Genomic DNA, 288,358 nt, shown 5'->3' on the forward strand with positions numbered 1-288,358 from the left:
CGTAAATTTTTCAAATACATAGTTAAAAAGAATGTGCTAAAATAAACAAACAAAGATCACATTTTATTTTATTTTATTTCATTTAATAAATTATATATTTTTTATCTTGTATACAACCATTTTATAACGCATAAAACATTCATATTATGTATATGTTTATGTACATGCGTCAGTGTGTTTTTTCTGGCAATATTTTATTTTTACAACTTTAAATCTTTCTGAGCGTAAATTAAAAAAATATGACTTTACAGGAAATTCTATCATCTTTGGAATACATACCCTATGAATTTCAGACAAATTTTCCATAAACTTTAGTATGTTCGGCTATGGTAACCTTAAAAAGAAGATGGAGATAGCGTAACAGGCGGAAAGTTGTATCAAAGGTCCCGAAAAAATATCTGGGAATCTGATGCTTTCTCTGTGTGTTTTAGTGTTGTTAAACGGCTCGATTTGAAACGATTTTTAAAAACGGCTAACTCAATATTATATCTAGAATAATATTACGCCACTGACGATTTTGCTCATAGATGGCACAAAGGTCACATCAATTAGCGAACTCTCGGGGCTTAGACAATATTTTTCTGGCTGAAATACTGAGTTACGTTGAACAACACTAGTGGGTTTCAGAGAATGATTGTATAAAAGCCTTTTACAAGTAACTGATTAAATCATACAATTACATTATAATAATATGTATAAGTTTGCAAGACAAGAAAAATGGTGGAAAAACAAAAAAAAACGATATAGGAAAAGGGAAATTAAGATAAGAGATTTGACTTTTTTTTATAAGTTTAAAACAGTTATATAAAAATAAAAAATTTATTTTTATGTTATCGTACTCCAATAGCAGTGGTGCCCTCATTTCCCTGGTCCTTAGACACTTCACAACATAAATTCTTAGAAAATTTGCTGTTAACCTTATATTTATGGGTGTGTTTCCTCCATGCAATTAACTTCGGTTGATCTTCTTTTGACCTAAAAATAAATTTATTATTTTTACATAACTGTTTTAAAATTGAAACTACATATGAAATTGTTTCTGGGTTATAGAATTGTGATACGTCAAGTTTATCCAATAAAAAATTCCAACAATGTCAAATCTATAATCTTAATTTTCCTTCTCCTATATCTATTTTTTTGTTTTTCTATTTTTCTTGTTTTGTAAACTTACACATAATATTCTTATAATGTAATTGTGTAATTTAATCAGTTACTTGTATAAGGCTTCTGACAATCTTCCTCTGAAACACACCCAAAAAGCATCAGTTCCCCAATATTCAACTTTCCCCCTGTTCCGCTATCTCCATCTTCTTTTTAAGGTTTGGCTTACCATGGCCGAACATATTATAGATGGCTTCCATTACTTCTTGAACTATTTTAAATATTTTTAAAATTATTTTTTGAATCCAAAATAAATAATTTTACTCCACTTTGGCCTAGAATTCCCTCTCCTTTCTCCAATAATGGTCTTTTTTTTGCGTTGATCTTTAGTGCCACATAACATTTTCGCCTTATATCCTTTTCCCTTCAAAGTAAGATTCCTCTCTCGATTCATCGATTTTCGTAGCTTCGTACTCCGTAAAATGAATTTTAAACTTGAAAAGAAAATGGAGTCCTCTTTTTTTAATTTAACCTATCCTTTATCTCTCATTTTCTTTTTCTTTTCCCCATTTGTTACTTGAGACCTGCAAGTATTTAGCTCGCCGCCCACGTTCGCCCATTCTGCAGGCTAGCTAAGGACAGGCTGAATAGTTTTGACATTAAAGGGGGTTAGTGGGCATACAAATATTTTTAAAAAATCGGGTGTCAATGTGTAGATTAATATGAAATATTTCTTTAGCATGAGCAGAATAGACTTCTATTTTTTAAAAATTATATTTTTATTCCATAATATTGTATTATATGAGTTTAAAATTTAAACTCTAAATTGAAAAATATACTAAAAAAGAATTGATAAAGAACCAAACAAACATATAATAATTTTAAAACATTGTTCGTAAGGGCGGGTCAATAATATTTGCAATAAATGGGCAGGCGGACATGTAAATTTTAAAAATAAACCAATGGCGGGCAAACTATTGGGTTATCTTTTTGAAATAATGAATTTACAGGTTTACGGGTTAGAACTCACTCATTGCAGACTCCACTTATTATTATAGATTAAATTATAATATCTATGTGTTTAATCCGTTACCTGCACAATGCTTTGCGGTATTACAGAACATATTAATTTTGAAAATATTTTTTGATGATAATGCAATGTTGTTCAAGATCATACACATTAAAGAATTATGTCATTAATTTTAATAAAAAATCTCTTTATATATTATGTTTGTTTGCCAAAATGTATGGTATCAGCTAGTATTCTTTACCATTAAGAATAACACGGCGCGGAGAATATTTGTTTTTATATGGCTAGCTTTTTTCCACCCTGTATAATTATAACTGATTTAAGTTTTGTTTGACTCCTTGTATTAAAAAATACTAGTATAATTATACATAGGATGGGTTTCTGTATGATTTATGTTTATTCATTATTGGGCAGATTCTAGAGCAACATGCTAAGATCAGATAAGATTAATATATAATAATTTTCTATAAATTACATATGAAATTATAAATTGTCAGATAAACAAAATATAGATATTAATTTAGTTTCTAGTCAAAATGTCTGAATTGTTAGAAATAGAGGAATCGGAATAAATCTACTAACCGGAAACCGAATCTATAATACCATTGTTTATACTTTATAGAAAACCAGAACGAGAATGAATCGATTCCAAAACCGTTATTAACATGTATAAGATTATTGCTTAATATCCTTGTAACACCGTATTAAATTTCTAAGAACGGGAACCTAGAAGCCTCTTTTTAATTTTTAGGCACTTAAACAAATTATTTTTTGAATATATAAAATCTTACCTTATAATTAGCTTTTCAAACTCTAGTAATATCTTTAAATAATTTAGTATATTAACACTTAGGTAAATAGCAATTAAGAAGAAATAATGAGTAAAATACCGGAAAGGAAATTATAGGTGAATAGAATATTTTACATGTGCCAATATTATTTGCCTGAATACTACTTATATGATCGTCGCTCAAGACATGGAGATGACAGTATGGAAATTTTATTATCTTTGAGATGAGATAAAAGATAAATAAATGATATATATATGAAGTGTTTTATTAAATAAGTAAAATAGGTAAAGTAAGTAAAAGTATATTTAATACAAAATATCACGTATATATATATCATGAATTCAATCCTTCAGGTTATATAATTTACAAACGAAAAGTTAATATTATATTCAATTTAAATTCAATTTATATTACAGTTCTCCCCACTATAAATTGAATTCATCGTGATAACGTAATGGGAGTTTCGAAACTCTTTTTTCAAGAGTTGTATTCTCATGTTCTGCCTTTTCCACTTTTTCGGTCAACGTAACGGGTATTTCCTTCTCTTGTGTATGTGCATCCCTCAATTGATCTGCATGCTTGTTTTTAACGATCCCCTCTGATTCCACATCGTACAATATTGCGCTTTTTCGTTGTAACACTTTCCTTCATGCCACCCTGCTGTCCTTTCGTTTGCTATCCAAACTTTTTGCTGCTCTACAAACTCCCGAGGTTCAACACTTCTATCTTTGTAGTACTTTTGTTTCCATAGAGCGTTTTCCGTCCTTTCTCTCGTTGATAATTTCCACTGATCTAATGTCGTCCTAAGCGACCTTCCAAACATCATCTCGGCAGGAAATTTACCAGTAGTTGCATTGGGAGTATTACAGTGAGTAATTAAAACATTTGCTAAATTTAACTGGTCCGGAGTCCCACATCTCCTTCCAGCATAGAAACGCGTCTTTATCGTCCGTATATATTGTTCAGCCAAACCATTCGATTTGGGGCTATAAGGGGCCGATCTATAATGTTTTATATTGTTTTTAAAAAGAAACGTTTTGAATTCAGATCCAGTAAACTGAGTACCGTTATCTGAGACAATGTAGCGAGGTAACCCAAATCTAGCGAAATAATTACGCAGATTATTATTACACTCGCCGAATTAATATGTGTTAAAATTGCAACTTCAACCCATTTGGTAAAAGCGTCTACGCAAATTAACCAATATTTTCCAGATACGGGGCCTGTCAAATCAATGTGTAATTGTTCCCAAGGTCGGGTAGGAATGTTCCAATTGTATAATGGCACTTCTTTAGCTCCCGGCCTTCCTTCTTGACAACTCTTACAACATTTAACAAAGTCTTCAACATCAGTATCGAGATTTGTCCAAAACACGTAATATCTACACAATGATTTCATCCCCACTATCCCAGGATGTCCTCGATGAATCACATATAAAACCTCCTTTTTTAAAATATCTGAAGTAAAAGTATATTTAATACAAAATATCACGTATATATATATCATGAATTCAATCCTTCAGGTTATATAATTTACAAACGAAAAGTTAATATTATATTCAATTTAAATTCAATTTATATTACAATATATTTGAAATTTAGTCATATTTTTATTTGTGCTAGAGATACGTAAAAATTTTAAAAATTCTAAAGTCGCGTAAAAGTAGCTAATAGAGCCTACTTCTTTGAAAAAATAGCGGTAGCGATAGCGCGCTAATTAATTTATAAAGTAACGGTCTATAAATTGCTACTTTTAAAATATCTTTTAACAATACTGGTAAGGTGAGTGGAAAATTTTTTTTAGCTTAAAATGATATCTTGGACAGGCATATTTGTAATGGGGGGGGGGGGAGTAATTTTTCTTTCTTCAGGAATCTTGATTTTGCCCCTGAATTAAGAATTGAAGTTAAATATATGATTTTTAATCTTATACCCAATGATATAAATTAAGTTTATCGTTTATTATAATTTACAATTTTTTCCTATTAAATTCACTTCATTTTTATAACGTTTCTATAAAAAGTACAATACTTATTTTATACCCAATAATTGACTATCATCAAAGTTAATTTTTATAAATATCAATGATTCTTTTGAATAATTCTCTTCTGTTATTCCTTGTGTGTAATTAAGTAATTTTCTCACCTGTACAATATTTGAATTTATAAGTAAATATGAGTAAAATTGTAAAATTAGAAAAAAACTTGGGGTTGATGAACGGTATTAGCATAATCGTAAATGGTATTATTGGATCTGGTATATTTATTTCTCCTGCTGAAGTCGCTAGAAAAACAAATAGTGTTGGAATATCTTTATTAATATGGGTTATATCTGGATTATTTTCGTTGATAGGTGCTCATTGTTTTACAGAACTCGGAACAATGATATCCAAATCAGGAGCTGATTATGCATATATTCTTATTGCATTTGGACCTATATTAGCATTTTTGAGATTATGGGTAGATGCTATAATAGTTAGACCTGCATCTCAAGCAATAGTAGCTTTAGTTTTTGCAGAAAATTTATTAAAACCATTATATAATACTTGTGAGCCTGATAAATTACAAACAAAAGCATTAGCTCTTGTTCTTATATGTAAGATAAATCAATATTAAATTAATAAAATTTTATTCTTTAGTGCTCCTTACATTTATAAATTGTTGGAGTGTCAAAGCATCTGCCAAATTACAAGAAATCCTTACCTATGCAAAACTTTTATCTTTTGCAATTATTATAATATCTGGAATGGTAGCTCTAGGCCAAGGTTCATTAATATTATAAAAAATTTTGAAATTTATTTATTGATGTAAATAATTTTGTATTGTTTAATTATTTTTAACTATAATTTTATAATATTATATATATATATAATATAATTTATTATTCCAACCTTATAAGTTTACATCTTATGCAATTTTTAACAGCAGCATAACAGATTTCTTCTTTCCCTGCAACAAATAACCAGTGGAGGGGAGGAAGATAACATAAAATTTTTAGAGACAGAAATTGGGGTCGGATCATATGATAATTTTTTAAGGGCCAAAATTCTTGAGACCTACAGAGGTCAAAATTTTAGGCCTAGCTTAGATTTGAAAAAAAATTTCTTTTCAGCTCTGGCCAGGTCCCTAACCAGAAATCACTCATTGGGGGAATCAATGTTTATTTGGGAGGACCAATATTATTTTTGAAATAAAATGAAGTCAGAAACTTTTCCTATTTTATAGAAAATCTATAAATATAAATACAAAATAAATATAAATATACAAAATAATATAATATAACTATGACGATTTGTTTATTAAATTTTAACATAAATGAAATAAAAGATAAATTTTGGGTTATTATTTTTTCTTATGCCATTAAAACATTTTGTTTTTGACTATCTTTCGTGTCAAAAAGGGAAATATTGAATAAATTACTTTATACTCAAATATTATGGCAATAGATAATTATAATATGATGTATCAGCCTGAGTACCTTCCGATGCCTGAGAGTGGTTCATTACTAGAAAAAGAATATTTGTCCTCTTCATAGTAAAATATTCGTTCTCTTTATAAAAAATTTTCGTTCTTTAGAAATTATTTATGTATCATTTTGATATTTACCTCATACGGCATGGAAGTATACAAAATACGCTATATTTATTGTGTGTTTTTATATACTTCGCGGCGAATTCGCGCTAACTATGAATGCAAGGTTAGCCTTTTTTTTAACCAGCTAAAATGGGCACAGAGTCTGTAATAGGTAGTTGGCAAAAGGCTATCTTTTAATTTGCTCGTAGTTTTAGAGAAAATATAATTTTAAAAATGTTGCATTACCCGATGTTTGATTGGTTGGTTTTTTAAACTTATTTTTATTTTCTTATTATAGGCTGTGTCCAAAATATTTCCAAATTATTAAATTTACAAACCTTGGAAACTTTTATCAAAATATTTTAAACATAAAGAAGTCCAAAACATTATTCAAGAAAATTTTATAAATTCATAAATTTAACATATGATTTCAGTTAGGAATTTTAAAATTTGTGAAATATTTAAAATTTTTCGAATTTTTTTTGAAAAAGATTTTGAACATAGCCTTAATTTACTTTTATTAACTTGTTAAACTTATAAAATATCCAATATTTTGAAATTTTAAGACGACTTATTAAAAAATAAAGAGTTCATTTTATTTGAGACTACTATAATTTGAATTAAATTTATTTAGGACACACCGAAAACTTCAAAAATGCGTTCGCGGGAGGTACAACGAGTCCGTTTGTGATAGCTTCGTCTTTCTATTTCTCCCTGTTCTCTTACAATGGATGGTAAATTATATCAATTAGCTCTTAATTTTTTTTTAAGTGTTACCTGATGGTTCCAGTTCTTAAAACGTTCCTCACAAAAAAATATCACATTTTTATTTCTATCGTTTTATTCCATTATTTTATTTTATAATTTTAAAATTTAAAAGCAGAGTTTTAAATAAAATTTCTTTTTATATATAATTTGATTAATCTCTCTTTATGAAAAATCCTCAAAGATTTTTGCTCAAAAATTTTTTGACACTATTTTTTCAAACTTTGTTTCATAAAATATTATCTCATATCTCGTTTTGATAAACCTTTTTTTCTTTGTATCTCGTGATAAATCGCACATTTTTTGGTTTTTTGGAGGCCTGTTTATTACAATTGGCTTATTTTTAACAGAGACCTTCAGGTAATTTGCACTACCAGGCCCGAATTTTTTTTAAAAAAAGTTTGACAGGCCCGGCCCGGGTATATTTAAAAAAAAATTAAAATCCGGCTCGTGTACCCGGGTTTAGGGCCGGGACTGCAGGTCTCTGATTTTTAAAATTATTCAATTTTACTTATTTACCATGGAAAATTTAGATTTAAATATTAGCCAATTCCTCCCCCATAAATAAATTAATTGAAATATGAAGTTGATGGAAGGGGAAGTTTAGACTGTTTTCTTAGATACATTTCTTTTGTCTCCAGTCTAACAGACGTTTAAATAATAGTGAATTGTTATGCCTGCAGTGCACTAACCTGTAAAGGACTTCTCATATAAAATTTCTGATAAATTCTTTTATATCCACTTTGATGGAAACGAAAAATACCAAGTTTTGTCGGTAGAGGGCGATACGCCTTTTAACTCGTATCTCGTAAAACCGATTGCTTTAATATGGTGTATTTTATCGATTCAAAAATACTTGGCACGATAAAATAACTCCTTTCTTTTAAGTTTTACGATAAAATATTTTAAAGATATTTTTTAAAAATTTTTTTATAAAGACCGCATAGTAATTTTTGTTTTTAAAATGGGAATTTGGAGAATAAATCCTTTAAAATTTTTTTACCCTTTTTAATTTTTTTTTTTTGGAATATGTTTCATCGTAGATGTAGCGAACGAGAATATATTATGTTTAACTCTTTTTTTTTTACATCTTACATTTTTCCAAATTTTGTTCAAACTGGAATCTAGAAAAAAAGTGGGGAAAAGAGGTAAAGAAAAAGAACTTTAAGAAGAAAAAAATAGACTATTTTTACTTTTTGATTGATCATCCACCATTTAGGGATTTAATTAATAATTCAATAAAATATCATGGATGACTTAAATCTATGCTCCAATATTCAAATTTAATTTTGCTTGAAAAATTCCTTACATTTTTACAAATATCCATTACCATTTATTTTTACAAATTAATTGAAATTGCAATGAGAATGATTTGCTAAATTTTCTTAGATATGTTTTAAGGCGCTAATGTTTATTAATGTGCAAAAAAAAATTTATATATATAAACTCAATTTTATATTTTATCAAAAATGATAGAATTTAGATTATGTTGCATCATATAATTTTTTTTTTCTGTAATGACATTGGATTTTTTTTTCAAAAAAAAAAGATTTTTTCGCGTCAAATTTTTTTTTAGTTCATTTTACCGCTGGTAGGGGTTAAACGTAAGATGATCATTGAAATTAGAGAGGATAGTGACTTGTGAAGACACTCGTCATTTGAATAAAAATGGAGGAGGTTAGGGAGGTGGTGGTTGATATCATCAATGGAGATGTACATGTCCATGAATATATTTATAAAAATGGTCATTGATGGGACTTCGACTTAGTATTGTTAAACGGCTAGAACCGATTTTTTTGAAAAGGGCTAACTTAATATTTTTACCAGAAAAATATTATACAAACCTGGAGATTTTTGCTCATAGATCGGCACAAAAATTTGGACTATTTATTAGCGAAATCTCGAGGCTTAAGGCAAATATTTTTTGGCTAAAATATTGAGTTAGCTGGTTTGAAAAAAATCGGTTGAAATCGAACCGTTTAACAACACTAGTAGGACTTAAGTGGCTTAAAATTTATATAATTTTAAATTAGTGGACATTATATCTTTTCTAAAAAGAATCAAAAAAATCAGAATCGTTATATCCTATCGGGACTATTTAACTAATAACCCTATCTTTGGGGTAGCGAGATTGATACATTTGAATTTATATTTCACCTGTCCACCAATTTGAATTTTCTTTTGGACAAATAAGGGGAAAGTTGTCAAAGTAAAATGCTTAAAAATTGTGTTTAATCGAAATTTTAGGGTTGTATCGATATTAATTTAAATGAGATTATTAAATTTTGGGAGAATAAAAAAAATATAACTTAATCATTTATTCACGAAAAGGCACCAAATATCGCCTTGGCCATATGCCAAAAATTTCAAGGTTATTTTTCTTAATATTAAAAGTTTTTATGAAATTTTCGTTCAAAGATAGATGATAAATAAACATTAATTTATATATCAGATCGACATCGGTTATGGGATCGGTTTTTGTGAATATCGGATCGAATCGATAAAGATTTTGTCGATCGGATTTAGCGTAAAATATTGATTGTTAGGCTTCTTTTATCATCGTATAGTTAGTTGCTATTTCATTATCGTCAACTGAATATTATAGTGTTCTATATTCACATTTTTGTAAAATCCATTTTTTTTTCGCATTTTATTCTTCCATATCAACAATAAAAAAAAGTATTAAAATATAATTTCGGATAATCTTTATAATTTTCATTATTATAATGTGATCTACTGTAAATCTCCTGAAATAATTTTAAAATTGAAATCTAAAAATTTTAATATTTTATTAGGACATATCTCAATATGGTAGTTGAAGAATTAAAGGATCCCTACAAGTACTATCCTTACATAAAATTAAAATCTACCTATAAAAATGCTTACTTTTAAGAAAAGATTTTATAATTTGTTTTTAAAATTTAAAAATAAATAAATAATTTACATATTTTTATGCTCTTAAATTTTTGGATGAATTCTAATTTTCTTCTAACTTTTTGGTTATAGTATTTTACCCGATTTTGCGGTTTTGGCTCTTCTAAGTTCCGATCTTTGGACATAAGCCTACTTATTAGCCGATAAAAACGGCAATAAGGTTTACCCCGCATTTACAGTTAGAACGAATTCGGAGCGAAGTATATAAAGATAGAACATATTTTGTATAACTCGCCGCGAATTCGCGCTATCTGTGGATTCAAGGTAATAAACTCTATAAATATATAAATAGCGATATTTGCTGAGTAATTTTTCAATATATAGGTACCGCGTAGCCCTTTTTTTTCGATTCCGATAATCAATTCTCGCTCTCGATATAATAATCGCATTTATTATTTTTATTATTTTTAGAACGTTACCTCGATCAGTTTGGATATCGTTAACCTTAGTCACTTTAATATATGTATTGATAAACGTCTCCTATTTCACCGTTATAAGTCCGGGCGACTTAAGTTCAACCAATGCCATCGCTGTGGTATTTTTTTCTTTCTAAAAATGTTTATTTCCAAAGCAACTTTCCTTGTGTGGGATAAATACCTCTTTATTTTTATTTAAAGATATCCAATAATAATAAATAATAGTTGTAATTGAAAAGTACACAGTTTTCTCGAAGATAATATCGATAATAAAAAAAAATAAGCATATAATAATTTGAATTTTTTTTGTATATATTAGTTATTCGCGCAAAGATTGTACGGGAAATTTTATTGGGTGGCTCCGATATTTATAGCCCTATCATGCTTCGGGACTGTGAATAGTATATTATTCACTTCTTCTCGGTTGGTTTAATTATGTTTTTTTTAAAAAACGAATAATTTATATAAACTTCTAAATAAAAACTTTATTTGATCAGATTGTATTATGTTGGTGCGCGGGAAAACCAGATGCCAAAATGCCTGACCATGATTCAAGTCAATCGATTGACTCCGATCCCTGCCGTTTTATTTACCGTAAAACGCTCAAATATAATGATATTAATAAGAAAGAGAGATTGAAAGAAATATTCTTAAATTTAATAAATCGATCACTACAACATTTTATTTTTTTAATGGAGATGAGGTATATATATGTTAGCGTCAATGTGTTTTTTCCAGCAATGTGTTATTTTTTCAACTTTAAATTCATTTTTTGAGCGCGTTTTTTAAATTTAAAAATCTGATTTTATCGGAAATACATTCTATCTTGTTTGGAATACCTACCCTATAAATTTCAGGCAATTTTGCCATGAATTTTAGAACTTAATTAAATTTATATTAGATTTTCCATCAATTTTTTATATAACAGCAAAATTGTCTATAATTCATAAGATAGATATTCCAAACATGATGGAATCTATTTCCGGTAAAATCAGATTTTTAAATTTAAGATTTAAAGTTGAAAAAATAACACATTGACGCTAACATATATAATACCTTTCCTCAAAAAGTGACAAACCACCAGGGGCGTCACTAGCCTTTTTAGGTGTGGCGAGGGGAGAGCTTATCGTAATAAAAAAGGAAATCCATATCCAATAAATAATTTTCACTATCAAAATGGTATCTCTTATAATTATCTCAGCGACATTGTATACTACTTAAACTGAAGAATGATTCATTTATTTAAGTGTTTCGAATTTCAATAAAAGGTGGTGACACGCATTTTTATTTCTACCATATTTATAATTTATATTCAAGTTTTATTTTTAAAAAAAATTATTATATAGGAAACCAAAATGATCTGTCACCAGCTGATTTGCATTCAACAACACTTCAAGATGCATTTTAATGAATGAATCATCAGGCAGATGACCTATTATATGTCATTGATTTATTTCTTTTTATAAAAACTAACCCTATATTCCATATCAGACCTATAAAAAAATTATCGTTCTATTCTCATCATGCCATACTAAAAAAAGTTCTTCTAATTAATAATTATTGATCCACTCCTCACCCCGCTTTTTAAAAAAAATAATTGGATCACCTACCTTGTATTTAATTTAGTGTTGTTAACGGCTAACTCAATATTTTATTCAGAAAAACGTTACACAAGCCTGAAAATTTTGCTCATATATAGCACAATATGGACATTTATTAGCAAAATCTCTTCTATATTTTTTTAGGCTAAAATATTGAGTTAGTCATTTTTAAAAATCGGTTGAAATCGAGCCGTTTATAACGACACTACTTGTATTTATTATGATAATAGAGTTTAAATCGTTTCAATAATAAATTTCAGGCCCTCCTTTCGATTATTTATCTATTGTGGGAAAGCGTCGCGGATTTAATATCATACGTTTCGTTCGCGAATTGGTTAGCCATCGGTGGGGCTGTAGTAGCTTTATTGTATCTCAGGAAAAAATATCCTCATGCACCTAGGCCTATCAAAGTGAGATCCCTTTATATACTAACTATATATATTATATTTATATCAGAAACCGGCATAAACCGGCCTAAGAAAGATATGAGTTTAGAAAACCTGATCTGGCTTAAAATACAAAATATAAAATTAGGCCAGGTTTTAAATTTTTTTAAAAAAATGTCGGGCCTGGCTAGGCTCATTTTTCAATTTTTTTAAAAAATTTTAGTAGGGAAAATGTTGGAAAATCTTATATTCAATTTTATAGTGCTCATATTTTCAATTTAAAAAAAAATTTTCAAAATAGAGCCAAAATGTAATTCAAAATAATAAGATGGCTAATCCAAAAAATCATGGGCAGTGTTAGAAATAAATAAAATTTCCTTCCAAATCTGGGCAAGGTCTAAAATTTTAACCTCTGCAGGTCTTACATATATATTATTATGTAATATATAATTAAACGGTTGCCTATAGCATTGTTAAACAGTCCGATTTAAAAACTGCTAAGTCAAAATTTTGGCCAAATTATATTACGCAAGCCCGGATATGTTGCTCATTGATAGCAGAAAAATTTTGACAATCTATTAGCCAAATTTTGAGACTTAAATTATAATATTTTGGCTAAAATCTTAATTTAAAATTGGCAAAATCGAGCCATTTAACAACACTAGTTTAACCTATATTGTTACATTATATCAGAATTGTATTATTAAATATGAGATTTGAAGGAAAAAATATTTATTTTTAGCCTCTTCGGCCCGCATAAGAATTTATTAATTAAAAACATGAATAATTGATTTAAACAGCAAGTTTTACGCGAGAAATTTAGGGCTAGCTTTACCTTTATAACCCCGAGATTGATTGACAAGGCCAATGATATTTTCGCACTCGGCCTGACCCTCAAAAGTTTAGGGTAAGTTGGGCCTGGTTCATGATCCTTAAGAAAAGGTTGATTAGCAGTTGTCTATTATCCTAAAAAATTTTATTATAAAATACGCCATTTTTAAATAAAAATAGGATTACACAAATATTTGAACTTTAGATTAGATTTAGAATTTCAAAAATAAATATATTTTATATTACGATTTTTTTAAAAGATGATTAATTATATCATGATAAAAATAACAAATAGGTTAGTCTAATATGGCCAATTCTGTATATAATCCTCACGATATTCCTCATAATCATGCCAATTTACGACGATTTCAAAAACACAGGCATAAAATCTTTATATTTACGAAAGTATGATTTTGAAATTACGCACAAATTGAGGGTTTCAAATGCTACTTTTTTTTAACGCTGCTTTTTATACGCAAATAATCCATCACAAACGGTATATCATGCAAATTGGTTAAATTACCATTTGACGCTGGAAACCATTTTAATTTTCAATACTTTTTATTTTATGATTTAAAGGTAATATTTTTTGTTTTGTTATTCCTCCAAATTAACATATTCCATTTTTTTTAAATTATAAGATTAAAAATCCCGCCTCTATTTAAACAAGGATTACGTTACGTTTTTTTTATTATTAAAAACGTTCGGAAAAAAGCAAACGCTCAATTTTCGCGCCATCATATTTTTTTTTGTTATTTAACAAAATTTATTTTCCATTTTAATATTATTCCTATATTTAAATTTTAAGCTTTCGGAGCTCTCATTATATTAGCCGGTCTACCAGTTTATTTCCTTTGCTGTTATTGGAAAAATAAGCCCGCTTGTTTTACCAAATCTATAGGTATTATAGTTTATTATTCTTATGAATGAAAAGCCTATCATTTTTGTAAAGTTCAAATACTTTATTCCTCTAGTGTTTTTTTTTAAACATTTTACCCCACCCCTTAAATTTGTAAACCACACTAACCCTACATACACAGATAGGGAGAATAGTATTGTTGATTTTTCTATATAATTATTTTACATATGTTACTTACTATGGGGAAAAAGAATTTTTTTTTGAGAATATTTCGGTAAATTTTAGTTATGTTGCCTTTATCAAAACAGTTTACATTTGTAAACCATTTTATTTGACGGAAATTCATAGTATAAAAACCATACGTAAAATGGTTATGAGATACTACTTATTACCATAATATATATATATTTTTCGAACTAGATAAATTGAACATTTTGGTGCAAAAATTGATTTTGTGCATACCCGAAGAAATAACACCGGAATCTATGACAGACGAACTGCAAGGGATCGAAAATGAAAATGCCAAAATCGTTCAAGAATTTAAATTTGAATAATAGCCGTGTCTAATTAATACTAAAAAATTTTTATACTCATATATCAAATTGGTTCTATTATGATCAAATACTTAACAATAATATTTTTTTATGCAATTTATATAAAGCAATCATAAAAAATTATATATATTTTTAAATAGGAGTAGAAATAAATAAATTTTTTTATATTGTTCATTTTTATCTTTCAATTTTACTTATATATTAAAATCAAATAAATTTGTAGCTTTCATATTTTAAAAATATATTAAATAAATTATGTTATTGGTTTTTTTAACTGTTATTTGTTATTTTAATAATTATCAATACTAAAAAAAAAATTATTTCAAAATCTTTAAATTAACCAAAGGCGGTAGGCGTCTTATGTTGAAGCTACTAAAAGGGCTAAGAGAAGTAGCAAAAGCATAAGATGAAATATATTAGATTACCATCACATATAAGTGTTTGTGCTCGATGCCCCCCCCCCCGAAAAGATGAAACAGGATAAATGAATGGAAATAAAAATAACGATATTGTGCAGGAGTGTCTTTGTGGTAATTACCGATACATTAAATTAATTTAATGAACCATGATAGGTAAGGTGTTATAGAAACATGGTTTTATATGTATCAGAGTTGGCTATATTAATCTCCGATAGAATATAAATGGGGAGATGGAGGCGAGGGTATTAAAATGGATATCAGAGGTGTTAGTAGAAAACACCATAAGGCGATCTTATAAAAAATCTAAACGTGGTTTCATTCAACACAAAATAGGTTGCAAATAGAGTAAAGGTCGTTTGGCCGTACCAAAAGAATAGAGTCGAATAATATAAACAGAAATAGTCAAAAATTGTAAAGAATATTTGGAAAGGGGTAGAATATTCTAACTTAAAGGGTACAAGTTTTTCTTTAAAATTTGACAAGAAGTGGTTTCCTCTTCTGAATATTTTCAAAAGGTTTGCTCCGGTTTTTAAAAATTATAAAAAAGATTCTCGTTGAAAACTCATTCAATAAGCAATTTAAAAGCCTGTCGAAATATTTATATACTAAATAAATCCTATAAGATGCATAACTAATTTTTTTGAACAATATATTCAAAATTAATTCAATACATATTAGGACCATTGTTGGTTTCTTGAAAACTTTTAGAAAAGTTCCAGTGTCGGAATATTTTGCCCACGCAAACGAGGTAGCGGGTGGAGCAGCGGTCCTGGGCCGTCAAAATTAGGCTATTTTATGGGCAACCGAATTTTGCTTTTCTTATTCCTTTTAAAGTGAGTTGTAATTTAAAAAAATATAAATACTATCGAAGTTATGCTATAAATACTGTTAACGCTACTTTAAATAAAATAGCGCGCGATAGCTATTATATCTTAAATGTAGGGTAGCATTTTTATAGGTATTTTAAAAAACATGTCTACATTTTTTTTCCCTTTAAATAAAGGTGGGCAAATAAATAAAATATTACAGCCCCAATTATATATATTTTTTATAATTAATATATTTTATTTGCTTTTAAGAGAAGATGTCTCAACGTTTTCATCTAGCAAATATAACAACTTTTTTTCCACCAAAAACATTCTTAGTTAGACTAAATCCTCCCTCAACTGGAATACTGGATGAGATAGGGATATTAAATTTTATGAATAGTGTTTTTTAAGAGGGAACTATTTAAATATTGCGCTGATGTGAGGTGATCAAAAAATTTGTTATATATATAATCAATTTATTTTATCATCCTTATCATGAAATAGTTCGAAAACCAATTTTCTTTAGAAAAATAAAGGGTAAAATGCATATAAATTAAATCAAATTTAACTATTTCCGAAACTTATTCAATATAAATCTCAAGCTACCCATCCTTGTTTTGCCTTTTCCTAAATAAAATATCTAATTTAAATATATATATATCAGAGACATCTTAAGAGGTACCATTTACACGGCCTGGCCCGAATTTAAAAAATATTTAGACTCTCCCGGTTCGAATTATTTTCGGTATAATATATTTTTTTAATAAAGTATAATGGCGATTCGTAATATTCGGCCCGGGTCCGGTAGTTAAATTTTTTTTTTATTTTATGTCAAGTCTGTACGTCTCTGATATATATATTTAAAATTATGAATAAGATGTCATCTTCCAAAAGTTGAAAGGATTTGAAAAATTTTATTTTTCGCAAAAAATTTACTACCGGTAACTAATTACTTCAACAATACTAATATTTACTATACTATATTGCATAAATATTACCTACTTTTTATTGGGACATTTTTTAATGGGACCGCCAAATAATTTTCGGTCCGGGACTCCAAAAGTATAGCACAACCTTACTTAGATTTGAACTGGCTCCACTTCAAACTCCGTATCTTCCTTCAAGTATACAATAAAATCTGTATAATTTGGGCACAGCGTTAGGAATAGTGTTGTTAAATGGCTCGATTTTTTAAAATGGCGAATTCAATTATTTAGTCAGAAAATTATTGCCTAAGCCTCAAGTTGCTAATAGGTATTCAAACCTTTGTATCATCCACGAGAAAGATCTTCAGGTTCGCTTATAATTTTCTGGATTAAATATCAAGTTTGCCGTTTTTAAAAAATTGGCACAAATCGAGCCGATTATCAACACTAATTAGTAGTGTCGTTAAACGGCTCGTTTTGAGCCGATTTTAAAAAACGGCTAACTCAATATTCCATCCAGAAAAATATTACGCAAGCCTGAAGATTTTGCTCATAGAAGGAACAAAGGTCTAAACATATATTAACGAAATCTCGAGGCTTAAGCGTAATTTTTCTGGCTAAAACATTGAGTTAGCCGTTTTAGAAAATCGGCTCAAAATAAGCCTTTTAACAACACTACTAATTAGGACCAAGATTTTTAACTTAGACCGTAAATTACCAATACTACTGGTAGTTAATAGGGATTGTGGGACTAAATCTTTATCAAGAGTTGGCCGAATTATAAAGAGCTCAAATTCGACAAGTTTTACTATATAAAAAAAAAATTTAAATCTTCATTATTTCAATTTTATGGTATTATGCCTAATTCTTCTTAATAATTAGATTTTGAAAAATAAAATCCATCCATAAGATTTTTATTTAACTAGAAAAAATATTTCATATATTGCGGCGTCCAAAATCTTTTTTGGAGAATTCGAAAAGTTTTTAAACTTTCAGAAGTTTGAAAAAATTTTAATGTAATCGTATGTTAAATTTTTAAAATTTTCTAGAATTATATTTTGGTCATTTTTGATTTTTATATTTAAAAAAAAAAAGAAGATAATTTCTTATTTTCCGATAAAGTTTCATTACGATCTAATTTTTTGATATTTTGGACATAGCCTAAGAAGGTGAAATATCATCTTTACTCTTTTAATATTTCCGCCTATGTAAGATTAAACCAGAACTAAAATAAAAATTTTTGCATTTTGATCAGAAATTTTATATTTCACTCTATAGCAAAATGTAATTAATTGTTAAATGACTAAATCAAATATTATTAATAATAATTTATGCAATGTTTGTTATACACGTAATTTATGTATTATTAAGAATATTTTAATGATTTTTTTTATTTATAATTCACTTATAAATCCATGAAAAATGACAATACTGTCTTATAACCAAAATTGTAGAAGTCAAAAATCTCATAAATCTTTTCAACATAATCATACATTGTACTGACCTTTAAAATCACCTTTAAGTATATATTATCCAAAAAATTTAGTCAAAAAACAACTATTAAATTTTTTTTATGTCATTTATACGCGATTCACTTTGACAATAAAATTTGACAACTTAATTTATAATATATTTATTTATACCTTCTTTTTTTAAAATATAAAATATAACGAAATATGCCCTTTTTATTTAAGTTAAATTTAATTTACAAAATTGGGATTTTCAAAATTTTTTCTTATACGTTATAAATATATGTTTTAATAGCATTCATTTTTTAGAAAATATTAATCAGAGACCTGCATACCCGGCCTGGCTTATACGGGCCGAGCCGTATATTTTAAATAAAATTTTTAAATCTCCATTGCTATCTATAAAAATAAATAAAATAATATAAAACCGAGCCGGGCCGAAAAATTATTTTAAAATAAATCCAGGCCGGGCCATGCAAATGGTACCTCTGCATGTGTCAGTTATTAATAATAAAAACCTGAAGAAAAAAAAATAAAGATTCATACAAATATATTATGATCTTCACAATTATTATTGTGAACTGTGCCAATAAATTAGTAAAACAAATTCAAAAATAAATAATAAATATCGTGAATCGAGATATAAGAGTAAATTCATTGGTCTGCATAGAAAGATTTTACAAACAAAAACAGTCCATCCATAAAATAAAAACCTCAATATTTGGTCGAAAATAGACACATGTCTAGGTCTAACACGAGACTCGTAAATACCTAAGTCTAGCCCAATACAAAAGAATCTGTATTAAGTACCCGACCATCTACAGATATTCATTCTTAGTTTAAAGTTGTGATTCTATTTGCAACTTATATTTTATTTCTATAATATTTTTACCATGGGAGAATATGGAAATCCTTTACCGTCTACAGAATAAAATTTGTGTAGATTTATTGTGTTAATACTTTGAATTAATTGTTTTTTTATATATTTAATAAATTGAATTTCATAAATTGACACAAAAATCTTCTAAGCAATCATTTAAGCTTATTGGAAATATAGATGAAGGTGTGGAAGCACATTCGAATGACCTGAACCTTAGAAATCTTTCCTATATTAGACAATTGAGATATTCGAGGCTTATGTTATAACTATAACTTACCAAATGGCATAGTGGCTATAAACGAATGGATCGTCATATCCATGCTTGATGAGTAAACGCGTTTCTTTTTTTATGACGAACGCGTTCGTTTTTTACGTTCGTTAAATTTTAGAAAATATTTTTATTCATTTTAAAATAAAAAATATTAATTCAAATTTTTTTAAGAAAATCAGTTGTTTTTATCACAATGTGCAAAATTATTTTTTCACTCAATAGTCGAGTTATAACTTCTTTTTTTTTTGTGCTGACCATGACTAGGATAAAAAGATTATTATTTTATAGACCGAAATATTTATTATTTCATTTACCTCTTACAGAAGAAGGTCGATATTTATATTTGGGGTAAAATATTTACATAAAGAAAAATTACAAATTAAGATTTTCCCACCCATTTAGACTAGCATTATCGGGATCTTTATGACCAATAATGAAAAAGTTAGGGGTTGGGGCCCAGCTAAAATGAGAGATTTTTAGAGAATCACGTTCACTTTATTATGGTGAATACAACGACCAAAGATTTTTAAGCAAGCGAGAACGACCAAGGATATCGATCCGACGTACTGCAACTGTTACAATTATGATATAAAACCAAGCCTGTAAACAGGCGAAAAATGGGGTATAATGTCAAAATCTACTATAACAACAACGCCCTGTTGATGGGGAGAAATGGTGGCAAAGGCAACGAGTTTAATACTCTCAATGACCATCTTCAAGGCTTAGTCTTTCTAAATAAAAAACAAACAATGATAATCCCAATTCTACCATCTTGTTTATATAAAGGCGACTAGGCGAATACCAAAAAGGTTTTAGCTAAAATTTTAATGAAAAAAAGGGTAGTTTAATTAGAGGGTTCGAACAGTAAGAATAAGAGCAAATTACAGATTTAGTCATGAAATGAAAATGTTGATGTTTTTTAATATGGAATAAGGAAATAATTTAAAATTGAGTAGACTTTCATGAGATAGGGAGAACATAAAATTGTCCAATTGAAATATAACGAATCAAAATTTTGACCCCAGATTGATATTTCACTTATGATAAAATTTTTATTAAGTTTTTGAAGGGTTTCACTAAATATGATTAAGCTATTGAATAACAATAACTAAAATAAAAGCTTTAAATTAATTTGATTCGGAGATATATAACATATTTAATTGGGGGTCCCTACAAATCCTACCTTTTTCTCTCGTGTTATATTTTCCCATCTTTGGATATGGTAACTTAATTTGAGACCTTATTTGAATCTTTATCACATTATTTCTATCGCGAACTCCAAAAAATACATATGAATTAATATATGTATTATGAAATATAGCATAAAATTAACATAATGGATAATGTTAAGAATGGGCAGTATTTTTCTTTATTTTTAATCTTCCATACATCATTCCGTTCCTTCCTATCTTTTTATTTCTGCCTTCCTTTCTCCCTCCTTTATTCAGCTTACTGTTGCTTTTTCACTTCTTTTCCCAATCTCCTTTTTTTTTAACATGGCTCTTAAATTTTTATAATTTACAACCTTATTTTTAAAATTTCAAAAACTTTTTAAAAAAAATATCTATTTTCAAATACAAAAAAAATAAATAAAATAATTTAACTCATCTATTAAATAATGTCACATAATTTTAAGCACAAAGATGAATAAATCAGACATCGCTTTAAAATTTATCCTTTTTCATCTTATCCCTTTCTTTGTATAGTATTTTTACCATACCTATAAAAGATGAACTTTTTAAAAAAATTTATAAAATAAAATTGTAATAGCTATTTATTTTTAAAAAAAAATGACAAAAGTATTTTATAAATATTTGTCAAGAAACGCAAAAACATTTAAGAAATATAATGATGGTAATAACTAATAACACATTTTTTTTTACAAGCCGAAGTAAAGTTTATGATTATAGTATAGAAAAAAAAAATATATATCTTAAATTAAGTTATAAAATAAATTGCTATAATTATTATAAAGTAATAATTACGAATTTGTCTAATATACTGTAAAAAAAAATTATTTATTTTTTATACCTCGAGGTCGGTTTATTTCGCCATTTTTTTTTTTACTTTACCGACGAAAAGATCAAAAAATAAGGACAATAATACTAATATGTAATAAAAAAAATATATAAAATATTTTATAGATGAATGCGCCAGAATTTATTCTCAAAATATTTAGGGGTAAAAAAGGGGGTACATTAAATATTTATTTATTAAATATGCTCATCATCATTCACTGGTAGCAAATTTATTTTATCCACACTGCAACATTGTTCAATGTCGTGCCATCTGCTGAATCAGGTAAAGAAAAAAAAAACTATTCTTAAAGATAGCGGGCCGATGCATGAATGGAATATTCAAAACAAATTGTTTTTAATATAGTAAAAAAAAAATGTTATGATACTCTTTTTTTATGAGATATGACAATTAAATTTAATTAATAGCGTTCGAAGGAAATAATGATGACCATAGCCATCAAACAGGCCCTTGCAAGCTAGGCAGGGTCTCTGGGTCGCAAACATTAGACTAATTTATTAAAAATTAAAATGTATAAAATAAACATAATATTATCTAATTCGGTCATTTATTTAAACTATAAAATAATACTCCATTCATATTCTAACCGGCTCATTCGCGAATGGAACCTTGGTCGTTAATTTTGCCAAATTCATCTGCCATCGCGAAAAGTCTTAGAACGGCTCTGCATTGCTGTTTTCACCAATGAAAGAAGAGGAAAAATGTAGGAGAATTTTTTATAGAATTGTTTTGGTTCTCTAATAAACTTAACCTTTAAGAGCTAGGAATTGGGGGTAATTAATAATATACCTTTCATAATTTCATATAAACGATATATTTTTTGAAACTCTAAAAGATTTTCATTTACAATTTTTAATTGAAATGTCAAAAATCACATATTCTTAAGAATTCTTACATCAACAGCAACACCCTCATAATAAATAACATCTTATTTAATTTATTCTATACAATGCCTCAGATTATTAAAGAAAAAATGAGCATTATCATCCGAGCCAAATGGCTATCAGAGATGAATTTCTCTTTCTCTTATTATTTTTTTTTAGTGATACAAAACAAATTGATCAATTGAAATATAAGATTGCATTATTAATATTATATAAAAAAAATGATTCATTAAACATATGAAAAAAATTGAATTTTAATGATGTTACATTTAAATTTTGGAAAGTCTTCCTCGTTGTGTATTGATTATTGTTCTTTAATTGAATGAACTTAGATAACTTATACTTTTATTTATTTTTTTTAACAAATTCGATAAAATTATAAGGTTAATATTTTATTCTCATGTAAGTGTAAAATATTATATAATGATAATATATTATAAATATACGATAGGGGAAGACAAATGATAAAATATTAAAAATATTCACCTTATAATCTCTTTTTTATACACTTAAACTTAATGTTAGTAATAATGTATTTTTTTTAAAAAAAAAAATAAATACTATATTTTATAAATAATTGACAAAAGGAATATTTAGCTTATGAAGAAAAAAAACCCATTTAATACAAAAATATATTAATTTTTTTTTAATAGTTATAATTAAAATTTAAAATTTTTTGGCATAAATTTTCTTTCGTTTCCATTTTATTTATGGTACTCTATAAACTTAAAAATTTTATACTATTTATAAGTGAATCATTTCAAAAAAATGTGAAATTTAAGAATGTACATCAATAATATAAGCAAAATTAAATAATCGTTAAAACATTATCAGAACTTTTAAGCGTCATCTAAGGAATTTTTTCTTATATGTTAATGGTATGATAATTTTGAAATCGTCCGTAATCTTAAAATTTTTGCTAATTCTTTCGGCTACCGTATTATTTTGGTGCAATCTGATATCCTCTAATCTTAAATGGAGACCTTATCTATATAAATGTCAAAATACAAGCTGGATTTACACATCTAGATTCATACCACTAAATTTACTTTCAACCCTAAAGTGCAGTTACGGAAAAGATAAATTAGGTTTAGGTTGGACCATTTTTGCAAAATATGAGCGTTGCTATAATCCCAGCAAAAGCAATTCTTCTATTGGATTTAAATCGTCTGGTGGGAACAACAGCAATCAGTTGAAATCAAATGCTAATTCCGCCATTGGCGATAATCCATTAATAGGACAGGAAAAGTCTACGTCTTCCAATAGGATTGATCCGCTCTACTATAATAGATACGAGGAAAATGATTATTCAAATTTTTCTAGCACTGTCTCATCACTCGAAGATACATATTTTACGGACGAATTATTCGTGCCATCCTCAAAATATTATCACCCGTCCGATAACCTAAATGACTCCACGAATAGTATTACCAATTTTATACAAAATGTAAGCGAAAGGAAGAACATTTCCATTAGAGATTCATTATCTTCACCCAACCAATCAGAATTGATTAACAACTATACATTTATCATTAATTCTGCTTTTTCCGATCCAATGATAACCTTCGCCCAACGAGGTAAGTACCGAATAATGATGGACTTATTTCCAGCCATCAAAAACTCTTTTCCTCGCAATGATTATAAAGAAGAGAAATTATTTAACGCCGTAACTATAGCTACCCATAGTACTCCCATGTATTTATCTCATCTAGTCCCCATGTCTTCTAGTTGGCAGGGCCCCATTTCTGTCGCAATTTATTGTCCTTGTGACGAAGATTTTTTTATTTGCGTCAACACAATAATTTCATTGAGAGTGTGTCACAAACCAGTCTACGATTACGTCTCGTTTCACATATTTTATCACGCCAATCACGAACCTTTTTACGATTTGCAGCAGTTACAACTACTGAGGAACAAATATTTGAATAATATATATGGTTTAGAAGAAAAAATATTGTGCCCGGACATAATGGATCATATAAAACAATTTGACAAAGATACCTATAAATATGGTAAAAAATTGACAAATATTTGGAATTTTCGGCAAAACTTTATGAAATCAGAGATGAAGGATGATCATATAAAAGTTGAAACAAACGACGAATTAAATCTATCGGATTTTAAATTGTACCCAATTAACATGGCGCGCAATATAGCCCGTTTAGCTTCGAAAACTCATTACATTTTTACTTTAGACATCGAATTTTTGCCGAGTAATAATTTGATGTCGCTATTTTTGGATTTTATTAGAAATAGCGTTCACGATTACAAAATGGATAAAACTAAGAAAAATAGAATTCAATCCGTTTTCCCGAAGTTATCAGGCCAAAAAAATTCTAAAATGTCTAAAAACTATATTTCCAAACTTCCTAAAGTGTTCGTAATCCCTGCCTTCGAAGTAAAAATGAATTATGAAAGGCCACAAAATAAAACGGAGCTTTTGAGATTATTGAAAACCGGGATAGCCATCCCTTTTCATCGCAAACGCTGTGCCGCATGCCACATAATTCCTAACTTCAATAAGTTCTTACGAAATACTGGCAATGGTAGCTTTTTGGAAGTTCTTTCAATTACAAAATGGATACCACCTTACTGGGAGCCCATTTTTATCAGCTCTAATCAGGACCCGCTTTACGATGAACGTTTCAAGGGATACGGTCGAAACAAAATACAGATGGTAATTTAGAATTTAATCCCAATCTAACACCATAATCCTCCATTGTCTATTGCTATTCTTTTCATTTATTTATTTTAGCGTATTAGTCAAAATACCTCAATCTTTCAAGAAAATTTTGTTCAAATTTTTAATTGTGTGATTTATTCAGAGTTTGAAATGAACGCTTTCTTAAAAATAGAAAATGAAGATTTTTTTAATGCTTTCTTTTGATCAAATTTTACTATTAAAATTCCAAACTTTTATAAGTATATCTTTTGTGATTTTGATATAAAAAAAAGAAATCATTTATGATGAATTCATAAATTAAAATATTAATTTTTTTTGATTTACTTAAATAAAAATCTTCAAATTTTATGATTTTTTTTTCATTTTAAATTCTGAATTTATTTGATATGATATTTATGATTAATTTTAAAAAAAGGAACATAATTGGGTTTATAGTTGTTAACGCTCTTTATATAAGGGAGCTCTCCCGCTTCTATCATTGGAAAAGGAGGTATGGATCCGGAAGGAGCTAGCTCCCCTAACTAATTAACCGCTCCTTTTATTTTTCTTTATTTAAAAAAAATAATATAAAGTTACACAAAACAAAATCATAATCAAAAAAATTTATAACCTTTTTCAAATTAATTTTTTAGTTATTTTTAAAAGTTAGCAAATTTTCTAAATTTGAATCTAATAAACAATTACGCCTCTCAACATACTTGTTGCAATATTGAACAAGCGCACAAGAGGGACCAGACATCAAAGTGTGCTTACCTTCAACACGTTTTAAGTCTAAGATTCGTTGCAATGATTTTGAGTTGATCCAATTGAGCTGTTACACTCATGAAAATTGTTACATTAAGATCCACCTCTTGTAGAAGAGAAATAAATTTACTGTAGGATGGAATTGATTCGATTCAGTATCTTCTGCATCTGATAACAACACTATATCGTCTTCCAAGTGTTTGTGATTTTAAAAAAGGGAATAAAAAAATATAAATAACCACTCGGATCAACATTTAATATATAAATAATTTCATAAAATTAACAGAGGAGTGGCATTCCTCTACTCCATCCCAGAAAAAGAGATAGCTCCATTTCCGACTCTCGACTTTTGAAATATAGCCGCTTTTTAACAACTCTGATTGAGTTATAAAGAGTAAAAAAAAAGATTGAAAAATAATTAATATTTATCTAGGTTTGATGGTAATCAATTAAACTTTATTAAGGTTAGGACAAGGGTATTCGCTGGAAATTAAATTCTTGTTTGTTGAATTCATATTCAGAAATTAATTTTTATTATATCTATAAATAATAAAATGCTGCCTCTGCACAGTTTTAAAAATAATCTTTCAATATTTTGTATTTTTGGATAAATTTTTATTGAGCACCCCCCCCCCTCCCCTCCTTAATAAGATTGAATTGATCATATCTCTATCATTAAAATACTTAGTTATAAATATCAAATAATTTTTTTTATATAAAATTCTAGCAAAGTTTTACTTGAAATATTTATGTACATATATAAGGTAAGAATGGCTTAGAAGAACCATTTTACTCCTGGAAGTATATTTACAGATTTTCTTTTTTTTATACATAAAATTAGTGTTACGAATTATGCCGAGCTGACTATCTATTTTATGTTCTGGACGGAGGTTTCGTATCCCATCAAGGAATATCGGTCATAACCAAAGAAGAAATCAAGGCTAAAATGAAAATAACGCGCAAAAACAATTTCTTATTTAGGAAATTTAGGCACGAAATCAAGGACAAATATGGGCCTTTGTCACAATCCACCTGCGAATACAAAGGCTACAATCGCTTGTCGCGTAAAGCTTCTTTGATATCTGGCAGGGCTAAGGGCACATTTGTGATTAATAAGGGCGTGTTGATAAAACATGGAAGTGACACGAATGCTTCCACTATGATTTTTCACCCGAACAAAGATTCAAAGCCAAAAGAGTTACTCAGAAACGGCAAGATACAAAATAATATTACCACCTACATTTCTAAGGGAAAATTAATTAAAGCCTAATATTATTATGGGGGGTTTATCGTAACGCGGACGAATGATAATCGATGAAAACCTTGTGATTCTCGTAAATGCAAATCCTGCTTATATTTGAGTCTTTACTTTATTTTTGAGTAATTTTAATAATTGATTATGAGAAATAGATAAAGAAAACTGGACAAGAAAAATTATAAATAAAAAAAATGACTCCCCGATGATTATTATTCTTTTTCACTCGTCTTTATTTTTTAAACAATATCGTATGCAAATTGCTGGGTTCCATGTCACAAATAATTTATATTAGGGGGTTTTTATAAGTTAATTTATTGAATATATACTCTTTAATATCGTGTAAATTTAATAGGGCCTATGTGTAAATAAACTGTTATTTAATTTGGGGGGGGGGGGGGGTTAACTATAACTCGTTGTATTTTGAAGATCAAACAAACATTTCTATTTGTGGATCGATGCCTAGAAAATTTTTTTAAACCATATTAATGTAAATATATTACTTTTTCTAAATATATCTTTGATTTATTTATCATATAATCATCAATTTTTAAAATCTCTAATAAAAAATGTAATTATCAAAAAAAAAAATTCATAACAATTTGTAATTTCTTTGATGGGAATTTTTTTTCCTTGCCGCTTTATTAGGAGTTTTTTCCGGGGGCTATTTAGGGGGGAGGTGAGTGAATTCGTATTTATTATTTTCCATTTTATAATAATATAAAATTGAACATCAGATAAGATTTTTGTTAAGAAAGATTTTTTGGCAAGACACGTAATATTTTTTGCCCGACCTAGCCTATAAAATATTTTTCACAAATTGTCAGGCCTTGCTAGTAATAAGTTTTATGAAGAAAAATGTCATAAATTTGTCATATTACAAGCTTAAAAAGGGCAAAGGACTGGTTCAAAATTGATGCAAGTTCTTTGGGTTCGGTCTCAAATCGAGATCTTATAAGATTCATAAAAAAAAATTTGACGAATAAAAAAATCCTATTCTAGATTCAAGAATTAATATAATTATAGAACCTAGGATAGATTGAGCCCAATTATATTTCTTTAAATTATAATAAGAAATAGGCTGTAATATTAATCAAAATGGGAAGTATTTTAAATTAAATGGGAAAAATACAAATAATTTGGTAGGAATTATAAATTATAAAATTTACAAAACCTTAAAAAAAATTTTAATAGAAGATTTTGGCATGTTGCATAATTTTATAAATATTCAAAGAATTCCTTGAAGAATGGAATAACTTTCGATGGTCTAGATTTACCTTTTTTATATGTCAGAATATCAAGTTTGCAAATTAAAGATCATTATGAATATGCAAGAAATTGTGATAGAAATCGCTCGAAAATGAGAGAAATACTCTTTGAAAAACCGTCCGAATAGAATTTGTCCAAATTTGGGTACCATTTTTGGAAATATAAATAAATCTTCTTGTTAAAAAAATTGGTAAAGATGTTACGACGAGGGATTTGAATCATTATTTTTATTACACATTGAACGTTTTTAAAGAATAAATTTATAAAATAATAAAAGTAAGTCAACGTATAAAAGAATTAAAAATAAATGTCAAGCTTGTTGCTTGTTTCTAACGTTCTCTCGTAATTAGCTTTATCTCTGTAAACGATTGACGATAATTGGTAAACGATTAACGATTGCTTTTAAACGATTCATCATTGCTAGTAATAGTTATCTATAAATTCTAGTCTCTCTTTTTCAACTTTTGTTTCTTCTAGTATCAGCATGAAAATTTTGACCATTTATCCTAATTGTTGCTCGTTTCTAATTTTCACTTGCAATTGATTTGCTCTTTTATCTCTGTAAAAGATTAATGATTGATTGCAAACCATTCACGAATTCTTGTAATGATAACTACTGATCGCCGACCTCCGTGTCTTCTAAGACAGTTTGCTTTTGCCGAGATATTATTGTTCATTTATCCTAACTCTACCTAAAATATACTATTAAATCGCCTTACTTCTTTCATAATTCTGAAATATTTTATCAAAAATTCTCATGATTACTTTACACCTAAAAATCACTTAATTCTAAAATTTAACCAAAATATCTTTTTCCCTTTTTGTGTCATTGTGCATTTATTTTATCATACTTTATGAATTTTTACACGCTTAAATTTTTCCAAAAGCAAACCAAATTTATTGTCATTTTTACAATTCATTTTTTCGTTTTTTTTAATAAAAACCAAATTTATTGTCTTTTTTACTTGTTTTAATAAAAACCCAAATTTATTGTCTTTTTACAAAATACTCTTTCGTTTTTCAATAAAACCCCATATTTATCGTCTTTTCTACAATCAAATCTTCATTTTTCAATAAAAAGCCAAATTTATTGTCTTTTATACAAACTAATATTTTGTTTTTCAAGAAAAACCTCAATTCATTGTCTTACAATCTAATTTTTGTTTTTAATAACAACCCTTTATTGACCTTTTACAATCTCTTTTTTTGTTTTTCAATAAAAAGTTTGTTTTTTAGAATCGAATCTTTCGTTTCACCCAAAAAATAAATCAAATTTACTGGCGTTTTTGCAATCTAATCTTTCCTTTTAAAAAATACCCCAAAATTTATTGTCTTTTTACAATAACTGTTTTCATTTTTCAACCGAAAAATATATTGTCTTTTTACCATCTCTGTTTTCATATTTCTATAATACCAAAATTTTTATTAACAATTCTTTATCAAATTTTCAAACATCAAATTTTTTATTTTCGCAACCTTTTCAATTCTTGTAATTTTTTAAACCAATCTTATAACTCTTATCGATCATCTTATCCTTTAAAAAACTAAAAATTTTGCATGGTCTATAATTTTAAATTCTGTAACAATAAAACATCCCATATAATCTCATAATAACTTATGAAAATTATATTTCAGTCAAATTATTTTAATACATAAAAAAAAACATACGATAACCACATATGCAATTTATATTTCAACAAATTATTTTAATGAGCTCTTAACAAGAATAATAAATATCTAATTCAATATATTTACCATTTTGATAAATTGAATAGTAGTTTATTAAACGACTCGATTTGAGCCGATTTTTAAAAACGGCTAACTCAATATTTTAACTAGAATAATATTACGCAGGCCTGAAGATTTTACTCATAGATGGCACAAAGGTTTAGACATCTATTAGCGAAATCCAGAGGCTTAGGCAATATTTTTTGGCTAAAATATTGGGATTCTTCTGGCTAAAATATTGAATTCGCCGGCTCAAAACGTTAACAACACTATTGAATATGATAGTCTAATTTAAGGATATCTGGCGATATTCAGGAGAAAAAAAAATTTCTATACCTCTTTATAAATATATTCCAGAACTACTCTATCCAAATTATACATGCGGGACTAAAATTCACTAACATCCCTCTAAATAGGCTGAAATAATGATGTATTCTATCGCGGTTGTTCAACTTCATTATAAATAATATTATAAAAATGATATTGTTCAGATCGGAGTTGATAATTTGAAGTTCTCGCTTTTGCTGACGCACATCTGATGCCCAATACATCTGATTCCCAATACACTTAAAACAAAACTGAGGAGTGCATTTTATACTTTACCATATTGGAACCTATTATTTGATAATGTAGAAATTAAGAAAGTCATGAGCCTAAAATATCTAGGGGTGACTCTTGTTACGAAAGGAAGGGCGGATGAAGATATTAATATTAAACTGGCCATGACCAGATTTAAGTATTACTCATTTATTAAGATTTAATTCACCTGCCAACTATCTATCCCATTGAAGATAAGACATTTCACTTTTGTACTCTCTGCTCTTTAATATGATATTGAAACTTGGAACCCAGCTAAGAACCATAATAATAAAGCACAATCGTTTATCAAAAAGTGCCTCCGTTACATTACCAAAACCTTTTATATATATATACACAATACTTTTCTAACTTAGTCTAAGAAATGTAACAATACCCCTATACACCTTATGGCAAAACTTATGCAATAAAGCATTCACCAAACAATCTAATATAACAAGCTCATGACAGAGTACTTCCGGTCGAATCTTACTGGAAGCATTTTATTTTTTATAAAAACAGCTGATTTGGATTGATCGCTAAATCCTTAGATAAATCCTCTATGCTGAAGACAGGTGTGAATTAAAAAAATGCTAGCCACAATATATGACTAACTTACCAACGACTGCCAACAAAAAACGAACTTAGGTATACTAACTCATGTCTGGATGGTAAAATGACAATTCTAACTCTTAATACTAGTTTATCAGAATCTCTTTTAACTAGGATTACTTATTATCACTACTAAGGAAGTTAACTTCATATATACTTTGGATTCCTTTTAAATTTTAATGATTTGGGCAAATAAGTCCGAGTGTAAACTAACTCTAGTTACTAATTTTATTTTGAGCCTAAATTTTGTAGTTCTTGTATTGGACTTTGTTTAGATTAACTGATATAGTTAGAGTAAATGTATACTATCCTTTACCTTAATATCTACTAAATTTTTTGATTAACCAATCTAATAAACTAAAGCTAAGCTTAACATTCTATATAATAGGATGTAATTAAGGGGACCAATTCCGCTCCTTCCTTCTTGTAGTTATATTCTCCCTTTTAAAATTAAATCAAAGAGGCAGTTACGAGTTCCATCCCTATTAAATTTACCTGTGTAACAAGGTTTTTTGGCACTCTTAGAAAAATATACGGGCATAATTATGCAGAGATGGTCCTTTGTATAATTTACGCGGCTCAATTTTGGCAGGTCCTAGACCAGCGTGCTATTATATTAATAATAATAATAATAAGATTAATAAAAAAAATTATTTTTTTTAATTTTCAGATTTTTTTGATGGTTTAAAGTTAAACATACATTGACGTCAATTGGACACTTTCACTCTCCAAAGTAAATATCATTCCCTACCACCTAATATCTTCTAGTCCAAATCAAAATACGATAACTTGGATGCAAAATATTTTTATTGATAATATAATTAATTCCCCTTTATATATATGTAGCCATTTGTATTATGATTATTGATTAATGAATACAATCGCTAAGATTAAACAGTATTAAATATATGTAATCAAAAGTGTTTCCCAATAATTGGTTATTGATAATTAAATTCCCATTTAAAATTATGTAATTACAATATAATGTATGATTAATAAATTATACAAACCCAAAGATTAAACAATGTATAAAAAAACGTTTCTAATAATTAATTATGATTGCATCTTTGAAAGTTTCTTCTGTCATTTCCCTTAATCGAATAAAAAGTTAATTATATAAACATAATATCATATTCGGGAGAGAAAACCCATGAGGAGATTGGAATATCTCAATTTTAAATCATGCACTGAGGGCCATTTTTAAATTTGAAAATCTTATTTAACCAGAAGTATATTCATGCATTCTCTTCCTTCTTTCTTTCTTTCTTTCTTTCTTTCTTTCTTTCTTTCTTTCTTTCTTTCTTTCTTTATTGATGATCAGCCCAATGCAAAGACAATTGCCCTTGATCTAAATTTATCCATTAGTTCAGTTCATTGTTTCAAGCGGGAAATTTCCCCTGAATATTTCGACGACCTCATATTTTTTTTAAATTAATCAAAATGTATTTTATAATTACGGAAAGTTAAATAGTCATATAAGAATATTTTTTCACATTATGGAAATATGCAACAAATCATATTATTACTGTATTTCTATTTCTATTTCATATCCTCATTTTGAAATTTTTATACGAAAGCGATTCAAAAAAGTGATCATCTTATTTTTAGGGAAAAGATTGTAAAAATGTTTATAAAATAATAACTAATTTTTATTCAAATTTCGAGAATAAATGAATATTGATTTAAATCTTTATTCAAAATAATTATTGACTTTAAGATTTAAATCAGATTTATTAAATCATGAATACCTAATATATTAGATTCATATTTATATTAATATATAATTTTTCTTTGTAATATCTATACTTCGGTTTCGTGAAATGATATATTAAGATCTGAGTTATTATTCTCATTTGAATGCCTCTCTATTCTGAATCATAATTGATTTTACATATAATGTTATGACCATTTAATAAAGTTTTAAAATAACAAAAGGTTAGATAATCGTTCTGCATATCCCTATCATTAAAAAATCTAAATTACTATTAAAACTGCCAAATACAGCACAGTCATACAATAACTGGATCAAGGATTAAACAAAAATTTAAAGGATTTTAAAAAAAATAATTTGTTAAATATTTTTACCTTAATCTTTAAATTTAAATTTCTTATACTCATGATTAAAAAAATGTTTATAATAATATTTGAGTTCTGATAACGATTCTATATTCCTAAAATAAATCAAACATCAGCCACTTTTATAAGGAAGATATTTTAATGAATTTGTAAAATTTCGCTCAGAATAAAACTTGAAACGCTAGAACATTTTCCCCTAATTGCTCAGATTTAAAATTATTGAGAGCTAAGAAATTTTACTAATTTTCTCTAATATTTCTTATTCTTTAAACGATTTTGATATAAAAAATTATTTCGATTTTTTCAATTTTTTTTATTGAATTTCTTAAAATATGTATAAATCGGTCAGGAAATTTTGTTCTTATAAATGCTTTTTATCTTTAAGTACATTTAGTACATGTTTATTTTTTTTTATTTACGTTACATTATTTTTTATTTATCATCACTCTAAGTTTGTTAAAAAGCCCGATTCGAGTCCATTTAAAAAAAAATGCCTATTAAGATTATAACCAAAATAACTTTATGTAATCCTAAAGATTTTACACATAGCTGGCAAAAATGCTTGGACATCTATTTGCCAAATCTCCATACCTACATAACATTATTTATCCTTAGCGGGCCATTTTGAAAAATCGACCCAAATCGGGCTTTTAACAAACTCCAGGTCCTTGGGTATAGATCATTAGGGGAGGAGGAGTAAAAAGACCAAGATATCAAACTAAATCTAGTAAAAATATTTTTTGAATGCTAATACTTTATTTAAAAAAATGAAAAATGATATATAAATGATAAATATTTTTATTACTAATAGATCACACCCTTTTTGATTTGCTAATAATTTAAAATATTTTTATAAATTATTAACACAATGGTATCATGGGTCTCCCAACTTTCAATTTTTTATTATTACGTTAATTAAGTCTTATAATATATTTTTTCTTGATACATCAAAATTAACAAAGTTTTTAAAAAATCATAGTATAATGAGCTATAATTCTAATGTAATATCAGTAAAATTGATTAACCTTCATAAGTTTTAATGTAACAGAATTATAAGATATAATACGGATTTTTTAATCCAAATTTTTTATAATTCCAATAAGAGAGATTCTAGAAATATTTAACTAACATCAAAAAGTATTTGTATAGCCGTGTTCAATAAAATAATATACTTATTTGTGAGTTTATATAAATAAATTAGCCTAATTTTGCAAAGATTAGGATTAAATTATGCAAAAATACATCGATTTTTATCAGAGTAATGTTATTAGCAGCGTTGTTCCTCCTATTTTTTGAGGGAGGGGGGGGGGAGGGGAGGTTTAAAAGAAACTAATGTGATTAATTAAAATTTTTAAAATTATAGCAATATAAAAAGCTTATAATCGCTTAATTATTGCATTGAGAAGAATTTAAAACTGAAAGTATTCTACTATTAGCGTTAAAACATTGTTTTATAAGGATTTCCCATTATTTTTTTTTGTTTATTTCTGATGTAAAAAAAATTTTTTATTTGATGATAATAAACTAGTATAATATTTTTTTTTCTCATATTTTGGTTATGTGGTTTATATAATTTAATTCGAAAATTTTTTTCATCATAATTACATTTCTAGTAATCTTTAATATTCATCAAGGTTATTATAAATTTTGACTTTTATCATGGATGCAAGAACCCCCCCCCCCGCCACCTAGCCGAAAATCGTTTTCTAATCCCCAATTTTCCTGTCATTGGTAACCTTTATGACCTCAAATCTCTTACCCGTTGATATAATAAACCAAATAGCTTTGTTAGACTACTTGAATCTCCAGAAAGCCAGAACAGAGAATTTGATTTACTTATTAATTTTTAAATCAATTTCGACTTTCTCAAAAGAGTAACCAAATGGTAAACCAAATAAAAACATTTATATCAGCACTTAAACGAGAAGTGACAAACTTCTGGTAGCATTAGTAAAGGGTTTCAACCCGTTTAGAGGGTATCTTAAACATAGGATTTTCAATCGCGATTCAAGAATTCAATTAGGTTAAATTAAAATTCACTCCCTTTGGTAAAGATTTTCAATAAAAGTTATTGGAAAAATTGGAAAATTTTAAAAATTGGTCTCAAGATTCAAGATAGCAAAAAATATTGAAGCAATAAAGCAATTATAATAAAAAAATTAAATAAAAAATCTACTATCATCTTTATAAAAAATTAAGTTTTTTTAGAGTATGAGAATCGATCTCTCAGATGTAGCTCTGACTTTAATAGGTCCAATACACTTATGGCATCTTTGGAAAATGTGATACCAAAATTAAATGGATGGGTGATAAAACTCGAAACGATTACAATAGATAATTTTTTTTTACCCTCAAGCGTTAAGATTAACCCTGGTTTATTAATAATAATGCTAAATATGATTTGACACTGGAACTTGAAATTATTTTTCAATTTTTAAATGTGCTTATAGTTTTGTTTATTCATAGATTTTTGTATTTTTTATGCATTTTTTATTAAAGTAACAAAAAAATTCTTAGTAAACGCAGTTGTAAATACAAATATTTTTTTTATGATTCATATTGAAACAAATCTTAATTTTAAAAAAAAATCACCGTCAACACCTGGTATCGAATTCTTATTTTTTTTTAAATCTCAGGATCCTAACCCTATAGTTTTAACTAGGAAAAGACTGGGGGAGGAATTTTTTTTTAAAAAAAGTTAGATAATTGTTATAAAATTTTTATTATATTTCCAATTATATTATCTCCCTTTTTTGGAATTACATTATTTATCAAATTATATTAATGGTTTTTTACTTTGTGTTACTTTTTTTAAATGAAATTTACAGCTTATATAAATAATTTAACAATTTTTATGATTAAATTGTAAAATAAAATAGTAAAATATAAAATATGAGATTACGTAAATGGAAGTATACAATTCGAAGTGAATGATAAGTTAAGTTATGGTCATCCTTATAATTTGAATATTCAGCAATTTAATTTTACGATATTATTGTTGTAATACACAATATAATAACCTTGAATTCAAAGCGCGATTGCTATCGCAATTTAGTCGCGATATAGCAGAGACTTATCAGCTGGATCGATAGCCACGATTTTCATTCATAATTCAAAGCGATTTTGTTAATTCATAAAATGGTATCAATTATTATTTTTATACAAAATGATGATGAAGAAGAGCAGATTAAACAATCTAAATGTTAATTAAAAAAGGGGGGGGGGGGTGAATTTTAAATTCTCATTACTAAACTCTTAAAAAATCAGGATAAATTTTAAAATTATATGAGAATGACAAAAGTATTTATTTATTCTATTTTATCTTTAACTATTTTATATAGGAATACAAATTTAAACATATATAATTAGTTTACACAAAAGCCTAATTTTATTAAATATCCTATAACCATAAAAGAAAAACGCATGGTTTGTTTTAGGTTATAATAAAGTACCTTATTAATTAAATAAATTTCTTTTATAAGTATTTAGCTGACTGCAACTATCCTAACTTGGTTTATTCCTTCAAATGGGGATAGAACAATGTTATTATATGCAAAATTACTTACTGGATTATGAAGATTATTTATGCACATACAATAAATAGATAAATATTTTTGTTGATGAAAACGCAAGATAATAGTAGAGATTTATTCTAGTTTAACAAATTTTTAGTTATGCACTATTTTATTTTTTATTTTTTTGATATTTCTTATAATTTTTTTCTTTTTATTTGTTTAATATCTTTTTATAATTTATTTTATATATTTTTTATTTTTATGCCTTAGTATTTTTTGTAATTAGATCATGTAATAAAGTAATAGTAAAATTGTTTATGCATTTTTATATATATATATATATATATATATGTTGATTATTATTTTTAGCAACCTTTTTATTTACAGGCTACAGGGTCTTTCAAGTCCTAACTTATTAAAGTCTTTTCCTACTTGCCAACGTTTTTATATTATTTTCTATTTTAATCTATTCTCCAATCATTACTTTAATCATGCTTTTTACAGTTACCACAATCAAAAGTGGTGCCAAAAAGAGGATGCATTTATGGGCCACTTTAGGAAAATTTTAGTTTAATGCCAGGCAAAAGTTCTTGGGGACAAAGAATGAAGTTAAACTGCATTCTAATGCAAAAATTCCAAAAATAAAGTATATTTAGAGAAATGTAAGAAAAATATTTCGAGAAATGTAAGAAATGTAATTAAAATTTATAAGACGTATCATAAAAAAAAAGAAGAAAATTTATCGTTTAAAATATATTATGGATAAGAAAGATATTTAGTGTTATTTAAATCAAATTTTATAGATGTTTGTTGAAAAATAAAGTAATATTTTCTCATTTATATATGGGATAGTTTTTGTAAATATTGATAGGAATATGATTATCTAAAATGAAAAAAGGAGAATTATAAAGGTATCATTCATAGGAAATTTGAGTATAGTTATTTAAAGGTGATAATTTATGAATATTCAAGTTAACAGAGAAGTTACTGGTAAACTTAGAAAAAACCAAATCTAACAGAATCTAATTAAGACTATAAGATATTTTAGATTTTAGATTAGAAGTTATTAAATAATTGATCACTGATTAGGATAAAGAAAAAGGAACATAAATTGGGGAGATTAAATAAATTTATTTGTGAAAATATAATATTATAAAATATGCGAAGATTAAGATTAAAGACTGAAACGAATACAAATAGCTTGGTTAAAAGATTCTATAATTTAAAAGATTCGGAGAATAAGATTAGAGACTAAGACGAATATACAATTATTGTTAGAAAATATGTAATTAAATTCTTATTTACGTTTAACCTTTATTTTAAGGGTTGCAAGAGATAAAACAGCCTCAATTGATATGTGAATAAGATATGCATAAGTTGATAATATTTAGTTAAATATAAAATATGTTTAACCAAAATCTTCATAGAGAATAACGGCTTTTATCATTAGAAAATTCATGCCGCAATTGAGCTTAATTAGAGATCGGAATTTTATTTTTGATCATTAATAAGATCTGAGTTCATTTATGCAAAGTAAATAATAATAGCAAAAAGAAAAACATGTTAGTAATATATATGTCAGTTGCTTTTCAACGTGTGTCGAAAACTATAATAATTAGATTTCATGGGTTTGTCAATAACATGTGGGATTTCAGTGGTTGTTCATCAACATGGGTGCGAAAATTATAATGATTGGATTTCATTAATTTTTCAACAACGTATGTGCAAAAAGAGATATATATTTCAGTAGTTTTTTTTTAACAACGTATGATCTATGTAGAAGAGGAGAAAATAAATAGATATTATATTTTTCTTTAAAGACTTGAGGGTGCAAAAGTGAATAAAGTATGAGGATATAAAGATGCAATGATTTCTTTCTTTTAAAAAAAAATATTTTGGTATATAAATTTTGAATTAAGAGATTTTATTGAAGATTATCAAGAGAATTTAAGATTTAAATTCAGAGGTAGACATGACAAAAGATGATGATTAATAAAAGAACTATAGGCGTTGTATTATATCATGATTTTACATAAAACACATTTTTGTATTAAGGATAAAAGGCGATAATTTTTTGGGGAAACTATTCACACACCTATATTCCCCGTAGTTAAGATAAAGTGAGAATAAGAACTATTTTATAAATAAGAATAAAATTTCAATTTTATTTTTAAACGTCAAAATTAATTTTGCACTTGAATATATTATATTTTTGATTAAAAATAATTTATAATCCTTTTCGACGAAGAAAAAATACATAAATATTTAACTCCTATTTTTATTAAATTTATTTTCCAATTTAACAATTTCAGTATGTCTCTCCAAAGAATTTCCAAATTTTGAGTTGTTTATATCTATTTAAAAAATTTTGTTAGATTTTCTGGTATGGTATCTTAATTTTAATACAATATATTTATAAATGTTTCTATATTATCATCTAATATAGTAATAAGGATTTAAAAATTATTCAAAAATTTTGAATACTTCTAATATTAATTAGTATGTATTCAATTGATAAAACGGGTAAATAAAAAAAGTTTGATTCCATATTATATATATGTATATTTATTAGTAAAATTACTGGTCTCCAGACTATTATTAAATATTTAATTAAAAACAAATTATTAATAAACATTTCATCTCTCACTCTATTTGTCGAGTACAAAAAATATCCCAATTAGTATTTTAAAGAAATAATTATTATCGAAGTCTCTAGCTTACGCATATAGATGGTAGAATAGTTTGATCAAGGTTCGAAGCTTAGGTAATATTTTTCCACAAAAATCCTGATGTTACTAAAGCGAAATTTTCCTCAACAAAGCAACTTTCTATATAAATATACTGGGACTTAAATCTGTATAAAATTATTTTGTATATTTAGAAATGGGGGGGGGGGGGGGAGAGTTTATCATAAAAACTATGTTTTTAAAAATTATAGTTATCAGGTCTTAACAATTCTGGGGTTTTATTTAAATTTTAAAACATTTTGAAAAAACAACTCAAAACTCTATAAATTGGAAAACGATTGCGGTAAAAAACAGAACTTTCAAAATGAGAAGCATGATAGATTAATTTAAGTTTAAAAAGTTTTCCAAAGAACTTGATTTAATGAGACAAAACTCTGAAAATATGTAATGTTAGTATAAATTTACTTAATTCGGCACCTTGTCCAATTATTTATATAGTGTTTTTTTTAAAAAATAATAAAGATTATTTAGCAATTTACATGTCGCGTAAGGGGTTCAGCAAATTCAGGGAGTATACTGTATTTATCAAGGATTTTAGCAAAACTTAATCATTTATAGTTAAAAGAATTTTTTTTTTAATTTTGAAAAACCAATTTTTTAACGGAATTCTATAGAGTAGACCTTTACTTTGTAAATTTACACTATTTTTGTTTTATATGAAAAATATATAACTAAAATTTACAGAGTAGGTAGTCTCATCTATACAAAATAGTGTACGACTCCGTCAAAATCTTTAAAATTAATAAAAGACTCATCATAAATAATTTCAGTTTTAAAGATTTTCTAAACTTTTACGACATAATATACTATAGAAATTTATTCAATTCAAATACTTCAGTTCTGCGGTAAGGTCACGAGAATAGTTCTGGCGTGAAATGGCTACCAATTATATTGTGTAAACCGTCAGTACAAATATATGTAGATGATGTAATTAATGGAATTTAGTGTTGAAACTATTTCAACGTTGAAAATATGTAATGATTGTATAAATTTACTTAATTCATCAGTTTGTATAACTATTTATATATTGTTTTTTTTTAATACGAAAGATTATTTAGTAATTTAAATGTTGCGTGGGGGCTTAGCAAATTTAGTGAGCTTAATTTACTTAGAGTATTCTTGCGATTTTCAAAACTTAAATCATATATAACTAAACGCATTTTTTTTTAAATTTTGAAAAGCTCAATTTTTAACGGAATTGCATACCACCATCGATAGAGTAGACTTTTACCTTGTAAATTTCAGCAATTTTTCCATAATTTCCTCTATATTTTTTCATTTTATATAAAAAATTTATAACTAAAATTTACAGAGTAGGTGTTCTAATCTATATTAAGTGTACGACTTCAGTAAAATCTTGTCTTTCAAAATTAAAAAAAGGCTCGTCATAAATAATTTCAGTTTTAGAAATTTGCTATAACTTTATGACATAATATACTGTAGAAATTTATTCAATTCAAATACTTCTGATTTTAAAAAAGAGGGTTCACATGAATAGTTCTAGCGTTTATTAACTTTTAAGTAACTATCAATTATTTTGTATAAGCCGTCATTATGAATATATATAAATGATGTAACTAATGCAATTTAGTGTTGAAACTATTTCAGCTTCCTATGATATATATGGAAGCATTTGGAAAAATATAAATTTACCTATGTTGTCAGCATGTATACCTTTTATATGATAGAGAGAGCAATAAATAATTTTAGAGAACTCTTTTAGTATATTATAAGCGAATAATCAATAAAAAAGAAATATCACTTAAGTGATCATATGAAGTTTAGATTTATTTTGTGAGGATCAATAAAATTAAGTTAAATTTTAATAAGCTAATTAGCTAATGAATAGAATGTACTAATTTTTAAAAGAAATAATTAATAATTTAAATTTTTTCATTGTTTATTGGCCCCCTAGAACCAAATAAAAAGGTGTTCTTTAATTGTTACAATTTAAAATCGATAATAATTTTGTGATATTTGCCACTTTGCGAGTCGCAGATATTGACATTATTTCTTTGTTCTATGGTTTCTATGTTTCTATGTTTCTAATATGTATTTTTTTAACCTGAGAAAAATTAGGATTGAACCAAAAAAGGAGAGGAGAGGAGAGGAGAGGAGAGGAGAGGAGAGGAGAGGAGAGGAGAGGAGAGGAGAGGAGAGGAGAGGAGAGGAGAGGAGAGGAGAGGAGAGGAGAGGAGAGGAGAGGAGAGGAGAGGAGGAAAGAAAAATTAAAATAGAGTTCTAAGAGGAGAAATTTGAAGGGATCAGAAAGTTTGTGTTTAATATTTAAAAGTCAGGATTGAGATTGATAAAAAAAAAATAAAGTGTTTCTGAGTGTAAATTTAAAGAATTTGAAGTTTATTGTAATTTTGTAAATAAATTTAATGTGAAAGCAAAGTAAAAAGAAAAGTAATTAAGGAAAGGATTTTGAATTGTGAAATATATTAAGGGGAAAATTTCGTTTCAAAAGGAAGTGAGTTCCAGAGAGTGATTTTGTTTGAAAAAAGAGTTTATAAAAGGTATTTTAAAATAAAAAGACAAGATAGACATTAACGCATGGATTTTAAAGATAAAATTAATTTTTAGAATTAGTGGGAATGTAAATGGAGGGACCATTAAATATTGTCGGGTTTTTGAGATTTATGTTGGACTCATTAAATATCAGGATATAAAAGCTGCTCAGTATGTGATTATAATTATCATGGATAAGTTTTTCTTGAGTATAGTATTGAAGGAAAAGAGAAGGGCCAATAATATTATACCAGGCCAAATTTTGAGGGAATAAATTACCGATGATGCTATGATGAACCAACGATATGGGGGAGACGTCAATTATGCAATTACAAAAAAATGACCAATCAAGCTATGACCTGCCAATGATTAGACTGACCATCAAAAACACTACGACGACTACTATATATGGTTAAATTTAAAAAATGGATAGGGACTTCCTTGAACAAAAAAAATTTAAATAAAATAAATAATTATAGATCATTTATATGAATTATGTAGACATTTATATGTTTTATGCATAAATTGTATTTATTACAATTTAGTTTAAAGAAAGAGAGGCATGTGGTATCTGCCATTTTGCGAGTGATAGATATTGACATTATTTTTCTTTGTTCTATATTTTTAATATATATATTTTTTAGTTAAACCTTGTATTAATTTCAATATGTTTTTATATTTAACCTTGCATTTATGATTTTTATTTCACATCAGAGACTATTAATCCTCCGAAGTTACTATTGTTATATTATGACAAAATTAATCTACATAAACTCTACTCCTTTTTAATCAATATTTTCTCACTTAGTGTTGTGGATAAAAATGCTTAAAAAGTATGTATGATAAATTCCTTTCACATATCTATTATATATCAAAATTTACGTAATATATCAGCCTCTTCATCTGTTTTCATTAATATATTATATGGAATAATTTATTGTTAAAAAGTAAAATTTAATAATATCTAATCAAAAATATTACACTCTATATGAGAAAAAAAAGAGTGGGCCGATTTTCAGTGAGATTTTCGAGTAAGATAGCTTAATTCAGGTAAAGCAGTAAATTTCCGAACCCAGCAAATTCCTTATTAGGGTGCCCCACCTCACGTAATACAGTTAATATAAGAAAATTTCATGCATATAATGCTTTTCTTTATATGAAATTGTCATAAGGTATTACATAACCTAAAAGGAAAATATAACTTTACTTAATGTTTCGATCTGATTAACTGTTTATCATATTAAAGAAAATTAAGAAAGCATGTCTATATTTTAAATAATTAAATAAAAAATTCGAGCACTTAAATATTGTAACTCATTTTATATTAATTTAGAAAAATTTTAAAAAACTAAAAAATATTTGTGAATTTTAATCATTTAACCCTGGAGGTTTTTTTATGAGGTCATTTTAGACAAAAATATAAATAAATGTTTGTCTCTATTAAAGGGTTTATTGGTATTCCACATCATAAAAGTTATTATTAATCAAGTAGTTTTATATAATATTGTTTAAAAAGTAGATTTAATTATTTATACAAAAATTGATTAACAAATAGTTCCTCTATGACAAAATTTTAGACTTATTAATTCAAACTTTCGTATAATGTATCTCAAGTCCATCCCAAGATGATAGAAAAAACAATATGTAAATGTCTGAAAATCAAAATTTTCACTAATAATTTAAATTAAAATATTTAAAAATAAATTTGATATATGTTTATATGTTTAGATTTACTCATCTCTTTAAACTCTGTATTTTTAATTATTAAAAAAAAGAAATTATGAAGGCGTTAAATCTTCATTCATTAAGCAATTCAAATAATTTATCTACATTTATAGGTAAATATTAAATCATGCAAACAACTCAACTTAGTGGTAAAAATTTTTTAATCGGGACCACTTAGAGCTTAGAAATACCAAAAAATAGGAATAAAATGAATTATTATGATTAGATACGAACTTTCTGGCCGGATTTATTTAATTTCATTGCTATTTTTTTAAACACGTATTGATTTTTTTTTCTAATTTTAGAAATGTATGTTAGAGAAGTACATTTGATAACATTAGTTTGATAATTCAGCAAGATTGAGCTTGAATGAGATATATAGAATACTTTTGGAGTGTTTTTATTTAGGGGGTGGGGGGGGGGGCGAGTTGTATAAACAAGCGTCTTTTTTCCTGCCTATTCTGAAGTCAAAATATATAAAATCTTCAATTTACACTTTTTATAAAATAATAATAATTAATAACAAACTTAACTTCAAAAATATAAGTTTAATTTTATTTTTAAATTATAGTTATATTTAAATTTAATAAAAAAATATTTTAAAAACAAATTATTTAAGTAAATAACTTAAAGAATAATTAATAAACAACTTCAAAAATATTTAAAAAATGCATGTGACTTTGCCATTTTTCATCAAAAATTATTAATTTACAACATAATTCTTTTATTATTTAAACATGCATGACTTTAATCTTTATTTTTTTTGTCCATATTTAATTTCAATATATATTAAATTTAAATAAAATCTTACTTTGTATACCACCTTTTATTGTATATTTAAAAAAAATGATAATACTCGTTTCACTTCACTGTAATCGGGAATTATGCGGGGGAAAAAATTGTTTATAAAAAATCAGTAACCTCGGCACGGGAGCCGTATTTTATTTTTTTTACCCGGGCTGGGCCGTATATTTTAAAAATATTTGAAATAGCCATTATAATCTGTAAAAATCAAAAATAAAAAAAATATATTTTAACAATCTGGACCGGGCCTTAAAATTTTAAAAAATTCATACAAATGTTACCTCTGCAGGTCTCTGTAAAAAATAATAAATATACATATTGTTGAAAGAAAAGTAAAAGAAATATTTTTTATTTATTAATTTTTAATCGTATATATTATTTAAAAAAAGAAAGTCACTGCAGGATTTATATTTTGATTTAAAAATTTCAAATAAAGAATGTTGCATATTGTATAATATATTAGAGATCGGGCTACGCCTAATATTTTTTTAAAAAATTTCGGCCAGATCGGGTTAAGCCTTGGAATTTTTTTAAATATATCTAAATTTATCAACAATATTGATTTTTTTATGTAAAATAAAAATATTTTATTTTATTTATAGAAACTAGAGATGCCACGCTATATAACATATATCTTTTATTTTGAGTAATTATAAAAATTAATTTCTATTAAATAGATTCTGGCCGTGTAAATATTTTTTTTAAAAAATTCGGGTTCGGGCTGGAAAACATTTTAATCAAAAGCACCCCAAATTTAAGCAAATATTTAAATGATAAGAAATGAAATTAATGTATAATAAAATAATAAACAAAGCTTTAAATGAAATTTATTTTTTCTTACTTTTCATTTATCCGAACCCCGGGTCTAATCTATAAGTGTTCTGGACCTTGGGTCTGGACTTCGTGTCTGAACCACGGGTTCGTGCTCAGAGCAGGCCTGAGAAAATAATTGGGTCGTAAATTTTACCACCAAGCAAATTAAAAACACTATTGCCAGTAGTATGTATGGAATCAAATAACGATCAGAAATATGCAATAAAGATTAAATCTATAAATTTGCTCCATATAAATATTGGTCAAGTTGAAAGGGAAAGATAACTTGCTAAATAAAGTAATTAAAAACATTTAGCGAATATCAGTAAAGGACAAAAAACAGATTTTCATATCTAATCCCCCATCATCTCATGTAATACAATTGTTAATAAGCTAAAATTATATTTTTGATATAACTAAAATATAAATGGGTCTATTCGAAATTGAAAGGGGTTGGCCTAAAAATAATAATTTTCTTGGTCTTGGTGACATGTATTTACCTAATACCCTTATTTGATATGCATCTTAAAAGTAATTTATAAATTATATGTTTATAACGAATATAATAATTATAATGGTATTGAGTTAATTATATTAGGTAAATTTTAAGCATTTACATTACATTCTAATATTTTATTAATTACTACTAATAGAATATTTTATAACTTTGATGAATAGATTAGTAATATTTTGATAAAAAAGAATTTGTCATCATATACATATTACTGATTAAACAAATTCTAGAATTACGAATAATCTTAATATCAGACCCTAGTTCATACTTATATTTTATATTTCATATTTAAGTAAAGGCAAGTTGACAAATCATATTTTATGTTTAAATTTCTAGGAGGAGAAGGGGAGGGGGGGGGGGTGTCATCGAAATTTCTATTCATGGTATTCATTTCCTGTCTTATCTAATTATCGTATATATAAAGAAAAAATTAATTTACCTAATACACTACTAGCCTGTAGAACTGTTTAAAAATAAGTATAAAATTATGTAGTAAAATAAAAAAAATTATTATTGATGATATTTCTAGAAGGGTGTGGGGTTCTTAGAATTACTTTTCAAGACTTTTCATTTTACGTCTTTTTCGATTATCTTATATAGAAAGAAAAATAAATTTACCTAATTTCCTTGCCGTTTCATCTTTTTATATTTAAAAAAAATAAAGTATAAGCGCATTAATAATATAATAATATTCCTCTATATTCGTCACCTCCATTCTTTTTTGCCATTTGCCAGAAAATGGTTCGTTTTAGCTCTAAGTTTTCCTTAATAGTCCCTTATATAAACTTCCATTTATGACTCGAGCATCTTATAAGAATTTTGGAGTAATCTTTAAGCTTCTCGAATGTTTTCAATAATAATTTGTTTATTCCTAGATTTACCTAACGATCTAAGTTGACTTTCACACTCATAACATTTTCTTCTGCTTTACTCGCAGCTAAGCATTTTTTCTCTTATAATAATGTCAGTCTAACAAAAATATGTATCTGTTCTTCATGCAAATAAGTCACTTCAGGCTCCAGAAATGTTTTTTTAAAAGCATTTCATTATTAGCATATATATCTTATTTCTTCTTCTGAAGATTGCAATCTTCTCCCTTATACACCATCATAGTGCCTCTCAGGAACTCAAATATAAGTCTCTCTAGGTCTTTGAACACAAGATATGTGATTTCTCATGATATTTTTTAATTAAGATTTAATTCCAAATATAAAATCTAAAATTTAGCTTATTACTATCATTATCATTCATTACCCATCTTAAAAGTCTTATATTTACTTCTTTCCACACCTTTATTGTATAATTTATTAATTCAAAAACCGATGTAAATTTAGGATTTCTTAGTTTCACCTTTACTCCCTACAAACTTGCTAAAACACTTTATAGGATCTCTTCAAATGCACCTGTCTTTTCCATTGTTGTTATCTTAGAAAATCTTTTATCTTCTTTCCCCCAAAGCTTGCCCAATTTCATAACCATAATTTACATTCCGCTCTTTTTTGCTTAGCTATATCTACAAATTTATTTGTTTTTATTTTTGCTTATTTGCTTAGTTTTACTAATTAAATTTTTCAAAATTAATTTCCTTTGTCTGCAATTTTTTATTAAACCGCCAAGCAAACATCCATCCTTTCCCTTATATATTTAACCGGTATGTTTGCTCTACAACTTTTAGAATTTTTGGTTGCAAAGTTTTTTCATATTAATTTTATACCCTTTTTATAATTAGCTCACAATTTGAAATTTTGAACTAAGTTATTATAATTCTTTTGTTAATATAATGAAAAAAAAATATAAAATCAAATGATTGATCATTGTTTCCAAAGATTTAAGATTGATAACTAATTCACTTTCGATGAAAAATAGTTTATTCTAAATTTATCCTCCTATCCCAAAATATTTTTTATTCCCTTCCCTTCTCTCCTATGAAATTAAATATCTCTTATCCCCCCCCCTCCCCCAGTCATATAGAAACTTTATGAGATATTTGATTCATAAACTATATGAATTTAAACTTTCTTGAGGGCTCAACGGTACAGTATGCCGAAAATATGTGGGAAAAAATGTAAACAAGGCATTAAACTACTTAAACTTCCTGAGCAAGGCATTTTATTATTTGATTTATATATATAGATAAATTACTTTTTTCAAACGTGAGATTGGTCCAGCCAGATCATGGCTTTCAAAATTTATGATACCAGTTTCAAGTCCAAATTTAGACAATTATTTATTTTTTAAGTTAGATTTGCTAAAATAAATTTTATATATGTATTTTCAGTAAAATCAAAGTGATTTTTATCTAATTCATTTTATAAATGGGGGAGGGGCTAATCTAATCTAAGCTCAACTAGGGTATGATAAATTGCCATTCATCCAGGTAATATAATTCTTTAACTCTACTTTTCTTTTCCTATATAAGAGGTATATATACGTACTGCGGAATTTGCCCGGGAAAATAATTTAATTTGCCTGGGAATATTTTTAGTTTTTATAAATATACGAAATTATTTTTGTTTTTCTTGCCGTTTTTTATTTGCTATAATTTTTATTTTCAATTTATAAATATCTTTTTCCCGGAGGAGTAAAAATCTGGTCTATTACCAATTATCTCCATTATTATTGCATAAACATATATACCATAAGAATTTCTCTGTCATATAACTTGTAAGCTGTGTAAAATATGCTAATATTTTAATCAGGTTTCCTCATATCCGATCGTTATATTATAAATATATATTAGAGGTAAATATACTAAATAGACAAAAATCAAATTTGAGAATTCAATGTTCTTTTATTTTTTATTCATTATGCTTTAAATATGCTAATCTATTATTTATAGTGCTGTAAAGTAACGTCAAAAAAGTAACGTCCTTTCTAAAGGCCTTTACATTTTTGAAAAGGAACTCCATGAACTCCATTTTTTATCTTCTTCTAGAGGTAACGAGTAAGGGTAATGCTTTTTAGTAATGTACCGCAAAACGTTACTCGTTACTTCAAATTTTTCTTAAAAAATTTGGAAAAAACATATTTCATTTTATTATAAAATTGCTTTATTTATTTTTTAAATTTTGTAAATAATTTAAGCTTAATTCACATCAACCAACATTTCCTTCATTTTTATTTTAAACTTTCTTTGTTAAATTTTCATTCAAGATTGTTAATCTAATTAATATTGAATCAATTAACGTAAGTAAATTTATATTCTTATAAATATTATAAGAATAATATGTCAATGGTACCTTTCTTTCAGATGAAGATGAGTAAAGCCTGCATTGGCTCAAATATGAAATATGTTTTACACCAATAAAGAAAATCAAGGGTACACTTTACACATTGTAAGTGCAAATTGTGTCCCAACTCAAATATGTTAACCTCAATTGTGGAATAAACATGGTAATCCTCCAAACTCTACAGCTATTTTTAAAGAAAAAATGGGATATCTGATTAAACTGGTTATAACAAAAAGGCACTCTTGTATCTATCAATTGTTATTTGAAATAAATAAAAAATTATTATAATATATTATTTTTGTATTATTTTATTTATAAATTATATATATAAATTTTTTATTATAAATAGATGTCTTATATTTTTTTTGCAATTTATATTATATAGAGGAAAATTTTTTATTATATTTTTGATTAGTCAGTAACGAGCGTTCCTTTTTTTCACAAGGTAAAGAATAACGGTAAGGCTTTTAATTTTTGAAGTTTTTACATCACTAATTATTTCTTATATTAGTGTATGTGGTTCCCTATAGGTTGACCATGATAAAAATGAGATGATAATTACTACCATTACAAATTTGGAATGAGTGAAGAAATTTTATTCATGATTCTGAGATATGTTTTGTAAATTATATATTTCTTAAACCAGATTATAATTATCTTCCTCCGAAGAATATGGTCTGATTTTGAAAAAACACAATCAAAGAAAATAAATCGACTACATAATGAAAGAGGAAAAAAATTGGTTTCAATCCATTATAAACAACATATACATATTAAAATTCTCCCATAATTAAAAGGAAACAACCAATGAAGAGTTATTTATATTTTCTAGTAAATGTTCTTCTGATTCTAGGGATTTATTCCTGGTAATTTTACCTAACTAATTAAGACGCAACTGTCTAATTAGGATAATTTTATAATACATTATTGTTACGATTATTGATTCATTACCAAATGTATGCATTAATGAGATGTAATTACTATCCAGACGACTGATAATTCATTCATTTAAATTTATATCGATACAAAACAGCTGTTAACATAATTTTATTTTCTCGTATACATAATTTACGTTTAAAATTTGGTGAAAACATCTAGAAAAAATCAGAGTTATATTTTTTATAAAATATTTTATTTTATAAAACCAAAATGACTTTTCATTAGCTGATTTGTATACGCTTTAAGAACATCTTGATGAATGAATCATCAGTTTAGATAGTTTATGAATTCAAAGAAAATAAAAATTTACTTATATGAACCTTCCTATTCACTGTTGTATATAATTTTAAAAAATAATTTAAAAAAATTAAAGAAAGTATAATTCATTATAAGGTTAATTATTGAATTTATAATATAATATTTATCATAAATAAGAAAGCGATGGAAGGGTTTTATCAGATTTTTTCCAGCCTACATACAGTTATATAATTTAGTATTTTTAATAGTACAAGGACATGGATAAAACTCTAACCAATTTCGTTACATTAACAAAAAAGCGATAAAATGTTTTAATGTTAAAGTAACATTTGAAATTTCTTTCAAAATACATATTTTAAGTTTGTTATATAACTTTTATAAGTTTGCATTATTATGATTTAGAAATAGACCTGTGCGCCGATGTATCATTCAGCAGGGGTTCGAGTTAGCAATTTTTTTACAAGCGGTGTACCACACCAAGCAAAATATTAAAATAAATTTTTATGAATATTCATTAAGGATTATAAAATATCTTTAACCTTAAGCAATGCGTAACAATATGATTGAAAAATTTTACATTATTTGTAAAAAGGAAATACTATAATGGAGACATAAATGCATTTTTACACAAAAATCAGAAGATATTTTAATGTAGTTATCATGCATAAATATAATTTTATATTATTTATCTGTAAATAATGAAGCCCTTTTAAATTCAGTATCAAACCAACAGAAAAAAACATTTACTCATGGTGCTGGTAACTGGGACGGAATTTTTTAATAGCAAGTGTTGCTAAATTGAGTAATTCTAGCTATTTGCGTTTTCGAAAGCCATCACATCAGTTTAAACTTGGGCTTGTTGTCCTGGTTAATAGTGTCGGAAGCGGCTAGCGATTTATCTGACCATAAGCCCTACTTGCCCCTACCCGGGGTATCCAAACTACTTTTACAATGATAAAGCTAAAAATACTAATAGTTATTTTCATAAAAATCAAACTCACATAGAAGAAAGAAGATGGATTTTATTTGATACATTATTTATGTTACTTGTGGTTAATATTATAAATTTAGACGAAAAAATAAGTTATTTTTAAAATATAAAACATTTTTTTCAGGATAAATACTGAGTTAGTTGAAGTTTATTCCCAGCCTCACATGCATCAAAAATTATGATAAACTTGCTAATAAATTATGTGATAGCCTTTTATTTATTATTTTCTAATTTGTTAGTTTATAAAGACTATGGAGATGGATATAATATAATGCGAAATAAATATTTAACTAACCCATTAATTAAATATTTCATGAATAATAATATATATAATATATTCAGCGGCCGAATGGCTATAAGACGAAGTGAGAATTTTGCTCAAGAGGCCGTTAGGAAATGTCTATTTTTGAGGAATAAATGAAAAAAATGAAAAAAAGAGGCCGATCAGGGAAAAATAAATTTTTGGTGTATTCCATATCATAAACCAAGGTTTCAACCCCACCCCATTTTTTTAAATGTTGCATACTGATAGTTTATACTATAACTAAGAAAAAAAATGAAAGTTTACCTCTCAAAAACTGCTTACTCGCTAAGATATGGGAGTTTTAAGCGGGGAAAATTGTACATTTTTGACAAAATGCATCTCATTCTTTTTCAAATATCTCGAGAAATAATAGGTTAGAACAATATTTAAATTTTATTATATAGTTTAATAATATTGATTAATATAAGATAGGATGTATAAAACCGAAAAAGGCCATAGAAAAAAAGGTATTTTTTCAAATTTTTTTCTGTAGATAGATATCCTCTTATATATTTTACAAATTCCTAGACTGGGCCAAACATGTTTTTAGGAGTTATGACCCTTTATATGGCTAAAATTGATGTAATTTAACATAAATATCATCCTATTAAGATTTACTCAATATGTAATAATTTTTATTTATTAAATTATAGGTCCTTACTTTATTATTTTTAAAAAAAAATTGAGAGGTGGGTAGGATTATATGTTTATTTAACATTATGGTTAAATTTTCACTCGAAATTATGCTGCAAAATAATTCTAAACATATTTATAACTTTATTTAACTCAATAATTGCTAAAATTATATTAATTAATCCAAATGACCAATCTAGGCACACTTAACGAATTGAGTTTCTGTAGAGAAGGAATCTAAAGGCTAACACTTCATCGACAAGGATATGTCACTGTTGTGAATATTGCTGTTTTAGAAATATTAAAGGTTTAGTTATAATGAATTAAATATTTAAATGTCACAAATTCATATATGACAATTTTTACATTTATTTAAAACTATATTTTGAATTTATTTATTGTAAATATTTAATATTTGTATATTTATTCTAAATAAATTGCTCTTATTTAGTGTCTAACTATTGAGATATTATATTTTATTTATTATATGCGCAATTACGATAAGTATGTTTTTATAAAATTCTTAAAATAAAATATTTTTCATATGAACCTTTTTCTTAATAAAAATGAATATTATTATTGTGTTTAACCGATAGTTTTACACATGTTTATAATATGAACAAGGCATTAGAGAGGTCCGGGGGAAGGCCGGGTGAAAGCGGCCGAAAGCCTGCTAATTGGGATATGGAATCAAAGTTCTCATAAAATTGAAGCGCTTCAAATTATAGGGCAAAGACAAAGAAATTCTAAAAAGAATGTTTCTTTTCTTTAAGCTAAGTTCAAAATCTTTTTTAAAACATTCGATTTGTTATAAAACTTTCAGAAGTTTTAAAAAGCTTATATTTTTTTTCTATAAAGCTTCAAATTTGCAAATCGTTTTGATATTTAAGCTATAACTTAAGAAATGATGAGTTTATTTAAGTTCTTATAATTTATTTTATAAAAAATTAATGAATTCAAAATAAAATTTTAATTACTATTATTTAGAAGAGATATTTAAAATATTTATGCACCAAGAAAATTATAAATTTACTTATTATTTGAAATTGTTGACCTATTTTTTATAATATGATTTAAAAAGAAATTATAGTAGATATGTATACCATAATAAACAATAACTTGCGAAAATTTTATATAATTTTTGGGGTTTGACTAAGCTGCAAATGCCTAGGTAGATTGCAAATGCCTAGGTAGACTCCAAATGCCAAGGTAAACTGCAAATGCTTAGGTAAAAATTTTTGATATATATTCTATTAATTGAAGTGAGTTTCATTTTCTTATGTTATAAATAAATTATAAAAATTAAATTATTAGATATACATATAATCAATAATAAATGAGTGTAAATTAATAGTTATATTTCCTTTTATCTCATAATAAATAGTTTAAATCCTTTAACATAATTAAATTAAAAATAATTATAATTACATTTTAAATTTCATTAATATTAAATCCGCAAGTTGGCAGGGAAAATTTGGGATTTCTATTATTATACTCTCACATCAATTTAATTATTAAGTAAAATAATGTGAGCAAAAAGGGAAAAGATGTATTAACCAAAAAAATAAAATGTCCAAATGGGAAATACAATTCTTTATAATATAATTTTCACTCTATTATGACAGTTCTTCGTCAAAATTAACACCTAATTGTTAAAACAAAGATATGATTTAAAAAAATAATTAATGCTTCAAAGAAAAAGGAAAATGACAATATTACAATACCATCCCCTATGATCAGTATTATCTATATCGCATCACAATATCTGGATAAAATAAATAATTGTGGAAAGATATCATTTTTTTTAAAGTGGGAGTTAGTTTAATATGAGATGGCTATTCATTGTTGCTCTATCAATTAAATCAAACTGATAACTCAGGATTGGAAAGCAGCCACGCCGCCATATATAATTGGAATCGATGACATAAAACTTAGAAAAAATAAATTTACCTAATTCCCTAATTATTCTAGCTGTGTATATTTAAAAAAAAAATAAAGTATAAGCGTATTAATAATATTCCTCCCTAATATAATCCTAATAAATGCTCAGATTTCCTTTTGATCCAATATTCGTTTCCTCCATTCTTTTTGCCAGTTTCGATTATTTTCAGCGTTTTTATATGGGAGGGGATTGAAATAACGTTTAAGATGTTAGCTTTTTGAATGTTTTCGAGACAAAAAAAATGTTATATTTCGAACTGAAAACGTTTAAAAAAAAGTATTTTTTGATAGGAAATCATTCTCAATTTAGTTTTAGAAAAAAACTTTAAAAAATTTAATAGAATATAAATATAATTCTAAAAATTCCATTTTTTTTTGAAATTGTATTCAGTATAAAATCATAATCAAATAAAATTTAATTAAAAATTTAATTTAAAAATTGATAATATAAAATTAAATCAAAACCGCAAATTATATCAAAGAATAAAAAAAGAATTAAAAAGATCTTAAAATTTCCATTTTTTTAATATATTTTATAATATTTTTCTCGTAAAGAAAGCAATAAATCAGTCAAATTTCTCATTAATTATTTTCTTTGTTTTTTTTTCAATATTATTTTTTAGCTTTATGCAGCCTATCGACTTATATATAGCCCTACTCAATAAATATAATAAAAAATTTGTGCACATCAAAATAAATCTCAAAAAAATATAATTAAAAAAATCATCTTATAAAATATATTTAAAAAATTATATATGATATCTAAAAAAATGTTATAAATTAATCAAGTAAAATATTAATTTAAATATATTAATTTTAAAAAAATTTTTTAGTTCATATTCTGTTTTAATTATTAATAAAAAATAAATAAAAAAACAAAAGTTAATAAATAATAATACGCTTAATTAATCTATTCAAATATTCCATTTCAACTTAAAAGATGAATAAATGGATTTTTTCTAAAAAAAAAATGAAGAATTGCTATAGTGAGCATATTGTATATATTTTTCAGAAAGAGGGGGCAGGGGAGAAAAGACCTACAAAATCGTGTTTTTTCCGCCTAAGCCCGCATGTGGCCCTGTAGTAAATATTTTAAATCTAAACTCAGCTCGGTGAGGTCTAAATTTCTATTATAAAAATATATTAACTTTAATATAGTATAATAGAAATTGATTAAAGAGGGTGATTTTGTATTATATATAAGTAAGAAGTAGTTCAAGTGGAGAAAAGAAGTGAGGGTGATATTGTATTATGTATAAAGAAGTAGTAAGTCGAAAGAAAGGCTTGGTCCATGTTTTAATGATGATGCTACCTCCTGCCAGATCGGCCCTGCAGGCACGTAATCACATACATCATAGTTTTTAAAATATAACATTAATAAATTTTGAGCAAAAATAAAATAAAATGTTCGGATCGAATTATAAACTGCAATATTTTTTTTAGTGTGTATGCCTCAAAATATAAATATCGTAAAAAGAGTATTTATATATATGAAAATTAAATTATTCACATAAAAGTTAATAAAAAATCATTTTTTAGACAATGCTTTCTCAACTAATTCAACCAGAAATGTTATAGTAATTTATGAATTTTATACATTAGATATCTAACAATTTCACATTTGTATATTATAAAAAATAATTTAAATTCTTTAAGACTGATATCATTTAAATGTGTTCTATTTCTATGATATGTATACAGTACTATATATTTGTGGAAAATTACTTATATTCTCGTCTGCAACTGCCAATATATATATATATATATAATATAGTTAAAGAAATAAATGATGAAGAATTATGAAAGCTTTTTATGTTACATCTAGATCGCATAATCAACATATCGCCTTGTTCAAATTTTATAATATCTTATGGAGTTGTCTGAAATATATGAGAGTTTTCTACACATGCAGGAGAACATATCCTGATAGATTAGAATATTAAAATTAAAAAACGCACTAAAACAAAATGTTTTAGATTAGGTAAATAGCACAATCATTTGAGTAAAATGTTTTTTACTTTTTAAATATGATTTTACCAAAATGTATTCCAATGTATGCAGAAATACCTATCCAATTTATTTCGGATAAATTTATCTATCATATTAATTTTATTTATACTGAGAAACCAGTAAATTAGTTAGCATGCCTAAACATTGTTATTTAGAATCAAATAAAATTATTTGGGGTAGGGGTATTAAAGTAGATCAAAAGACACATAACACAAGTTCATAAAGAAAATCATTTTAAATAAAATCGAAAATTGAAATATAAAATTAAAATTAAGATATATTATTTAAAAAAATCAGGCAAATTTGTTTTAGAAAATAATAAAATCGGAAATGGGGATATATACAAAAGTATATACTAAAAGGCAGTGTTGTTAAAATAGCTCGCTACTTTTTTCAGTAGCGGTAGCTTTAGCGAGCTACTTTTTTTAGAAAATAGCGATAGCGGTAGCTCGCTACTAATTTAGAAAGTAGTTCAATTTTACATAATAAATACATTTAAAAATTATTAAAATATATTTAATCCTTATTTGATTTAATTTTGAAATTTAAGTTTATATTTAAAAATATACATTATAAATCTAAGTTAGCATTATAAATCTCGTTATTAAAAATGTGTGAGATTGTTGAAGATAGAGAAATTTCTTTGGAAAATGAGAAAAATATAGATTATCCATTCCTAAAATTCAAATAATACTTGAATCTTGAAGAAAATATTACTACTGGATATCGGTTTCGATGCAAGATGTGTAAAATTTTATCCTCAAATCATAAGCAGCTTTAATTTAAAAAACATTTAAAGGTAATATATTAAACAAATTTAATATCAATATGTAGGCTAATCCTTAATTTTTAAAATAAATTTAAATCAAAGACCAATCATTTTTTTTATATATTCATAAATTTTATCTAAATTATTTAAAACATTTTAAAATAGTTATTTCAATCATTTTTATGTACTTATCTCCTACTTAATTTTTATTCTAAGTATTACTGTTATAATTTTAGACTGTTCACACCTCAAATTATAAAGAGATTGAAAAATATCTCAAAAGTTTTGGGGTTATGGAAGAAGATACACCCACTTCCAAATCAAATATAATTCAAACAAAATTAAGCAATTTGAATTCGTCAACACAAGGTGTATCTCAAAAATTGGCTGACAAAGTTATAATGAAATTTATAATAGATACTGCAACCATTATCCTTGGTGGAGAATGGTTCTTTTTTTAAAGATGATAAACACTTTTTCTCTTACCAAGATATTTTGCCGGCAGACATTGATGGCAAGAATTTTGGATAGATTTAAAGAAATGAAAGAATCTTTAATATTAAATCTATCAGATGCCTCCTACATCTGTACAACAGCAGATTGCTGGACGCACAATATAGGGTAAAAATGTTTATTTTCTTATGATATTCATATTTTTAGAGTTTATTTAGGAGTGACCGCACATTGGATTGATCCAAAAAATCTAAAACGAAAATCTATAACATTAGCTCTAAAAAGAATTATTGGCTGTTAGACTTATGACATTCTAGCAAATATTATTTCAGAAATCCATATGTCTTACACAATTCAGAACAAGGTTTGTAAGATGATTACAGATAATGGGTCTAATTTCCTGAAGGCTTTCAGGTTTTAAATTTATTATAATTTTTTTATAATTTGATATAAATATATAGAATATTTGGTGAAGATAATAACAATGATTGTAATTGACAGCAAAATGTTATTATTATTAAAGTGCAATAATAAATAAATTATATAAATGTCGTAATTTTATACCAATATTTTATTTGTGGAAATAAAGTTACGCAAAAAATATTAAAAAAAAAAATCAAAATAGCGTAAAAAGTATCTAATAGCGCGCTACTTATTTGAAAACGAGCGGTAGCGATAGCGCGCTACTTTTAAAAGTAGCGTTTAACAACACTGCTAAAAAGGAGTAGAAAACATCTTAAATAATCTCAATTTTAAATTCGCTAAATATTTTTTTAGTTGGTCTGTAAGCTTGATTTATATAAAAAAAATATTGAATATGAAATCTTATTTTATTTTGGTTAATATTATAATGATATTCGAGGAAATAAATTTACCCATTTCTTTAGTCGTTGCCTCTGTTAATGTAAATAAAACAAAACAAAGATTAAAAGTTTCTTTCTACTAAGTAAACTTAAAAATAAAATCAATGTGTATCAATCAACTCTAAAGTGATCAGAAAGAGGCCTAAAGGTATTTTTTTTTTATATTTGAAATGTTTTCTTATTGACATTTTCCTTAAAAGGGTGAAAATTATAAAAAAAAATATTATTTATATAGTTTTAAAATATTTTTACAAAAAAATAGTATATATAATTTGCTATACCTAACATTTCTATTTTTTTTAACATTAAAAATAAAAGAAAAATGTGATGTATTATTAATTCAATGCTTAAAAGTTGTAAATTAGCTAGCTAATATATTAACTATTAAGAGATATAGCTTGTTTACAAACGAACTAAATATATAAACTATTGTACAAAAAATTAAGATTTTGGATTATATTTTATTATTATTTTTGAATTCTGGCAGTAATTATAAGTTAAGATGGATCTAATGGTCCTAGGATAGGTCACGGTGTTGTAAAAAAAATGTTATGAGAAACATTGTGATTTAAATTTTGCTGGAAATTATAAAGAAGCAATATTAAAAACGATACCATGAATTAGTTAGTTTACCTAAGCATTGTATTTTAGCATCAAATAAAATAATTGGGGGTAAGGGTAAAACTAGATCAAAAGAAACAAAGGGACAAGTTCATAAAGAAAATCATTTTAAATAAAATCAAAAATTGAAAATATAAAATCAGGTAAAAATTAAGATATACCAGTTTATTAAAAAAAATCAGGGCAAATTTTTTTTAGAAAATAATAAAATCAAAAATGGGGAAGAATATAATAAAAGGGAGAAGAAAAAATCATAAATAATCCCAATTCTAAATTCGCTAAATAATTTGCATATTGTTTGCAATCTAGTTCAGCCTCTAAATAGTTTGCATTAGTTAGATGATCTGTAAATTAGATTTCTAATTTTTTGATTTACATAAAAAAAAAGAATTGAATGTAGAGATCAGCTTCGTTATTTAATATTTCAAAGTAGAAATCTTATTTGATTCTGGTTAATATTATAACGATATTCGAGGAAATAAATTTACCCATTTCTTTAGTTCTTGACTCTGTTAATATATATAACAAAAAAAGATTAAAAGGTTCGTTTCACTAAGTAAACTTAAAAATATAAACAATATGTCTCAACTCTAAAGTGATCGGAATAAATAAAGAGGCCTAAAGGTATTTATTTTTATATTTGAAATGTTTTTTTTTCTTTTGAACATTTTACCTTAAAAATGTAAATATTATAAAAAAAAAATTATTCATATATTTTTAAAATATTTTTACAAAAAAATAGTAAAATTATAATTTGCTATACCTAACATTTTTTCTATATTTTTTTTAAAATGAAAATTCTATATATTATTTTCATTCAAATTTAGAATAATTAATTACAAATGTTACAGCTAATATACAAACTTAAAGGTTGTAAATTAGCTAGCTAATATATTAACTAAGCAACTAAATATACAAACAAAAAAAATTCGATTTTGAATTATATTTTATTATTATTTTTGAATGCTGGCAGTAATTATGAGTCAAGATAAATTTAATGGTCTTGGGATAGCTCAATGTGTTGTAAAAATGAGAAACAAATTTATTATGTAATGTAAATTTTGCTAGAAAATAATAAAGAAGCTATTATATTTTAAACTGGAAAATATTTAGCGTTTCTTAATTTTTTATCAAAAAGAATATTTATTTAAGTATTGTTTTTTACCTTTAATTTTTCCTTTTTACTTTCTTTTCTTTTTTATTTTTTTTCTTATTCTAAATATTTGTGCCTACAATGCTTTCTGAATAAAATACAATTTTCTAAAAAAAAAAGGAAGGGAGACAACTATTATTTATTTCCATTTTTTAAATTTTTTATATCTACTACAAAAAAAATATAAATTGATTAATAATATAATTAATCTAAATATAACAATTTGTATATAAATCCTTTTAAAATAATAATTATTAAAAGAATGATTGCACAAAATAATCAAAAAAAATATTAATACCAAGAATGAATGACTTATCAATTTAACATAAAAAAGAAAAAGAACTACCTATATAACAGAAGCCATATTTAGAAAAAAATGAACATAATACTAAGAGATACCAGTGAATTAGTTAGTATACCTAAGCATTGTATTTTAGCATCAAATAAAATGATTGGGGGGGGGGGGGGGTGTATTAAAGTAGACCAATGAAAGAAAAGCTCAAAAATTGGAAATATAAGATGAGGTAAAAATTAAGATATCAAATTATTAAAAAAAATCCGGATAAATTTGTTTTAGATAATAAAATGGGGAAATATTCAAAAGTATATAGTAAAAGAGAAAATTACGAATTATCCCAAAACTTGGGGAAAAAGATCATAAACAAAAAATAGTTCGATTATATATTGGATAGCGAGTTTGTAAATTCATTAAATAATTTGTATAAAGTTTGTAATCTAACTAAGACCCTAAATAGTTCATACTAGTTAATTGGTCTGTAGGCTAGCTTTCTAATTTTTTTAATTTATATTAAAAATAATCATTGACTGTTACATTTTCAAGAGATCACTTTATAAATTAATTTTCCAAAGTACAAATCTAGTTTGACTTATTATTATTACTATGTTCAAGGAATTAAATTTACCTATTTCGGTTGCCTTTCCACCTGTTATTATAAATAAAAAATTTTTTTAAAGAATTAGGAATAAATAAAAAGGTATTTTTTTTTATTTGAAATGTTCCTTCTTTTATTTTCTTAATAACATTTTGCTTCAAAAATGTGAATATTGTATTATTCATATAGTTTTAAAATACTTTTAAGAAAAAAAAAGTTAAAATTTAAATTAAATTTTTTTAATATATTAATGGCAGATGCTATTTAACCTGTGCGCCGCCGGCTCACACTGGAGCCGCCTGTATTTTTATTCACGCCGGAAAAGCCGCCGATTGAGATCATCGGCGCGAACCGGCTAGCCGCCGATTTTATGGCGGCGGCGCGGCGTGTGTAATTTTTAGAAAGCATATTAATTATATTTATATATTAAATTATAATTATTTTAATTTGAATACTAACATTAATAAAATTAAAATATGAATTGTATTCTATTGCTATATATAATAGACTAGCGTATATCATTTACATTCATTCATACATCATATTTTATTTCCACAAACAATTCATATTAATTATTTTTATGGATTTGCACGTTTTAAACCACCCTATATACAATTATGAAATAACAACTCTCTCTACTAATTATAAATCAAGTTATGTCTGAAGGTACAATCTTATTTTGAAGAATGAAAATAAGAAAAGCACAATAATGCCTGATTATATTTATTGTGAACCTTGCTTAAAATTGGCGAAAAAAGATGAGGAAGATTCGAATAAACATAATTTATTTTCACAGTAATTTATATTTATTTTATACTTATATTTATATATATTTTATATTTTAGTTATGAAATAAAATGTTATATTAAAAATATAAGTATAAGTAATCTATTTCGGCACTTAATTAATTATCACAAACTATCAGAAAAAAATGAATAATAATAAATCCATTCAAAGTCTAAAAATGTTTTTAAAGCCAACATCAAGATGTAGCAACAATATAAAAATAAAAAATGGCTCTTAGGTTAGTAATATTGTTTATTATTATTCATTTGAAATTTTTAATTGGTTTGTTAAATTAATTTTATTAAGCTTTATTTTGAAAGTTCAAAACTACTAAATTTTTAGTTTATTTATTGCCAGCTCTATTTTGAGATCGTTTTAATATATAAACTTAATATATAATTTATTAAATTAATTATGTAAAACTTTATTTTGAAAGTTACTACTAAATCAAATTCATAATTTGTTTCATTCCAACTCTAATTATTATGTTTTTTAAATGTCTTTTTAAAATATTACTTAATATTTATTAAATTAATTATTAAAAACTTTATTTTAAAAAGTTAAAACTAAATCAAATTTATAATTTGTTTCATTCCAGCTCTAATTGCTTTGATATTTTTAAAATTTTCATATTTATCAAATAAAAAGAATAAACCTTCATAAATTGAATAAAAGAATCTACATGATTTTTTAATTAATGGGGATTCAGATATAATTATTGAAATTTTATTTTATTTAACGTATATATTTTATTGGAATGATAAAATTTTGTTAACTTTCTCTTTTTATTTTTTTTATTATTATAAAATTAAATTGAATCAAAAGTTTATATAAAATGAAAAAGTGATCTTTACAATTTCATAAATGTAATAAATATCATTAGTCATTTACATAAAAATTAATACATCTGTTAAAATAAATCACTTTATCAAATAAAATATACATTAAAAAAGTGTACATTACAACAAAAATATCTTTTTAATGTTTAAAATAAATATGAAATGTAATAGGGCGAAATTATATTTTGATGTGCTACTTAGATTTAATGCCATTTGATTCTATAAACAATAAAGTATGTCAGATTTTCTAAAGATTTAAAATTTATATAAAATGATTATAAAAAAAAAATTGCCTAAAAAATAGAAATATAATAATTGATCTCTCGTCAGAATTTCCAAATAGGACAACCATTAGTCGGGGTCCACTAGACAATTTTATCTATAAAAGGCCCATGTTTTAAATCTGATTGATTCTGGACCAAAATATTGTTCTATCACTTTTGATTTATGGACCGATCATATCAAGCGTCGAAATTATATCACATTTAGTCGTCATCATTTAGATAAAAATTTTGATTTAAAATATTTTACCCTAGCAACTAGAAAGTGACTCAAAAGCATACTGAGGAAACAATATTATCTGAAATTGATAGTATTGAAGAGGAGTTCCATTTAAAAGCCAAAATAATACAAATGGTAACTGATGCTGGGGCCAATGTCAAAAGAAGCGTTAGATTAGGGGATTATAAGCATATTTATGCTTAGGGCATGGACTTCATAATTTGGTTACAGCTGATGGCATAAAAAAGGTTACCAAAATTGATATTCTCATTAAAAAATTTAGAGAAATTATTTTAACCCTTAGATATCGTAGCTGATTTGGAATGTGAAATTGAGGCTAAACATCGTAAATGTCTGCAGTCAATTTATGAGACAGGTAATATCTTGGATATTGATGATTCTGATCCATACCTTGATGACCATTTTGATATGTCTGATGAATTGGATAATATAAATGGCATTGCACCAACCAATCTAATTAATGCAAAAACTTTAAAATTAAATTGCCCTACCCGCTGGCATAGCATATTAATTATGCTAGAAAGTGTTCGCAGTGTAAACAAAATTCCTATAAATAATGTTCTAAATAAAATAGGAAAACAATCTTTAAAACTCTTTAATAATGAATGCGATATGATTGATGAGCTTTACCCAGTATTACATTCCGAGAGTCAGTGGAATTTCTTTCCTCCCAAAAAGGATCGATAATAAACTTAGGGTTATAATTTCGCAGTGTAATAAAAACTCATATACAAATCAATAGATCCGATTGCTCAGATATTATATGCTTAAAAGAAAATATGAAAAAAAGCTTGAACATAGGTTTCCCATTACTGAACTTCAAGTTATTTTATATATTATTAATAAAATTATATTTTAAACATTAGATATTAGCAACTCTACTTGATCCCAGATTTAAAAATCTTAGTTGTTTCAGAATATTTAAATTCGAATTCTACGACATCATTGGAATTTTTAATTCGACATCTAAAACTTTTAGAGCATGATAGAAATGCACAGAGTGAAATTCAAGTTGAGGATAATGGTCAAACATCAAGCTCTTATATAGCTAAATTAGCTCGTAAACATTCCCTTCAAAGTAACAATTATAACAATAGTAGTAATCTAGAACAAGAATGTCATATTTTGCTCAGCCAAAATAATATCCCAGGAGAGGATGCATTAATCTTTTGGAAGAAAAAGCGACTGGAACTTCCGATGCTTGCTAATTTTGTATACCTGCACAGCGAAAGAATATTTTCCATTGCTGGATTAATACTCCATGCTACAAGGACTTCTTTATGTCCCATAAATCTTGATAAAATACTGTTTATTCATGACAATTAATTTTGCTAAATCTGAATTCTGACTTATTATATTTCATACTTTATATTTTGCTTCCTTTCCAAATTTAATTTAATTATAATAAAAATGAATAGAATATTCCTTATATGTATTGATGATGTGACTCTGATCTGAGTAAAAATGTAATTCCTTAGTCTATTTCTGAGAACGAGAAAATACATAAATTTAAATGGAAGTGAGACAGGAAATAATTTAAGATCAATTAAACTATGTTAACAATTTGTTAGAAAAGATCGCCCAAATAAATTATAAAAAATGTAATACATTAATTTGTAAATTAAATTCATTAAAAAATAAATTTATTTATAAATTAATTTTATAAATTAATTTTGAAATAGATGTTTCGCCGCCGCTGCCGACAATTTAGTAGACGGCGGCGAAATCGGGGCGCCGCTGAACGTCGTTAAAAAATTTAAAAAACCGCCGCCGTTGATTGAGACATCGGCGCACAGGTCTAGATGCTATACGCAGCACTAACCAGAATTATCTATAATTGTATATATTATATTTACTAATTTGATCAATCATTTTATCTGTTTAAATAATAAAAAAGGATGATAAACAATTAAGAAATTATAGTCATACGTAATGAAAACCTATCATAAACTTTAGAATAGTTCTTTTTATGATTTTAAGTTTATACGAGAAAAAGTTTAAAGAATAACGAGATATATTTATATTGTGTAGGTACGTAATCCTTTGATTTATAAAAAACAAATTTCAAAAGAAATGTAGGGTTATTTAATGATTTTATTTAAAATCAAAACATGTAAAACTATATTTAATTTAAAAAATAAATAAATAAAATATAAATTTATATTTACTTGTAGCGTTTAAAACTTAATAAAATTAAAAAATTATTTTTAAAACATTAGGAAACATAATTAGTATATTAAGAGTAAGGAGATACAATCTGGCAAAATTTTTATTCAAATCTTTCAATAGATTTTAGCAATTATTACGCTGTCTCGGATTTTACAAAAACAATCCTTAAAAAATAAATCACTGTATTCTCATCTATGAAAAATGGCATTGTTGTTAAACGTTACTTTTAAAAATAACGCGTTATCACCACCTCAACTTTTTTTAGTAGCCACTTTAAAAAAATATAGCTAGACTTTGACCTAGGTTTGCTTAATTTTAATACTTAATTGCTTTTTGGCATAGGCTAAAAAAGTTTTGAACCAGGACATTCTATTTTGGTTTATTTTAAATAACAAGATATGTTTTTTAAAAGATATATATACTTAAGAGCCATCGAAAAATTAATTTTTTTTTGAATGTGTCATAATTGTTCATAATTTTTAGATCTGTGAAATTTTTCAATATTCTTCCTTAAAAATGAACTTTATACAAAATATTAATAATACGGGAACTGTATGATCTTTTTAAATTAAATTAGTGTTGATAATGTTAGTTAAACATATTGGATATATAATTTTGTAAAAAAAATCACTTTACAGGTTACTTTTGAATTTGATATAATTGCGCATAAACACTAAATGTTGCATTTTTTAAAAAAATCGACCGAATTGATTCGTTATTTTCCAAGTTACTTTTACTTATTAAATGTATTTCATTCATTATATTTATAAGTTATCCCAAATTAAAGATTAAAATCAATTAACTACAATTTATTTTTGGGCTAAAAAGGGTAAATCTTTTAGTTAAAATATATTCACATATTAAAATAAATGTTAATTGTTATTTTTGTATTTTTTCGGTACAAATAAATATTATATTTTCCAAAATATTTTTTCCATTAAAATTTCAATTAAGAAACCGCTTAACTAGAAATATTTAACTAGCATTTGTATATGCCATGTTATGTTTTATAAAATAATATACTTATTTGTGATATAAATAAATTTGCCTAAGTTTACAAATATTAAGAAAAAATTATGCAAAAAAATGTCTATCTTTATGAAAGAAACGTCATTAATAGTTGGCTCTCCTCCTTTTTTTAAAGGGGGAGGGAAGGGGTGAACAGAATTGCTTTTTTTAAAGATGTAATGAGTTATATTTTAAAAAATTTATTAATTAAAAAATATTAAATTATAATAAAAAGCTTAAAATCGCTTATTTCTTCGGTTCTGCTATAAAAGGGGTTCACGTGAATAGTTCTAGCGTGTATTTTCTTTTCAGTTACTGCCAATTATATACCAATAAAAAAAATATATAATTTGATGTAACTAATGCAATTAAATGTTGAAACTATTTAGGTTTCCTATATTTTTTTGGAAGCATTATGAAAAATATAAATTTACCAAATTCAGTCTTCTTAACTTTTATATTACAAAGTGAAAATAATAAATAACTTTTATTAACTTTTTTAGTATAATCTAAGCTGAATTATAATGAATAAATATCACTTAAGTGACTATAAACGAATAGTTCAATTTTTTTTTATGAGGATCAATAAAATTTAGTAAAATTTCAATACATTAATATAGACAATGAATAGAATTAGTAAAAAAAGTAAAAGATATTATTTGTTTTTGAGAAATTGAAACCTCTGATATGTACTAAGGCGTCATTAGTCTTTCCAATCTCAGGAGACTCAAAAAAATTTCAGATTTTGAGAGAGCCTCTTCAAATTTTTTAGGGAGCTCAAACCTCTGGGCCCCCTCCACGCTAGTGACCCTACTGGATATGCCCATAACCATGGTTTGGCATTTTAATAAAAAAAAATTAAGGGTTACTGATTTATAAAATATAACGGCTAGCATCGTCACTTCAAAAAAAAGCTAATGATTATGCTACTTTAGAACATGCAACAGTACCAAAAAGTTCTTTGTTTATAAATAAAAATAAAGAAATAGTAACTGTTACCAGAAAGCATAATTATAAATAAATATATATGAAAATAGAAATGCGATAAAGAATTTTATTAATTCATTTTTCTGTAAAGTCTAAAAATTAAAAGCAATACAATAATGAAACTTTAAATAATCTGTTTTTCAATTATCAGTTTTACCAAAATTTTATCACCGTCTTTCTATGCCAAAATAATATCTCTTTCAATGGCTCTCATTTTTTAAGAATTAGACATTCCATTTTAACGTTTAAAATATTTTTATAAAAATAAATTTGTATTAAAAAATTCGTAAATTAACGAAAAATCAATGTTATCATAAGTTAAACAAATTAGCTTTAGAAAGCTATTTGTTATATTTTTTTAAATTGGAGATATGTTATGTAGCGTTATGCAATTTGTAATTGCCCAAATCTACACACAAATAGTTACACTAGTTTATATTTTTCTAACATATTATTAAATTGTGAAATTTAAAATGGAGAAAAAGAGACCGAGGGCAAATCACAATGGAGGATTTTTATAGATGCCGTTGAAAAAGAATTGTTGATGCAAATAGAACTAGAATATTTGTTTATTTGTGCCAAAGGTGAGAGTTAATGTGATATTTATTAATTTAAAATTATATAATATTATTTTAATTTATTTATTTAAATTTGGGAAATTAATTTGTAGTATTATTGATTTGATATTTATCAATATGTCTTATTCTTGGTGTAATTGATGTAGCGTATCATTTAGATTTTATAGAAAATATATAATTTTATACGTGTAATTAATATTATTTTATATGTACAATATATATTTTAAGTCATTGAGTCTCAGGGAAGGAAATATTTATTTTTTTAAAAGTTTATTTTATAAAAAAAAAGTGATTAGTATATTTTTAAATTAAAGTATATCTTTCTTATACAAAGAACCATAACATTGTTTTTAAAATTTACCATAACATTCTTTTTAAAATTTATCAAAACATTCTTATTAAAATTTTATCTTAATTTTATTATATAACACAATATAAATCATAGTCAAAATATTATCAATCCAAATAACCAACATGCATACTCAAGAATTGAGTTTCTGTAGAGAAGGAAAAGGCTAAAATTCCAAAAACAGAAAGAAAACAAATGCCACTGTATATTTGTGAATATTACTATTTTAGAAATATTAGATAATGTATAATTTCATTAAATTAAATATTTAAATAACATAAACTTATTGTTGAATATTTTGATCGATGTTATTTTATTATTTATTTTGGCAATTGATTTATTTCTTTATATATCAATTTGTATTTAAATTTAATCGGTCAAAATTTTATATTAAAATTTTTTTTATACATCAATTTGTATTAGTTATTTTTTTTATATTGTTTAAAAAAAGGATATAAAGAGCTAAAAAAAAATGTAATGGATCTTTTGGAAAAATAAATATGTAATATATCAAATAATATTTAAATTATGATTTAAAATAAAATGAAAATCAATGAAAAATGTGTAATAATTATCTATGATGAACGCGGAAATAACACGGAGGCCAATCTACGTCTGAACTTGCCTAAGTATTTCAAAATTTGATCTTGATTTTGCAATATACATTTATTCTATTTCACGCCTTTAGAACAATTCCACATATATGACTGAATTTGTCAAGCTGGATTTCCCCAAATTTAGTAGCGATGACAGCGCCTCATGGGGAAATTGCAGAATTTCTTCACCACCAGCAAGATCTCCAACAGAGAAAAGGCCGCTTTATTTCTCCGAAGTCTTCCTGATGACGAATTCAACAATATTGGGGCAATTTGCACTGAGGAAGACTTCCAGGACACAATCGCCCTGCTTGGTAAATTAAAGTTACAGCATCCATCGAAGACCTAGAACGCTAAACTATCATAATTTATGCTGCAACTCAAGGCAAGGGTGAAACATTCTCGGCTTGAGTCACGCGCGTAGCACGACTCAATAAAGAATGTAAATTTAATGGCATTCAGAGAATTATTGAGAAAGTGAGAGTATCTTCGTATTCCAAAGATGTCAGGAAAGCGGCCAAGAGCTCTATGACCATAGAAGACATTTACAATCTAGGTCTAGAGGAAAACACCGCGGACCCAAGTGGCATCAAGGGCTAGATGAAATTGTTACATTTGATTGAATCACCTGGAGTACAAGAGGTTAATCACATGGGCAGAGTCAAAAATAGTTACATAACAACAAAACCCATTCAGGACTCTCACGCACATGGTAAATCTCTTATCAAGCAACCCCAGTTCATCAATGACAATCGCCCCCGCACAGAATTTCGATGAATGTTACGATTTACGCTGCGACTATTGCCGTGACAAACGATTTTATGAACGTTACGATATACGCTACGACAACGATCGCGACAAACGATTCAACGGACGCTACGACACCGTGATAAACAATTCAACGGACGGTACAGCAACTTCTACGACAATCATTTTGATCAAAGCTACGATAATTGTCACTATAACCGCAACCGTTTTGATAATCGCAACGATAACTACTACGACGATCGATACAACAATAGCGGGTACAACGTCCATGGCAATAGCCACGACTCTCATTGTGACCATCATCAAAGCTCTGATCGACGGGATAACTGCTATAGAGGTGATAACCGAACCAACTATCCCCGTCGTGGTCAGCACAGACACAACCCTCAAAATATTAATGGTTTTCCAAAATATTTGTCGAGGCCCAACCATTACAAAAATGACAATAATACTTACAATAGATCTTCTGATTACAAAGATCGTGATTGTGAATACGAACCATGCTATGAACATCGAAGTAATCGATGATGACGACACACAGACCTTAAAGAAATAAATCAATTGCCAAAATAAATAAAATAACATCGATCAACATATTCAACACTTATATAAGACAATTTTTATATTTTCAAATTATATTTTGAGTTTATTTAATTGTTTAATATTTTATATTTATTCAAATAAATTTCTCTTATGTTTACTTATCGAGTTATCACATTTTCAAATAACATAAATTTAACAATATTTGGTTTTACTTAAATTATGACAATTTTTAGTTTTACTTAAAATTATCTTTCGAATTTTATTAATGGTTAATATTTCATGTTTATTCAAAAAATAAATAAATAATAACAAACACGAAAAATTTCCCCTAGATCTACTATACCATTTTATTACATAAAGCTAGTGTTGTTAATCGACTAAATTTAGTCGACTAACAGACGACTAACTAATAGTTTTAGTCGAAATATTCGACTAAAAACTTTACCAACTAAATTAGTCTATTAGTCGACTAAAACGACTAATATAGTCGACTAAAACGACTAATTTAGTCGACTAAAAGAACTAATTAAGTCGACTAAAAGAACTAATTAAGTCGACTAAATTAAGTCGTAATCGTATTTTTGAACTTTTTTTAAATTTTTTAGGTAAAAATATATGTTAAAGATGTAAATATAAAATTTCAGTGAAGATATACCATCAAAGAAAAATATTAATTATCTAAATTGTTATTTTTGAAAAGTAAATAGGTAAAAATATATATTTTAAATGTGTTAAAATAAAATTTCAGTGAAGATGTACCATAGAAAAGTGACAATTGTCATAATCGTTATTTTTTAACTTTTTTGAATTTTTTTAAAGTAAATAGGTAAAAATATATATTGTAAAGATGTTAAAATAAAATTTCAGTGAAGATGTATTATAGAAAAGTGACAATTGTCATAATCGTTATTTTTTAACTTTTTTGAATTTTTTTAAAGTAAATAGGTGAAAATATATATTTGTAAAGATGTTAAAATAAAATTTCAGCGAAGATGTACCATAGAAAAGTGACAATTGTCATATTCGTTATTTTTGAACTTTTTTGAATTTTTTTTAAAGTAAATAGGTAAAAATATATATTGTAAAGATGATAAAATAAAATTTCAGTGAAGATATACCATAGAAAAGTGATAATTGTCATAATCGTTATTTTTTAATTTTTTTAAGTAAATAGGTAAAAATATATATTGTAAAGATGTTAAAATAAAATATCAGTGAAGATGTACCATAGAAAAGTAACAATTGTCATAATCGTTATTTTTTAACTTTTTTAAATTTTTTTAAAGTAAATAAATAAAAATATATATTGTAAATGTTAAAATAAAATTTCAGTGAAGATGTACCATAGAAAAGTGACAATTGTCATAATCGTTATTTTTTAACTTTTGAATTTTTTTAATGTAAATAGGTAAAAATATATATTGTAAAGATGTTAAAATAAAATTTCAGTGAAGATATCCCATAGAAAAGTGACAATTGTCATAATCGTTATTTTTGAACTTTATTAAATTTTTTTAAAGTAAATAGGTAAAAATATATATTGTAAAGATGTTAAAATAAAATTTCAGTGAAGATGTACCATATAAAGTGACTAAAATTTCAGTGAAGATGTACCATAGAAAAGTGACAATTGTCATAATCATTATTTTTTAACTTTTTTAGATTTTTTTAAAGTAAATAGGTAAAAACTATATATTGTAAAGATGTTAAAATAAAATTTCAGTGAAGATGTACCATTCCCCGAATACTATGGTGCCCCCTTGGCCGATTACATAATCCATCAAAGATGAAAAATCAAAAGGATGATTCAGAATTAAAATTTAAAATTATACAGCTACTAGAACATAATAATGGATTGACGATAAAAAATATAGTGGAAAATTTACCACCTCATCTCAAAATGAGTGATTCGGGAGTATCTAGATACCTTAAATCAATGGGATGGAGCAGGAAAAGGGTTGGAAAAGAACCCTATAGACGAAATTCCCGTTATAAATATTCGTAAAGAATATTGCCTAAATATGATGAACGTGCCATTTCAAAATATATTCTATTTAGATGAAACAGGCTTCAATTCCCACGTCATTTCCCACTATGGATGGGCATGGGTAAGAAACCATCCGTCAAACTCCCTCCTTCAAAGGGGAAAAACGTATCGATTTATGCACCATAGGAATTAATGGCTTCAAAAAATACATGATTATAGACGGGGCATTTATATCAATAAAATTCAAAACTTACCTGGATAAATTATCATACTTTTTACCGTTAAATTCGCTAATAATAATGGATAATGCGCCCATTTACCGAGCTCATATAATAAGAGAAAACTATCAAAATATAGTATATCTTCCACCCTATTCCCCTCAATTAAACCCCTTGAGAATTTTTTTGGCGCTTTGAAAAATCAGTAGCTATATATCCCAAACCCAATAACAGAATTCATATAATTGAGGCTATTACTAGCCTATTACTTAATTTCACTAATTTCATTTTTACAGCCTTCTATTCACATACGATACAATATATCGAAGAGGGAATCCGATCTATTCCTTTGAACAATTAATTTAATAAATTATTACACTAGATTATTATATAATATAGATATATTTTTTCGTTTGTGCAATACAAATAGAAAAATAAATATTTTTTGATCTTTTATTATGTAAATAAATTATACATAAATAAAGATTTCACAAGTCATTTTCGAAACTTTAATATAAGAAAGGTAAATTTGATAGAAAATAAAATAAACAATGAAGAAATAAGTTAAAAATGATCATATTAAAAAAGTGTTTATAAAAAGTTTCGGGATAATATTATATTTTATTTATTTTATTATTTTTTTATAATTTTTATTTTTTTAATATTAATTTAATAGTTTATATTTTTATCAATAATTTTTCTCAAAAAAAATAAATAACTTAAAATATTTTTATTCTTATAATTATCGTCTAGCTGGCACCGAAGGGGAGAGGAATAATTTTATTTTTTGGATATAAAATTCATTGTTTTTAAATAATTTTTTTTTGACCAAGACGGGGGGAGGGGTATTTTTAATTTTAGAAAAGATATTAATTTTTAGAATATACTGATATACTAAAAAGATTAATTTTAAGAATAGTATTGTAATTAAAATTTTAAATCAGAGACTTTTAGAGGTACCATTTACTAGGTCCTGCCCGGTTTTTTAAAAAAAATATTTTACCCTGACTAAATAGATCAACTTAGTCGTTTAAATTAGTCGTTTTAGCCGACTAAATTAGTTATTTTAGTCGACTATATTAGTCTTTTTAGTGGACTATATTAGTCGTTTTAGTCGACTAAATTAAGTCGTTTTAGTCGACTAAATTAATCGTTTTAGTCGACAATATTAGTCGTTTTAGTCGACTTAATTAGTCGCTTTAGTCGACTATATTAGTCGTTTTAGTCAACTAAATTAGTCGTTTTAGTCAACTAAATTAGTCGTTTTAGTCGACTATATTAGTCGTCTTAGTCGACTATATTAGTCGTCTTAGTCGACTATATTAGTCGTCTTAGTCGACTATATTAGTCGTTTTAGTCAACTAAATTAGTCGTTTTAGTCAACTAAATTAGTCGTTTTAGTCGACTATATTAGTCGTCTTAGTCGACTATATTAGTCGTCTTAGTCGACTATATTAGTCGTTTTAGTCAACTAAATTAGTCGTTTTAGTCGACTAAATTAGTCGTTTTAGTCGACTAAATTAGTCGACTAATCGCAACAAAAAAGCAATTACGATAAGTGTGTTTTTATATGTGCAATCAATAAAATATGTATCATATCATATGAGTCTTTTACTTAATAAATAAAAATTTGATAACATTAATATTGTGTTTAACCCATCGTTTTAGATATGTTTATAATATGAATAAAGCATTCAAGGGGTTCTGGCCAAAAGCCGTGTAAAAGAGGACAAATAGCCCGCAACTCGGGGCCTATAAAAAAAGGCACTTCAAACTACAGGCGCCGGACAAAGATAATCTAAAAGAGTATGTTTCTTGTCTTTAGGCTGAGCCGGAAATTTTTTTAAAAAAATTCAAAAAAAATTCAATTGTTTCAAAATTTTAAAATTTTAATGAAATCTAACGTTAAATTTTTGAAATTTTAATTATTTTATTTTATTTAAACGATTTATTTTTTTTTTCCATGAAGTTTCAAGATGCGAATTCTATATTTTTCTATTTTGGATATGGTCTTTAAAGAAACAATAAGTTCATATTTTATAAAAAAAAAAATGAATAAATTTAATACCATTTAGAAGAAATATAAATTTATTAATCATTTAATTTTAAAAAATAAAAATATAATAAAAAATACTTAATATATTGATTTTATTGCACTATTTTTATAATGGATAAAATAAAAGTTTATACAGTAGCTAACTAAATTTTTTAAAAAATTTTAATAATAAGTACATATTTTTTTACGGGAAATTTTTATTTCTCATATTTAAAATACATTTCAAACTAGATGTTTTCATTCTTTCATTAAATTTTAAATTATGAATTTTAAAGGGAAGACTCAACAAGTGTTATTAATTGATCTAGTATAATTGATAAGTGGTTTAGAATTAGTATTTAATTTTTATTTAATCATATGTTTATATCTAGACTCAATGAATTAAAATTAACGGAAATGGATATTACTATAATCCTAATTCATTCTAAATTATTGATATGGTAATTCTATGGATTCAAATATTCTTAACTTATTTTATATTATTGATATGGTTATTCTATGGATTCAAAAATTGCAAGATTACTAAATTTATATTTTCTTTTATTCACAATTACAAAATCGGAAAGGGTAAGTTCCACTCATTTTGTTAATTACAACCGTTTTTTAAAATTTATTTTAATCATTGTTTACAAAATTTAATGTACAAGAAAATTATTTTTTTAGCTTGTCCAAAATATAATTCAATAAAATTTCAAAAATTTAACACACGATTTAAAAAAGATCTTGGCCATTGCCTAAGACAATATTCAGTTGAAACTGCTTTATCACAAAGAATATATCATGATTTAAATATTTACCAATTAAATTATATAAACACTACATATATTACAATTAAACACAAGAAATATTTATACAAAAATGCAATTTTTTTTTTCAGTTTTATTTACAATGTTTTTTTTATACCCAATTTATCCTCAACTAGGCCAAACCATATTCATTAATTTATTTATTAACATATCCTAAAAAAAATTCCAATTTAAATTATTGATTAAAATGTAGTTGGTTATATTTATATGTCAAAAATTAGATTAAAATGTAGTTAATTATATTTAATAAATGTCAAAGACCTGCAGGCCCAGCCAGAAAATAATTTAATATTAATATTTAGTTTAAACCTAGGTTAGACTTAAGAATGAAAAAATTATAAATGTTTTACAAAATCTTAATCAGGCCGATTAAAAATTTAATCAATATATCAATTATCAAGCTGAAAAATGTTGGACCATCATACTTTGATTTGCATATATATTTCCAATTTAACTTTGAAATAATTTACAAAATATAGCCTAAATTAAATGACGAAATATTAAAAATGAGGTCTATCATAGACTTAGTCAGGATTTTTTTAAGAGAGAGGGAAGCACTATTAGGATGGTATTTTCCTCATAAAATTCTTATTTTAAGGGATTACACCAATGATAAGTATTATTTATTATTAATAAAAAAAAATATAAGGAAATATTATAATTTACATTACCTAACAATCTATCTATTTTATTTCATCATTAAAAAAATTTAAAAAAAAATGCAAAGTTACCTTAATTTAATCACATATATAATAATTAATTATAAATCTTAAAACTAATATACAAACTTAACCTAAGTTGCAAATTAGCCAACTATAAGAGATTTAGCAAATTTACAAACTAGCTAGCTAGAATACCAACTAGTTAAATATTAGCTTTGTTAAAAATATATTAGATTTTATATTTTATTTTATTATTATCTTTTAATGCTGACAGTCAGGATGGATTTGGTTTTGGGAAGACTCAATGTGTTCTAAAAAATGTTATGAGAAACAAATTTGTTATGTGAGGTAAATTTTTTTAGAAAAAAATAAAGGATCTATATCAAAAAATGTATATAATGCTAAGAGATGCAAATTAGTATGCCAAAGCATTGTATTAGCATCAAATGTAATCGGGGGTAGGGGTTTATTAAAATAGACCAAAAGAAAGAAGAAAAAAAAACTGGCTCATTAAGAAAATCGTTTTAAAAAAAACTCAAAAATTGGAAATATAAGATCAGGTAAAAATTAAGATATACCAGGTTATTTAAAAAAATCAGGATAAATTTGTTTTAGAAAATAATAAAATCAAAAATCGGTATATTAAAGTGTATGGTAAAAGAGAAAATGGAAAATTGCCCCAAAACTTGGAAACAAAAAATAGTTAGATTGTATATTGGCTAACGAGTTTGTAAATTCGTTAAATAATTTGTATAAAGTTTGTAATCTAACTAAGACTCCAAATAGTTTGCATACTACTTTGTAAACTACCTTTCTATTATATAAAAAAAGGATTGACTGTTACATTTACAAGAGATCACCTTAGTTATTTAATTTTTTAAAATAGAAATTTAGTTTGACTTATTATTATTATTATTACGATATTCAAGGAAATAAATTTACCTATTTCGATAACCTCTTCCCCTGTTAATATAAATAAAAACAAAACAAAACAAAATTAAAAAGTTCATTTCACTTAATAAGATGCTTAAGAATATAATTAATTAACTAAACTCTAAAGTAATCGGAATAAATAAAATGGTATTTTTTTTTATTTGAAATATCCATTTATTTCTTAATGACATTTTGTATTGAAGATTTAAAATATTTTTACGAAAAATTCACATTAAAAACTAGTTTTAATATGCCAAATATATTAAATTGTGGCAGATGCTATACGGAGCACTACACTAACCTATATCTATAATTTTATGAAATATATTATTTTTACTAATTTGATCAATCTCTTTAGCTGTAGATAATCAAAAAAGAGGATAAAAAATTAAGAAATTATAATTATAAGTAAATTTTCCTTTGAAAAATTAGAATTGAATTTTACATGAATACCTATAAAAACTTTAAAATAGTTCTTTTTGTGATTTTAAGATTATACAAGAAAAAAAAGTTTAAAGAATAACGAGATATTTTAATATTGTATAGGTACATAATTAATTTATAGAAAACAAATTGTCAAAAGAAATGTAGTTAAATTAATGAAAACTTGGGCTTTTAAAGTTGCCACTATATTCATTACTGATTGCAACTTTTTAAGAAAGTTATTAATAGTCCTAAATAATCCTCGTTTCAAAAGATAATTTTAATATGAAATTTAGATTTTTTGGGGGGTAAAAAATAAGATTTAAAAGGGAAAAATTTGTAATAAGTCTTTTAAGTGCCGGTAATAATGATAGACTTCTTGTTGGAACAATTCGTAGAAGTTCTGACCATTCAATATCGGGAATCCATATTTTTTCTAAAATAGATAATAAATTGTGAATCTAATAAATTCGGCATAACATTTTATAGCATTATTTCTATGTCTATTGATAATGAAGCATGCTTCCTTTCTTGGGTAACAGTTTCATTCAAAAAGCAATTTCTTAATTACAATATTGAAAATAATAATCTAAGACATTAAAATAAATCATCTGAAAATAATATATTAAAAAAATAATATAACACATTAAAATTAATTATCTCAAAAAAAAAAAAATTAAAAAAAAAAAAATAAATCTCAAAAATATATTATATTTAAAAAATAATAAAAATAAATCATCTCCAAAAAAATATAACAGTTAAATAAAATATTGCCGAAACTATAACACATTGCTGAAAAAAATCAGCCAATATATTGTAGCCGAAAATAACACATTGACGGTAAGATTTATATATATTTTTAGTATTTTTTTGAGTAACGTGTAACGCGTTACATTTTTTTAATATCAAGTAGAGCTTTCATTTTTTTTCACAAGTTAACGAGTAATGAATGATAGGGCATTCCTTATTTTAAAAGTAACTAGAATTGGTTTCTTTTTTATAGTAACGTTTTCAGTAATAAATAAATCCGATTGAAAATGTTGGTGAAAAATATTATGGGTTATTCCATAATTAAAGAAAAGGTTTTAGTATCGAAAGAAAGGAAATTTTTATAATGTATTTTAAATTATACCTTGGTCTTTTTCGGCTAAAAAAAATAAAAATAAGGTTGGGTCGGGCAAGCATAAAAAATTTTCAGGGAGGGAAGGAATCTTAGCAGACAGGTTCTAGCAAATCTGATTTTTAGTAAAATTTTAAAAGGCCAGCTAGGGCATTTGATATATATTTTTGTATTTCAAGCTTATATATTGATAATTTGAAAATAAATTAAAATGCCCTTTATTTCTTTCTCTTTTAAGAGCCATTTAACTGAAATGCTAAATCTATAAAGGATGATGCAGTAAATTCACAAATAAAAATAAACGATACAATATTATATGATATAATTTTAAATGCGCAATACAGATGATACAAACACAAATTATTTAAACCTTAATTGACATTGGGGAATAAATAGATATAAATACTAGAAATATGATGCTAAATAAATTCGTATAAAAAAAATTAATGAGCCAAAGGGAACTTTTAGTAGAATCATAATGGGCAGAGTTTGAATTTTTAACCCAATATTTTAGTCAAAAAAATATACGAAAGGCTTAAGATTTTGCTTATAGATGGCAGAAAGGTTAGGGAATCTATTAAAGAAATCTATTTTTTTAAAAAAAAAATCTAAAGTGATAAGGAAAATATAAATCTAAAATGAGGATTTTGTTTGAATATTAATTATTTTTGCTAAAGGATATTATTGATAGGAAAATTTAGGGCTCGTACTAGAACAAGGTTATATAAATGGGAAATTTATTTAACTTAAAAAAAAGGTTAATAATTATAAAATCATATTTTTTTCACATACCATTTAATTGACAGAATATCAGCACCAACACGAGAAGAGTATTTATCAATTTAGTCATATTTTGATTCCAAAATATTTCTAAAAATTTTTAAATTATAAAATTTATGAATAAATAATCAAATTTTTGTAAATATTTCTGAGAAATTTGTTTATTTACAAATATAAATATAACTTATTAAGTTGATTCTTTATCTACATGCCAAAGTAAATAGTAAATATTTCGTTTGCATAAAAAAAAAATTAAGAAAAGCACGATTTAATAGTGATTAGTGATTAAAATAATAGTTAAATGTAAGCAATAAAATATAATTATTTATAATAGAGGGTCTGTAATGGGCGAATTTTTAGCCTTCCCACTAATTGTTTGTTTCTAAAGTATTTTAAATATTGGGCAGAGGGCGGGAGGGTTATAAAATATTTTTAAGGATAAGCGAAAGGCGCAAGAATTTTAAATATTTTTCGGGCCAAGTCAGCAAAATATATTTCATAATATTGTATATTTTGTAAATTATATTAAAGGAGAAGAACTAAACAAGCCATAAAAATAATTCTTAAGCATTGGCGGGCTGGTTAAACAAAATATTGAGGAAAATTGGCGGGCATTTGGGTGAAACAAAAAACCATGTGTGGGCTGTCGGGATTGAAAAGTAAATTAAAAAATTTCTGAAAAATTATCAAATATTTGTAAATAAATTTTTTTTTCTCGAGAAATTTGTTAATTTAGAAATATAAAAATACTTATACTTATTAAATTTTCCTCTATCTACATGTTGAAGTAAATAGTAATTAATTTGTTTGCTTAATATAAAAATTGAAAAAAGAAAAACACGATTTAATAGTGATTAGTGATTATAAAATGATAATTAAATGTAAATAATAAAATAAATTTTTAGCCTTTTTCCAATTCTCTGTTTCTAAGATATTTTTAAAGAATTGGGTGGGCGATGGGCTATAGAAATTTTAAACATTTTTAGGGCTAAGTGAACAAATAAGACTTTTATTTATTAAAAATCTTTTTTTTTATAATTTGTATATTTTGCAAGTTGTATTAAAAATACTTTTTCAAAAAAGCACTAGTTGACGAGCAGGTTAAACAAAGAGGTAAATAGGCGGGCATATGGGTGATAAAAAAATTCATGTGTGCGGGGGGGGGGGGGCAGGAGTTAAAAAATTTAAATGAGTGGACGGGCCTGTTTTAAGGCCCGCTCATTACTGACCCCTAATTTATACTTTTTGATTTTACTGCAATTTGCTGAAACAAGATATTTTATTTTACGATATTAAAAGGGCCTCTCTTTTATTTCTATATTCCTAACTATGGGATATAGGAACAAAGGGTCATCATCTCCTTTCACTTCATACCCGAAACTAAAAGACATAACTTAATAAATTTTATACCCCAAATATTTAATATTATTAACTCTCAATGATTTCATTTGTCTTTTAACTAGAAACACAGTTCACATTTAAATAACTCTTCTTTTTTTTTAATTTGTTTTTTATTAAAGATATTCGAGCTTCTTGCCTGATTGCATCTAATCTTTATTAGCCTTTATATACTGATTTTATAATATTTTATCTTTTTTAGATTCCTCTATAACAATTTAAAAAAATCGTTAAATAAATTTAACCTTATCTGAACCTCTTCCTAATTATCCCTTAATTCGATAGAGTATGGTTTTATTTCCTATCTTCCTAAATAATTCCCGTGAACATTTAAATAGCGAACTCGTCATATGCGTACAGGTTGCGGCCTGCTCAAAAAAAAGATGACCCTCCTCAATTATTTCACTTAAATTGTTCCCAATTGACGCGTTTTTGAGAGAACCAAACGTATCTTTCAGGGACGTCATTAGTCAATTTTTCATCAAAATTACCAATTTTGAAAATGGATTGGCACCCTATTTTTAATAAATTTACGCCAAAATTGTTGGCACCAATCTAAATAAAATAGCTTAATATTATATACTTTATTACGAAATTTTAGCTCTTATTTTAAATAAATATTATTTTCCTTGTGGCATTATATAATTTTATTATTATTTCCTTCTTACCTTAAGCAAAACAAAATAAGGAAAAATGAAAATATATTATATAAATAGCGGTAATAAAAAGAGAGGACGATCTAGGGTATGCATAATTAATAGTTTCGAAGCAGCTGGCCTACCGGGATGTTCCCCTCCTTTTGTTTGCAAATGGAAGGTAAAGGGGGTGTCAACAGGAATTCGAGATCTCCATAGAGCTAATCTCGGTGTGACGAATCATACACGGGAGAGTGAGCGATAACAATAGGGTTTGTTAATAAGCAACTCGGAAAATGAAAAATGAAAGCTTTTAGACTGTGGTTAATTAAGGATTTTCTTTTATTGATCATGCGGGTAAAGCATTTGAGTTAATTTTATATTTGTGTATGTATTATTTTGATTAACAATACATATATTATATTAATAATAAAGTAGAAGATATAAATCTATAACCATAAACCAGGCCCCATAAATATATGAACAGGGTAAAAAATTTAGACAAAAATAAATAAATTAGTACCTTTGAGCATTTTTTTTAAATTTAGACTTGCTTTCTCTGTACGTATATATATATATATATGTATATATAAATTCTTCAAATATTGCACCCTGTTTTATTTCTTTATATATGTTAGCATCATGTGTTTTTCCGATAATGCGTTATTTCTTTTAACTTTAAATATTTTTTTGATAGCTTTGTTTATAAATTTTAAAATTTAATTTTACCTGAATGTATTCCCTCATATTTGGAATATCTAAAACCTATGAATATCAGAATTTCCTATGAACTTTTGAACTTAATATAATTTATATTAGTTTTTCTATAGGTTTTTTATAAAAATTTAAAATGACTCAAAGGTTAACGGAAAAATTGTCTACAATTTATAAAATAGGTACCCTAAGCATGTTGGAATATATTTATGGAAAAATAATATTATTAAATTTTTTAAAAAAACGTGCTTAAAAAATGATTTAAAATTGAAAAAATAATCACATTACCGGAAAAAACACATTGACGCTAGCTAACATATATATTAGTTTTATAGGAGCTCATTAGTTTTTCAAACCACTGCAGGAAAGGATGTAATAAAGCTTGAAAATTTGAAACACAAAAAAGGGAAACAGGAAATATTTTTAATAACTAACGAAATGAGCAAATTATTGCGAGTGATAATGAAAAATTTACATTAAAATATTAGTGAATTATATTTAATGAATGTAATAATAAGAATTTTGCAATAAAATGTTGGTAGATTATATTTTTCATATTAATTATAATAGTAATAAAATATATAAAAACAGAAAAAAACTTGTTTGTCTTTTTTTTCGAAAGACCCATGTTTTGTATGAGGACGATTATCAAAATAAAATGATAATTAGAAATTTATCTGTGATAAAGGAAAAAGCAATTAGTTCCCTTTTAATATATTAATATTACTAAAAATACGTTTAATTCTTACTTTTTTTTAAACCAAAAATATCTGACCGGGTTGAAATAAAAGATTTAATAATATAATTGAAAATTTTGATTGAGAACCGAATCTAATTTTTAAAAAACGTTGTCCAACCAACCGCGTACAATTAACAATTTTAAAACATTCAGATCCGGTCCAATCAGAACTCGGCGGAAGGAATTCAATTTTTTATAAACGAGGTTTGTTTAAAAGAAAAGTTTTTAAGCATTTTATAAGTAAAAAAAAAATAATAATTGCTGCTCAATTTTACATCAATTTTATGCGCTCTCTCACGATGTTTAGATCTTAAAATATTTTATCTAGCTAAAGAATAGCAACTAAATATCTATCATTTAAAAAAAAAAACAAATTTGCGATTAGTAGGCAGACACATTTAACGATTTTTATTAATCTTTTTTTTTCTATAAATTTAAAGGGTAAATTAGGGTTATTTTTCCTTGTTTAATAATTTATCAAAAACGCAATGAATTCGCTAATGATGATTGCCCATTATTATCGCCCTCCTTGCATGATATGTTGGCAATTTCCGATTTAAAGGGTTCTATCATGGGATAAATTTCGTGCTTCAAGAATTTTTCGACCTGTTGTGTGGTTAGTGTTGAAGAATAAAATACAATTTATATTATTATTCATTTTATATAAAAAAAAATAACAGAGTAGGGGAGACTGGGGTTAGTTGAAACGATTTTTGCAAAATCAGAACTCCTTGTTTTTTTTAGATATTATAGAGAACAATATATGAATTACCTATATAACTATAATCTATAAAGGTGCCTTACAAATATTTTTAAGAATATAATCATATTTTAAAAAACTTATTTTTTTGCAAAAGTTTAAATTTTGCCCAACAAGCCCCAAAAGCGGGGTAAATGACTGCAAGGGGCTTCCTTAACCTTTAGTTTTTTAGATTATAATAAATGCATTTTTATTTATTAATAATGATAAGCATGGAATAATTTTATTATTTTATTGTTCAAATACTTTTAAATTGAAATTTATTTATATATAAAAATTGTCCTTAGATTTGGTTAATTTAATAAACATTTTGGACATATAAAAATAAGGATTTTAAGGAGAGATTAAGATTTTGATTTCTTGGCATAAATCCCAAATATCAAATATACATAGCTATAACCAAGAAATTTTTTTCCCAAGATTTTTAAATATTTTTATATTAACTGCCATAATTGACGTGTATGGTTTAGCAGGCCACTCTAGATTGATTAATCAGGATTGAAATAATATCTAGACAAACTAAATATATATAAAACTTTCTCAAATTATAAAAGAAGGTTAAAACTTTGCTATAATTTATTATATAACTTAATAAACAAAACCTTGTACAACCAATAACAAAACAAGAAATAATCACATGCCTCAAGCATATCAAAAACAACAAAGCTAAGGGTCCAGATGATATTCCAATAGAAAGCCTTGAAGCACTATGAGATGATGGAATACATCTCTTCACAAATCTGTAAAATAAAATACTGGGAAATGAAGAGATCCCTCAAAAAATGGAGGCAGAGCTATCTAGTTCCTTTCTTCAAAAATAAAGGGGATCTACATAATTGTCAAAATTACAGGGGAATAAAACTAATGTCACACTGTCTTAAACTCTACGAAAAAATAATAGAAAAAAGGTTAATAGACATAATCGAAATAGGAGACTCAGTTTGGTTTTATGCCTGGAAGATCAACAACTGATGCAATCCACGCAATTAGGCAAATGAGCGAAAAATAAAAGGAAAGAAACAAAAAGCTTCACATGGTCTTTCTCGATCTAGAAAAGGCCTTGGATAGAATATCAAGAAAACTTATCTGGTGGGCGCTACGCTACAAAAAGGTTCCCAAAAAATATATAAGAATAATACAGGATATGTATATGGGCCATACAATGGTCCGTAGCACAACTGGTACTTCAACAGGCTTCACACTAGCCGAGAGAGTTCATCAAGGGTCGGCTCTCAGCTCACTTCTCTTCATAACAGTAATAGATGTATTAGCACAGTCTATACCACAAACAGTCCGGTGGAATATGATATTTGCAGATTATATTGTGATACTTGCCGAATCCAAGGATGAAATGAAAGAAAAATTAGTGAGCTGGATAAATATCCTAGAAAAGCATGAACCAAAAGTAAATAGAGAAAAGTCGGAGTATATGGTGATAGGAGGAGATGAAACAGAGAGCATTGATATAAATGAATGGCAGATATCGGCAATTGAAAGCTGCGAATATTTGAGCTCCGCTATACAAAACGGCACAATAGAGAAAGAGATAAAGAGTAAAATTAATCAAGGGTGGTTAAAGTGGAGATCTTTATCTGGAGTACTCTTTGACAAAAGAATCCCACACAAATTGAAGGGAAAAATATACAGTTCCATAGTACAACCAACTATTCTATATAGTTCGGAAAATGGCCAACCAAAGAATCAGACGAGAGAAGTCTACTATGAAGATGAGAATGAGGATGATTGCTGGGGTAACAAGAAAGGATAAGGTGCGAAGTACAAGAATACTAGGAAGTTTAAAGGTAGTACACATTAAGACTAAAATAATGGTAAACAGACTTAGGTGCTATGGGCATACAATGAGAGAGCCTATGAACTACATAGGAAATAAGGTGAGGAAGTGATGGGTAAACGTAAAAGAGGAAGGCCAAAACTTCAATGGAGCTATAAAGTTAGAGCCAATATGTAGAAGTATAAATTAGACAAAAGAGATAGTATTATGAATAACATAAAGTGGAGAGAGATATTGAAGGAGCCTACCACCATAAGAGGTGAAAGTTAAAGAGAAAAAAAAATTAAAATTCTTTCAATTATTAAAAATCTTTTAAATTTACAATAAAATTTTTAATAATTAATTATTTCAAAAGATATTTTGCCTATAGTTGCAACTAATACGGCTATATTCGGATAAAATTTAAACCTTTTAGTCTATCTAATTTAAAAATAAGTTTAAGGAGGTTGCCAAGACCCGGGATTTACCTAACCTCAGTCTTCCCTAATAGTAGCCTAGAATTTTTTATAAATCAAGATATTGTAAGTTTTGATAACAAAAATTAATTGTATAATTATGCTTATGCTTTGCCTAGGTATAATATTTAATTTGAACAAAGGAGATTCAAACAAATATAATATCCAACTTGTTGAGGAGCTAAACCGATAAAATTATTAGGGTCTAATATGTCGTGTAAAGAATCTTTGATGGGTTCGAAATAAGGGTCTTCCTGTATGAGTGACATTAAGTTATTTTCTTTCCCGTGTAATTTGACGTTAGCGGCAGCTTCTTGGGACAACACTCTTATTTTTTCGTGACAATCCTAAACAAATTGGTTAAATTATCGGTAATTAATTAGAATACAATGGCGCCATTGTCCAAATTTTCGAAATGTCATATCTAGGTACTTCCATTAAAATGGGACAATTATTTGAACCCATATTTGATTAACACCCTAGCCTCATCTCACTTCTCATATATGCTAATTATTGGTATAAAATTAATTATTATAATCATTCTCAAAAATATACAATTTTTTTTAAGATAATCAAATTTATAATATTATTGAATAGGCAAAACTAACATATTATATAACCTGTCTATTTCCACCTCTTTTAACCATTTCCATAAGGATATTTTCCGTCGCCATAAAAGGTAACTCTTTGCGAATATTGGATTCTATCACCTATTTGATATAATAAATTTCACACTCAATTTTAAAAATTAAAAAGTAGTCAAAAAATATATAACCAATTTATGTTTCTTACAGGTTAATTTAAATTATATGGATCCATTATATAAATAATGCTTGGTAGGAGTTTTTTTTTATTCAAAACCAAATGAAATTTTTTTCATAAGCATATTAATTTATAAAAAATATAGTTTAAATTTTATATATTATTTGTTTATAATTTTATTTTTTTATCGATAGAAAGATTAAGAATATGACGCCATCTAGCTGAGAGAATACTGTTTTTTTAATTATTAATTCATATTTAGTAGGCAATAGATTATAAATAATTTTTTTATATGAATAAAATTTCTTATAGTTCGGATCAAATAAAAAGATAATTTGCATAATATAATATATTTTCAAGAACTATTTGTCTTTATAAAACAACCAAATTAAATATATTACATTTTATGAAAATCTTTTAAAAATTCACTAGAAATTTGGTTCAATAATTTATTTTACAGATTACAAATTTTTACATCCAACACTTATATCTTGGAATAAAAGTGCATTTTTTGCAAAATGAAATCAGTATTAATGAAAACTCCAATTTTTATACCAGCATTATCTTTTTCAAATCATTTCTCTCTAGCAACTTGTAATGTGTAATGATTAGTTGTGGAGGAGAGGGCAATTATTGATATAGGATTACTCTTGTATTAACCCTCTCTAACCAAGCCCTCAAAAAATCTCGAAATATACAGAAATTTTGAATGACTCCAAACTTACTACCTTGGTTAAATTCCTATTCTTCAAAAATCAAGGTTCTCAAATCAGCAAACTCACAGAGAACATCGAGAAGAATTTCTCAGATATTTGCTCAAATGGTAATCTACTTTCCAAAGAGCTGCCCTAGACTTTTTTTTACTTCTTATCTTCTCGCTTTGTACCATATTTTGTTCTTTTATAAGTTTTTTTTATATTTCTTTTAAATATTTCACATATTTTGTATATTCTATTTTAATATAGTTTATGTTATAATATATTTTTTAAATCATGCGAAAGAAAATAATAAAAGTATATTAGAGATCATTGGCGGTAGTATACTGCTTAAATTTTTGGTCTGATTTTTATAACGATTTTCTAGTTTGAAGCAAAAGGTCAATTGCACATCTCTTATTTTAAAAAAAAATAAATAATATTAACATATGGGATATCTTTTAAGATGCAGGGGTGGACTGGAAGACCAGGTGGGCATTTTGCCCACGAGGCCGCAAGAAAATGTTGATTTTTGAGCAGAGGTTCTCTTATCATTTATTTATTTTTAATAATATCTCTATGACTTGAATATCACATTCCTTGAGAATTGTCATATATTATATTGCATAAAATATCAATAATTTAGCTTGACGTTGTACATCATTACCACGTTTCTTGTTTTTTTTCAAATGAATGAAAACGCTTCCGTTTGATTAGAGTAGGCTAAGTTTTGATTTATTTATTATATTTTTATACATTGCTTTATTGTAAAAATAATATAGCCAACATTTCTTGTTCTTAATTCATTGAAATCAAATAAAATCCAAGTCGGTAAATAAGATAAAAGGAAGGATGCTTGGGTGAAACAGAATAATTTATTTGGCCAAAATAAGTTGAGAAGGCTGCAAAAAATAGGTTAGAGTGGGGCACGTGAAAAAGCCCTTAGATGGATATATGGTAAAGAGAGCATGCTCCCAATAACGATAATGCTTCAATTTATATTGGATACATAGGCGTAGCCAGGATTTTCCTAAGGGCGGCCCGCTTTTGCCCGGCCTTCGACCGGGTTAATTAGTCTATATATAGTCATAAAATATTTTTACAAGATATAAGGTTAATTTTAATAAGCCTGGAACAAATATGAATTTTATTAGTTTATATAAAATATATTTTTATTACTTTATATAAAATATATTTTTATTAGTTTATATAAAATATAATAAATCATTTGTATATACATTAACATAACATAAATGCATGGTAATAATTTATTCCAAACAAGTATAAGAAATTTATTTATAAAAAGTAAGTAGACATATAGTTGATATTCCTCTATTATATAGAATAAGTTACAAAATACTAAGTAAAATTCTACTTTTATAGATATATTTGATAGTTAGAGAATATATTACAGTTGATATTTTAACAAATTTTACTAATCAATACTCTTGATAAAATATATAGCAACAATTTGCATTCAATTATTTAACGCCATATATTTATTTTAAATAAAAAGATATTAAAAATTAATCTTCATATTATTCATCCCACAATGTCTTTAAAATATATTTTCTGATGTCCTTATCAATATTTTATAGTTTTCTGTGAAATATATAATTCGCTTATTGATAAAAATTACTTGATTGTCATATGATAATTGATAAATTAGATATTATAAATCTACGACATATAATATTCCACTGTTTGTAATGTGATTTAATTTTTTTATTTAATTTATGATTTAATTTTATCAATAGTTTTATAATTATATTTTACTTTATTAAGATAAATAAATAAAAATTACTCACTTTATAAATATTTTTATTTGATTATTATATTATTTAGTAATTTTATGGATCTATTATTAATAATAATAATTTTAACTTTTGTCTTAAGACTTATCTTTGACTTATATTCCATTTCTTAAAAAACATTTTTGGTTCACTTTTTTTATATATAAATGTTTTTTTCCAAAAATATATAAATTATGAAGAATAGTTTTATAAAAAATATAACAACTTTTACATTCTTTCTTTCAAATTATTGTTTAAGATATATGCATACATTTTTGGGGGTCAAGGAGTGGGGAGAGGACTAAGGGGGATATTTTTTATTAGCTTAAAATGATATTCACAAAAAGTGATAAATTTCTGAAAAGGGAATTTCCCTTGTCCTCCCCTGGCTACGCATATGATTGGATAATGAATCATTTGAAGCAAAAACTAGTTAATTTATGTAAATCTAAGACTCTAAGTACACCTATAATATATTTGGAAATTTTTGAAATAATGACGTCAATGTCATATCTTCAAACTAAAAATTAAGTACTATGTCCGCATGGAAAATGATAGAAGATGCTAAGTTTTCTATATCATCGATTATTACATCGATTCAAAATAATGCCTTCTAATTTAAATGAAACACTAACGTCCTCAGGAATCGATAGATTTTACAATATGATAATAATTCAGAGAGTGATAATAAATGTAACAAATGTTTAATATGCGGTATGAAATTCTTAAAAGATACAATATGCATACAAGTGACACTAATTTATTTTGCATATGAATACAACTTTGTCATTTACGCAGGTTAATTACGAGAGAACATTTAGTAAATTAAAAATTATAAAAATAAGCTGAGAGCTAGTAATGACCAAGAAAAATTAGAAGCGTTTTTAATGATGTCATTTTAACTAGAACTATTAGCGCAGATTGAACTAAAAGATATTCTTGTATATTTGCGCAAAGGTTCAAAGTTAATGAGAGATTTATTAACGTAAAAATTATATATTTTCTTTATTCTTTTATTTGGATCTTATTAATATCTATTTACAATATGATCGGTGCCTAAGTGCAGCAATTATATTCTCTGTAAAATTGTATAACTGCTATAATTTTATTCTCTGTAATATTGTATTAACTGCAATAATTTTATATGTGTAATTAATTGATTTGGTATATTGAGTATCTATTTTTTTTATATTTAACATGTGATGTATAATTTGATTTTATAGTGAAATATCGTATCTAATATAAAATATATATGTGCAATGAATATTTTATAAAGTATTGAGTGTGATTTTAGATGTGCATTTTTTTTAAATAAAATATATGATTATCGTGTAATACTATTCCTTTTTTTATTAAAAATGAAAATCGTTTGAACTTATTTTCAAAAATAAGAAGTAATAAAAATCATGTAATCGAAGAAGCCATTTTAGGGAACTCGGTCGAAGACCGGGCAAAAGCGGGCCGAAGGCCCGCAAAATGAGGACATGGGGGCGAAGCTCCCATATAAATGAGGAGGCCGCTATAAAAAAAATGCCCACGAGGCCGTAGCGTTGCCAGTTCGCCCCTGTTAAGATGAATTGGTTTTTGCTTTATTCATCTGGTAAGAAAATAGCAGAAGCAAATAATTAAAATGATTTCCTAATGGAATAAATGTAATTAATTACAACAATTTAGGGGTCAAACAAAATCAAGAAAATTATATAAAAATTAATTTGCATGAGCGTAGAAAAATTAATAATAAATTCTAAATTCTAAATTCCAAGAATTTCTAATGTCAAAATATTATTTTTGAGGATAATAAAAATCAAGATATATTTGAATGATATCAATTTTTTTTATTAAGAAAATTGAGCCTGAAAAAAAATCTGTTACTAAATATTTTCTTTTATTGATTGACATAAATGTTTCATCGTTTCAAAACTTTTATCAATTAATTTTTTGACTTTACACGATGGTATTATATAAAATACGCTAAAAAACATTATTATATGGCGGGAAAATATTTATTCCCAGTAAATTCGTTTTTCTTGATTTTAATAATAAAGTCGTGAGGACTCAAGCTGATTTTTTAAAAAAATAAATTTAGAGAAGGTGTGGTTTATATTTTTTATCCTATATAATTGTTTTTAGATCTTGAACAATAAACAAAATGGCAGAGAATTGATAAAAAAAATGTTTCTTTTCTATCTTTATTGAATGCTTTTTTTATAAAAAAATAATTGCAATATAGATTTTTAATTTAAAATCATGCAGTATTTTTATTAAATCACTTAAATAAATAAATATCAATGATAAAAATAGACAATTTTTCCTAATTTGACTCCTAGAATTTCTAGTAATCCTCGAAAGCTAAAAATTCGAATAAGTCTTAGTTAAATTCACCTCATTTTGCTTATCAAAATTCGTTTAATAGAAGATGGTCATCCGAAAATTTCGTTTTTGAATGTCAGTTTATATGGAATGATCCATAGCAATAATATAGAGATAGCAGACGTGCCATTAAGAGTAAATATATTTAACAAGTCTTAAAAAAAGAATAAATAAAGATATATACGATTTGATGTATTTAAATTACTTTTTGGTAAACTTGCAATCCGTTTACAATGTTGTACAGGGATATCAAAATGGTATCACAGCAAAGAAAAGCTTGGGGTAGGCATAGTCGTCTATTTGAGCTATCGTCTAGAGTTCTCTCAAGCCACTGAACCGATCCCGTGCCGAGAGCGTCTTGAGAGAGGTTCATTAAAAAACGAGCTAGACCGCAACATCTTTCGCTCAACATTGGATTCCTTTTGTATGCCATGGCACTGGAGCCTAAAAAATGTCAGCGCGATATTTGATGTAGATAGTGATAATAAATAAATGGACGGGTTGGCAAATAGTTAAAATAAAGATAAAATTTGTGTTGGATATAAGTGTTCTAGAATAAGACAGCGTGAATTTCATTCGATTATTTATAAGCTATCCAAATTACTAATATTGTTAAAAGTTACTTTAGAAAATGAACTAGTTACCAATTACAAGTTACATCCTTAAAAAAATTAATTAATTGCATTTTTTTTCAGTAACCAGTTAGTTATTTCGCAAAAATGTAACTTGTTACCGAGTTGATTTAACAGCACAAATTACCTATTTGGTCTCTGGAACAAGGTTCTTCGATTTCTTTCATATGCGCCAGCAATCGTATGTCGGTACACATCTTAAAAAATAAATAATATAACATTAAAACACGCCAATAATATATGATTCAAAATCATGCGTCTTCTTCAATCCTTAGGTATAGTCAGTCTATTTGTTCAACAACGATAGTTGATTATCAGTAAGTCGTCCGATTCCAAGATAATCGGATTTATTATACATTTTCACCTTTTCATCTAACTTAATTATTTTTTATTTTATAAGCCTACATGTGAGCCTTCCAAGATAATCAGATTTATTATACATTTCCACCTATTCATCTACCTTAATTATTTTTTAAGTTATAAGCCTATATGTGAGCACTCCCACTCCCACAATTGATATTATATCCCATTTATCGTGACAAGATGGAGAAAGAAAGCTGAATCGAGAACTGTTTAAGCAGCACCATATCAAAAGCTTACGCAGGTTTATAAGCATGTTTTTATTACAAAATAATCTCAATAGTTCATTTCTCGGGATTTTTAAAGCTTTATTTAATCCAATTGTAATTTTGTACTCTAGCAAACTCTAGAGAATCTTCATTGTCTGTTCAATGAGTTTAGTTCCTCGGTATGACCCATATACTTATGGATTTCTTTCAAGTTAGCCATTACCATTGATATTGGGCCTTATGTTTCACCTTATTTAACACTTTCTTAGATACTATTTTAAATAAACAAATAGATCCAACATCAAACGGATCTTGGGAATGGTTGCAATAATTTAGATGTAAAAGTAGACATAAACAGAGGTTAGCACAGTTGATACAAGAGGTTGCATCATGGGATCTATTTCATGCCAATGATATTATAAATGATGGGGATAGATGGAACGTAATTGAAGGACAATATAACTAGTTGGAAGTAAAAGGTTTAAAAGTGAAAGAGTGAAGTACGAACCGAAATATCTAAAAGATAAAAATATATATTGATGATTCTCCGTATTATAAATGAGAAAAATGTAGGTGCGTTATTATTTCTATATCTTTAGAATTTTATAAAATAGCTGTATTACTTTATGTAGAGTTAAACCAAAACTAGCTAAGACGGACAAGCACTCATAATCTACTTTGCGACTGTAAGTTTGACCGCATATCATGTGATAACTATTAAAAAATAATATCATTTAAAGTAAATTTTTAATTGCCAAATATATTTTCCTAATAGCGATTTAAAAAAAAATAATCACATTTTATTTTTAGTAATATATTAAATAATCTATAATTAGCGAAATTTATACCATACCTTTCGAATCCGCATTCACGTGTAACCATTTCTTCGAGCGCTTCGACCTAAATTTTTTATAATACAATTCAATTCGTAAATAGGAGGCATAAGAAGTGTCAATTGTTTAATCCAAAACACCAAAAAAAAGATTTTAATATCTAAATATGAATAAGTTGCATTCATTAATCTTGATAAGATTTCTCATAAGTAGAAAGCCGGAAGAGTAATATTTCAAATTCATAACTTTAGAGTAAGTATTATTATATTATTATAAATATTCGGTCCGAAACTAGGCCTTGGTCTTAAAAAATCGGGCCGAGTAAAAAATTTTTAAAATTCTTTTTTTACAAAATAAAATTTATGATAAGGACACGGCGATTAGTAATTTTTTTTTGCCATCGGTATCAGTCGATACTTTCCATTTTAATCGATATCAGTGAGTGAGTGATATCTAAAATAAGCATTTTATAAGGAAAAAAATCGATCTTCAAATTTTAAAATGAAATAAGAAAGCGTTTAAAATATTTTAGGCTCAAATCATTTACAGAGTTTCAAATTCTCTTCAAAATTAAAAAAAATCTTCAAAGATTTTTATTCTCTGAAGACTTTTTAATATAACTTTTTTGAAAATGCGCTGACAGGATTATTTGATTAAATTTTACCTTAAATATTCAGATCCTTTTTTTGCAATATATCTTATGTAAGTGAACCCTTTGTGATTTTTATGTATAAAAAAAAATATTTCACGATAAAATCACAAAAAATTTGACTCAGAATTTAGAGCAATCTTTTTAAAAAACTCTGGTTTATTGAAAGGTTAATATTTGATTTTCAACTAATAACAATAGTTGAATAAATTTTAGCTATATCGGCTTAATCTACAGGCGCGTGCCGGAGAAAAGCCGTTAATATTAAGGCGTTTTAATTTATATTAGTTTTTTCCAAATTTTGACTCATATATTTTTACGAAAACCTCTGAGGCCAATGTGATATTTTTCGGCTAGCTAAAAATTGGCAACGACTAAAAAATAAAGTATTTACCCAACTATACTAAGTAATAAACGTCATCAAACGGATATTAATATAATTAAAAGCGCTAATTTCATTTCCAATTTTTCCCATTCTATAAAAAAAAATAGTATGCGGAAAATTAACTTTATTAACGAAGAATAAAGGGAAAAAATATATAAATTAAATTAAAAAATATATTTTCGTGGGAAGAAAAACTAGGGATAAATCTTATAGCTTTTTTTCTTCAAAACTTCGTATAAACTCTAGGTTTTTTTTTAAAAAAAATATACAAATTTCATTTTTAAAAAAATACTTGGAATGTATTGTGTATTGATAAAAAAAAATTATATCGATGAGTCTGATTTTTAATTCATTTATCTCCATAAAAAAAAATTATTCTTACAAACTAAAAATTCCAAGCCGGGCTGGGATCAAGATTAAATTTTGGGCAGGGGTTATAAACTGATAATAAATAAATTTCGGACCAGGGCAAGCTGGACCGAAAAAAAAATTGAACTTGTAAGGACAAAAATAAATCTAACTTTATTAGCATCTCCGTTGAATAGATGCAGGAAAGAAGCTTGGGTACCGGTTGTCCCTTTGACGCCCCTGAATCTGAGAGAATTTTTAAAACGCAAAAAGTTTTTGAAATCTTGAGACAAGTCGCTCAACCATAAGCAGGCTCTTTTGCCGACAGTTGTTAATTGGGCAGGTCTTTTTTTTATATAGCAATTTTATAAATCATTATAACGGAAATGGATGAGTGGGGGGGGAGGGTATTGATAATGATGAGGGTGCAGCCTGAGAATGACAGAGAGAAAAGGAATACAGGTTTTAGAACTGAAACTTACTTACGAATGGTAGGGAGAATTTTACTACATATGTTATGCTCTTATTATTTCTTTCTTTCTATAAACAGATATGCACCGATAAAACTTTTCTTTTGTCGATTCCGATATTATGTTATAATAGAAGAAAAAAAACTTAGAAATTTGAGATTTTATTTCTCCCTAAAATATAAAAATATATAATTAAAATTTTTTAATTACATGCAGGATGATTGATTACCTTTTTTCATTAAAAAATTTATTCAGCTACACATTCAGAGGAATAAATAATTTGAATATAGGCTCATGGTATTGACAAAATATTAAAAAGTATCTGTAGATACCGGCCCTGACTATGAGGGATAGATGCATTTCTGTAGTTCTATAAGGTAAGATACTTAACAAAATTTTAATATTGCTATGTTTTCCCTGCATTTGCATTATTTATTAAATTATAGGATGATTCAAAAGTATATAAAATAATTCAAAGAATTTTTTTTTAAAAGTGTCATGGCGTAATATTTACTGAAAATGAGTGAATCCCAGAGTAGGGAAAAATTTCCAAGAATCGGCGAATAACGCGAGGGCATTGATGCACGCTCCCAGCTGTACAGATAATTTTAAAAAATGTATATATTCATTATTGATTTACCTTGGGGATCAATGACTCGAATGCTTCTTTCATTATTATCAAATCCTAAAAAAATATATATAATAATAAAATTAGCTAATAGTTTATTATATTGTTTACAATTATTGGATAACGTTCTATAATAGAAGAAATATTTATTTTTCTATGTATTGTCCAAAGTCAAAATTTCATTTTTCAAAAAAAAAATAATTTATTTTTGAAATTTAAGAAATCGAGTTAGGAAGCATAATGTATAAATGCGAGAATCATTTTTTTTTGAAAAATTTTTTGACTTTGGACATACCCTTACTTTGTTTATAGAATTCTGGCCTGAATGAAAACCCGCATATCATTAAAACTGATCACCTCGAATGTGTTTAAACTCAGTGTATCATTTTCAAAACAGAGGTGCTAAGAGTATCATTTATTTTACGAATTATCTTACATCCTAAATAATAGATTAGATGGGAAAAAAATTAAATATAATGTGAAAAAGACAAGTTGACTTGAGAAACCCCAAATTAAATGTGGTATATCTCAGAATTGGATTAATTTAAAGCCTATATATTTTAAACATATTAAAATAAACTGTTTTAAGTGATTGTGCAAGTATTATTTTATAATTTTATGACAATTTTACCAGTCAAATTTTTTTCTTCTAAATCTGGCACATGAGTTAAATTCCATAATGATATATTTTATATAATGGAGGTGGGTGGTAGGGGATAACCCCCCACCCTTACAAAAATTTAGATACCTAAAATATTTTTCAAAAATATAGGAATCTTAGTTATATGGCATATATATACATATTCCAATTAATATTTATTTATCATCATAGCAGAAATAAATATACGATACTAATTTATTTTATGAATTAATAGAGATTTTTAATTTTTTTTAGCGTTAAATTTATCAACCATTTTTAATGTTCCCATTAAATAATTTGCAACCTTTTTCACTGCAAAAACTATCGTAAAATATTTTAAAAAAATGATGATTTGATTCATGAGAATAACTGAAGACTAGTGTTGTTAAATGGCTTGATTTGAATCGATGTTAAAAACGGCTAACTAAATATTTTTAGCCAGAAAAATATTGCCTATGCCTAAATTTGGCTAATAGCAAAATTTTAAGATTGCGTAATATTTTTCTGGCTAATATATTGAGTTAACCTTTATTAAAAATCAGCTCAAATCTAGCCATTTAACAACACTGAAAGCATTATATTGTAACTTAAGAAAATTGGTGCATAAGTAGATAACGTAGTTAAATGTCATTGACTCAAAAGCAGAGCTCAATAAATTTATTATTTTTCCTCGAATAGCAGCAAGGCAGGCTCATCGTTCCAATATTTATTATATAGAGTCAGTTGAAGAACACTATAAAATAAATCTCTTTATCTTCCTCTTGCGGATACTTATATAACTCAAATGAATTAAAGGTTCTTGATTAGACATGCAGCACTTACAAATCCGCAAATATTATTACCGCAAAATTCTTTCGAATCTTAAAACTTGAAAGAGGACAAATTAAATATTTGACAGATTTTTATTATGGAGAATGTTAAAGTATCCCATGATGCATTACTAGCTGAATGCAAACATGATATAAATGGTTAAATATGATGATAATGCTCCAAAAATGTTATAGAAGTAGGTGTTGTTAAATGGCTCGATTTGCGCCTATTTTTAAAAAAGGGCTAACTCAATATTTTAGCCAAAAAAAATATTGCTCAAAACTAGAGATTTCGTTAATATGTCCAAAGATTTGTGCCATCTATGAGTTAAATGTTCAGGCCTGGGTAATATTTTGTTTTATTGGATAAAATATTAAGTTAGCTGTTTTTAAAAATCGCTTCAAATCGAGTCGTTTAACAATACTAGGTGAGAGATTATGATTTATTCTTAAGCTTGTGTTCACATTGGAGAAGCAGATAAAGAAATGTTATTAAAGTTAGATTCAAAGGTCGTTAAAAAAAATGCTCCTGATTTGATAAAGGATTTAATAAAAGTATTTATGATTTTAGTTTAAAAAAAAATACAACAATTTTACACCAGGGTCATTCCATGTCAAATGAGCAAGAAAATCGAGATTTTCGGCTGACCGCTTTCAATGTTTTAGTTATATCAATAACAAAATTTTAGCTTATTAACAATTATATTACCGAGAATTTATGGAGATTAAAAATACAAATCGGCTTTTTTAAACCTTTTACGATGTTAAATAATTAGTTATAAATTAAAAGCTAAATAAGTTCGAATATTGACTATATTAATAAAGCTAATAATTAATAATGATGACGATAGCATCAAAATTAAATTTTTTAAATATTGGTCATCTTATGTACATGATGGTATCACGTCACTTCAGCGCGGAAAATTCGGCGCACGACAATTCAGCACAGCATCAATTCGGCGCGGCGACATTTCAGCGCACGTCAATTCGGCGCGGCGATAATTCAGCGCAACGTCACGGCGCAACGTCAATTCGGCGCGGCGACAATTCAGCGTGTATCTATTACAGTAGCAATTTATTATATATTACTTAGTATAAAAAAAATAAGGTTAATTAAATAGAAATCATTTTGAATTTGGTCCTTTTAATTATTTCTTCATATTTATTTTTACAAAAATCTCAATTTTATTTACTAAATGTGTAATATCAAAAAAAATTAACAACCAATATTTATACCTATTTCTTTGGTTGACCAATTTACCACATAAGGTATATTAATTAGTAGCCAATGTTATGTAAGCCGAGATTTTGGGCATAGAAGAAAGAAAGAAAAAGAAAGTGGATCTCTATCTCAAATCTTACATATTATTTTGGCTGGAATTTAAATAGACCGTTTTTAAAACTAGACCCAGCCATGATCCAAAAAAAATCAAATTAAGACTGATTCACTTTTTAGATTTATTAAAAATCCTTAAATTCTATTAATCCTTTTTAAAAAAAATATTATGCTTAGGCTAATTTTTTCTTTTATATAAATCAAAAATTAAATGTGTAATATCAAAAAAATTTACAACCAATATTTATACCTATTTCTTTGGTTGACCAATTTATCACATAAGGTATGTTGATTAGTAGCCAATGTTATGTAAGCCGAGATTTTGGGTATATAATTTATCAGGGGGGTATATTCTTTTTTAAACTTTTATAATTTTATTTATTTATTTTTATTGTATAAAATTAGGCGTGAAAAGGGGATTTAAGATTTCACATTATAGTACTTATCAGGGGGGTATTCTGGGTATATTTTTAAAAACGGTTGATTAAGATTGTAGCCAAAATAATATATAAGATTAGAGATAGAGGTCAAATCTTTCTTTTTCTTTCTTCCTTCTATGCGCAAAATCTCCAGGCTTACATAATATTGGCTACTAATCAACATATAATGTGGTAAAATGGTCCATTAAAGAAATAGGTATAAATATTAGTTAATTTTTTTTGATATATATTTAGTAAATAAAATTGAGATTTTTGTAAAAATAAATATAAAGAAATAATTGATAATACCAAAATTCAAATTCTATTTAATCATCCTTATATTTTTATACTAAGTAATTTATAATAAATTACAACTGTAATAAATACGCGCCAAATTGTCGTCGCGCTGAATTGTCGCCGAGCCGAATTGACGACATTAGAAATTTAAAAATTAATATTTCAAATATATTATGAGCTCATTTTCCAAATTTTTTACTTTCTATTACTCTTTTACAACTTTTCTAATAATTCTCTGATAATTATCGTGAATGGGTAATTATAAATAAAACAAATAAGTTATAAGAAAAGTATAGATGGCGCTATATATGAACATTTCGATGCAATAATAGGCTCATCCTTTTAAATCAATAATGGCTTTATAATTGATTTACAAGTAATCTCAAGTATATTGAAGAAAATTTTTTATAAAATTTTATTTTCTTGTAATTTACATTATATTGCTCGTATATAAATTTTAATGCCTTAAAATGATTTTAAACGATAAAAAAACGAATTTTATTGGATTGAAATCTTCACAATAACAATATCTATACGTTTTTTTTACATAAGTCTTATTTTTTTTAAATAATTATACAGTCACGTTAATTATTAAAGAAATCATAAGAAAAATAGTAAATAAAAATTTGAAAAAATTGGGGTTTATAATATATTGGAAAATTTTAAATCCTAACTATAATGAAATGTCCCACCAATATATTACAATGATAATAATTTTGAGAAAGAGATTCCTATATTTAGATTGCCTGAATTTATGCAAAATTTTAATTAAATTTGTAAAAAAAAATAATATCGATAACACAATAAAATTATGATTATTTTATAATTGATTAACAACTAAAATATACATTTTTTTGCAAAATAGACATAAAAAGTACCAAATAATGTATATTTTGTTCTTTGAGGTTAATTTTTTTATAAAACAACTTTTGAATTAAATTTAAAATTAGAGATAGGAGCAGTTAATCAATATTTATTTTATATAAGATCCAGTTAATAGTTACCAGCAAATATTTTCTAATTTAATGTATAAATTAATTTAAGCCAACAATATTTTTTGAGATGATCTGTGTATTCCCACTATATATGGCCTAGTGTTCATTTGCATTTTAAAAAAATGAGTTTTATTCATATTTTCTTGTAAAAATAATGTTACATATAGCCACATTAAATAAAAACTAAATAAAGTTATTAAAGTAATTTTAATAATAGTATTTTTTACTGAATTATCCCCCACAAAACAAGAAGTAGTGCCAAGATGTATTATAGGTGCAGCTTTTGGACATTGGTAGCCAAATGTTTTAACATGAGCCATTACATCATGTTTAACCTTAATTTCTTCTTGTGACGCATAATCAAAATCAATGTCAGACACTTTCTTTTCCATTTCATCTATCTGATCTTGAGTTATATGAAGACCTAGTTCCTTAGGATTATATAGCTTTAGTTATTAAGGTAAATAACCTTTTCACATTTTGCTAATATTATCCATAACCGTCTCCAAGTTGAAAATTTTTTATGATCGCTAAATAAATAAAGAAATTCTTTGCTAGCATAACGTGAACTAAAGGGACTCTGATAAACATATCGGTCTATAGACATTTTAATGCTTAACGGGTTGGTATGAAAAAATTAAATTTTGAACCTAATGAACCTAGCTGAGAAAGGTTATGAGAGCAAAACCCTAAAACCTCAAATATATTAGAGTTTTTATTAAAATAGGCCGATTGACATTTGTTAGATTTGAAAAACTACTAAAGCACGTATAGTGAGATATTTAAATTTCTAACATATAAGATGCATTAGATATATTATTTTATATTTTAAATTTTCAAATTATTCATAAATAATAATTATTGCTTGGTAAACTAATGGTATAATATTTACTTTAATACTTTACATAAACCTTAAATATTACTTTATTAAAATTAACTAACTCTTTCAATTAATAGTTAAGCATAAAATTTAATGACATTTGAAATTTTTATTTTTATTTCTCATTTTAATTACCAAAAAATTATAATCTATCTTTCTTCTTATAATGCACTATCAGTGATATACAACTTTTAGAAAATATTAATTAAATTCTTAACCCTAAATAAAGATGTCCAATGTCTTAAATTTCACCTTACGTGATTGTACTAGACACAAATGTAAGTTCTTAATCTACTTTTAATAAATAGGATAATTTCACATATTACATACTTTAATTCACACAACATTTATTTATTTATACAATTATCATCATTCATAAGGCAAGATATAAAATATTATATAAATCTTTTTATATTATATATAATCATTATAAATATCTAATTAACGAATATACTAATTAATTCATAATATTTAAATAATATAATATCATATATTCCTACATATATTTCTATATTATTTAAATATGTATTATATTGAAATTATACATGTAATTTATACATACAATACTACATATAACATTTCTCTCTCCTCCTTATTCTTTGACACCTCCAAGCCTAATGTTATTACTCAAATCCCTAAAGATGCTTGTTTAATGGTGGCTAAATTTTTCTGTGATTGCATTTACTCCCTCTTGCATAATTACAATGAAAAGAAATGGCTCAGATTTTTTTTATGGCTTTAATATTTTCAAAGTACCTGACAAATCTTTACCAAATCTTTAACTCTACAAATTAAAGATGCCGCTCTTAGCAAAGATTCTTGCCCTCTTGGTGAACCTCTTCCATGTTTAACATCGTGTGGTGATATTTTATCTTCCAATTATTGTTCAAAAAAATATAACTTCTCCCTTAGTGATCAAAGCCAAACTTATATCTAAAAAATTGATAAGAGCTTAGGTTAGCGTGTATTTATGATTCACTAACCGATGTCTCTCATGATATCTATATCAGCGTCAAACATCCTAACTCTACCATCAATCCTATTTATCCTCTTCCATACTCCATACGCGCGACTGATTTAACAAAGGAAGAAGTTAGAGAAGCCATTCTTACATTCTAACGTGATTTCGCCCAAGGACTGGGTGGAATTCGCCTGTATATCTTTCCATTAATATGTTCCCATTCTCCAATCATCTTGCATACTTACTTCTGCGATAAAATTTTGACCGCTGAAGTTTCAATTTTTGCGTCTATACTTTTTGGCACACGGCTCATTTCTGCAAAAACTTAATAAGGGTATCAAGCCAATGCTATGCCTTCTTCTTTTATGCATCTTGTTGTCAAAATGATTTCCTCAAAATTTAAGCATGATGTTGTCAGTTGTAGGTGGTTATAAAGCTGCGGTACACAGCTCATATTTAGCCTTTAATACTCTCTCTGGGTATTCTTTCTTGAAGAAATCTTCGAACACTCTTTTCCTTGGATATAGTAAATTTTTCTATTCCTGATTTATATATCCTTCCACTATACAATTCAATTCATATAAAATTTCTTTTGTAGAAGGGAATCAACAAGGTAATCCTCTTGGCCCATTGCTATTTTGTCTCGGATCAACTATATGATCAGGGCAATCAATGCCTCCTGCTCTTTTTTTTCTCCGTGTCTGGTACATATATGCTGGTATAATATCTGGCTTATCTGATGAGGTTGATAAAGCGATAGATATAACTTAAGAGATCGGCTCTTCCTTAAGTTTAATTCTCAATTAAAGGAAATCAGAATTCATCCAGTTAAATAGTTCCGAAATTAACTCCCACAATTTTAAGTCATTAATCAAGATCAACTAATTCATTTAGGATTCTCGGTTTGTGGCAACTCAGATGTTTACTCTTATCAAATTTAGTGATATCCATCCACTTTCCATTCATAAGTCGTTTTTCCCATTGAAGAACGTTTTCAATATACCATGCATTCTTTACGGTTTAAGGATTACACCTGTATTTAAATATCCTGGTCCTTGATAATAGAAACGGGAATCAAGGAACTAACTTAAGGAATCCTAAAACATAAGTCCGGAAAAATAGCTTGGTCTGAAGCTTCAAACCTATTCTTACATGTCACTCTCGTGTGGGCAATTCGTCGTACACTGAGGCATTAGATCTATGGAGATCTCGAATTCTTGTTGGCATCTCTTTACCTGTCACTTGAAAACATAAGAAATGGGACATCAAGGCTGTTGCTTGCGGAGTCAAAATTCTATTATGAATCAAGCAACACCTAGATCGCCCTCTCTTTTAGTCACTGCTAAATGGCTTTGGGCAGGAGTTCCTCAAGACTATTACTTCTTATAATCTTTAATTATAAATCACCAAAAAACGAACTCACTAATGCCACTGCATTAGTATCCGTTTCAATTGCTCAATTACCCAATCTTACCTTTGTTCTAAATGTTATGCTCCTGTTTACTCGAAGATACTACATGGCCTGCATTGCCGTTCATTCAAAGGACGTATTCCTAAACATAATCATTGTAATTCCATTATTCAACATGCTATTAAATCTGAGATATTCCATTGATCCTAGAACCAAGTGGTCTTCTTAAATCTGATTGAAAACATCCAGATGGTATTACCCAAATTCCTTGGAAGAGAGGTCAATTTCTAGTTTTGGCCTATTCCTGTATTGATCCCCAAGCCCCTACAAATCTTGGCTCAAAAAGTGCTATACAAAATTAAAAAATATTTGGATATGTTCACTGAGCCTTATTTGGTAGCCGTGCTTTAACCTCCTTCAGGTAATCTCGGATATCTTATTCGTAAACTCACTGATGAACCTATAGAGGGTTCTTACCTTATGCAAAGTATTGGGAAAAGTTGAGTAGAATAAGGTTTCAGGATGGGAAGGTGGGTGTACAGCATGAAGATCATGTACGTAGAGGAATGGTCCCCAGAAAGCAACAATGTTGGAGCTGGAGGTCAGGAGGTTAGTTAAATTTTTTATTAGGTTAAGGTCACTACACGACAGATGAACATGTGGTCTTCCCCAAAAGGGTAAGAAGGTAATGTAGTATTTTCGGCGTGTGTCATATACGAAATGGTAGAGTATTTTTAGCGTGTGTCGCATAAGTGGGAAGATGTTTCCAGTGGGAGTCAGAAGATTTTTTTGTATAATAAAATATAAAAAAAGGAAAGTAATTATTTAATGTTCACGGTAACTCATAGAAGAAGAAGGAAGAAGAACGGTAATTATGAAAATATGGTGGAACAAACAATGGTCAAGGGTGTCCACTGACAACAACAACAACTTGGCAAAGGATGGAAAAAGAATTCCACAAGAGGTGTTCAAAGAGTTGTTGGGACCTCAAGGAATGGACAAACAGGGAAAGTATCATAGTTGAGTGTAAACATTTGTAGAATCATTCTGTGTAAAATTAAATTATATTTTAGATATTTATAAAATTTGATTTTTGTGAAGTCATTATGTATTACAATTTTTTGGTCATTTTTATTTTAAATAATTTTATTATTAGTGATAATTATGATTTCTAAGCATGATTATGGTATTTAAAGTTTTTAAAATATTTTTATCTTATTGTTTTGGATTATTTTTTACAATTAGTAGCTTCCATATAAAAGGAATGCAAAAATGTAAAATTAATTCAATTTTTTATCTTTTTAAAATTATTATTAGAATTTAATAAAGGTCGTTTTAATAAGAGATCATTAATATTTTTCTGTGATTGTTTTGGGAGTTCATTCTGGAGAAAGGGCGGACATCCAGGTGCATTGACCATAAATAAGGTTTAAACCAATTCTTTTGATATTCTATATTTTTTACGGAAATATTTTGGAACACTGTGATTATTGAACGTGATTGTGAAACAGTTGATCGTGATTATTGGAAATGGTAGTAAAAAATTGCGAAACATTTAACCGTGATTATTGAAAATGGAAGTGAAAAATTGTGAAACAGTTGACCGTGATTATTGGAGGTGGTAGTGAAAAAGTTTGAAGTTGTTGACCGTGATTAATGGAAGTTGGTGGTGAAGTGATGTATTGTTGTATCATTTTAGTGTTAATTTTATTAATTATATCGTATTGTTTAACGTTACAAGTAGTTAAAATATTTTTAGTAAAGTTATTTATTAATTTTTGATAAATAATATTTAAAAATGTTTTTAAAAATATTTAGTGCGAAATTAAATTATTTCTATATAAATTAGCAAAAAATCTCTGGTATTTAAATATATCATAACTTCAATGAAGAGCTTTAAAATAATTAAATATGTCGAGGTACAGTATAATATACTATGAGCAGTGGTGGTGTTGCTGATTTAGTTAAGATGTCTATATTTTGGCAGGGATCGCCAAAACTGAAGTGTTAGAATATTGGGAAAGTCGTTGTTGATTGAAGGACACAATGGCCCTGAGGATGGATATAAAAGGGTAACGTGGTGCCTGTGCACAAGATGTTGCATTAGCAAGTAATGAAGGTTTAAATGAGTTAAAATGGGAAAGGTGGTAAAGATAGAAGAATGGAGATTAGGTTGTAGAAAGTCGTCAAGGTGGTTTAGAACGGAAGGTAATAGGTATAGAGGTATTGTTTGTTTTAAATGTGGTTTCAGGGGAGCTATGAATTGTAGAGATAATAAATGTTTTAAATGTGGATAAAGGGGACATATTTCAACGTATTGTCCGCGTAAAAGAAATAGAATAAGATGCCCTAAATGTGGAAGGTTGGGGCATGCGGAAAACCGAGTTGGAAGGGTAGATAAGGAAGTTTCACAGAGAGGAGAGAGTTCGAATGCTATTAATGTTAGGAGTATGGCGGAGATAGCAGCAAAAGGAGAAATGGATATCGAATATATAATCGTGTGTTTCAAATGCCGAAAAGAAAGGCATTGGGCGAAAGATTGTGATAGGAAATGAATATGATTGAGAGAAAAATAGATTTCAGACCAAGGCGTTTAGAATGGAGTGGGAAGAAGAAAAATAGATGATAGTAAAAAATTTGCAGGCCAGATACCGAAGGTGTGGTTTAATATAAATGGGAAGATGGTGTATATGTTCTTCGATAAGGGAGCGGCAATCTCAGTGATGAGATATGAAGATTTTAGGAGACTATGGCCGAATAATGTCATAATTAAGGACGAGTGAGGCAGTTGGATGGATCCGAAATAGAGATGATGGAAAAGTGCAAATAGGCTATGTAAAAATTGAAGGATGCAAGGTGTTAGATTTGTGGATAATTAATAGGAGAGTAGAACAGGTGATGGGATGGAATTGGATTACGAGCATGGGTTCGAAATATGATTTTGAAGAGTGTTTGTTTCATGGGGAATATTTTTGCCAGTCCAAGAGGAAATTATATTTAAAATAATAAAGAGGGTCAAGGAATATGAGTAGAAGAAAATTTCCAGGAGAAATGATGAATGAATGGAAGGTTAAGACAATATAGAAGTGGATGAGAATAAATCATTGTTTTGGAATGAAAGTGAAGAAAATGTGAAAGGGAATATGTTTTGGGGAAGTCCGAATTATGCAAAAGAGAGATGGACGATATCCAAGAGATGTGAAACGAAGTAGCGAAGCCACAGATGCGTGCAAATTTTATAGAACAGAGAGTTTTAATGGGGTAGATATTTATTGAAAGTGGATTTTTCGAATGCAAATTTGCAATTGTGAGTGAGGAAAGTGCTGCCATTGAATAAGAATATGATTAGAATTAAAAATATGATTGTAAAGCGGAGGTACAATCTTTTATACGGATGGTAAATTAATACCATCGGTTTTTATGAGAATTTTGATGAAGTGGTAACGCCGTTGCACAGGTTGTTTAAAATGGAGGTGAGATTAGAGTGGTGAGATAATCAAGATGCTGCGTTTGAGTGTCTGAAGAGGAAAACAGGGGAAGAACCAATTTTGATATGTTTTAACAATAAGTATAAAGTGATCTTGGCGGTGGATTCATCGAGTAAAGGAGTAGGCGGGGTATTGTTGCATGAGATGGATGGAATAGAGAGACCGGTGTTGTTCTTCTCGAGAATATTCCGGGATGCTGAATCTAGATAATCGGTGATTGAATAGGTGTCTATGGCGGTTATTTTGGGATTGACCAAATGTAGTATTTAATTGTAGGTCGTTTTGTAATGTATACGGACCACAAACTGTTGATACATTTATTCAAGGACAATAAAGAGTCAATGATGTCACCGAGATTGCAGAGATGGTTGTTGTTTGTTGGGAATTTTGACTTAAAATTGAGATATCATAGAGAATGGGAGAATTTAACCAGACATCACATCGAGATGGGGAGCGGAAGAGGATGTGGGAGAAAAGTGTTTAGAGGTAATATTTTTTATGATTGCCATATAATAATTGGTCTAAACATGTCAGAAGTCCCTTATAAATTCACTTGGCAAATGTATGTGCTTAGATAATATAATTAGAATGTAAAAAGATCATTATATATAAAGCAGATTTTATATATTTTTGGGATTATACTTATCGAACCAGAAAACGAATTATACTCAAACCAAAGACAAAAATTATACTCAAACCGAAAGAAACAAAATCTTTTATTTTTCAAACACTAAAATCTAACAATGAATCAATAATAATAAAATATATCCAATACATAAAAAAAATCAATATTATTTTCTTAAAATTAATAACAATAATAATAATGTACATATACCTAGAACACCTCCCTTATTTTTAAGAGGCGTTCTCAAATTACTAAATATATATAAAAAAAAATATTACATTTCATAATATATAATGCTCGTTTTTATTCATTAACTTCAGTTATACCCATTTCTGCAAATTCTTGTTGTACTTTATCACCTACATTCATCTTAGTAGAAAAACTGTCGGGTCTTTTCCTTTGCAATATTGGTTTCTTCATAAGCGTCTTACGCACTCCAAAATTTTTCCGATTATTCAAAACATGTTTCAGGAGTACTTGCTTAGGCTCCAGGATTACGTTAGAACGATCCAAACGATCCAGAATTGTGTTAGAATGAGCAAAATTCGAATCATTGAAAACTTTATATTTATTATTATCATTATTGTTGATAACATAGGTATTGCTTGAACAGTTAGCTGCTTTGTGTCCTTCTGTTCCACAGGAAAAACAAGTTAAACGGAATATAGGTCTGTTGAACAATTGCTGAACATTCATCCTTGATCTATGAAAGGATGGTTGCACATTTATCATTGGTTGGTTTAGTGGCTGACCATTTCTCACAAGTTCCTCTTTCTTGCCAGTTCAGTCCATGCACAGGCTAAAGCACTTCCCGCTTGCGCTCCATTGATCTGCAGGATACTAGATTTTAAGTAAACGTAATACGTGTTCATGGTCACTCATATTAAAAAAAAAATTTTCCAAACAAATTTTCCGAATTTTTAATTAATAAAATTATTTACTAAACATCATTAACTTCTCTTATTTATTCCAACTTATATTTAATTATTATTTTCATAATAAACAATTAATTTGATAAACAAATAACATTTTTTAATCCACTCACCACCCTCATTATTTATATCAAAACATATACTTTCCAAACCTCTGTAAATCAACTTTTTATCTCTTTCTGCATAAATTTCACTTTTTCAATAATAATTCATAAGTTGTTTAAATTTATCCCTTTTTTTATCAACTCTTTTATTTCTCGGTGCATATGTTTCACTTCAATAATAAAATTATAACTTTTACGTTAAATATAAATTAATTTCTTTCTACCAAATGAATTGATTTCTTATCTCAACATTCTATCAATTTAAAAAGTTAACAAAATTTACATTACTATAAATTATATCCCCTCATCATCTTTTCCTTTTATCTCTCAACTGTTTTTTTTTAACACAAAAAAAAACAACTATTAACCACGATATGCTTCATCCCTTAAGAACAAATATTTAATAAAACAAAAGATGACCTGCAATATACATTTTTGTTAAACCAAACGAACTATCAACATATTCAGTTATATGTATCTCATTTTAATATACCGAACTATATACTAAGATAATTCTTACTTTTACCTTTACATACTTCTAACTATTCATTTATATATATACACATATACCAAACTATATCTCAGTTTTTTTTTTCATGAACCTTAAACAAATATCTTAATAATCATAACTCGAAATGAACCGAACAAATATTTTAATAATCATAACTCGAAATGAACCGAACAAATATTTTAATAATCATAACTCGAAATGACCCGAACAAATATCTTAAAACTAGAAATAGACTAAGATATTCCTATTCCAATTAATGTAATAATTAAAATGGGGATTTAAAGTTACTCTAAAATCCGCACAAATCCTTAACTTACCATTAGCTTTCCTTACCGGAACTAATGGAGGTGCCCATTCACTATATCCAATGGGACAAATTATTCCATCTCTTAACCAATTATCTAATTCTTTTTCCATTTCTGCTCTCCATTCAAACGGTACCCTCCTAACAGCACAATATTGAGGAATATACCCTTCTTTCAAACGTATATCTACTTCATAAAACGTCCCAATCTTTCAACAAAAATTTCTTTATATTTTTTCTTCAAATTAACCATTGCCTTCCTTAACACCACTAAATCTTCTTTACTTTCATTTTCTATTTTTTTCTCACCAATTTCACCGGAAAATTTTGTGCCACAGACAATTTTTCTCTCTCTAAATTCGAATCTTTGTAAATTTCATCTCCACTCATATAACTATCCTCCAATCCCGATTCTCTTGAAATCAACTTTTTGTCTACCTCAAAACTAAAATTTTCATCACTTGTTTCCAAAATATTATCCATCTCTACATCCACAAAAATATCATCAATATCCAAATTAATATTTTCCCCAGATTCTTATATTATAGCTTGTTTATTATTCACACGATCAGGTTCCTCCTGATCCATTTTTCCATTTATAATTATTCCATTTCTCTGAATTTCCTCATAATCATTTCTCATATTTTTAATTTCCTCGATTTTTAATATTCCAATTTCCGAAATTCCATTTATTTCATTATCACAACTTTCCTGATTATCATTTCCCATATTTTCCATTTTACTATTCTCCAAAATTTCATTTTCCACCAATTTATTTTCCGAAATTTTAATATCCACCTCCTTTACGGATGTTTCTAACGTTTCAATGTTTTTATCATCCTTTTTCCCTTGAAATATATTCAAAAATTTATTTTCTAATCCAAATTTAGATATCCAATTCCATCCCAAAATCGCACCAACCACTTCTTTTATTATCCACAAATCCAAAAATTGTATAACTAACACTGGTAAATTCACTTTCCCCAAAACCGAAATTACAGTTCCATTTAACTGTTTATTTATCATTTTATCATTTATTAATTGCTCATTCGGCCATAAATTTGAAAATTCCTTATACCCCATTACCGATATAGTTGCCCCCGTATCTAATAACATTACAATTTCCTTGTTTCCCACATTAATTTTCACCCTCGGACATTCATCATAATTAATATCTTTTTTCACCAAATTTGGTATAATACAAATTTGTATATTTGCCCTGGGCCACTCATTCCCCTTATTTTTAACCACTAATTTATTACTATTTTTCCTTTCTTCAATTTCCAAATTATTTTCAATATTTAATACATTTCCTAATAATAAAGTTTTTCCCTTGTCCAATTGGTTTTCCGATGTAATAACCCCACATATTGATTCCTGTCCACCATATAGTCATGTGACAGGACAATCTCTCACATAATGCCCAATGTTACGACATTTGAAACATGTTACATCTTCGACATTCCTTTTCTCATAGATATTTTTCCCCCTTTTTTTATATATTCTACCGCCGGAAATGCTTTAGAATTTTCTTGTTGATTCTTAAAACACTTATCATGACCATGACCAAAATTTCCACAATTTCCACAAGCCTTTTGATTTTCATTCAACAATTTGTACGCCGGAACATAACACTCCGCAGTTTTGTGCCCTTTATTCCCACACCTTCTACAAATTATGATTAACACATTTGGATTTCTTCTTTCATTACACCCTCTACTGATATGTCCAAACTTCCCACAATTATAACACTTTTTATTTTCCCTTTCATCATTCCCATACACTCCTTTGCCTTCATTTTTCTTTTCCAATTCTTCTATTTTAATTTTCATTTCTGTCATTTCTGTTCTCAACATCTCTTTTTCCTTTTTAATCAACTCCAATTTTTCCATTTTCTTCCTTTCTTCCATTTCTTTTTTCTCTATTTACTTCCTTTCATTTTCCCATTCTTCCCTCATTTCTCTTCTCATTTCTTCAATATTAACCTCCTTTTTTATGTTTCATTTTTTAAATTTCCTTTTCCTCTTTTTTTTTTCATTTTCCCCAATTTTTCCATTTTCTTTTTTTTCAGACTCTCTAACGAAATCTGTTTTATTAATATCAATTTCACATACATTTTTTTCAGAATCTCTGACGATATCTGTTTTTAATATTTCCTTTTTTCATTTTCATTTTTCACCATATATATTTCATTAAATAAATTTTCAATATTCCTCTTAAATTTTTACCACTAATATTCCAAAATACATTCTTAACGGCTCAACATTTCTGACCTCAAAATAATTGTTGGTCTTAATATTTTTGCGATTTAGCATTTCCTTAAAATTATTTTTACTTTAAATTCTTAATATTCAAATCTAAAATTCTTTAACTCTATAATAAACTTATCAATAATTTTATCAAAAAAATTTTCACTGTCTTAAATGTAAAATATACAATACCGAAATTATTCCGAAAATTATTAATATACAATAATACATAAAATTTCAAAAAAAAAATCAAATTTTACCTTTTTTTTAACGAATTTCCTTTTTTCTTTTTATAATTCTCTGGCCTGTTTCGTAATGGTAGTCATTGGTCTTCCGGATTAATTTTTTTTTAAATACAGGTATCTTTTAATTTGGAGGCACCACTTTTGGGATTATACTTATCGAACCAGAAAACGAATTATATTCAAACCAAAGGCAAAAATTATACTCAAACCGAAAGAAACAAAATCTTTTATTTTTCAAACACTAAAATCTAACAATGAATCAATAATAATAAAATATATCCAGTCCAAAAAAAATCAATATTATTTTCTTAAAATTAATAACAATAATAATAATGTACATATACCTAGAACATATATAAACTATAGTAAATTTTAGAATATTTAGGATTTCGTGAAATAAAAATAAATATTTTATTTAGGAACATAATAAATATAAGGTAGATCCCACCTGGGAAATTTTGGTAACTCCAACTTCGAAACTGTCGACTTACAAATAAAAAATTATCCCAGCAGGCTATTGTTCTAACTATAATTTACTAATATGTATTTTCTTCTTTTTTTATTTTTTTAACTTTTCTAATTTATTCTTTAAATAATTTAAAATAAATTCTATAAAAACATATTATAATAAATAAAGGTTCTTTAAATATATCAAGTTATTAAAATTCTCTCTTTTAAATTTATATTTTTTTTTATAATAAATTTTTTTATATATTAAAAATGTGCCTTATAAAGATGAGTAGATAATTTTTTGTGTTTTATAAATCAAGAGCAATTTCCAAGGATATCGATTCATATTTTTAATATAAAGAATAGTATCTAAATTTTATATCTTAAGATTTTTTATAAATATTTTATAAAAAAAATATACTTTTTGGATTCTAATTATTATTATATAAAAAGAATCTAATTTGTTGTGTCAAACTAATTCCGATTCGAAGTAAATGCTTTTTTTTTATTTATTATTGCACATATTTTTCAGATCATTTATGTATATAGTAAATAATTTGGTAGCGTGTGCTATATTAAAAACTTAATTAGAAATAAATTTTTTATTTTCTAATGAATTTACATTATAGTAATGGTTAGGACTAACGTTTTAGCAGATTGTTTAAAAACTATAAATAATGGTGAACGAAAAGGAAAACGCCAAGTTTTAATTAGACCTTCATCCAAAGTTATAATCAAATTTCTAACAGTAATGATGAAGCATGGTATTTCAAATAATTTAAAATATATGTAAATAATCATTTGCAAGGTTATATTGGAGAATTTGAATATGTTGATGATCATAGATCTGGTAAAATCGTTGTAAATTTAATTGGAAGGTTAAACAAAGTATAAAAACATTCCATTTTAAATAAAATAAATGTTTATTCATCATAGTGTGGTGTAATTAGTCCGCGATTTGATGTACCATTAAGAAATTTAGAAAAATGGACCTCCAATTTATTACCCTCAAGACAATTTGGGTATAAGCTTAGATTTTAAAAAAAATTTATTTTTTTTCTACAGGTATATCGTTTTAACAACCTCATCTGGTATTATGGACCATGAGGAAGCACGACGGAAACATGTTGGTGGGAAGATCCTTGGATTTTTTTTTTAATATAAACATGTGTGATTTGATATGAAATAAATTATTTGAATAGCCAGCAGGATATATATAATTTTAATTACATCGTTGTGGCAATTAAGTTTTATTACTATTATAAAATTCTATGGTAATAGTATTTAATAATATATTTATTTTTTATTCATTTGCCATACAATATTTTAAAATATAATTATCCTTCAGATAACAATATAACTAGCACATTGACAGTAATCATTTAATATTTTAAAGGCCCATTTTATATATACTGAAAGTTCATCTTGTATCTTATGATAAAATAGTTTAGAGTAAAAATATTAGCTAATTACTTGCATTATCCTATATTTTTGCTAGGGTGATGTTGATCCACAAATTTTTTCCTGATCTGATATTTATAATGATTTTTATTGCCAACTAATTTTAATATTTTTAAAAAAAGCTACTAACCTTCATGAATGATTATTTGATTTTTTTATTATCTAAAAGGATATTTGCAATGTGTTTGCAGACTTAGCTCTCTATATCTGATTTTAAAAATAATTAAATCAAGATTTTAATTAAAATATTATTTCTTTAGCCTCAAAATTTTGACAATAAAAGTCCAAACCTTTCTACAATCTGTGGGCAAAATCAATATTGAGTTATTTACTTATGGCTATAATTAGGGGTGTACCAATACCATTTTTTGGAGGCCCATCCGATATTCCCAATATTAAATTTATTGGCTGTTTACCGATATGATATCATATATAATTCTGTAAAGATACCAATGGTTTTAATTTACTTTTTATTAGTATAACATCTATAAAATTTAACTATACACCATAACTTATATATTTAAATATATTATAATGATCAGTTATAGTTTATATTTAATTCAATTGCAATTTTAAAAATATAAAATATTTTTATTGTTAAATCACTTTTGTTTTATATAATAAGTAATAACATTAATCTATATACATAATAAGTAATAAACAATTATATTATGAAATATGAAATAAATATTTAAAATAGATATCTGTAAAAGTAGGCCCTTGAACCGGCTTTGGGCTGGGCTTAATTTTTTAAATATCGTGTTTGGGCCAGGTTGGGCCTAATATTTGAAAAATTTTGGCTGGGAAGGGTTGGGCTTTGGAAATTTTTTAAAATATATCAATGTTATATTGAATTTTTTATAATAAAATAAAAATTTATAGAAACTAGACGCCATATAACATGTCTTTTTTTTTATTTTGAGTAATTATAAAAAAATTAATTTCTATATTTAAATAAATTCAAACTGGGCTGGGCTGCTATATTTTTTAAAATATATCAATGTTATATTGAATTTTATAATAAAATAAAAATTTATAGAAACTAGACGCCATATAACATGTCTTTTTTTTTATTTTGAGTAATTATAAAAAAAAATTAATTTCTATATTTAAATAAATTCAAACTGGGCTGGGCTGCTATATTTTTTTTAAAAAATCGGGTTTGGGCTGGGCTGGTAAAACTAAAAAAAATTTCAGGCTGGGCTTGAAAAATTAGGCCCGATGCAGATCATTAATTTAAAATAATATTTAACATATAGAAATTTTTTTTAGAAATATCAGAGGTCAGCTTGTAGCGATGGTAGGTAACTTTCATTATCACCAGCTTCACTTAAAACAGATTTTGAAGAGATTTTCACACTTATAAACAAAATGTACAAAAAAATAACAATATGGCAGAATGATTATTATTCTTAAAAAAATATACATAAAAATAGATTTCGATTATATTTATAAAAATAAATGATTTTAGATATAACTTTTTTTTTAAAAATTTTATAACATTTTATTTTTTTAAAGACGCCATTTTATATCGGAAAATTTTATAGTGTTGGCCTATAACCTATAGGTGAAATATCGGCCAGATCGGATACAATAAAAATATCGGTACATCCTTGGCTATAATCTTGAGATCATTTTTTAAAATTGCTAAATTGAGTTGTTTAACACTAATGTGTATTTCAGATAATATACAACAAAAAATTGCGTTAACTAGTCTTTAAATATTACAAAAATAAATTCAGTTCTTTTCATTAAACTATTTTAAAAAAATATACAATCATAAAATGATTGGCCAGATCTGATATTTAATATTGGCATGCCCTAATTTATGCCTAAAAATAAGATTTTTTATATTTAAATTAAATACAAATCAAAAGTATAAACAAAAATTGATATAATATGAAATATAATCCGTTTAATCATTTTTAATTAATTATTTTATCTTATGGAATAGGCTTTTTATTAAATGGTTTCAATTTAAAAATAGAATATATTATAAATTAAATGAAAAACAATATATAATTTAATATAAAAAGGGAGCATGTCACCCTAGAGAGGAGTAAATGCTTAGGAGTTTGATTGGCAGATTTTGAGAGTGTTGATTAAGGTTATCATTTATTGTGGTCACTTATAGTCCCCATTTTTTGGCTTTGATAAGATTAAATCATTTACAAATATGCCTGAGGTGTTGATGACTATTGGTATGAAGACATAGCATAAGTATATATATTATTTTTAAATTTTGTACACACATCAGACGGCACCTTGGCCAGGCCACATTTTTTATAACGAAATATTATAAATCACTAGCTAAGAAAATTTTGACCACAAGGCTTTGTAAATGGTCCTTCTGCAGTTCTCTGCCAGAAACCATCATGGGTTAGGTGGTATAGACCTAATATATTTTCCAGTGGACCTAGGTTTCTGAAAATTATTATGGGCCTGGGTAGTGTTATTTCCGATTTTTATAAAACGGACAACTTAATATTTTAGCCATAAAATAGTATATGTTTAAACTTTTGTTCCTTCTATAAGAAAAATCTTCAGGCTTGTGATTATTTTTTTGGATGAAATATTGATTATACACCAATGACTATTATTGTCATTGTTTAGCACTATTAAAAATCGACTCAAAACATTCAGTTTAGCAACACTAAGCTTAGGTTTAAAATTTAGCTCATTTAAAAATAGTTGCTAACTTAAAAAATTGATATTTTTTTATTATAATAAATTTCAATATTGTATACAAAATGATTGCTCAGTATACAATAATGTTTATTTTTGTTTAATATAATAAATTGGGCTAAGCTTTAGAAATTTTTTTGAAAATACTTATGGGCTTGAGAATTTATTTTTATTAAATATTGATGCGCCTAAAAAAAATTTTAAAGTTAGGCTGGGATTGATCAAACATTTAAACCCACGAAAACCAGCCATATGGGAATTATAGAAAGATATTAGATGCTATAATTTTCCAAAGATTAATCTAGAAAAAACTTATTGATATTATATAAATTCAGGCAAGCCATCTGTATTGTATATTTATGGAAATTATATATTATAATAATTAAAAATATAATTTTCTTTTCTTATGGCGATCCAGGTTAGCCAGTTCTCTTCTGATTTATCTTTTCCATTTTTGAAAGTCCTGAGCATCAATATTTGTAAGATTCATTTTTTTCATATCCGCTGCTGTTACCTTTATCCACTTCATCTTAGGCCTTCCAGTCTTGATCCTCCTACTTCCATCAAGGTCCATCTCTTTACTCAGTCATGTTTTAAGTTCCACATGCAATCATCTTAGTCTATTTCTTCTCATTACCACTCCAATCACTTATATTCCAATTCTTGCTCGCAATTCCTTGCTATTTTTTCTTTGACCTTCTTCCATGCTTGTCTAATCCTTGCAACAACAGCAGAATCTACACCAACATCTTCGTTTAGCATATAGCCCAAATAGAAAAACTTTTCCCAGGGTTCACCCATTGACAATATGCAAATAACCTTTTCTACCTTATCATTATTATATCCCCTGGTGCGTTGGATTTCATTTCTGGTTCCCTTTCCACATACACCACAAGACCAATCTAGGAAAAAATTCTCATAGAAAATAATTCTCTTTATTTGATCCTATGATGAATTATTAAATTATTTTTAGAAAATTAGCAAAATAGGAAAAAAATCCCCAAATCTTCTCCGTTTTATGGCGATTTCCAGGTTTACCCGGGTAGGCCAGTTTTCCCTCTGATTTTTCTTTTCCATTTTTGACGGTACTGATCATCAATACTTGTAAGATTCATGCTTCTCATATCCGCCGCTATCACATTTGTCCACGTCTTCTTGGGTCTTCCTCTAGGTCTTGATCCTCCTACTTCCATCATAGTGCATCTCTTTACCCATTCATCTCTTGTCATACGTTCCACATGCCCAAACCATCTTAGTCTATTTCGTCGCATTACCATACCAATCATTTCTATACCTAATCTTGCTCACAATTCCTTGCTAGTTTTTCTCTCTCTCAGAGATACCCCACACATCACCATCCTCATCTCTGTTCTTTCTAATTTGGCTTCGTGAGTCGCTTTCATTGCCCATGTTTCATGTCCATAAACTAAACAACTCCTCACACAGCTTACGTAAACTTTCCCCTTTAACTTCAGAGAAACTTTTTTATTTGTAAGAATAGACGACATCTCTCTGAACTTCTTCCAAGCTTGTCTGATCCTTGCAACAACGGCAGAATCTACACCACCATCTGCGTTTAGCATATCGCCTAAATAACAAAACTTATCCACTTTTTCTAGGGTTAACCCATTGCCAATATCCAGACTACCATTTTTTAGGTTATCATTATTATGTATCCCTTTCATGCATGTTCTACAAATAAAGGTCATTCTTTCTAATATCAAACTGCTTTTTTCCCGCTACATCTTTTATGTACCCATTTCTGGCATCTGGTGCATTGGATTGAATTTCTAGCAACTCCTTTCCCACATACGCCACAAGGCCACTTACCGGATTCCTCCATCTTTAGATTTTCCCCACCAATCATCACCTTTGTTTTTGATGCATTCATTTTCAGGCCCTTTGCTTCCATAGTCATCTTCCATTTACTAACTTTATCCCTCAATTCTCCCTCACTGTTTGCCATTAATACAAGGTCATCTGCATATAATATCTCCCATGGAAGTCCTTCACGCATTTCTCTAGCCACCACATTCATTACTAAGATAAATAATAATGGACTCAGCACGGATCCTTGATGGAGTCCTACCTTCACCTCAAAGCTGTCACTATCACCATAATCCGTCCGTACTGCTGTTTGTGCTCCAACATACATTGCCATCACTGCGGTAACCAACCATTCCTCCACACCTGATTTTCTCAAGGCCCATCTAGTAATCTCACGCGGCACCCTATCAAATGCTTTCTCCAAATCAACAAACGCATAATAGAGTTTCTTTTCCTTCGCAAGATATTTCTCCTGAATTTGTCTCACCACAAAAATTGCATCTGTCGTGCCTTTTCCCGATGTAAAACCAAACTGCATTTCATCAATTTTAATTTGTTCCCTTAACCGCTTCTCTAACACTCTCTCAAATACTTTCATTGCATGCTCCAAGAGTTTAATAGCTCTGTAAGACTCGCAATCTAAAGGATCACCTTTCCCCTTGTATACTGGGATAATTATACTTCTTCGCCAGTTCTCGGGAATAGTACCTTCTGTGACAATTTGATTTGCTAAATTCATTAACCATTCAATCCCTAAATCATCAGAACCTTTAAACATCTCTGATACCACCATCGTTAAACCTGATGCCTTCTTTTTCTTCATCTTTTTCACTGCTCTATTTATCTCGTCCTTGCCAATTTTACACCCTGGACCTTCTACCTTTGCACAACTAATATTATTATCCCATTCATTTTCTTCATTCAAAAGTCCTTTCATGTAAATCTTCCAGGTGTTCTTAACACCACTACCATCAATCGCCATTTTTCCTTCCAGACATTTGTTTTGCCATTCGAACCATATTTCCAATTCTATCAGCGCATTCCATTTCTTTAGCAAACTCGTGTCTTTTTTCTTCTTGAGCCTTCGCTATTAATTTCTTAGCATTTCTTTTAGCCATCTTGTAAATATCATTATCACTATTTTATTTGCTATTATACCATACTTTGAAACACCTCCGTTTCTCATCCACGGCTTTCGCTACCTCCGGGTTCCACCACCAAGTCTCCTTATGTCTAGGCGGCCCTTTTGTCCATCCACATACCTCCTCAGTTGTCATTACCAAAGCTTTCTTCATGGCTTCCCACTTGTCATTCACTCCAGATGCTTGTGCCACCTCCGCCTCCCTAATCGCCAATGCAATATTGAATTGACGTCTAGCACTCTCCTCCTTTAATTTCCAAACCTTCAGCCTTGGGACAAACTTTCTTTTAGTGACCCTGGCACCTTTAAGAGTGAGATCTCCTACAACTAATGCTGATTTATACATTCCTCTCCCGGTACCACTTTCACATTTTTTACTATACATCGATCACATCTCCTTAATAACAGGTAATCCACTGCACTTATGGTACTACCCGACTTATAAGTCACCAGCTTCTCTGATTCTTTCTTAAACATTGTATTACAGACAATAATATCCATAGCATCACTAAAATCTAAAATTCTCTCTCCTTCCAAATTTCTCATGCCGTAATTGAACCCTCCATGTACTCCTTCATAACCCTCACTACTCGCTCCCACATGTCCATTCAAATCACCAGCCAGAATAATCCCCTCTTCGTTTGCCAGTCTCGATGTCACCCCCAATAGACTGTCCCAAAATATATCTTTCTCTTCTTCACTTCTTCCAACCTGAGGAACATATGCCGAGATAATATTATATAGCTTTCTACCAAAAATCATCTTGATAACCATTATCTGGTTGTCTAGCCTTTTCACTTCTACTTTGTCTACTAATTTCTCCGCAACCAATACCCCAACTCCAGCCTTACCATCATTACCTCCTTGCCAAAAGAATTTATACTTTTCGTTAGTCTTGCCAATCATTCTGGTCCCATTTCCTTTCCATCTAGTCTCCTGTATGCAGCACACATCTATATGTCTTCTGTGTAATACATCGACGACTTCTCCCGCTCTTCCCGTCATACTCCCAACATTCCATGTCGTGACCCAACTCGATCACCCGTAAACTGGTTTCTCCACTTTTTATCAGGTCGTTTATGGCCGTCATAAGTTTCATTTTCATGAATAGTGGTTCCACCAGGTTTCCCATCCTTCTTTTTGTCGTAGGCGGACGAGGAGGCCCACGGGGTACTTTGGGCTGTACCCCGCCCATGCTTTGTTGTAACCATAGGGAAATTTTGTAGCAAGGTTTTTACAATCGGATGCCCTTCCTGTCAACCTTTTTAAGTGGTTTTTACACTCCAACGAGGAGACGGTGATCCTATTCTAGACCCAGATCACAGGGAACCTTTTAGACCTCCATTAGCCGCCAAAAGACGTTGCCACTCCCCCGCCACGATGAGGCTGAAGGTAGGATTTTGGGAGAGAAGAAAAAACCCCCAAATAAAATATTTAAAATTTTTTAGAAACTCAACAAAAGAAAATAAAAAAAATTCCTCTAAAATTTTTCCAAATAAAAATTTCCCAAATAGAATTATAAAACAAAATTATTAACTAGTGATTAATATTAAACCTAACCAAATTATTATGAAATAACCCTGACCAATATAATGTTATGGCCTTATCCTGAACCCAGATTTGGTGAAAATTAAACAATATTTTTAAAATAAATGAATTGGTACCTAGTCTGTGATATTAAGCAAAATATAATTATAAGCTAAGTAATGGTCACCTATTTCCATCAACTTTTAGATATTTATAGAAAATCAAATTTTTATTATAAAAAAATATTTATTTTTATAATTTCTATGAAGTTTTAAGAAATATATTAAAAATTTTAATCAGTTGGGGATAAGAGGCTTTTCACAATTGACTTCAAAAATAGTTGGCCAATTTTTCAATTGGAATAATTTTGTTATGCAATATATGAAGTCTTTTTCTGATAATTTTTAGAATATAAAATATATTGTGTTCTGTGTCACAAATTTGTATTTTTCATTAGTTGGCACTAAAAACCTATCATGTTTTCCAAGATGTCACAAAACTATACTTTTTATGCTATTTACTAAATTATAAAGTATCAAATCTACCAACCGATTTATCATTTCTAATATTTTAAGATTTATATCGTTTAGAATTAAACCCGAAATACTGCTTAAAATAAATCCTCCAACTTTGAGAATAAATACTCAACGTTCAAAAAATACTGAATATAATTAAGTTATTTTAACGGCGGGGTTATTGATAATATGGTAATTTGATTCTGGGGAATAATTTTCTTTGGGAATTTTATCCCTGGTAATTATTTTCCTAGGGTTTATCCTGAGAATTATCTTCAAGGGGATATTTTTTCTGGGGAATTATCTTCCAAGGGATATTTTTTCCTGGGATTTTTTCTGTGGAATTATCTTCCAGGGGATATTTTTTCCTGTGATTTTTTTTTCTGGGGAATTATTTTCCAGGAGATTTTTTCCTGGAAAATTATTCTCGTAGATTTTTTTCCGCTTACTCTGCAAGGCAGTTGCCGGATTTCTCCATATTCAGATTATCCCCACCAACCTGTTGTCTTGCATTTATTTTCATGCCCTTTGCTTCCATAGCCATCTTCCATATACTAATTGTATTCCTCAACTCTTCCTCTCACTTTGACATTAATACAAGGTTATCTGCATATAATAGCTCCCGTGGAAGTCCTTTGCTTATCTCTCTAGCCACCACAGCCATATAAGATATATAATAATGAACTCAGAACGGATCACTGATGAAGTCATACCCTCACTTCAAGGCTTTCACTATCTCCATCATATGTCACTACTGCAGTTTATGTTCACACATACATTGTCATCACTGTCATAACCAGCCATTCTTTTACACCTAATTTTCTCCAGACCCATTTAGGAATAGAATTTTAAATAAATCATAATGCATTTAAAAATACGATCATAATAAGGAATCATCATGGCTTGGCCTATATTTAATATAAAAATTCCCATATCAGGTCCCTAATAATTTTAAAAAATTTTCTTAAGCCCCATAATAATTTTAAGAAAGTTTTCCCAAGCCTATAATAATTTTGAAAAAATTTTCCTAAGCCCAGCCAAAGTAACAAAAATTATGAATGTAAGACAAATTGTGTCTATAACACAGCTTTTATTATATACCGGATAAATATAGTACCCAGTTTAATTAATTTACTGACCAAAAAAATAATATATAAAATAAATTATCATTATAAAATTAAAAAGAGTATAAAATTTACTGCCTAGGTTGTTGAAGATAAGACCTCTTAATTTTCTGTGCTACTACAATGTGCTTGTTTATTTCCAGTATCTTCATGATGCTCGGATATTGAAGCAATAAGATTTAGCTCGTGTTCCTATTTCTTGCTACGATAAGGTGCTTGTTTATTTCTCGCGATGTTATGTTAAATTTTTTAAAATTAACAACTAAATAAGAAAAATTTTAATGAAAATTATATAAAAAATTACAATTTTTTTTTGTTAATTATATATATTAAACAATTTTTCTAATAAATATAATAATAAGAAAATAAAGTATACTAACAAATTTCCACAAGATGGAGCCTTTTAAAAAAAAAATTTTCATAAAATGCATAAATTAATAATTCATGTAAAAGGTTTTTTGATTTTTTCAGAAGAATGTAGTTATTGATAAATTACAAAATGATAATAAAAATTAAAAATATTCGTAATAATTCAAGAAAACATAAGTTTCAAAAAAAAGTAGGAAAATATATTGTATATAATGAAAAAATAAAAAATTATTTCCCCAAAATATTATATTTTTAATGTATTTATTTTGAAATTTAAACTTTCTTTCCACGAAAAATGATGAATTAAAATGTTTTTATTTTATAGCTGCGGACTCGCATTTATTAATTTCATTATTTACAGAAATATATTCCCTCGTCCCATTTATTGCGAGATCATCTAGCTTCAGTCGGAAACAAAGTCGTTTAATTTAGTTTCACCTATAATTAATGTGAGGGTCTCAGTTATATTTTTATAAATATTCTATATCAGATAGGTTAGCTGTATTTTTAATTGATAGAATTATCAGAATTAGCAACCATTAACCTATTTTGTATATTGTCTATCAAGGCAACAATGAATTGATTTTACTAGATAATAACTTCTTATCCCTTCAATATTACCAATCCAAATTTATTTATTTTCTTAACTTCTTGAGATATTTTCATATGTTCTCCTTTAGAAATAAAATAAACTTTCATTTAGAATTTATAAAAGAGATTAGAACACACCAAGAATATCTTCAGCTCCACCTCCAGAAATTTCTAGTATTAATATTTTTTTAAATAAAAGGTATAATTTGGCATTCCGAAATTTTTAGCTATTTTTTTTGAAAATTTATAAATATAAATATACAAAATAACATTATGATGTAATACGATGATTTAATTTTTAAATTTTAACATAAATGAATTAAAAGTCATTTAGGTTAGATTTTTTCCATATGCCATTAAAACTATATAGCTTTCATTTACCTCTCTAAACAATTGGAAGTTCAGTGCTATGCTCAAATATTATGAATGGAATTAAGTAATTATGATGTAAGGTGTCTGCCTAAGTATCTTCCGGTGCCTGAGTGTGGTTTAGTTATATTTTGATAGGAAAATTGGTATTCTAAAAGAATATTTGTCCTCTTCATAGTAAAATATTTGTCATCTTTATAAAAAAAAATTCGTTCTCTTAAAATTTTTTATATATTATTTTAATATTTGATATGTAATGATCTATAATTAACATTAAGTATGATCATGTGTTAGGTAGGGTAGTTTGTCATTTTAAATAGAATTTTAAAGATATTCATTCTCTTCATGTAAGAATATTCGACCTATTTCAATTTAAAAAAAAAATATTATATAATAGTATATATGAATTGGTCTAATTAACGTTTAGGTAGTATCGCTTAATAAGCAGAAAGTAGTTTGCAGTCTACAATTTATCTTAAATGTTTAATTAATTATACCTCCCTAACATTGACTGGTTTAATATCTTCAAGAAGAGGTTGAGAATAGTGGCCCCTACATTTTCTAAGCGTTGGAAACAGAATACCCACCTATAAATATCTTCCTCCAAAAAGAGCAGTTAATTATTTTTGACTTTAAAAAGTATTTGTTTAATTAATAAGACAAATTAGGAGAAGAAAGAGAAAGCGAAATAATTTATAATTTTGTCAATATTTATGTGTTTAAAGAAAGTTTGTTACATTGACAAAATGGTATATTATTAAGAAAAGGATCATTCATGGTACCATGAAGTCTTGTTTTAATTAATTCGAATTCTACTCATACCTTTCGCACAACATGAGGTAGTAGATAGGAATAGTTATAAATATTTACACAAAATTGATAAATTTATAAAAAAAATATAAAGTGAACCATAAGGTAGAATAAAGAAATGGTTTTTCCAATCTGAATCACAAGTCTCCGAATCATTATCATCAGAAGAAGAAAAAACTAAATAATATATTATTATAAATATTTTAATAAAATAAATTTAAAATTCTCAGAATCTGACAAGTCTTTAAATTATTTAACCTACATATCATGTGTAATAATTATATCCCCTTTGTTGTCATCCTATAAATATTTCGAAACTTAGGCATTTCTTCAAAAACTTGACTCGGATTCAAATAGAAATTCTAAGATATCGATTATATCATCTTTATCAAATCCCCTTTGGTGGGAAAAATGATGTTTGATGTAAAATTTTATCGATTCATATTTAATTAAACTGCATTATTATCAAATCAATTACATCAGTAATCACATAAGTTTCAATATTATATTTAATAATGAAAGTATATACTACTTTTCTTTTTGAATTATAATATTAGAAACCTAGAACCTTCAAAATCAAAAGGTAGACTTCTTTCTCCCTTTCATGAAATCTTGTATCTTTGAAAAACATTTAAAAATTGTCATTATCTAATAAGATCAGAAAATGATACAAGACAATAATTAAAATTCTCTCGAAAATCTTTTTCCAATTGAATTGAATTTATTGCAAACTATATACCCTTCGACATGGCTTGTAATTTTGAACAAACCAATTTGTTATCAAAATATTATTCAAAACACAAAGTGATAAAATAAAATTTTCCTATTCTAAAACTAGAGCGCAGGATCTTCAGAATCCTTTAAATTAGCCAAAGCTACCTCAAAGCATCATAAAGTAGATAAATGTTTTACAATAGCTATATACTATAATAGACTCCTATAAATATAATAAACATTTTAAATTTCAACAAGTACAATATTGCCGAGTGGTATTCTTGATGTGTACATCGTGCAATTTTGTCAATACATCACTATGACATGCTTTTAGCATAGCCTATACTTTAACACTATTAAGATACACATAAAACATATTTAAGATTTCTAAAACATTGCTTAATTTTTTTTTATCAGTTAACATAATTGAACAATTATTAAATTTAGATGATAGTAACACCAAATAAAAGCTGCCTTTGAGGCCTCATTTCTAGTCAAAGCCTTGTCTGAAGAACCATCATAGTTTTGCGCAATGAAATATATAATATTTAGACTGACGATTCATTCATTAAAAGTGTACATCAATGCAAATCAGTTAGAGACGCCATCTTGGTTACACTAATCATTATTAAAATTTTAAACGAAGCCTAATTTATTCCTATACCTGATGTAAACTTTATTAAAGAATTATCGGATCATTGAGATAATAAGGAAGCAAGTTATCAATTTAATAGTAGTTTTTAACATGAGAATAATTACTATCTGTGTTACCAAAATGCGGATTCAGCTGATTTGCTTTTAACGACGCTTAAAAATGCATTTTTATGAATGAATCGTCAGTCTAGGTATTATATATGTCATTGGTTGTGCTTTTGCTCAACTAAGAATTACGAGAAGAAGATTCATGGAACTAAATTAACATATTATACATTTTTGATGTCTAGCTCACTCGTGTTAACTGTACAATATATACTAACCTATCTTTCAACCTGCTTTGAAAAGCTAAGAATTAAATTCTTATTGATTCTTTCACAACTAAATTTTTTATGGTTTCTAGGAGTATATTTATATTATATGACAGTAAATTATTATAATTTAGATTTTAATCACTTTTTTCAATAATAAATTTTCAAGAAAAACCTCCTTTTAAAATGATTTGTACCCCCGGTGTTGAATGCGCTGGTTGAGAATAATCACCATGGATAGTGATGAATTCACACTAGTGTCTGTGGCAGAGGAATAAAAAAGGCAGATATTGTTTGTTGTTATTTAATTTAATTGTTAATGAGTAAATGGATATTTTATTACTAACATTTTTATAAGTATTTTCTTGTTTAACCAATTAATTTGACTACATAAAATATTAATAACTAAAATTTTTATAAAATTTTGTTTTTTTTAAATAGATTTAATTGATTAAAATTCAATAAAAATATTTTTTCAAAATTTGATGGACGGAAAAATTATTGGGGCCCGTTTATGGGAACAAAAGTATTATCAAAGAGTAGGTTTGGAGGGCTAAAATATTTTTCCCGTGGCTACTAGGCTCAATTTATTTTAGAGATTTTAACACACTAATCTTTGCTTTATTGATTTGTCTGATTTAGGTAAATTGATTGATTATATCTGAAGCCTTACGGATTGGATAATTAAATATAACATCATACATCAAGCTGAGATTTGATAAGAATTTGCCAAGCCCGTTAAATTTTCCACAGTTGTTAGCGGAATTTTTGAAATGCGTTTCGTATACATGACAGGATTTTCAATGGATGTAAACCCCCCCTCAAAAACCTATGCCTACCCTTTAAATCGCCGCCTTCAGCGTCGATGTTTTCCCATAAATTACTTGTTTTTAATTATACTGTTCTCCTTTCACAAATTTTAAAAAGAATAACTTAAATTACTTTACCTCTACTACCAACTATCAAAATATTGTGAAATAAAAAAACAGTTATTTTTTAGATCATGAATTCAATTAAAAACCCCCTCATTTACAATGAATGCATTATTATAGTATATTTTTTGGAATGAATATGAGTTTGCTGAAAATGTATAACCCTTTTATCAGGGTTGGCAAATTTTCAGAAAATTGTATTTGGATACAGATACAGATACTTTATAAAATTTTGTATTTAAGATACAAGATACTAGATACTTTGGGAAAATTTCATATAAGATATAAGATACAAGATACTTGTATTTTTTTTAAAAAAATGTATCTAAGATACAAGATACTTTTTTAAAAAAACTTTAAATAGTCAAAATCAAAATGTATAAAGCTTTATTTTCTTATCTATAATATAAATTTATAAAAAATTTGAAAATAAATTGTAAAAAATAACAAATTTATTATATATTTTAATGCGATATTTATTTCAATAATTATATAATTAGTATATTAATATATCAGCATCATAAATCAGCATTGTTTTTTAATATTATTTATTTTTCAAATAATTTATCGTTCAATGTTTGACGATTTGGATTGTTAACCATATTAGCAAAGCTAAATAATCGTTCAACGGGGGCAGAGGAGGGTAATACTGTGTTATATTTAATAAATATTTCTTTTAATTAATTTTATAAAGAAAATTATATTTTAAGCATATATGTAAAAATTAAAAAAAATACCTATGGAAGGTGGATTAAATATTGCTAAGTACTATCTATCATAAAAAAATGGTGCCCCAAAAATTTGGATTATATTTTGGCCTAGTATTTAAATTAACAAGCTCTTTTTTATCAATATTAGATTTCTTATTCTTTTCATAGATTTTTTATATATCATTTTAATTTCATTATCAATCAATAATATAAAAATTTATTTAAAAATACTTTTAAATTTAGCAACAGATATATATGGAATATGAAATGATAATGAATATGATTATAAATGTGATATAATTATATATTATACTTTTAAATGCTTGACAAAATTTGATGACGAGTCCGCAGAACCACTTATAAATTTGTGGCATTCTTTAGATTCTGTAGTAATTTTATTATGATCATGTTGAAGTACTTGAAAAAATTTCCCATTTAAAATACTTAATTTAAATTTATAGTTATATTTTTTGGTTGGATAATCATCTGAAGACGAAGATAAACATATTATTCTATTTTCTTTAATAGACGGATATTAAACGATTCAAATAAAATATGGTAGTTCTAATTGTTAGCAAATTGCTATAGACCAACGTGGTATAACATACATTACCTTAAAATATCTAACTTCTGGTTAAATTTTTCATTTAAATTTTAATACTATTTAAATTTTAATACTATTTAAATTAACTAATATAAATATTTTTTAAAGTATCTGTATCTTTTTGAATACAAAGTTGGTTAAGATACAAATACTTTTAAATAATATGTATCTTAGATACTGGATACAAGATACTTTCCAAAATTTAATAAAAGATACAAGAGATACAAAAGTATCTTAGATACAAATATCCGCGATACTGCCCAACCCTGCCTTTTAATGTAATATAAAAGGATAGCAAAAGTTTTATTTGGAAAATAATATCTATGATTGTTTGCTATATATAGATTTGGTCGATCATCAGCAATCTCTTTGTATTATAATAGGTCTATAATAACAATATTAATTTTTACTGCAATAGACGCTGCTCGTAGTTGTTAGATTACTACCTATCGTGGATTAATTACACTTTCTATCTTCAGCAACTGAATACTTCAGTTGCTATTTGATCCAACATCTTTTGATTTTTGATAAACTGGCTATATAAACCACAACTTGCATAAATAAAGGCTTTACAGTGATCAACTTATGCATCATTGGACACAGTTAATTCTAAACTGTGATTTAAGCATGTAAGGGTATAATCGTCGAATATGGTGTTTTATATTATTTTTAAGCAGTAATTAAAAAAGGGATATCATTTGGATGCCCAAAATATTGTTTAATAATTTTGATACGCTCATAATATTTAATCTTAAGCATTAATTTTTGGCTAAGATTTTTTAAGTTAAAAAGAAGCATTTAAACTACAAAAGAAGTTATTAAGAGCGAAATTTTGACCAAAACAAAAAAAATAGCAGAAATATTTATTTTTTTTAAAACAATTTAATTCTTATTTAAAAAGTGATATATAAATATTTATTAACCCTTCTACTACTTCCTGTTCGGTTAAAAGAGCTGTGAGCAAAGTGAAAATAAACAAAACTCGAATGCGATATATAAGAAATTTTACAAAAATTAGTTTATAACTTTCAATTCAAATTTAACTATAATGAAAATTATTATATAACAGCCTGAATAACATTTTTTGAACAATCATGGATTTAACAAATAAATATCTTGCTTAAATGATTTTTTAATAGTTACTTTTTATCAAATTATTTTTTTTATTTCAATATAAAGTTTGCACTGTCATATTAATTCCAGGTTAACCCATTTATGCCCTACTTAATAAATGCTAATGATCAAAGTATATTCATCTCTAAATTAATTAAATTTAAATATTTTATGTCTTAGTAGCGAAATTTTAGTCTAAATACAAAACAAGTGCTTATTTTTATTTACTATATGAATTTAGATATATATCATCTAACTAAAGAATAATAAATATTTATTATAATAATAAATAAAAGAACTCCAAATCTTGGCAAAAATATAATCGGGATTTTCAAAGTAGTAACCATATAAGTAAAAATTTTGAATAAAGTAAAAAAAAATTGGAATAGAAAATAAATAAAATAAAAAGGTAAATAAAATAAAACTTAGAACCATCAATAGAAATAGTAACATAATAGTTAAAATTTCAGGAGACAAATTAAATTAAATATCAGTAGACAGCTTGAAAATTTTGAGGAGTAGAAAGGGTATTTATCGAATTTTCTCAGACTGCTTACAGTTTTTGAGATATTAAAAAATATTTAATTAATTTGAATCAATATTGGTGACGATAATGATTTAGTTTTATTTGGTCACTATGATATTATATTTTTATCTATAATAGAAGAATGCATTTTGAAAATAATATAAATTAAAATAGAGCAACGCTACCGATTTTCGATTATTTTTATTACGTTTTATTACCTACCACACATTTTTCTGGAGGATTTTAATATTTTTATGAAATTTATCGTTTGCTTCAATTCTGTGAAATTTAGATATTTTAAGTAATTTTGCATGATATAACATTACAACTGATATGATTTTATCATTTAATGTATAAAATTTTCATACATTATTAGTAATTTCTAGAATCGGGATTTAATTAACTTGATTAGTTTATTTTTTATTATAATATAGCATGATTTATCCAATTTTTTGGCATAAAATAAACAAATATAAATTATCACAAGGTAATATTTATAATTACTAAGTTTTATAGATTCTTACTATATATTGACATGTAGATAAAATTTTATTAATAAAATCTTATTGTTTATTAAATATGGATCATTCTGTTATATATCATAGTTGTTAAATTTGAAAGATATATAAACTAAATTATAAACCTTATTATCCTCTTTAATCTGAATATAATAATGGCCAGTAACCAATTTATGTTTCATTTATTTATTTGTCTATCATAATCATTAAATTAATTGCTTATTTAACTATTCATATTATTAACTTAAATTTTAATCATTCATAAAATTTAAATTTTAGATAGATTATTTTATACCAATTATATCATTGTGGTTTAGGAATGCCTTGGAAGTCAGGAATACTCACTAATTTTCTCACATTAATATGATTATTTTTGTTTCAAAAAATTTAATGATCAATATAAAATTAAATTTTTTTAAAAGAGTAAAAATAATATTGATTTATATATAATATCAATTTTTCCCATGTTACATAACATTTATTAAATTATTATTAGACCTATAGGCCTGGAACCTAACCCATAAATTTAGCCTTAACCAAAATTTGATATGATTTTAAAAATATGGGTTGGGTCTTTAAATATTTAAAATGATTAAAAATCTGTACCAGTTTTTTATTCATTTATTTATTCTATTCTACATATTTTGTTTTAATTTATTTAAAAAAAATTGACATCTTAATTTCAATCAAACAATCATAGTTCTAAAATATATTCTTTAAGATTTTCCAGCGAATTTGATAATAAATATTTCATTAAGAAAAGGCACATTCTACACTGACATAAATAATAGGTATCGATAGAATTGGATATATGTAAGAATTTTCTTTCCAGATTATCAAAATATTTTCATCTTTATTTTAAATTTTCAAAATCACAGTATCATTACTATCATCATTATTATCTATTACAATCATTTATCAAATAATATGGGGTAGACTTCAATGTTCTATAAATAATTAAGTGTTGTTATATTCTTTAAGATGATCTTTAGACATTTGTTTTTGCTCATTTCTCAACAGAACTTGATAACAGTTCAAATACAAAGAAGCATATAATACATTATTTTGTAAAATTTTCATATGTTCCTTAATATTATATATAAAAGTACCTTTTATTTGTTCTAAATTTGGCTAACCCATATGCTATAAAAACATAAACAAACACATTTGTTTTGATGGCAGTCATAAATAGGGCTGTGCTGATCCACAACCTTTTAACCAATCCAATATAATATTTCCTGATATTATTAAAAAACCGATATTTCTGATATTACTAAAAAAACTGATCCGATATTTATTTACCATCTATCTTTGAACCAATTTAAAAAATATCAAAATTTTCTATTTAAAAAAACAAACTAACCTTTACATGAATTTTATATTTTTATCTTCTGAAAGTTAATAATCTCTCAATTAAAATGTTTATGGGTGAATGTAGTGCTGTTAAAGAGCTCCATTTAGCCGATTTTTAAAAAGCGCTTAGTCAAGATTTTAGCTAAAATATTATTATCTAAGCCTCGAAATTTTGCCAATAGAAGTTCAAATCTTTCTTCCATATGTAGGCAAAATCCTTAAGTTTGAATAATTTACTTTTGGGCAAACTTTGAGTTAAATGCTTTTAAAAATTGGCTTCAATCTAAATCTGTACCCCTCTGATTTGATTTAAATCGCGATTTAGATCTAATTTTTTTCAAAAAAATCACAAATTTTGCTAACTCTCACTTCTAGATTACTATTCTAGAAACCTCTGATTATTATAATGCAGAATTAACATTCAGAATCACAGTTATCTTAGTTAAAATACTCCAACAAATGACCTTTTATTTTAATATTAAAAAAGTTTTTTAAGTTTATAATTAACCAACATAATTTGTCCTAATAAATTAAAAAAAAACATAGATCTACAATTTTTTAACAAATTTTCGGACTTCGTCGACCTCTAAGAACTGTTATTTATTGTGAAATCAGGTTAGAATGCAAATTATAACTGCCGGGTCGATGATCTTTAATTTTAATGTACAGAATGCATAATAAATGAATAAATAATTAATAATAATATCCTAGTAAACATACTTTACAGTTTTGGCAAATAAAGCCGGATATTGGTTTTAGTAAAAAAATGGCTGAAATATCGCACGAGATAAATTATATTTTTTAAAACTTTTTATACCTTATTAAATTTAAAAAAGTAATATAATTTTTCTTAGAAATTGAAAAATAATCTTTGGCATTAAATACGGAAGTAAAATATTTTCAGCAAATTTTTTTCAAACCCTCACGGTAATATTAAATGATAAAATAATGTACTAGGATGTTATTATGATAATTTTAATTATCCCGTATTTATTTAATTACTTTAAACTTTTTATTAAAAAAAATAGTTGAAAAATATATATTAGAATTATTCAAGCAGGTAAATAAATATTTTTAATTTAATAACAATAATTAAGATCTTGAATCTTTTGTTAATCCTAGTATCATTGTTAGCTTAAAGTCACGCGTTAAAAAAAATAAAATAATTTTGGGTTCACATAAGGCAAGATACATATTTTAAGTTATCAATTTTTATTTGTCCTTTATTTACTCAAAATTGGTTATATTTAAAAACAATCGAAAAACATTAAAGATAATATTAAAAATATTCAACTGTTTGTTTTATTCATTCGAATATTCTACGAATAATTCAATTATTTGAATCAAATTATTTAAATAATTCGAATTTATTTAAATAATTCGAATCAAATTATTCGGAATAATTTTTAATAAAATGCTTAATTAATAAAATTTTGTCATTTCTCCTAATCTGAAAGTAAATTTAATTAATATCCATGATAATTTCATTAATAATTTGATCGCATGTTTATCATTAGACTATTGTAATAATTTTTTCCTTAAAATTAGATGTGCAATAGAAAAAAATATTGAAAATATTGGATCAATTCGTTTTTTAAAAAAATATAAACTCGATCCGACATTTAAAAAAAACTAAATATCAGGTCCCATCCGATCCGATATATAATATAGGCACAGTACCAATCATAACGAGGAATGTACCGTCAAATACAGTTTCCATATAAAAAAATCAGGGGTCTCGCATTTCAGTTTACAAACCCTATTTAGAATTTATTTTTATTATTACGTTTTTAGGTAGACAAATTTTATTAAAGTCTAAATCCGTAGCCGTTACATTGCGCAGAGGCATCACCTTACTTGATACCTCAATTACTTTTCTCTTATGGGAATTTGTACCCTTCCCATTCTCTCCAACTTCAACAACGAGTACGCTAATCACGATATAGCAAATTACATGTACAACTCTTTCTTCTCGATTTAAAAAAAATTAAACTTCGCTTATTAATAATAATGATCAATAATACATACTAATAATGATTAGTCATTTATGAGAATGATCGACATGAATCTCTTTCCTCACCCATCCCCACCACCACCCATTGTTACCTTTAGATATCGGCCCAAACCGGTCCGTTAAGATTATAATAAGGGTTTTCCGGCTCTGCCCCCGGTGTCAAGCTAAAACAATTGGAAATGAAATTGATCCAGATAGGCCCGTTTAAAATATTACGGACCGGGCCCTGCAGATCTAATTCACGTGACTCGATGAGTAATCTCGGGTAGGGGTGCTTAGGGGAAAGACGCTTATTATTCCATTAAATAGAACGAAGTTTGTTTTACAATAGGAAAAAAAATGCATACATGATTATTATATTATAAATAATATTTATCGATAACCTATCTATTTAAAATGCACACTATTATTTTTTATTTTTGCATAACCAAAAAATAAATACCAGCGACTTATCGCAAAATATGCACGTTTAACAAAATCCTTAATGACCTTATTTCACGCACCATTTTTTTTTCTTTTTTTGCAAGAAAAACCTTAAATTCAGGCAATCCATAAATAAAGCGATTAGGTGGAAAAATTTATTTTTAAAAGATAGATAATCGCATTTCGTTAAAATTTATACTAATAATAATAAAAAAAATAATATCATTTTCATTTTGACAAATTCAACTTTGATACATTAATATTCTAATTATAAAAGTAAAAAAATTGCCTATTTCTGGCCCCTTCACATTTTTAACATCATATTAGTGGTTCTCTCTTTTACCATGGGTAATTACTATATTAAGCCAATTTTTAGACAACTAAAAAATGGGCTAAACCAAGTTCTCAGCCGAAAATGATCACTTTGGCTTCGGGGTTTTTCTTAAAAAGATGCAGCACATGAAAGAAACTAATATAAATTAAAACGCCTTAATTTTAACGGATTTTTTCCGGCAGGCGCCTGAAGATTGAGTCGACATTTAGTCATTACCCAACTATCCCTGAAGATTTTAACAAAGAAAAAATACCAAAATCTCGAGATTTTGTCAAAAGATATATATTTCATTTTTTTCCTCAACAAAAGATTTAATAAATATCTACCACACCTTGACTCATTACTGAAAGATTTTTGACCAAATTAGATAAATTTAATAAAATAAATATATGATTTTAAGATTTCGTTAACAATTTGATTTAATATATCGTATTGGGATATGTAATTTATTGTAATTCGGAGTCTTTCAATTTTAAATTTACTGATGGCGATTTATACCATTTAATGATTTGACCACATGTATAGACTACCTACGCTTGTAATTTTAGACAATTTTGTCTAGAACTAGTATTAAACGCCTCGATTTTTGAAAACGGTTGACTCAAGATTTTATCCAATAATATTACGCAAATCTGGTAATTTTGTTCATAGATTGGTAGAAAGGTTTAGAGATCTATTATTGAAATCTCGAGGCTTACACGTAATATTATTTTGGCCAAAATCTTAAATTTAAATTGGCTAAATCGAGCCGTTTAAACAACACTACCTGAAACTGTTGAAATACTTTTAAATTATATACTTTATATAGTTTCATATGAATTAAAAACCATGCAAAAGTTTGAGGCGAAAGTTGCTAGAAATTTGTAGGTATGTAGTCTAGAGTTTTGCGGGAATACATTTCCGGTGAAATCAGATTTTTCGAATTTTAGATATCGCCCTCGTTGGCAGTAACTTCCGTTGAGAGTCTATTGTGACAGATATTTTACTCAAAAGAAAATAAGAAAATAGTTATTATAAAGTCGAAGATGTCCCTACAAGAGAAAAATGATAAAAAATTAAGAGATTCCATATCTTCCCAATACTTCATAAATGTATATGCTAAGTAAGTATTTACTATCAAATTAATATTTTGTATTTTTGAAAAATAAAGTTTAACACGTCTCTTTTTATCTCAATTACTAATCAATATTATACTTGTATTATTAAAAAAGAGCTTGAACTTTTTTTTTCACCCTCTTACTTTCTATCTATTTCATAATGTTGAACATATAACATGCGTTTAAGTTTAACAATGAATAATGAATATATATATATTTTTTAAAAGGAATCTATTTAACCTACTTATCAATTTTACGCGAATATTATAATATATTATATATTTATAAATTATAATATTATATGCATTATCTGAAAAATCGCACTAGAATTATTTCGTTTATTCCGGGGGTTATAGTGAGCTCGATAACTTTTTTTTAAAAAATATGATAATATTTCGCTTTTTAATTATTTTTTTATAAAAAAATATTGGTAGAATATGTTGACGCATTGCCTGGAAAAATTCGCACATTATATTTTTCCATGCTTTAATAAAACTTTATATATGATAACAATAAATTATAAGAAATTATAAAAAAAATTCAAAAGTTCTCTAATTTATATTGGGACTCCAAAAACTAAATCAGGGAATGTTTCTGATTCCCTATTGGACATTTTGAATTGACATTGTTATCAAGATACCCCTCTCTAGCCCATAAGAATGAATTCAGTGGCTGATCTATCAAAATAAAACACCCGATCATAAAATTACCTCACAAGGAAAAATCATATATGATAAAACTTGTTAAGAAATGAACGAAATATGATAATTTAATTTACCTGAAATTTTTTTTTTACAATGCTAAACTATATTTTTTTAGTCTACATAATAAATTTGTTATTTATGGTTATTGTCGAATGTATGTTATTTATGAATTAGATGAATATGAAATTTAAAAAAAAATTTTTTTTTAATATATTATTTAATTAAACATGCGATGGATGGTTAACGATAATCAACTGAATGGAATACCTTGACAAGAATAAATGGTAGATTTTTATAAAAATCATATCTGGAGGGACACTGCTTATCTCTATAAAATGATAACCAAAGGTGTATTGATAGCATTTTTAGCCGATACTAACAAAGTATCGTATTGGATAATTCATCAATATTATCATTTAAAAATTTTTTTAACCCTTCAATACTCCGGTGAAAAAAATGACGTTAGTACTCGGGTGGGGTTTAATAGACCCCAATTTCAAATGTATATATCTCTAGTAATATTCATTATTTTCATTTGATATTTGGATATAAGATAGATCTAACCTTAAGCTTGATAAAATATTTAAATATATTTATTTCTTAATTCTAGATTAAAGATGATGAGGATAATTTTAATTTGTGCCAAAATTTTTTAAAAAAAGCTTACTTTTTTTAAATTTCAAATATAAAATTAAAAAAATAACTTATACATCATATAGTCATGATAATTCATAATATGAATCTTTATTCTTCAATATAAAAAGTATTAATACAAATTTACTCTGGTGGGGTCTCACAAACCCCAATCAGTCACAAAATGCTTATATCTTAAAAAACTACTCAACCGAAATATATGAAATTTGGAATATAGATTCTAAGATATATTTGATGAAGCTACTGAAGAATCGTGATAATAATATTTAACCGTTTTTATGTAATATCATTTCTAGCATGCCTGGGGTTTCATATACCCCACCAGAGTATTGAAAGGTTAAAAATGGATTAACAAAAGCCCTTTCTATATGGGCTAGAAATTTGTATTAGTTTTTTTTAAATATAATTTAGAAATGTAGACTTAAAAAATTTAAAAATATGGTTAATTATCATTTTTAGTTATCGGCTACTAATATCGGTTCGATGCAACGGGCAAACTTATCTATTAGAGTCAAAATTAAACAGTCTTTTCGTGACTTTTTTGTATCATGAAATATGATTTATTCCATATCGCTTAGTTCTACATGATGCATAAAGAACTTCATGCCGAAAAACTTATTTAAATTTAATAAAGTTACATATGAGCCAAGGTCTTATGTTGGCTAAGTAATAATTTAGTATAATAAATAAAAATTCTATAATCTTTACAAAAGGGGATAAGGCTAATTTTATTTGAAAAAAAACGACTGTATATATATGGCTTCTAAAAGATTTTTTAGTATATAAGTCCCCGCGTGAAATTAATATGACGCAACATATTTAATAACATTTTATTCAATTTATATATGGTGCAATATAAAAAATATAAAATTTCAAATAGATACCACATCAAATGGTATTCATTTATATTGTTGACATCTTATGTAAACTGAAAACACAAATTCTAATAATCTTTGCGATTAGCCATTGTTTCTATACAAATAACACAGGGAGAGTTAAATACCGCCAAATTTCGTTAGGAGCTTGGGCCATATTTAATATTCTTTTTTACTCGGCGTATAAATTTGTAATGAATGATAGAATATCGATAAAAGATTCGTTTATAAATTTGTTATTGATCGATTGAATGAATCCGTTTTATCGATGATAATGGGCCAAATGTTTAAATTTTAGTTAACTGGTCGGAGAATAAGTTAAATAGTTATTCACATTTACATAGGAGATAGGACCCATCTTTCAAACTTGATTCGTTAAAATTGCTTAAAGTTTTATAAAAAGTATCTGTTTCACATTCAGATTTATTGGGATCTTCGATTGAATCCTAAGAAATTCCTTATTCCGTTGTTACGACATATTATATTTATTTTTATTAGAAAAAGGATATTAAAAATATCTGTGAAACTAAATGTTTGATAAACGCGCCAAAATATAAAAGTAACTCCCTAAGTACACATACGAAAAAGAAAATAAGTATATTAATATAAATTTAAGATAGTTTCATTATATATGATATACTCTCTCAGTAGTTATCAGAGGGCCGGAATCCCGCTCATAACTGGCCAAAAAAATTGGTATGATTTTAAAAATCCGGATAGGACCGATTTAATTTTTTTTAAAAAAAGTTATATCAATTAATCATAATCAATTGGAAAATTATACAATGGATCATTTGCTATTTAAATTTATTTATTTACTACTCAATATTTATAATTTCTCTTTGAAACATGAGCCAAAATAACGAAATTTTATAAATTGCGGTCTTGACCGAAAAATATATAAAAAATGAATATAAATAATATTATATTTCACTGTTTTGTTTGTTCGTAATGCTCTGAGTACTGTAAAAAATAAAATAATATAATTTATATTGATGATATATCGAAGTTTTTGTTCAAGAAAAATGTTTAACAAAAAAGAGGTTTTATGATATTTATTATTTTGTTATTGCACTTGTTTGTAGTCTATATTGTTAAATAGAAAGATAGTATGAGCGGGTGGAATGTTTGATTAAATTTGGTTGAGAGATTTTAAAAAAAAATTGATAATTGAATTTATTTTAAATTAAAACACAAACTCCACCCTATAATATAAATACATTTTAAACATTTAAATTTATAATAGTTCATAAATAATCTTCAATTCAAATTTTAACTTTTATCTATAAATTTACGAATCGTTGATTTGTCAATTTTTTTAAAAAAATATTTTATACAAAAAATAGAATTATTTAATAAATTATAATTAAAATATTAAATTATTTCGATTTAATTTTATATACAAAATATTTCCCTTTTTAAAAAATTTTTTTTTATATTACATAATTATTTAATTACATTTGGCACAAAATAATCCTTTTTTTTTGTTTTTATACATTTATTAAATTTTAAAGTTATAACCTAGATAACATATTTTTTAGGTTTCTTAATGGAAACATTTGGGGAAATTATTTCACTAAAACTGTTTACCATGTTGAACATATAGCTATTAAAATTTGAAACTTTTTTTTTATTAAAACGTTTTCCCCTTATAAGAAAAATTTTTAAAAAATTTACAAAGTTTGGAGGACATAAAATGGGTTCTAGTTTATTTTGATAATTTTTCTAGAATATATCGGATCAAAACTAGTTGTAATTTTGTTCAAAACGATTCAATTCCTAGTCATTTTATAAAATAGAAGCTTCTTCTGATTCCCTTTAATTTCTTAAAGAGATGGATCAGGTCCGAGAAAATTCAAAAGTTCTTTAGTTGGCCCAGTGACATATGATGCCTACCTAGACAGACTGACTCGTAATTTCATTCATTAAGTTGCATTTTAAAGTCTTATTGAATAACAAATCAGCGTGATAAACCTTTTTTTTAGTTTCCCTTAACAATTTTTTTTATAATTTTTTTAAAGTTTTATAATGGAAAACCAAAATGGCATGTCACCAGCTGATGATTTGTATTGATACACATTTGAATAAATGAATCATCTGTCTAGATAGCATTATATTTTCATTGGATTTGATTTTGTATGTTTTTATTTTTAGATTCTACGAATTTCAAAAAGTAAATAAATTTTGTTCTCAGTCAAAACCATACGATTCATCTGTTATATATTGTTTTTCAAAATCCAATATCTCTACTAATGTCTTATTCCGAAAAAAAAATATTCCCCCTATTACACAAGAGTCAGCTATAGCGCCAATTTGTGGTTTGCAATTGTTTTTATGTATCATTATGTGAATGCATATTAATATCATTTAATCGACATACAAACCACAAAATGGCGCAACAGCTATTCTTATGTATGGAATTTTAAAATGCATTTAACAAATGAATTGCCAATCTAGTAATATAGATATACATCATTGGCTTTAATCTAATAAATAATTGATTATGTTACATTAATTTAATATTTTTAGAAAAAATATTTAATTTGGAAAGATGATTAAAATAATATATTTGCATGGTTTATTTAACATTTATTATAGATTGATACATTTAGACTACGTTTATAGTAAATGTTAAATTATTATTATATAAATGCTATGATTTTAGTGATCAATTTTGCTCATCGCTTGAGTGACATCGCGGTATTTTGGCTTTAATTTTATAATGATAAAATATATATCTATTTTCTTAGTTTTTAACATAACATCATTCCTTACCATCTACATTCACATTTATCCATTTTATTTTACAGGCCACTGACTTATCCCAATTTTCATATCAACACATTATTAAAAAAATTAATCGTTCCCGACTCCCATTTAGGATATTAAAATCGCTCACAAACACAACCATATTCTTATAATGATATTTATTCACGCGCGGATAATTATTTCAAAAAGTTCTTAATGATTTCATCGTATTCCACAACCACCGAACAAGAAGACGTCAACTTTTGGAGACGCGAAGCTGAAACGAATAAAAAGAAGTTTTTATTTTGTTTTTTTAAAAAAAATATTTTATCTTATCATTATGCATAATGATGTGATCATTATGGAATATTTAAGTAAACATATTGTGAAAAAAAATACGAATATAAAGCATTTCATTGACCTTTTAAAATGGAGTTTATGTAAGTACAAACTGCGAGAAAAAAAAATGTCAAGATAAATATTTATTTTTTTTGTCCTATTATGATAAGTGCTCCCGGCCCGTACTTCGGGCCGGGCTTGGGCCTAATTCTATTTAAAATAATCGAGTTCGGGCCGGGTCGGGTCGGACCTTGGAATTTTTTTTAAATATATCTAAATTTATCAATTTTATATTGAATTTTTTATGTAAAATTAAAATATTTGATTTTATTTATTGAAACTAAACGACATATAACATATGTCTTTTATTTTGAGTAATTATAAAGATTAATTTCTATATTTAAATACGGACCAGGATGGGTCGGTAATTTTTTTAAAAAAAAATTTCGAATTCTGGCCAGGGCCGGCTAAACTTTTTTAAAAAATATTGGGTTTGGGCCGGGCTAGCAAAACTTTTCTAAAAAAAATTTCGGGCCGGGCCGGGCTTGAAAAATTAGGCCCGATGCAGATCACTGTTAACAATAGATATTTTTGTATCTAAAATTTATCACCATTCTTTCTTACAAATCAATTTGCTTTTTTTTCGATACATTCATTAATAACAAATATCATTTCCATTTTCCATAATGACTTATAATAATTCTTCAATTTATAAGGTATTTAATATAATAATCTTTAACCTTGTCTGTTATGCAAAATGTTATGTTTTGTGTTTTTATTTAATATAGTGGTTAAGCTATTTAATGCAATCAATTTTTGGTTAATATTATTTTTTAATCGTAGTTTTAACTTTTTAATAATTAATTGTTTATAAACAACTAGGGCTCCTACGAAAAATTAATTGTAAAATAGATAAACTTAATATTAATGCATAACATAATTATTTAATAAAAAATTATAGGATGTATAATGTAGAAACCGAGTAAAAGATTTAGGCCACGTCTGAGCTCGACTTAATTTTTGTCCTTAATTCTGAATTCTATTAAGATTAGCACCCTGGACACCATTTTTTAGTTATTTGAAATAAGATGATAATTGAAATACTTAAAGGTGTACTATTTTCAGAATAACTCTTTAGAATTTTAAAATGAAAGACGCAGGACACAATTTTACATTTTTTTTCTAAAAAATAAAGTCAACACCTTGATATCTAATGGTCAAAACTCCTAAACCCAACTGCCCAAATTAGATACATAGTAATAAAACTTTATTTATCTATCCTATTGAAAGTTGGAAAATAAAAATTATACTAACCTTATTATTTTATCAAATAATATTGTTTTTTGAATTATCTAATTACAATCATTACATTTCTGTGTTTATTGTGCTATTGATTTTATCGAACACAATAAAATATAATATTTAAGGAAAATGTTACATCGTGATAAAAATTCTTTCAAAATGGAATGTTTTCTAATTGCCATATTCAAGAGTATATCGATTATAACAACCCCCCCCCCCCCCCCCCCCCCGATTGATTATAATGGAAACAAAAATTATTTTATGATACAATTATTATTGTATCATTTCATTATCTATATTAGTAATTTAGTAATGTAAATTAAATGTACACAATTCATAACCATCATTTTGTTGTAAATTTTAATTAAATTTATATTTTAATTATATTTCTTGATATTTTTATTTTTTTTTACTTAACTAAATTTAAAAAAAAAATTGTTTCTAGGAATTGTCTATGTTTTAATATCAAATGTTCATAAATTTTTTTTTTCGATTATAATGTACAATACCAAAAAATTATTAATACTAGAGATTTACCTATACAGAGCGATACTTTAAATTTTAACCGATACAAAGAAAGGGATAAATAGCCCTCTAGTCTACGTTGAGCTACGGAAAAATAGATTTTTAGCTTTATATTTTTAAATAAAAAAAAACTTTTTTTTTGTATCGATGATGTCGATATCGTCTAAAAAGTTATATCGGTGCATTATTAATATAGTTAATAATGCGACATAGATATATATAATAATTATAAAACAATCCTTGTCAGAATAGGGAAATCCTTAATTTGGGACTTCACATGCGTATCTTCTTTCCCAAAAAATTTAAATTCTAATCCGGTTGATATAGCCGAGAAAAAAAAACAATGAAATATTCCAAATTCACAAATTATATTTTTACACCGATTGTTATCTCTTCCCTTGGACATATGCCAAGTGGAACTTTAAAGTTTTTAAAAAATATAGGGGATAAGATAAGAGCCCTTACATCAGAAACTAAAGAATTTTATTTCTTAAAACAAAACCTACAAATCATAATTTTAAAATATAATTATTTTTGTTTTTTGGGAACTTGTAGTCCCACCACGGTTTTTATATAATATTTTTTATTTTATTTTATCATGTTTTATACATCACGAATTTAATAAATAATAAAATGTAAAAAAATTTATAAAGAAAGATTGCTAATAGTTTGGTTAAATAGCTCGATTTCAGACAATTTTATGCAAACTTGCAGGTTTCATTAATAGATGACACAAAGGTTTTGACAACTACTAACGAAATCTCGAGGCTTAGGCGATATTTTTTCTGGTTAAAATATTGAGTTCGCCGTTTTTGAAAATCAGCTCAAATGGAGCTATTTAGCAGCACTACTTGCAGGGCAGCTCTCATAGAAAAAAAATATGCATAAGTTATTTATATATTTATAATAGCAACTAAACATCTTCCTTTATATTTTATAAATTTAATAATAAATTTTTTTGAGTTTTCAAAAGCCGATTTTCACATTTACATATAAAACAAAATTAATAATGTAAGAGTTTAGATCGTTCACATAATCAAGTGAGGATTTGTAATTCTTTATTAAATTTCACCGCTTTTTTTTTGACAATAAAAAAAAATGAATCAATTTATCAAAAGTCAAAACATCTTTTTTTTACAGGGGTTAGGAAATATTAAAAAAATTATAAGTTCTTCTTTGATGTATTATGCAAAAAAGGTTAAATTGTGTATTTAAGGCTAGGTTATGTCCAAATTTTTAAAACTTTTGCAAAATTTCAAAAGAATTTGTTTTTGGCATATTTTTATATTTTAAAATACCTTAATTTATTTACATATTTTCTTGATTAAAGTTAGGAAAGTTTGTGGATTTAATTTTTGATATTTTGGAAACAGCACAGCCTTACATTTTATACTGTGCATCAGAGACCTGCAGACATACCATTTGCACGGCCAGGCCCGGATTTTTTTAAAAATATTTTTTACAGCCCGGCCCGGATTTTTTAAAAAAAATTTTTTAAGCCCGGCTCCGATTTTTAATTATACTACAGATATTTAGTATATTAAAATTTATGTAAATTATATTTTGAGAATATACTAGTGTTGTTTAACGGTTCATTTTGAGCCAATTTTTAAAACGGCTAACTCAATATTTTAGCCAAAGAAATATTGCCTACAGATTCCGCTAATAGATGTCTAGACCTTTGTGCCATCAGTGAGCAAAATCTTCAGGCTTGAGTAATATTTTTCTGGATAAAATATTGAGTTAGCCGTTTTAAAAATCGGCTCAAATCGAGCCGTTTAACAACCCTAGAATATACTATATTAACTGTATTTATAAAAAAAATAATACTGATATTTATAAAAAAAATGGAAGTAAATAAAATTTTGAGAATATCCAATGTAATATATTGCATTTATAAAGTAAATAATATTTTGAGAATATACTATATTATTTTGTATTTATAAAAAAAATAAAATATTTAATAAAAAAAATGGAAATAAATAAAATTTTGAGAATATCCTACCTATATTATATATTACATTTATAAAAATAAAACTAATATTTATAAAGATGGAAGTAAATAAAATTAGAAATACTCGAAATACTATATTATATATTGCATTTATAAAAATATAACTAATATTTATAAAAATGGAAGTAAATTATATATTAATTATAACCATATCTAATTGACGTATATAATAATTCATAATGTATTAATTTTTAAAAAAATTTTAAGGCCCGGCCCGGGTTTAATAATCTTAGGCCCGGCCCGGGTATTAAAAAAACAATTTCAGGCCCGGGCCGGCCCAGGTATATTTAAAAAATTAAAAATACGGGTCTTTGCTGTGTATATACAAATATTTTTACCAAAATTTTTCTACCAATCAATAAAATATGAATCTATTTTTTCAGGCCTTATCCTAGAAATTTTATTTTGTTTAACCTATCCATACCGACAATTATTTTTTCTTTCAAGAATCAGAATTCGATCCAAAATTTTAATTTAGATCGTTTTTTTGTTGGATTGTTGAAAAAGAAACAATACTTTTTTTAACGAAATTGGAAAAATTGTAACAATTTTGTTGTTATTTTTCAAAATAATTTTCATTAAAAACATTTAGAAAAAAAAACAAAATAAACTTTTTGAGTTCTGATCCGAAATAAAATTTAATCTAAGTCCAAATCTCGCCTAATCTGAAAAAATGTATGTCCATTAACACGAGTTAAGGCGGTTTGGTTCGAGGAATTAATTTATTTATAGGATTACGAATCCCTATTCACAAAAACCACCTAAGTTAGATTCAGAAAAAACCCGATTCTTCCTAGATTCGAACCCAGATCTATGCGGTGATATCCGCAATTACCTATCAGGCCCGCTACTCCAAAACAATTATTTTATTTGAACAGCTAATGTTGTAACGGCGATCTAAAAGAATAAAAAATGCAAAAAATATTTTCGTTTTTAAACTATCAAATTTTGAATTTTAACATTAACTATTATTTTCTGCCTTCTCTAAAGTTGAGCTTTATTTAGAAAGAAAAAGAGGCTCATGTGATAGTTTCCTGCTAAAACTAATCCTGTTTTTGGCCAACTAAAAACAGTGTAATTACACGTATATTTAGGCATGTAAACCGCGATATTACGGCATCTTTAGTTATCAGTGAACGATGCTGTTCTTTCTTGCCTGGTAAATATTTACACTGAATTGCGCAACTGAAGAATATAGTTGGGTAATTACTAAATTTAAGCCGTTTTTAGCCGGAAAACTATCACTTTGGCCTCTGGGTTTTTAAAAAAAAGTTAGCTCAAATTTGAAAGAAATTAATATAATTTAAAACACCTTAATATTAACGGATTTTCTCCGGCAGGCGCTGGAGATTGTGCCGAAATTAGACAACATTTAGCCATTACCCAACTATACTGAAGAATGATGACTTAGTAGAAAAATTACTATACATAAATGGTCTAATTTAATTTTGGAAGTTATAAATTTAGCGAAACGGCGGAATACAGTCCTAATTGCTATTGGTCGGATATCCTTGTTAGGTTTTTTGAGTGCGATTAATTTACCACGGAATAAGAGTGGTCTTATGGATTCGGGAACAGGTCCATGTGCTATTTTATTACAGAATGTTGTTAAATTTTGTAGGATTGAAACCTGGCTGATTATGAGGGGAGATGTTAGTTCCTGGAGGAAGATGGGACGAAGTTCACCTTAACCGGATGAAGAGTCGATTCTGTAATAAAATAGCACATGGATCTGTCCCGAATCCATTAGATCACTCTTATTCTGTGCTAAATTAATCGCACTCGAAAAGCCCAACAAGGACATCCGACCAATAGGAATCGGGGCCGCATTCCGCCAACTTGCTAAACCTTTATAACTCCTAAAATTAAGGACAACGCAGCCTTAATTTTAGCACCCCACCAACTTGGTATTGGCATCAATGCGAAGTAGCCACAAACGCTTCTCGCAAACCAACCCAAGTGATGAAATCCTCTTTAAAATACGCTTTTATAATGCCTTTCTCAATTTTTCCACTTCTGCATCTCCAATTCAACTACTATTTTTTCATCATTAGAAGGGATCCAACAAGGCGATCCTCTGGGCTCGATAATTTTAAGCATAGGAATCAACGAAATGGTCAAAAACATTTCTGCGTAATCTTCCACTGCACACTTACAACATTGACGACGGAATATTCTGCGGCCACCTAATGAGGTCGCAAAAGCACACGCCATCATTAAAACATATTTCCATGCAATTGGACTCTCACTTAATGAAAAAAAACCGATATCTGCCATTTCATTGTTCCATCCCATTCACCCATAACTTCCACACAACTGAGCTCTCATCCCTCACTCATCTTGCCTCAGTTGGTGGTCTAGAATCCATCAATCGCTTCTTTACTAATGTAATGCATCATCTAACTTACTTCATTTCAAAAACTTCTCTAAGTCTACCCTCCTCATCAAGCTTTTTTTCTCCTCAACAACTTTTACTACATTGCTCTTCGATCCACCCCGATCTTTAAATTTTCCTACTCACTATAATCATTCGAAACTTCCGTCAAATCTCTTGCTGAAGAGATCCTTAATCTCCGCTTTAACCATAATTTACAAGCATCACTTCCACGCAAGCTCGGGAATATTGACTCACGCTTACTTCTAACTCTTTCTATTAGTGGATTTATCGCTTCCCATCTTTCATCTGACTAACACATTAACCAGCCTTTTCTGACTTACCTCTTATTAGCTGAGCCTAGACCATATGACGATCTCACAGCTTTTCACTAATTGAACCAAGGATCTGGAGTTTCTGTAAACCATACCCTCTAAAAGCCTTGATTTGTTGCCTTCCGCTGACGAGCTAAGATTTGGACTACGGCTCAATTGGGGAAATGTTCTACCGTACCGATGTAAACATTGCGACACCAGCGTTGATCGCAAGGGTAGACATTGCCGCTTTTGTCGAGGCCATTTTTCATGGCACACCAAATGTAATGATATATTACATGCCCTCAAATTCGTAGGCATTCCATCTTGAACTAACCGGCATTTTTAGAACCGATGGAAAACGTCCTGATGGAATGTCCTTGATTCCTTGGTCATGGGGTGGTTTGGGACTCCATCTACATTGACCCAAACGCACCATCTAATCACAACGTCGTTGCCCTCGCAGAATCCAGAAAATCATCATAACAGTTCCATAGACCCTTCTTTCTTATTCATACTCATCGTCTGCTCCATTCTCACCACATTCGGTAGCAAAGCTCAAATTTTTTTTAAAGAACTAGGCAAACGGATTCGTGAAAAAACCGACCAGCCTAAGGAATCCATTTTCTTACGATAAAGACTTGCTACCGCAATTATTCGCTCTATCTAAGTTTTATCTCTTCCATCGAATAATCTTCCATGTCTTGCCTTCTTTCTACTCTTCTCTTTCCTAGTTTTCATTTTTTTTATCCCTTATCCTTTTTCGTAAATTCTATTTTCATATTATTTCCACCTTTATTAATTTTATCTTAGAAAAAATTAATTATATTCTAGTACCTTTTGATCAGCTACTATTTAAATAAAGTAACTATTGACCGTTAAAATAAAATTTAAGGAATGTTCAAAATAATCAATATTTCCTATCGTAATTTTTGTCGCGTAATTTAACATTCTTATTTGTTTATCTTGTAGTTTTTTTTATTATTAGCTGAGAATTTTTTTTTAAATATAAATTTTTATTGAAATTTTATCGATTAATTTATTAAATAAATTTTTTTTATATATGTGATTTATAAAAATTATTTTTAGTTTTCAAAAATTTCACTCTTCATTTTACTGTTCGATTTTATTTCACTTTTGTTTTATCAATATTTTTCCACCTGATTAGTTTTTGATATAAATAATTTATAAACCCTACAAATATTAATTGGTTAAAAAAGTTTGAGATTATATTAATACTAAAATTCTAGTGTTATTTCTATCCTATATTTTACACAATTATTTATTATTGATATTTACGCAAATCAACTATTATATTCATTTAATTAGACCTTCAAAAACTTATCATTTTTATTAAAAATCTTGTTATAATATTTAAGGAAAAAAATTATATGGCATTTTACACTAAGCTTGCTTCTATCTCTCATGTTCCACTTATAAATTTGTTTATGGTTTTTTTTACGATTTGAATTGAATTATCAGATAAATATTTATATATATTTTTTTTTCTAATTTAAAAAAAATTGGGGATAAAAAAGCAATCCTATAAAAAATATACTCATTTAAAAAGATAAGGATACGCGTGAAAATTCCTGAAATTATTATTTTTTTAAAAAAAACTGATCGATATGTCTAAAAAACTTTCCTTTTTATCTCCTCTTTTAGTGCGTACAAATTGTGCGTTGCAACGCAGCGTTTCAAAACGCATATAAAAAAACGTAAACGCAGCCATGTATAAATGGATGCGTTAACTTTTATTTTTTCAATATAAAACATTTAAATTTAAAACAAAAAAATTACTTGCTTTGTATTTACTACAAAGAAATAAAGGAAGGAAGAAGAGCAAGACATCCAAAATATTTGTTAAAAGAAATCTTTTTCAGAATATATTAATATTAAAGGCGATTTAATACATTCGCAATTTTATAACTATACAAGAATGAGAAGATCAACATTTTCTTATATACTGGAGCTCATATATGAGGACATTAATCCGAAAGTTACTAATTGTAACAAACAAATCGATGCTGAGGATCGATTGTTTGTTACCTTAAGGTAAAATAAATTTAATTATTAATTATTTATATAATAGGTATTTAATAACTGGTGTATCATTTGCACAACTAGCTTATAGCTCAAGGATCTCAAAATCCTGTATAAGTTATATTGTGAAATCAGTGTGCATAGCAATTTGGAATGCTGCTGCACATATTCACATGCCTACTGAATTGTAACCTTCCAATATATCAACTAGGCTATCCAAAAAGATTCTATATAAAAGATAAATAAATTATAGATAAAAATAAGAATTACTGGATACTAGATGACTTTTTTTCCAATACATTCATAAGCATTTACAAATCATTTTTAGCAGGTTTCCTTGTTTGAGGAGGGGATTCCTGAAAGTTACTGAGAGTAGGTCTGTCAGCAACAGTGGCTTGCATGAAATTAATATATTTCTTATATTTGTATTCATGCACCCCTCCTCTAGATCCTGAAGGTCTGCCTAATTTTTCTTTATTGAGTTGATCCTTAAAATTTCTTAAACGTTTCTTTATGTAGTTAACACTCCAGTCATAATCTGGATATTCTTCTGATAATCTAAAAATAAAATTATTAATAATATTATATATTATTTAACTTAATTCCTATGATGGAAAGTTGTTCCATCACAACGAATGTCTTCTTTTGATCAGGATGCGCCTGATTCCATATAATCTCTTCAGGTTCCAACATTTCGGCAAACCTCTTCTGATTGAAGCAGGAATTCCTGGGAAATCTAAAGATAAGTAAATATTAATCTTGATTTATTATAATAAATTTACTAGGCATGTGAATATGTGCAGCAGCATTCCAAATTGCTGTGCACACTGATTTCACAATATAACTTATACAGGATTTTGAGATCCTTGAGCTATAAGCTAGTTGTGCAAATGATACACCAGTTATTAAATACCTATTATATAAATAATTAATAATAAATTAAATTTATTTTTACCTTAAGGTAACAAACAATCGATCCTCAGCATCGATTTGTTTGTTACAATTAGTAACTTTCGGATTAATGTCCTCATATATGAGCTCCAGTATATAAGAAAATGTTGATCTTCTCATTCTTGTATAGTTATAAAATTGCGAATGTGTTAAATCGCCTTTAATATTAATATATTCTGAAAAAAGATTTCTTTTAACAAATATTTTGGATGTCTTGCTCTTCTTCCTTCCTTTATTTCTTTGTAGTAAATACAAAGCAAGTAATTTTTTTTGTTTTAAATTTAAATGTTTCATATTGAAAAAATAAAAGTTAACGCATCAATTTATACATGGCTGCGTTTACGTTTTTTTATATGCGTTTTGAAACGCTGCGTTGCAACGCACAATTTGTACGCACTATTAAAGATAATTATACTTACATTTTTGATGGTGTATTCATTTTAGTGTTGTTAAACGGCTCATTTGAGCCGATTTTTAAAAACGGCTAACTCAATATTTTAGCCAGAAAAATATTATGAAAACCTAGAGATTTTGCTCATAGATGCCACATAGTATTGAACATCTATTGGCGAAATCTCGACGCTTAGACAATATTTTCCTGGCTATAATGTTGAGTTAGCCGTTTTTAAAAATCGGCTCAAATCGAGCCGTTTAACAACACTAATTTATTTCTCCACTTCAACAAAATATGAAAATAGTTGCAAAACGCAAGCAGGTTTACGTTTTAAAAAAAATATTTTAAATTAAAAACGGATATGTGCTCAATTTGAACGAATGCATTTAAAATGCATTGCTTGCGTTTTGAAACGCAGCGTTGCAACGCACTATTAATATTTATTGGAATGGCTGGAGAGAAAAGAAGAGTAAAGTTCTTAAAGCTCATTTTAAAAAAATTGTAAATTTTCATAATATCTTTGTTAATAATTTTATTGGGTGATTTTGAAAAGATCTGATAGATTTGAAGATCTTACCCAAATACAGGAAAGGAATTCCTGGTTACGCTATTGACAATAACCTTTCATGAGTCACTGCACCCAGTAAATTCAGTACGTATCAAAAGAACCTCTAACTCTAAGTCTGTGGGCCCCATTTGCCTGATTCTATTTTCGATTAACAAACCTTTTTATATTGTGAGATAGGAAGTTTAATTATGCTTGACGATGTTTGTTTCGCCGTCTTATCCCATTGGCTACAGTAAATTTCGAAATATTTATGAGCGAATAAGAACTGTATGGAGCTTCGATGATAAAGTTTTTCAGTAATTTATTTATGCATCGCGCATAGTAGCTAGAAATGTCGAGGCTGTCAAATATAAATTATCAGGCTTCTGATAATCAAAATTGCATTCATAGTAAAAATAAATAGCAGGATTATATTATATCAAATATAAAACCATGTTAATCGAAAATATTGTCAACCACGTGGATGGCTCCTGAATCGGATAATAAATTATTCGAAAGATAATAGATTTTCCTTAATCGTATTCGTAAAATACGAATCAAACAAATAATTCGTTTTAGGTATTCACTAACGAAACCAAGGCCTCCTCCATTTTCTTTCTTTCATCATGGCGAGACTTTTAAATCTAATAAGATCATTTTGAAGGATGCGGCGCTTGGTTTTGAACTCGCTTATACCTCCAACAATATTTAACCGCGCCTATTTTAACAAACCCGGTGTTCTCGAAAACCAAACCCGGTGTTCTCGAAAACCGGTTTCCTTTTTTGTCAACGTTGATAATTAATAAGCCCTTGGTTATGACAATATCAGCCTGAAGCTTGATATTAAATGATTTGACCGGACTGAGGACGGCTTACCATTTTTTGGAAATCGGATCGGCATGAAGCTTTAAAATCGCTTAACGTAAAATATAATAATTTTGGGATCATTAATCAAAACGCCGCGTATGATGCCGGTTGGTTATTCGGTATCTTGGTGGTCATCTTTTTAATTAAAAACGAAAAATTTACGAGCGATAAACCTTAAATTTATAATTATATTGAATTAACAACAAGTGATAGTTATATTTGCTAATCTTGGAAATTAAATCGCGCGAGCAATTCATATCATCGAAATTTTGACACAGAATATATTAATAATATAGCCTTATAACTTAAAATGTTAATATCCGAATCCGTTTAAAATAAAAAAAATACAGATTCATAGAATTGCAAGAAGAAATCGACGATTTTCGACAAGGAAGTGCGGAATTGGAGAAAGAGCTAGAATCTCACGTTAAAATTTTGGAACGGAACAATCAGGAGCTCAAAATTAACAATTCTAAATTATATAACGAATCACAAAATTACAAAGTATTATAACATTTTTTTTGTCACCTTTGATAGTATTAAGGATTTCAATATCCGATATGGATATGGTGGAATGTTTAAATATTTTTATAGTGCACATTTAAAATTTTTTTTTTAAAATACCTAATTTTATAGGAATTGTATTTCGCTAAGATTATAATATCTATCCCATGAATTTCAGACAATCTTACCCTGAAATTTTAGGTGCAGTTTAAGTTTAACTCGTATAATTTTAAAGTTAATCGAAAATTTCACGCTTAAAATTGTTTGAAACTAGGAGGGTTGTTGCTTTTATACACATTTAATCGAGTAAGAAAAAATTTAAATCACAATTTAATTTTTATAATTTAATTTATTTATAATAATGAATTTTTTTTTTCATTTCCAAAGTAGTAAGTAGTATTTTTCTACATGACATTTTACTTGCACGTATAATCTTTCAAATACAAATAAATTGATAAAAAAAAATTAAAAATATTATGAACATATTTTTTTGATTAATCATCAAAAAAAAAATGTTAAAAATGTAATATATAAAACAATAATATGATGATATCTCACATATTTGCTCAGAAGGTCATATTATTTTAAAAATACCTTTTACCTAGTGGCCTTAACACACGGTAGTAGGCTTTTAAGTTTTATAATAATAATTATAATTTATTATAAACTATTTTAAAAATGTTTTTCATTACGTAAACAATATTTTTCTTTTATACCGAATAAACAAAAACACAGCGCAAATTCGATCAACTCAACGCTCAACACAATCAAGAAATATCGGAATTGAATATCCAATTAACCCAAAATATAAACGCCAAAGAAAGCCTGAAAAACTATATCAGAGAACTCGAGCAATCAAATGACGATCTTGAGAGGGCTAAAAGGTTCGTTTTATCATATAGAATTTATATATATATATATATATAACAAGAATATCAGCATGATACTTCATATGGTTTGACAGTTAGTATCCGTTATTGCTTTAGGGTTTTGTTGAATACCTCTTTTACTCGAAGAAATTTGCAAGATATAATTAAAAACATCATTTTGCACTTATCCAATTTTACCCGACATAGCGCGAATTATTAATATAGGCTCACTAGAGGTCTGCAATTGGCAAAAAATTTTTACCGGACTGGACCGGTCAAATTTGTATTGATCTGGCACATTTCCAATTTTTACTAAGGTTGCTTATCCCAGTCCGGTATCCTTAAATACAATACCTAACCTCAAATATATGTCATTGAAAAAAAAACGCAATTATATATAATATTGGGGAGTGTGTTAAAATTCTGCACCAGATTATCAACTATCAAATATCAGAATTAATCAATATTTTTACCCGGATCAAATAAATTTTTCTCAGACACGGGCCGAGCATTGCACACCTCTAATGCTCACATGCCAAAATAGCCATAATTTTTTATTTATATGGTATCCTGACGAAACCCGGGTGTTTTACAAACTCGGCTCATTCTTAAGGTGTGTCTAAAAAATTCCGAGCCTTTCGCCACAAGTCGATTTTTTTTCTTCCGACTTCCCTTAGGATTGAGTTCTCTTTTGAATCGAAAACCTTGAGACTAAAACCCTTTGTTTTCGGGTTAAAGCGCTACCTTAGGAAAATATATTTCATTAAATCCTAGGGCGAAATTGATTCATACTCAAATTCTACCAAGCGCTCCAACATAATGTAATTTATTTTTTTATGATGGGGAGACATTTCCACGATGTATTAAAAGATGCTTGACTATCGAAAATACTATTATTTATATTGTGTTTATTTCTTATTACGATGAACACAGTTAATAACTTATAATTCATTAAGCGCGATCAAATTATTATTATCTTAAGCAGAGAATATTTAGGATACGATAATTATTAAATTTAGACACTAATTGGCGCCACTATTAATAGCCAGGACTGTGAACCCTAAAGGGTTTAGAATTTTAAACTCTATTTAATGTAAATTTTGATAACAGAAACTTAATCGGAACAAATTTTCCTGAACCTACCCCAGGTCCATATTACGCCAAGTTCTATTGGTTGTTTATATATATTGGTCCCTGTTGGGTTTAGTAGAAACTGTCTAACGAAACAATTTAATTCTGAACCCTAATTTGGGTTCATAGCCTTAATTAAAGAAGATATTCTTTTTTTTAAAAAATTATAAATTATTTGATATATCAAATTCGATACGGATTTTATTATATAATTTATTAGAATATACGCGATTGTGGAGTTGATTGAAAAATAAGTATTTAACTGAATTTTTGAGACATATTTATTACTAAAATTATATAACTAAGTAATAAGATAATAAGATCAAAGAATTTAAGGTGTTGTCGTTAACTGGCAAATTAAGATTAATTTTCGTCAAATACAACCCGAAATGTACTTTTCTATTTACTTATTAATATTTTTTACATGCATCATTTAAAAAAATATATAATACAGGGCCGCTATAGTTTCTCTCGATGATTTTGAAGTCAGGTTGAATCAAGCCATAGAAAGGAACGCCCTGCTGGAATCAGAGTTGGGCGAAAAAGATCAATTAGTTGAAACGGTGCAGAGACTCAAGGATAAAGCTAAAGGTTGGTGCCACGTTTTTTATAAAAAAAAATAAACTTGTACATGAAAAAAAAAATAGAAAATAACAAAACTAAAAAAATAATATCAATTTTTAAATTAGTTTAAAAATGTAATTTTTATGAAATATTTTATTACAACTTAAATGTGATTTCTTGGGGCCTTTACGCTTCGTTAACTACTTTATTATCTTATTCTCTATTTTGATAAATCATGGTTAGCAGTTAGCACTATTATCATAAAAATTTTTACTTGAATAGTTATAAACCAAACAAAAAATATATGATCTCATTTTTTTTATATCCAAACCTTCATAGCTGTTGTTAAACAGCTTATATTTTTAAAAATGGCTAACTTATTATTTTATCCAGAATAATTTTATCCGAGTCTGAAAATTTAGTTCATAGAAGGCACAAAGGTTTAGACTTGTATTAGCCAAATATCTAGACTTAGGCACTATTTTTTCTGCTAAAATATTGAGTTAGCCGTTTTAAAAATCGGCTCCAAACGAGCTTTTTAATAACACTAGGCTACGTTATTAAAATGCCGTAAAAAATATCACAATAATTTTTTTTTTAATAGTTTGGAGAATAATCAAATCTAGAGTTCATTTTTTTTTATTTAAAAAAAAGGATCAGAAAATATAAATATAATATCTTAATTTTCTCTTATTACAAAAAGAACTGAAATTAGAATTGGATGTTAAACAGCAAAATAAATATTCGCCTCGCGATTATAAAACTCGCACTACGAGTTCGTTTAACGAATCTCCAAAAGATGAAAGCCAAGGAAACTTATCCTTAAGTAATTTTAAAAAAATAAAATATATATAGTTACGTCTAAAAGTAGAATTACTTTTTGTAGTTAATGATATAATGAAATGTAAATAAATATATAAATTTATTATTACTTTAAACGTTATTGCGTTACTTATTCGTTGCCTTATTTTTAAACTTCGACGTTTACTTTACTTACAATGTGGTGCTACATTTTACAAATCTAATAAATATTTTTTTTTATCTTGCCTAATAAAAATGTGGTAATTTTCCTTTCAATAATATATCAATCATTTAATAGCATTGTATAAAATGTATTTAGTAATTAAATTACTATTTGTCCTTATTTAATCCGTAGAATATTACTTTTTCAGATAATCATTGATTAAATTCCTTTATTATGTATTGTCATAACTATGATTAATATCATTTTTCAACATATATTTCTTCAAATAATCGTGACGATAATTTTCGATTAAAACCCCCCAATACAAAATAATAGTTATCTTTTTCGATTAAAAACAAAATGAATCCTTTTGTTGCCCCTGTATTTATTTCTTTTTCATAAAGTAAATAAAATATATGGCCAACGACAGGTTCATATATATATATTTTATAAAATTAAATATATCTTTTAAAAACATTAATTTCACATAAATATCCTTTAAAAGCAATTACAATTACCATTAATTATTTTATATATAATAGGATATTTAAGTTACGCTTAATAATATTTCAAAAAAAACATTGTAATTATTGACATAGACTGACTGAGTTTATTTTTATTTACTATAGCCAACCGAAATGACATTTTAATGGACATTGTTGAGAACATAGATACTATTTCGACTAAACTCAACAATTCATCTACGAAAAAATCTTCGAAATTTTTCACTCATTCGCTTAGTCCTAATGTTAATAGTAATTGCCAGATAATTTCAAATACGACCGCTAAATTAGGTTTTTTTTGGCGAGAAGCCATTATATATTTATATTATAAATTTCATAAAAAGATATATATTTTATTTCGCTATTTGATTTGAATAAAAAAAACTCATTTCTTCAACTATTAATTACACTTTTTAAATCTTTCCGCAAACTAGAATTGTGTATAGAATCTATAATTTCCCACTATTTATCATTATTATTATTAAAAAATATAAAACATAAATATCAATAAATAATAAAATTATCATTTTGAGATCATTCATGGAATAAGAAAGGGGAGGGGGATGAGTATGAACCCAAACTTTAAGTTGCTATATCTTAGGCATATTTATTCACCATGACATGATACTTATATAAGATACATTTTTAAAAAATATTCATCTCTAATATGATAATTATTTTATAAATTGATCCATTAATAAAATTTTTATAATAGTTTATAGAGTTAATCAAAAAAAAATTTTTTTTAAAACATTGAAAATTTAAATGTTATTCATATTTAGAAAATTATTTCATCAAAAAAATCTATATTTTATTATCAATAACAAATACTAGCCCAAAATAAAAATATGAAATTATAGTATTTTAAAAAAAAAATTTGGACCGATGAAAAATGATTTTAAAATCTTAGTTAGAACACTCGTGAAAGGTAAACTAAATTTTGCATACATTACAAACATTATTACACTAATAAAAAAATTAGACCTTCGGACTAAATAATCTTTAAGTAATAACACTTTTTATAACTCCAGAGTCTGTACCGATCTGGAAACCCGAACCCTTCAGATTTTACTGAACGCCAACCTGAAGCCCCCTTTTTAAATTTAAGGTTCAAGGATTGTTTTATCTATTTATTTTAGAGGTCTGCCCATATTACGGGCGGATGTGTCGGTTAAAAATATTTTAAAACAATGGACGAGTGGGCCAGTGAATTTAAAATATTTTTCGGGGAAATGAATAGAATGGACTTGTGTTTATGTAAAAAATTATTATTATTTTATATATATCATAGTAGTGAAAAAATTTTTAAGTTTAAATTTAAGTATATTAAATAAATTAAAGAGCCGAACCAACCAATTAAATAATTTTCAAAGATTGTGCGGGCGAGTTGAATTTGGGTGGACAGGCATTTAGTTAAAAACCCGCCCATTGGTCTTTGTCAAATAAGGTAATGTTTTCTTTAAAAGTTGAGTGGCTGGAGTATCGAAGATTTTTAAGTAATGTATGTTATATGTATATACGAACATGTAAAAATAAAATTAACCTTTATTGTTTCTAATTATAATCCATATATCATCATAAAGTTCCAAACAAATAAATTAAAAAGTAGAAAAGTAAGTAAAAATTAATATTCAAATTAAGATCATCATAATATCATTAAAAATCTCGCATGATCATCATGAATGATTGCTCTCAGTTTCCTCTTTCTTCTTTCTATTCAACACCACATATATCTTTATATATCACTGTATGGTCATTGTTAAGATATCAAGATCTGTCTTAATCGGTCTATTTAGTTACAAATTAGCTAGATTCTATTTCAGTTCTAAACTTGTTTTTAATTAAGCATAACTTTTTTGGAATGTTGAGTGCTCTAAATACCGCTTGAATTTCATTAAATATCGTCATAAAAATATATTTTAATATTGTTAGCATAATAGGAGTAGATTCTTTAGGGTATCTTTAAATATTTATAGCGAAGATTATTACTCCTAATCTTATTGATTGGTGTAGATATGTTTCGACAAATACTTAAATCATTAGCAGGTTGAAACTCATCATTTATTTGATATATAATCTATATTTCAGATACTATAAAGTAAATTCACATATAAATTGTAGGGCTGTAAATAGTTACATTTTTACGAGAGCTATAATAACTGTTTTAAATTAATGATAACCAGTAGTTATTTTATTTTTGGGTAAAATGTAACTTACTCAAGCTGTCTATCTTTGGATGGTTTTTTTTTCTTATACATTTTACGGAATATTTTTATTAGGTTTCCTTTTTAAAGAATTTCGGCCGGATTATTATATTTTTAAAAATATAATTTTGTTTTTTCATTTTTTTTTCTTCTAAGTACCCTCAAAAATTTTTATTATAATGATTCTTTAAAAGAAATGGTCTATAAAGACATATTGAACTAATTTTCTAGAGTGAGGGGAGGGGGGTGGGTGCTGGGGGATAATTTTTAATTAAAATTTCACAAATCGAAATATATATATTGGAAAATATTGAAAGCGACTAGAACCAGTTGCCTTTTTTTAAATATGATTTTTTTAAAATGAGTAATTTCGTTTAAAAAAAAATGTAACGCATTACCTACTGGAGATTACTGTTCCCCGAATAAGGTAATGCTATTCGTTCTTTCTTTCTAATAATAAATAACCGTACTTTTATATATACGTCACTTTACACATATTGTAATGAAATGTTAATTCTTAATATTATCAAACCAGTTTAATGTTTTTGAACTAACTGATCGGTAAAATATACAAATATTTAAAATAGGAATATGTTCTAATTCGTCAACTACTCCTAATAATTCGTATACTAATTCACCTCTTACACCCTCCTCCAGGGTCAATGCTCTCAATTTAGTTAGTGAACTTATCAAAAAAGTTGGGGTAATTATAATTTTTGAAAAAAATAATCTTAAATTATACAAATCTTTTCAAAAAATATTATCATTTATAGTAATTTTTGAGTATTCTTTGCAACAGGGGTGAGGAATCTTATGAAATAACTATTTTTTTTATTAGAAGTAAGGAGAGGTCTTTTTTTATGAGTTTGACCATAAAAATGATTTCGGAATTCACAATTTTTGTGTAATCGACATTTTATTATTAACAAATAACGCAAATTTACTTATAAAATACACTTTGTTGAAATCACAAATTTTAAATGATTATTTTTGTTTGTAAAGGAGGCTAAATAATTTATTTATATGAATTTAAAAATATTAATAAATTTTCTGTTATAACAAAAGGCAATAGAAAACAAATTGGCTTCTTGTCGAAATTTCGGCTTATCCCGTCAGAGCGAAAATATAAAAAATAGGTTGGTAATGATTTTTTTAAAAATAAAATGTTAGTGTGCTAAATACCATGCTATTATCAATAAATTATACATTTATATAAAATCTTAAATTTCATTAATTTTTTTTATTAATATTAGGCATTCTACACTCAAGGATACCATTACTAACACAAATTTATATAACGGAGTCGAAAACAAGATTGGGTGAATGAGAATATGAATGAGAAAAATAAAATTATTAAATCTGATGTAATTGAGATATATGAAATTTATAGATAAAAAAGTGAAGGATCCTTTCCCTTATAATAATCACGCCAATATTTGTGTTTTAAAAAGTATATCTCTATATTTAATGTTATAATGATGGAATTTATAAATAAACCACAAAAGAGAACTTTGGCATTGCATAGCTAAATAATCCTTGATGTGATATGATAATTAGAATATTTGTATTTTTAATGTAAAATTTCCAGATGGATTTTAGAGATTCTTTTTGTAGATATAGGTTGTCAAATTTTAATAGCCTCATATTTTTAAAATTGTATTATTTTATAATGGTTTAACTTATGGGCTTTTAAAAATTATCTTTATTTTATAATTAACTTTTAAACATTATTATTAAATGAGTTTTTTTTTCGAAATTTCTATAATATTTTTTTTATCATATTCTCTGATGTTCTTAGTTCTTGATCAGCTATCCACTTAAGGTACTTCTCTATATATTAAATTTCAGGGATAAAGAAATAATTTTTATTAAATTTTAACTAGGGGTGTACCGATACCACTTTTTGGAGGCCGATCCGATATTCCAGATATTTAATTGATATCGGCCGATAACCGATCCGATATCATATCTAATTTTGTATTCTGTAAAGATACCGGTTTTAATTTTTAATATTCTTTTTATTAGTACAACATCTATAATTTTACTATACCATAACATATGTCATTTAAATATATTATAATGATCAGTTATAGTTTATATTCAATTCAATTGCAATTATTTATTTATATAATAAGTAATAACATTAATCTATTTACATAATTAGTAATAAACAAATATATTGAAATTTGAAATTAATATATAAAATTAATTTATCGAAGATTTCTTTTTAGAAATACCAAAATTTCCAATTTATCAGAGATCGGTCTGCGGTGATGGGGACTGTTAATATCACTAGTATCACTAAAAACAGATTCTGAAGAGATTAATGAACACTTTTTTAAACAGAATGCGAAAAAAAATAACTATATTGCAGAATGTTTATTAACTAATCATTACTATTAAAATAATTAAGCATAAAAATATATTCCGATTTTATTTATAAAAATAAATGGATTTTTAGATATAACTTTTTTTAAATTTTGTTAAAAGCGCCATTTTATATCGGATCGGAAAATTTTATAATATTTGCCGATAACCGATATTTTAAAATGGGCGAAATATCGGCCGATCCGATCCGATATAAAATATCGGTACATCCCTAATTTTAACTCTAAAGCGAATCATAAAAAAGTAAAACGGGGACATAATTTTTTAGAAAAAGTTAATATCGCGACATTACATTTATATATATGGTTAGTTATAGCAGATTTTGAAAAAACAATACTACTATTATGTAAGATAATTAAAATCATCTTCTTGTGGATATATTTTTTATAATTACTTTCAAAATTAAAATATTGAATAAAATTTAATTCTATTATTTAAAAACTAATATCCAATCATACGATTTATTGAATTTCATGAATTAGGAGGGTCAATGACTAAAATATTTACTATTAGAAAAACTTATAAGTTATTGGGTAAATTCGGATCGATCACACGATTCTATTTTTTCCAATATTGGGCTACAATATTTTTTTAAAAAATACCCTATCTGAAATCATAGTTTTCAGATTAGCCATTGGATATCGACTAAAATTCGAACTACCATACAACTATTCTAATAAATGATCAAAATTTATTTTTTATTTATATAGTTAAATAAAGCCATATGAAAATCTATTTTTGGGAAAAATCATTGGAAACAATTTATTTTATCGCTCAGTTACAGGAGTCAAATTTTCATATATATTTTTCTTGTATGAGTCAGTTCCAATCTAATACACATGGTTTTAATTAAACGAACCTTCTAGCATAATTTCTTAGCTGAATTCTAGTTTTTTTAATTATCCCTCCACCGAGGAGTTAAAAATTAAAGAATATTATATTTTTGTTTTTGAGTTTTTTCTGTGTATTTCATCATAAAAGTAGTAACATTTAATCGATTATTATGGATATTTATCATATTAATTTCAAGATAAAATTACACCTTTTTCATTAAGCTCGAGTATATTGACTTAATTTAGATATTGAAACGGTGATAAAAAAAGATATATATCTAAAAATTTTATTTTCTTAGTAGAAAAGTTATAAATTTACGCCTTTATCTTGGTATATATCATTTCACTACTATAGTAAAAAGACTTAATTTAGATATTGAAACAAGTTATGCACATCTAAAATTAAAATCTGAAAAACAGTATTCGAATTCAGACAATTATATCTTAAATTCAATAAGAATAAAACAAAAAATCAAGTGTGGGTAAAGCGTTAAGATAAAAAATGGAATACTTTTTATGTAAACATTTGAATTTAAGCAGAAGCAAATTGGATCTAAAATTTAGTGAAGCGCAATGCGACCTTTTTATCAAATTTGTAAAAGTAGGGAATCAAAACTTATAAATTTTACTAAAACTATTTTCATTAATAAAGTCTTAATTGATTTAAGAGCAATTTTTTGGAAATTTGTACACGTTAATCAATAATTCAAACTTTTACCCATATTATAACTTGTAATTATAGAAAAACTAATATACTTTTTTAATTTAAAAATTTTTTAATTAATTACTTTTATTCACTTTATATTAATTACTTAAAATAACAGATAATGAATATATGAACGTATAATTATAGTATATATTAAAATGGGACAAAAGGAATATGTACGAAATTTTTTTAAAATAGCAATGAAGACCGGGGATGGTATAAAGCAAGGAAAAAAATAAGAAGTAGAAAGGGTCTAGGATAGCTTTTTGGCTAGTAGACTACCATTGAAGTTGATGTAATGGCTTAAAGGATTGATATGGCCAGCCTTTGTTGAAGAAAAACCCCTCTCGAGATTCTTCTGAGTGTTTGATTTGAGATCCTAAATTTTTGGAAAAAGTTAAGGCAAGTGTGGTTGAAATGATTGGGAATGAAACAATAGCAATTTGTCATTTCTGATTATTTCGAGGTTTTAAGCTGTTCCTTCTGGTCAATGATGTTGAGGGCTTGGTCATAGGGGCAAAGGGGGGGGGCAATACATGAATAGTCCCATACAATTGGCCTCCCTAATGAAATTTGAGTGATACCGTCAGGTCTTTTACCATCATATCTGAAAAGACCCTGGGGTTCATGGATGGGATTTGTGCTGATTTAGAGGCATGTTGGATGATTGAATTTAATAAACCATTGCAGGAGCGAAGTAAACTATGTCTTCTATTGGGGTCAACGGGAGAGTTACAACCTGAACAGATGTGAGGGTAGGTGATTGAGCCATTTAGACGAATACCGAAGGCGTGGATAAGTATGTTGTTAGAAAGTTGAAGATGACAGAAGGAACCTCGAGAAACTCATGCACAGTACCATTGAGCAGGGAAGAGAATAGGGTGCGGTCAGTAAATTGCATGCTAGATAATAGAGTTTCAACGCAGCAACTACCGGAGCATTCCAGTCTTTTGGTCTATAGGTTGGTGGGGTATGAGAATACATTGATCCGAGTTTTCCACGTATTTATGGCATCAATTAAGAAAAAGTCTTTTTTAGAATGTTGGGCGTTGGTTATTTGCTTTGATAAGATACTACTCGATTTGAAAGAGGTTATTGCTAGGTCATTAGGAGATCTAATGCCAAGTTCACCGGATTTGGTAGGGAGCGAATCTTGGTCCCAAGCGGATTCGATGAATCTTGGTTTAATATTGTTCTATTAGGTCTTTTATTCCGCTTTTCTATATTTTTTGTAGAGAAGGATATTTAAAAATGGGTGGAGTGCATAAAGTATCCTTAGTGTAAAAAAGAAATTATTTATTAAGGAAAAGGACTTGTGCGAAAAAAGAAGAGTAAAGATCTCCTCCAGTTTAAGGGTGATGTCATCATGTGGAGTGAAGAAAGGTACAAATTGCCTTTTGTCATCCTAGTAGAACCTAGATGTGGTAATACATTAAGAGCAGTGAATTGGAAATTATGAGTTTGTAGAGTTTGAATTCAATTGGATGAATCCGGATTATCACGGGTTAAGAAGAATCCGATGGCAGTGCCCATTTCGTGAATTATGTTAACTGCTTTGTTAATTTTATTGATCGATGTACCAAGCATGAAGGGATAGAGTACAAGAAGAGTTTATTGATTTTATTATGTTATATATTCCAAGACTAAAAGAAAGGGATCCTAGGGATCCTTGTTGAATACCCTCGACTGAAAGTATCCGTATTGAATCGTAAAATTGTTGGGGATTGGTAGCCAGAGAAAAAGAATCTGGTTTAAGCAGGGAAATAGGAGCAAGTGGAATGTAAGAATGTGTAGCGGGAAAGAGTCTTGTAAGCGTTGGAAAAGTCAATTTTCAATAAAGCTTCGTTTATTGGGTTATGTAGGCTATATAATATCTTCAGTTACACTTTTCTTTAGAATAAGGATTATATTAGATTCGAGGTATCAATATATTAACATTGTATTTTCATTAAATAAAAATATTTCGTTCTCATGGGAGTTTATTTATTATTGTTTTTGTGTGATTTAAAAATGAAATAAAGAAAATTTATCTGTAATAATATTGTATTCTACACTTTGAAGATTGAGAAAGTCTTTATACTTTGAAGATTTAAGAAATTATTACTTTTATTAATAATTGGACGAATAAAACAATAACACAAACATTTTTTAAAATTTCAAAACCTAGATCAACTTTATAATATTTTGAAAAACGAACCTTACCTTTATATTTTTTTGCCTTTAAATTAAAACCTATATATATCACGATTTTAATATTAGACAATTTTGGAAAAATTATATTTCCTAAGTGTAAAATTTTAAATAGGAAGCTCCAAACAAAAAAAAAACTATTTTATTCTTTTACATTAAAAATAAACACTCTAGCATCTTTTTTTTTAAAAATTCATCCAATATAAAACGTTTATTTTTTAATTTACTCAATACAAAACGTTTGTTATTTAATAAATTTATATAACGGAAATCGCACAGTATATTCATTTATACTTCGCCGGTATGTCCTTATCTTTTACTATATATTTTACAAAAAAATGGCAATTATTAACTTAAAAAATATAACCAAAAAAAATTTCAACTTCTTCAACATTAACCTCCATCTAATTATATATTTCCATAAAATTATTCAACACTTTTTCAAATACACCACAGTATCACCTAATCTGCCAAAAATATCCCCAATTAATTTCCATTACTTTCTCTTATTCCCTCAAACATATGCTGGGATACTATACCGGCCCTCAAATCATATAGGACGGTTACACACATTGTTGATAGCATACGTTGGGAATACTCAACCGGGCCCCATATCATATTGGTCCATACCACACACTTGTTCAAAACCATATGCCAAGAATCCTCAATCGGCGACTAAAACCCATGGAGCATTTTCTTCAGCAAAAATTTCAATATCAAACGCTGACTCTGGCCTTTCAAACACACTGCCCCCCCCCCACCCTCCCATCATATTTCTCCAATAAATTTATACCGTCCTCCATTACAAATTTTTAAAAACAATACCAAAAATTTCTACAAAACCTCATCAGCTATAATCATTTCCGCCCAGTGGCGTAGCTAGGAATTTTCCTTAGAGGGGGTCCATACATATAAAAGCTGGGGGGCAGACCCCCTTTAACGGGCCTTCGGCCCTTTTGTCCGGCCTTCGGCCGGGTTTATCTTACAAATCATAACCATATCTTTGATAATATATAATAAATATATTTTTTAAATGCATCAATAATATGTGTTATTATAATTTAGTAGAATATTCTCAATGACTTTATAATAATACTATCCAGAATAATTTCAATAGTAATATAATATCCTTCCACAAACATCAAAACCAGAAAAATATAATTCATATAAAATCACTTTTAAGTCTTTTGAACGTATAATCTCAAAAAAAATTTTGCTCTGGGAGGGGTCCAAACCCGAATACCACACCCCGTAGCTACGCCACTGTTTCCGCCTCATTTTTTGACCTACCAACAATTACTCTCTATATTATTTTATTTTCACAAAAAATATCTCTATTTCCTTCACAAAATCCCCCGTTTAACCATAGAATTCTCTGGTCTTTAACACATTATTTCTAACCACAGAATACCCTTGTACCTTTAACAACCCCTATTTCACATCACAGAATCTCCTTATGCGGGAAAGAGGAATTATTTCATAGCACAGAATTCCCCTGTGCATTTAACAGCCACTATTTTACCATATATATATCTTAATAGTCAAAATAATCTATATTACCTCATTTCGAAGTCAAGGCACACCCAATTAAACCAAGCAATCGCTATAATGTTTAATATATTTTAAAAAATAACGACTGATAATAGTTTATTTATTTCATAAACTTTAAAAGTATAAAGAAGATTTTAATTAAGTTTAAAAAATAATTTTATAGAAATTTCAAGTGAATTCAATCAAATACCTTGATAAATTTATCAGCCTAAAGAGATCATCAATCCATTTTTTAATATGGAAGATCGCCAATCAATAGCAACTCTTAAAATTCTCATTATAGGAGAGAGTGGTGTTGGGAAATCAAGGTAAATAATTTTAAATAATATAATTTATAACATGTTTTAGCTTATTACTTCGATTTACAGACGATAAATTCGATCCTGAACAAGGAGCCACAATAGGTAAAATATAAAATATTAATATATATTTACCTAAATTTATAGGGGTCGATTTTAAAGTTACGACTATGGATGTTAATGATAACAGAGTTAAATTAGCTATATGGGTAAGGAGATATAGCATAAATTTAATATTTTTATAATAATGCTTATTTTCAAGATTATTTATATTTAAAAAATTAAGGATACTGCAGGTGAAGAACGATTTAGAGCATTAACACCAAGTTACTACAGAGGAGCTCATGGTGTAATATTAGGTTTTATATCTTAAAACAACAATTATAAATATCTAACTAGTTTATGATGTAACAAATAGACAGTCATTTGATAAACTTGATACATGGCTAAATGAACTTGAACTCTATTCGACCAATTGTGACATAGTAAAAATGTTAGTTGGAAATAAAATTGATAAGGTACTATTACTAATTATTAATATCAAATTATATTTTTAGCAAAATAGAATGGTGTCCCAAAAGGATGGTTTTGATTTTGCTCAGAAGCATTCAATGTTATCTATTGAAGCAAGTGCAAAAACTAAAGATGGAGTTAATACTGCCTTTGAAGAGCTAGTTGAAAAAGTAATGTATACTACAAGAATTGCAAAATTTAATACTTTTATTTAGATTTTACAAACACCTGCTTTATATGAAAATAAAGGTAAGAGTAAAACATTTTCTATTATTGATGATGATAATGAAAATAATCAAGTTGGTTGTTGGTGCTAAAACATCAACCACATTCAATAAAATACATTTGCTCAATGTTCTAGCACTTATTACTGCTGTAATTCATTGTAAATAATTATACAACATTACAAAGGAAGATGACAATATTTAAAATTATTTAAAGAAAATTTATCTAATATTATAATTATTGGCATAATATATTATTTAAAAAATTAATAAAGAGTTATAGCTTATTAAATTTGTATCCTTAATATTTGATTATTATTTTATATGATATTTTGTAACTTAAAAATATATAGTTGCAATATTTTTTATTTATATGAATATAACATTTAAAAGCATGAATGAGATTATATAAATATATAAAACAATATATCAACAGTCATTAATGAACCAATTGTGGCTCAATCAATCGTTCCCATTCAACTTTAATCTACGAAAATAAAGTTTTATATGGTATTATTTATTTTTTTTACTATTTCCATATCATTTGAAAAAATTTCTTCATCTGATTCAATTTCAAATTTTCCTCTTCTTCTGCTGTCTGTTATAAAATAGAAATTAATATTGATAAAGAAAGTAATAAACAAGATTGGGTGGTTAGATGTTAGCAAAGCATGACCTGTTTTGGTCTATTACAGATTTTGCACAAGTTGGGCCTGTAATTTTTCAAATTTGCTCAGCTTATAAATTTTTTACAAAAATCCTGCCTTAGCCTATGAAATTGTTTTGTATGAACTGGCTATAATATAATATGATTATTTTAGTATTATAGAGCAAAATATTTCCTAGCTAGGAATTTTCCTTAAAGGGGGGTCTTATAGGTCCTGGTATATTTAAAATATTAATAAAATAGCCCGGCTCAGGCTGATATAATGAAACTATAAATTTTGAGATAAATTTCATAGTCCATTTATAAAAAGTTGAGACAGGCTATGGTCCTAAAAAATTTCAATCACCATAAAAATATATTTTGCAAGTTGCTAATAATGAAAGTCTGCAGTTGGATCCTATTTGTCTTAAACTGCAACCAGACAAATTTTTTTTTTTGGGGGGGGGGCATAGTTCAGACCGGTTTTTTATTCTTTATGGTCCTGACTAGTCTTTTATTAATATTATTTTGCTTTAAAATTCAATTAATATAATTATTACCTAATTTGTTTTCATAATGGAATTTTTTTTAAAATTTGTGAATTTTTAGTTCATTTTTATTTTGCAAAATATGAAAACCATAAGTTTGTTAAAGAAGGCATTTCACTTATTTATGGTCCTAATAAACAAGAATTAAATTAGGTAAAAACAAAATATTTTTAAAATAACAAAATAAATAGACCAGTTTTTTGACTGCAGTCTGGATGATCTTTAAAAGACTGTAGTCCAGCCTGAAACAAGGACCAGATGATAACCTACATTAGTTGCTAAGGGATGTCTCTGAAATAAACTTATGCATAGTAGTTTATTGAAAAATGCTAAAAAAAGTAAATAAGGCAAGGTTTTTATCTAAAATTTTTTATTATTTTTAATTGCAGATAGGATGTTTCCAATTTAAAGTGTATTTTAGTAATTAAATTGAAACTTGATAAGAAAATAACTTCAAACTAAACCTAATGTTCTGAAATGTAGGAGAGGAATCAAATACGAAAAAATAAAAAAAGGAACTTTAAAAAATAAAAATCTATACTAAATTTAGCCAGGATTTTAGTGAATTTTTAAAATATAGATCTCTAGCATTGATTTATCACTTTAAAAGACCTGATATTGTTGGACTCTTAATTAGAGAATTTGTAGATTTCCTACCCTGTAAATTTCAACCAGGCCAGTGGCAAAATTGTCTAAATTACAGGTAAATACTTTATATATGCTAGAACATGATTCTGGCAATTAAAAAGCATGGATTTTTTAAGCTTTTAAAATTTAGTAACCAGTTTTGTTAAAACTAATGTATATTTATTGAAGTAATAATAGGCTATAACCAGTATGAGAGGTGTGCTTTAGATCAACAGAATTGTTACTTGGATCATACTCTAAAATGATTGCCTCCTATGATAAAAATGATTAGTTTTGTAAAATAAAATTGTTTTTTAAAAAAATACCTTAAAATCGGAAACAATGGGATTATAGTGGTCATCTAGTTCAAGAATCTTTGAAAAAAAGAGATACTGTAAAAATAATGAAATTAGTACGTACTTTGTACATAATCTTATCGCCTGCTTTTGGAGGTTGCTTATTTTCTTGATGACCATTTTGAGTTACTTTGTTTGTAATCTTTTTTTGGATATCTTGAATACCGTGATGTGAATTAGAAGCAGCAAATTTATTATAAATTGTTTTATTTTTTTGACTATTAAAAGAATTATCAAACAATCTAGGTGTTTTCTGAATATTTGGCACTTCAGTTATAGGATCAATTATAGGTGAATCTAAATCAACTATGATGGGTAATTTTGAAACAATGTTGGGTTTCTTGGTAGTTTGTAAAATATTTGATGTTAAATCCTGATTATTTTTTGGATCTATTTCTGAGTCTTTCAATATAATTTCATAGCATTCAAAATCTAATTCAGTTATCGGAATGTCGGGAAGTTTGTCAACATCAATATTCTGCAATTTTTGGGTGAACAATAGTTTAATGGAAATAAGATTTTAATAATTACATAAGATTAACTATTTGTTTTAGATAGTCTAAAATAAAAATGAATCTCTTTTAATCTATTGAACCTGAATGATAAGGGTTTGTGCTCTAGTGTTAAATCAGTCAAATTGAATTTAAAATGTGCAAAAAACTAAAAGAATTAAGCTAGGTTGGCCTATTTAGCTTTTAAATTTGTTTTAAAAAATGTGATAGCTTGTTTAAAATAAACTAAACAAGGATGATCTAATATTCTATGCAAATAGATTTAATCATTATTTGAAAGACAAATACCAAAATATTGTATAAATCATGCTTTAAAATAAAATAAAATTGGCTAATTATAATTTTTTGTAATTAAAAATAAAATTTATACCAATAAATCATTACAATTTTAGCCTACTATATGGCATTTTGTAAAAAAAAATTGTATTATCACTTTATTGTAAAATAAATGTATTTAGAAAAATACTCTCTTTTACTATAAATTTATATTTGAAATAATATTAAGCAAATTTTTAACTAAAAATACATAATAACATACTTTAAAAACAAAAGATTCATTTTTCTGATATGCTTTTAGTGGATTATCCCTATGAGATTGCTTTCTATATTTATTGAAACCTTGATCCCTATGATGACATATTTCTTTATTGGCAATTTTTTGTAGTAAATTTGTTGATGTCTCATTTTTCAGCTCTTTAATTACCTTATAATCAATTTTTTTGGTATCAACATTATTTCCATCAATTTTCAAAAATTCAGGTTTTGAAATCATTACATGATTTTTGATTTTCATTGATTGCATTAGATTGGATTCATTTGTTTCACTGTCAGAATCTGAGAATATTATATGTTTATTATTTGGTATATTTTCAATATTGGCATTGCAATCCCTCTTTTTCTTATTTCTCCACTTTTTATCAATTCTTGTCTTTTTTGATCTAGCTGTAGAAATCCTATTTGAAGTGTCTAAATAAGTGTATGATATATTATCTTCTTCCATTTTGTTATTTATACTCTGGATACTTGAATTGATTGTCATAGAATTATTTTGGATTGGTATTTCATTATTGATAATCTTAGCACTGATAAATTCATTATCCTTTTTAATAATTTCCTTATTTTTTTTCATAAATTTAATTTTATCTTTGATTTGTTTGTTTAAAATTGATATTAAATTGTTGTCAGGGGTTGATATTTTATTTTTTGAATGTAAAGATTCATTAGAAACTTTGTTAAATATATTATCATCAACTGTAAGTGCTGAATTTTTTTCAATATTAATGCTTAATAAACTCTCTGCCACATTATTTTTTAACCTTTTCATTTTGTTTGATTTAACATTAAGTTTATCATTTTTACTAATTTTATTCTCAGATTCATTGAGCTTTGTCATTGGTTCTAATTCTTTAAAATGCTGATTAATTAGATTAGATAGTGCTAAAAATTTTGTGTCTAAATTTTCAATAATAGTCTCTTTAAAAACTTCATCTAATAATTATAGTAAATCTTATAAATTCTATATTTGTAAAATATTACTAGAATTTTGGGTATTCTCATTGTGAATGGATCTTATTCTAAATAAATATAATTGCAATTGCAAAAAAATCATTATCATACCTTATTTCATCTCCATCTCTTACAATTTTTATATCTTCATCTAAAGGAAGTATAGCATCATCTAAACTTAAATTAATATAAGGGGATCTAATTTGCATTTTTTCTTTTAAAAAATTTGAAAGGTCCGAAATTGTCATGATAGAAGAATTAACAAGAACCCATATCTTGGATTCTACGTCCAATTCTTTGAATACTATTTTAATTCTGATCGAGACCATGAGAAATTTAAATTTTTTGAAGATTGCAATATTATCCACTAAATAAATTAATAAAAATAAATTGTTTCTATTTTATCATAAATAATAGCATAGAAAATATAGAATTGCTTAAATTTAAATTTATTGACAGTTAATATATTTTGTTATGATTTATTTATATGAAACAAGCTTGGATTTTTATTATATTTTTTGCAGGTATAAAACGTAAAAACTAAGAATTTTAAAAACGTGTCACAATTAAATTGTAAAAAAAATTAATCATCATCCCTTTACATTGTAATTTAGAAAAAAAATTATAAATAAAATTTTAAATCTATAACAGGAGTATGAATGAAACAAGAATTTTATATGGGTATGGTTTCGACTAAATTAACTACTTAAATTTTGCACATATCTACTGTCAAATATTATAGTTTAGGCATAAAATTAAAAAACTATTCGCATATTATTAATTTACTTGTCATATTTAAAATCGAATGCCTATATAAGAGCCATCTAAGTCCCCAAAGCCGTGTTGGTCAAGAAAATTAAATTATAACGATAGATAGAATCTATCTGGGATAAGCAAAGCATTGTGATTTTTTTAAAATTTAAATACATTTCTATTACTGTATGAATTTCCGACTATGTAGAGTCTAAAAATAAATAAAAAATTTGGGACTTGCTAAAAAAAAAGTAAAATTTAGAGGGTAGCTCGGGCAGATTCAATATGAATTTGTAGAGTTCTATATTGAATTAAGTAAAATTTTTAAGGAACTTTGGACTTTCTAATAAGGATATTAACCTAGGTTTATATGGTGGAGAAGAATTAGGATAATTATTAATTATTTGCTCAGACTTTTAAGGTAATTCTCTAACATGTCAAATAGTAAATATAGAAGTAAAAATTTTTTATTACTCATGACTCGATTTCTGCGTGAATAAATTCGTTTATTCCCTTTTTTAAGGGTAAAGATGGCAAAAAAAGTTCAAATGCTTATGAGATTTTCTCAAATATATAAAAAAGGGTATCAATATTTTTTTAAGACAACATCTTGATAAACTGTCTTATTGTTCAATTTAATCCACCCAGTTCCTAGAACAAATTTAATAAATTAATATCTTTATAATAAATTAAAACGTTCAATATATTTATAAAATTGTTATCTTTATAAATAAATTAAAAAGTTGAATATATTTATAAAATAATATGTTGCTTTATTATCACAATATAAATATTGATATTTTATAATGGGAATGTTCGAAATAAGTAATGATTTTAAATAAATGACCGGGGTTCATTATAAATGGAATGCGATTATTTTTTCTAAAAAAAATTGGAAATAAATAAATCATATCTGCCAAGCCATTAATATCCTTTGTTAAATTTCCCAAAGTAAAACTTTATTTCGGTAAATGAGCAAGTTGTTACGTGGATAACTAAAATCCTTATATTTATCCCTTTCTTTGCCCGGGAAAATAAGTTCCTCAGTATCGAGTGGTATTGATGTGTGATCAAACTTTTTTTTGTAAAAAGAAGATATATTAATTCCATACTTGATCAAAAAGTTTAAAAAAAAATTAAATAACCGTAAGAGATATAAATATAAATTTTTAAGCCTAATTCCATTCCGGATTTTCTAAATATAATTTTAGACCCGAGTCTTGTTTTAGGCATACTTGCATAAGCAATGGGCGGGTTTTCAAACAAAAGGCCCGCCTACTGGCTATTTGGAAACTTTTTATACCGCTCGCCCGCTTATAATTTATATTAAAAAATTTACCCTCCTGCCCGTCCATTTATCTATAAATTTTGTTTAACCCACCAGCCCGCCTAATGTTCAAAAATTATTTTAAGGCTAGTTTGGCTCTTTATTCATTTATTTTCATGTATTTTTAATTAAACATTTATAATGTGCAATATTATATATTAAAACTATTTTTTTTAAATAAATTGAAGTCTGTTCTGCTCATTTTGCCTGAGGAATATTAAAAATTTACCCGCCCATTACTTAGAATTTTTTTTAATCTGCCCACCATCTGTCCAATGTTGAAAATATTTTAGAAAACCCGACCACGCTCTGAAGTATGGGCTGGCGGGATAAAAACATGCCCAACGCAGACTTCTAATTTCTATATAATTATGGTGACTTTTGTCAAAATTTAAACAAAGAGAAGGTTTTAATATAGAAATCGTATAGAAAAATGTAGATTAATATAAATAAAAGTTCGAAATTTTTTAATTGTCATTATTACGTATTGGCAATTTTTCATGAATTGTAGGAAGCATTGCGAGAAAATATTGGTAGCCATTTTCAATTCCCGTAAGCTAAGCATATTTGAAGAGGGGAATTATTTGTTTATTATAAAGAATATTTAAGTAATTTAGTAATAATAATAAAGTTAAAAATGCACACTTGAAAATGAACTTAGATAAATATAAAATTTAAATGGAATCCAAAATCTTATAAAATATATACTTTTCATTATTAAATGGTTCGTTCGATTTTATTAGGGTCAAAATTTGATTATTAAGAACCAAGTCGGAAAGAGGTATCCCTAAATTGCAATCGTAAAAACACCATTCATATCCTTTGGAATGCTCGTTTTCATAAATCGATTCATTAGACATTAGCCGCTAATTTTTATTCAGTTATTTTATACAAAATTTCAAGTGTTTAAATATAAAAAAAAAATTCAGCAAATTGGAATAATAAAACGTGTCAATCATTTTTAGATCTTCGAAATACATTTCTTAAAAAAATTGAGTTTGAGATTAAAATATAAAATAATTACCCTTAATAGTTTTATTTTATTTAAAAAAATATATATATCAAACTTATTTCCCGAGGACTTTTCATTACTACAGATATTTTTACCAGAGTTTTTTTTCTCTATTAAACGAAGAAGGGATATGTATTCATATCCTCTTAAACCTCCGATCTTTCGTAAATTTATAAACATAAATTATAAACAACTATATAGGGGGGGGGAATTAATACTAACATCGGAAGCATCCCACAACGATTTTTCCAAATCCTCCTCTATCAGCGGCTTGACGGGCAATTGCAAAAGCCAATCCTTATTCGTTGCAGATAAAACGGGTAATTTAATGCACCTAATATATCCCAAGGAGTGTTTGAAATATTTGAATCTACTCAAATGCTTCAAATCGGCGGTGGCAGCGTTATTAAAATTATCCTTCCCAAAGGGGAATGTGTGATCCAAAATTGGATGTTTATCATCATTTTTAGGAAGTGAATCAGAGATGGCAGGATTCTTCGAGTCGTTAGCGTCTATGTTCGAAGCGTCGCTTTGCAAAGAATTAAGGTATATAAGATAGTTATCGTTTGATTGGGCCTGATCTAAAACTGGGTAAGGCTTTTTATCAAATCATTTTTTATAATATAAAAAAAATAAATAATAATGATTTTAAAAGTATTTCAAAAGCAACCGAAATGTGAATCAAATTTTTATCCTTTTGCAATAATAAAAATTTCTTAGTTGTAAATAATAAATAAATTATTTTCAAAAAAAAGTATATAAATAACCAGGCTGGTATGATTCAGTTCCATTCTCTAGTTTTTAACTTGAAATCGCAAAAAGGTTCTGTTCGGTTATTTTTTAACGAATTCATATCGGTTCGTTCAGGTTTTATATAACTTTTGAATTTTTTTTTTAAAATTAATCATTATATATTATTATGTCGACGCTATGAAAACATGTTATATGCATAAGGATTTTAACATTGTTTTTAATTCAATTTTCCTATCAAAAATATTAATTTTTTATATAGAAAATAGAGAACAGTTTTGTAAAAATATATATCTTCTTATCTTTGTAAATTTAAAAGAAAATAAAAGAAAAATTAGCAACAACAAAAATATTTATAAAAATAAAATGAAACCACACAAAAATTAAAGAAAATAAGTTGAATTTCTTTGTAATTAATTATTATAACTAAATATAATTTCAAAACTATCATGAACTAATTCGAAAGTATATATAAAAATTTGATATTTCAATTTTTTTATAACGGTTTATTTCGGGTACAGTTCGAAACCCTGACATAAACTAATTATGCTTGGAAGTCTACTCAAAAATCTATTAAAATGAGTTTACGGTCAGACCCTCAATTTTTTTTGCTGAACCATATGGAAAAGGGGAAAAAAAATTCAACTTGCGCCTCAGGTTTAACGGATCTATCTCCGACAATCGTGTGTAAATTATGCCGAGATTAAGCAAAATAAGCTATGTCAAACAGACCTACCTCAAAAATAGTGGATCAAGGCCTGAATGATAAGAACTAGAGATGCAAAATGAGTTTAAATTTGGTTAAATGGCCTATAACTTAGTCAAGCACTTTAGACTGCTCGACAGTCTGAAAATATTTTAAAAAAGTGGTCGACAGCATTCAGATCGAGTTAAGAAACAAAATGGAATGAAGTTCGCTAATTAACATTGCGCATAACAACAAGAATTAATTCAAAATGGTAATTAATATAGTCAGGGAAAAAACAATATAGCAGTTCTTTCTATATATATATATATATATATATATAGTAAGGTGAGGATTGATAAACTCCTACTTGTTGGTATGATAAAAATAATTTTTACCAAATTTGGGATAATTTAAAAAAATATATATACTTGTATTAATAAAGGGTATGAAGTTAATGCATCATTAATGGCTAACAGCGAGGAATTCATTGGTATCACGATAGGTTCATGTTCCCAGGTACTTAGGCTTAAAAATTGAGAAACCTTGATTTATGAAAAATAAACAAGATTTAAAGATGAACATCTATATAGCAGCGATGTCGGGAAAGAGGGGTATATATATCAAAAGCCTGAATTTAAATATAACGGGAAAAATTCTAAAAATATTATAAGCTTAAATTTTTTTATAACAAAAAGAAAGTAGTTAATGTTTCATAGTACCCAATAGGGCTTCCAAGGGGAACCATCGTTTGAGGATATAAAAAAAATATATATATAATTTTAATAAGTGAAAAAACACACAGATATTATGGAGGGCAAATATTATGAGTTATGGCTTCCTAAAATCTTGTGCTATTATAGTCTCACCCCCCATTCCCATCATGCCTGCATGAGATGTAATATATAAAAGGAATCTCTAAATAGAATCGTAGATTCTTTATCAATATTACCCCTATAATCCACGGCGATCCAAATCTTCACAAAAAGATTTATATATCCAATAAATTATCGCAAGCTAACAACTTCACATATACCAGAGTCGAGGTATTAAAGACCCTATATAAAAAAAATATATAACTGAAAGATGGCATGATATCGCTATAAAGATTCTAGATCCTTTCCTTATTTCAGAAACAAGAAATGAGGTTGTAGTCAGTGTTACTGCCTATATTTTATAAGATGAGGCGTCGCATCCAAATAGAATGGAATTGGTGTGGTGAAGAACTATAATGACACGAGACTGTAGGGGACGTTAGAACAGATTTGATGATTTTGTAGGCTAGTTGTTATTTCGTTTTCCAGATATATTTAGCTCCTTTATGTAATAATAAAGGATTTGTTTTATTGTAGACATCTTTGGGATAAATTTAGCATAAATGATCGTATTTCGTATTTATTGGTAGGAATGGGATATTTCCCAATAAACTTTGTAGTTCGAGAGGTTGAAGAGAAACTACTAGAGATTATAATGTGCCTGAGATATTTAAGAGAGTTTTAAGAGAATTTACATTTTGAGAAGTTTACCCTTAAATTAACTTCGAATAACACCCTTATCTCGGATACATAAATTCACGCCGAAAACGAGTCAGTTATGAATCCAAGAACTCCTTCGACCATTGTATACAGAGAGGAGTAACCATGAGATGCATCATTTTAAATAAAAGCAAAACGTAAACAGTTCAATTTTGGAAACCCTAACAACCCCTCATTCATAGTTAGCGCGATTTATACAAATTTGCTGTATTTTTGTATTCACCGCCGCAAATTGGCGCTAACTGTGAATGAGGGGTACCCAGTATTTACACATCTCACGAATTCGCGGCAAAGTATGCAAAATATGCTGTATTTTTATATACTTGGCAGCGAATTTGTGGTAACTAATGCAGGACAAGTGCATTACAAGCAAAAGAATAGCGCAATATTGCTATTCGTAGAAATGTATTTGCTTTATTTTATTTCTCATCGCCACGGAAAACGTTATCGCCATATTTTAACGCTTATTAATAATGGGAGGTGAGAACTAGCAACGTGACTATAGCATAAAATAATAAGTTAAAAGTTATTTTTTTTTCTTCTTCTAGCTAATATTATAACAATGATTACTTTAAAAATATTGGGCAATCTGGTTAGTCTGGTTCCTCTCCTTAGTAATAGGCTTACGGGTCCATTTTGAAAAACGTAATACAGAAATAGTCTAAACCAGGGTGTCTTCATCTACATTTAAAAGAGAGTGATTACTAGAAAACTTTATTAAAAAACTGTAATGAGACAGATCTCGCTAGTAAAAAAAGGAATTTGAAACAAATTTAGCTTCAAATTTAAAAAAAACTTATATAAAACAGTTGTTTAAAATAGGTCCTATTAATATGATTCATGATTAAAATACATTAAAAAGTGTACAACATTAAGTTCCGCCATTGAAAGAGATTTTGACGAAATGCATTTTAATCTACTACAGCTAATGACACTGTCAACAGCTGATTTCAATGTATGTATAATAAATGAATCGCTAATTAGTTTTAACAAAAAAGAAAAAAAAGTCTTAAAGCAATAGGACTGTGCCAATATTTAATATGAAATCAGTGCCGATATTTACCATTTAAGAAAAATTTGATCGGCCAGATACTCAAAATCAGATTCAAATTTAAACATTATTTAAAAGTTCATGATCAAATTATCTGAAATTTATAAGATAGGTATTCTACACATATTGGAATATATTTTGCAAAATCAGATTATTAAAAGTTGTAAAAAAAAGGAGTTTTCAAGAAATAATTGTGATATTTACCAACCTAAATTAATTTATTGAAGCGTGTTTTTTTTTAAAAACTTTGAATGCAATCTCTTATAAATTATTGTGAAATTTAAAGTGTTAGTGTTCTACATGTGATGGAATACATTTCTGACTAAGGCTTTACTTATAGTGAGCGCGAAATACCACGATATCGCTCAAGGATGTGCAACCCAGCATTCAGAGTTGGAGCGATTTGCGGCGAAATGTTTATAAACACAAAGATATAGCATATTTTGTATACTTCGCCATGAATTCGCGTTACATCGCAAAATTAATATTGTTTATTTTGTAAATTTACGCATCTGATTGACTCGTGGTATTTCGCGCTTACTATAAATCGAACCCTAAAGGCAATACGCGTATTGAATAATTATGCAATCTGGCTGTAACATACTTTACAAGTTTATATTATTTTATTTTATACATAATTTCCTAATAATAATAAATGAATTAAGTGAAGACAAAATTTAATTTAAACAAAATTAGAATATTTATTATTATTATTTTTTTGCTATACATTTGCATCAAGAAAGCTATTTAAAAATATTTAAACGAGTTACATTCAGATTTAGCTATAAGCATTACCCATATTATAAATGAGATGATTAACTTTGGGAAATTAAAATAAAACAAATTACACTTTCTTTAATCATTCGTGATAAGGCACAAAATATGGCCGCTTGGCCATAATAAAACGAGAAATTTCAGTACTTCTTGCATTATCCGTTGTTCAATGTTAGTTATTTATTTTGCTGAGAAAATTTTAATCTTTTTCATGAAAATCGGTTCAAAGATAAAATGTAAATAAAAAAATCAATCAAAATATTGGATGGGTTTTGGTAAGAATATCGAAAAATATTGGATCGGATCTGTAAAAAGATTTGTGAATCGGCATAGCCTTATAAAAACAATATATATGTAAATATCATACCTCTGGCATGCAAGGCCCAAAAATGGGTATGTCTAAATTCAATATCGGGCACACGGATTGGGATATGGGGCTGATGTATATGATAGTTCTTTAAAGAAAAAATTTCCCCCCAAAATAAGTTAATTATACATTTGTAACTGCAGAAGAAAAGATAGGCTAAGGCCTAGTAAACGCGTTATATTCAAGCGTTGCGTTATTTCAGCGTTATTACAAAATAAAGCAATAAATAGGTATAAAATTATAAATATGAAGCGTTATGACGAGAACACTATGATAAAATTTGAAAAACATATGATGCGTTGATAAAAAAAATAATATGCGATACGATTATAAAAATAATAGCGAATTTGATAAGAAAGTATATGATTTTTCTTAAAGATTATATAAAATAATTATCTTTATTTTAACTTTATCTTAAATTAGATTTTAAAACTGAATCAGCTGTAATAACGTTGCGCTAAATAACGCAACGCTTGAAGATAATGCGTTTACTATAAATGCCGTAAGGTAATAACTAAACGTTTCAGCGTTCGAGCAATAATTTCGATATTTTAAAAGTAATAGATCTACATATAATATATTGAAAAACTGCCTGTATTATATTTTATATTATTTATAAAAAAAAATTTAAAATAATGACTACCAAATGCGTAATTTATCACGCTTGATGGCTAGAGAATGACCTTACGTTCCATATAGTAAGCACATTATCTTCAAGCGTTGTATTAACGCGGGGTTATTACAGCTAATTCAGTCTTTCGCGATTTCACCATTTCGCTTAGTATTTATAAATTATACCTATTAGCTTGATTATGTAAATTGTGTAGCGAAAACTTTGGCATCACTTGGGCGAATCACGTTTATTATATAGACAACCTTATTACCAAATTTTAAAAAAATGCAACACAAAATTACTTTATTAACCACAAGAAAAATTGAATAAAAATAATAAAATAAGTTAGTTTTTTTTAGAAAAAAAAATTAATCAAAGGAATACATAAACATATATTTATTTATATTTAATTAAAAAAAGAAACTCGTATTTCTCCAATATCCTATCGCAAGTAGTGCGATTCAACTGAGTAAAACTTTCGCATTTCAACATATCTAACCCGTGGATGTTTGTATAATTAGTTTTGACATTAACGGCGAGACATGAGGGTGATAGGGAGGGTGAAAATGTGGATATCAAAACCATCAAGGTATTCTTGAGAGCTTGACTTACATTAGCGTATATCTTTATGTCGTCGTTTAAACATGCCTCTATGTCCACCTAAAATTAAAATTTTTTTTAGAGGGGAGAGTGTTATATTTGAATATCGTATATATTTTAAAGGTTACGTTATATATTTTAAAAGGACGTTATTTGTATATTATATTATTATAACTTTCCGACATTTAATATTATATTATAGAAGTTAATCAAATTGCATATTATTAGAAGTTAAATGGGATAATTATTTAAATGTATATATATAAAAAAGAATTACAAATAAAATTCATTATTGTTTTTAAACAATAATCGATATAATATTTGGCGACGAGGTAAAAAAAAGTCGCGCGGTTTTCGGCCTTTGGTCAAGTTAAATGTTATATAGAATTATAAATTTTTTTTTTCTGTTTATAAAAAAATTAAATAATAATAATAGATTTTAGAAATTATGGATAAAAGATGAATGTTCTATTGACGACTATAGACACATAAAATATATAATGAATGTTAAAAATATTCCTCAAAATGTTCTATTGGCGACTAGACACATAAAATATATACGATATTCAAATATAACATATCTTCTTTCCCACCAAGTTAAGATCGTCTATCAATCTTTTTATTTACTAAGTTCAAGTTCATTTATTAATTTTTTCTGTTTTCATCTCCTAACTTTATAATCTTCCCTTATTCAGGATTGTGATGGCGGATTCTAGTTTTTCGACATCTTTTACTAATTGTTCCCACCATCACTGTTTTATTTTCGCTTGTTAATATATCATCATTTATCTGTATTGGGTTTTGCGATAAAGCATCTGATATTATTAGCGCCATTCTTGTAAAATATATCATAATCATAGGCCGATAATTTATAAGCCCAACACAATAATCTTTGGTATGTTAAGGAGCTTAAATCTCTGTTATCACCATATATTTTTATTAAAGGTTTGTGGTCCGTTCGTATTTTAAATTTTCGTCCATACAAATAGTTATGAAATTTTTCTACGCCGTTTACTATGGCTTTGGCTTCTTTGTCGATTGTCGAATAATTCTTTTCAGCATCTTGTAAAGTTCTCGAGGTGTAAGCTATAGGGTATTCGTTACCATTATCATATTTTTGCAAGAGTACAGCTCCAAATTCTTGGTTAGATGCATCTGTTTCTAGTATTAACTCAAGATCCGGTTTATAAAATTGTATAGTATTGTGTTCTGTTACTATTTCTTTTGCTTTTTCAAATAATGCATCATCTTTTTTAGTCCAATTCCATTTAACATTTTTTACTTATTATAATTCGGCTATGATACTATGTAAGTTTGGTATGAACCGTGTATAATAGTTTAATATACCTAAAAATAATTTTATGTCAGGTCTATCTTTTGGAGTTGGATATTTTTGTATTGCTATTATTTTATTTTTATCTGGGTATATTCCATTTTGATCTATTATGTATCCTAAATATGATACTTTTTCTTTCATAAAATTTATTTTGCTTGTTTTGACTTTTAATCCCGCATTTTGTAATTTTTTTGAGGATTTGTTTTATATTCTCTATATGTTCTTCAGTATCATTTTTCCCTGTGATTATAACATCTAAATAAATTGCTGTATCTTTACATTACCATGGTTAATAATTCTTGCGATTCATCGTCTATGCTCATTTAGAGATATGCGACTTTGAGATCTAATGTTGTATATTTATTTCCATTAGCGATCTTTACGATTAATTCTTCAAACGTTGGTAGAATATGATAGTCTTTTAGTAGAAATCTATTTAATGTTACTTGAAATATCCACAAAATCGTAGTTCACTTGAAGTTTTATGTACCACTACCATTGGAGTACTCCAGGTTACTCTTGTTGTTGATGGATCTATTTTCTTTATTATATTCACGTTAATTATTCTATTCTAGGAAAATGGAGGAGGTAGGATGGATTGGCATATACAAAATTGCTTAGAGCTGTATAAAGATGAAAGAACTATTTTGGCATCTAGAATTGATTTCATTAGATTAAGTCGCGGCCCTACTGAATCTTGTATGAGCTATTTAAAAAAATAAAGGAGCTAGCCCGAAGATACGAATTTGAAGATAATATAGAACTAAGAATTCGCGATCAATTTGTGCCGGACTAAAGATGTCACAACTAGATAAAGAACTAAGTTTACGATACCCAGATACTAAAGACGAAGACCAACCGTTAAGCTTAAACAAAGCTGTAGAATTGGGATTAGCGATGGGCTGACTTAGAAATAGATAACACTATCAAAATGATTGATGCAGCCCTATTTAGATTTCCGTGGATTATAAAATTTAGATGATGATAAAGGGGACTATCAAAATGATTGATACAGCCTATTTGGATTTCCGTGGATTATAAAGAGTAACATGGAGTACTCCAATGGTAGTGGTACGTAAAACTTCAGGTGAACTACGATTTTGTGGATATTTCAAAGTAACATTAAATAGATTTCTACTAAAAGACTATCATATTCTACCAACGTTTGAAGAATTAATCGCAAAGATCGCTAATGGAAATAAATATACAACATTAGATCTCAAAGACGCATATCTACAAATGAGCATTGACGATGAATCGCAAGAATTATTAACAATGGTAATATCAAATGAATACTACCGCTATTTACGATTACCTTTTGGTATAGTTACAGCACCAATAATATTCAATGGACGATTTACTGGCTAATTGTAAAGATTCATTGGTAAATAAAAAGATTGATAGACGATCTTAACTTGGTGGGAAAGAAGATATGTTATATTTGAATATCGTATATATTTTAAAGGTTACATTATATATTTTAAAAGGACGTTATTTGTATATTATATTATTATAACTTTCCGACATTTAATATTATATTATCGAGGTTAATCAAATTGCATATTATTAGAAGTTAAATTGGATAATTATATAAATGTATATATATACACAAAAGAATTACAAATAAAATTCATTATTGTTTTTAAACATTAATCGATATAATAGAGAGGTGAGGGGTTTGTGGACAAAATTGCTTCGAATTACTAGAAATCAAAATTTTAAAAGATGGAAAATGTTAATACAAGAACAAACTAGTCTCAACGTTAAAAGTAAATTTTATGAAACTAAGATATGTAGCTCAACGCTCGTCATTTTTAATTCATAATTTTAAAATAAACCTGTATCGTGGAACTAATATCGATAATTAGGTATATTATATCAAAAAATATGTCGGTTTAAAACATTTTGGAAGTTAGATATGAATAAAACACAAAATGTTAAAAAAGTGATTTAAATGATATACTTGAACTTCAGTTTATATTACAAGTTTTAAATGATAAACTTTATAATAGACCTATCCAAAAAAAAGAATATGAATCGAATAACAAATTATTCGTATTTAATTTCTTGGAATGAATCAAATAATTTTACTATACGTAAATATAATAATGTTTGGAGAATTTTGATGAAAAGGGGTTCCATATACGGTTCTGAATATTTTAAAAAAATGGTGGTTCTGGTTAGTGTTGTTAAACGGCTCGTTTTGAGCCGATTTTTAAAAACGGCTAACTCAATATTTCATCTAGAATAAAATTATGCAAGCCTAAAAATTTTGTTTGTAGAAGGAACAAAGGTTTGGACATCTATTAGCGAAATCTCGAGGCTTAGGCAATATTTTTCTGGCTAAATTACTGAGTTAGCCGTTTTTAAAAATCGGATCAAAACAAGCCGTTTAACAACACTAGTTCTGGTTAGTGGGTTTCGAGTTAGAAATTTAAAACAAATAAACCCTATAAAAATGAATCGCACAACATTTTTAAACAAAATACATGTAAAATATTTGTACCTTTGTTTGAATCGGTTTCGAAACCGGTTCCTAGAGATTTTAAAATGAGTTCTGATTTCGGTTCCAATAAAAATTTAAAAGGGCCTTTCAGGTTGTGTTTCCTGCATTTATCCCGGTTCTGAGAGTTCAAGATTCACAGTGTTCCAAACTCGGAACTATATACCAACCAAATAATAATAGTGAATTTTAGTATTAGTTGATTATAAATAGTAAATTATTCGTGCATAGTTATTCGTGCGAATAAGGATAGTAAATTATTCGAACAAATATGAATAGCAAATTATTCGAAATATTTCACTAAAATACATTATGAAATTTTCATTTAAAAAAATAAAATAAGTATAGAAGAACCTGTTCTAATAGTTTTAAAAAATCTTGCAAAGATTCCCAAGGTAATTTTCCGGTTTCGAACATGGTAATGGCATGAGTTTTGAGACCCTTTAGATTGTTTTTCAAAAAATAAATATTGTTTACTTGTTTAATTTTTTAAAATTGATTTTTATGAATTTCAATAATTTTTCTTTTTTCAAAACTTGAGATAAATTCCCCATCATAAGAAATGCTGCTAGCATAGAATCGAACACTAAGCCAATTTTTTTGACGGAAGTCGGCAAAACGTCGTACGGATTGGATTTCATGGAAGGCGATGAATCTATTAAACCCAATAAAATATAAAGCCTCAATGCGTAATTTACAAGCTATACTATCGTTTAGCGATGACTTATACATCGCTTTCGCGATATTTCGCGCGTATCATAAACGAAGTCTAATTCACATTTAAAATTTATTTTTTCGGGATCGTTGTTAAATCGCAAAACTCATATTATTATTTTCTCAAAAAAGGTATTAAAGTCAAAACACTTGGATAAATAATAGATTTTTAGAGACCATTAGGAAAGGGGAAGAAAATTTCGGGGGGGGGGGTGTGAAAAGGGACTCGGATGGCACCAATATTTAATATAGGATCGGAATTCATATTCAGCTAAATTAAGCTTGGATACTCCGTCCTAAAGAAGAGAACTAGAGGTAAAATGCATTTTTTCTATCACAAAATATTCCTATTTTTTTTATTTGCAGGCCTATATTTCGCTTTAAAACTATTCGAAAAACAAATATTATTAAAAAACACAAAAAAATGATTACAAGCTTCTTTATTATAGAATAATTTTTTTTTTTTAAAAAAATAATTTTAATAATACTTGCTTCCATTATACTTGAAAAAATAATATTGACACGTTACGTAATTTAATTTGAATTAGTAACAAAATAATATTTTTATCCGCCTTATATGTTAAAATAATATTGATAAGTAATTTACTAATTTTGTTAATATGAAAAGCGCCGGTTTAAATGGATATTTATCTTTTTATACTCTTAGCTTGATAAATAACTTAAACATGTATTTTTTTTTGTAAAGAACAGATATTTTTGATAAAATTTTGCCTAAAAATGCTAAAAATCTTTTATATTATGCATAAAAAGATCTTTAAAGATGAAATCAAAAAATTTTAATTCTTTTCAAACTGGAATTTTTATAGGTATTAAATAATAATTTTCTAACTAATACAAATAAATAAAAAGTTAATCATATTTAGATTAGAATATTTTTTTAGCCTTATTTATTCGCCATAATTCAGTTTAAGTGGATTTTAAAGGCTTCTAAATAGGCATTCAATCCGCTATCGCTATTCGTGTGAAGGATTTGTTAAAAAAACATGTAAAATTATCTTGTCATGGGCTGTACCCGAAGTGTGAGCTGGAATTTTGAAGGATTTTCTCAAATTGTTATAATAACAGTTGTGAAGTTGTTGAACTACTAATTGAAAGTAAAGTTGGGTTTTATGAAAAATCATATTATCTGTATTTTTGTAGGTCATATAAAATTAATATATTATCTCTATATACGCAAGTGCTGGATAAATTTCTAGACTTTTCCAGATTTATTTGAAAAAAGGCATTTTATAAGAGGATATAAATTTTTTTAATATTTTCTTGTTCGCCATATTTGATTTCAAGTTAGACTAATAAGACTTAGATCAATGCCAATATAATATGGCAACTTATAGATAATATTTCTAATTGAGAGAAAAAAAAAGATGAACGTAGAAATTGATCCCAGAAATGGCTGAATATATTACATTTTGTAATTATTTTTAATTAAAAAGAATTATATTCATATTCATCCCATTCGGATACGGATAATAAATATTTTTTATTATAATTAAACAAGTATGTCACATTATATTGCAAAACGTGATTTCAATTAGTTTTCAAAAAAAAAACAAAAATAGAAATGAAATAAGCGTAATAACAATTTACCCTGTTCAGAGGAGCCCTTGGTCTTATTTTCGGCATCGGATATATTTAAATTTTCTATAAAGCTATCAAGAGATATGTCTCCTTCAAGGGAAGGCGTCTCCATTTCGCTTAAAGTAATATTAAGGGGGAAAAAATATTGAATTTTGAAAATAACTTATATTTGGAAATTAGTATTATTGTTATTTCTTATAATAAAAAAATACTAAGAATCCATCAATTTCATTTGGGATCAAATATCGTTAAATTAGTAAATTTAATCGGATATATTAAAATCCGACTAATATGGGTGATCGTGTCGGCAAAATCGGATTGGATCGGTCTTTAAAATGCTTTATCGGCAAACCCTATACAGAATAAAAAATAACTTATTCATGACAAAAAGAAAATCAAACTCGTTAGGACTATAAACAGCGGTATGAGGATAAGCGGTGATGTGGTAGGGTACAGCCAATCCCAGCCTGTTCAAAAGGGATACTCCACGTATCACCAGCTCCTTTTCCAAATCTAACACGTGATCAGCCAATCGCGAAACATTTAGGCTAGGGTCTAGCACCGCGAAAATGGAATATAGAAGATTTTCGACGCTGTCACCTTGGAGCCTGTTCATCACGAAAGATTTTAAAGGTGGGACTGGAGGATAGATTAAGATAACATTTATTTAATTTATAGTGAGAACTAAATGACCGTTTTTAAACCATCTTTCTTTCTTTCATCAAATAAAAAAGTGATAGTTTAAAGGTTTTTTTTTATTAAATAACTTCAAAACTGAAACCATCTGCTTTATTTTATAAGCCTTTAATATCCGAATGTAAAACTTTTGCTTTGTGAACTTAAATTAATTCATTCATTCATTAAAAACCTATAGAAATACCCATTTAAAGTCTCGTTGTTTTCCCCATTTTTTTTAAAGCTCGGCCTGGTATAAAATCTTTTTAATATAGCCGTCATGGGTTTTTAAAATTTGGTTATTTTATGGCCGTAACTCCTTCAGAGTTTTAAAAATTTGGTCGTTCTGGTTGTATTTTGTGAAATTTTTTTTCAAGATAGAGCTATCCTTTAAGTTTAACCTCGATCGAGACTAAGTAAGATAATTTTCGTTTAAAAATTCAGCTTTTTTTAGAATATGCTCATAACCTGTTAAAATGTAACTATTTATCACCACTACTTTTTTGGTGGTGAACCTCACTCTATACTTTAGATCAGGGTTGGCAAGTCGGTCAATTGACCAGTCAAATTCAGTCAATTGACCGGAGGAGTGTTTGACCTGTCAAATATGGTCAAATACTCTAAAAAATTTAAAGGAAAAATAAATTAAAAATATGTTTAAAAAAGGGAAAAAAGATGTAAATACATGTGATCACAATGTTTGCTTATTTTTCGGGTCCACAATATCAAGAGGAGAACTCACTAGTAGTGTAATTAATGAAGTATGTGATATAATTCAAGAATTAGCTATTTTACAAGGTAGTGATGACCAAAATATATTAAGTGATATAATTAATTTCAGAAGCAAAAACAGCATGTTTAATATAGCAAAATATGTGGAAAGTAGTAATTTCCAGAAACAATCAATTCCGACCTCAAGTTAATAGATTAAACTTTGTCTACCCTGCCCATTAAGAGACTAACAATTCCTAGTTCTACTTCTTCTTTAGAAAGAAATAGGTCGATTTGGATTAATATTCTTATGAAAATAGAAATCGATTTAAGATCTAAGATATCAGGAAAATTGTTTAAAAAATATTAAAGAAAATGATAATATTGAATATGAATCAGAACAAGACTCTGATACAGATAGCTACACGTTAGTTATTGAATGAATTTAAAAAATTAATATTATAGATTCATTTTACTATTATATTCAAAATAAAGTTAATATTAACTTTAAAAAAATATATTTGAATTTGACCATATTTGGCCGGTCAAATATCGGTCAATTGACCGAAACGTATTTGACCGGTCAAATGCACAACCCTGCTTTAGATAAAGCAAAAGCGTTCAACCTTTAGCTTCTATATCTTCTATGTCGCTATAAAAAAATAGGAGAAATCAATTATTAATAATAATAAGGAGAAAGGGGATTCAAATTTAATACCTTCGAAAAATATTTTAAAAAAATTTGGCAAGTGTGTGAGGGACTCAGCCCCTTCGCAATATATCCCTGTTAATAGTTGACGTATTGGTCTAATAAACGTTTAGATATCATCGCCTGATAAACAAGAAGTAGTTTACATTTAAAATAGCTATAATTTATCTTAATTGTTAAATTATTTAAATCTTGTTAACATTGACTAATTTACCATGTTCAAGAAGAAGTTGAGAAGAATTATCATAGGAACTGATGAATTCATTAACACTAGTGTCTTTTTGTCGAGGAATAAAAAAGGCGGATATTGTTTGTGGTTTTTACATTTAATGGTTAATTAGTGAATGGATATTTTATATTTCAAATATTTTATATGTATTTTGGCTAAATAAAATTTTTTTAACTAAAATTTTTCTAATAACTGTTTTTTTTTCATTAAGATTTAGCTGGAAAATTTTTGGGGGCCAAAAATATTATCAAGGGGGCAGTGGGGCTAAGAAAATTTTGGGGAGCTTGCACCCCTCCCCCCTCCTATCTTGGCTGCGGGTACTTTTTAATTCTTATTGGTTATTTTTATTTATTTTTAAATTTAAACAAAAATCTACCAAATTCTGGTCTTATAGTTCACTTGGCTGTGTCGATATTGAATATCGGATCGGCACTGATATTTAGCGTTTTCAAAAAATAACGAATCGAGCCGATATTTTTATTGTTTTGGATAACTTTATGATTGCATCATATATAATTATCAGAGTTCTGCAGAGAAACATTTGAACGGCCGGCCAGGATATATATAAAAAAAAAATGAGCTCGGTCAGAATTTTTTTCATAAAGATTTTCTGTCTAGTTTAAAAAAAATGGCTTTCGGCAAAGGGTCTTTAAATATTTTCTAGAGTCTTGGTTTTTTTAAAAATTTGAAAATATTCTTATTCTTAAATTTTTCAAATTATCATCATCACGCTTGAATTTAACTGGTCGATGGCAATTCTCTTATTCCTGTTCTACTTGTAATTTAATATAGTCTTTCATATAAATATCGCTCTCCATGTGAATTTGGGACAGAGAAAAAGAGGAAAATAATACTTATCTAAACTAAATTTTTTCCCTTAAAATGTATATTATATTTTGATAATTGAATGCATCCTTGTTGCTTTTAATTTGATTGAATATCACTTAAAATAATGATTAGTTGAATAATTAATTTAAATAACATTTTACAATAAAAAATTTCTATTGATCGTATTAACTCTATAAACTCGAACAAATTAGGGTTGGCCAATTACCCTTACCTTCTGGAACCCATCCACTTATCCCTGTAAGATGAGAAAAGACCAGATAGTCTCATAAACATTCCTTAGTTTAGAGGAAAACATCTTATTCGCTATTTCATTTGTGTTTCACAATTTTCCTATAATCCAAACATTGATCAGATTATTATAGAGTACCATGACTTTTCTGATTTTGATTTTATCTCAATAATTATTTCTACCAGTAAGTCATTTTTTTAAAGATTTTAGGTAAAAAAATTTCTAAAATTAATCGTGATCATGGATCCTCTTTTAAAATGTTATGATCAATTCAAATCGCTGTTTCGAGGCAACTATCATAGTTCCCTCGGATCTCAATGAGAGCCTTTTATTTTTGCCCTTCCCCCATATGTTTTTTTTTAAATGTTAATTTAATCATGCTATTTTTAATATAAATAAAGATATCATCAATTTTGTTCTATGATAGACAATTTATTTAAATTAATGATAAAATATCTAAATAACGATTTATTTATTGTAATGTTTAAAAAAATAGTTAAAATTTTAACACTATTTTATTCTTATAATATCTGCAACAGGAATAGCATTTTAAAATATCTAACGAGTCACATTCAGCATGTTTTATTAAACGGCTAGATTTAGCCATTTAAGTCGGTTAACTTAAGATTTTGGCCAAAAGTAAATTATTCAAGCTTATTGATTTCGTCCACAGATGGCAGAAGGATTTGGACTTCTATTGGAGAAATGTAGAGGCTAGGGTAATAATATTTTGACTAAACTTTTGATTTAGCCCATTTTAAAAATTGGCTAAATGGAGCTGAAAAACACTGCATTTACCCATAAACTTTACAAATATTTAATGGAGAATAAAAAAATATACTTAATCATTCGTGAAAGTTAGTTGACTTTAAAAAAAAATAGAAATATTGACACTGGTTCAAAGATAGATAGAAAATAAAAATCAATATAAATATGGGATTTAATAAAATCGGATCAGTGACAAATTTGTGGATATGCACAGTCCTTGCCCCTCCAACACTCAGGTAGAGATTCGCTAATAAAAAATAGTTTAGATATAAGATGGAACAAAGTAAAATTGTTTTTAAGCAATATATGAGTTTTTCGAATGAACCTACCACTTGAGTATAAAGTGATTTCCTTTTGGAGCTGGAAGACTGGGTGTAGTACTCAAATTTATCAATTAAATTATACATATAAGTTATTGCTTAAAAAAAATAATATGAATAATTATCAAAAATAGGTTCCTAAAGTCGTTTTTTAATAGTTGATAGTTTTGAGGGCAGTTGTATGTTTACCATATAAAATTAATGCAAAGTATAATTTGTTATTTTTTTCTATTAAAAAATATATTGATAAGTTTTTTATATATGTCTGACCTACAAATATATCGGTATCTTGGATTGGTATATCAAAATAAATTAGGCCCTTGAGATATAATTTATCAATGATATGTTGGAATATATGATCTTCCTCAAAGCGCCTCTCTTTGTTGCCTTCTTTTAAATTAACACCATATTTATCTTCAGAATCAATCAAACAATCTAAATATTTTTTTTCTTCTTTAGATAAAAGTTTGGCATCTTGGCAGGTAACATGCCCAACCCTGATAATCCACCAGGGTTCAGCTCTTGCCCCCGATATGGGCTGGGAAGGTAGAAGTCGAGATATGTTGGAATCTTGTTGCTTGCTATCTGGATTTTTCTAATATAATAAGTGCTATCTTTAATATAAAGCAGAATATATATTTTATTTGTGCATGACCTAATATAAGAACAAGAGAATTATAGATTTGTAAAGTATTATAATAACCAACTCAAATAATTTGAAATGTAAAGATTAATCATTATAAAACTAACTAAATAATTTGAAATATAAAACAATATCTTGCCTTATTTCTATGGCATTTATTCATTAGATCAATATATTGATTCCTTCCTATGTCAAGCAATCTAAGTATATCTAATGCTGTAAAATTTGGAATTGAATCGTAACTTTTTTCATTTCTCATAACATCCTATATTCAAAATTACTTAAAATTAAATTTAAAAATAAATAAATACCTGTAACAAATTCTTATAATATAAAAAGGGTGTAAACCTCAGACCTCTAATATAAATATCTGAAAGATGATATGGAAAGAGCATTAAATGCTCATTACAATATTTAATCAGTTTTTCGTAATATTTCTTCTCATCTTTTTCAATTGTAGATACTATAATATTATTTACTAATGGAATTTAAAAAAAAACATCTCTACTTATATTTTCTTTAAATCTAAGGTTATTTTCTAAACTATAAAGTAATATGGCATTATCATATTCTTTTTGTGAGTTGCCTAAAAACTATATAAACTTTTTAAAATATCAATTAAGTTTATTTATTATAACCTGCTTAATATCTTTAGGAAGAAGAGACCAGCCAATATTTTGTTTTATTTGTGATATAACTTCTGGATGCAAGCTTAAACTCATTTTCAGGGAATAAAATGGATAGATAGTTATCAGCTGATTTTTAATCCGGTTCTCTTCTCTATTGAGAAAAACAGCTGTAAATGTTTTATTATAAACCCAATCTTTCAATTATTTCATTTTATATGTTTGACGCCTTGCCAAAATGTGAACAAATGAATTTTAATAAGAGCTTATGCATTTACAGTTAACGTGAATTGCGAAGAAAAGTACAAAAATATAACTAAGAATGAATGGTGTTGTATTTATAATCTGTTTTTTTCATTACTCCTATTTTTTTGCTATCGGAACTATCCATATAATTTTAATTGTTCTCCTCTATTATTATTAACTTACCACAAAAATATAATATTAAATAAAATTATTTATCTGGTACAAAGATATCATAATAAAAAAGGCTTCAAAATTACATAGAAGCAGATCCTTTATAAAAAAAATATATCCTAGTTACAAATACATTCTTGTTGAAAATACCAAGAAAATACAAAATATTTATAATTCAATTTCTTCCACAAACTGAAAGATTAATTGGAAATAAATAACAACATCTCCAAAATTTTTAATATCACCTGGAATAAATTGCGAACATTATAATTTTATTAAGAATAAAGATAGAATTGAAAAAAAAAACAAAATAAAATAATTTAATAATCTAATAATAGATCCTTTCCTATAATATGTCATATTTAAATTATAATTAAAATAAGGTTACATCTGTTATCTGTTATATATATCTATTTTTTGAGAGAAGTTAATTTTGTACATTCATTGTTATTTATGTTTTATTAATAATGAAAAGTTAATTTTGCGCATTCATTGTTAATTTTTGTGTTAATTTATCAAGTTATCATTATCATGAAAAAAAAAATATTTTTTTTTTACTAAACCAATAAATCTTATTATATTGTCTCAAACTTGCGGTAAATATTTAAAATGGGAAATTAAAAAACTAAAGAATTAAATCATAAAAGTTAATGTCTCGAACTTGCGTTATAAAAAGTGAAATTGAAACTAAAGAATTATAAATCATAAAAGTTATTTTGTAATTACCAATTTAGTTTAGATAATTTATTTAAATAATTTTTTTTAAAATCATAATTTATAAAAAAAATCTATAATGGAATATTTCAAATTTAATGATAAGAGAAATTCTGAATGTAGTAATTAGAGAGACACATTAAGATAAATAGTTCTAAACAATTTCATAAAGAATTTAAAATTATTGAAACTTTGACTAAAACTTTGGCTTCTACCAAATCATATACAAAAGAATACAATATTAATAAAATTAAAAAATATTGACAGAAAAATCAATTTATTTTACTATAGACGATCTGAGAAATTCTTTGGTAGGGATGGCGACCGTTAATGACCACCCTTTTTCAATCATTGAAGACTCAGGGTTTAAAAGATTAATTAACCCTATTACTAAAACCCTGGGTGTGTCCGTAAATAGTTTTAAAATTAGAGAATAGATGAATCTAAAAAAATAGTGAGAACAATTAAAAGAGAAAGAAAAAATAAATTCGTTTATTAAAAAATTGATTCTTCTAAACTTGACAGTAGCATTCTGGGAATCATTTAGCATGTTCAAGGTAGATTATCGTATTAAGAAATTTGGCGATGAATGATTTTAGAGACCTTGATTCGACATTCCATTAAACAACCTATATTCTATAACAACCTATAATGATGCATTAATCAAATCTATAAGCTTATTAAATGAATCTGTGGAAAGGGAGAATTGGGAGGAAGATGATATGAATGACGATATAATAAATGTAGAAATAGCGGATCTAGACCAAATGTTGAAAGATTTAACCCCAAAAGTTTACATTAAAAGTGCACCACACACATTACAGTTATTCCTTAATGATTCTAAAACAGTTATGCGAAATAGAGTATTAGCCGAGCTTTAACGATTGTTAGAGTCTTAAAATCACTGAAAAAACCTATGTCAATAATTGAAGGTGTCATGGGTTTACGATGATCGATTGTTAAAATTGAAAGATTTTTGCATGGACTTTATTGCAACGTCGAAAGTTATTTCAAAAAAGCTTTGAAACCACTTAACGTGATAACATTCAGACTACAATCAGAGAAAATGTGTCTTTCCGATTTTCATAGCATTTGGATAGGCTTCACTATTTAGACCACAGGTATCAAATCCTATTAACCATTTTTAAAAAAGTGCAACTACTTGAAAAATAACAAATTCTAATTAACTCATTATTAGAAACATTTCGACATATTAAAAGATTTAATAAGGATGAAAATACTTTAGATTTCTGAGAAGAGAATAGTTTAATTTATCGATAATTATAAATCATGGCGAAAATAGTTTTAGGTGTCCCAAGTACATTATACATATATTATTAAACTTAATTAATTACTAGATTAGCTTTGAACATCATTCTCATCATTAAAATATATATTGCCAGACCTAGGCCGAATCATTGACCATATTTTAGAAGATATTATGATAATACGCCTAAATAAAATTTTAAAAATAGAAATATAATTATTTTTTAAAATTACATTGTAGAATTATGTATTTTATATTGTAATAATGATGATAAATTATTTTTATGGTCAATAATACTAAATAAAATAAATTTAAAAAATGTTTCTGTTATTTTAGCTAAATTTTATTTCATTATTTTTCTGGTCTAAGGACCCTGAACCCGAACCGATATCAGGGATTTTTCACTGAACCCAACTCTTTTTTTAGAATGAGGGTTCACAGCCCTACTTTATATAGTTGGTCCCTTTCTTTGGTTGTTTAGAAGGAGCTTTATAGATTGAAATAAGACGAACCAGAAAACGGCTTTAAAATTTTTAGTAAAGTTCAGAATAATAACTAATCCAACATCTCCGTGATGATTTGAAAACTCTCAATTTTAAACCATAAATTAGAGATCTGCAAATGTAGGCCTGACCCCTACCCGGACCGGGCTTATTTTTTAAAAAAATCGGGTTCGGGCTGAGTCGGAGGCCATATATTTAAAAAAATTCGGGCCAGGTCGGGCCTTGGAATTTTTTTTAATTTATCGAAATTTATCAATTTTATGTTGAATTTTTAAATAAAATAAAAATATTTGATTTTATTTATAAAAAATAGACGCCATATAACATATATCTTTTATTTTGAGTAATTATAAAAATTAATTTCTATATTTAAATAAATTTGGGCCGGGCGGGTAAATTTTTTAAAAATTTCGGGTTCGGACCGGACCTGCAAAACTTTCTAAAAAAATTTCTGATCGGGTTTGAAAAATTAGGCCCGATGCAGATTACTACCATAAATCGATGGAGATTTTTAAATGTGAAAAGTCTGATTTTTTTGGGGAATGGATTTTACCATTTATAGAAGTTACTAACATATAAATTTGAAGAAATTTTGCTAACCCTTAATTTATATTAATTTTTATAAGTTTTCATAATAGATTAATTAGAGAAATAATAATCGTCCAAAAATTAATAGGATATTATAGTATTATATAATATATGCATTTTGCATATATAAATTAATTTTAATAAAATGTTTTAAAATTAAAAATTGCTTTCATTTAAAAATGAGAAATTCCAAATTACAAGGGTGGATTCTGCGTTAATACTTACTCCATATTAATTTACCATAAAGAAAAATAACATATACTATAAAAATTGATTAGATTTACATATTTCTATCCCTATATTTTGGCTCGAATAAAAATATTATTATGGACCTATGGAGATTTGTTTGTCATGTACGACATATCTGGTTGATATGTAACGATTGGAGACTGCAGAGATATTAATACATATGCACGAGCGGAAAGTAATTAAACCAGGGAATAGAAGATATTAACTTTAGCCTTTTATTTGCCTCCGGATTGGTCTTAAGCGTTTCGGGAGTAAAAATAAATGTGGTAAGGACAAATCTAGACGTGTCTCTTTCAAAGTGTGCGGTAGATTCTTCTTCATAGTGTGTCAAAGATTAAGGACTAATTAATATACTAGGGTTGTTCAGTTTGATATTCTTCATTGAAACTTAAATATTTTGATTCATCAAAGGAAAACTAAATTAATTATAATGACTTACCTTCAATTCATAGTGGCGCGATTGCGATCGCGATTTAACAGCTGAGCTAAAATATGTTTATGAGATCAATATTTATTTATTAATATATCTTTAATTCAATTCATAATAATAATCTAAGAAATGTGATTTTAATAAAGAAAAATGGATCTCATAAACAGATTTTAAAACTCTGTCAGCTTTTAAATCGCGATCGCAATAGCGACACTATGAATTCAAGGTTAAGCGAGCGATGAAGTAATAAATTATTCAAAATTATGGTGAGAAAAAATTACAAATTGACAAAATTAAATTAGTTAAAAATTATAATAAAATAAGACAGTTGTCACAAATTGTTAACAAAATTAAAAACGTTAAAATTTTATATAAAATGAGTAAAAACAGGTTTTATCATATTTAAAAACGCAATTCATTATAACATCTTTTCAAATACCCAAATAATTGTAAGTCAGCCAATAATACGGAAGGGTTATATAAATTACCTTATAAGATCCGATAATTTATTGTCATAAACCCCAACCCCCTTTTTTTTAGAAATTTGATATCCACATGTTGCATAATCTTCTTTTCTTTTCTTTTCTTTTCTTTTCTTTTCTTTTCTTTTCTTTTCTTTTCTTTTCTTTTCTTTTCTTTTCTTTTCTTTTCTTTTCTTTTCTTTTCTTTTCTTTTCTTTTCTTTTCTTTTCTTTTCTTTTCTTTTCTTTTCTTTTCTTTTCTTTTCTTTTCTTTTCTTTTCTTTTCTTTTCTTTTCTTTTCTTTTCTTTTCTTTTCTTTTCTTTTCTTTTCTTTTCTTTTCTTTTCTTTTCTTTTCTTTTCTTTTCTTTTCTTTTTCTTTTCTTTTCTTTTCTTTTCTTTTCTTTTCTTTTCTTTTCTTTTCTTTTCTTTTCTTTTCTTTTCTTTTCTTTTCTTTTCTTTTCTTTTCTTTTCTTTTCTTTTCTTTTCTTTTCTTTTCTTTTCTTTTCTTTTCTTTTCTTTTCTTTTCTTTTCTTTTCTTTTCTTTTCTTTTCTTTTCTTTTCTTTTCTTTTCTTTTCTTTTCTTTTCTTTTCTTTTCTTTTCTTTTCTTTTCTTTTCTTTTCTTTTCTTTTCTTTTCTTTTCTTTTCTTTTCTTTTCTTTTCTTTTCTTTTCTTTTCTTTTCTTTTCTTTTCTTTTCTTTTCTTTTCTTTTCTTTTCTTTTCTTTTCTTTTCTTTTCTTTTCTTTTCTTTTCTTTTTCTTTTCTTTTCTTTTCTTTTCTTTTCTTTTTCTTTTCTTTTCTTTTCTTTTCTTTTCTTTTCTTTTCTTTTCTTTTCTTTTCTTTTCTTTTCTTTTCTTTTCTTTTCTTTTTCTTTTCTTTTCTTTTCTTTTCTTTTCTTTTCTTTTCTTTTCTTTTCTTTTCTTTTCTTTCAATTATTAGTCTTTCACGAACGTGATTGTATTGTTTTCCTTAAAAAAAATTCTCGTGAAAATGTTGATTTGCTCTAAGGTTTTATTAAAAAAATTTTTTTGAAAATTTGACTTACATGCTATTTATATCCTTTTTTGGGTATTTTTTAAATAATTTTACGGGAAAGAGGGGGGCGGAGGGTCTGGGTACTATTTAGTAACCAAAATCTCTCAAAATATATACTTGGAAATTAAATTCGATATTTTATTAGCTTCGTGTTAAAATTCTGAAAATTTAAGTTTTGAAAAATTTGTTTTCTCTGCTTCTTTTATAAAAAGTATTCCTAGAAATTTTCTTTTCTATTTAAAAAGGGCTAGAAGAATATTTATTTTTAGGAACGAATGATATAATTATATATATATATTTCTTAAAGGTTGATGTTTTAATTTAAAATTTTCTTTTAAATATTTGCATCAATCAATAATAATGAGAATATTTATTTAATTCGTGGAAATTTCTTGTCAATAAAAGTATATATTGAGAATCCAATTCTCCAGTAAAAAGATTGTTCCTTGTCAATATTTATAAAATTCTAAATAGTTTCCTGTATCCATCAACGATTAAATAAAATTTGGCTACTATTTTCGATTTAAATAAAATAATTTTTGACAACCTTGATTTAAAGAAATTCACGAGTATGAAAAAAATGAGAAATAATTAAATTTTCTTAAAATATTTACATTAAATTTGTTATTTTTAAGAAATATATTGGCAAATATACCATTAAAAATTTAAAAAAATATTTTGAACTTCTGGTGACTAATTTTAAAAGAATATAGCTGGAGGAGGTGCAGCAGAGATACTTACCCTAACTTCATGAAAATATCGAAAAGCCCTTGAAAAAATCTATAATATTTTAGATATGAATTTACTTATATATATTTTTTTTATTTTAAAAAGAATGACCTTTTTATGTTAACTTTTAGCATCCTCAGTTGAAAAAGCTAGGGATACATATCACTGATATATTCTATAGCGTAAATATGAGTTATCAATTCTCCCATCCCTTACATTATAAAAATGTAAAAAAAAGAGATTAAATTACAATATTTTCAATAAGAGCATCGAAATCCTTTCTTTGTGTCATTTTTGTGGCAGTTCAAATTTCAAATACCTTACAGAAGGAAGGTTTTGAAACAAGAACAAATATATATCTCATTTTTTTTAATATGCATTTTCTTATTTAGGGTGGAGGCAGCATAGATTTCAAGGAAGAAAGAAAACTTCTGATAACTTTACCCCTCACCCCCTTATTTTCTTCCTTAGCTACGTATACGTTACTGTATAAAGTTAAATAAGGATATATCTATATAACGTTAATGTTTATTTAATATTTTTTTATTCAAAAATTTTAAGATTGTGTTATCTGTAAATATTTAAATTTTATCCAATATCTTTTTTTATTTTTAACAAATTAGTCATAATTGAAATCTAAAGATAAATTAATCCTAAACTTGTCTTTTTTTTAATGCATTGGCCTTATTCGTTAGCATTTAATTCTTTGCCTTAAGACTTGCCAAGTGTATAAGGAAGGTATAAATGCAAATGCAGCATAAATATGCTTTATTTACCTTCCCTGTTTATAGTTAAGTAAATATTGTTTAATAAAATTTTGGCTATCAAATAAATAACAGATATCCATTATATTTTTTTTGTTTATATCTAAATAAAATTATCAAAAACTGATCATATATTACTTATTTTTTTTATAAAAAATGAAAATTTTTATTCCTATCATCTATTTTTTAATAACCATTATCAGAACTGATGGTTATAACCTTCCTGACATTCGCCCATCAAGTAAGATACAATTTTTTTATATATTTTTTCAAGAACCTTTTATTTAAAATTATACAATATCATATAAATTATTAAATAATCAAATTAATTCATATAAATTATTAACTCTAATTTTATTCATTCATAGAATGGTGTATGTACACCACATGAGTATAACATATCAAACATATTTAGATAATATTTTCATAGGTGGCCATGCTAAAAAAATCTAGAAATAAATGCCGATAAATTATTAATGATTGCATTTCTCTTTCTGAATGAACGCATATAAATTAGTTTCAATTTTATTATTGAAAATTAGCTTAGACCTTTCAACTATTAAAATTATAAAGATTTAGTATCTTATAATCGCCCTTTAAAAAAGTATGTTACAACGTTTAGTATTCAACAGTTCGATTTAATCAATTAAAATTAAGATTTTAACCAAAATATTATCATGTAAGAATTGATTTCATTCGTTAATAGATCTCCAAACCTTTCTGCCATCTATGAGTAAATTCATCAGGCTTGCATAATATTTTTCAGATAAAATATTGGGTTAACCTTTTTAAAAATACAATCTATTAACAATATTATAGCGTTCGCCCTTTTAAATAATAATATGAAATTAAAATTGATTTTTGTTTTAGCTTATAATATCTGGGATTTAAATATATTTTTTTTTATCGAAAAGAATAAATAAATTTTATTTAAAAAAATGTAATAATTTTAATAGAAACCCATCGCTGGTCCGTTGACGAAATTGATATTAAACCGTCGGATTTAAAAAATACTTGGGTCAACGGTAACTATCAACAGCTGTATTCAGTGCAAGTCAATTTTTCTAAACCAAGAAATTCTGACGAATTATATTACAAAAATTCTTATTACAGATTTTTTTACAGAGTGTGGGAAGTTACCTACGGAAATTCAATTATGGTCAATGAAAACTATATATCTGGGGTTAGTTATAAAAAATAAATATTGCTTTGATTGATTGATTGATTTCTTTATCTTAACGTGTCCGAAAGCTGATTTTATGGTAAACAACAACGTATTTAGAGGACCACTGTTCTAAATTTTTTTTCTTATCGGATAATAAATAAGCTTTTGGAAATAGATATATGTATATATATAAAACTTAATTATTTTTCTTTTCAGAATCGGTTCGAAATAAATCGCCTGGAAGAAGGAAAATATTATTTTATTAGAATATTTACTTTGATTGACCGGATTTCGGAAAATTTGTCAACTCTAAAATTTTTTATAAGTAAAAAAAAAAATTTTTCTTTAGATTATAATTTAATGATATGATTTAGATAAGTCATATCTAAACTTACCTATAATAATTTATTTTTTAACATAAAAAATGAATTATTTTTTAATGTTAAAATTTATTTCAATTTTTACGATTTAGATAGCAAACAAGACCGAAATCAATTTAGAGTGTTCGGTAATTTATATATTATAAGTCATTTTTTTTGATTGAATTTTTTCTTTTATAGATCATTATCCGCTCATTCCATCGATTCATTTGCAATTATGGCGGAAGTTGCCGAACTCTTATTCACTGATTTTAAACTTGGATGGGCCAGAATCTAGGGATAAAATTTATTCTTTTTACTTCATTATTCAAAAGAACAATCAACAGATTGAGACAAGAAGTTTAAATAAGGTAGGTTTGAAGGGAAGAATGGATTATATTAATATTTACAATAAAAGTAAAAATATAAGACGAGTTGATTATGTGAGAATTATTTACATATGAATTTTAATATAATAATTAGAGTGAATTCAAGTTAATTATTTATAAGAAATCAAATTATTCCATTTATGTTTTTCAAACATTTAAAACAAGATCACTAGATATAATTTTAGCCATTTTTCACTTATTTCCATATATAGTATTAAGAAATACACAATTTGCTAATATTTACTTGGGAAATAGATTAGTTTTAAAATTTCAATAACTAGATTTTTAATTTGCCATAAAATTTACTTTCGTTTATATTTAGGATACAAAGCATGTGTACTTCAACATAGCTTACGAACCATGGTCTGAATACATAATTCAAGTTTACACAGTATTCATTAATCAACGTAACATGGCCAGCGAATATTCGAATCGAATATTTTTTCAAATTTTCTAAAATATAAACCATATATATTCCTTTTTATAATGCAAAAATTTCAATTGATATTAAAAAAAAATAATTTGATCCAATATTTATTATAAAATTTATATTTTGGTTTGTAATTATGTATTTTTATAACTAGATTTTTTTCGAAACACAAATGTTAAATTTTTTATTGATAGAATTTACAATAATTTACAATTGTGCACACCATCTAACCCAGAAATAGCTAAGATAAGTTTTAAACACTTGTCACCACTATATTTAGGGACATAATATAATATCAACAAACTGCTACCCTCCCTTCCCCCATCATAAAAATACATATGCTATTCAATTGAATTATACTTATATTTAATTATAACAGGAATGGATTTTCAAAAGTATGGTATGTTTATATCTTAAAACATTCAACTTGCTCGTGGAAAGAGAAATATCTGTCATTTAAGATTAATATGATAGTTACTTATATTTATGGGAATTAAAACATAATATAAATTGTTTGGATATATCTGCAAATATTGGTGAAATCATTTTCGTAGTCCAATAAAATAATAACTATATTAAGGTTTACACTAAACCAAATTGAAAAATAAAATTTACCTATAGTTACCAATTAGAATAAATATGTGAGACTAAACTTAGTAGAGTGAAGATATTTGATATTTTTTGTTATATACTTTATTATATATATATTTTTTTATTTTATTCATATTATTTAAATTATAGATATACTTTTATATTTTATGTTCAACTTCTTAAAATTGTTGGAATATTTTGAAACATGGGAGATTTTTACATAAATAAGGTAGACGGGGTCAATGACATATAATAATACCAAGAAATAAGGTAAGTTAGAAAGTCCAGCAATTTCCCTCAAAAGCAAATGAATAAATGCGGACAAGGGTATAAATAAAAAAATAATTATTTGATTTTATATTGTTAGAATAAAAACACCAACAGGGATAATACTAAATAAGTACAAGATTTAAATACCCTGAAAAACAAGAAATTTTGAAAAGCTCTAAAATTAAATTTATATAATGGATTTTCTTATAAAAAAAATCATCAATTATAAAGTAAATTTTTAAAAAAAATTTTTTATTTGAAACTTTTATTTACTTTAAAAAAATATATGGCTTATCAGCAATTTCACCATCACAACTGATCCTTAGAGGTTGGCTCATAACCAATGGAAGTCAATCCAATTATTTCCTTGTTTTTATCTTCCATGCACAAGATAGGGATTTACCCTTATGCCAGAACTTCGTTTAACTTCTTTTTATTGAAAGCCCTTTAAAGTGCTCTTCTCTAGATCTCTACTATAGATATCACCTCCCTAATAAATCAAAATATGGATTCCTCGTCAACAATCTAAAATTTCAACTTTGGTTATGAATCGAAATTTCGAGGCCCCGACAATAATTTTCAGCCTAAAATTTGAGTTTTCTCACTATTTTGTATATCTATATTTGCTTTCATAGGAGTAAAGTAAATAAAAACAATATTTTGACCAGGCTAAATGATTGGTTAGATAAAGATGCGAAATCTAAATTATTTATATGTTTTTATCCTATTTTAGTGCTGATTCAAACGAATCAAGTTCACTAAAAAATCAAGGCCTTTACCGAAAAAACGGCGTTTATTCAAAATAATGAGGGTTTTTACTAAAATATAGGCAAGTATTCCCGCATTCTTAATTTTATCTAAATATAAAATAAGGAAAATAAAAATAATTAGCTTACTTAGAGTTCAGGATTCGAGTTCATAATTACTGTTTAGGAACTGAGTTCACAACTCGAGTCTTTGGGGTAGATTATTTCGATCCAAGACTTGGCTCTTAACCGATTAATAACACTAACATATACAGCCAAAACTGTCTAATTTGGGCATCATCATGACTAAGATTTTTGCCCAATTTATTATACTACTTAGCTTTATAAAAACCTTTTACCAATATGTTAAATACTTAGTTTAACAAAAAGTGAAATTATGTTCAACTTTTCAAATTATTTTTTTAATATTAATTCATCTAAATCATAAGTAAACTTGAATATGTATAAGAGACCTGCAGTGGTACCAATTGCACAGCCCGGCTCAAATTTTTTAAAATTTCGGTCAATAAATGTAAATAAAAAATTTAAAATAATACTCCATTATCTTTATATCCAAATTTGTCGTAAAAGGAGTGAACTTTCGACTCGTTGATGGTTATCTAATTCCATTATTTTCTGATCCTCTTGTAATCAATATAGTATTTTATTTAAGTAACAGTCATTTGCATTCCTCTACTGGCAACATACGTAATTGCCTTAATTTAGCGAGAAAAAGAGTGATAGAATGATACTTATTATGCATTTAACCCTTTTAAGGTCTATATTATAGTTTAGATATTTAGTACTTTGTTGATTTCTACAGTTAATTGTGCTATTATAATGTGTGACATTTTGCATTTGCATATTTGATGTGTGTTTTCTAAATAATGCTCTTCAATATGATGCTGAAATTTAATTGAGCATACTGATTTGAGGAAGAATTTCCAGAATTGACAGTTTTCACCAATATTAAATTAATATTACTAGTGTGACTTAATAAATAGATTTTCTATCACTTCTCAATAAAAAAAAAGAGAAAAAAAGAATTAATGAATGATTTGGATGTTAATAAAACATGAAACAAAAATATGAGTTAAAGGATTACCGGTTGGCAAATCTATTCGCCAACTAAATTCGACAAATAAAAATAACCTATCTTTTTTGGTAGCGATAACTAACTAATATCATGCTAATATTTTTCCAATTATTATATATTTAGCGCTCTCCTTTTATGAATACTTAAAAATTATAATGAATTTTTTAAATACATGAAAAGTTAAATAGAATATAATTAATTATAATTTTTATGATATCTAATTTTGAAATTGTAATTTATATTTTCAATTTGTATTAAAAACCTAAATCATCGTGTGTAAATTATTTAAAATTCGCAAATGGTTATTGAAATCGATGTAAGTGAGTCAGACAATGATAATATTGATGAAGTGGAAGGTGTTCTAGAAGAAAATGTTCTTGATAACAATAATACAAATTTCCTATTTCCAAAATTTGAAAAATATTTTCAATAATGTAAAAGCTTAAAATATAGGAAAAATATATCCTTAAAATAAATCTAGTAGCTATTATAATCTCAAAAAAACCTAAAAGTAATTGTCATTAATATTTTTATTTTGTAAGTATGTTCATGCAGGGGCCTCTACAACGGGGGGGAAGGGGGTCCGAAGCAACTGCTTCAGTAAATTTGAGTGGGGGTACTTTTTTTTTTACATCCATCATGATCATGTGATTTCTGGTTGATAAATGTAACAATAAGACCCCCCCCCCCCCCAATTAATATTTAATTTAATATATTGACGGAAATTTTGGTCGATGCTTAGTAAATTTGTTATCCGAAATTTCTTGTCATAAATTATTTTTCGAATTTTAAAATATGCCTAAAAATATTAACCAATATTGACAATAGCAAAATTCCTAGAAATTGGATTACTTATAGTATTAAAATGTATAAAGTTTTTTGCTTAACATGTCTCTTATTTGGTGGTCGACACGCAAATTCAAAATGGACATGTGAAGGTCTAGATTTTTTTTTCTCTTTAACTTTCACCTTTTCTGGTGGTAAGCTCCTTCAACATCTCTCTCCACTTTTTGTTTTAATACAATCTCTTTTATCTATTTTATACTTCTTTATATTGGCTCTAACTTTATGGCCCCATTGAAGTTTTGGCCTTCCTCTTTTACGTTTGCCCTCCTATGTAGTTCATAGGCCTTCTCATTGTGTGCCCATACCACCTAAGTCTGTTTACCATTAACTTAGTCTTAATGGGCACTACCTTTAAACTATTTAGTATTCTTGTACTGCGCACCTTATCCTTTCTTGTTACCCCAGCAATCATCCTCAGCATTCTCATCTCCATAGTTTGTAGACTTCTCTCGTCTGATTCTTTGGTTGGCCATGTTTCCGAACTATATAGAATAGTTGGTTGTACTATGGAACTGTAAATTTTTCCCTTTAATTTGTGTGGGATTCTTTTGTCAAATAGCACTCCAGATAAAGATCTCCACTTTAACCAACCTTGATTAATCTTACTCTTTATCTCTTTTTCTATTGTGCCGTTTGTTTAGGCCCAAATATTTGCAGCTTTCAATTGCGGATATCTGCCAATCATTTATATCAATACTCTCCGTTTCATCTCCTCCTATCACCATATACTCCGTCTTTTCTCTATTTACTTTTAATCCGTGCGTTTCTAGGATATTTATCCAATTCACTAACCTTTCTTTCATTTCATCCTTGGATTCGGCAAGTATCACAATATCATCTGCAAATATCATATCCCACGGGACTGTTTGTGATATAGACTGTGTTAATACATCTATTACTATTATGAAAAGAAGTGGGCTGAGAGCCGACCCTTGATGAACTCCTTCGGCTATTGTGAAGCCTGCTGAAGTACCTGTTGTGCTATGGACCATTGTTGTATGCCCCATATACATATCCTGTATTATTCTTATATATTTTTCGGGAACTTTTTTGTGGCGTAGCGCCCACCAGATAAGTTTTCTTGGGATTCTATCGAAGGCCTTTTCTAAATCGAGAAAGACCATGTGTAGTTTTTTGTTCTTTTCCCTATATTTTTCACTCATTTGCCTCAGTTGTTGATTTTCCGCATAAAGCCAAACTGAGTCTCTCCTATTTCGAATATGTCTCTTAATCTTTTTTCTATTATTTTTCGTATAGTTTTAGACAGTGTGACATTAGTTTTATGCCCCTGTAATTTTGACAATTGTGTGGACCCCCTTTATTTTTGAAGATAGGAACTAGATAGCTCTGCCTCCATTTTTGGGGAACCTCTTCATTTCCAAGTATTTCATTGCATAGATTTGTGAGGAAATGTATTCCATCATCTCCTAGTGCTTTAAGGCTTTCTATTGGAATATCGTCTGGACCCCTAGCTTTGTTGTTTTTCATATGCTTGAGGCAATGCATGTGATTATTTCTTGTTCTGTTGTTATAGGTTGTACAAGGTTTTGACAAGGGGAGTGTTCGTCGAGATGCAATATGTGGGAATTAAAGTTGAGAAGCTCCTGAAAATATTCTTTCCATCTATTCATTATTTCTTTTTCCTTTATTATCAATTTCCCATCTTTATTTTTGATTACTTTCGGAGCTCCGTTTATATCCCTAGAGTTCTTTTCTCGCTGTTTGGCTAATCTGGCCATAGATTTGGCCCTATGTATCTTGACTTGTCATCTGCATTTTTGGATTTGTACCATATTTTATAAAGGGCTTTTTTTTCCTGTATAGTGGTTTGTACCTCTTGATTCCACCACCATAGTTCTTTGTGTGATTTGTTGCCTCCTCTTGTCAAGCCTAGCGTCGATTTTGCAGTGTCTATTAATCTGTATGAAAGATCTGTCCAGATTTTTTCACTGACTCGTGAGCAATTTATTGTTTCAATGTTTGCATTGATTGCAAAGGCATCTGTCATTGTTTTTAATTTGCCCCATTTGATGCATGGTTCCAGTTTTATCTTATTTTGAGTGGATTTATTTGAGATTTGTAAATCCATGATTAGTTGCCAATTCTCTCGTCTTACCTTTAAGCGTCCCAATATTCAAACTTGCCAGTCTTGTCTTCTTTGCTTTGACCTTTACTTTATTTTTCACAGGATGGAGGTCCACCCTGCGCGTCGCATGGAGGGAACGCCCTAGCTTTCATATTCATATTTTCATTTGTGTCCTTCATTTGTTTATTGGACAGGTATCCTTAGCACCCGGCTGTCCAGGCCTGTCGGTGACCGGGGTGTCATCTCTAAGCTCCGAAATTCATCATACCATATGTCTTTACACATCAGTCATCGAAGAAAAACTTGAAAGTTTTTATGGTTCTTACCAGGATTGAACCCGCGTCCTTGTTCATACTCGTGTTTCCAATCGTACATCTTACCCATTAGGCCACCCCGGCGATATATGCGAAGGTCTAGATAACAAAATATTAATCGTGATATTATTCTGCATGAATCTTCACAGGCACATATGATGGCCGATTATGGAAGGCTTTCTCATAATAAAAATTCGATATTAAAATTTATAACATCTCAGAAAGAATGTGTAGATAATAACCGTTCTATTATAAGAATTATAATAAGATGTTTAGATTATTTAATATCTCGTAACCAAGCCTTCTGGGGGAACAGGCAACAAGAAGGCAATATGATGGCCCTTATTAAGCTTATTGCAGATTCTGAACCTATACTAAAAATGTATATACAGCATAATGAAGAAAGAAAAAAGAAAAAAGAAAAAAGGATAAAAAAAAATAAGGGATTAAAAACGAAATTATATTCAAAACTATTATCATATAATAACATAAACATTCTCATTGAAACCATGAAAAATATGGTTATAAAAAAAATTCAAAATGAGATTACATTTAACAGGTGCTTTTCAATCATAATTGATGGCACATACGATGTTTTGAAATCAGAAGCAATAGCTTTGATAGTAAGATATGTTGAAAATAGTGAGACGCCGAAGCCTGTTGAAAGATTGATTGACATATAATACCACAGGTCTCGATATAAAGCATAATATAATATCCAAACTTGGCTCGATGAATTTACCCCTTGAATATCTAGTTGGGCAAAGTTATGATGGCGCCTCAAACATGAGTGGAAGAATCAATGGTGTGCAAGCCTTGATTAGAGCAGAGGCGCCAAAGGCAGCTTTTATTTGGTGTTATTGTCATCGATTAAATTTAATCATTATTCAATTATGCCAATCAATTAAAGAACTTCGAAATGTTCTAGGAATACTAGATGAGATTTATGTCTATTTTAATGGTGTAAAAAGATATGAGGTACTCAAAAAATTTCAGTGTAATGATCTGAAAAAATTGCAACGATTTCTACGCGTCAAGAATACCACTCGGTAATAGTTTCTTATTAATTTAAATTTTAAATGTTTTTTTTATTTAGAAGCTGGCTATCGTCATATAAAGCTATTGTAAATTTTTTTCAACTTTATGATGCCTTGAGGGCAGCTTTAACAAATTTAAAGGATTCTGAAGATCCTGCCACTTCCACTATGGCTAGTGCTATAGTCTTTAGAATAGAAAAATTTGATTTTATCTTATCACTTTGTGTTTTGGATAAAATATTGTTGATAACAATTTGGCTTGTACAAAATTGCAAACCATTTCGAAGGATATAGGGTATGCAATAAATCAAATTCAATTGGCAAAAGATTGCTTGATTAATTTGAGAAGTATAATATAAATTATTGTCTTAATTATTTTTTAATCTAATAGATAATAACACTGAATTTTTGGATGTTTTTTCAAAGGCGCAAGATTTTATGAAGGAGAGAAATCTACATTTTGATTTTGAAAGTTCTAGACTTCATACATTACAATCCAAAAAGGAGAGGTATATATACTTTCATCATTAAATATAGAAATTTTTTTTAGCTTTAAAATAGGTGTTTTATGCTGCACTCGATTTAATTATTATGCAGTTTAACGAAAGATTTAATGATGATACCATGAAATTTTTACATCAAACATCATTTTTTACGACAAAGGGAATGGCAGAAAAATCAATTATTAAAGAAGATATCGAGGATATCTGTGAATTTTATAATTTAAATTCAAGTCAAATTTCCGAAGAAATGTTGAAGTTTAGAAATATTTATAAGATGGCCCAAAATGGGGAATGTAAATATTACTCATGACCTAGAGGTTTAAGAATCTAAAGATTTGTCAGATTCTGAGAATTGTAAATTTATTTAATTAAAATATTTTTACCAATAGATTATTTAGCTTCTTCTGATGATGATGATAATTCAGGGACTTACGATTCAGAAACTATTCATTTATTTTACCTTATCGTTTACTTTAAAATTTTTCTGCTTTCCCTAATTTAAGAATTTTATATAAATATTTATTAACCATTCCCACAACCTCATGTACTGCCGAAAGATCATGAGTAAAATTAAATTAATTAAAACAAGACTGCGCAGTACCATGAAAGATTCTTTTCTCAATAATTTAACCATATTATCAATGGAAAATTTTTTATTTAAACAATTAAATACTGATGAAATTATAAATTCTTTCGCTTTCTCTTCCCCTAATTTATCTAAATTATTAATTTAAAAATAATATTTATAAAGTTATATTTTTTGCATTTTATTTATATTATATATTAAAAATTGATGCAATAAAAATTTTTTTTGAAATTTATGGGTGTCATAATTATCATTTTTTCGAGGGGGTACTTTTCATGGGGGTATTCTGCTTCATTCGCTCAAAAAGTGTAGGGGCCACTGTGTTTATGCCAACAGTTTTAAAGGGATAGAAAAATATCTTAATAATTTTGGTATAGGGGAGACTACATCTAAAATAATCAATTCACAAACCATGATTAATAATATTGCCCATGCCAATATTTCTCAGAAACTGGCTGATAAAGTCATTGTCGAATTTATTGTAAATATAACTTTTCTTTTTCAATAAGGGCAGCAGCTAAATTTTGTAAAAAAAAATTCTACAAGGCATTATTCTTTTTTTTTGTAAAATATCCATGTATAATTTTTAAAAAAAGATATGTCTAGCCATAAAAAACTCTAATTCATATTTTACTAATTTATTCTTTAGTTAAGAAATTTGATTTTTTTTATTAATAATCTTTAACAACACAAAATTTTCTATTAGCAAAGAATCAAGGTTATCTGTAAGTAAAAAAAATTAAGTAAATTTTAAAAAATGATTTCTCTTAAGCGACTATTTTGATAAATATTTAGTCTATTTATTGTAATGGGATTAGTTTATTTTAAAAAAGTTTACGCCATAGTCTTCATTTTATACATAGACCAATCGGGTGGGCATACCTCTTTTAATCTAATCTTGATTGAGTTATTATTTTAATTAAGATAAATTCGACTATTAATTGTACTTTATAATATGATACTTATAAAATGACGAACTTGAATATAAAAATGCTGTTTAGTATATTAAATTAGGAGACGCCATATAATCTTTTTATTTCATAACCAATATTTCATAATAATAATAATAATTTCATTTAAAATAAATATATTATTAACTATTTAAATTAAGAAAATTTTAATAAACATTCATTTGCTATAATATAAATGAAATTTTGCTTCAGTTATTATACTCCTATTTATAATAACAACAACAAAATAATATATATAATTTATAAATTTATAATTATATAATTAAAAATAAAATTCTATAATTGAGTCCCCAAAAAGGAACCATAATTGTGTCTAAAAATTTCTATTTGAATTTTTTGTCGAATAAAAAGAAATTCTCTGGGTTCATTTGTGAAAAGTCGTATTATATTATCCAGATTTTTTAAAAACATAAATGTTGAAAGCGAAAAATGCCCGTTTAGAAGTCACTACTGGAGTGAATATGAAGTTTTTAAAATTTTTGTATTTGTTTGTCTTTTTTTTTCTGCCTGTGTTATTAAATTGAAATTTATGTTTGAAGGGAATGATGAGACACACGTGTAGTCCCATATGAATGATTTGCCGAGGGCCCAAGGTATGGTTGTCATACCATCAGGTCTTAAACCATCTACTTGAGATAAATTTGATGGTTCAAGATTGTTTGGAATGTGTGCAGCTGTTAAGCTTCTATTTATTATATGGTTTACAGCTGAGTGGCGTTGATGTCGCCCTTGAATAAAAATACAATTTAAGCCATGTCTATCCGTTGAATCAACGGGTGATTTGCATTTGATGCAGGCATGAGGCTATACTATATCGCAACCTAAACCAATGGTTACTCTCAGTTGTTCATCTGATAAGAGATTACCAAGGTTGCGACTAGGGGTGATTCTAACCATTCATGACCACCAAGTCTGTCAGATAATTGAAGGAGTTGAATGCAATCTAAAGGTGGATTGACTGATATATCTGTTTGGTATTTCGAAATTAAAGGTGTGAAAATTTTTTCGTGTGTGATGATTGATGGTAATACAGTGTTAATGGGTGTGTTTGCCTTCCATTTGTCAATAGCGTCGTCTAATAAACGATCGGTAGGGTATATGAATCCAGAAATCATATTGTTATATAATCTAGATGATACGAATGATGATAAGGATAAAAGATTGAGCGGCAAAAAATCTAAACCGCCTAGTTTAGAAGGTAGCTGAGCAAGTGACCATTTGAATGAGTTTAAATTTATGTTTAAAATTTTTTTCATAAATATTTTAAATTTATCCTGAATTTTTGATATGAATTCATTGTTTTTGAAAAAAGATAATGATCGGAAAATGTGCATAAATTTAGGTATGTACAGGCATTTGCGAATTAAAAATAAAGATTGATGAGCTGGTAGGAGACTTAGAATGTGCTCCATACTGTAAAAGCTTTTAAAAATCTTGTGGAGAAAATCTTCCGACTTGGTCGCATTAGCTAATGGGGACCCAAGTAAGGTTAAGCTGTCAGGAGCAATGATTTTGTAGCCTTCCAACTTTTGTGGCTTATTTTAAGAAACATAATTCTATTTTATTTATGTTGAATACCAGGCCGATAGCTTGGGAATTGATTTCCAGGTGTTTTAAGGCGCTTAGTACATTAGCTGAAGGGCCACAGATGGTCCCATTGTCTAAATAGCCTAGATTATGATCTAGGTTGAAATTTTGTTTAATTTGGTAGATGAGATGTTGGATTCCAAAACAAAAAAGATAAGGTCCTAATGGATCCCCTTGTTGGATGCCCAGTATAAAATCTGATAGGATCCATATGTCAAAGGTGTCTGAAAACCATATGAGGATTCAATAAATTTAGAATAACAGGGAAATGTTTCATAGAAGAATTTTAAAAATGAGGTACGATGTAGGCTATTGAAGGCATTTTTGAAATCTAGTTTACATATTGCAGAATCAGGTGGTGGGTTTTCTAAGTAAATTCTTAAGGTATGAGCCGCTATTTCACAGCCATCCTTGATCCCAAAACCTAGTTGATAAGAGTTTAAAATGTTGACAGCATCATGTTTGATGTGTTCAATTATGATTATGGCTATTAATCTTTTGAAAAAGGAACCTACTGCAATGGGACGGGTACCACCATCTGGCTTAGATAAAGCAATTAGACGTGCGCCAAAAAGGATTTGGTGAGTTTGCATTGGAATATCATTATTTATTATGTTATAACAATGTTAAAACCTTGATGACTATGGGAAGGATTTTTTGAATTAATTAAGTATTGAAAATAGGAGGGTCTGAAACCAACAAGACCCCCTGCTGAGTATTTATTGAAAGAATTGATAGCATTATCTATTTCATCACTGGTAAAAATTACAGTCTGGTGGATTGGAGATGGGTAGATTATCTGTACAAGCTTCAGGATGTAGTTGTTTCAATAGCTGTAATGTTTCTTCATTGATAGGAGAAAGATGGTTATCTGAGGATATGAGTTTAATTGCACCACCTATGTCACCTTGATCTATTTTATTTGATATTATTTTGCATTTGTGTGTTATATCATTACTTGCTTTTTATAATTATGATTGTAGTTAATCATTTGAATAGTGTCAAAATTATCAATGTTTGATTTTATTTGTTCATGTAATGGGGTCTCTTTGTTAGCGGGACGTATAAGACATATGTGAGAGAAGGTTAATAAGTCTTCCCATGATTTTAAACAATTTAAGTTATCATTAACTTTTGTGATAAGTTTAATAACAAAATTTGAAATTAGGTTTCAAGATTTATTTGGTAGATGTGTTAAAGTGGGTCCTTTTTTCCATTCAAAAAATCTTTCAAAATCTGTGTTAATAAGGGGAGGATGAGGCTCAATAATATTTAATAAGGGTTTGGATATTGTTATAATTTCATTGGTTGGAAATTTTTGAGAGGAAGGACACTGCTATCAATCTCTATAAATATTTTTATTTTGTTTAGACTTTATTTATTTAATTAATTGTATATTGCATTTTTTGTTTTCATATTCATATTTGTTAAATAGTTCTGTTACGATTTTGGAATATTGGGAAGAAACACGCATCAAATTAATTAGATTTTATAAAATCTTATAATATTTTATAATAATAATAAATGTTATAATTATTTATATAATATGCAATTTAGCCATTCAATAATGGGAAATAAAGTTTATAAGAGCATTCATTTATTTTGAAGAATCTAGCGATATAAATCAAAGATAGAGATATAGATGAAAGTTTATAATAAATAAAATCCTAGGGATAAATAGTTATAATCTTAGGCAACCAATGATAAAATGCTTATTCCCGGGGTTTAGAAAAAGAAACAACGATTTTCTAGAGATATAAGAGATTTTTACAAAAAAATCTGATTCAATTATCTTATTTATACGTATTTAAGTAAAATCATTTTAATAAAATATAATTTAAAATAAAAAATGAACTCGGAAAATTCAATAAAAAGGATTCTAAAAAATAAAATTTTTACAGAACAAAATCAATCTCTTAAAATTATTAGTCCACAATTTTTTAAATCCTTATAACGAACAGAAGAGGATCCATCTCAGAATATTTGTTAAAGTCCTTTTAATTGCATAAATAATGTATGAGAGGCCAATAGGAATTGGCTAAATCATTTTTTCATCATATTAGATAAAGGTCCTAAGCCAATTCTTGCTTACTTATTAGACAATAAGTAACGTAGAACACTTAAAATATTTCACACTTATAATTTAAGTAATTATTTGGGTTATTTGATGTTAATTTTTTAAAATAATAAATGCTACGCAATATATAGAATTTTTTCCAACATATTTAATGATAACTTCGCGCGTATATATTTGCAGAAAAATATTCGTTATAACGGATTTGTAAAAATATGGCTAAATTATATTCGCTTCAAGTATTCGAAGTTTAAATTTCGAGGAAATAAATTAGAGATGATTTAGTTAGAGATATGTTTTCGAGATAAATGTTTAACAAAAGAATTTCGTTCAATTGGTTTGGACGATATTACGTTCATTTTAAAATTCCTTCTCAATAAACACAACATGTGTTTATAAATTTTTAGCTATAAAGTATCTCGCTATAAAAGATTAGCTCAATTGACATGATACGTTAAATCGAGTACCTTTTTATTTATCTCAATACTACAAAAAATATGCTGAAATTTAATTATTTGCAGTTTTGTTACAAACCGAATCCTGAAAGGATTTCTAGAAATTGTAAGATAGGTTCAGATTGCTATGGTTCTTATAAGTTTTATGGAATAATTCCAGGTTATGGTTCTGGTTCTTCCAGTTTCTCAGGTTGAAGGTTCTAATTTCTTATTTTGGTTTATGAATAATTTGATTAAGTTATAAGAGGTTTCAACAAACAAATTTTAGCAATATTTTGCTTTAACAATCAGTTTATCTTTCAATAATCAATATCTTTTAAGTATAAGCAAATATTCGTCTTATATCATTTATATAAAATTAATTTGTGAAATCTGAAATGGAAAATATTATGATGAAACTTTTATTTGGTGATAAAAAAAAATCTGAAAAGCAACCTTTAAAAAAAGGTAATATATATTATAGACATATTTAATTTTATTTTATTAGTTAAACAAAAGGGAAAAATTAGACAGTTATTTGAAAAATTGGTAAAGAAAAAATCCATTGATCTAAAAGGATCGGGAGAAACTAATGTTAATGATGACATTAGCAATATCAATGCGATGATAGTTCCAGACACTGCCAATTTGTTAAGTGGTTGCCTCAAACACAAAGAGAAATCTCCAGCTGCTCATAAAGAGGGTAAAATAAATATTATAGATATGCTTAAGATTTGTATCATATTAGACAAACAAAAATGGGTGAAACTTAATAACAATAAGAAAGATACCTTTCCCGATATTAGCATGGGGGGTGACGATAAGAGCGGACAATGCCAATATAGATTAAAACCTTTGGATTTCAAGTAAATTAGATGGATTTATTTGTTTTTAAGGTTAGCAAATAAAGCGATTGAAGAATGAATTTAAAAAACTATTATTCCATTCTTGGAATTTTTGAAAATTAAATTAAAATATTTTGAAAAGTGCAAATATGAATTAAGTCTAACAAAACGAATTATAACGAATAATTGGTCGAATCTTTATCATTTATGTATTCGATTCGAATTCTCAAAAATAAAATATTTTTATTTGAGATCTTAAAATACGAATCACATATCGTATAACAAATAATTTCTTTTTGGCATAATGTTTAATTACTCCAATAGTTGTGCAAAGTAAAAGGAAGAAAGATAAATTAAGAGAGAAAAATAAAAGATGAAAGTAATTCTGTTTAGAAGATGTCTAGTTAGAATTTAGAATATAATATTTTTTTTGTTGATTTTAATGGTAATTTTTAAACAAAATATTCAAAATATAGTGAATTAGATCTTAGTGCTAATCGAGAATCCAAAATGAACATATGCGACTGGACAAATTATAAAGGTAATCAAATTTCCCTAGAATATTTGACTAGTTAACACATCTTTTTTCTCCCTAAGTTTAATTGAATTTATAAAATCTTAATTCTTCATAACCTTTTTGCCCATCATATTTTGCAAATTATTACCAAGTTATTAAAATTTATGCACAGAAATCTTCATTTTAATTAAATACCCATAGAATCGTCCAACAAAACTTTCCCGCATAGTAAATTTCGCGGCGTTAATTCCAGAGAAGAAAGGGGTATAAATTTATATACCATTTTATTTCTCCAATATATTTTTCCTCTAGGTTTTTTTAAAATTTATATACGAAATTTATTATTAAAGTTCTAATAACACCGAAGCCCAAATTGTCCGAATTTAGATGTCACGGTGTCGTAGGAAGTGGAGAATTTGGGATGGAATTTAAAGTCAAGCTAAGGAATTCCACCCAAGAATATGCTTTGAAGTTTCTCAACAGACGATATTTCAATAGATATGAGGTTTATATTTATTTATCTTTTAATTTAATATGATTGCATTATAGGCTATTTTTTCCATTTCGGATTGTAAATCATATATTTTGTATATAGAATTTCGCTTCCGTCCGGTGTATTCGATCAGAAATAAATGTTCTTAAAACTAACAAGAACCATCCTTTCCTGGTTGGACTTTATGCATTTTATCAAACTCCGCGCAAGTATTTTATTATTTATCACAGATTTAATGAGAAAGTACGTAAATATAAAAGTTTTAGCTAGGTGCATGACTGCAAATATTTAAAAAAAATGAGAATTATATTAATCAATTGATTTGCCTCATGCTAGTTATTTCTTTAAAGCCACTCTTTGTTTGCAATGTTATAAGAGATAATTTTATCTCCTATCTTTTAATGATAAGAGCGTTTTAAATAAGCTAACTTTCAAAAAATTTAAAATCTCATATTATTTTATTTCGTAGCTATATAATAGTGAGGGACTTCACTTCTGGGGGTGATCTTAGATCCCTTTTAAAAAGATACGGAAGACTCCTTGAAGATCACGCTATATTTTATTCTGCACAAATCGTGATTGCCATAAAATATTTGCACGACAACGGTTTTTAGAAATTTTTTTTTTAAATGACAAGTTCTTGTATTTATTAAATATTATTGTGAATTTTAACATAATTAGGTACAATTTTTAAGTAAATTTTGTATAAAATATATCTGCTAACTGCAACAGTTACCTTTTTGATAAGTAATTTATATCTTTAGCTAATTTTTACTCAATCATTTAATAAAAACTTTTTAGAAATTCAAATACAAAGTTTATTTTTATCTTTTAAGGAATCATTCATCGTGACATCAAACCGGAAAGTATACTGTTAGACCGGAAAGGCTATGTAAAACTAGGCAACTTTGTATATTGCAAGGTATGTAAAATAATTATTTTTGAAAAGATTTGATTATAGACATTTGTGCCAATAAAACTATCTATGGCCAGCGGTGGTACGTTCCTTTTAACCTCCGTCATTTTGGGCGACTTAAAATTTTTGTAATATGCAATTTTTAATTTTTTTATTAAGAAATACTAAATATAGCTAGAAATAAAATATGTATAACAGATATATGATCATATCATTAGATCTTTATTGTAGAGATAACTAATTTTAAATTAAAATAATATTTTGTAATTTTAATCATTTTAAACGAATATCAGAGTATAGATCTGTGCTATCAAGATCTAGCAATTCCAGTGTTTATTCTATTGTATTTGGAAATTTTTTTCTGATTATCTCGGATTCAAACTCAACCTCTACCATTTTATATTATTATAGCAGTTATTATCTCTCTTATTCTTTCAATTAGATTTTCAACCAAAGATTTTTTTTCGTACTATCCACTTGTTACTAGATAACATAAACCATGAACTAAACATAAGTAGTGTTTATATTCACTATCTTATCTAACCCTTTTTAACCAATAAAAGTATTTATCAGAATTTATTGAAATTGTTTTATAATTTCGTTTTAAATATAAAATTCCCAAAGAATTTTCTTACAAATGATTTTCTATTTTCATGATGTATAATAATATCAAAATCATTTTTAAATTTATGAAATGCCTATGCCGACATTATCCATATTAAAAATATGCAAATAAATGCTATATCCTTTGTAGTTTTCGATCTTTGTTTGTATGAAGGTTAGCTGGCGCATGGCTGGATATGATAATAATTTTATTTAATTCAGAATTTAAAATTGGTACGAAATACTTGGATCCACGAAACAAAATATAAATGTAGAAACCAAAATATGAAAACTTCTTTTTAAATTTCCAGGAATAGGTTCCGGAAATCGATTAGAATATTATAAACATTTTGTCGTTCCTTAAAAAAAATTTGAAAATGGAACCGTACCATTTAATTTAAGCCAAAGAAATATCGATAAGCTTTTACTATTTCAACAAATTATCAGTTCTAGTACTCTTAATTTAATTAATTCTTATTAAATCTTGTGTAAAAATTATATTTAATGCTGCGAGAAAATTCGTACTTTGTTGAACCGAGCTATTACTGATTTTTGTATCTATCATAATTACATAAATTAGGAGGGCATAGCAAAAGATGAAATGGTTAAAGGATTCTGTGGGACAATCCCTTACATGGCGCCCGAGATTATGCGTAATGAATACTATGGTAAGCATGTTATTTATTATGTAATCTCGAATATAGAATATTAGTTTTTTAAAATATTTCTTAAACTTAACTTTAAAAATTTTAATAAACCAAATATTTATTCTTAGATAAATATATTCTTTAATTAAAAATTTTATATTAATTATGAAAGATTTTAACGTAGACTGGTACTCTTTCGGAGTTGTTCTCTATGAACTACTAATTGGCCCTGTCGATTTACTAGGGTCTGATGAAGCAACTTCTCGCTACTACCAGGGTTCAATAAATTACACTTTTAATGTTTCTTTGAATTTTATTTTTTTAATAGATAGTTAGCATTTTTAAAATTATTCTTATAATTAAATAACATGTAATCATGTTTAATCTTTTTGTTTAATTCAGCAATACTTTCAGGTCCATGGCGTGTTTCAGTCGAAGCCACCTCTATATTGAATGGATTCCTCAATATGGTATGATAAAATAATTAGTGCATTTAAAATATCAATTATATATATTATGATCACAGAATCCTGAGGAAAGACTAGGAAGCAATCTAGAAAATGGTTTTAATGATATTTTCTCCCATTCATTTTTCGCCTCAATTAATTGGGATAGGGTAAAATGTGTTTTTATAATTTTTAAAAAAGAAAAAATACATACATAGTATTATCATATTTTTATATTTAAATTTTTCTTCTCCCTTCTATTTAGCTACAAAAAAAGGAATTATACCCACCTTACAAACCGAAGAGAAACATGAAATTTGGGGTTTTACGATATTTCTTCGATGCATTACTATATTTAGCATACATGAAAGACTTAATGTGATTATAATTATTATTATCATATCTAATAAATAGTTGAAAAAATAATATTGAAAATAATTTACTTTGACCTATGCTTTATAATCCCAAAGCAATTTTTAGGTTATATTTTTTAAATGCTGCTTAAATTTGTTTAGATTTAAGAACAACTTAAGTTAAAATTCTTGAAATTAAAATTAAAATATGTTTATCAATTTGTGACAAATTATTGAAAAGTATTGTTTATAGAAAAATTTGTCTTATAGATGTTCCAACCTATGACTAGTTTCGTTTCGCCCAATGCTAATATTTTATTTTATTGTTGCTTATGTAATTTTAGCGTACTTTAATAAGTTTTAAACAAAGTGCCTTAAACTTTATATAAATCAGGGAATGAATCAAAATTTTATATCTGCTTCTTTATTTGACAATTCATTCATAAAAGCATGTTTCAATTAAAATCAGCTGTAAACGCCATTAACACCTGTTGATTACCACGATGATAATGTCTCTTACTACCAATATTTAAATTCTTATAAATATTTTAATAAATACTATGGTTATATATATAATTATTTTCCTATAGTTAGTTCTTAATACCATGATCTGTTAAAAATAGTCCATTATTAATTGTTATTTTATATTTAATTTGCTACTTATACAATTTTATTAATCAAACATTCTATTTTATAAAAAGCATTATTTTTACTTTCTAAATTATTAATATTTACATTCATTACAATAATATAGTCAAATCTTCTAAAATAAGTTTAAGTTCTTTGCTTATAATATGCAGGTAAGCAATATCAGCAATTTTTATTCAAGTTTGTTAGAAATCTTTTTATTAACTGTATGCAATAATATATACCTAAACTGAAGATTCCATATAAGAATATCCATACCAATCAGACACTGACACATTTATTTGGGTTCCATATAAATTACATTTAATTTTATAAAAACTTAATTAAAGAGTTTTGTATTTATGAAATATGGAACTAAAATAATGTGTCATCATCGATTTGTATTTAACAATGCTTAATGCATTATAAGTTAATCTAGGGTTTAGGTAAGTATTATGTCATTGACTATGCTATATGGGGCTAAGAGTGTGAATTTTATAACTCACAGCTTATAAATTGTTTTATTTTGAAGCATAGACGTAGCCGAAGAGGGGGTGGGGCAAGGGGAAATCCCCCCTTTCAGAAATTTATCATTTATTATGAGTATCATTTTAAGCTAAAAAATATTCCCCTTAGTCCTCCCCCTACTCTCTGACTCCTAAAAATGCAAGCATATATCTTAAACAATAATTTGAAAGAAAGAATGTAAAAGTTGATATTTTTTTATAAAACTATTCATCATAATTTATACATTTTTGGAAAAATATAAAAAAAGTGAACCAAATTTTTTTTTTAAGTAATGGAATATAACCCTAAGATAAGTCTTATAAAAAAGGTGAAATGTATTATAATTATTAATAATAGATTCATAAAATTACTAAATAATATGATATATCAAATATAATTTTTTATAAAGTGAGTAATTTTAACTTATTTATCTTAATAAAAGTAAAATATAATTATAAAACTATTGATAAAATTAAATCATAAATTAAATAAAAAAAATTAAAGCATAATATAAACAGTGGTATATTATATGTCGAAGATTTACAGTATATCTAATTTTATCAATTATCATGAGAATCAAGTTATTTTTACCAATATATCGAATTATATATTTTACAGAAAACTATAAAATATTGACAAGGACATCAGATATCCTTTAAAGACATTGTGGGATGAATAATATGAAGATTAATTTTTAATATCATTTTTATTTAAAATAAATTGGCGTTAAATAATTGAATGCAAATTGTTGCTATATTTATTATTAAGAGCATTGATTAGTAAAATTTGTTAAAATATTAACTTTAATATATTCTCTAACTGTCAAATATGTCTGTAAAAGGGGAATTTTACCTAGTATTTTGTAACTAATTCTATGTAATAGAAGAATATCAACTATATGTCTAATTACTTTTTATAAATAAATAAATTATTACCATGCTTTTATAGTAATGTATATATAAGTAATTTATTATATTTTATATAAACTAATAAAAATATATTTCATATTTGTTCCAGGCTTATTTTTTTTATATTAAAATTAACCTCCTATCTTGTAATTCCCTCCCCCCTTAGGAAAATCCTGGCTACCCCTATGTTTTGAAGTTATTTTTTTTAAATTATAAAAAAAATTGAATTCTAATTTTTATAATACTATTTCTAAATCCAATTGTAGGGTTAGAGGTCTACTACTTACCTCTTAAAAAAAATCAGGGAGAAATAACATTAATAATTGAACGATATTTGAACATCCGATGATAATATTTGTTTTCAAAAATAAAAAAAAATTATTAAAAATATCAATATTTAAAAGTATATAGTCACAAAAAATCTAAAAATATTTTATAAGATATAAGAAATATTCATAATATATAATATCAACATTTAAAAATATATGGTCATGATATAAATCAATATTAAATTTAAATAAATTAATCTTAATTCAGGTACACTATACAAATTTATTTATTGGCCATTAAGTAAAATTGTTTTGGTTAAATTCTGACGAATATTTATATTAGATTTCCTATTTTGATTACCATAATGATGAAATCGGTTGTGCAAATAACGTTCAATTATTAATGTTATAAGAATTTGATAATGGGTGATTAGTGCTTTTTGATTATGCATTAAGAATTTAAATATTTGGTAATAAGGCAAATTATCATCGTGGTAATCAACATGGTGTTAATGGCGTCTCCAGCTGATTTCAATTGATACATGTTTAAAAATGCATTTTAATGAATGAATTGTCAGTTTAAGTATTAATATATGTCATTGGACGAGGTAGACCTATATAGCTAAACGTTCTAGTTTGACAACTGGAAGGAAACAATATTCATTTTATCCTTCTTTCTTTTTTTGCTGATAAAACACATTTGAGATGAGAGAATTTTGCTTTAGTTGGTAGACCATTATGGCCTCTAATCTTCTTATTTCATTTTCCATGATCCTGAGCATCAGCTCTCAGCATTTTCCGTATCTCACTTCATTACCTTTATCAAATTTTTCTTCGACTTTCTCGAGGCCTTGTTACCTACTCTCAATATAGTGCATATCTTTACCCAGCCATTTTTCACAATCCGATTCATATTTTCAAAATATCTCCGCCAATATTTCAATCATCTATAGTTATTATCCCAAAATTTTTTCGAAAGTATTTGCCTGATTTTTTTCTCTCTCTTAATGATTTATTCCTCACGCATCCATCCATTTACATCTTTATTATTTAATTTCATGAGTCATTTCTATTGGCCATATATTATTACTCAAGTGTATCAGAGGATAATTTTGTTTGAACATGAGAGAAACGAAGTGTTAATAGTGAAAACTATACCAATTTAATTAATCCTATTAATATGAAAATAAGTTATGGATGCTCAGAAAAAAGAAAAAAGAAAGAAAGATGTCTACATAAGGCCTATTATATTAAAAAATTTTTACATTTCCAAAATTCTGAAGTGTGTTTCTACTCATCAGGCGTTTTCCTATTTTCAAAAATTTTAGATCCATATTAGAGTATATTTTAAATAAATTTTGCCAGAATACATGGTTACAAATTAACTATTCATACAAAATTTGATGGATCTATGCTCTCCTTTACTTATCAATCATATTATTTATAGCGTCGGTCAGTATCCTAAACTCATTTTTAATCTAATCAAACCGAAGGAGTATTTGTTACTTAATCTCGCATTATTTAGCTAGTCGACTAATGTAACAGAGGGAACAAATTAACCGACCACAAGAATTAGGACTGCGTCACCTGTTAATATTGTACTTTCTAGTAACGATAGAGTGCTGTTTATCAATCTGCGTTCATTCTATCCAAACTGCAAAATGATTTCTGATATACGCTGAATTCAGGTACTCATTGGCAATTAGACTAGAGGTGGATATATCTTAATACATTAAATATCAAAGATGCAGGGCTTAAGTTAACAAAAAAGTAAGATGTCCTTTCCATTGTGTTTTTAATAGAAGTAAATATATAGTCATGCATGCAATAATTATTAAAATAATTCAGAAAGCACTTTAAGGAGTACTTGTTCCAGCACATATTGAACCGTGAGATTTGTCAATAATTAAAAACAGACCTGAATAAAAGACCAAAGGGAATGGATTTTACAGGTTCATAAATCCTAAAAGCATTGACTAAAATAGTAGAGTAACACCTTTAACAGTATAGCATAAATTTTGTTTCTATTAGTTAAAATTATAGATTAAACCAAATATTCTTGCATAAAGTATTTGATTGTAAATATTTTATAATTAATTATGCTTGCTATACCCTATAAAATAAGGATGAAATTTTATTATATTTTTATTGTATCTAAATATAGAATTATCGAAGCTTTGGGGCTGAAAAAATTAATATTTTCGCACTTATCCGATTTTTCGCAATTAAAAGACTAAATTTTAATCATTTAATATATAAACCAATTTTATGTTGGTATTAGTAATATATTATATGCAAGGTATATTAAATTTATTGTAAAATTATACAATTATTTTATTATTATTAAAATATTAAGAGATTTAAAATGTCTAAAAATATTTTTTTTTGTAATTTGAATCAGTGAAATAACATGTGATAAATTTAAAAATTATATCTCGTTTAAGCTCGGTTATATTAGTTACCAAAATTTAACAGTTTAAAATTATTACTTACGAAATTATGGTCGTCCAACCAGATATTCACGAACCAAAAGATAAGGCTCTTCAAATCCCTAATTCTACCTATCTTAACATATGGATTAGAGATGTGGTAGGACACCAAAAACAATATTAACACATCCCAGATCTTTATAAACAAATGCTAAGAAGAATTACTAAAACACTCTCTGGAATAGGTGCAACATCCTACCTATCAATCGACTCATTCCTTTGAGGAGATTAGAATTACTTGGTCATTGCTTAAGACATTCAGAAGAAAATATGATATTTTTCGTCCATGAGAGGGACCCCAGATTATGGGAGGTAGAGAACTCCCATATACTATTGGCTGATGTCCGAAGGACATGTACTTGATCAATTTCGTTTACAGATTTTTTGGCACTCAGCAAAAACAAAAAATTCTAAAGGAACATCTACAATACATGCTTAAACATGGTCTGAACTATAGCAGAAATCGATAGGAAGGATGAGACTATTCTCGCACCTGCTTATTTCCTCTCCTCTTCTCCCGGGTTGAATGACAATTTATGGTTCGGCACAGGTTATATTGGAATTATGGATAGAATAAAATAGGATGAGGGAGATGATAATTATTTTTTTTATCTTCCCCCCCCCCCTTTTATAACTAATTTCCCTGTCTTTTTCCTTTTTCTACTGGATGAATGATATTGACGAAGGATATGATAATCATAGAACCGTGAATAATAATAATGATAACGATTCCCGTTCACTATAATAATGATAATGTGGTAAACATAATGAGGATCCCATGCATCGCTCGCTTAGTAATGAGAAGGATGGGAACACACGATATTGACTCTAGTGAATGACAAAAATAATGAAGGAAAAAAGAAAAAGAAAACAAGGAACCGATGTTACAATTTCAGGGAAGTTAGATGCCTCTGGAATAGAACACGCTAAATAGACATAGCGTTATCTTCCAAGGATATATTACCTAACATAAGACTTATTTTTTTTCTTCTCTTAAATAATCTAACGAGGCGTCAGGTACATTATTATTAAACAATTTTTTAACACTATCCTGCCAGTAGATCTAATAGATCACCTCTTTCTTACTCCTCTCTTATTTACTATGCTTGCTCAATACATAGTGGTACCGTCCACTACAATAAAACGGGTATATATCATGTATATAATCTATATAATAGTGAATATACACAGTGCAGGCTATAACTCCTGGTGGGTAAAATTGCACTTTGTGCAATTTCTGATGTGGTAATAAATGAATGAATATTTAGTGCTAATCTCCAATTCAAAAATCGTCGCTTCTCACTTTAGTGTTGTTAAATATCTCGTATTGAGCCGATTTTTTAAAATGACTAACTCAATCTTTTAGCCAGAAATAATATTACCTAAGCCTCTAGATTTCGATAATATTAGGCTAGACTTTTGTTCCTTCTATGAACAAAATCTTCAAGCTTGCGTAATATTTTTATGGATGAAATATAGAGTTAGCCGTTTTTAAAAATCGCTCAAAACGAGCCGTTTAACAACACTATCGCACTTATCCGATAAAAATGACGTTGTTGACATATAAATGGGACTTAAAATTTTTCGCATTTAACCAATTTTTCGCATATTTGCAAAAAATATATTTTAACATTTTGCCATGGCGCCTTTTTTTAGGATTTAAAAGTATTTGCAGTTAAGCCATATTAGGAATACCCTTATAAATGTTTAGAATAATTTACAATGAGATCTGCAAATAATATAAAATTTAAGGATTTAATCATCTCACTATTCACTACATTACACAAATTAATAATTGCAATACAAATTTGATTGTAACAGTTATTTATTTAATAATTATTAGAAATTAAGCAATATTCTACTTATACAAAAATTTCACTGCAAATTATTTATTTTATAATGAAAATTTTATTGAAATTCATTTCATTTTATAATTAAAAATATACGTTAAATTCATTTTATTTCTTAAAATTAATGAAGTTAAATACTTAATTAAAACGATTTCAATATAAAAAAATTTGCAATGTGCATGCATATTTATATCTCGGATAAATAATAACCGAAACATTATATATTAAAAAAATATATGTATTGTATAATTATGGGTTTATAAAAAAAGAATTTATATAAAAAGAATGACTAAATAAATTTTTCCAAAAAAAAAATGGCCAAATAAATGAATATATAAAGGATTATAAAAAATAAAACTCAATAAATAAAATGATTTTTTTTTAAAGAGCGATTCAAAAGAGGAATGATTACTTAGGAAGTTAGATTGAAAGAACTCAGATACTCTGTGATCGATAAGATAAAAATTCCTCACTTGGATCTCGTGTGTACAATTATTTTTCCCCGTTACCTTTAATTAATAGTAAAGACACGTCCCCAAAGATTTCCAAAGTGTTAAAGATTTTTATTTGGCTATTATTTTTTATCACAATTATATGTTATATAGCCTTGGAGAAAAGTGTTATGATGTAGGAGGAAAGTGAGATAGAGATACTAAGTTATTTTGCCCTAGAGGAGTAACCTAAAGTTAGAGCTGGATTTTATTTTAAGCCATTCATAGCCAGTTTTAACTATAAAAATAATTGTGTTGGGATTGACCTAATGGTAACCGTTCGTAGGGAGGTAATCAACGGAACAGGTAACAAGTGAATATAATCCAGTTTTTTTATGTGTGAGAAGAGGAAGGACATTTTTTTGTCCCAATGTTGAGGGCTAAGATCATGTGGTCATCTGGAATGGAGATTAGAAAATTAAAAAATGAATAGGAGGAAATATTAGGTAAAATGAAGAGGTGTGCGGATGCCATCATGCTGGATTTATAGGCAAAATGGCTAGTAACCAGGCAAAAGTCGAGAACTTTAAGTATTAAAAGGATTCCAAACCTATTATTTTAGGTTCATGAATGACCCTCAACAAAGTTTTTTAGGATTGTTTATAGTGTTAAGTGAAACAACTAAATAGGTGTCAAATAATCCTTTTCCTTCTATAGGGGCGCCTAAATGAGTGAAATCATTTTTGGGTATAACCTGGGATTGGTAAGAAAAAAGAGGAGGGAGGGAACAAATCTCACATTTGGAGTGTTTAAAAAAAGATAGGGCAATAGTTTTCAATTATTTGATAGATAAGATAGCAAATATATACCGAGAGACAATTCTACCATCTAAATACCAAGAATTAAGAAGTAAATTAATTTAATATCAGAAATTAAATTGTGTATCAGCAATATAAGGTTGGGCCTAAGGGGTTTACTTGTTTTATTCTCTTCCCCGAAAATGAAACATAGAACTAAATAAGAAATTCTGGCATATCTATTATAATTATCGTTTAAATATTCAGAGTATTTTGAATAAAGGAAAAGAACAACATAGTTTCATTTGAAGGTACTAAATGAGTTTTTGAAGCCTAGTTTTAAAAATAGTTGGTTGGGATTCATTAGAAAGATAAACTCAAATATCATGGGATCTCTATTGATATCAATTCTCATTTGAATGGGTTTTAAAAAATAAGAAAGAGAGTCTTTAATTCTGGAACATATGATTATAGATATAATTAGTCGAAAGGTAGACCTACCCGATATGTCTGATGCCACCAACTTTTTCTGAGAACTATAAGCCGGGCACCATAAGATTAGGAGAAAATAGAGTGGGGATATTTTTATGATGATATTGAGCAATTTTGTTACATTTTTAATAAGAATATGGCTTGAGGGAATGATTTGTCTTTGATCATAAGAATACCCAGAATTAAGGGGGGGGGCATTATTAGGTTAATATTCCCAGAAATGGAAGAATTTATATTGCAGAACTTTGGCTAATTTACATTTAATAAATGTTATGGATTTTCACTTTTTTTAATATAAAAATGCGTTATTTCTTTAAAATTTTTACATATAAAAGCTAAGATACTTTAAAAAAGGATTTTATATAAATGAACAATAATGATTCATTTTGATAAAATTTTCCATTTTAATTGGTATTTAAAATCAATTTTTAAATTCGAATATAGTAGTTTATTCGGATTTGAATAAATCAAAAAATTTACTAATGGCATTTGTTATTCTAATCAAATTATTCAAAATCAAATTTTCAATAACAACCTACATAAAAATAAATTCTCTAAAGTTTATTTTAACCCAAAAAATCATATTAAAAAATATATCCAATATTTCTTCCTAAAAAATATAATTTTAATAAATTGACATAATTTCCATATTTATGCAAAAAAGAAAGAATAGAACAATAAAAGAACGAAATAAAGGAAAAAAAATAGTGATATCCCATTTCCAAATAAACATCATAAATTTAAATTAAAAAAATTACAAAAAAAGTATGTAAATTGATTAATATTTAAAGATTATAAGGGCGATAGTGTAAAACAAGCAAATTTATATTTTGCGACCTAAGCCCGGCCCGGACCTAAATTATAATTAAACACATTTTTTTTTAAATTTAAATTAAATATAAATATAATTACTAATTGCTATTGTCCTTATCCCAGAAAAATATTAATTATCTTTTTATTAACAATAAAAGTAAAAAAACATGATTTATATATTTTATATTTTAAAAAATAACCCCGAAGCTGACCCATTATTTTATTTTAAAAATTTAGACCTGAGCCCGAAACTTGCCGGCCTCTAGAAGAGTCTTCATCAGGATTTCTCAGAATATTATTACCCGAGCCCGATTCGACTAGCAAGTCTTTAGGAAAGTGTTCATCAGAGCGACTCATATTTTTTGAAAATTGGAAAAATATACGATTAGAATTTTCGCTTCTTAAATCCTGATTATTTTGGAACATGGCGTAAACTTTGATAACGTATTCAGCCATATATATGAATGGTACATTGAGGTAAATTCTTTTGGTATTCTATAGGATATTATTTTTTTTAAAAAATTTATATTATAATCATAAATAATAAATATATTTTTTTTTGAAAAAAAAAACAATATTCATTTACCCTGCATTCACAGTTGGCTCGAAATTGTATAAAACGCCGCCGCGCTAACTATGAATGATGGGTTAGACTATTAAATTATTTTTCAATACACATTAGCATAATATTAAGTATATTATATTATGCAATCTCACTAAACATGAAAATTAAAAGAAATAAAAGTCTAACTTTTTTTAGAATTATTAATAAGCCTTTATATTGGTCAATATATTATTCTTTATTTTTTTTTCATTTTATTAACCTTGTCGAAATATTTTCTTTCAATTCGTTCATTGTTCCTTTGCAAAATAAATTGAAAGGAATCAATTTCATTCCTTGATGTGTTCGTATCCAAGTTCAAAGCCAATGAATAAGATGAGTTCGGCAATTTCATCAATGTTTGCAATTGAATTGATGGAATGGATGGGTAATGGTCTATAAAAGATAAGAAATAAACTTATAAATATTTAAAACCATTAATACCTGATACTTTGAAATCTTGTCCGTTATCTAAAATTAATTAACAAATTTGCCTTATAGAATTACATAATTAAAATAATTATATATAAATATGTCAATTTTATTGAATTCTAAGAAATTTAATATCTCCGATTTCCACACCATAAATAATATTTTTTAAGAAATGTTGGGACATATTTATTAGAGATCTGCCGGGGAATTATTAAAAAATTTTGAACGGTGTCGGGTTGTCGAACAATTTATACATAGAAAACCAAATAGTTTTTGCATATCTTTGATTTTTGGGAAAATTTTAATTAGCCATTTTAGGCATCCAGTTTTTTTTGAATATCATACTCATATTTTGATTTTAATTAATACCATTTGAACATAAATAGTCTAACTAAAATACTGAATATAAATAATAATGGTAAATTCACAAAAAATTAAACAATTTATTTATGAACCAATTACAAACGCACAAAAACCTATAACATTATATCGAACACAATTGATTTATAAAACGGTTGTTGCTGAAAGAATAAGATAGCCCTATAGAAGAGATATAAGCGCCTTGAATGACATTAGGAAAGAAAAAAATAATTAGATATAGATATTTTATATATAATTGTAAGAATATTCACTAAAATATTTTTTAAAGGCCAGGGGGGGGGGGGCACTTTTATAAAATTTTAACGAACCGGGTCGGACCTGACTTTTGTTAATATTTAATAAAAAATATAGTGGGATGGGAAATGCGCCGGAGAATTACTTGTACAAAAATTATTAATGGACTGAAATGGACTGGGCTTAGATGGGCCTTGCAGATGTCTAATTTAGATTTTATTGTAAAAATATTGGAAATTCTTTGTGTATTATAAAAACTGCATAGCTTACATACTTTGGACCACCGGGAACATAAGTCCAATTCATATAAAAACAATTAAATATAAGTGAATTTTATATTAAAAGAATAACAATTGAGATTTTTCGACATTTATCAAAATAATTGGCTGAGACGCACCGAACCGGTACAAGAAGAAGACGCCTCAGAATATTATTTTATAATTACCAATTGCCAGCTTAAGCTTTAATTTTGAGGTTAGCTATCTAAAATATTTTATTTACAGATTCTATGAGAGTTTATATAAAAGCTGGTCTGCTACTCTGCTCTACCCTAAATATCGAAAATATTTATTGTGGCTGTGAAACATGTTGGTGTGTGCATTTGTCAGGAACAATTTACTTTTGCTAAAGAATTAAATCAACATATTATGATTATTTGAATTTGGAAAAATTATTACACTCTCAATAATATTCTTGAGCCATTATTACATTTTATTACATTACATTAATATTTTAAGAAATGATAAATTATAAAAAATAGGATTCTCTTGAATTGTTACCGTCATTAAAATATATATCCCCTTTTTAGAAAATAAATTTGATTTATTAGAAGCCATTCCAAAATTATTATACCGAAGAAGATCTTTTCAAAAATCACCGATAATATAAAATATCGCCTATATTATTTCCTATAGTCATTCACAAAATATCATGCCAGTGATATAAAGATTTAATCTTAATATTAAATTTTATGTACACGGATACAAAAACAAAATTTAGATTCCTTATTTTATATCAACAATTTTAGGATTTAGCGAAATCCAAAATGAAAGAAATAATACAATATCTACCACTCCCTCTATTTTTTTTAAATTTTAAAAATCGTTCTTTTTTGAGCATATTAAATTAATTTTGACGAAATGTTCCTATTAACGAATTAATTTATAATAGAAATAAATTAAATTAAAAATATTATTTTACACATAAAAAATTTTAGAATTGAATAATCCTCTGAGGTTGGTAATCCAGTCAAAGTTAATATTCTAATAAAATAATGTTTTGTTTCTTCCAAGTGGCGTACTAAAAATTTATTCTAAGAAAAAAAGATATTATTATAAACCAAAAATAAAAATAATAAACCTCCGATATAATATTTCTAGTGACATAATGAGCTTCTCCATTAGTTACTTCATAAACTCTGTAATAAAAGGCGTGATTAGGATATTTATCATTTAATTCATGAAAGGCTCTAGGATTAGTAAAAGTGACTTCTACTGAGTACAGTCTAGGTAAGTTATTCGTAGATACAGTGTTTTCTAAATCCACCGGAACAATTTTAACATCTTGAACAGAGAAGCGATGTGTTTCTATAAATTATTTAAAAAATTATTGTTAATATTGAATATAAAATTTGAAATGTAAATTTAGAGTCAATTTTTAGCTAATGTTTTAATTTTTAAAATTTATCATATATTTTGAGTAGTTTTTTTTAATTAAAAAAAAATCTGATTTTTCCAGAAATTTATATTCCATAATGTTTAGGAAAAACTTGATTTTTCTATAAATTTTTAGATGGGACCGGACCGATGGACCGTTAAGTCAAATGAGACCGGACCGTGGGACCGTCGGTCCGGTCCAGGCGGTCCAATCCCACCTAAAAAATTTTTTTATAAAGCTACAAAAGTTTTATTCTGCATTTAAATTTATTAAAAATGAATAGTTAAACTACCCTATTAATATTTCAATTATATTATCAATTCATTTTTATTATATTATACACAAATGCCTAATCAAAAGAATATTAAAATACAAATTTATTTAATCAATATGAATATGATTTACACATTTAATTAATTTTTTTGATATATATATTTGGTTATAAAATAAATTGTATATATCTTCTAAAAAATCAAAAATGATTCCATTTTTGCTTGATGTATTTGAAAATGATTGTAAACAGATTTTACAAATCTTATGACCAGTCTCTTTTTTAAAATAATTGTATAATTCTTTAACATCTTTTAAAGAATTTGATGGATTTTTTTGATTTTCATCAATAGTCATTCTTTCACCCCTTGAAGAGTGTGGCATTTCAATAGTACTAGTAGTATCAACTTCTATGATTTGAATATCCATTTCTAAAAATAAAATATAATACTACCTACCCTACTAAATTAAAATACTTGAAGGCATTGAATTTAATTGAATGAAACGGAAGAATATAAAAAGTAAACTATGAATATTGAATCTAATGAAACGGAAGAATATAAAAAGTAAACGATGAATTAGATATTATAGAGTGTTAGGCATTAAATAATCATATTTTATATGTTCATGTACATACACATTAACTATAAAGCAATTTATAGTAAACTTTTATATGACCGGTCGGACCTGACCGTTGCAAACACTATATAGCTATATTAAAACTTTTATATAAAATTAATCATCACAAAAAAAAAAATTCTATTTATCATTTAAAATTTCTTGTTCCTTCTGGCTAAAACAAAAAACTGTAAAAACACAAATGGTAGGTAGCTGTTGTTTCAAAATTCCTTTTTATAAACAAAACATTGACTTTGCGGATTGAGATAAACTAATATAACTTATTTATACATATATGTATATTTTATTTTTCATAACTACTATTAAATTTTCTAATTCTAATCTTAGATATATATTTTAAAAATATGAATATAAATATGGAATGCAATAAATTTTATATATGTCACAGGGATGTAGCAGTTATTATAATGAAACATTTGGGGTTGGTAACGGAATAAATTTCTGCCCCTTGCTGGTAGTTTAATTTAGACTAAGAAGGATAGAGGCTAATGAATATTTCTATTTTTTTTAGGAAATGAGAGTAGGATTATATAAATTAGTCATTTATTGCTTAATCAATTATTTAAAATGATCTAAATAATAATTTCAATTTTTTAATACATAATAAATAACATAAGAATATAATTATAAATTATTCATTTTAATTTATAGGTGGTTACTATACATCATTTATTTTAATTTTATATGGGTTAGTATAATATTTTATTTTATTTTTATAAAATTGTTAGATAAGGTATTATAATATCCAAAAGTCTAAAAAATAATTAAATAAAATGGCTATCTAAAAAAAGATAAAAATTTAGAATATTTTTTTTTACCGTGTGCATCGATGTCAGGAAGTTGCACATCACCATCAACTCTGAAAATGTTTAATATAAAATAAACTATAGCAATAAAAATTTTGAGTTTTTTGAGGAAAAAAAGAGTAAAACTAAATTTTTCAGTTGAAAATTTTTGTAATAATATAATAAATATAATATGATTATTTAATTGCCTAATTTATATAAATTTAACGATATGATATTTTTTATTATTTAATTAACATTGCAAATAGTTTGCCAAACCAAATAAACCTAATAAGAAAAAAATAAGTTTAAAGGTTATTTTTAGCTTTAAATATCATTGAGTTTGATATATAGGGCAGTATTCGATCAATATTAGTTTATTAAAATAAGCAACCATTCCATTTGCCTTTATTTCTAACAAATTTACAAAATTTAAACGACCTATATTCTATAATTTGTTGATAACATCAGGAATAGTTTTTGTGGGTGCAAGTAGAAATAAACTTTTACGTTAACTTCTACAGTTATTTGAATGAATGGGCTTTTAATAATCAAGGACATACCTCACATAAATAGTCATAACTCCCAAAGTATTATAGGTAGAGAGCGACACTTTTTTAAATAGATAAAGGATTTGGTTACATTAAAATCTATCATTTGTTCTATTGTTTTATTTTTCAAGTAAAAATGCAAAATACCAATCGTTTTACTCCAGTCTCACCTAAATTTCTTTGTATATTATTGCCAACTAAATTAAACATATAAATCAAAATGTATATAAGGGAGAAAGGGAATAGTGTTATCCCGAGGCCGGTATTTACTTGCCATATAAATTTGTATACCTTGATATTTTAAGTTTTAACCATAATTGTATCTGAATTAGATGCTTCATTAATTCTAAAAATGTTCCGCAGAAAAGTGATCATGTAAAATTTTAAAAGCAAATTTAAATTTTAACACGTCAATTTTACACATTTTTACTAATAATTTTTTTATAAAAGTTATTAAGACTAAGGATGTCTCCGTCAAAATTATATTTTCAAAAAATAATATTTTTGAAGTATTTTTTTTTTAAAATTGTTGAAGTTGTGTATTTTTACAATATATATATCGTCGGCCTAGAATTTGAGTGATCAACTTGCTCAAATGATCAAAGTGAGAAAATCAACTATAAAGTTTAAAATCAAATATAGGAAAAGCTATTAATCAATTTTGACAGAGCAACAATTTTGGGAAAATATTGGGAATAAATAAGTTATTATCCAATTCTCAAAAATTTTGAAAATGTCGAGTGAAGCACTCCAATTCTAGACCGACGATATATAACTTTATATAATATTCAATGTTAATCAAATAATTTTTAAATGTAGATTCGTAGATTTTATATTTAATTTTATACAATATCTATGACAATTTGATAATTTATGCATGTCGAATATCAAAAGATGGTCAATTATAATTTTTATTTTGGAAAAAGTGAAGGAAATTTGGATTCTCTTTGTTAGAAATAAAGTGATTAACTATTATGTTGTCTATATTATTTTGTTGTGGATATTGATTGGATATAAAAATTAACTTTACATTGGAAGAAGACTTTTTTACAAAAATGTGGTGTGACTACTAAAAATATGAAATAAACATACGATAAAACAATAAAAACAAAGGTAATAATAATTATTATTCTTATTGTTATTATAACAATTGTTTAGAGAAAAAGTAAATAAACACCGATGTTTATTTGACAGCTGATTCCAAATGTGTTAATATACTAATGGTATAAAGCTGTAGACAATTTCATTAATGCTGGTGATTGCATACAACAGTTTTACGAGAAAAAAATGAATAAAATAGTAGCAGATAGAGAAACATGAGGAAATATTTTAAAACTCACAAATCATTCCAATATATATATAATGAAAATGATATGATGGTTATCATTAACTCCATCAATATAAAAATATTTAGATTGACATTATTGCACGACGTTTTTTATAAGAATAAAAAGCAAAAAAACTTGATAAACAGGAACGGAATTTAATAAGTCTAGGTTGTTTGTGGTGTGGTGTTAAGTAAAACAACTAGAGTGGGATGAGCATAGGCTGGGATAGGAGAGGAAAAGTAGGATGGAAATGGGTGGGTAAAAAATCTAACATTTGGAAATGTTTAGAAAAAGATAGGGTACAAGTTTTCAATTATTTTAGGGATAGATAAGTTAGCAGATATATACCAAGAGACAATTCCACCATCTAAATATGAAGAACTTAAGAAGTAGGTTCGATTTATGTTTAATATCAAAAATAAAACTATGTAACCTTAAGCAATGAATGGAACAACTTTAAAAATCAAATCCTGGCATAGCTATTATAAATGTAGTCTAAATATTCAGGGTACTTTGAATAAACAAAAAGAACAACATGGTTTTCTTTGATAGTATTAAATGCGTTTCTAAAGTCGCGTTTTAAAAATAGTTGGTCATGAGATCTCCATTGATACCAAATCTCATTGGATTGAGTTTTAAAAAATAGGAAAGAATCTATAATTCTTGAACATTAGATTATAAATATAATTTACCTATAGTTAGACTAAATTCCGATGGAGATGATGCCACTAACTTTTTCTGAGAGCTATAAGCCGGGCATCATATAAGATAAGGATAATTAAGATGGGAATATTTATATTTAAGGCGATATTGAGAAATTTATACTTTTTTAATAAGAATAATAACTTGTGGGAATAATAATATCTTAGAAATATATAGCTCTGATTATAGGCGTACGCTATATTAGGGGGGGGGGGTGAGGCGCTTGTATTTCTCTAAAAGGAAGAATTTATATTCCAGGTCTTTGGCTATTTCACATATTTTAAATAATAATTTTGAGTTTTCACCTTTATTTAATATAAAAAAGCTTCTTTTTTTTCTTTAAAAATTTTAATTTAAAATAATTTTTACATATAAAAGCGACATTTTGAGAAAGGATTTTATATAAATGACCAATTAATAATTCATTTTTATATAATTATTCATTTTTATTGGTATTTAAAATCAATTATTTGAATTAGAATATAGTTTTTATTCGGATTTGAATAAATAAATTATTTACTATTGGCATTTGTTATTCGAATCAAATTATTCGAAATCTAATTTTCAATTTGTTTTTAAAAATAACATTATATAACTTATATTAATAAACAACCGACATAAAAATAAATTATTTAAAATTTCAAAAAATCCATCCTATTTAAAATATATCCAATATTTCTTCTTAAAAAATATAAATTTAATAAACTGACATCCTTTCTATATTTATGCAAGAAAGAAGGTAAAGAAACAATAAAAGAACGAAAGAAAGATAGAAAAGTGATATACATATACCATTCCAGATACATCATAAATTTAAATAAAAATGCGTTATACAGAAAATTTTTTTTGTAATATTTATAGATTATAAGGGCGATATTGTAAAATTCTGCAAATTCTTATTTTGAGACCTAAGTCCGGCCCGAACCTAAATTTTTATTTTAAATTATAATTAAACATATTTTATTAAAAATTAAATTAAATATAAAAAAAATTACTAATAGCTTTTGTCCTCATCCCACAAAAATATTAATTATCATTTTATTTTTAACCTAGAATCCTACCCAATATTTTAAAAAATTAGTGTTTAACGGGATACCTGGAAATATTATTGCCGGAGCCCGATTCAACTAGCGAGACATTAGGAAAGTGTTCGTCAGGGTAACTCAAATTTTTTGAAAATTGGAAAAATATACGGTTAGAATTTTGGCTATATAACCCGGGCTTATTTTTGAACACGGTGTAAACTTTGATTACGTATTCATCCATATATTTGAATGGTATATTGAGGTTAATTCTTTTGGTATTCTATAGAATATTTTTTTTTTATAAAATGTTTATTATTATCATATAATGAGTATGATTAAAAAAACAATATTCATTTACTTTGTATTAATAGCATAGGGATTGAACTATTAAATTATTTTTCAATTCACATTAGCATAGTATAAGTATATTATATTATGCAATCTCTATAGACATGAAAATTAAAAGAAATAAAATGTTATATTTTTTTAGAATTATTACTAAGGCTTTATATTGGTCAATTTATAATTTTTTTTTTAAATTCAATAATTCTTTATTTTTTTCCATTCAATAAACCTTATCGAAATATTTTTTTTCAATTAGTTCATTGTTCCTTTCCAAAAGAAATTGAAAGGAATCAATTTCATTCCTAGATGTGGTCGTATCCAAGTTCACAGCCAATGAATAAGATAAGTTCGGCAATTTCATTAATGTTTGCCATTGAATTGATGGAATGGATGGGTAATGGTCTAAAAAAGGAAATGAAATAAACTTATAAATCTTTATTAAATTATTAATACCTAATACTTTGAAATCTTTTTGTCCGTTATCTAATATTAATCAACAAATTTGCATTTAATATATAGAATTCGTTAAAATAATTATAAATAAAATGTCATTTTTATAATTTTAAGAAAATATTCCCAATTTCCATACCATGAATTAAATACATTAATTAAACGTTAATGCATATTTATTAGATATCTGCTGCCAATTATTAAAAATATGGATTCTTTCGGGCTGAACAATTTATGCATAAATTATCAGACAGGGCCTTGCAAATCTTTGATTTTTTTAAAGTTTTAATTGGTCATTTTGGGTATTAAATTTTTTTTCCTTTTTTTTTGAATATCAAGTTAATGTTTTGATTTTGATTAATAATATTTGAACCTAAATTATCTTACTATACTAAATATAAATAATAACACTAATTTCACAAAAAATTAAACAATTTATTTATGATCAGATTGCAAATGCACATTACAGAAACATTATTCAAACACAATTGATTTTTAAAAAGGTTTCGTAAAAAGAATAAGATAGCCATCGAGAGATATAAACGCCTTGAATGACATGGGGAAGATAAAAATAATTAGATATCAATATTTTATATGTAATTATCGGATAATTCATTAAAATAGTTTTAACAGGCCAAGGTGCACTTTTATATAATTTTAACGGGCCATACCTGGCTGGCTCTTAATAAAATTTAATAAAAAAAATTAAGTGGATCTGGCTGGGTAAAAATTAAACGGGCAGGACAACTTAGAAAAAAATTATTAGCGAACTGAAATAACCTGGCTGAGCTTGGCTTTGCAGATGTCTAATTTTAATTTTATTGTAAAAATATTGGAAAATTTTTTAAGTAAACGTCATAATTATAAATACTTTATATCTTACATATATTGGACCGTAGGGCAAATGAGTCCAACCCAATTTACATAAATAATTAAATATGAGTGAATTTTATATTAAAAATGTTGTAATTTTAGATGAAAACGAAAAATGTCCTATTCAAATTAGAAAAATTAATACGATATTATTATAAACTATGTAAATGAAGGAAAGATATATATATGAGATTTTGTGGATATAATTAAACTTTTAGTTTTCTTACTTTTTTTGATAATTCTTTAATTTTTAGTTTTCTTTTTAATTTTATTATCCTTTATAATGTTATGAATATATTTCACTTTATAATTTATTATTTTATAATTAATAGAGATAATACCATAAATTATGTTATTATTTTAAATTTCATAGTAATTATTTTATTAGCTATTTTTATTTAGATTTCACAATTCAATAGTGGTGTTGAAGAGTGGACGCGTTCCTGGGCCACTAGGAAATTTTAATCTAATGTCAGGCAATGGTTACTTGAGGACAAGTAGTGTTGTGACAACATTCTAATGCTAATCCAAATATAAAAGAGTAAGAATAATATTTAGAGAAATGTAATAAAAATTTAAAGGATGTAATATTTTTTTTTTAAAAAAGAAGAAAATTTATCGTTTAAAATTAGATTTACAGACGTATATTAAAGAAAGAGATTATTTCATGCTATCTCAGTTAGATCTCAGGTAGCATTCATGGTAGATAAGATACAAAGATGTTTGTGTTATAGTTATTTAAAGGGATAATTTATGAAATTTATAACAGAAGTCACTGGTAAACTTAGAAACCAATTGAATCTAATTTAGACTATAAGATATTTTATATTTTAAAATTATTATAGTTATTAAATAATTGATCACTGGAGATAAGGATAAAGAAAGAGGAAAATTGGGGAGAATAAATAAATTTAATTGTAAAAATATAGTATAATTTAAAATGTGCGAAGATTAAGATTAAGGACTGAAACTAATACAAATAGTTTAGTTAAAAGATTCTATAATTTAAAGATTCGGAGAATAAGATTAGAGACTAAGAGGAATATAAATTTTTATTAGAAAAGATGTCGATATTGTAATTATATTCTTATTAAAAATTTGCGTTTAACTTTTATTTTAAGGGCTGCGATAAAACAGCTTCAATGATCTGATATGTGAATAAGATACTCATAAGTTCATAATATTTAGCAAAATATTAAGTTGTTAATTAACCAAAATCTTCGTAAAGAGAAACCGTTTTCATCATTAGAAAGTTCATGTTGCAATCGAGCTCAATTAGAGATCGGATTTTTATTTTGGATCATTATTAAGCTATGAGATCAATTATACAACGTTCTTCTAATAATTGCAGGAAGAAAAACATGCTTTAAAAATATGTCAATTACTTTTCAAAAACGGGTGTGCGAAACTAATAATGATTAGATTTCATTGGTTGTTTAGAAACGTGGGTGTGAAAACCTGATGATTAGTGTTCAGTGGTTGTTCAACAACGTGGGTGCGAAAACTTTAATGATTAGATTTCATTCATTTTTTAACAATGTGTGTGTGAAAAGAGAGATATATATTTCTAGTTTTTTTTAACAACGGATGTGAGTTGTGTAAAGGAAAGGAAATAAAAGCGCATTGAATTTTTAAAAATGCACATTTATTTTTGTAAATAAATTTAAAATTAAGAAATTTTTAGATTAAAGATAATCAAAAGAATTTTAGATTTAAACTCAGCTAGCTTAGATATGGGACAAAAGATGATGATCAAGATAGCTAAAGGATGATATGCAAAGGGTTCAATAAAGATAAGGGTCAAGGCCATTGAGGGTAAAGGAATGGTAGAATTTGACACAATTATATAAATTATTTAGTATTATTTTGAATATGTATTATTTATTTAAGATTTAGAGAAACAAAAGTAAGCAAATATTATATGAATTAAAAATTAGTTTAGAGGAGATAACCTAAGATATTAAGATGAAGTTAATAAATTTGTTATATTGGATGATGTATTTTAAATTTAAGAAATAATGTAAGAAAAAGTGATATAATTTCAGAAGTTATAAAGGGTAAATTAGATTATTTTAGGTAGAAATAGATCAGATACCATTACCTAAGACCTTAAGACAAAGATTAGGTAAGGATTTAGCGAAATGTAAATATAAAAATTTTCAAAATGAAAATAATAAAATATCTACATCTCCTTCTATTTTTTTCAATTTTAAAAATCGTTCTTTTTTTTGAGCATATTAAATAAATTTTGACTGAGATGTTTCTAATGATGAATTATCGAAATAAATTTAATTTAATAAAAAATATTATTTTACACTTAAAAAATTTTAGAATTGAATAATCTTCTGAAGCTTGTAATCCAGTTAAAGTTGTTATTCTAATAAAATAATGTTTTGTTTCTTCCAAGTGGTGTACTAGAAATTCATTCTAAGAAAAAAGAAATTATTATTATAAACCAAAAATAAAATACAATAAACCCTCGATATAATATTTCCATTGACATAATAAGCATCTCCATTAGTTACTTCATAAACTTTGTATGAAAAGGCGTGATTGGGATATTTATCATTTAATTCATGAAAGGCTCTAGGATTTGTAAAAGTGGCTTTTACTGAATACAGTCTATGATAGTTACCCTTAGATTCATCGTGTTCTAAATCGACCGGAACAATTTCAACGTCTTGAACAGAAAAGCGATGTGTTTCTATAAAATTATTTAAAAAATTATTATTAATATTGAATATAAAATCCGAAATGTAAATTTAACGTCATTTTTTTGGTCAATGTATTAATTTCAAATTTAAATTATTTTTTGAGCCTGAAAAAAATATGATTTTTCCAGAAATGTATATTCCATAATATTTAGGAAAATTTACTGTCTCTAGAAATTTTTTTTATCAACATTTAAAAGTAAATATTAATGGAAGTTCTTTATATAAACAAAACAATTGAGTTTGTCGAGATAAATTAGTATAGAAATCATATATACTTATATGTATATTTTATTTTTCATAAACACTCCCATTATTTTTTTAAATCTAACCTTAGATGCAGATTTTAAAAACATGAATATAAATATGGATATGCCTAAAATTTATATATGTCATAGGGATGTAGCCTTTATTATAAGGTGACATTTTGGCTTAGAAACGGAATAAATTTCTGCCCCTTGCTAGCTCTTTACGAGAGTTATACTGTAATTTAAACAGAAGACTTAAAAGAATATAAACTAATGAATATTCTTTTTTTTAGGATCCATTTTAAAATGAGGGTAGGATCAAATTAGTCATTTATTGATTTCAAATAATTATTTACAATTATATATACTAAAATATGATTTCAATATTTTGCGAGTTTATGCTTAATAAATGACATAAGAATATTATAAATTATTCTATTATTTTAATTTTATATGGGTGGGGTTAGTATAAATTATTTTTAAATATTATATGGTAGATAAGGTATTATAATATCCAAAAGTCTTATAACAAATTCAAATGACTTTAAATAAAATGGAGATCTAATATAAGGTATAAATTTAGAATATTGCTTTTTACCACATGCTTCGATGTCAGGAAGTTGCATATAGCCACCATCAACTCTGAAAATGTTTGTTATAAAATAAACTATAGCAATAAAATTTTTCATTTTTTTGAAGAGTAAAACTAAATTTTCCAATTTAAAATTTTTGTGATAATATAAAAAATATAATATGGTTATTTAAATGCCTAATTTATTTAAATTTAAACATATGATATTTTTTAGTATTTAATTAACTCCTGCAAGTAATGCAAATAGTTTGCCAAACCAAATAAACCTAATCAGAAAAAACAAGTATGAAGGTTAATTTTAGCTTTAAATATCATTTAGTTTGATATATAGGGCAGTATTCGATCAATATTAGTCTATTAAAATAAACAATCATTACATTTGCCTTTATTTATAACAAAAATAACCTTAACAAAATTTAAACGACCTATATTCTAGAGTTTGTTGTCAACATCAGAAATAGTTTTTGTGAGGGCAAATAGAAAAAAACTTTTACGGTAAATGCTACAGTTATTTGAATGATTGGACTTTTTAGAAATCAATTACAAACTTCACATAATAGTCATAAAGTATTATAGGTAGAGACAGGTGCGTACGTAGAAATTTGGTCTGGGGGGGGGGGATACTAAAATTTTTTAAGAAATATTATTGTTATTTAAAAATATCAAGCATAAATTTATTAGGACTAATAACTATTTCTAATACACAATTTAAAATTAATATGAATTATAAAAAATTATATATATATATACAAGCATATAAATAACTATAAAATAAATGTAAATTAAAAAAAATATTAAACGGATATAACTGGAAACATAGTATAAAATAAATGTGAATTAATAAATATAAAGTGAATATAACCACCATATGAATCACTTAAATGACCCAAAATAGAATTTTCAATTTATATATTATAAAAAATTTAAATGTTGGAAATATAAATTAATACATAAAAAGATCCTTAGGAATAATTGTATTTTGTATATAAATTATTTACAATGTGAAATCCAATCTTCCTTTTTTCAATTATTTCATTATTGTTTAGCGTCAGATGCCTATGAATATAAAATCCAAACCATTCAATCTAGTTTCAGAAGTTGTACATCTTAGGTATGTTTTTCAGAGACCAACAGGCCCGCCCCCCGGGCTGAATCGTATTTAAATTTTTTAAATATACCCGGGCAGGGCCGAAGCCTGAATTTTTTTTAAAAAAAATATCCAGGCCGGGCTGTATATTTTAAAACCAAATATTTTAAATCGTCATTATTAGTTATAAAAATCAAGAATAAATATAATTTATTTAAAATATCCGGGCCGGGCCCGAAAATTTTATTTAAAAAAAGCCGGGCCGGGCCGAAAAATATCTGAAAAAAAGTTACCTCTTCAGGGCTTTGTTTTTATTCTTAAAAAAGAGAATATTCTCTCATTAGTTTACTAATGGGAAGAGTTGCTAATATATATAACCATTTTAATACATTGGGAAAATAATGAAAGCATCCATAGCATTTTTTGGGACTATATCAACTATAATTAATCTTTTGAACATAGTTATTTAACTAATAAGGCATTATAAGCAGGGTTTCGAACCGTTAAGTATAGCGGTTCTCGTTTCGGTTTTTAGCTTAAAATTTTATAAAGGATTTGTTCCATTTCGGTTTTTTTGAAAAAATTCATATCGGTTCGTTTCGGTTTATAATTTATAACAGTTCTTCTTGGTTTGTTCCGGTTTTTATTAATTTGATTTTTTAAAAAATTAATTATAAACCATATATATATATTGATCTTAGAGAAAAATCATTTTAATTTATATTTTTATAATTTCTTATTTAATTTAACCATGGCAATCTAATATATATTTTTATTTAACTTAGTAAATATAAATTAGACAAATTATATTTTTTTTATTTCATAAATAAATAAGATAAAAACAAACATGCGCAAATACAACGAGGAATAAAATAACGCATAAATATAATGGAATTTATATTATTTAAGTTTAAAAAGAGAATTAGAACGGATAACTAAAATATTTTATAATATTTCACGATTTAATTTAGTTATCTGCCAAGAGAGTATAAACTTAAGGCTAGAAAATGCTATTTCTAAGAATACCTGTGTAACTGGAACTTCTAGCTCAAATATAGCTAACTTATAAAGTTCTGCATATTAGACTTTACATTTTCCCAATAAAACGATTAGTATCTTTTTCTAATCTCTCTATATTATCAAATGACAGAATTATATATTCTATTTCCATACATATAATTTTCTCCCTGTGAATTATTCTTGTTAAGGCTTTCAAGCGACTTTAATAAATCTTCAAAATCATCATCTTAATTATCTTTTGAATGTAAACATGTCACCATAGTACCTAGAATTCCAATATTCTGATTATTTAAACTTTGTATCAAGTTCCAAGTTTTAAAAAGAAGTTTTTTGGCTATTGCCTTTTCTTCAAATGTTAAAAATAGGTACTTGATTTTGATGTTAGTTATTGTTAAATATAAGTAACAATTTTATTAATGGATTTTTTTATTGTAGATGACTTAATGCTAGAAACGTTATATTACATATTATATATTTAATATTAAATTGATGTTTGAAACGATATATAAAATGATTTTTATTTAATATTAAATTGATGTTAATTTTGTATATATACCAAGATGAACATGATTAAGTTTTACCTTTTTTTAATCTTTTTGGAAAATAAAGAATATTATTTAATTTATACTACATATTGTAAAATTAGATTTGCTCTAAGTAAATTATTTAAAATTGAGATATTCCTAATCCTCACGGATTCCATATTCTACAATTGATGCTATATTTTTAACCTTCAATCTTCCGTATTTATTCAATACAATCGCCCCCAATTCTTTTTATACCTTTTCGCTAGTCCATTATTTTGAATAGTTTATATTTTTTTTGTCGCTTCATCTACAATATTCTCCGCTAGAAATTTTAGATCCAATGTCTTCAATAATACCTTGATCTTTACATCATTCCTATCCTCCACCATAATGGACTAGCGAAAAAAGTATAGAAAGAATTGGGGACGATTGTATTGAATAAATACGGAAGATTGAAGGTTAAGAATATAGCATCAATTGTAGAATATGGAATCCGTGAGGATTAGGAATATCTCAAATTTAAATAATTTACTTAGAGCAAATCTAATTTTACAATATGTAGTATATATTAAATATAGTTCTTTATTTTCCAAAAAGATAAAAAAAGGTAAAACTTAATCATGTTCATCTTGGTATATATACAAAATTAACATCAATTTAATATTAAATAAAAATCATTGTATATAACGTTTCAAACATCAAATGGACTAGCGATAAAGGTATAGAAAGAATTGGGGATGATTGTATTGAATAAATACGGAAGATTGAAGGTTAAGAATATAGCATCAATTGTAGTATATAGAATCCGTAAGGATTAAGAATATCTCAATTTTAAATAATCTACTTACAAATCTAATTTTACAATATGTAGTATATATTAAATAAAGTTCTTTATTTTCCAAAAAGATAAAAAAAAGGTAAAACTTAATCATGTTCATCTTGGTATATATATAAAATTAACATCAATTTAATATTAAATAAAAATCATTGTATATATCGCTTCAAACATCAAATGGACTAGCGATAAAGGTATAGAAAGAATTGGGGATGATTGTATTGAATAAATACGGAAGATTGAAGGTTAAGAATATAGCATCAATTGTCAAATATGGAATCCATGAGGATTAGGAATATCTCAATTTTAAATAATCTACTTAGAGCAAATCTAATTTTACAATATGTAGTATATATTAAATTAAGTTCTTTATTTTCCAAAAAGATAAAAAAAAGGTAAGACTTAATCATGTTCATCTTGATATATATATATATAAAATTATCATCAATTTAATATTAAATAAAAATCATTGTATATAACGTTTCAAACATCAATTTAATATTAAATAAATGTACTATAATATAACGTTTCTAGCCTTAAGTTTTCTACAATAAAAAAATCCATTAATAAAATTGTTACTTATATTTAACATACATCACCTCCAAAAAAAATAATAATAAAAAAATTAAGTAATGACAATACAATTGGTAATACGAAATAATTTTGAGAAAATCTCAACTCAAAAATTTTTTTGGGGAATAAGTGACAAAAACACTCGCTTGACATGCGAGAGGTAATTTAAATGTACTTTTATAATATTATCTGGGTCAGAGAATTAATATGTAATAACTACATTCAATTTGTGAAATAGGGGAGGGGGAATGGAAGAAGACGTATTGTTATAAAATTGGTTTCTGTAATCTTGGGTCAGAGGATTCATAAACAACCAATAATTGGGGGGGGGGGACAATTTTTGTCATAAAATTTGTTTCAATAATATTCTATAGGTCAGAGGATTAATTTTGCGAAGGGGGAAAGGGAAACATGTTGTGTTTTAAAAATTTTAAATAATATTGGGTCAGAGGATTAATATGCAACAAATAAATTAAATTTGTGAAGGGGGAAAACATGTATTGTTATAAAATTTGTTTCATTATCTAAAAAAAAATTAAACAATAATTACATATAGATAGAAAAAAAAAACTATAAAAATACTGATAAATTAGTGAATAATTGAAAATCCAATTAAAAACTTCTAATTTGATCTATGTGGACAACTACTATTTTATTATCTATTTGAATCTCCCATATAACATTGCTAATTCTCCCACTGACAATCCCTACACGCCACTCTTGATTGCTGCCCACCTTTACAAAAACAAAGTTACCTAAAGTTAACTCTCTAAAATGTATTCTTTTAAATTTAGCTCTATAATTACAGTCATTGTCTCTTAAAAAACTCCACCTCCATTTCAAATCCCTTCCAAATAATATAAAAGCAGGGGATGATTTAGTTACCGAATGTGTGGTATTACGATAATTTGATAAAACATCTTCTAATAATTTATCATCTCAGCCACATAATCTATAAATCATATTTTTTGCAGATCGTACCGCTCTTTCAGCCATACCATTTGAAGAAGGATGATGCAGGAGTATAAATATGTGTTATACCTTTTTTTATTAAAAATTTTTTATGGAAAGATATTATTGGTGGCCTGGAGTGACTAAAGATATTAAAGAAAAGATTCATCCGATAAGTATCATGACTGAACCTAATAATAAGGATGAATTACATTATTGGCTGGGTCTTATGAATTATTATTCGAGATTTATAAGAGGTTTTTCTAAATTAGCAACTAATTTATATGAATTGCTTAAAAGGGGTAAAAATTTTCACTGGGGAGTTAATGAAAAAGCTAGTTTTTACGAGATTAGATGTGTAATGCACCGGTGCTTGTGCATTATGATAGAAATAAGAATTTGTTTATTTCAACTGATGCTTCAAATAAAGGCATGGGTGCAGTTATTTCATGTAGAAGAAGATGGTCATGAAAGACCAATTAAATTTATGTCTAAAGCTTGGGCTGGTGCTGAAAAAGGTTATTCTATTATTGAGAAAGAAGGATTATCTATTTTTTTAGCTGTTAAGAAATAGAGGGAATATGTAGTGGAGAGAAAAATTAAGATTTTTACAGATCATAAACCTCTTGTTAATTTGTTTGGATCAGATCCAGTTAAACTATACAATATGTCTCCAAGGTTATAAAAATGGGCCTTTTGTTTAGCTGGATTTGATTTTGACATTTATTATAGGAGGGGTAAAGATCAGATCATTCCTAATGGGTTATCAAGGCTAATTGATAAAGATGTAGTGTGTTTTTTTAGTGTTGATGATTTTGAGAAAGATGTAATAATAATTAATAATTTAGATCTGATAAAAAAAGAAACTTTGGTAGATACCGAATTAATAAGAGTTAAGAAATTCGTTTTGAATGGAGATGGAGATCATACGTAGATTAAAGGTTATAAGGCGTTGGGAAAATTGTTGAACATTAAGAATGATTATATTTTTAAGGGAGAACAAATTGTTGTTCCTCATAGTCTAAGAAAAGATTTTCTTAAATTGCTACATGAGGGTCATATTGGGTTGCTTAGGATGTTAGATACGATGGAAAGATATTTTTGGTGGCCAGGAGTGACTAAAGATATTAAAGAAATGATTTTTAGGTGCAACATGTGTACGGTTAATGCGCCTAAATTACCGAAAGTTAAACAAAATTATTGGGTACAGCCAAACGTGCCATGGTACCGAGTTTATGTTGATCTTTTTAGTACGATTAGAATTTTTATAGATTTGTAATGATTGATGGGTACTCTCGCTGGCTGGAGGTTATTAAGGTTAAGAACCATGTTAAATATAAGTAACAATTTTATTAATGGATTTTTTTTAGTGTAGAAGACTTAAGGATAGAAACGTTATATTATATTAAATTTATTTAATATTAAATTGATGTTTGAAACGTTATATACAATGATTTTTATTTAATAAATTGATGTTAATTTTGTATATAAACGAAATTAACATGATTAAGTCTTACCTTTTTTTAAATCTTTTTGGAAAATAAAGAACTATATTTAATATATACTACATATTGTAAAATTAGATTAGCTCTAAGTAAATTATTTAAAATTGAGATATTCCTAATTCTCACGGATTCCATATTCTACAATTGATGCTATATTCTTAACCTTCAATCTTCCGTATTTATTCAATACAATCGTCCCCAATTCTTTCTATACCTTTTTCGCTAGTCCATTATGGTGGAGGATAGGGGCAGTAGGAATCTCGTTGATCCATTCAGTTATTAATGTTATAATTATATGATTTTCTCTAAATTATTAGCAAGTATTATTATAAAAGCTAATTAATAACTAATATATCCATATAAGAATAAGCTTGTTAATTTAGCCAATGTGTGTTTAAGATTATATCTTATTTAACTGGTAATTTGCCTAATTATTTTTAAATTCAGTATTTAAAGTCAAAAATAAACTTGGTATTGATTGATATGTAGATAATATAAAAAAATTTAATTTTAAAAGAAATCATGAATTTAAAAATTGCCCCCAAGGAAAATTAAATCAAATTTAGGTTAACAATTTAAAATTAATTATTATCTAAAACCGTTTTGAACCGGTTTAAAATATTTATAAGGGTTCGGTTCGATCTTTTTATATTTTCTTTATAACGGTTCGGTTTTGGTTACGGTTCAGAAAATTATAACGGTTCATTCCAGTTTGGCGGTTCGTTTTGGTTCTGTTTGAAACGTGAAATGTTTAGATTAATTTATTGTAAAGTTGTAAAGTTACAAAATGATTTAATATCAGCTATATATATATTTTTCTATTTTTATAAATTGTAAATAAATTGTATCTTTAAGCGAATATAAAAAAATCAATTTAATTACAGTTCTCCCCACTATAAATTGAATTCATCATAATAACGTAATGGGGGTTTCGAAACTCTTTTTTCTAGAGTTGTATTTCCATTATGTTCTGCAATGTCCAAATTCTCAGTCATTGTCATGGGTGTTTCTTTAGCTGTACATGAGCTTCTCTCATTTGGTCAGCATGCTTGTTTTTTACTATACCCTCTGACTCAACATCATACAATATCGCACTTTTCCGTTGTATAATTTTAAATAAAGGTTTAAATCATGATTTTACGAACTTAATTTTTTTTAATCTTTAATTTTAATTTATATTAATTTATTTTGATTATGTTTTTATCTTATTATTTAATAAAGATTTAGTATCATTTTAGTTCTAACCTCTTTATTTGACGAATATTATAGAAAAGTATATATAATCGAGGATATTAGTCTGATTTAGTATCATTTTAGTTCTAACCTTTCTGTATTTGACAACGGTTATAATCAAACAATCCTTCTAAATTCTTCAAAATTTTCCAAATGTTACAAATACTATTTTAATTATTAGATTAGATTAATACATATAAATTATATTTTCACTATGTCAGCTTGCAAAATTCTGTATTAAAAATATAATATCAATAACTCACTAAATATTAATTTAGCTTTAACAGTTGAAGTTTAATTGACTTTTATTATTTAAATTATTATATAATCCTAATTAAATAAATATAATCATATATTATTTGAAAATTAACAAATTTAATATTGTAATTAGCCGAGTTCAAAATGACTAATCAACTATATATTTAGTTTTAAATTTTATTATCATACCTATTCCTAAAAATATTTTCAAGGTCCAAATAAATATTTCTTTATAAAAAGTAGGTAGACATATAGTTTATAATCCTCTATTATACACAGTTTTTTATAAAATATTAAATAAAATGCCACTTTTATAGACGTAGTTGACAGTTTTATAATATATTACAGTAAATATTTTAATAAAATTTACTAATAAATGGTTTGATAATAAATATAGCAAAAACTTAATAATTTTATATTAAACATTTTATTATTCATCTTGCATAGATGTAATAAATTTGATTCTTCTCTTTTTTACGAGTTTTTAGGAAAGCTATTTTTTTCTTTTTCGAAAAACAGTTCCGAGTTTAATTTTTAATACAAGTATATTTTTGATATTATTACAAACTACTATTATTTTAAGATATAATATACTAAGGTGGTGTGACAATATATAAAATCTTAATTATTTCATCAAATCATTCTGGTCCTTATTTTATATTTAGAATGTTTCATTTTTAATAGTGTTGTTAAACGGCTCGTTTTGTGCTGATTTTTAAAAAACGGATAACTCAATATTTCATCGAGAATAATATTCGTAAGACCTCAAGATTTTGTTTGTAGAAGGAACAAAAGTTTAGACATCTATTAGAGAAATCTCGGGGCTTAGGAAATAATTTTCTGGCTAAAATATTGAGTTAGCAGTTTTTAAAAATCGGCTCAAAACGAGCCGTTTAATAACACTAATTTCTAATATGGCATTGCTGTGTAAATAACTCCAGGCTTCGATATATTTGCATAATTATTAATAAAAAATAATACTATATAAAACTGATCAGGTAAAATTTTTTATTTAATTATATCTTTATTTTACAGATTCTATGAACATTAAATCTCAATATTGATAATAATCTTTATGACTTACACAGAATTTAAACTTAAAATCAGCCACCACCCACCCTTAAAGTAATTAAATTATACTGTAGTTCTCGGGTATGGGCTCTTTCTGCCCCACTCCTTTTTAATAAGCCTATAGAGGTTTAAGTATTTTTCGAAATGTTGCGCCTACAAGTACGTGCGGCTTGCCCACAAACGTGTGGAGGGCTCCTCATATTTTTACTTTTATACCCAAATTAAATTAGTTCCAATTAGATGGAAATGAGAAAAACATAGCGTAGCTCTGTTGAACCTTCAACGCTAGAGGGCAAAAGCGCTATATATCACGTATCATGTAATTATTTCTACCAAAGATTCTTAGTGTTTTTATTTTATCAATTTATATAACATAGTAAATTCTGATATTAGTTTACATCGTGAGTGTCATTCATGGCTATTACTGCAAATTAACAAGCATCTATTATTTGTGTTGCTATGTAATTAAAATTATTACTACAACGTCGACTTTGTAGTATTATATAATATAAGAATAATATATATTATATATTATAATTATGACAAATTATTTTTACGGTCAATAATATTAAATAAAATAAATTTAAATAATGTTTCTGTTATTTTAACTAAATTTTATATCATTTTTTCTGGTCTACGAACCATGAACTCAAATATTTCAGCACTAAACCCAATACTTACTTCTAGAATGAGGGTTCACAGCCCTACGTTTACGTATAGTTGGTTTTAGGCTGTTTAGAGAGAGAGAGCTTTATTGATTGAAATAAGACCAACCAGAACACGGCTTTAAAATTTTTATTAAAGTTCTTAATAATATCTAATTCAGCATCCCCGTGATGATAAAAATTCTCAATTTTAAACCATTAATCGAGGGAGATTTTTAAATGTGAAAAGTATGATTTTTTCTAATGAAAGAGAAATAGTAGGCTTGAGGATTTAATCTAGAACGGTTATTAGGATGGTCGCACAGGATAAAAATTAGACAGAAAAAAGACACTTTATTAAATTCAATCAAAGAAAATTGATAGTCTTTTTTGATTATATTATTAGAATATTAACGTTGATGTCGTCTTTTTATTTTAAAATATGGTTATACAAAAAAAAGCAAGTGGTGAAAGAAAATGAAAATATATATCAATATATATATTTAGTCGCCTTGAGATGTATTTATATACATGTTAATTTTATTGAGTAAAAAGATAATATGAACATATTTAAATATACAATTACAACAAATTAAGCAAACATGTAACATTTTTGAAAATGGATTATACCATGTATAGAAGTTGCTAACATGTTTTGCTCTGAACTTTTAAACTAATTTTAAATTATATTAATTTTTTATAATTTTTCACAATAAGTTAATTAGAGAAACAATATAGAGAACTTGTATATATGATACATTTTGCATATTAAAATTATTTTTAATAAAATGTTTTAAAAATAAAAATTGATTTCATTTAAAAAAAGAAATCAGAGTTAGATGGGTGGATTCAGCGTTAATATATTCAAGATTAATTTATCATAAAAAAATAACACATATAACTTCAGATAGAAAGTTGATTAGATTTACATATATATATCCCTCTATTTCGCTCGAATAAAATATTCTTATGGATCTATAGAGATTTGTTTATCATGTGCGATCTATTTAGTTGATATATAAAGATTGGAGACTGCAGAGATATTAATGATGCAGCTTTATCCTGAGCGGAAAGTAATTAGACCAGCAAAATTATCAATGTTTGATTTTATTTGTTCATGTAATGGGGTCTCTTTGTTAGCGGGAGGTATAAGACATTTGTGAGAGAAGGTTAATAAGTCTTCCCATGATTTTAAACAATTTAAGTTATCATTAACTTTTGTGATAAGTTTAATAACAAAATTTGAAATTAGGTTTCAAGATTTATTTGGTAGATGTGTTAAAGTGGGTCCTTTTTTCCATTCAAAAAATCTTTCAAAATCTGTGTTAATAAGGGGAGGATGAGGCTCAATAATATTTAATAAGGGTTTGGATATTGTTATAATTTCATTGGTTGGAAATTTTTGAGAGGAAGGACACTGCTATCAATCTCTATAAATATTTTTATTTTGTTTAGACTTTATTTATTTAATTAATTGTATATTGCATTTTTTGTTTTCATATTCATATTTGTTAAATAGTTCTGTTACGATTTTGGAATATTGGGAAGAAACACGCATCAAATTAATTAGATTTTATAAAATCTTATAATATTTTATAATAATAATAAATGTTATAATTATTTATATAATATGCAATTTAGCCATTCAATAATGGGAAATAAAGTTTATAAGAGCATTCATTTATTTTGAAGAATCTAGCGATATAAATCAAAGATAGAGATATAGATGAAAGTTTATAATAAATAAAATCCTAGGGATAAATAGTTATAATCTTAGGCAACCAATGATAAAATGCTTATTCCCGGGGTTTAGAAAAAGAAACAACGATTTTCTAGAGATATAAGAGATTTTTACAAAAAAATCTGATTCAATTATCTTATTTATACGTATTTAAGTAAAATCATTTTAATAAAATATAATTTAAAATAAAAAATGAACTCGGAAAATTTAATAAAAAGGATTCTAAAAAATAAAATTTTTACAGAACAAAATCAATCTCTTAAAATTATTAGTCCACAATTTTTTAAATCCTTATAACGAACAGAAGAGGATCCATCTCAGAATATTTGTTAAAGTCCTTTTAATTGCATAAATAATGTATGAGAGGCCAATAGGAATTGGCTAAATCATTTTTTCATCATATTAGATAAAGGTCCTAAGCCAATTCTTGCTTACTTATTAGACAATAAGTAACGTAGAACACTTAAAATATTTCACACTTATAATTTAAGTAATTATTTGGGTTATTTGATGTTAATTTTTTAAAATAATAAATGCTACGCAATATATAGAATTTTTTCCAACATATTTAATGATAACTTCGCGCGTATATATTTGCAGAAAAATATTCGTTATAACGGATTTGTAAAAATATGGCTAAATTATATTCGCTTCAAGTATTCGAAGTTTAAATTTCGAGGAAATAAATTAGAGATGATTTAGTTAGAGATATGTTTTCGAGATAAATGTTTAACAAAAGAATTTCGTTCAATTGGTTTGGACGATATTACGTTCATTTTAAAATTCCTTCTCAATAAACACAACATGTGTTTATAAATTTTTAGCTATAAAGTATCTCGCTATAAAAGATTAGCTCAATTGACATGATACGTTAAATCGAGTACCTTTTTATTTATCTCAATACTACAAAAAATATGCTGAAATTTAATTATTTGCAGTTTTGTTACAAACCGAATCCTGAAAGGATTTCTAGAAATTGTAAGATAGGTTCAGATTGCTATGGTTCTTATAAGTTTTATGGAATAATTCCAGGTTATGGTTCTGGTTCTTCCAGTTTCTCAGGTTGAAGGTTCTAATTTCTTATTTTGGTTTATGAATAATTTGATTAAGTTATAAGAGGTTTCAACAAACAAATTTTAGCAATATTTTGCTTTAACAATCAGTTTATCTTTCAATAATCAATATCTTTTAAGTATAAGCAAATATTCGTCTTATATCATTTATATAAAATTAATTTGTGAAATCTGAAATGGAAAATATTATGATGAAACTTTTATTTGGTGATAAAAAAAAATCTGAAAAGCAACCTTTAAAAAAAGGTAATATATATTATAGACATATTTAATTTTATTTTATTAGTTAAACAAAAGGGAAAAATTAGACAGTTATTTGAAAAATTGGTAAAGAAAAAATCCATTGATCTAAAAGGATCGGGAGAAACTAATGTTAATGATGACATTAGCAATATCAATGCGATGATAGTTCCAGACACTGCCAATTTGTTAAGTGGTTGCCTCAAACACAAAGAGAAATCTCCAGCTGCTCATAAAGAGGGTAAAATAAATATTATAGATATGCTTAAGATTTGTATCATATTAGACAAACAAAAATGGGTGAAACTTAATAACAATAAGAAAAATACCTTCCCGATATTAGCATGGGGGGTGACGATAAGAGCGGACAATGCCAATATAGATTAAAACCTTTGGATTTCAAGTAAATTAGATGGATTTATTTGTTTTTAAGGTTAGCAAATAAAGCGATTGAAGAATGAATTTAAAAAACTATTATTCCATTCTTGGAATTTTTGAAAATTAAATTAAAATATTTTGAAAAGTGCAAATATGAATTAAGTCTAACAAAACGAATTATAACGAATAATTGGTCGAATCTTTATCATTTATGTATTCGATTCGAATTCTCAAAAATAAAATATTTTTATTTGAGATCTTAAAATACGAATCACATATCGTATAACAAATAATTTCTTTTTGGCATAATGTTTAATTACTCCAATAGTTGTGCAAAGTAAAAGGAAGAAAGATAAATTAAGAGAGAAAAATAAAAGATGAAAGTAATTCTGTTTAGAAGATGTCTAGTTAGAATTTAGAATATAATATTTTTTTTGTTGATTTTAATGGTAATTTTTAAACAAAATATTCAAAATATAGTGAATTAGATCTTAGTGCTAATCGAGAATCCAAAATGAACATATGCGACTGGACAAATTATAAAGGTAATCAAATTTCCCTAGAATATTTGACTAGTTAACACATCTTTTTTCTCCCTAAGTTTAATTGAATTTATAAAATCTTAATTCTTCATAACCTTTTTGCCCATCATATTTTGCAAATTATTACCAAGTTATTAAAATTTATGCACAGAAATCTTCATTTTAATTAAATACCCATAGAATCGTCCAACAAAACTTTCCCGCATAGTAAATTTCGCGGCGTTAATTCCAGAGAAGAAAGGGGTATAAATTTATATACCATTTTATTTCTCCAATATATTTTTCCTCTAGGTTTTTTTAAAATTTATATACGAAATTTATTATTAAAGTTCTAATAACACCGAAGCCCAAATTGTCCGAATTTAGATGTCACGGTGTCGTAGGAAGTGGAGAATTTGGGATGGAATTTAAAGTCAAGCTAAGGAATTCCACCCAAGAATATGCTTTGAAGTTTCTCAACAGACGATATTTCAATAGATATGAGGTTTATATTTATTTATCTTTTAATTTAATATGATTGCATTATAGGCTATTTTTTCCATTTCGGATTGTAAATCATATATTTTGTATATAGAATTTCGCTTCCGTCCGGTGTATTCGATCAGAAATAAATGTTCTTAAAACTAACAAGAACCATCCTTTCCTGGTTGGACTTTATGCATTTTATCAAACTCCGCGCAAGTATTTTATTATTTATCACAGATTTAATGAGAAAGTACGTAAATATAAAAGTTTTAGCTAGGTGCATGACTGCAAATATTTAAAAAAAATGAGAATTATATTAATCAATTGATTTGCCTCATGCTAGTTATTTCTTTAAAGCCACTCTTTGTTTGCAATGTTATAAGAGATAATTTTATCTCCTATCTTTTAATGATAAGAGCGTTTTAAATAAGCTAACTTTCAAAAAATTTAAAATCTCATATTATTTTATTTCGTAGCTATATAATAGTGAGGGACTTCACTTCTGGGGGTGATCTTAGATCCCTTTTAAAAAGATACGGAAGACTCCTTGAAGATCACGCTATATTTTATTCTGCACAAATCGTGATTGCCATAAAATATTTGCACGACAACGGTTTTTAGAAATTTTTTTTTTAAATGACAAGTTCTTGTATTTATTAAATATTATTGTGAATTTTAACATAATTAGGTACAATTTTTAAGTAAATTTTGTATAAAATATATCTGCTAACTGCAACAGTTACCTTTTTGATAAGTAATTTATATCTTTAGCTAATTTTTACTCAATCATTTAATAAAAACTTTTTAGAAATTCAAATACAAAGTTTATTTTTATCTTTTAAGGAATCATTCATCGTGACATCAAACCGGAAAGTATACTGTTAGACCGGAAAGGCTATGTAAAACTAGGCAACTTTGTATATTGCAAGGTATGTAAAATAATTATTTTTGAAAAGATTTGATTATAGACATTTGTGCCAATAAAACTATCTATGGCCAGCGGTGGTACGTTCCTTTTAACCTCCGTCATTTTGGGCGACTTAAAATTTTTGTAATATGCAATTTTTAATTTTTTTATTAAGAAATACTAAATATAGCTAGAAATAAAATATGTATAACAGATATATGATCATATCATTAGATCTTTATTGTAGAGATAACTAATTTTAAATTAAAATAATATTTTGTAATTTTAATCATTTTAAACGAATATCAGAGTATAGATCTGTGCTATCAAGATCTAGCAATTCCAGTGTTTATTCTATTGTATTTGGAAATTTTTTTCTGATTATCTCGGATTCAAACTCAACCTCTACCATTTTATATTATTATAGCAGTTATTATCTCTCTTATTCTTTCAATTAGATTTTCAACCAAAGATTTTTTTTCGTACTATCCACTTGTTACTAGATAACATAAACCATGAACTAAACATAAGTAGTGTTTATATTCACTATCTTATCTAACCCTTTTTAACCAATAAAAGTATTTATCAGAATTTATTGAAATTGTTTTATAATTTCGTTTTAAATATAAAATTCCCAAAGAATTTTCTTACAAATGATTTTCTATTTTCATGATGTATAATAATATCAAAATCATTTTTAAATTTATGAAATGCCTATGCCGACATTATCCATATTAAAAATATGCAAATAAATGCTATATCCTTTGTAGTTTTCGATCTTTGTTTGTATGAAGGTTAGCTGGCGCATGGCTGGATATGATAATAATTTTATTTAATTCAGAATTTAAAATTGGTACGAAATACTTGGATCCACGAAACAAAATATAAATGTAGAAACCAAAATATGAAAACTTCTTTTTAAATTTCCAGGAATAGGTTCCGGAAATCGATTAGAATATTATAAACATTTTGTCGTTCCTTAAAAAAAATTTGAAAATGGAACCGTACCATTTAATTTAAGCCAAAGAAATATCGATAAGCTTTTACTATTTCAACAAATTATCAGTTCTAGTACTCTTAATTTAATTAATTCTTATTAAATCTTGTGTAAAAATTATATTTAATGCTGCGAGAAAATTCGTACTTTGTTGAACCGAGCTATTACTGATTTTTGTATCTATCATAATTACATAAATTAGGAGGGCATAGCAAAAGATGAAATGGTTAAAGGATTCTGTGGGACAATCCCTTACATGGCGCCCGAGATTATGCGTAATGAATACTATGGTAAGCATGTTATTTATTATGTAATCTCGAATATAGAATATTAGTTTTTTAAAATATTTCTTAAACTTAACTTTAAAAATTTTAATAAACCAAATATTTATTCTTAGATAAATATATTCTTTAATTAAAAATTTTATATTAATTATGAAAGATTTTAACGTAGACTGGTACTCTTTCGGAGTTGTTCTCTATGAACTACTAATTGGCCCTGTCGATTTACTAGGGTCTGATGAAGCAACCTCTCGCTACTACCAGGGTTCAATAAATTACACTTTTAATGTTTCTTTGAATTTTATTTTTTTAATAAATAGTTAGCATTTTTAAAATTATTCTTATAATTAAATAACATGTAATCATGTTTAATCTTTTTGTTTAATTCAGCAATACTTTCAGGTCCATGGCGTGTTTCAGTCGAAGCCACCTCTATATTGAATGGATTCCTCAATATGGTATGATAAAATAATTAGTGCATTTAAAATATCAATTATATATATTATGATCACAGAATCCTGAGGAAAGACTAGGAAGCAATCTAGAAAATGGTTTTAATGATATTTTCTCCCATTCATTTTTCGCCTCAATTAATTGGGATAGGGTAAAATGTGTTTTTATAATTTTTAAAAAAGAAAAAATACATACATAGTATTATCATATTTTTATATTTAAATTTTTCTTCTCCCTTCTATTTAGCTACAAAAAAAGGAATTATACCCACCTTACAAACCGAAGAGAAACATGAAATTTGGGGTTTTACGATATTTCTTCGATGCATTACTATATTTAGCATACATGAAAGACTTAATGTGATTATAATTATTATTATCATATCTAATAAATAGTTGAAAAAATAATATTGAAAATAATTTACTTTGACCTATGCTTTATAATCCCAAAGCAATTTTTAGGTTATATTTTTTAAATGCTGCTTAAATTTGTTTAGATTTAAGAACAACTTAAGTTAAAATTCTTGAAATTAAAATTAAAATATGTTTATCAATTTGTGACAAATTATTGAAAAGTATTGTTTATAGAAAAATTTGTCTTATAGATGTTCCAACCTATGACTAGTTTCGTTTCGCCCAATGCTAATATTTTATTTTATTGTTGCTTATGTAATTTTAGCGTACTTTAATAAGTTTTAAACAAAGTGCCTTAAACTTTATATAAATCAGGGAATGAATCAAAATTTTATATCTGCTTCTTTATTTGACAATTCATTCATAAAAGCATGTTTCAATTAAAATCAGCTGTAGACGCCATTAACACCTGTTGATTACCACGATGATAATGTCTCTTACTACCAATATTTAAATTCTTATAAATATTTTAATAAATACTATGGTTATATATATAATTATTTTCCTATAGTTAGTTCTTAATACCATGATCTGTTAAAAATAGTCCATTATTAATTGTTATTTTATATTTAATTTGCTACTTATACAATTTTATTAATCAAACATTCTATTTTATAAAAAGCATTATTTTTACTTTCTAAATTATTAATATTTACATTCATTACAATAATATAGTCAAATCTTCTAAAATAAGTTTAAGTTCTTTGCTTATAATATGCAGGTAAGCAATATCAGCAATTTTTATTCAAGTTTGTTAGAAATCTTTTTATTAACTGTATGCAATAATATATACCTAAACTGAAGATTCCATATAAGAATATCCATACCAATCAGACACTGACACATTTATTTGGGTTCCATATAAATTACATTTAATTTTATAAAAACTTAATTAAAGAGTTTTGTATTTATGAAATATGGAACTAAAATAATGTGTCATCATCGATTTGTATTTAACAATGCTTAATGCATTATAAGTTAATCTAGGGTTTAGGTAAGTATTATGTCATTGACTATGCTATATGGGGCTAAGAGTGTGAATTTTATAACTCACAGCTTATAAATTGTTTTATTTTGAAGCATAGACGTAGCCGAAGAGGGGGTGGGGCAAGGGGAAATCCCCCCTTTCAGAAATTTATCATTTATTATGAGTATCATTTTAAGCTAAAAAATATTCCCCTTAGTCCTCCCCCTACTCTCTGACTCCTAAAAATGCAAGCATATATCTTAAACAATAATTTGAAAGAAAGAATGTAAAAGTTGATATTTTTTTATAAAACTATTCATCATAATTTATACATTTTTGGAAAAATATAAAAAAAGTGAACCAAATTTTTTTTTTAAGTAATGGAATATAACCCTAAGATAAGTCTTATAAAAAAGGTGAAATGTATTATAATTATTAATAATAGATTCATAAAATTACTAAATAATATGATATATCAAATATAATTTTTTATAAAGTGAGTAATTTTAACTTATTTATCTTAATAAAAGTAAAATATAATTATAAAACTATTGATAAAATTAAATCATAAATTAAATAAAAAAATTAAAGCATAATATAAACAGTGGTATATTATATGTCGAAGATTTACAGTATATCTAATTTTATCAATTATCATGAGAATCAAGTTATTTTTACCAATATATCGAATTATATATTTTACAGAAAACTATAAAATATTGACAAGGACATCAGATATCCTTTAAAGACATTGTGGGATGAATAATATGAAGATTAATTTTTAATATCATTTTTATTTAAAATAAATTGGCGTTAAATAATTGAATGCAAATTGTTGCTATATTTATTATTAAGAGCATTGATTAGTAAAATTTGTTAAAATATTAACTTTAATATATTCTCTAACTGTCAAATATGTCTGTAAAAGGGGAATTTTACCTAGTATTTTGTAACTAATTCTATGTAATAGAAGAATATCAACTATATGTCTAATTACTTTTTATAAATAAATAAATTATTACCATGCTTTTATAGTAATGTATATATAAGTAATTTATTATATTTTATATAAACTAATAAAAATATATTTCATATTTGTTCCAGGCTTATTTTTTTTATATTAAAATTAACCTCCTATCTTGTAATTCCCTCCCCCCTTAGGAAAATCCTGGCTACCCCTATGTTTTGAAGTTATTTTTTTTAAATTATAAAAAAAATTGAATTCTAATTTTTATAATACTATTTCTAAATCCAATTGTAGGGTTAGAGGTCTACTACTTACCTCTTAAAAAAAATCAGGGAGAAATAACATTAATAATTGAACGATATTTGAACATCCGATGATAATATTTGTTTTCAAAAATAAAAAAAAATTATTAAAAATATCAATATTTAAAAGTATATAGTCACAAAAAATCTAAAAATATTTTATAAGATATAAGAAATATTCATAATATATAATATCAACATTTAAAAATATATGGTCATGATATAAATCAATATTAAATTTAAATAAATTAATCTTAATTCAGGTACACTATACAAATTTATTTATTGGCCATTAAGTAAAATTGTTTTGGTTAAATTCTGACGAATATTTATATTAGATTTCCTATTTTGATTACCATAATGATGAAATCGGTTGTGCAAATAACGTTCAATTATTAATGTTATAAGAATTTGATAATGGGTGATTAGTGCTTTTTGATTATGCATTAAGAATTTAAATATTTGGTAATAAGGCAAATTATCATCGTGGTAATCAACATGGTGTTAATGGCGTCTCCAGCTGATTTCAATTGATACATGTTTAAAAATGCATTTTAATGAATGAATTGTCAGTTTAAGTATTAATATATGTCATTGGACGAGGTAGACCTATATAGCTAAACGTTCTAGTTTGACAACTGGAAGGAAACAATATTCATTTTATCCTTCTTTCTTTTTTTGCTGATAAAACACATTTGAGATGAGAGAATTTTGCTTTAGTTGGTAGACCATTATGGCCTCTAATCTTCTTATTTCATTTTCCATGATCCTGAGCATCAGCTCTCAGCATTTTCCGTATCTCACTTCATTACCTTTATCAAATTTTTCTTCGACTTTCTCGAGGCCTTGTTACCTACTCTCAATATAGTGCATATCTTTACCCAGCCATTTTTCACAATCCGATTCATATTTTCAAAATATCTCCGCCAATATTTCAATCATCTATAGTTATTATCCCAAAATTTTTTCGAAAGTATTTGCCTGATTTTTTTCTCTCTCTTAATGATTTATTCCTCACGCATCCATCCATTTACATCTTTATTATTTAATTTCATGAGTCATTTCTATTGGCCATATATTATTACTCAAGTGTATCAGAGGATAATTTTGTTTGAACATGAGAGAAACGAAGTGTTAATAGTGAAAACTATACCAATTTAATTAATCCTATTAATATGAAAATAAGTTATGGATGCTCAGAAAAAAGAAAAAAGAAAGAAAGATGTCTACATAAGGCCTATTATATTAAAAAATTTTTACATTTCCAAAATTCTGAAGTGTGTTTCTACTCATCAGGCGTTTTCCTATTTTCAAAAATTTTAGATCCATATTAGAGTATATTTTAAATAAATTTTGCCAGAATACATGGTTACAAATTAACTATTCATACAAAATTTGATGGATCTATGCTCTCCTTTACTTATCAATCATATTATTTATAGCGTCGGTCAGTATCCTAAACTCATTTTTAATCTAATCAAACCGAAGGAGTATTTGTTACTTAATCTCGCATTATTTAGCTAGTCGACTAATGTAACAGAGGGAACAAATTAACCGACCACAAGAATTAGGACTGCGTCACCTGTTAATATTGTACTTTCTAGTAACGATAGAGTGCTGTTTATCAATCTGCGTTCATTCTATCCAAACTGCAAAATGATTTCTGATATACGCTGAATTCAGGTACTCATTGGCAATTAGACTAGAGGTGGATATATCTTAATACATTAAATATCAAAGATGCAGGGCTTAAGTTAACAAAAAAGTAAGATGTCCTTTCCATTGTGTTTTTAATAGAAGTAAATATATAGTCATGCATGCAATAATTATTAAAATAATTCAGAAAGCACTTTAAGGAGTACTTGTTCCAGCACATATTGAACCGTGAGATTTGTCAATAATTAAAAACAGACCTGAATAAAAGACCAAAGGGAATGGATTTTACAGGTTCATAAATCCTAAAAGCATTGACTAAAATAGTAGAGTAACACCTTTAACAGTATAGCATAAATTTTGTTTCTATTAGTTAAAATTATAGATTAAACCAAATATTCTTGCATAAAGTATTTGATTGTAAATATTTTATAATTAATTATGCTTGCTATACCCTATAAAATAAGGATGAAATTTTATTATATTTTTATTGTATCTAAATATAGAATTATCGAAGCTTTGGGGCTGAAAAAATTAATATTTTCGCACTTATCCGATTTTTCGCAATTAAAAGACTAAATTTTAATCATTTAATATATAAACCAATTTTATGTTGGTATTAGTAATATATTATATGCAAGGTATATTAAATTTATTGTAAAATTATACAATTATTTTATTATTATTAAAATATTAAGAGATTTAAAATGTCTAAAAATATTTTTTTTTGTAATTTGAATCAGTGAAATAACATGTGATAAATTTAAAAATTATATCTCGTTTAAGCTCGGTTATATTAGTTACCAAAATTTAACAGTTTAAAATTATTACTTACGAAATTATGGTCGTCCAACCAGATATTCACGAACCAAAAGATAAGGCTCTTCAAATCCCTAATTCTACCTATCTTAACATATGGATTAGAGATGTGGTAGGACACCAAAAACAATATTAACACATCCCAGATCTTTATAAACAAATGCTAAGAAGAATTACTAAAACACTCTCTGGAATAGGTGCAACATCCTACCTATCAATCGACTCATTCCTTTGAGGAGATTAGAATTACTTGGTCATTGCTTAAGACATTCAGAAGAAAATATGATATTTTTCGTCCATGAGAGGGACCCCAGATTATGGGAGGTAGAGAACTCCCATATACTATTGGCTGATGTCCGAAGGACATGTACTTGATCAATTTCGTTTACAGATTTTTTGGCACTCAGCAAAAACAAAAAATTCTAAAGGAACATCTACAATACATGCTTAAACATGGTCTGAACTATAGCAGAAATCGATAGGAAGGATGAGACTATTCTCGCACCTGCTTATTTCCTCTCCTCTTCTCCCGGGTTGAATGACAATTTATGGTTCGGCACAGGTTATATTGGAATTATGGATAGAATAAAATAGGATGAGGGAGATGATAATTATTTTTTTTATCTTCCCCCCCCCCCCTTTTATAACTAATTTCCCTGTCTTTTTCCTTTTTCTACTGGATGAATGATATTGACGAAGGATATGATAATCATAGAACCGTGAATAATAATAATGATAACGATTCCCGTTCACTATAATAATGATAATGTGGTAAACATAATGAGGATCCCATGCATCGCTCGCTTAGTAATGAGAAGGATGGGAACACACGATATTGACTCTAGTGAATGACAAAAATAATGAAGGAAAAAAGAAAAAGAAAACAAGGAACCGATGTTACAATTTCAGGGAAGTTAGATGCCTCTGGAATAGAACACGCTAAATAGACATAGCGTTATCTTCCAAGGATATATTACCTAACATAAGACTTATTTTTTTTCTTCTCTTAAATAATCTAACGAGGCGTCAGGTACATTATTATTAAACAATTTTTTAACACTATCCTGCCAGTAGATCTAATAGATCACCTCTTTCTTACTCCTCTCTTATTTACTATGCTTGCTCAATACATAGTGGTACCGTCCACTACAATAAAACGGGTATATATCATGTATATAATCTATATAATAGTGAATATACACAGTGCAGGCTATAACTCCTGGTGGGTAAAATTGCACTTTGTGCAATTTCTGATGTGGTAATAAATGAATGAATATTTAGTGCTAATCTCCAATTCAAAAATCGTCGCTTCTCACTTTAGTGTTGTTAAATATCTCGTATTGAGCCGATTTTTTAAAATGACTAACTCAATCTTTTAGCCAGAAATAATATTACCTAAGCCTCTAGATTTCGATAATATTAGGCTAGACTTTTGTTCCTTCTATGAACAAAATCTTCAAGCTTGCGTAATATTTTTATGGATGAAATATAGAGTTAGCCGTTTTTAAAAATCGCTCAAAACGAGCCGTTTAACAACACTATCGCACTTATCCGATAAAAATGACGTTGTTGACATATAAATGGGACTTAAAATTTTTCGCATTTAACCAATTTTTCGCATATTTGCAAAAAATATATTTTAACATTTTGCCATGGCGCCTTTTTTTAGGATTTAAAAGTATTTGCAGTTAAGCCATATTAGGAATACCCTTATAAATGTTTAGAATAATTTACAATGAGATCTGCAAATAATATAAAATTTAAGGATTTAATCATCTCACTATTCACTACATTACACAAATTAATAATTGCAATACAAATTTGATTGTAACAGTTATTTATTTAATAATTATTAGAAATTAAGCAATATTCTACTTATACAAAAATTTCACTGCAAATTATTTATTTTATAATGAAAATTTTATTGAAATTCATTTCATTTTATAATTAAAAATATACGTTAAATTCATTTTATTTCTTAAAATTAATGAAGTTAAATACTTAATTAAAACGATTTCAATATAAAAAAATTTGCAATGTGCATGCATATTTATATCTCGGATAAATAATAACCGAAACATTATATATTAAAAAAATATATGTATTGTATAATTATGGGTTTATAAAAAAAGAATTTATATAAAAAGAATGACTAAATAAATTTTTCCAAAAAAAAATGGCCAAATAAATGAATATATAAAGGATTATAAAAAATAAAACTCAATAAATAAAATGATTTTTTTTTAAAGAGCGATTCAAAAGAGGAATGATTACTTAGGAAGTTAGATTGAAAGAACTCAGATACTCTGTGATCGATAAGATAAAAATTCCTCACTTGGATCTCGTGTGTACAATTATTTTTCCCCGTTACCTTTAATTAATAGTAAAGACACGTCCCCAAAGATTTCCAAAGTGTTAAAGATTTTTATTTGGCTATTATTTTTTATCACAATTATATGTTATATAGCCTTGGAGAAAAGTGTTATGATGTAGGAGGAAAGTGAGATAGAGATACTAAGTTATTTTGCCCTAGAGGAGTAACCTAAAGTTAGAGCTGGATTTTATTTTAAGCCATTCATAGCCAGTTTTAACTATAAAAATAATTGTGTTGGGATTGACCTAATGGTAACCGTTCGTAGGGAGGTAATCAACGGAACAGGTAACAAGTGAATATAATCCAGTTTTTTTATGTGTGAGAAGAGGAAGGACATTTTTTTGTCCCAATGTTGAGGGCTAAGATCATGTGGTCATCTGGAATGGAGATTAGAAAATTAAAAAATGAATAGGAGGAAATATTAGGTAAAATGAAGAGGTGTGCGGATGCCATCATGCTGGATTTATAGGCAAAATGGCTAGTAACCAGGCAAAAGTCGAGAACTTTAAGTATTAAAAGGATTCCAAACCTATTATTTTAGGTTCATGAATGACCCTCAACAAAGTTTTTTAGGATTGTTTATAGTGTTAAGTGAAACAACTAAATAGGTGTCAAATAATCCTTTTCCTTCTATAGGGGCGCCTAAATGAGTGAAATCATTTTTGGGTATAACCTGGGATTGGTAAGAAAAAAGAGGAGGGAGGGAACAAATCTCACATTTGGAGTGTTTAAAAAAAGATAGGGCAATAGTTTTCAATTATTTGATAGATAAGATAGCAAATATATACCGAGAGACAATTCTACCATCTAAATACCAAGAATTAAGAAGTAAATTAATTTAATATCAGAAATTAAATTGTGTATCAGCAATATAAGGTTGGGCCTAAGGGGTTTACTTGTTTTATTCTCTTCCCCGAAAATGAAACATAGAACTAAATAAGAAATTCTGGCATATCTATTATAATTATCGTTTAAATATTCAGAGTATTTTGAATAAAGGAAAAGAACAACATAGTTTCATTTGAAGGTACTAAATGAGTTTTTGAAGCCTAGTTTTAAAAATAGTTGGTTGGGATTCATTAGAAAGATAAACTCAAATATCATGGGATCTCTATTGATATCAATTCTCATTTGAATGGGTTTTAAAAAATAAGAAAGAGAGTCTTTAATTCTGGAACATATGATTATAGATATAATTAGTCGAAAGGTAGACCTACCCGATATGTCTGATGCCACCAACTTTTTCTGAGAACTATAAGCCGGGCACCATAAGATTAGGAGAAAATAGAGTGGGGATATTTTTATGATGATATTGAGCAATTTTGTTACATTTTTAATAAGAATATGGCTTGAGGGAATGATTTGTCTTTGATCATAAGAATACCCAGAATTAAGGGGGGGGGCATTATTAGGTTAATATTCCCAGAAATGGAAGAATTTATATTGCAGAACTTTGGCTAATTTACATTTAATAAATGTTATGGATTTTCACTTTTTTTAATATAAAAATGCGTTATTTCTTTAAAATTTTTACATATAAAAGCTAAGATACTTTAAAAAAGGATTTTATATAAATGAACAATAATGATTCATTTTGATAAAATTTTCCATTTTAATTGGTATTTAAAATCAATTTTTAAATTCGAATATAGTAGTTTATTCGGATTTGAATAAATCAAAAAATTTACTAATGGCATTTGTTATTCTAATCAAATTATTCAAAATCAAATTTTCAATAACAACCTACATAAAAATAAATTCTCTAAAGTTTATTTTAACCCAAAAAATCATATTAAAAAATATATCCAATATTTCTTCCTAAAAAATATAATTTTAATAAATTGACATAATTTCCATATTTATGCAAAAAAGAAAGAATAGAACAATAAAAGAACGAAATAAAGGAAAAAAAATAGTGATATCCCATTTCCAAATAAACATCATAAATTTAAATTAAAAAAATTACAAAAAAAGTATGTAAATTGATTAATATTTAAAGATTATAAGGGCGATAGTGTAAAACAAGCAAATTTATATTTTGCGACCTAAGCCCGGCCCGGACCTAAATTATAATTAAACACATTTTTTTTTAAATTTAAATTAAATATAAATATAATTACTAATTGCTATTGTCCTTATCCCAGAAAAATATTAATTATCTTTTTATTAACAATAAAAGTAAAAAAACATGATTTATATATTTTATATTTTAAAAAATAACCCCGAAGCTGACCCATTATTTTATTTTAAAAATTTAGACCTGAGCCCGAAACTTGCCGGCCTCTAGAAGAGTCTTCATCAGGATTTCTCAGAATATTATTACCCGAGCCCGATTCGACTAGCAAGTCTTTAGGAAAGTGTTCATCAGAGCGACTCATATTTTTTGAAAATTGGAAAAATATACGATTAGAATTTTCGCTTCTTAAATCCTGATTATTTTGGAACATGGCGTAAACTTTGATAACGTATTCAGCCATATATATGAATGGTACATTGAGGTAAATTCTTTTGGTATTCTATAGGATATTATTTTTTTTAAAAAATTTATATTATAATCATAAATAATAAATATATTTTTTTTTGAAAAAAAAAACAATATTCATTTACCCTGCATTCACAGTTGGCTCGAAATTGTATAAAACGCCGCCGCGCTAACTATGAATGATGGGTTAGACTATTAAATTATTTTTCAATACACATTAGCATAATATTAAGTATATTATATTATGCAATCTCACTAAACATGAAAATTAAAAGAAATAAAAGTCTAACTTTTTTTAGAATTATTAATAAGCCTTTATATTGGTCAATATATTATTCTTTATTTTTTTTTCATTTTATTAACCTTGTCGAAATATTTTCTTTCAATTCGTTCATTGTTCCTTTGCAAAATAAATTGAAAGGAATCAATTTCATTCCTTGATGTGTTCGTATCCAAGTTCAAAGCCAATGAATAAGATGAGTTCGGCAATTTCATCAATGTTTGCAATTGAATTGATGGAATGGATGGGTAATGGTCTATAAAAGATAAGAAATAAACTTATAAATATTTAAAACCATTAATACCTGATACTTTGAAATCTTGTCCGTTATCTAAAATTAATTAACAAATTTGCCTTATAGAATTACATAATTAAAATAATTATATATAAATATGTCAATTTTATTGAATTCTAAGAAATTTAATATCTCCGATTTCCACACCATAAATAATATTTTTTAAGAAATGTTGGGACATATTTATTAGAGATCTGCCGGGGAATTATTAAAAAATTTTGAACGGTGTCGGGTTGTCGAACAATTTATACATAGAAAACCAAATAGTTTTTGCATATCTTTGATTTTTGGGAAAATTTTAATTAGCCATTTTAGGCATCCAGTTTTTTTTGAATATCATACTCATATTTTGATTTTAATTAATACCATTTGAACATAAATAGTCTAACTAAAATACTGAATATAAATAATAATGGTAAATTCACAAAAAATTAAACAATTTATTTATGAACCAATTACAAACGCACAAAAACCTATAACATTATATCGAACACAATTGATTTATAAAACGGTTGTTGCTGAAAGAATAAGATAGCCCTATAGAAGAGATATAAGCGCCTTGAATGACATTAGGAAAGAAAAAAATAATTAGATATAGATATTTTATATATAATTGTAAGAATATTCACTAAAATATTTTTTAAAGGCCAGGGGGGGGGGCACTTTTATAAAATTTTAACGAACCGGGTCGGACCTGACTTTTGTTAATATTTAATAAAAAATATAGTGGGATGGGAAATGCGCCGGAGAATTACTTGTACAAAAATTATTAATGGACTGAAATGGACTGGGCTTAGATGGGCCTTGCAGATGTCTAATTTAGATTTTATTGTAAAAATATTGGAAATTCTTTGTGTATTATAAAAACTGCATAGCTTACATACTTTGGACCACCGGGAACATAAGTCCAATTCATATAAAAACAATTAAATATAAGTGAATTTTATATTAAAAGAATAACAATTGAGATTTTTCGACATTTATCAAAATAATAGGCTGAGACGCACCGAACCGGTACAAGAAGAAGACGCCTCAGAATATTATTTTATAATTACCAATTGCCAGCTTAAGCTTTAATTTTGAGGTTAGCTACCTAAAATATTTTATTTACAGATTCTATGAGAGTTTATATAAAAGCTGGTCTGCTACTCTGCTCTACCCTAAATATCGAAAATATTTATTGTGGCTGTGAAACATGTTGGTGTGTGCATTTGTCAGGAACAATTTACTTTTGCTAAAGAATTAAATCAACATATTATGATTATTTGAATTTGGAAAAATTATTACACTCTCAATAATATTCTTGAGCCATTATTACATTTTATTACATTACATTAATATTTTAAGAAATGATAAATTATAAAAAATAGGATTCTCTTGAATTGTTACCGTCATTAAAATATATATCCCCTTTTTAGAAAATAAATTTGATTTATTAGAAGCCATTCCAAAATTATTATACCGAAGAAGATCTTTTCAAAAATCACCGATAATATAAAATATCGCCTATATTATTTCCTATAGTCATTCACAAAATATCATGCCAGTGATATAAAGATTTAATCTTAATATTAAATTTTATGTACACGGATACAAAAACAAAATTTAGATTCCTTATTTTATATCAACAATTTTAGGATTTAGCGAAATCCAAAATGAAAGAAATAATACAATATCTACCACTCCCTCTATTTTTTTTAAATTTTAAAAATCGTTCTTTTTTGAGCATATTAAATTAATTTTGACGAAATGTTCCTATTAACGAATTAATTTATAATAGAAATAAATTAAATTAAAAATATTATTTTACACATAAAAAATTTTAGAATTGAATAATCCTCTGAGGTTGGTAATCCAGTCAAAGTTAATATTCTAATAAAATAATGTTTTGTTTCTTCCAAGTGGCGTACTAAAAATTTATTCTAAGAAAAAAAGATATTATTATAAACCAAAAATAAAAATAATAAACCTCCGATATAATATTTCTAGTGACATAATGAGCTTCTCCATTAGTTACTTCATAAACTCTGTAATAAAAGGCGTGATTAGGATATTTATCATTTAATTCATGAAAGGCTCTAGGATTAGTAAAAGTGACTTCTACTGAGTACAGTCTAGGTAAGTTATTCGTAGATACAGTGTTTTCTAAATCCACCGGAACAATTTTAACATCTTGAACAGAGAAGCGATGTGTTTCTATAAATTATTTAAAAAATTATTGTTAATATTGAATATAAAATTTGAAATGTAAATTTAGAGTCAATTTTTAGCTAATGTTTTAATTTTTAAAATTTATCATATATTTTGAGTAGTTTTTTTTAATTAAAAAAAAATCTGATTTTTCCAGAAATTTATATTCCATAATGTTTAGGAAAAACTTGATTTTTCTATAAATTTTTAGATGGGACCGGACCGATGGATCGTTAAGTCAAATGAGACCGGACCGTCGGTCCGGTCCGGTCCAGGCGGTCCAATCCCACCTAAAAAAAATTTTTTATAAAGCTACAAAAGTTTTATTCTGCATTTAAATTTATTAAAAATGAATAGTTAAACTACCCTATTAATATTTCAATTATATTATCAATTCATTTTTATTATATTATACACAAATGCCTAATCAAAAGAATATTAAAATACAAATTTATTTAATCAATATGAATATGATTTACACATTTAATTAATTTTTTTGATATATATATTTGGTTATAAAATAAATTGTATATATCTTCTAAAAAATCAAAAATGATTCCATTTTTGCTTGATGTATTTGAAAATGATTGTAAACAGATTTTACAAATCTTATGACCAGTCTCTTTTTTAAAATAATTGTATAATTCTTTAACATCTTTTAAAGAATTTGATGGATTTTTTTGATTTTCATCAATAGTCATTCTTTCACCCCTTGAAGAGTGTGGCATTTCAATAGTACTAGTAGTATCAACTTCTATGATTTGAATATCCATTTCTAAAAATAAAATATAATACTACCTACCCTACTAAATTAAAATACTTGAAGGCATTGAATTTAATTGAATGAAACGGAAGAATATAAAAAGTAAACTATGAATATTGAATCTAATGAAACGGAAGAATATAAAAAGTAAACGATGAATTAGATATTATAAAGTGTTAGGCATTAAATAATCATATTTTATATGTTCATGTACATACACATTAACTATAAAGCAATTTATAGTAAACTTTTATATGACCGGTCGGACCGGACCGTTGCAAACACTATATAGCTATATTAAAACTTTTATATAAAATTAATCATCACAAAAAAAAATTCTATTTATCATTTAAAATTTCTTGTTCCTTCTGGCTAAAACAAAAAACTGTAAAAACACAAATGGTAGGTAGCTGTTGTTTCAAAATTCCTTTTTATAAACAAAACATTGACTTTGCGGATTGAGATAAACTAATATAACTTATTTATACATATATGTATATTTTATTTTTCATAACTCTTATTAAATTTTTTAATTCTAATCTTAGATATATATTTTAAAAATATGAATATAAATATGGAATGCAATAAATTTTATATATGTGACAGGGATGTAGCAGTTATTATAATGAAACATTTGGGGTTAGAAACGGAATAAATTTCTACCCCTTGCTAGCTCTTTATGGGAGTTTTAATGTAATTTAAACAGAACTTGTAGGATTAATTTAATGACTATTTTTTTTAAGGATCCATTCTAAAATGAGGGTAGGATTATATAAATTAGTCATTTACTGTTTAAACAATTATTTAAAATGATATATTCTAAAATATAATTTCAATCTTTTGAGAGTTTATGCATAATAAATAACATACGAATATAATTATAAATTATTCTATTATTTTAATTTTATATATGTTAATATAATCTTTTATATTATTTTAATAAAATTGTTGTAGTGTTATTAAACGGCTCTTTTTGAGCCGATTTTTAAAAACAGCTAACTCAGTTTTTTATCCAGAAATATATTATGCAAGCCTGAAAATTTTGCTCATGGAAGGATGAAAGGTCTAGACATATAGTATCGAAATTTCGAGGCTTAGTCAATATTTTTCTAGCGAAAATATTGAGTTAGCCGTTTTTAAAAATCGGCTCAAAACGAGCCTTTTAACAACATTAATTGTTAGATAAGGTATTATAATATTCAAAAATCTAATGTCAACTAAAAATAACTTTAAATAAAATGGCGGTCTAAAAGGTATAAATTTAGAATATTTCTTTTTACCATGTGCATCGATGTTAGGAAGTTGCACATCTCCATCAACTCTGAAAATGTTTAATATAAAATAAACTATAGCAATAAAAATTTTGAGTTTTTTGAGTAAATGATTAAACATAAATTTTTCAGTTGGAAATTTTTGTAAAAATATAAAAAATATTATATAATTATTTAATTGCTTAATTTATTTAAATTTGATGATATGAAATTTCTTATTATTTAATTAACAATGCAAATAGTTTGCCAAACCACTCATAGCTCCTAAAGTATTATAGGTAGAGAGCTAATTTTTAGATAAAGGATTTAGCTAAATATAGATCTATCATTTGTAATATTGTTTTATTTTTCAAGTAAAAATGCAAAATACCAATCGTCTTACTCCAGTCTCGCCTAAATTAGTTTGTATATTATTGCCAACTAAATTAAACTTATAAATTAAAATGAAAATAGGGGAGAACGAGAATAGTGTTACTCCGAAGAGGTATTTATTTGCCAAATAATGTACATCTTGATATTTTTAGCCATAAATGTATTAATTAGATGCTTCATTAGTTCTAAAAATGTTCCGCAGAAAAATATTCATAAAAAATTTTAAAAGCAAATTTAAAATTTTAATACATCAAAGGCAATTTCTATATTTTTTACATTCTTACTAATAATTTTTTTATAAAAGTTATTAAGAGTAAGGGTGTCTCCAAAGCAAAGTTATATTTTCAAAAAATAATATTTTAGGGGTTTTTTTTGCCGTCTATTAATTTTTGATTTTGAAATTGTTATAGTTGTGTATTTTTACTATATATATTATAACATTATATAATATTCAATGTCAATCATATAATGTTAAAAAGTAGATTCGTAGATTTTATATTTAATTTTATACTATACCATATGACAATTTTATAAATTATACATGTCGAATATCAAACGAATGTCAATTAAAATTTTTATTCTGGAAAAGGTGAAGGAAATTTGGATTCCTTTTGTTAGAAATAAAGTGATGAAATATTATGTTGTTTATATGATTTTGTTGTGGATATTGATTAGAAATAAAGACTATCTTGGCATTAGTAATAAAATTCTTCTTTACAATTGTAGACATGCAACTATTATAAAAATTGGGTTAATAAGTGATACGAAATAAGTGAAAAGAACAAATTTTCCACATGTGGGAATAAGTTAAATAAGAAATTAATATTATAGATAAACACAACGCAAGGTGATTATTTTTTAACAAATGAAATTTTTATGTTATAAAATTAGTTATATATATATATATATATTAAGTAGAGATTTTTACAAGGGATAAAATATAGATAGTTATTAATAAAAAGAGAAATCATTAAATATAGCCAGATTAATAAATTTAAAATGAGTCTGTAAATGAAATATTGTAATTAAAAAGACTAGGATCGTATGTCTGATCTTTGTAAGCCGAATTTTGACTGGATGTAGGGCTGGATATTTTAATTTAATAAATAAAAATAAAATTTGTTTATAGGTCAGGATTTCATTTATAGAGAGAGTTATTTTAATAATGAGAAGGATTATTTTAATAAATTAAAGTTTTTTTTAGAAGGTTATTAATTTAATAAAATGACATATAAAATTGGAAAGTGATATTTATTGTAATTATGAGGGTAAGAAAGTATGATAAGTTGTGAAATAATTAAATTTAAATAAATCCTATTATAATTTGTGTTAATGATAAGGTGTAAAATATGTATTTTTTTTGAAAGAAACTATTTTCTTAATTATAAATATTCAATAAAATTATATTTGCATTTAATCTATATATTTTTCTTTGTGATTATGCCACAAAATCATTTGTTTTTTACGTTTAACATTATTCAATGATTATGTTAAAAATATTACTTTCCTTTATCTTATATTTTTGGAAATTAAATTTTATTTGAAACAAAATATCCCCATGATTATCTATATGTAATGAAATTGTATCTATATTTTGATTATTAGTTTTTATAAAGAATATATATTATCATATATGTTTCATTAAAACCTTGATGTGTTGGGATAATAAATGTTTTAAGGTGTAATGGTAAAAAGGAGCTCTGACTCAAATTAACTATTGAAAAATATATAAGATGGTGATATCCAATAAACTAATGAAAAATATGAATTTTGGGAGATTATAAGGAAAAATGAAGTGTATCTTAGAAATTAAATAAAATCATAATTGTTTGAAAATGTAACACGTGGTCTATGAAGGGTGGACATGTTGTAATTATGTTTTTTTACATTATATATATAACTTTATATAATATCCAATGTCAGTCAAATAATGTTTAAATGTAGATTAGTAGATTTTATATTTAATTTTATACAATATATGTATGTCGAATATCAAACGAATGTATTAAATATTTATTCTGGAAAAAGCGAAGGAAATTTGGATTCCCTTTGTTAGAAATAAATTGATGAACTTTTATGTTGTTTATATGATTTTGTTGTGGATATTGATTGGAAATAAAAGACTTCTTTACAAAAATGTGATATGTCCAACAAAATATGAAAATAACATATGATAAAACAATAAAATAATATCTATCAGGTAATAAAAATGATTATTTTTATTGTTATTGTAACAATTGTTTTGAGATAAAATAAATAAACAACCGATGTTTACTGCAGACTATTTCATTAATGCCGAAGACTGCATACACCAGTTTTTCGAGAAAAAAAATGAATAAAATAGCAGCAGATAGATGAAACATGGGGAAATATTTTAAAACTCACAAATTATTCCAATATATATGAAAATAATATGATGATTGAATTAACAGAAGTTAAATCATTAACTCTTGCAATGTAAAAATATTTAGAATTACATTATTGCTCGATGAAGTTTTTCATAGGATAAAAAGTTTGATAAACAGGAACGGAATTTAATAAGGCTAGGTTGTTTGTGGTAACTAGATTAAAATCACTTATGGGTATAAGCAGGTGAGGAAAAGTAAGATGGAAATGTATGGGTAAAAAAATCTAACATTTGGAAATGTTTAGAAAAATATAGGGACAAGTTTTCAATTATTTTGGGGATAGATAAGATAGCAGATATATACCGAGAGACAATTTTATCATCTAAATATCAAGAATTAAGAAGTAGATAAGATTTGTTTAATATCAGAAATAAAACCATGTATCAGCAATATTAGGCAGGACCTAAGGGGTCTACTTATTTGATTCGGACTACCTAGAATGAAACAACTTTAAAAATTAAATCCATATAGTCTAAATATTCAACCCAATTGTGATGGGTCTGATGCCACCATCATTTTCTGAAAGCTATAAGCCAGGCGCCATATAAGATTAAGAGAATTTAGAGTGGTGATATTTTTATTTAAGATGATATTAAGAAATTTTGCTATTTTTTAAGAATATGGCTTGAGATAATGTTTTGTTTAATAATATCTTATTGATATATAGCTTTATCATAAACTTACCCAAAATAAAGGAGCGGGGGGCGTCATTATTAGGTTAGTTTTCCTCCAACAGGAAGAATTTATATTGCAAGCTTTTGGCCATTTTACAATTTTTAAATAATAATTTAGGATTTTTATCATTTATATAAAAATGCATTTTTTCTTTAAAATTTTTACATATAAAAGTTACGACATTTTGAGAAAGGATTTTATATAATTGAACAATTATAATAATTTCTTTTTATATAATTATCTATTTTATTGATGTTTAAAAACAATTATTTGAATTCGAATATAGTTTTTTATTCGGATTTGAATAATTCATATTATTAACTATTGGCATTTTTTATTCGAAAATTATTCAAAATCGAAGTTTTCAATTTATTTTTAAAAAAAACATAATAAAACTTTTATATTAATAAGCAACCAACACAAAATTAAAATTCTCTAGAGTTTATTTTCACCCCAAAAAATTATATTAAAAATATTATTTCTTCTTAAAAAATCTAATTTTAATAAACTGACAAAACAAATTTTATTAAAAATTAAATTAAATATAAAAAAAATAACTAATTGCTTTTGTCCTAATCCCAGAAAATTATTAATTATCATTTTATTTTTAACTCGAATCCTATCCAATATATTTTTTTAAAAATTAATGTTTTACAGGATACCTCAAAATATTATCGCCGGAGCCCGATTCGACTAGCGGAACTTTAGGAAAGTCAGGACAACTCATATTTCTTGAAAATTGGAAAAATATACGGTTAGAATTTTGACTTCTTAACCCGGGCTTATTTTTGAACACGGTGTAAACTTTGATAACGTATTCATCCATATATTTGTATGGTACATTAAAATTAATTCTTTTGGTATTCTATAGAATATTATTTTTATTTATAAAATATATATTATTATCATAAGAAAGAAAGAAAGAAAGAAAGAAAGAAAGAAAGAAAGAAAGAAAGAAAGAAAGAAAGAAAGAAAGAAAGAAAGAAAGAAAGAAAGAAAGAAAGAAAGAAAGAGAAGAGATGAATATGATTTAAAAAAACAATATTCATTTACTTTATATTAATAGCTTAGCGCGAATTGCGAATTATATAAAATGTGCTGTATTTTATATACTTCTCAGGGAATTCGCGCTAACTAAGCATGAGGGATTGGACTATTAAATTATTTTTATTTTCATAGTATTAAGTATATTATATTATGCAATCACAGTAAACATGAAAATTCAAATAAATAAAAGGTAAATTTTTTTTAGAATCATTACATTTTTTTTAAATTCAATAATTCTTTATATTTTTTCCATTCAATAAACCTTATCGAAATATTTTCTTCTTTCAATCAGTTCATTGTTCCTTTCCACAAGAAGTTGAAAGGAATCAATTTCATTCCTAGATGTTGTCGTATCCAAGTTCACAGCCAATGAATAAGTTAAGTTCGGCATTTTCATCAATGTTTGCAATTGAATTGATGGAATGGATGGGGAATGATCTATAAAATAAAAGAAATAGACTTATAAATCCTTATTAAATTATTAATACCTAATACTTTGAAATCATTTTGTCCGTTATCTAATATTAATTAATAAATTTGTGTTTAATATATAGAATTACATAATTAAAATAATTATAAATAGAATATCAATTTTATTGAAATTTAATATTCCCGATTTCCATACCATGAATAAAATACATTAATAAAACGTTAGTGTGCATATTTATTGAGATCTGCCAGCCAATTTTTAAAAATTTGAACTCTGTGGGCAAACAATTTATGCATAAAATATAAGATAGGGCCTTTTTTTAATTTTTGGGAAAATTTAATTGGTCATTTTGGGTCTTAAATTGGACCACAGGGAAGATTAGTCCAACCCAATTTATTTAATATGAGTGAATTTTATATTAAAAGTGTTGTAATATTTAGATGAAAACAAAAATGTCTTATTCAAATTATTGTAATATTTAAATGAAAAGAAAAATGTCCTATTCAAATTAGAAAAATTATCATGATATTATTATAGACTATGTAAATGAAGGAAAGATATATATATGAGATTTTGTGGATATAATTATAGTTTTCTTACTTTTTTTGATAATTCTTTAATCTTGAGTTTTCTTTTTAATTTTATAATCCTTTATAATGTTAATTGAATATATTTTACTTTATAATTTATTTTTATAATTAATAGAGAATAATAATGTAACCATAAATTATGTTATTGTTTGTAATTTCATAGTAATTATTTTATTATATTTTTTATTTAGATTTCGCAAAGCAATAATAGTGTTGAAGAGTGAATGCGTTCCTGGACTACTTGGAAATTTCAGTCTAATGCTAGGCAATGGTTACTTGGGGACAAAGAGTGTTGTCAAACAGCATTCTAATGCAAAAATTCCAAATATAAATGAGTAAGAAAAATATTTAGAGAAATATAATTAAAATTTAAAGGACGTAATTTTTTTTTTAAAAAAGAAGAAAATTTATCATTTAAAATATGTCAGTCATTTTCAACAACGGGTGTGAGAAAAACTATAATGATTAGATTTCGTTGGTTGTTCAGAAATGTCGGTGTGAAAACCATGATGATTAGAGTTCAGTGGTTGTTCAACCACGAGGGCGAGAAAACTTTAATTATTAGATTTCATTCATTTTTCAACAACGTATGCGTGAAAAGAGAAATATATATTTCAGTAGTTTCTTTTTAACAAAGGATGTGAGCTTTGTAAAAGAGAGGAAATAAAAGCGCAATAATTTTTTTTTAAATATATATATATTTTTGTATATAAATTTAGAATTAAGAGATTTTTAGATTGAAGATAATTAAGAGAAATATTAAAATTCAGCTTAGATATGGGTGAAAAAAGATGATGATCAAGATAGTACAATTGGTTCAATAAAAATATAAGTCTAGGCTTCATTGAGGGTAAAGAGGGTGGTAGAATTTGACACAATTATATAAATTATTTTATATTTAAAATATGTATTATTAATTTAAGATTTATAGATAAAAGTGAGCAAATATTTCATGAATTAAAAATTAGTTTAAAGGAGATAACCTTTGACATTAAGATAAAGTTGATATATTTATTGGTATATTGGAGTTGGACTATGAATTTTATATTTAAGAATGAATGTAAGAAAAAGTGATAAAATATTTCAGAAGTTATAAAGGGTAAATAGATTATTTAGGTGGAAATTGATCGATGCAAATACCTGAGACCGACAAATATAAAGTGAGGATAAAGAGACTTTAAGACAAAGTAAATATCTCGTCAAGTGCAAACTGTCATAGAAGACGGAGGTCTAAAAGATTTATACGGTTACAGAATGAATGCAAAGAGTGACTAGATAAAACAAATGGTCACGTTCATGCTGCAATCGCAAATCGCTGACCAATTATCGCCAGTTGTTTACCAAAACTTTAGTTTATGATACGGAAGTTAAAGATCATAAAAACAAGAATTCGTGAAAACAATCGTTAATCGCAAAATAATTATCATCAATCGTGCGATTATCATTTATTATAAGGGAATGTTGGAAACAAGCGACTAGCTAGTATAAAGTATCAAGAAATTCAGATTGGTAATAAAAGAAGCAAAAGTTGAATAAGAGACTAGTATTCATCGATAATCGTTTAAGCAATCGTAATCAATTACCAGTTATAGTCAATTACCCGAAGAAGTGCTATTAGTTACAAGAGAATGTTAGAAATAAGCAAAGACTAGGATAATTTATCAAAAGAATGTAACGGACTTTAGAAGAAATAAAGTTGTAAAGAAAAACTAGTATCAATCGTTAATCGTTGACTAGCAGTCATGAATCGTTAAAAAGCAAGCGTTAATCTGGTTTCAGAGGATAAAATTCAAAAATTTCGAACTGTTATTAAAAGAAATAAACTTGTAAAGGCAATAAAGCGGTAATCGGATAAACAGTCATTAGAAACTAAGAATACGAGACAAGGGACGGCAGTCTTTAGAACTTAGAAAGTCAGTATGTGATTAAAACAAGTCATTGGATAAGTAATAAAAAAGGCCTTGGTTAGCTATAAGTTCATTAAAGCAGAAATAGAAAAGAAGTTGGTCATTCGCAGAATGGTGGGTCTGATTTAAGTAAAAAATTTTTTGGATATTTCTTAACTTTTACTTTTTTTTAAATTTTTCTTTTAATTATTTTTAATTTTATAATATTTTACTGTATAATTTATTATGGTATAATTAGTAGTTGTGAATAAAGGAAACTTTAAATTAAGTTAGTTTCAAATTTATATCTGTATTATTTAATCTTTTTATTTATTTTAGACCCAATTTTAACAATTCTTGTTATTCCAACAATTTTCCAGTTGTTACCTCAATCATGCTTATTAAATCACCAAAAAGAATAACTATTAGGATTTCTTATTTCCGCGTTTATTAAAGTAATTGGCTTAGGACGCATCGGACCGGTACAACAAAAAGACGCACATTAAAATGATTAATTGCCAGCATTAGCTTTAATTTTGATGTCGGTAAACTAAGATATTTGTTGGTAACAGTTCTGAGAGTTTTTACAAAAACGGGTTTGCTACCCTGCCCTCCCTAAACATCGAAAATATTTATTTTTGCTGTGAAACATGTAGGTATGTGCATTTGTCAAGGAATGACTCATCTAGATGACATTATTACATTTTATTATACATTCTATTTAAAATATTAATGTGATAAATATTTTAAGAAATGATATATTAAAAACAATAGGATTCTCCTGAATTGTTACCATCATAAAAATATATATATTCCGTTTTTAGATTCAAAGAATATTATGCCGAACAAGATCATTTCAAAATCACTATGCTAATAAAATATCGCCTATATTATTTCCTATAGTTATTCACAAAATATCATGCCAGTGATATAATGATTTAATCTTAATATTTCATTTTATGTGTACGAATGATAAAATAGAATTTAAATTCCTTATTTTATATCAACAATTTTAGGATTTAGCAAGATGTAAATATAAAAATTTCCAAAATAAAAGCAATAATACAATATCTATCTATCTCTCCTTCTATTTTCTTCAATTTTAAAAATCGTTCTTTTTTTTGAGCATATTAAATTATTTTTGACTGAGATGTTTCTACTAACGAATTAATTTATAGTCGAAAAAAATTAAATTAAATAAAAAATATTATTTTACATATAAAAATTTTTAGAATTGAATAATCTTCTGAAGCTTGTAATCCAGTCAAAGTTGTTATTCTAATAAAATAATGTTTTGTTTCTTCCAAGTGGTGTACTAGAAATTCATTCTAAGAAAAAATAAATTATTATTATAAACCAAAAAATAAAATATAATAAACCCCCGATATAATATTTTCACTGACAAAGTTAGCATCTCCATCAGTTACTTCATAAACTTTGTATGAAAAGGCATGTTTAGGAAATTTATCATTTAATTCTTCATATGCTCGAGGAGTAGTAAAAGTGGCTTTCACTGAATACAATCTATGAAAGTTACCCTTAGATTCATTGTGTTCTAAATCGACCGGAGAAATTTTAACGTCTTGAACAGAAAAGCGATGTGTTTCTATAAAATTATTTAAAAAATTATTATTAATATTGAATATAAAATCCGAAATGTAAATTTAACGTCAAAAATTAAAATAACTTTAAATAGGAGATCTAAAATAAGGGATAAATTTAGAATATTTCTTTTTACCACATGCATCGATGTCAGGAAGTTGCATATAACCACCATCAACTCTGAAAATGTTTATTATAAAATAAACTATAGCAATAAAATTTTTCATTTTTTTGAGGAAAAAAATTGTATTTTTCCAATTTAAATATAATATAATTATTTAAATGCCCTAATTAATTTAAATTTAACGATATGATATTTTTTAGTATTTAATTAACTCCTCAAGTAATGCAAATAGTTTGCCAAACCAAATAAACCTAATAAGGAAAAAAAGTATAAAGGTTAATTTCAGCTTTAAATATCAATTAATTTGATATATAGGGCAGTATTCGATCAATATTAGCTTATTAAAATAAACAGCCATTACATTTGCTTTATTCCTAACAAAAGCAACCTTAATAAAATTTAAGCGACCTATATTCTATAATTTGTTGTAAACATCAGGTATAGTTTTTGTGTGGGCAAGTAGAAAAAAACATTTACGGTAACTGCTACGGTTATTTGAACGATTGGACTTTTTAGAAAACAATGACATACTTCATATAATAGTCTTAAAGTATTATAGAGAGGGAGCCCACTTTTCTTTTATTAGATAAAGGATTTTGTTACATTAAAATCTTTCATTTGTCCATTGTTTTTATTCCTCTAAATTTTATTGTAAAAATGCAAAATATCAATCGTTTTACTCCAGTTTCACCTAGATTAGTTTGTACATTGTAACTAGTAACTGTAACTAGTTATATTATTTCAAAAATATTAGCTACCAGTTACATTATTTTAGAAGTAACTAGTTACTAGTTACAGCTCGGTTGTGATTAGTTATATAGTAGTACTTCTAAATAATTTTTATAACTCGTCACTTTCAAATTTTTTTTTGTTATACAAAATTTTTACAAATTTTAATTAAAAGAAATTTAAATGAAAGTATCATTTAATTAAAGACATAAATGCACTGAAGAACTATGCCACCATGATTATTTATATTGTAATAATATCGTATAATATATATTGGCACGAAAAAAAAATATAAATAACATTTAAAAATATATTTTTGAACCCAAATTTATAATAAATAATACAATAGCTTTATATGTTTTGACGCCTTGCCAGAAAAGTGATTTTTAATAAGAGCGTATGCAATTACAGTTAGCGGGAATTCGCGGCAAAAGTACAAAAATATGATTAAGAATAAAATGGATTTTGTTTACCATGTTTTTTAATTACTCCTATTATGGCTAACAAAATTATCCATTAAATTTTAATTGTCTCACCTCTCTTATTATTAACTTTAACTTGCCTTCAAAAATATAATATTAAATGAATTTGTTTATAGGGTACAAACATATCATAGGGAAAAAGGCCTCAAAATTACATAAATACCAGATCCTTTATAAAAAAAATATATCCTAGTTATTACATATCCATTCTTGTTGAAAGTATCAAGATACATAAAATATTTATAATTCAATTTCTACCACAAACTTAAAGATTAATTCGAAATAAATGACCAGCTTATTGTTCCAGGGGAACTCTCTAAAGTTTATAATATCGCTTGGAATGAATATTTTGCGAACATTATAATAAGGATTCTTTTTAAAACAAATACTCAAATATTACTATTTTTGTATTCTGTATCTTTAATACTATTATTGGTGCCTGCCAATAAAATATGTTTTTATAATTTATTAAGTATTAGGATAGCATAGAAATAAAAAACAAAATTAATGCAAAAATTACTATAAAATATTGTTATAAAGGTGGAATATAACATTTCAAAAAAATATACAATTGTCTATATCTTTGGTAAAGGAAATGAAAAAGATAAAAGGTAGCTATATTTATAACGTAATTTATTAATCAAATAATATTTACTACTCCTAGAATATGTCATATCAAAAGTTTAATTAAAATATGGTTACATATGTTATCTATTTTGTAATTGCAAATTTAGTTTAGAATACTTATTTAAATATTTTTTTGAAAAATCATAATTATATAAAAATCAAGTATTAAAGCAATATTTCAAATTTAATGATAAGGGAAATTCTGTATGCAGTAATTTAGAGAGATGCATTAAGATAAATAGCTCTAATCAATTTAATAAATATTTAGGTAAAAAAAACTAAAACTATAGAGACTTTGACTAAAACTTTGTTACCAAATCAGTTACAAAAGAATACAATATTAATAAAATTAGAAGACAAAAAAATCTATTAATTTTACAGAAGATGATCTGTTCTTTGGTAGAGATGAAGAACGTTAATGGCCACCCTTTTTCAAGCAATGAAGATTCAGAGTTTAAAAGATTAATTGACCCTATACTAAAACCCTGGGTGTGTCCTTAAATCGTTTTAAAATTAGAAACTTGTTTACAGATGAGTCTAATAATAGTGAGAACAATTAAAAGAAAAAGGAAAAATAAATTCGTTTATTTAAAAATTGATTCTGCCAAAAGATTAGATAGTAGCATTCTGGGAATTATTTAGTATGTTCAAGGTAATATTAACGTATTAAAACTTGAATAAATTCTACATTCCATTAAATACTTATATACTTTAACAACCGATAGGTGCAAATTTAATCAAATCTTTAAGCTTATTAAATGAATCTGTGTAGGGTGAGAATTGGGATAAAGATGATATGAATGACGATATAATAAATGTATAAATGGCAGATCTATATCAAATATTAAAAGTTACACTCCAAATGTTTATGTTGGAAGTGCACCACACATTAAAACTTTAATGATTCTTTAGACAAGTTAGGCGTAATAGAGTATCAGCCGAGCTTTAAAGATTGTTAGAATCTTGATATCACTGAAACCTATATAAATAATTGATTGTATTCAAGGTGTCATCTGATTACGATTTGCTAGATCGATTGTTAAAATTGAAAGATTTTTATATGGACTTTGTTGCAACGTTATTCTAGAGAAGCTTTGAAACCACTTAACGTGGCAATCTATAGACTTTCCGATTTTTATAGCATTTAGATAAAATAGCATTTGGAATTGGAAATAATAGACAATAATTTTTCCAATGAGATGAGATTTAGAGAGAAGCTTATTTAAATAATGATTTTTTTGGGGCTTCATTATTTAGACCCCAGGTATCAAATCCTATTAACCATTGATCAGAAAGAGGGTAATAAAGCAGCACAATTAACGAAATTATAGGTATATTATAAATTATGAATGCATTAACATTAATTTCAGCTACAAATGATTTTGATGATAATAATTA

At 26.5% G+C, this 288,358-nt stretch overlaps 12 protein-coding genes and 1 long non-coding RNA gene across 15 annotated transcripts; 8 read left to right on the top strand and 5 right to left on the bottom strand.

Annotated features, from left to right (window-relative positions):
• Nucleotides 1–5,095: 5,095 nt before the first annotated feature.
• On the top strand, nucleotides 5,096–14,839 carry LOC135927026 (Y+L amino acid transporter 2-like). The gene is made up of 13 exons (XM_065462962.1): nucleotides 5,096–5,516; nucleotides 5,560–5,685; nucleotides 7,128–7,227; nucleotides 10,054–10,098; nucleotides 10,604–10,727; nucleotides 10,928–11,031; nucleotides 11,106–11,202; nucleotides 12,470–12,619; nucleotides 13,722–13,862; nucleotides 14,006–14,022; nucleotides 14,068–14,102; nucleotides 14,235–14,327; nucleotides 14,706–14,839. The coding sequence occupies exons 1-13, from the start codon at nucleotides 5,096–5,098 to the stop codon at nucleotides 14,837–14,839; spliced, it is 1,587 nt and encodes a 528-aa protein (XP_065319034.1).
• An 8,575-nt stretch (nucleotides 14,840–23,414) lies between these two features.
• Nucleotides 23,415–27,379, top strand: LOC135927027 (uncharacterized). The gene is made up of 3 exons (XM_065462963.1): nucleotides 23,415–24,817; nucleotides 24,908–25,211; nucleotides 26,803–27,379. Exons 1-3 carry the CDS (start codon nucleotides 23,415–23,417, stop codon nucleotides 27,229–27,231), a joined length of 2,136 nt encoding a protein of 711 aa, XP_065319035.1. The 3' UTR covers nucleotides 27,232–27,379.
• Nucleotides 27,380–74,783: 47,404 nt separating this feature from the next.
• LOC135927403 (uncharacterized) lies at nucleotides 74,784–75,683 on the top strand. Its single transcript, XR_010572074.1, has 3 exons — nucleotides 74,784–74,893; nucleotides 74,942–75,137; nucleotides 75,234–75,683. It is a non-coding gene; the product is annotated as an uncharacterized LOC135927403 (long non-coding RNA).
• Nucleotides 75,684–83,226: 7,543 nt separating this feature from the next.
• LOC135927462 (adenylosuccinate lyase-like) lies at nucleotides 83,227–101,037 on the bottom strand. Its single transcript, XM_065463454.1, has 12 exons — nucleotides 100,887–101,037; nucleotides 100,645–100,848; nucleotides 95,934–95,978; nucleotides 95,808–95,887; nucleotides 94,997–95,168; nucleotides 93,462–93,508; nucleotides 93,232–93,322; nucleotides 92,167–92,236; nucleotides 91,613–91,851; nucleotides 86,408–86,497; nucleotides 85,958–86,134; nucleotides 83,227–83,386 (listed from the first exon to the last, which is right to left on the bottom strand). Exons 1-12 carry the CDS (start codon nucleotides 101,022–101,024, stop codon nucleotides 83,258–83,260), a joined length of 1,482 nt encoding a protein of 493 aa, XP_065319526.1. The 5' UTR covers nucleotides 101,025–101,037; the 3' UTR covers nucleotides 83,227–83,257.
• On the top strand, nucleotides 98,453–203,649 carry LOC135927464 (uncharacterized). Its single transcript, XM_065463456.1, has 7 exons — nucleotides 98,453–98,464; nucleotides 201,263–201,362; nucleotides 202,078–202,304; nucleotides 202,503–202,611; nucleotides 202,759–202,794; nucleotides 202,847–203,016; nucleotides 203,357–203,649. Exons 2-7 carry the CDS (start codon nucleotides 201,278–201,280, stop codon nucleotides 203,489–203,491), a joined length of 762 nt encoding a protein of 253 aa, XP_065319528.1. The 5' UTR covers nucleotides 98,453–98,464; nucleotides 201,263–201,277; the 3' UTR covers nucleotides 203,492–203,649.
• Nucleotides 111,082–111,543, bottom strand: LOC135927028 (uncharacterized). The gene has a single exon (XM_065462964.1). The coding sequence runs from the start codon at nucleotides 111,541–111,543 to the stop codon at nucleotides 111,082–111,084; it is 462 nt and encodes a 153-aa protein (XP_065319036.1).
• LOC135925693 (small ribosomal subunit protein uS8A) lies at nucleotides 113,027–113,782 on the top strand. The gene is made up of 5 exons (XM_065461138.1): nucleotides 113,027–113,067; nucleotides 113,207–113,341; nucleotides 113,386–113,465; nucleotides 113,514–113,599; nucleotides 113,643–113,782. Exons 2-5 carry the CDS (start codon nucleotides 113,209–113,211, stop codon nucleotides 113,734–113,736), a joined length of 393 nt encoding a protein of 130 aa, XP_065317210.1. The 5' UTR covers nucleotides 113,027–113,067; nucleotides 113,207–113,208; the 3' UTR covers nucleotides 113,737–113,782.
• LOC135927029 (uncharacterized) lies at nucleotides 119,522–120,696 on the bottom strand. The gene is made up of 3 exons (XM_065462965.1): nucleotides 120,098–120,696; nucleotides 119,714–120,053; nucleotides 119,522–119,668 (listed from the first exon to the last, which is right to left on the bottom strand). The coding sequence occupies exons 1-3, from the start codon at nucleotides 120,694–120,696 to the stop codon at nucleotides 119,522–119,524; spliced, it is 1,086 nt and encodes a 361-aa protein (XP_065319037.1).
• On the top strand, nucleotides 130,797–161,141 carry LOC135925956 (nuclear distribution protein nudE-like 1-A). 2 transcript variants are annotated; one of them, XM_065461555.1, is made up of 10 exons: nucleotides 130,797–130,861; nucleotides 141,343–141,576; nucleotides 153,301–153,454; nucleotides 154,190–154,338; nucleotides 155,909–156,045; nucleotides 156,722–156,844; nucleotides 157,612–157,776; nucleotides 160,277–160,392; nucleotides 160,755–160,825; nucleotides 160,943–161,139. In XM_065461555.1, the coding sequence occupies exons 2-10, from the start codon at nucleotides 141,497–141,499 to the stop codon at nucleotides 161,010–161,012; spliced, it is 1,065 nt and encodes a 354-aa protein (XP_065317627.1). In that variant the 5' UTR covers nucleotides 130,797–130,861; nucleotides 141,343–141,496; the 3' UTR covers nucleotides 161,013–161,139. The 2 variants fall into 2 exon arrangements, with proteins under 2 accessions (XP_065317627.1, XP_065317628.1); XM_065461556.1 differs by lacking the exon at nucleotides 156,722–156,844 and having other exon boundaries at nucleotides 160,943–161,141.
• On the top strand, nucleotides 167,530–168,629 carry LOC135927433 (ras-related protein Rab-18A-like). Its single transcript, XM_065463412.1, has 7 exons — nucleotides 167,530–167,665; nucleotides 167,706–167,761; nucleotides 167,804–167,865; nucleotides 167,943–168,015; nucleotides 168,056–168,174; nucleotides 168,214–168,339; nucleotides 168,385–168,629. Exons 1-7 carry the CDS (start codon nucleotides 167,595–167,597, stop codon nucleotides 168,484–168,486), a joined length of 609 nt encoding a protein of 202 aa, XP_065319484.1. The 5' UTR covers nucleotides 167,530–167,594; the 3' UTR covers nucleotides 168,487–168,629.
• Nucleotides 168,827–172,347, bottom strand: LOC135927432 (uncharacterized). Its single transcript, XM_065463411.1, has 6 exons — nucleotides 171,621–172,347; nucleotides 170,635–171,048; nucleotides 170,541–170,588; nucleotides 170,421–170,487; nucleotides 168,924–168,991; nucleotides 168,827–168,880 (listed from the first exon to the last, which is right to left on the bottom strand). Exons 1-6 carry the CDS (start codon nucleotides 172,209–172,211, stop codon nucleotides 168,833–168,835), a joined length of 1,236 nt encoding a protein of 411 aa, XP_065319483.1. The 5' UTR covers nucleotides 172,212–172,347; the 3' UTR covers nucleotides 168,827–168,832.
• LOC135925849 (protein FAM91A1-like) lies at nucleotides 174,117–194,105 on the bottom strand. Of its 2 annotated transcripts, XM_065461371.1 has the most exons (17): nucleotides 193,979–194,105; nucleotides 193,849–193,933; nucleotides 193,652–193,803; nucleotides 193,480–193,605; nucleotides 192,968–193,292; nucleotides 188,609–188,846; nucleotides 188,217–188,323; nucleotides 186,431–186,549; nucleotides 186,249–186,335; nucleotides 181,880–182,115; nucleotides 180,843–180,930; nucleotides 179,221–179,331; nucleotides 177,547–177,660; nucleotides 175,903–176,277; nucleotides 175,377–175,534; nucleotides 175,153–175,225; nucleotides 174,117–174,416 (listed from the first exon to the last, which is right to left on the bottom strand). In XM_065461371.1, exons 1-17 carry the CDS (start codon nucleotides 194,060–194,062, stop codon nucleotides 174,279–174,281), a joined length of 2,616 nt encoding a protein of 871 aa, XP_065317443.1. In that variant the 5' UTR covers nucleotides 194,063–194,105; the 3' UTR covers nucleotides 174,117–174,278. The 2 variants fall into 2 exon arrangements, with proteins under 2 accessions (XP_065317443.1, XP_065317444.1); XM_065461372.1 differs by lacking the exons at nucleotides 193,480–193,605; nucleotides 193,652–193,803; nucleotides 193,849–193,933; nucleotides 193,979–194,105 and having other exon boundaries at nucleotides 192,972–193,010.
• A 12,737-nt stretch (nucleotides 203,650–216,386) lies between the features above and the next one.
• On the top strand, nucleotides 216,387–221,454 carry LOC135927030 (atypical protein kinase C-like). Its single transcript, XM_065462966.1, has 13 exons — nucleotides 216,387–216,419; nucleotides 216,693–216,816; nucleotides 217,114–217,471; nucleotides 217,927–217,991; nucleotides 218,318–218,472; nucleotides 218,563–218,669; nucleotides 218,930–219,066; nucleotides 219,297–219,382; nucleotides 220,560–220,647; nucleotides 220,799–220,903; nucleotides 221,029–221,096; nucleotides 221,153–221,242; nucleotides 221,338–221,454. The coding sequence occupies exons 1-13, from the start codon at nucleotides 216,387–216,389 to the stop codon at nucleotides 221,452–221,454; spliced, it is 1,533 nt and encodes a 510-aa protein (XP_065319038.1).
• The last annotated feature ends 66,904 nt before the right edge of the window (nucleotides 221,455–288,358 follow it).

Source organism: Gordionus sp. m RMFG-2023, chromosome 3 (assembly GCF_954871325.1).
Source record: "Gordionus sp. m RMFG-2023 chromosome 3, tfGorSpeb1-WG-v2, whole genome shotgun sequence".
In the NCBI taxonomy this organism is placed as follows: Eukaryota; Metazoa; Nematomorpha; class Gordioida; order Chordodea; family Parachordodidae; genus Gordionus; species Gordionus sp. m RMFG-2023.

What these genes read in the sequence shown, in the direction of transcription:
- LOC135927026 (XM_065462962.1), top strand. Translation starts at nt 5,096, where the DNA reads ATGAGTAAAATTGTAAAATTAGAAAAAAACTTGGGGTTGATGAACGGT. An exon ending in AATGGTAGCTCTAGGCCAAG is followed by an intron (nt 5,686 to 7,127) that starts GTTCATTAATAT and finishes AAATTTATTTAG; the next exon opens with GACACACCGAAAACTTCAAA. An exon ending in CAACCAATGCCATCGCTGTG is followed by an intron (nt 10,728 to 10,927) that starts GTATTTTTTTCT and finishes TGTATATATTAG; the next exon opens with TTATTCGCGCAAAGATTGTA.
- LOC135927027 (XM_065462963.1), top strand. Translation starts at nt 23,415, where the DNA reads ATGATAATTTTGAAATCGTCCGTAATCTTAAAATTTTTGCTAATTCTT. An exon ending in GATTACAAAATGGATAAAAC is followed by an intron (nt 24,818 to 24,907) that starts TAAGAAAAATAG and finishes CAAACTTCCTAA; the next exon opens with AGTGTTCGTAATCCCTGCCT. An exon ending in GTCGAAACAAAATACAGATG is followed by an intron (nt 25,212 to 26,802) that starts GTAATTTAGAAT and finishes ACATAAAATTAG; the next exon opens with TGTTACGAATTATGCCGAGC.
- LOC135927462 (XM_065463454.1), bottom strand. Translation starts at nt 101,024, where the DNA reads ATGTCTATAGACCGATATGTTTATCAGAGTCCCTTTAGTTCACGTTAT. An exon ending in CGTGAATGCGGATTCGAAAG is followed by an intron (nt 93,323 to 93,461) that starts GTATGGTATAAA and finishes ATTTTTTAATAG; the next exon opens with TTATCACATGATATGCGGTC. An exon ending in TTGGTTTAACTCTACATAAA is followed by an intron (nt 92,237 to 93,231) that starts GTAATACAGCTA and finishes TTATTTTTTAAG; the next exon opens with ATGTGTACCGACATACGATT.
- LOC135927028 (XM_065462964.1), bottom strand. Translation starts at nt 111,543, where the DNA reads ATGGAAGAAAGGAAGAAAATGGAAAAATTGGAGTTGATTAAAAAGGAA.
- LOC135925693 (XM_065461138.1), top strand. Translation starts at nt 113,209, where the DNA reads ATGGTTAGGACTAACGTTTTAGCAGATTGTTTAAAAACTATAAATAAT. An exon ending in TAATTGGAAGGTTAAACAAA is followed by an intron (nt 113,466 to 113,513) that starts GTATAAAAACAT and finishes TATTCATCATAG; the next exon opens with TGTGGTGTAATTAGTCCGCG. An exon ending in TTACCCTCAAGACAATTTGG is followed by an intron (nt 113,600 to 113,642) that starts GTATAAGCTTAG and finishes TTTTTTCTACAG; the next exon opens with GTATATCGTTTTAACAACCT.
- LOC135927029 (XM_065462965.1), bottom strand. Translation starts at nt 120,696, where the DNA reads ATGACGGGAAGAGCGGGAGAAGTCGTCGATGTATTACACAGAAGACAT. An exon ending in ATAAGTGCAGTGGATTACCT is followed by an intron (nt 120,054 to 120,097) that starts GTTATTAAGGAG and finishes AAAATGTGAAAG; the next exon opens with TGGTACCGGGAGAGGAATGT. An exon ending in AGAAACGGAGGTGTTTCAAA is followed by an intron (nt 119,669 to 119,713) that starts GTATGGTATAAT and finishes GATATTTACAAG; the next exon opens with ATGGCTAAAAGAAATGCTAA.
- LOC135925956 (XM_065461555.1), top strand. Translation starts at nt 141,497, where the DNA reads ATGATTTCATCGTATTCCACAACCACCGAACAAGAAGACGTCAACTTT. An exon ending in ACTCAAGGATAAAGCTAAAG is followed by an intron (nt 156,046 to 156,721) that starts GTTGGTGCCACG and finishes TATTACAAAAAG; the next exon opens with AACTGAAATTAGAATTGGAT. An exon ending in AACTTATCAAAAAAGTTGGG is followed by an intron (nt 160,393 to 160,754) that starts GTAATTATAATT and finishes TTATAACAAAAG; the next exon opens with GCAATAGAAAACAAATTGGC.
- LOC135927433 (XM_065463412.1), top strand. Translation starts at nt 167,595, where the DNA reads ATGGAAGATCGCCAATCAATAGCAACTCTTAAAATTCTCATTATAGGA. An exon ending in TGAACAAGGAGCCACAATAG is followed by an intron (nt 167,762 to 167,803) that starts GTAAAATATAAA and finishes CTAAATTTATAG; the next exon opens with GGGTCGATTTTAAAGTTACG. An exon ending in AGCTCATGGTGTAATATTAG is followed by an intron (nt 168,016 to 168,055) that starts GTTTTATATCTT and finishes ATATCTAACTAG; the next exon opens with TTTATGATGTAACAAATAGA.
- LOC135927432 (XM_065463411.1), bottom strand. Translation starts at nt 172,211, where the DNA reads ATGAAAAAAAATAAGGAAATTATTAAAAAGGATAATGAATTTATCAGT. An exon ending in CCATTGTTTCCGATTTTAAG is followed by an intron (nt 170,488 to 170,540) that starts GTATTTTTTTAA and finishes TTTTTATCATAG; the next exon opens with GAGGCAATCATTTTAGAGTA. An exon ending in AAAGCACACCTCTCATACTG is followed by an intron (nt 168,992 to 170,420) that starts GTTATAGCCTAT and finishes ATTTTATAACAG; the next exon opens with ACAGCAGAAGAAGAGGAAAA.
- LOC135925849 (XM_065461371.1), bottom strand. Translation starts at nt 194,062, where the DNA reads ATGAGTTTAAGCTTGCATCCAGAAGTTATATCACAAATAAAACAAAAT. An exon ending in TAGATTTAAAGAAAATATAA is followed by an intron (nt 193,804 to 193,848) that starts GTAGAGATGTTT and finishes ATAATATTATAG; the next exon opens with TATCTACAATTGAAAAAGAT. An exon ending in TTGGGCCTTGCATGCCAGAG is followed by an intron (nt 179,332 to 180,842) that starts GTATGATATTTA and finishes TTTTAAATGTAG; the next exon opens with ATGAAGACACCCTGGTTTAG.
- LOC135927464 (XM_065463456.1), top strand. Translation starts at nt 201,278, where the DNA reads ATGAAAATTTTTATTCCTATCATCTATTTTTTAATAACCATTATCAGA. An exon ending in ATGAAAACTATATATCTGGG is followed by an intron (nt 202,305 to 202,502) that starts GTTAGTTATAAA and finishes TTTTCTTTTCAG; the next exon opens with AATCGGTTCGAAATAAATCG. An exon ending in AACTCTAAAATTTTTTATAA is followed by an intron (nt 202,612 to 202,758) that starts GTAAAAAAAAAA and finishes TTTACGATTTAG; the next exon opens with ATAGCAAACAAGACCGAAAT.
- LOC135927030 (XM_065462966.1), top strand. Translation starts at nt 216,387, where the DNA reads ATGGCTAAATTATATTCGCTTCAAGTATTCGAA. An exon ending in GCAACTTTGTATATTGCAAG is followed by an intron (nt 219,383 to 220,559) that starts GTATGTAAAATA and finishes TACATAAATTAG; the next exon opens with GAGGGCATAGCAAAAGATGA. An exon ending in AACTTCTCGCTACTACCAGG is followed by an intron (nt 220,904 to 221,028) that starts GTTCAATAAATT and finishes TGTTTAATTCAG; the next exon opens with CAATACTTTCAGGTCCATGG.